General features: G+C 38.8%; 1 protein-coding gene across 2 annotated transcripts; it reads left to right on the top strand.

Annotated features, from left to right (window-relative positions):
* Positions 1-55,050: 55,050 nt before the first annotated feature.
* On the top strand, positions 55,051-177,638 carry efna5b (ephrin-A5b). Of its 2 annotated transcripts, XM_036578781.1 has the most exons (5): positions 55,051-55,175; positions 156,487-156,779; positions 171,764-171,829; positions 172,110-172,190; positions 175,369-177,638. In XM_036578781.1, exons 1-5 carry the CDS (start codon positions 55,051-55,053, stop codon positions 175,491-175,493), a joined length of 690 nt encoding a protein of 229 aa, XP_036434674.1. In that variant the 3' UTR covers positions 175,494-177,638. The 2 variants fall into 2 exon arrangements, with proteins under 2 accessions (XP_036434674.1, XP_036434676.1); XM_036578783.1 differs by lacking the exon at positions 172,110-172,190.
* The last annotated feature ends 110,720 nt before the right edge of the window (positions 177,639-288,358 follow it).

Here is a 288,358-nt window from a genome sequence, read left to right as displayed (position 1 = left end):
AAGATCAATGTGCAATACGGCTGAGTATTAGAAGTTGATAGCAAGGCTAACCTTGTGCTTTTGCCTCTTTATCTTGATGTGCTGATTAAATTTGGTCTGAGTGTGTGTGTATGGCTGTTAGGAGCCAACGAGGGCTTTGGTAATGACCTTCTCTCGACTGTAATTTTTGGCATCTGTTTGTGCGTCTCGTCTCTTTCAATGTCAGTCAGTCAGCCGGCAGTGCTCTCAGTGCGCCTCATTGTTTTGGCCCAGCTGTGGGGACGCGGCCATTTCCCTTTTCTCTGACCTCCCATTCAAAGCCTCCTTTTATTGCCCAATTATTTCAGACCCCAGATTCACACGAGACAATGACAGTTGAGTGAAATGGCAAAAAAAAGGCTTTGTACACTGAGCCAAAACAGTAGGCGAAAAGCACACAAACGTAACAAGCCAACCCCCTCAATGAGCGGCACAGTTTAGACAGGCTTACTTATAAAGATTTGCTGTTGTTGGGGGCTGTAATGGTGAATGCATCTCCCTCTCTCTCTCTCTTTTATTCTGTCTCTCTCTCTCTATCTCTATCTCCCTCCCTCTCTCTCCCCTCATTAATCTGCGGCTCTCTCAGGCAAGGATCTGGCCAGTCTCTCTGCTAAATGAAAAAGCAGCATGAAGGGGCCGTCAGGGCCATAACTCTTCACCTTTCGCCCCTCTCTGGCCATCATTCTCCCTGCCTCTGTGGATGTGTGTGTGTGTGTCTCCAGGGCAGGGCCTGTGTGTGTGAGTGTGCGTGTGGGGTTGGGAAGTTGTGGGCGGGGTTGGTTAGAGCTGTGCTGCTTCGTGTTTGATGTGTATGAGAGGTTATGGTGGCACTGAGGCCAAGCACTGATGAGAAGCAGTTACATAGCTTGTGGGTTAAGGAGAGGACCACAAAGCTTCTGCCTCCGCTCTAAGTCAGTGGTCCACATGATATTTTTACAACACACAGCTGCAACCCTGTCCTTATCTGGTGGGCAGAGGGCTTTATTAATTGATTAATAAATTGATAGATCTATTTTCTTTGATAGCCTATAATTAGTTTGATCTTACACTGCATTTTGAATGTGGTTGGTGCTCTGCCTCTAGTATTTGGCAGGTGTTTTTAGACATAATCGTTCAACCTCTGTTTTTGAGAGACTGCACTGTTAACATTTAAGTCTACATCATTGCCAGCTTTTATCTGATATCAAGAAAATGTTACAGTGCAAATAAAAACTTCTTTTAAAGGCTCCATATCTTACATTTTTCTTTCTACTTTATTTATTGTTTTTTTCCCCTGGAGGTTGGTTTTATGTCCCCAAGACAGTCAAATGTTTTTTTTTTTTTGTTACTGTCCCTTTAAGATTGATATAAGATAATTGAGCTCTGTTCTGATTGGCTGCCCTGCATTGTGTCTCATTCAAAAAGCACGCAGAGCCAAAACACTCCTTAGAATGACAACATGGGCTAAACTGCTATGGGCTGAATAGGTAGATATATGTAAATGTGTTGGTTTTTGTGACATCACAGAATCAATGAATTTAAAGTGTGTTTTTTTTCGTTTCTATATATGGACTGTACAGAGTCAGTAGTTTTGAAACTATAACAGTTTTTACATATTACTTCAAAATTTATTTCAAAACAGTGAGGAAAATTTGTTTTTACATAATATGGGCCCTTTAAGGCTACTACAACTATCTAGCACCTATTTTCTAGCCTCAGTCTTAAGCATGTCAGGAATCTTGTATGTGATCTGAAAATTCTAAGACTTTGATTAGTCACCCAATTAAACAAATCAATAATAAGTGGTTACCAATCCAAACGAGCTCACAAAAGTTGACGCATCCCAGAAAGGAAGACTTGTGCATATTAAACATAGTGATAGAAAACATGGTTGGACACAGAAGCTTAGTTTCATGTTGAAACTAATGAAATGATCTTACTGTTGTTAGTAGCATATGCAGAAATACAGAGTCAGGCAACTTTGTAGATAGAAGTTCCAAATGCACTAACGTATATAGATCACCTATAGCTAACAACTGTCATCACCCTACCTAATCCAATACTTCTGTTATATGTCATAAAAGACTTTACACATCAACCAGAATGCAGCATTCATATAAACACAACCAACATTTCAACATGTTTCTCTATAAAGCATGCGTCCACTCACTATAGGCACAACTATGGCATAGGCATACCCAGTGAAGACGACATAACAGTTCAAATCAGATAGCTGAGATGTACAAAGATGAGGAAAAACTACAGCCTAAACCTAAACATCCTAGGCTAAAGCATACTGCCACGACAGGCGTTAAAAATGTTGTCTTACCTCTGATGATTCATTGTTTTTAAGTAGATGTTTGCCTTGACATTTTGACACAGCCCATTTCAATAGAAGATGATGAAGATGGGGATCTCTCTTTTACAGGTCATCCAGGAACATCTTCTGACCATATTCAAAAACTGATGTGCAGATAAAGAACTAAAGGCTTAAGACAATTGCAGACAGCAATGCTTGCTAAGCAGTGATTGGAGGGCTGAGAAAATAAAACAGAACTTGGAGTCGGTTGATTGGACTACACCTCACACTTTCACGAATGATGTGGAGAGCGTAGTGAGTTTGACAATACAGTGAAAGCCATAATACAGTGAAGCACTTGTAGAAAACTATTTTATTTTTTTAAAAATACAGTATAATAAACATTCTTTCCCCATTTGATTGGATAGGCCTATGATCAATCTGCTAGCAATGCAACTGACTGTTGCCAGTGTGATGAGCATGTGGTGAAACTCCTCTTAAAGTACAGTTAAATGAATGGCTTTGTTTTGTTTTTTTTTTCTTTATGGGTTCATGTGGTTATCGTGGGCTCCAGAGTGGCATGACCATCTAGCCATTGGATCTATCATTGGGAAGTTGAGTTCACCCCTAAGTGATGCCACAGCCATCCGTGGCCAGGAGTCCAAGAGAACATTTGTGGCTTTGCAATGTTGAGCTGGGTAGGATCGCCATCATTCTTCCCTCATCACTCACTTGGTGTCTGACTCAGTGTAGGGGGTCTGATTTAATTGGGATTAGCATTCTCCTCCAAACACATTGAGCTGTTTAATGATGTGTTCCTGTCAGAAAATCTGGTGGTGCTTCATGAGGAACATGCTAGCCTTCACCCACACAGCTTAATAGCACTGTGTGATAGGAGAAGGTAGTGGTAGTGGTTGGGAATTGGCCAGAAATCTAGTTTTTGTTCATTTTTGACCAGATACTAGCAGCATGATGAGCATATGTTGTGTTAGTGGAACCCTGCTCATGCTCCATTCTCCCTCTCTCACTCTGTCTCTCTCTCTGCCACTTTACTGTAGCTACTTAATTCTCCCCTCTGAAAAACAATGCGCAGTTCCACCCCCTCAGAATGCAAAGAGATGCAGAGCTCTTTCATTCTAAGAGAAGTTTTCACTGAAATTCAGTACAAAATACCCATTAAAATCTAATCGAGCTCCCCTGGGGTAGGCACTGGCATTTAACATTGTTGCCATCCATTTATTTTTACCCTTTTGAAAAAGCGCTAGTGATCTCATATGAAATGGCACCACAGGGTTTGTACGGGTGAGTTTAACTGCGAGATCATTTGCTGTAAAACACGTTACAAAAGCTTTCATGAGTCATCAAAACTATACGATTCGAGTGGCTTCTGACTGCTGAATTAGATCGTTCGCTATTCAAATACAAAAAATGTATTAGATGTTGTGTTATGAAGGACAGACAATTTAAATGAGTGGTTATATATTACACCGTTTATTCATACCTGGTTATGTACATGTTCAGCTTGCAATTATTTTTTTTATATTATTTTTTCACTAAATGGAAAAATAATATATATACATTTTTAAGAGAGGTACTGCTAAGCTGCTTAGGTACATGTTTCTCTTCCCCTCTGTAGAAAGTCTGCATCTTTACATGTTATAAATGTTTTTCTAGTAGCCTCTAGTAGCCAGGGGGTTCCCAATTCCAGTCCCAGTGACCCCACACTATGCACATTTTACATACATGATTTGTCTCGTTTAGCACTCCTGATTCAACTTAGTAACTAATTATCAAGCTTTCCCTCTTTATAAGAGGGAGAACGCAACTATATGCAAAGCATGAGGCTGCGAGGGCTGGGATTGGGCACCCCTGCTCTAATCTCTATAATGGTGTGATTATGTGCAATAGCACATAAAAATATAAACTACGGTAATTTTTACCTGTTTCTCAGTGATTTTAGTCCAATCCAGTAATTTCTGACTGTGCCATGTCAGTCATTTTAACCGCACCTTTTAATTATTATCCATTAAGCAGTAGAAGTAACCCCAGGTTATATTAAGTAATGGTGTATTTATTAAGAATGAAGACACTCTAAGGCATTTGCTTGTGTACTTTGTGGCTAAAATGAAGCCGATGTGTACTGTCCTACCTCGTGTACAATTCTGAAAATTAAAATGTAAAGGAAATAAGATTGACTTTAAGCAGTCATGTTGAGTGCTGGTTGTGCTAATGACAATGCTAATGACATTAACACAAAGCAATGCATTCCATTAAGACAGGAAGACAGATGTTTAGAGTGAACAGAACAATGACTAAATAAAAAGTGTTTAAAACATGGAATTTTTCTCAGTTCTGGAATCATCTGTACTTACATTCTATGCCTATGTCTATAGTCATTTATAGATTACAGATGCCCTGTGCTAAACAGGCATTACCCCTCCTCCCCATGGAAAACTAAACCTGTCCAAGTAGTGCTTTAATCTCTGGTTTATCAAAGGAAAGATCTTGACAAAAAATCTAATTTAACCAATTTTCCATTTACTCCAAATATAGTCACCCAGAACATGTTTGGTATTTGAATTTTGCTTCTGTAGACTGGCACTGGAGCTATGAGGCTAATGCAGCTCACAGGTAATGGAAGCTTATACTTCACTGATTAACATTGTTCTAAATGAATTCCTACACTCAAAGCACTTCAAGTGGTTAAAACATCTCAAATACCCTTGCTTATATGGTTTCTGACATTATAACATACTGTTACTGGAAGCCATCTTGAAGCCTGGATTCTGTCTGTATAGTGGCTGCTAGAAGAGCAAGAGTGAGCGGGCATCTAACCCACCACTTTTGAAAGTATTTGGGGCGATGCCCCACCAATTTTTGATGAGATCACACACTTTTGATGAGTTTAGGCTGAGATCACATTGAAAATCTAGAATTGTTTTCATTTAATCCTGGAAATAAACAACATGAACATTTTATAATTCTGAAAAAATGAAAACATTTTTCAACAAGTTATGACAAAAATGAAAAAAAAAAGAAAATTTAAACGAATTCATGAAATTGACCGTGTTAGGGCCTTTGTGCAAAAGGTCAAAGGTCATCATTTGTCTTAATGCTTCCTTTGAAGCTCATGTTCAGACAGCTCTCAGGTGGGTTAGATCCACTCAACTTTACTCACTCTTAGTGATCAGAGTTATGTCAGCCCAGTGATGTCACTATAGCAAAAGGGACACAAAAACTACAAAATTCTGAAATTCATGTAAATGTTTCAGAGAATCTGCTTTTCACTCAAACTGTTATGCTGATAGTATCATTTATGATGAAACATTTTGTATTATTCAGGAACAAATGTGAAATATAGAAGCGTTTTTATGTGCTCTCAGACATGTGGACCCCACTGTATGTAGCAGGCTATGAGCTTGCTTAAGCCTTAACATGTGTTTTATATCCAGAGCTTCTCCAACAAAACATGTCTTTGATTGGGGGTGTTCAACATTTTGCGCACAGTCATAGATTTTTAATAATGATTTTAAATTCATAAATCATAAATCAACTTAAAATTTGGAACTTAATATTATTTAATAGTTTAAATTTAATTTGATTAAATATGAAATGTGATAAACATTAAATTATAGGTTATAAAATATTAATTATTACTATTAAAATATTGATATTAAAATTAAATTATTAATATATTAAACTATTTTAAAGAAGCAAAAAGTTGCATAAGATCAGTTCAAAATAATTATGACTGAATTATTAACATACTGTTTCAAAGAAGTTGCAAAAAACATGATGCTTGAAGGTTTCCTTAATGCTTCATTCGTTAATTAATATTAAAACATTAATACTCATTATATGGACCCAAATTTGAAAGCTGTAATTGTATGTATTTATATGCATTTATATGTAAGGTGTTTATGAAGATATACTGTATTATCTATTACACTTAAATGTAATAAATTACTGAAAAGCATTTACAGTGCTCAGATTATTTGTATGTCAGTAAATCAACGGTTAATAATTTTAGCACTTACTAGTACACAAGTACATCTAGGGTACAATTGTCGTTTTTTCCAGGTGAAAAATATATATTTGTACATTTTCATAACCTAATGTTTTAAAACAGAACAATAAAATAAAAAGCCTGGAGACGAGACGGGGTGTGGAGTCAATACAACTTAGAAAATATAATTTCAATGCACTGTGGTACAATTATGTTCCCTGACTAAAGGTACTGAGATGTACCCTTGAGGGTACCACCCCAGTGACAGTTTAATATTTTTTTTCTGAGAGTGTAAAAGTGTTACTGAAATTTGTCATTTGTCAGTCAGTCCGCTCTAATCATTGGTGTCACCCCTGCTCTGTGTGTTTGTCTACTAATTTGTTTCATCTGTTCCCTTAAATACAGTTTTCTCCTGTAAAGTAATGGAGGAAGACACTTCTGCAGGAGGCCAACAGTGTGTGAGTACTGTTTTATGAATGAAATGATCCAGCTGATTATCAGCTTATCAGGTGGTTTTGTTGTGGTCTGCACTAATTATGGATTTCGTCCCTAATTGCTGTGAGCCATTCCCCTCCTGGGAGACTATTTAATAAAAGCTCGTTGAATCTAAGATTTGTGCTCCGTAACCAGCGTTCGCTTCTGTCAGTTTGACAGTTAGCAGAGTTAGTTATTAAACTCACTTCATTTTCCGCCCTCACCCCGTTAATGTATAAACACACCGTAAACTGTGAAAGCAGCGGGGAGCCGTGCCAGGCACGGAAATCGATTCAAATCATTGTCCTTGAAGTGAAAATAATAACATGAGGCAATAATCATATTGAACATGCACAGGCTAAACTCGGCCTTCTGTCTCTCCCTCTCCTTTGCCAAGAGATGGATATTTGGCCTTGCATCTTTCCTTGGTTAGATCTACGGCATCAGACAAGTGGTCTCACACTTAAAGGATACTGAGCGCTTTTGAAGTGCCTGGGTCAATTAAGCATTCTGCCATTACAGTGCTATAGATTCAGGCCCAAGGCTCGAAGAGAGAGAGCAGTAGAGCCCATAAAAACCTATAAAAGTGCCATGGTTAATTGGGAGCGATCGGAGAAGCCCGTGGAGAGTAACGCTGCTGTTTTGACTTTCAGGCAAGTAGCTCTCACACTGAGCACAATCAAGCACCTTGTGATCCAAAGTACCAAGAGGCATGTTTGAATTGAGATGAAAGTGTTGAACGTATGACAATTCGTATTAACTCAGCCTTCATAACGCATTAGCAAGGCCCAAACAGGCGTTCAAACAAACGTGGAGCTACAGGAAGGAACGTTGGTGCTTTGTTAACTGCCAGTTGTACCCGCTTCCTATTTGAATAGCTCTGTCGAACGTCAGCGTCGAGTGAAGCCTGCATACTTTTCCTCTGATGTGCGTGAAGTCCGCTTTAGCATGTTGTGCCAGCAGCCACGCAGCATGTTATGTGCCTGAACACGGTTGGAGGACAGCGCTAATCGCTCAGCTCATCCACACCAGCGTGCAGATGGCAGATTGGCTGCTTTGTCGCTTAGCGACAGGGGAGAGAGACCCTGCCTGCCATCTTTCCATCCCGATGAGAATATGGCCAGTGCACTCGAGGACCCCCCAGCCGTAGACTGCACATGGTACAGCTGCGATTCAAATCTGAATACGAGGCACAGAGCTCACCTGTGCATTGCTGAATAATAACTGTCAGTGCAGTTAACCTGACGTTAGTAGCATAATGTTTGCGTTTTATATAGAAGTGATGCCACTCATATGTAGATTCATTGCTTTTGACTGCATTAACACAGCTATGTGTGCATGTACACTCACTGCCCACTTTTTTGGAAACACCTGCCTTGTAAGCCCCCCCTTGCCAGAGTACAGTAACAGTACAGGACTGTAGCCGTTTGTTGCCTTGCACAGTTTGTGTTAACCATCCTATAGCCATCAGTTTCATCAGGTCATCAGTTCCAGACCTGGGGCCACCAACATGTCTTAACTAAGATGGTTTTAACTGTTAAATCTGTCGTAGACCAAGACCAGTTTTCAGAAAGAATGCTGCACCAGCCACAAGTTTCACCTATGCTCTACGCCTAGCTACCTGGGTTACTAAGCAAAGCTGCTGCGTACATATCTACTACCAGCAAGTTGCCAATTGATGCTACCAATATAAAAATAACAGTGAAACTTGCATATTAAATGCTTAACTGTCTGCTTGATTGATAGATAAACACCTTAACAGCTGAAGCTCAGTATAATAAAATAAATTAATTTTAAAAATCAAAAAGTTTTATGTGTATTTTATTGTCTTCTCATACCTCTCTGGTAGGCCTGGGTAGCGGGTGGCTTGGAATCTTCTCAGGGTGTGTTAAGCTGGTCCATGTCCCCTTGATGCCAAGCCTGTGACAATACCACTCCTGTGGACAGCAACTGACCAATGATGAACAAATGACAACAGATTTCTAGAGTCAGGTCAATAAAGATTTGGATGTCGAAAAAATGTGTGTGTTTTTAGCTCTCTACCACAGCAAATAGGAGTTGAAATTGAATCATGTGAGCTCAAAGTGCAGACTTTCAGCTTTAATTTGAATGTATTTACATTCAAATTGGCTGAATGGTGTAGAAAACACAACCATTTTCATATATAGCCCCCCCACTCATGCACTCTGAGCTCATATTCATTATATGAATATGCATATGCTGTGGTAGGCAGCTAAAATAAAAGTAGCTTTGATGACTCTATATGTAGCAGATTCACAAGGTATATGAACTTAATAAAGTGGACAGAGAGTGGACGTACAAGGTAGATGTTTCTAATAAAAGGACGTGTATGGTCAGTGTGTGTCACTCTGGAGAGTGCATGGGTATACCTGTGGCTGAGAGATGCAGAGAAAAAAAGCCCCCTTGTCTGACATGATCTGTACCTGTTCTTGGACTTAATTAAATGGCCTTGGCCCTCCTTGCTAGCATGCATTATCGATGACAGGCTAACAGGGGCTTATCCTCAGCAATTGGCATCCTGAGCTCCGCATGCCCCCCACGCTGGCCCTGTAAACCAAACCCCGAGAGTGGACACTGCTGTCTCATCTAGTGCCAGAACACCTCTTCCTCTTACTCTTAATGAACCCCCCTCCCCTGACCTGCGCTATCATGTTAAGCAGGGAATTCCTCATTGAAAAAGATAGGGCAAAGGAGAAGGTAAGCTAGCCTACCTAATACAATAGGATAAAAATGTTGCTGTCACAGCTTAGATTCTCGGTAATGAAAAGCTGTAGAACACTGGTTCAGGTGTGCTGCAAGCTAGATAATGCATTTTAAACAGATATACATGCAGACACAGCTTTGTTAATCTACAAAATAGTCTCATAGTTCTATACAACTAGGTCTGTCACAATTATTACACAAATGGTCTAAATGATCACAATTATTTGAGCAGATCGCAATTATTTAAGATGACCGCATTTATTTCCCCAGTTGGTAGTTTCACAATCATATTGTCGCTGTCCAAAGACAAAGCAGTATCTCCAAAATGGCAACTTTACAGCAGAAGATACAAATGTTATTTACTTTTAATGTAAGTTGATGTAAAGAGATTTTATTCCAAGCAATTTTGGAGCATCTCTATTGACCCATTCATCATGAAATTCTTAGGCAAATTTAGCTATATAGTATAGTATTGATGTTAGTTGGGAGCTACTAAGTACTGAGAGCTAAGAAGAAAAGTAGCTAATCAGCCAATTTTAGGCTTGTACGTTAATGTTGTTTAATCGTCTTTAAAAAAAAATAAAAATTGTCAATCACTATTATTTATATAGAAATTAATTGTCAGCTAAAGTTTCATGACAGGCCTTATATAAACATATTGAAAGTCCAACTGCTAAAGATAATGAAAAATAAGAATAGGAGCATTGTAAAGACCTATGTGGGCTTGTTTTATGATAGAGTTTGTATTTTTGTTTGCATATCTACTTTTTGATTACAGTGGGCTGAATTGCTTCCATTGCCATTGAATTGCCATTGCATTGCATTGCATTACATTTGCTTCCATTGCCATTCCTTTGGGCAGCACTGGGGGCACGTCACTAAAACTCAAACAAGTAAAGCAATTTTTAAACTATTCACATGACAAATTCATGTCCCATGTTTTGAAAATATTATTTTTTCCAATCATCGTATCTCCTGGTCTGAGTTCGCGTATTGAATCTTCAGCTTATTTACAGGCATGTCACAATTGGATATGTCAGTGCTTTTTAAGTAGAAGTTCAAAGGCTGTCTAAAGGAGGGCTGATGACAGAATAGCCACAGTAGAAGTTCAAGTGATGCCTATAGCTGTCTTTCTGTATAGCCTTGTTCAAGTGATGCTTACAGCTGTGTTTCTTCATAGCCTTGTTTGAAGGACCAAAGGAACATTGAAAGAGGTTACAGTAGTGCCACCATTCCCACCTATGCTGGCTCTCGACATTGCTATTTTCTCCTTTATGTCCATTTCCATCCACATCTCATGCATAGTTGTACTTTCTCGAGTCATGGCCATCGATACTCTGTATTTTCCTCTCTGTTTTCCTCAGTTACTTTATATGGACATTGGACTGCAGTGCTGCCAGTTGGTAACCCAGACAGATGTTGACATTTTGACAACATATAGCCTTGAGACTGGTGCTGGAGCCCTGCCAGGATGGCGGAAAAACTGATGAGAAAAGGCAGTCGGTGTGGTCATGATATGGTAAGGGTGATGGGGAGAGCCATAGTGAGTACTTGTAGTTGAGTGGTTGTTTTTTTTCACACTAAAGTGGCTGTTGAAAGTGAGCTGTATCGCAGAGCACATTGTTCCTCTTGCCTCTTCCTTCTGCCTGAGTGACTGAGTGGACAGAGATGAGGTCAAGCCAAGCTTCTCTGGGGGATCTAACTGGGAGATGAGATGAGAAAGGCTGAACACTTTCTGCTTCTCTCTCTCTCTCTTTCCCTTTCTGCCCCCTGACTGCCAATGCTGTCCCTTTTCACATCCTACATTGTGAACCAGTGTTGCCAAGTCCGACTCTTCCCTCTTCTCGGCTCTTTGGGGAAATCACACTCTTAAACCTCTCTCACTGATCGGACAACTTGTATCTGTGTTTAACGTGTCAGGCACTGGGCTTGTAGACATCTCTCTTTGGACATTTCATCTCACCTCGGGGTGTGGAGTTTTCTTCTTCCTCTTGTTCTTGGCCTTTTTTTGACATGAACAGTTTGAGAATTCATAAGCAAATAGACTCTTGGTTATAAGACTTGCAAATGAGAAGTGACATTGCTGAAGGCACTTTGTTTATATTTTGTGTCAGGAAAGAAAAGACCTGAAAGAACAGAATACAACTTTATTGTCTGAACACACTGGATATTTGTCTTTTGTCTACGTGTAACTTGTAACACACATTCTTAACAATAACTTACATGAAACAACAACTGCTGTGTTTACATACACCAACGAGTGCTGTTGGTCCTCCCCATGCCACCAAAAAACCCACAGAGGCATGGACTCTACAAGGCCGCTGAAGATACTCTGTTGTATCTGGCACCAAGACATTAGCAGTAGATACTTTAAGTCCTGTAAGTTGTAAGGTGGAGCTGCTGTGGATTGGACTAGTTGTTCCAGCACATCCACAAAGAGGCCACTGCCATTGGAGTATACCATGGTCGTGGAGGAGTATACCTGGTCTACAGCAATATTTAGTTAAGCGGCACGTGTCAAACTGATGACTACATGAATGCCTAGATCCATGGTTTCCCAGCAGAGCATTGCCCAGAGCATCACTCTCCCTCCACTGGCTTATCTTCTGATGTATAAGAAAACAGGACTCATTGGACCAGATGACCTTCTTCCGTTGCTCCAATATCCCACGCATGCCCATTGTAGGCACTTTCAACAGTGAACAGAGCTTATCATGGGCCTTTTGCAGCTATGCAGCTCCATACACAGCAAGTTATTGTGGCACATTCTTTTTATACCTACCATTAAAAATTTCTGTGATTTGTGCCACAGTAGACCTTCTGTCGGTTTGGACCAGATGGGATGGCCTTCGTTACCCCTTTTTGCATGAATGAGCATTGGATACCCAACACCCTATTGCCAGTTCATGGTTTATCCCTCCGCAGACCCCTGTAGGTAGGTACACACCAACGCTGACCAGGAGCACCGCACATTCCTTGTCGTTTTGGACATGCTCTAACTCAGTCAGCTGGCCTTAATGATTTGATCCTTATCAGACTTACTCAGGTCTTCACGCCTGCCTTTTTTCTTTTTCTAACACATCGACTGTTTGCTTACCATTGAATATATCCCAGCCCTTCACATGCACTGCACTAGATAATCAATGTTATTTGCTTCATGTGTCAGTGGTCATGATGTTTTGCTTCACAGGTTTACAAACCAGTGTTTCACTAATGCTGCAGTCAAGAAGGTGTTCACAATTCCACCTGCAGCATAGGACATCATATAAACATGGCTGCTCACAGCATCAACATTCATAAAGTCCCATTTCTTTACTCTTAAATGAGATTATTATAGTATTAGCTTCAGATAAGTCAACATACAACATACAGTCACTATAACACTGGCCATAAAGTTTGTTGTTTTGAGATGCAATACATCAAGAACATTAAAGTTATCACTCAAATCCTGGTGCTATCAATGCTTACTTTCATGCTCTTCCCACTTTGTATCTCAAACTCAAGGAGGTGTAAAATGATATCATTTGAGAGAATGTGATGTAGTATGTGAACACTGTTAATGTTTTAAATGTACCATTCACTCCCCACTCCATACAGTCCTTATAGAGAAAGTAAGCTGCAAAACCAGCCTGTTTTGAATTCACTGTTTCTGTGATGTCACGAAAACCAATTCTTTTACATATATCCACCTATTCAGCCTGCAGCATTTTAGCTCCACCCATTTGCACTTAAGTTATAGGCAGTGTTTCAGCTGGAACTGTTTTTTGAGGCGCAATACAATACATGGCAAATCAGCAAATCAGAAAAGGTCCTAAAGTCACAGTAATAAAAACCTTGATTTGCCCCATCCATCATATTTTCAAAATCTGAAGTGATTTTCCAAGTCAGGAACTCAATCGGAAGCCACTGATGGCATGGATGAACTGGCAGTATGAGAAGGAAAACAAGTCTATCTTTAGCCTTCCGATTGGAGGCCTCTGATATTTTCAAACATGTTTGAAATGTTTTTACAACTCTATATATTCACAAGTCCCAAAGTATGAGGTAGTCAGCGATGTAACACAACGAGTGATGCATGCAACAGCCAAGCGAGCTAGGAGAATGGAGAAAAAAGCAGTGTATGCACACCACGTGTGCAGCAGAGAACTGAACACAGACAAAGAGGCACCCCACAATTTGAAGTCAGCTGCTGGTTTGTAGTAAAATATTTCTCCAGCTTTGACTGTGATATCCGCATTTCAACCTTTCTGCTGTGCTTCTTGCATGCGCATAAAATTACAAACAGGATTTGCCCAGTTTAGCTTTGTTGGTAACACATAATGATGAGTTTGTAGCCAAAACTCATTATGCGTGTTATATCCTCTTCCCTTATCATCTACTGTGTAGCCTTACGACAAAAATACAAGAGATCCTGTAAAAGACTGATGTTTAGAGTGTGACACTGTCCGTTTTAGAATTCTGTTAGGATTTCAAAAATCATGTAGGGTTCGTCCAGCTTAAAGGAGCTGAGAGAGGTTGGAAAATGGTCATGTAGAGATGTATCATGACTGTTTTTGGTACATAAAACCAAACAAATCTCATAAACAAGAAAAATGTAGGATGTGGGTCCTACAGAGGGCTACTGATGGTGGAAAAATGAAATAAACTTTTCTTTAAATAAAGTCCTATTGTGTGGCTCTATCTAGTACACCAGCACAACCCCCCATCGCACAAAAGTCCCTCAGTACACAGGTGGTCAGTGCTCTGTGGTTTTACCACCCAACTTCTGTCAGCTCCAGAGTCCAGAGATTCTAATCTGTGCTGATGCAGGTGTCCCCACACACTGCTGGCCCTAACCAGTGGACTGCACCACTGCCCACCACATGAAATTCCATTAACACAGGCCTTCTGAGGCATGCTCTCTCTCTCTCTCTCTCTCTCTCTCTCTCTCTCTCCCTCTCTCTTTCACAGCCGTGAATAACACTGGTTGCTGTGGAAATGAACCCAAAGCAGCGTTTCATTCCTCAGTTCCTTACTGCTTAAGTATTGATTGAATTTTCTAGGGCTTTTGAACAAGCGGAGCACCCAAAGGAAAAATGTAATAAATGGGTTCCATGGGCCCGGCAGGTAATTTAGTTAGAAGCAACATGTGAGGAGCACTCCCATGTTCATCACGCTCACTGGTCACCTGAACAGATGAAATCCATCGCAAACTGCAGACCCATCAGGAATGAAATGTGCTGACCGATGACTAAATCTCCCTTTGCATTCATTTATTTATTACTGCCCTCGCTTTCCAGCACCTTTTTATTAAGGCAGAGAAAACATTATCTAAGACGACTTCAGACTTCCAGCTAATGTGAATCATTCTAACAGTATCACTCAGCCTCTTAGGTAATTGAAAGAGAGTCTAGACTTTTCCTCAAAAGTAATGCTCCAATAACAATGTGCTTAATCGTAACAACACCAAAAACACCATAAAAAGGGCAGGTCCTGTAACTCATAATCCTGGAGTCAGACCAAAGTTATTTCAGCCAATGTTTACAGTGGCACGGCCAGTAGATTACTCAGCGTGTTAATTAATGGAAACGGCTGGTTTAGCTAATGAAACACTGCCGTCAGCCGTGTCCACTTTACAGTCCTAAAATTCTGCTCCAGCTTGCAGACCTAAATAACCCCCTCAGTTCCCATAGTGATGCACCTCTCCAGCTAGAAACTGGGCCTTTCATAATGCTCTCTCAAATACTTCTTTTTTTTTTCCCCAAAAGAAAGGCCATTGACCTCATTCATTCAATGCATCATAGTGTTTTGTGCTAAATGTGCTATTTGTGAAAATATTTCAGACATGCTCTGGCACTCATTTTTCACTTCTATTTGAAAACTGAAAAGGGAAAAGGAAATAAAACACCTCTACTAATTCAGCATTCATCTCACAGACATGCTGTCAGTTAATATTAATTTAACTCAAGATGTATCACTCTAAAACCCGTCTTTCTCTTTTTGGTTTTTATCATTCTGCTGAAATTTTCCCTCTAAAATCCACGAATGGGAATTGCAATCCATGTTTAAATGAGACAAAAAAAGTAGTAAATTAGAATAATTATTTCTTTCTCTTCTGCTTGCTTTTGTTGTTAGACTTCTTTTAAAGGAACACAACTGAATATGTTATTGTCATGGGTGGAAAGAGAAACTGTACTGAAAGGAATACTTTGAAATGCCAAAAAAAAATGTAATTTACACATTTTTCCACTCCCCCCAGATGTAGTCAATCAGCCAAGACATGTTTGCTGTCTAGTTTATCACTGGAGTCACAAGGCTAAGCCCAACAAACAATAGAAGTCCATAATCACCCACATTTTTTCTGTAAATACATCATCGACACTGAGAAGTGTTTTAGACATCAGGCATCTGATCCGAATTCTGACCCCCCTTTCATGCACACAGATTAAGTTCACAAAATTCTGTTTGTGTTAATAAACACTGATTCAAACACTGATTTTGTGGGGGTTCATCAGACCACATCATACAAATTAACATCACACACACAGGCTCAAAAATAGCTTGAATGGCTTGATGTTCAGGTCTCAAATGCAAAATAACATTATACTCATGAAGATATGATGACAATAATACAAAGCCAATTCCTAAAAAAGTGGGGACAGGAGGTGAAATGCAGATAAAAACAGTTTTCTCCCCAATTTAGTCATATCCATTTCCACCCACTAGTTAGGAGTCCCCCCCAGTCACATGACACTACTAGCGCTAGGGGGCAAAGACTTCCTCTGGGACCTGTGAAGCACGAAGGCTAGCACAGGCTTACTCTGGGACCTGTGAAGCTAACAGACACCTGCGCTGACTAGCACTCGTGCTGAGTGATGCGGGGAGAATGGGGGCCGTCCTAACCACCCAGAGGCCAATTGTGCTGTCTTGGGCTCCCAGTCATGGATGGCTGTTGCATCACCAGGTATCTAACTTGCAATCTCCTGATGATAGGGCCAACACTTAGATGGTTACGCCACTTAGGAGCCCAATAATAACAAGATATTTGTGTAGTCATTATATCATATATCAAGATATTTATTATATGTCATTATATTTTTGTGAGAATACAATCATTCAGAAACTGATGCCTAGAGCACATTCCAAAAACGATGAAATGGGCATGGTGAAATGTTCAAAAACATATTAAACAGGCGATGCAGTCATTCTTGGATATAGAAAAGCGTCCAGGAAAGACCTAGTCCAAGGCTCGACAAAAATTCAAGTGTTGTAACATTTCTCAGCCAGGGACGGCAAAGATGTTAAGTATTTTCCCCTCTTTAATGCCTAATATCATCAAACGATTCAGGGAATCTGAAGATATGGCTGTGTATAAAGGACAAGGCCGAAAAAAACACAAATAAACGCCCATGACCTTCAACCCCAAGACAGCACTGCATTAAAAACCGGCATGCTTCTGTGATGGATATCACTGGTTGGGCTCAGGATGAATTGTTGTTAATAAAAACAATCCGCTGCTGCATCCATGAATGCAAGTTATCACCGTACTATGCACACTGGAAGCCATTTGTCAACAACATCCAGACACGCTGATGATTTCTCTAAGCCTAAGCTGATCTGAAATGGGCTCATGCACAGTGGAAGTGTGTATTGTGGTCTGATGTATCAACCTTTCACAGTGTGTATGGAATAAGCGGCAGCCTGTTCTCCAGGCCAAAGAAGAAAAAGACCAGATTGTTACCAGTGTAAAGTTCTAAAGTCCATCTTTTTGATGCAGATCTTGAGCAGAAGTACAGATACTGTCACAAACATAGCATGATTGAAAAAGGAATTAGTAACTAAATGTAAAAGACTAATGAATAAAAAAGCTTTCCTTGTAAATATACTTGAGTAGAAATAAAAGTATTGTGTTTTAAACATACTCAGAAAAGTGCACATCAGTCATAATTTTACTTGAGCATGTGTAACTGAATAAATGCAACTACTCACTACCCACCTTTTGTTTTGTGTGACCTTCCACTGAATATAAAACTCTATTCATAAGTGTCTAGCATGAAAGCCATTAGACAGGATCACTATTTTTTAAGAACAAAATTAGCACCACAAGTGAAACCTTTTGCTAGCATAATTCAGGGCATATTTCTTTTTCATGCATATCATTCCAAAGGTGTTTTCCAAAAGACACATATATGGTTTAATCCATACCTCAGGTCCAGTTTACTTCTGATATTGACATTCTTTGCACCTTTATGATTATGAGGCCTATACTGCCATGCCATAAATGCCACAGCTTTCAGCCATCCTTACAATTTATATGCATGCTTTTATTTCGATTGAAAATCAGAATACATCATCTCGTAGCGCACTTCCAGCAGTGCGGTTGAGTTTTTAATCAGGTATGCCGCGTTTGAAATTTGTTTATTGCAGGTAAGTGCTCATCCAACAGGGTGTAACATTTTTACCTCGCGTGACATAAAGTCGATACAATCTAAATAAACTTCAGTGGCGAAGGAAGGCGAGCGTATTTCTCCTGGCTTGTTGTTCACGGCTCTACAAATAATTATTGTGATTCATAAAAGCTCCCTCAGACAGACTGTAACATTTTGACAGCTTGCTTACTCTTTTCGCTATGAAATATCATCCCGCGCTCGCTAATAACTCTCCAAAACTCTCGCCTTACTTTTTTGGACCGTCACGCTTGGTGGAACCTTTGATTGGAAGCTGAAGTGAAATTGGTGGCCTATCGCTGCAGTGAAAAACGCTGTTTGCCAGCTTGACACAGTAAAATGCAGTTTAGAGTGTGTGTGAGAGGGTTTTATTATTTTTCATGTCTATGTGTCATTTTTCACACTTCATGAGATTATAAGCACATACTCACAGTTGGCTATAATAGCATAACAGTACTTCACAGTATTGTCTGATGGAGCGGCCCTCCACGCAATTATATGGGTTCTGCACCATCTAAGATGCTGGTCAGGCTTCAGTAGAATTGAAATGTCTCTTTCTGTCCTGTGGGCTCGCTTGAAGAGCTCTCATGACGGTTCCAAAACGACTTAATAGGTTTGGGGGAGTCAGTCTGTGAGGAGAGAGAGAGTGAAAAAGTGAGCTTCTGCCTCTGCTGTTTTGAGAGGAACGGCATGACCTGTGAGTTGAAGTGTAACAGTATAGAAGTGCAATAGTCAGAAGTGGACAGTAATACAGATACATTTATGCAGTTACATGTGCTTAAGTTAACCCATTAACACCTCCAAGTCCCAGGCTCGTTACATACTGTAGCGACCTGCTACTGGCTGGCGCTGACCTCTAGACACTTGGGTGGGTCATGGGAGGTGCGCACCCTCCAGAAAGGGGACTTAAATGCTGATTATGTTGTTGTTCATCAGTTAAAGGTAAGTATATGTGTTTATTGTCTTGTTCTGTGTTGGGGAGTGTGTTTAGCTGGTGTGGGTGGGTGGTCACTGTTAGGGTGAAGTGTATGGCTAGCGGTGACCTCCCCCGTGAGTTCAGTGCTTTGTATCTGCCTTTCTGCCCTGGTGTTCAATAAAAAACACTTATCATAGTGGAATCATGGTCTCTCTTGCGTCTTACTCTATGTTGATGCTACAGTACTAAAGCTTATTATTTACCAACTAAATGGAAAACTGACTTATTCTTAAGTTCAAAATGATAGAAGTCTTTTAAGGGGTTAATATTGATATCTGAACTTTCCCAGAGGTGAAGTCCTGGAGGGATGGGGTCTAGAGGGCCGAGGCCCCCGCATTCAACTGATGAATTGAATCAGGTGTGTTTAAATAGGAAAATCACCAAAAAGTGCTGGACTCTGACTGGAATTCATCACCGCTGTGCTATATGAGCACAAATCAAAAACAGACATTTTTAGAATCGATCAAACTATATGGCTTAAAGGAGACTTTATCACTACACACACACACACACACATTTTGTAAGCCACTTCTTGTTCTGGGTCATGGGGGGAGCTGGAGCCTATCCCAGCGGTCATTGGGCGGAAGGCAGGAAACACACTGGACTGGTCGCCAGTCAATTACAGGGCAGTTTATCACTTAATTTAAATTAAATTTAGTTTTCATGTCAATTTAAATTAAATGTTTACACCAAATTTAATTAATTAAATTAAATGTGGTATAAATGTTTAATGTTTATTTCTTCTCTTTTGAGTCTAGTGTTTATTATTACGTTTTACTTATATTTTAGTTTCTGTTCTCCATCTTTTTACGTTTTTATTTGAATTGTTTGTATTTTCTTATTCATTTTTCCTTATGAATGACTGCAGTGTATGAAAGGTGCTATACAAATAAACATGCCTTGCCTTACCTCACCTTCATTACATGGGACTGATTTTTAACAAATGTTTGATTGTAAATAAAAGTACAAAAAGTAAATGTAATCAAATGCAATGTGTATGTGCATTTTTTTACTCAATTATGTGTAGTTCTTCACTGCGGTCAGTTTTAATCCAAATTACTTTGATCCAGACCACAAGAATCCAAAAAGAGGCTGGGCTACGTTTGCGTCTGCTTGAGTCATCACTTCACTGAAAAAATAATACTTTTACTTTAGGATGGGTTTAATCTGCTCTACGCAGCTCTGTAGCAGCACGACTCTGAAACAGAAGATGAAAATGCTCATAGCTTGAGTCTGTCAGTGATACAGTGGGGAAGTTCTCCATAATTATCCCACGTGCAGTAACAGTCTAAATTCCAGCGCTGCTCTTCTCAAGCAGCAACTCATGAGTGACCTGACGTGGCGTCAGCTGACACATTAGCACCAGCCGTGCCGGTTCCTCCTCTGTTTGCTGGGCCGGAAAATGAGGTTGACAGTCATGAGGTCAGTTTCATGTGGCCAGGGTGGTTCAGGGCTGTGGAGGCCGGCCTAATCGGCCTGTTTTAAGATGCTATTAATGAGAGCTGGCTCATGGAAGGGCCTCCTGATGTGCATACTTGTGTAATAAGCTGCTTTGAGCCTGTCTCTGTCTATCACAGAGGACCGGTGGCGGGAAATTGGCATCGCAACTTTTAATCCCCCTTACCAAAAACTGTGGAAAAGCTCTGTCATCCTCTACTGTCTGGCCAGAAAGAGCCATGGAGGGTAGACAAGAGAAGAAAAAAAAATAGCCTTTAACCCTTTAAACTCTAGTCTTCTTCATCAGTTATTTAATTATGATGATTATGTATTGTTTTTGTGATGTTTTCACCATAAACTGGCAAAGACAAAAAAGCTGCTGATTTTTCTGTTGAGAGATTTTTGAAATCTGCTGTTGTCTTCAGTTCAGTTTGAGTTGGGTGGGACTAAATTCAGCAGAGGTGACGTCAGATCCGCCAGTGTACCAATCAGAGTTGACAATATTTATACATCAGCTACTCGCGTTTCCCTCCCTCACATAAAGTGACTGCTCTGCCTGTGATCTATCCACCATAAAATATAAGCCTGAGTTCTCTAACATGAGCCCACTGACAGCTTGTCCTCCGCTTTGCCCGTTTTTCTCAGCATTCAGTGACCAGTCGAGAAGAGTGGAACAGTCTGTTTTCCTGTGGGGAGGGATGAAACATGTAAGGCTGAACCTGACATTCCCATAGAGCTGTGAGCAAGCAGCACCTTGGAATTTTTAAATTGTATGAATTTATATATTTCTTGAATATAACACTTGTGAACACTTTCCACAGTAGATCTTTATTGTTACGAAAATATTTTAACATTTAAAACCATGTTGACAGGGGCTTTAAACTCAAGGCAATAACTGAAAATTGAGAAAAATTCTGCCCCATGTTTTCAGGTCACTAGCCAAACACAGAGTTTTAGTCCATAGGCGAGGCCTTATTTAAGCCACACCCTTGCATTTCAGAGCAGGAAGTGAAACTGTATCTCTGTCCCTCATGGCCACATGGTGGACAGTTAGATCCCATTGTTTTGAAGAAAATGTGTTCCAAATTCTGAATATCAGTGTGGAACCTTAAGAATAGTCACTTTCTTAACACATATTTTCTGTAATTACACAAACATGTTTGTGTTTGAATGATTTTGATATGATTGTGTGTGTGTACAACTGAGATAAAATTGTCACTCCTGAAACATATGGCAAAGCTTTGGTGGTGATGGAATTGTTTTGGTTGTGCAAAATGGAATGTTCAATCATTTTTATAAGTAAAATTAAAATAATTAAGATACAGTGTCTATCAAAGCAAAATGATTTTAGTCTAAAGTCTAAGTCAATAGTCCAAAATTGACTTTTGCTTTCTCAGTAATGGCTTCTTGACAGCTACACATCCTTTCAGACTCATTGGGTAGGAAGAATAGACAGAAACATGTGGGTTTTTTCAGATCTGAAGCAAGAGCGGAGCATGATTTTCTCCTCTCTGTCTCAAAGCCAGAAGTTTAAATACTGTTTATCTGATGGTAACAGTTTGGTGGTCTACCAGTGGTCTTGCATGGATGTTAGGAGTCCCATTTTCTCTATAATTTGTAATCATTTTTTAACTCCTGTTTCTTCACTTATTTTTCTTTGAGTTTCCACTTCCTTATGTAAATAGAAAATTTTATTCATATCTAATCCCTTTGAGGAGATTAGATATAAGAGAAATAAATAACATGTACTTAAAGGCCATTTTGGAATAATTAATGAGTTCTCTCTGAATTTGCACAGTACCGTATGTATTTATGAGGATGAGGAATTAAAAAGTGGACCTTTTAGAGTGTAGGGGGTTAACAGTGCTGCTGTATACATAATATGCACTATGGCACAGACCCAGACTTGACCCTGCTTTACTCTGCCCTACTTCCAGTTATACTGACCTGCTCATACCACTAAACACATGTAGCCCCCCCTCCCACTCTCATATACCACCAGACCCTCACACACATTAACATATTCACACATACACTATGTGTAACCCTCTCTTCACCTCTCCCTCTGTTTCTGTTCTCTATAACAGTGCTAGTATAGTGTGTAACCTCTTAAAAGAAGTTAACTTAAAAGCTCTTAGTAAAAACAGAAAAGCTGTTACTTACTTATAATAGAAGCCTATGGGCTGTTGCTTTGGTACTTGCCTATTAGCTACTGTTACATGAGTTATAAACTTGAGTCATCATGTTCTCTGTTATTTTCTAATTATGGAGAAGCATTTAACTTATAGTTTGTTGTAGTCAGATGTTTTAATACAGATGTGAAAGACTGAGATTAGGTTTAAAAATGCAGGCATATTCTAATGTAAGGTCACCAATGATAATGATGACCAGGGGTGAGTCACTTACATAATTGTGTAGCACTGACTTTTTAATCCTCCATTTATACTGAAAACAGAGAAAAATAATCTCTGAGATTTACTACATACAGCATGAACTACAAACATAAAAGGAGCACTTTACTGAATTAGTGCAAACTTAGTGCAAACTGCGGTCCAACTGTTAAAAACATATTCAGACATTTACAAGGATTATATTAAAATCTATTTCATTCAGTGCATTAATTGAGAGAATAATAAACTAAATATATACAAAATCGTCATTTAATGAGTACTGTCTAAAATCTGAAAATCAATGTGTAACTTTAAGAATTGTCACTACCGAAACACATATTTTCAGCAGTTAAGCAAATGTTCTGCATTTTAATGAAAAATATTATGATTTTATATTAAAAATCCAACCATCCAGTGTTTTTGACACTGACTTTTAACCATTTCAGTAGGATTAACTATATATGATGAAAATCTGTGTCCTTTATCATGTTCAGTTTAAACAATTCAGTTTAACTGAAAGTTTTATTGCCTATTTATAGTATAACATTCTTTAGTATAACATAAAAAAGTACAAAACATGCTGCATCTCACATGCATGTAAACAGATTATGAATTCTAACAATTAGTGTGCAATGAATATATTTTAATTAAATACAGAGTTAATATAACACTTATGACATTTCATAAATGACTAGAATTGTAAACCATAGCAACAAACCAAGCAACCATAGCAACTAATATTTAAAGAATGCTTTGTCTGAGCCAGTCAATTGCTTCAAATCTGAAACCTCAAGGTTGCAGGTTCAAATCCCATTGTTAAATGTGCTAAAGAAATCAGAAGAATGAAAGGTCTACAGGTTCAAATATCCATTTCTTTCCACTGCGTTGTTGTGATTCAGCTTTTCTCCTAATCGCTGACAGCTTTTAAGTACAACCTTGGTGGTATGATTGGCCAGCCCTGTCCTTGAGCCTGGTTACTGTGTGGCTTTAAGACATTTGCTCACTATTCATTAGGAAGCTTCAACATACTCTGCATTTTTAGCAGTCCTATCTTTCAGGTGATGCTATCAGTGACAAAGAACAGGCCAGAGGCTGGACTTGAAGAGGTAAAATGTAGAGTTTTCACAGCTTCTAACAGTTTCATAATGCAATTCATTCTGTCCAATCAGTGGTAGGAATACTGTACAGCTATTAGACTAGTTTGTATTTGCTACCTTCATTTAGCTGAATTGCTCAGAGATACTTGTAGTTGGCTTTTAGAATTCACACTACGGACATTGCAATCAAGCAAATTGATGCAAATTTAATAGTGTGGGTGGTTTTGCTGATTTATTGTAGTGAATAATTAATTCTGTACACGTCAGAACAATCACACACTAAATCATAGTTAGACTCATACGCGGTGCCAATAGCAGACATTAGGTCTTCATTAAACTCTGGGGAAACACGACTAATCAAATCCTGTGTTACAAAGGTTCACTGAGACCACAGTAGCAATGATGAGCGCTCCATCAATCAAAATTAACAGCAGCTGAAAAGTTGTGAAAGTTGCATTGCAGGCTTTGATTACCCAGATGTGGTTGCGCTTTGGGCTTCCACTCCCAAAGAGCGGTTTCTTTACGCAGTGTCCTTTAATGGCTGCCAGTTGCCAATCAGGCCTTAGCCTTAGTTTCTTCAGATAAAGATCCTGCTTCATGAACTGAAGCGCTGACGGAGAGATTTACCCCCCCAACCCACGAAAAAAGCGTCAGTGAAGGATGATTAATAACTCCAGACGTGATGCAATCTTCATCTTTATTAAGACGTTGAAAGCTCAGTGGCTCAGACGGCCTCGGTGACCATACAAGCACCCTTTCGGCCTACGGAGGGAAAAAAGGAAGCCTAAAGGTATTTGAGTGAATGACAGGAGGGAGAGATGGAGAGGCAGAAAAAAAAGAGAGGGGAAGAAAGACACAGTGTTGGCCCAGGAATAATTAACAAATAGAGTACAGATGGCGAAAGCAGATGGTTTCATTTCTGCTCTTCTAAGGATGGAAGGCCGAAGGCTGCCGCTCCGCTGATGATAATGGATATTCCACTCTGGAGCTGGACACATTTCCACCCGACGGCTCCCTCGGAAAACAGTAGAAATAACACCCGCAGTAAAGATGATGTTTCATCAATAGCTGTCAGCATAACTAGCAACAAACGTATAATCTCATTAGACAACTCGCACAAAACACAGGAATCACCTGTACGGATGCAGGTTGCGCTGCAGGCATGAGAAAACTGTAAAAGGCTTGTAATGAGGGAGTGGAGAGCATGGGAGAAGTGAGAGGAGGCCCATTAACATTCCTCACTCGCTTTATAGGCGAGAACACATGGGTGTTTTGGTTGTTGTTTACCATGAATGGAAAAAGTGATACACACAAACATACACATGATTGCATGTAAGCGTTACCACAGCACCCTGTTCATCATCTACTAGGAGTACAATGCATCGCTGCACTGTAATGTATCATTCTAAAGGTGATGTTTCAGCTGCAGCAATTTTGGAATGTTAGAATGGACTATGATCGCTTATAATAATATTCAGTGAGGTACAGTACTGTGCAGAGAGTCATTTTCAGGATCAGAGAAAGAAAACAGAGGAGAAAATGACAAAGAAGCCTCAACTAAATATAATATCATTTCTCAGTATTTAAACACCTGTGGATTTTTTCAGATCTGAAGCAAGAGTAGAGCTTGATTTTCTCCTCTCTCTCAAAGACGAAAGCTTTAAGTACTGATTATCTGGTGGTGACCTTTTTGGTAGTCTACACTTCTTGCACAGTTGAGTCTCATTTTATTTGTATTATTATTGTTATTTTTTAAACTCCAGTTTTGGAAACTTTTTTTCCTCTTCATTTCCTTTGTTCTTTACGCAAGTGGATTATCTTATGTCTAACCTTCTCAAAAATATCCCCTAAAAATGACGAATGAATAACTTGCATTTAATGGCTGTTTTAACTGATCATTAAATAAATGAAGGTGCTCTCTGACTTTTGCACAGTACTGTATAGGCTCAATTCTCAGCCTTTAAACATGCACATCCAAAACAAACCCAAATCTTATAGTCTGTATACTCCATTGCAGTTGGTATGTTCCTAATGGTCTAAATGGTTTTTCCAGCCGTATTTGTGTAACCAGTGTGTTTTTAAAAAATAGCTTTGAATAAAATCAAAATAGTCATGATGCACTTGATCATTTGGAAAAGAACTACAACCAATTAAATAGTGAAATTTGAGATTTTATGGTACATTGAATTGTACTCCCTAAGGGATTGTAATTAGATGGAATTGAGTTGTATTATGGGATTGCGATTGGAATTGGGCAAGATTGGATTTGGCAGATTTTTACTCTAAATAATTTAGAATTTTGCCAATTAGGTGATTTTTGCAAATTAGGCGAGGCAAGTAAGTGCTACACTTTACCAAAATATCATAGCATTATTATACGACTCATGCTAAACAGCCAGTTGCCACTTGCTTTCATTGTACCACTTTATGTAGTTTTATGATGTAAACAATGTGAGGTAGGTAAGTGCACTTGTGCTGTATTTGAATGTTGTTGCAACACAAAATGTACTGTGATCATACATCTTTGTGCTGAATATTTACTTTCTGTATAGCATTTATTTGAGTCATGCTATTTAAATATTCAACTGCTTATGAATTTGAAATGCATGTAAATAATTCCGGAAATGTTTTAGTGTGTTTTGGCTGTTCATTTAGTCTACACAGCGTCAGCTTTGTGGTAAAAATAAAGGCTAATAAAAAACAGCCCCAGAAATTGGCTGTAAAAAAGATTTGTAATTGGCCGTAAAATTCATAATTGGTGCAGCCCTAATGAACACTTGGTAATTTTCTGAAGAATCATAATTGTGAGATGAATGTGAGATGTGTTTGGCAGTCAGCCAGTTTATGATTTAGATTTTGGCTGATCTGTGCTTTAAATATTTTCATGTAAATAAGGTCAAGTTAGGTAAATGCACTCATGCTGTATTTGAATGCTGCTGCTGCTACAGCTCTACCAAAATGTCATCATATATATATATATATATATATATATATATATATATATATATATTTGGTCTTATATATATATATATATATATATATATATATATATATATATGCTAAATAACCAGCTTACTTTTGATTTTTCATTTACCACAATGCAAGTTGAAAGACCAAATAATGTTTCTTATATTGAAACTTTGGCTAATGGGAAGTTCTGGAAATGTGCTAGTGTGTTTCATGTTTTAATTGCACCCACACAAAGTGAGCTTGGGGTTTAAAGAAAGGCTAATGCAAACCTGCAAATTTAGCTGTAAAGAAATCAGAACCAGAATTGACCATGCATAAAAGTCGGCGCATTCCTGATAAATATTGAATAATTTCCTAAAGAATCATAATTGAACTGAATTGAGGTGAATTGCTGGAAGTTTGTGATGCACTGAATCATCACAATTGAATCTAATGCATTCATTGCGAGGTCACTGCTAGTATCTACATACTGAAGCACAGAGACTTCCAAAAATAATTTTGTTTAGATGGCTCGTTGCAACTTTTCCAGGCATTCCGGGCTTTGACACGAGCTCCGAGAGCTTTGAAGAAGCGATCAATTCCCGAGTCTGTGGAAATATTTCCTCACATGTGTTGCTCATTTAGCTATTATAAGGCTTTTGCTCGCAGAACGTGTGAAGGAGTGACATGCTAAAAGGGCATCGATTTTGTATTCCCATGATCCATTCCTCATGGTGCTTGAAAGGGCAAAAGAGTGACAGATCTCTGCGAAGGCCTCCCCACAAACGTCTGCAAAGAGGCGAATAATATGATCCAGGATGAGGTGGCGGTGTGTGACTGTGTGTGTATGTTGGGAGTGCTATGACTGGTGGGCTTTAGCCAGAACAAGGTATCACATTCAAATCAAAGCTCTAATTACTGTACAGCTGTGGATGCCTGAAAAGAGCCTTTATCCTCAATTAGGGCCTGCTCGGGAGAGAAAACGTAGCTTTAAATTACACTTTTTTCTCCTCCTTTGCTACTCGGGCAATTCCTCTTGTGCTTCCACAGACAGGCAAGCAATTTGACTTAATCCGTATTGACTGCTCCTCAATGACCTCATCCCGCCGGGTCCAGCCTGGGATTTTCTTTGAGACAGCCAATCTAAACAACTGATTTAACTTAAGAGTTTTTTTTTTCTCTCTTCTTTTTAACGTGTGAGACTTAAGCCACCAAGTCTGCCTCCCTGACATGATAAACGCTGCAGTGATATGAAACGGAAGATAAGCCATGCAAAAAAAGAGGTACAAGGTGGCTTATTTCACAGTCAAGGGAAGTTGTTTGTGTTTCCAGTTGAAAAAAAGGAATTGTGGCTCAGAACCCGCCTGTGTTGCGTAGACGACTTTAATTAAACGGCGAATGTTACAAATGAAATGCTCAAGCTGGCGTGTTGTGATGCTGTAGGCGGTTCTACACGCACAGCAATCGCTTCAATTTTTCCTACTTTGCTGATAAATCGGATCTGTGGCCTGCGGACATGCGGCGCTTGAATGGTAACACCACATGACGGTCGATTTTTTTAACTGCTTTTCTTAATCAATGCTTATAGAGTTTCAGCTTAAAGAGAGTCTTGTGCTCCACATCTCAAAGGCATGAATTGGACATGCAATGCTAGAATTTGTGTGTTTGTTTACGTCTGCCCTGCTGAAAAAAACAAAAAAAAAAACAGCTTGGCCAGTTCAGACTGGATAAACTGGTAGACCATAATGACCAGCACACCCTGCTGAGAAAAACAGCTTAGACCAGCATGGAAGTCATGGTCTGATTCCTGGTCTTCACATGCTGGTCTAAAGCTGTTTTAGTTGATCACCCATCATGGTCATTCTGGTTGACCAACATGCACTGGTTTTGGTGGTGGTCAGCTTAAACGCTTCCAGAACAGCATACCAGCATTCAAAACACAACATATGCTGGTTTTTCTGGCAGGATAATATGTTTTTGTTTGATTTAGATGGTTTAGCTAGTCCTCTAGCATAACCAGCTTAATCAAGCTGGTCAACCAGAAGGATAAACTTAACCAGCTGACCAGCACAGGGTATGTTTCCCCCTAGTCCAACCATTTTGGTCATCTTAGACCAGGAAGAATTTAGCAAATGACCATCAAAGACCAGTTTAGACTGTCTGAAACCTGCTACCAGCTGGTCATAGATGGATTTTTCAGCAGAATATGTTAAAGTGTATAATATTGTATGGCCATAAACGTCAAAACAATGTCAAAAAGGAGGAAAAAACAGCTCTACAACAATGCTAATTTCTGCTATTGGCCCTGTATGATTCTAATAGTCAGCTAAATCTGATTCACATTAACATTTTTTGGCCGTTCTAGATTAAACACAAATATTTGAAGCTTATGTTAGTTGAAGCTTGTAAGACATATATTAAAATATACTTTACATTGTATGTAGCAGTTTTACAGTGACTCATTCAGTAAAGAGTCCAAAGAGTCCATTGAGCTGCCGCTGCTGTTTTCCCTTTCTAGAATCTGATTGAACACACATTGATCAGGCTACCAGTGGTACTCGCAGTCAGTAATGTACTTAGAACTTCCTCTCACTGTAAATAAAACCAAATTTGTTGATTCCACTGTCACTTCATAATTATGTTGGTGGTTAATCTGACGTTAGGCCTCTAATTCAGCTCCTAAAGTCCCAACCAATGGGGAGCTCGATTGTTAGTCTCTACCTATATACAAAAAAAATAAAAATTCTGATCGGATCATGTTGGGCGTTTTAGGATTTTAACACTTTCTTTTCCAACAAAACTTAAAAGTGGAATAAGAGGAATAATATCGCTACAATACTTGCAGAGTTTAAATACAAAGTCATTAGGCTGTACATCCTGGGTCCCTGAGCATGAAACTCTACAGGCCCCTCCCTCATGCACATACACACACTCCTGACCCACCCCATTGCCACATGTGCACCATATGACAAGCCTCAGTGCTATTTTCTGTATGATTAGCCACACACAGTCACTCATTAGCTCTAGCTTAAGGAAAAAAAACAAAGATAGCAGGTGTTGTTTATGAGAACACCACCTATAGAACTTCTTTCTTCCTTTTCATTTTGCTTTTTATTGACCCGTATATGTTGGTTTATATTCAAAAAACCATTTGGACCCAAATGAATGCATCATGCAGTGGTACAAACTTAGCCCTACATGGTTCTTTAAAAATCACATTCATAAATCAGATATGAATAATCTGTATAAAAGTTTTAAGAACCTCATTTTCCTGGAGCTTGTCTATGCCAAGAACCGCTGAGGAACCTTTTTTCAACTCTTTTGATAGGCTTTAAAAAAGTATACTGTTCTGGCCAATGTTTTCTAAATCTTTGCTGGGCATGTCCATCCCTATTTACATAACATTCCTATTATTAGCAACACCCTAAATTAGGCCTAGTTTAGATCAAAATGACAATTACAGGTACGAGAAATGTAAATATATTATGTGACACTGAAAAATCAAATGCCACATTCTTGTCTTTTCCTTCTCCAGCCAGATCGCTGTATTAATTAGGCAATACTGAGCACCTGGTCTCTTTATCGCTCTTTCTTTACATTACCAGCATTCGATTTTTATGATAATAACGCCCTTGTTGTGCTTTCTTTCCAGAAACAACCTTCAGACTGTCACCACCAGTCAAGCCTGAGCCTGTTCTGTATTTGAGGCTGTTCTGTTTGTTCAGTAGCTCTCTTAGTATGAAAACAGAACTTCAAAGACAGCGTGTGTTTCCTGGGCTGCTTTCTCAAGAAATATGGACATGCATATATTTAATTTATGTCCTGAGCTTTTGTGAAGGGAGTCGGCTGTCTCAGATCCAAGGCTGACATTTCCCTACAGTAAGCATCCCCTCCTGCATGGTCATTCTGCCTGGCTGGGCTGTCCTTTCTGCAACCCAAGAGCTCAGGATTTAGGGCTGAAGTCTGGACCTGAATCTGCTCTTTGCAGTAAATAAATAAATAAATAAATAAATAGAAACAAAATTGAAATTTAATGGAAGCTGACACTTGCATCATACGAGCAGTTTGCCTTAAATCATGCTGAATTGTTAAGAAATCGCAAACTTGCTTGCTAAGACTGCACAATGTTCTGTCACCAATTAAAAAATGATTAAAAAATCAGACAAAATTCAGGCTTAAAGATGGCTGTTACTACTGTTTTTAGCTATGCGCTGTAGAGAGCACAAGCTAACCTAAATAGCTTTTAAAATATTTGAGCAACGTTAATAAATTTGGTAGACAAGCAGCTCACCCTTCTCTGCTACAAATGAAAACATACATTTTGTTTCAATCACCTACTGTTTCTGAACAACTCTGCCAAAAGATTAGCAAGAGCAAATGTTACAACTTACCCTTCAGCGGGGTTAATTGTATCTGACTGAGAGGCTCATTAATTCAACACAATTACTTCAATAAAGTTCTGTGTTTTTAAACCAGGTGAGGTTTCCAAGCCAAGTACATAAAAATATGTGCATCAAAATAAATATGCTCAGTGACAAGAGGCTGTGTGAAACACTACTACATTTATTTTTTCAACACAAAGTAGAGCAACAAATATCAGCACATTAACATAAAATGACATCTGTAGAATATGTTTGATTTTAGACTAAAATCCAAACTGTTTTGAATTTGTTTAGGGGGATATGAGCTTTTCTCATTGTTTATTTTAGGAGGCTTAGTCATACCACTGTGTTAAAACTACCTCCGTCAAGTGGAGGCTGCACTTTAACCTGGCTAGCTCTCATTGGGAGTTTGTTATATTTTTTAAAACAGCACTATATTACTTCTAGCTGCCAAACTGAAGAAGCAAACTTTAGGCATTCAGTTTGGCTTGGCTGATGGTTTGGGCTTAAGGGGAAAATTGTGTAAATTAGATTTTTTGCTGAACTTTGCTAAACATGTTGAATCTTTTAATTTTTCAACATTGTAATGAAGTACACTACCTGGCTTGTTTGGTGTTTATTACACTGTATGTGCAAATGAATCAAAATTGTTAATTACACCTGTTTGGTTTGTTGATGTTTACAATTCCAGACATCATTTGCAGTCTTTCCCTCCTCTTCTCACTTTGATAGCAGGCATGTTTTAATTTGCCAACAGGTAATGAATGTGAATAAACAACTACAAGTGGATGTGATCCTTTCCAGTGCAGCTTCTGTCTTTGCGCTTTAAAACATCGGTGGTTGGGAGCTCTATTTCGTGGCTCAGTGTGAGCGTAAAAGCTGTTTTCGGCGGGGTCTCTCACATTCCCCAATGCCCTCGGGCCTACTTGCCGTTACATTTATCGGAAAGCTGTCATCGCTCGCAGTGTTGGTACATTACCAATAGCAGGTGGTCCGTCGGCTGGGCTGCATGACCTGGGGCTGCCTGACAGAGAGCGAGGGGTACGATGCGGATGTTTCTAAATACCTTGTGTGTGACTGTGAGCGGAAGGGGATTTTCCCAAAATCCCATCCTCACAAGCGCCGACTCATTGAAGCAAGGTAGTCTTACATCGAAGTATGCTCAGTGGCTCCATTAAGGTGTCTTCAATGCTCATGCTTTAATAAAATGTCATAGCATGTCATGATATGCGGCACATAGTACTACAGAAATTCAGTTATGGGGCTCCTTGTGAGAGTGCCCGGTAAACAATATGTGGTAAAGAAACTAAATTAAACTCTTAAATGCAGGCTTATTTTTCAGTGATTAATCTTTAAGCGTCTCTGTATGAATTTTCTTGTCTTTTTTGAAATGAGATTGATGCAGTATGTAAGTATTAAACAGCCTGTTTACTTCTAAGTAACAAAGACAGTTTGGAAATGGTCTAATGTAACTCTTTTTGGGACACACCCACACCAATGTTCTAAGTGGATCTCATGGAAAAAAAGGGAAAAATCAAGGAAAGTATATCTAATATGGCCCCTTTAATCATTTTTCATCTAGTATCAATTGTGCGTTATATAGTGTGACACTGTGCCATCCCTCTTTAGCACTTGCTACCCCAATTCTGCAACCACTAAAATAAGATGTAAAATACTATTAAGCACAGTGTGTGTGTATCTGTATTTCCAGAACTCTTAAAATGGACAAAAATAATGTTTAAAAAAAACAAAATCATGCTACTCATTCACAAAACAAGCCAATCAGATGCAAGAAATTGAGACATGCCCTGCTTTTCACTCTAAGCACTCCATCTCTTAATAACGCTGCACTGCAGAGCTGTTGAATAAGGAAAAAGCAACAGCATAGGCACTCATTCTTGGGTAGGCCTCTGAAAAAGTGGGTAGGCCAACTTGGGAGATATGTGACCATTTCCAAACATGCTAATTTCTTTACATCAGTAAATATAGCCTTTCACCCTACCTATTTCCACCTTATTGTGAAACAAAACAATAGCAATCTATCAGGATTCACGTAAACACAACCAACTCTGCAACACCCTTTACTATAAAGCATATGTCCACTTGCCACAGGCACGTTTGCCCAATGAAGACGACAAAGTTAAATTCAGAGAATTAGATATACAAACACAAGGAAAAAGAACACAGCAAACTTAAAACCTAAAACTAATCATCACAGGCTAAAGCATACTGCCAGGAAGGGCATGAAAATTATTTAGGTCTATTTATGTCTTACTTTTGATGACTTGATGCAAGTATCATTAGATATTTCCTTTGACATTGTCACAAAGCCCATTTTATAGTCTTTTCATTTTTTTAGTCTACTTCCATTTTTTTAGTCTACTTCAGAGCACTGTAAATAGCAATTTTGCATAAAACTGACGGCAGCGTTTTTTAAATGTTCTTTTGGTTTAGGATGGGTGGAAATTGACATACTCTACGGGGCGGACTCTCTGTTTCAAACACCCCCAGATACATCTTTTAATGGGAACTAGAGCTTCAAATTCAAACACTGGCATCCTGATAACAAACAGAAGGCAATGGTGGATAGCAATAGTTGCTTAGCAGTGATTAGAGGGCTGAGAAAAGAAGGTAGAGCTTGGAGGGGAAGTATATGAACTTAATTAACAGCCATGATGCAATGACAGCACTCACAGACAATAAATCAAATTTCATTAGCTTAAAAAATTGCTTAATAAATAATCTTCCCCTTTTGATTGGGTAGGCCTGTGATCAATCTGGGTAGGCCACCTGTGGTCATGCCCCTGGCAGAAAGTGAGTGCAGATGGAAACATTAGCCTTTCTGTGTAAAGTTTCACCTGAACAAAGTGAGTAATTAACATACACTGGATTGAATTCCATATAAATGCCATAATACAGTTCAGAAGTAGATAAGTGACACATGTACACACATGTATATCACTGGCTATCTAGCTACCTTGTTAGGTAACAAATTAAATGAATAAGGATAGTATTTTTTGCATATGACTATAAGCTCATTGTCTTGTAGCCCACCACCTCCACCGAACTTCCAGCCACCCCTTTGCCACCCCTGGTAAAACTTTCTATATCTGCCACTGTTACATTAGCATTTTAGCTCCAGTGCAAATCTAAAGAAGCAGACTTAAAATTTTACATATGTCTTGGCTGATTCAGCCCATTTAGGGTGAGAGAAAAATCATGTACATTTGATTTTAGACTGAAGTTAGCCTTGTGTGTTTGTGTACTGGTGTGTGTCTGTGAGATGAAACAGCTTTTTCTTTTTGAGTGTTCTCCTGCGGTTAGGCTGAGTGTAGCTGTTGGAGTCTGAGGCCGAACGCTGCGCAACTTTAGCCAATCATATCAGCTCACTAATCAGCTCACCACCACCATGCAATATTCCTCTCACCAGTCACCAGAAATTGGAGAGGGGTGCTTTTTCTTCCCCCCAATCTGACTTGTAAACACCTTACCCATGGTGTTGGCCCTCTTTGATCGAGACGCGGAGCCGGTAAGGACTTGAGGCAGACAGAAGCCGCAGAGATAGCTCTCCCGGGGCGGACAATTAGTGTCTGTCTCTTTGGAAGCGACACTTCGTGTCAATCATTCCGGGAGGTAGCTGTTATGATGTTCCGATTTTCTTTTTTAACTACTGCCGAAGCTGCTGGAGATGGGAGTTAAGAAGCAGTTCAGTCTGTAAAGTTCAGGGGAAGATAGTAGGGGACGGTTTTTGATTGTTAGAAAGCAGGCCCTTCCAGAAAAGCTTGTTGATTGCACTAATTCAAGCGGCACTTGAAAAGCTGTCCCTCAACTCGTGTCTTCTGCCAAATGAGAAATTAATTCAAGCCATGTAATTTGGGCCTGTTTGTAATGTTGATGCTAATGATGCAGTTTGTTGATGATATTTGAAAAGCTCACCCTTTTAGGCAGAGTCACACAATGATAACTTTCTCATCCATCTGTCATTGTGTGCTGCATCTCAAATCAGTACTTAATTTATAATTAGCCCCTCAAACTGCAAGGGCTGGTCCGGTCCATGCTTCAATCGCTCACTCTCATAACTACAGAACTTGCATATTTGTTTCATAGTAACCAGAGAGCAATCAGTCACTGAATCGATTTTAAAGGTGCAGTGTAGTATTTAGGGGGATCGATTAGCAGAAATGGAATATAAAATACAAAACCATGTTTTCATTAGTGTATAATCACCTGTAACTATGTACAGTGTTTTCGTTAGCTTAGAATGAGCCCTTCATGTCTACATAGGGAGCAGGTCTTCTTCCGATGGAGGCTGCCATGTTCTACAATAGCCCAGAATGGACAAACCAAACACTGGGTCTAGAGAGTACCTTTTGTGTTTTCACAGTGAAGTAGCAGCTTGTATTTGGTGGCGTTATAGCACCGGTTGAAAGATGTAGAAAGAAGAAGAATCAGTGATTGTTGCCAGTGCTGGCTAACCATTTTGTGTTGTGAGAAGTTTGAAAATCCAAATTTTGACAGAGGATCATACACATTATTTAGCAGAAGAAAATTAGGGAGGGTGAATCCTCATCATCAAAAAAGTGAAAACGTGATGGCCACTAGAGGTTCTACTACACTCTTTGAAAAGGAGGGGTGAGGGAGGGGAATCCAGTTGGTTGTAATCTGCAGCCTCACCGGTAGATGTCACTAAATTTTACACACAGCACCTTTAAATCAACATCAAACTGTCAGCGTTAACTTTACTGCATCAACGTTCTAATCAAATGTTGATTCTTTATTACTTTGTGTTTATTACCCTGAATTAATACTGTAAACAGTAAATGCTACCGCAATCATTTTTTAACCTTTTAAAAATCCTATTTTTAATCCAGTCCTGCTTTATTTACAGCAAGGATCATTTCTTAAAAAGCCAGCTGAAACAATCTTTGGGACAACACAAAGAACAAAACTTTTCATTAGTTGAGACAAAATGTTACTTTATTCAGATTTAATAGTTAACATGGATATCAACACTAGGCGACTAGCTAGATCTCCTTTCTCCTTGGGTGCCCTGAAAAAAACGAAAGCAAGAAATCAAGCTATGGCACACGAAAGAGTTCGCATTGACATATCCATCATGTAATCTTGCAGTCTGTTATAAATCAATGTTTATCCAGTGTCATTACTGCCAATGTTAGGAGCTGGCAACTCAGGGTCATTTATGATACTGAAAAAAATGGAGGTACTTGTTTTTCGGACAGAGACAGTATACACACATATATATATATATATATATAAAACAATATACATACATATAAAACTAGTATCTCCATTTCTTTTCAGTTTTCATTTTTCTACATCATTTGAACACCAGCTGCCCTTTATGTTGCATGAAAATTTCACGATGAATGGACTGGTAGAAATGCTCTAAAACTGCTTGGAATAAAAAAAAATCATTACATTGACTTACATTAAAAGTAAAGAACATTTTTGCCTTCTCCTTTAAAATCACCATTTTGGAGATATTTGTTTTTCTTTGAACAGTGATGAAATTTCCAATGTCGTTGAGGCCAATTTTAAGAGCTGCTGACTTTTATTGCTAGTTTAAGGTTGATTTAACAGAATGTTGACATTGAAATTTCAATCTGTCTAGCACAGTTTGGTGGTTTTACCTGCTCAAGCACACCTGATCTGTTCATTGCCAAGTGTAGCGTGTGTGTGTTTGAGTAGGGCAATTACCAAACCGTGCAGGACACTGGCCCTATCACAGTTAGTTCCATCCTCGCAATGTGATTGGCTGAGAAGTGACCAAACACATCTTTAGTATCAATCCACTTTATTTGCCCATAACAAAGCAGCGACAACTAGCCATTAAAACGGTGACAGTCACAACTTTATTACAAGTAACAAGCCTGTCAAAAACTACTGCAAGTGACGCAGGCCAGCAACGAGAATACCAAAACTTTCCTGTTTCAATCAACTCATACCTTTAAACCACACACAACTGTCAGAGCCCTATTTTTACATTTTTGACACATCGCCTCACACGGATGTTTCACCTTAAATACTGTGGTTAATGCTGTATGTTTATAGTGTTTATGCAATGGAATCTTCCATTGCACAGTAATGAACAACCCCGCAAGACATAGTGTACGAAATCATTTACTATCATCATGAATTCTGTTCCCTATAATAGTGTTCTATATAGTATACAGTGATCCACAGTTTTCAAATGCACAGTATAGGGATAAGGGGGGCATTTGTCATCGATACTTCATTTAGCAGTCTTTCAGTAGCGCTGTGTCAGAGCTACTTTTCTTCACAGAGTGTAATTAGTTTGTGTTATAATTGTCCCTTCTAATAATACAAATGAATAGTTGATCTAATCTGTTGTATAATCATAATATTCACTCAAGGTACTGCTGTACCGTAAGATATTGGCACTGGTGTGCTTCGGCCTGGTGCTATAGATCAGCCCCCCAGGACCAAAGTATCTCACAGTACAGCACTCCCTCTCATGTTAGTGCATAAATAATAACAGTGTCATGTGACCGTTACCAGTAATTGTCATGACTGATGTTATAATGTTTTATGTCATGTTTATGGCAATTTATATTACATGCTAATTTTTGCTAAATGTACTCTAGTCAGCCGTCATAACTTCAAACATTATGACATCTGTCATGACATTACTGGTAACACTAACATGACACTGTTATTTTCTATCATGACTCAAGACAGCATATGACATCTGCTATGACATATTTATAGGAGAGTTAAGTCAGTGTTATGTAGTAGGGTTCAAGTAAAGCATTACTGTCTATTGCACTAAAGCTGTTCTGCATTCTAAGCGGTGCAGCAGAGAGAAAGGAAGACATTCCCCAGCAAAAGACAATAAACTCCTCCACAGCAGGACTGGAAGCCGACTTGGGGTGTGGACTTGGAAACAACACTTTGCATGACACATTCTCCTCATGTATGGTGTTCAAATGACTTAATGACATATTCTGGGTGTGGCTTGGGAGTGTGCAAGTGAAGTCTTACTTCAGAAAAGTTCTTAGACACTTTCTCATAATATTTTCAAGCTACCCATGTGAGAGTGTGTGTGGCCTTGTGTTATATGTGTGTACAGTACCACTCAAAAATCACTTGTCGTAGTAGCCTTATGGTTAAGTTCAGTGATAACGTATGCAGTGTGGATTACAATGGTAAAAAATGGACACCTCAAAATAAACAAATGGTTAATCCACAAATTAAAGTATTTTGGAAACAACAAGAAGTTATGATATGGTAAAAAGTAATAAATGTAATTAAATAAATGATTCGTCATCTACTTATAATAATGTCTTGTTACAAAATTACTATCAGTAGCTATTTAATCAGCAAAATTTGGTCACTGTTTTTGGAATGTGGGACATTCTGGATAGTAGTTTTACTATAAGTTCATTATCAACATCATACAGCTTTCTCAAATATTATGGAACTATCTACCATTAATCATTGAAAACAAATGAATTTGAACAGTTTTCTACAAACTGTTTGAAACCTGTAGAGCATTAACATAGATTTTACACGTTTCTGCACACAGATTGGTTTTATGTTAATGAAAACAGTGATTCCAGTCTGTTAAACCTTTAAAAGTGTACCTTCAAATTAAACACAAGATTTCTCCACTTTTTCACAGCCATTGACCGTAAAAGTTCCAATTGGAGCACTGGAGAACAATAGTCTCAAAACACTGGGCCTTCTTTTCCTCAACAAGGAGTTCCACCAAGAATCCAGAGCAGCCATCAGCCATGAAAAATGAACAACATAAACCATGGCAGGGAACAGTGCAGTCTTAGTCTAGCGTGATATCTGCGAGAGGATGTTTGGTCTGGCCTTGTGGAAGAATTTTAATGTTCACACATTAAAGGGGTGTGGAGTTACAGTGGAGGGAGATGTTCTGAGATCATATAGTAAATGTGGAGAGTTGCTGATCATATCGGATCCAAAATAATGGGATCCACCATGCCATTCCTCAAAAGAGCTGAAGAGACGAATCCCTAGTGAGTATCTGAGCAGTGAAAAATGAAGCTAAATATGAAATGCTGAGGTCATTGCTCACACTAGGGTTTGGTGGTACCACTGTAATAATACCGCAACAGTTAATGGAGCACTAGAGAAGTTTTTTTTTGTTAAAACTGAAAGAAGTAGCTGACTTTTCTACCGTGTCAATAGAAAATATATGCTAAAATGTGGTGCGCTGATGTGAGTTTTTTGGACCATGTCATACGTTTTCATGTATTAATGTCACATACTCAAAATCAATATGATGCTGATGAAGATATGACGACAATAGTAGATAATTCACTGACATCTCTGAAAGATGGGCCTTTCACCAAGTTTTGACTGAGTTTTTCATATCCGCTCATGGGCTCCGAAGCATAACCAACATTACAAAGTGTTCCGCTGCACATTTCCACCAGAGAGGTCTCCAAATCCCCAAAGTTTACTTCATGCAGCTAAAAATGATGACAGTGTTTCAAAATGATGATGCTATCAAATTTCTGTTCTGCGTCTAGTAAACAACCAATTAAAATATTTCATACATTCTAGTGGGGATGGAACTAGGATTGCCAGCTCAGACTCTGACCAGTGTTTCTGTTATATATATTTTGCAGCAGTGGCATGGGGGTTGGGCAGGGGGTTGGGAGTGGATTCTGGAGGTCTTGAGCCTGGTTGGTCTTGACCCTGTCCTGGGGTTGGGGGGTGTTTGGCCTGCCACCACTGTTGAAAAAAATCCTAAAACACTGTAATCAGACCCGTTCTTTGTACACAAATGGTTTGACTGGATAAAATGATGCAGTTTAAACTTCATAAGAAACACTAACATATGAAAATGCTTGCTCGACATTTTGTGTCCAGGAATGGAATTATGTTTTTCCCTGGACAGGCAACGAAGGAAATCCTGGACAGGTGGCAAGTATGTGTGACCAGTCTGCAAGATTTGCCTGAAAACATTCATAGCCAGAGATGGAAACACACCCAACATCTAAATATTGAGGACCTTCTAATGGCTTCATGGATCCTGTTGAATGGTTCCCACAGCTGTATCATGTCAGGTATGTTTTCTTTTTCCATCTGATATGCTGCTAAATCAGGGCTAGGAAAAAAAACAAAAAACTATGCACAACAGTGACTCAGCAACAGCTAATCACATCACTCACCATGGAACAGGTTTGGTTTCAGCTGTCTGTCACACCCACACTAGTCACTTGGCTTTGCTGTCTCTGACATGAGTTTTTATTATTGAACACATCAAACCAGAAACCAGTTAATCAGAATCAAACCTGTACTGTACTGTTTGCCATTGACTGGATGTGTAACCTGCTTGCTAAGCTAACATTAGGTTTGCTGGTACACCACAGGTTCAAACACAACAGAACAGCTTTAATTTTGCCTTTCCGTCCCTCCAGTCTTCACTCCCTCAGAGTTAAGTCATTATCATCTAATCAGTGTTTTATCCAGGATCCAACCTGTTCTGTGGAGATCAGAGCTGTTACCATGCTAGCAAAGCTAATGCTAACTAGCTCCTCTCTCCTAGATAGCTGCACCATTTAACATTTACCAATTGTTGTTAGATAGATGTTTTACAGTTATTGACTGATGGATTGAAAGTCATGCTCTGCAGTCAGTTATCTGTTGACCGTGTAAGCAAAAGTAACTTTTTATTTGACTGTTTTCGATTTTGAACCATGGGACAAGGTGGGAGAGCAAGCAGAGCAAACTCATTGATATCACTGACATTACTTTTTATGCTATTTAACGTGTTTATATGCATTTTTGTGCACTGGTGAATGGTGCATTACCACATATCATGGTAATGTTTGGAGATGTTTTGAAGGCAGGGGTGAAATTTGATCTGACATGTAAACCTGTATAAAAAATAATATATTATTACACTTAATATATGATATGTCACTAAAAAGTTGCTATAAATATTTTAGGTAAGTACCCCAGTAGTGATAAATGTGATGATGCTTAAGAAGAAAAAGAAGAACTGTTAATAACAGTTATGGCATTACTCAACAAATGATCATAATACAGTAAAAACAAGACCAGGACAGGTTAATGCTTCTATTTTGGGTTTAATTAGAGTTTTAAATTGCAATTGACAGCTATAGGAATTCATATCTGATGCCTCTTTTGCACCTCAGCTATGTACTTTTTTTTGACAACCATGAGCCCCCAAAGTACAGGGGACATGTACTTAAATCTAACAGTATGGCACTGTGACTTTTTCTAGATCTGACAGCAGTTCACAGCAGGCTTTGTCTCCCTTGAAACCATTACGTTGCCTCCCAAATGATCTAAACGGTCATAATCTGAACGCTGCCTTGTAAGCTCAGAGAAGTCATCAGTATTCTGCTGACAGTATTATGAAACGCCACAGAAAAAGCTGCATTATTATCACATTTGTATGTTATTTGCTTTTGATCAATGATGTATAGTTTTAATTCTGTTGTTCGGCCTGTGCTGAGCCTACCAGATAGTTTATCATGAATGAGTCGTATGAGTCACTCCAAGAAGACTAAATTTGTATTAATTGCAGATTAATCTTCTTTGAGAGTAACTGCAGTAAAGCTAATATTCTTTTACTCGTGCAGCTTTGAGCAGGGTCGCCTGTAATTGTGGTCCCAATGATGACTGGATCATTTATTTAATGAAGTAGAAATGGTAATAAGCAGCTTGAGTACATTCATTTTTATTGTGGACTTCAGAAAAAAGAGGAGACCCGTAGAGTTCGCGATTATAGAGAGGCCAATCAAAATGATCTCTTTTCCTTTTAATGAAGACGGCCGAATGAATTAGGAACTGGTTCCTTGCCGTTCCTCCCTCTGTTCTGAGCAGTTACTTGAGCTGCAGGGTATGCGATGTGAAAGCACTCTTCAAAACTCACTTCATTATTGGACAGACTTTTCTCTCAGCCCCATGATGGCCTTTTCACTATATGAAACAGTTGTACTGGTGGACCTCAGCTGTTTGAGCGTAATTGCGGTATGTATCAGCGCTAACAGATTTTCAGTTGCTGCTTCTCATTTTCGGCCTTTACAAATGCACTCCTCTCGACTTAAATGCACTTCTCCACTATTAATACTTCAGCCTTGAATGACAAATAATCAGCCTCTACATTCATCCACGCACATAACCACACTCAGAGGTCAGCAGTACAGACTGAAAGCAGCTGGACAAGCTCAGGCTCATTAACGAGTCCGATGATAATCCCTCTCCATGCATCACAAGCCAACATACAGAAACAAACTGCTGTATTCTAGGCCAAATAAACATTTTCAGCCTGTTGGGGGGGGGTTTAGCCGAGGGCTAAAAAAAAAATGCTTTTGGATGTAACAGCGATGGGCCTGGGGAGAGTGTATTAAATAGAAAGCAATGTTATCTGCTCTGCTGAGGGCCAACTATTGCTGACATGGAGCAGCTGCAAACTTAGCCACTTAGCCAGACAAGTGCATACGTTTTCATTTGCAATATTACTAGAGGCTCAATTCGCCTGTGGTTACTGTCACTGAGAAACAATAAAGGCTCTGCAGTGGTGGAGAGCAAGTAAAATCTGTAGCGTTTGAAAGAACTAGGAAAAACTGAGGATGGAATTAAAGTGATAATTAAATGAACAATCAAATTTGCACTTTTTTGACTTATTTCAAATGTAGTCAATGAGACGACACACTTGGGATTTGAAGTTTCCGTCTTCAGTTTTGCATTGGAGGTGTGAGGCTAATGTATTTAACAGGTAATAGAAGCATTAAACTGCAGTTTTAAATCATCACACGCTTACCTCAAATTATGTGGTGAGCGTAAGCCTCTATTACATGTTAGCTACGTAAGCCACAATTAAATCAGGGATAACTGTGTAAATTTGATTTCCGCAGAACAAAAAAATGCTTTGCTGTTTCAAAATCCACTGATTGTTCAAAATATCAACATAATTAGAGTGAGAATTGTTCACAGTGGTGGTGATAGGAACCAGATGTCTGAAGAGTTTAATGCCTCTAAAGGCTAACTCAAGTAAAGTTATAACATTCAACATTAAATGCATTGTCTGAAGCCTGAGACCTGTTTTACCCTAGTTTGGAAATAATGGTTTTGGCAAAACGTTTTATTTCACAAATACATTCATGGCAGAGGAGTACATGCAGAACAAAATAGTACCCAAAAAATTTTTTTTTTTCAGACCACTTTTTGAAATAGACCTCTGCAGTTATGCATCGTTCTGTAGTTAGTGTCATGCTCATATTAGGAACTCCATTTCTAAGCTGATTTTCAGAAATGTTCATGCCCTAAACAAAAATCTTCCAAACATGACATGTTTTGTCCTGTGTATATACCCCCAACCCTTAAATGTCATTGAATCCCCTGAACAAGGTTGTACATACATACTAGCAGCACAGTAACACTCCTGCAATTTCACATGGACGTTACTCTACTATTAAACTAAAACACTATATTCTAATACAAGCTACTCAAAGTGTAGCCTACTAATCCAAAGCAGCTTCCACATTTAATGAATTTAGGTTGCCAGGGTTATGATGTCAATTCAGTAGTATTAGCTTGCATGTAGCTGTGTCTGTATTTTGACCCCTTATTGATCTCGTACTTCAGAGAATCGGGTGATGGCCAGGCCCTGATCATCAAATGGGTTTTATGACCACATGCCCAGAGGCTCGAGCCACTGGTGGGCACCCACAAGCAATTATGACTGTTTTGACTCGTGTTGGGAACTTTACTAGCAGCACAGTGAAAATGAACTAATTTGTCATTTTTTCACATCTTTCCTCAACATTCACTTCATTTTCTCTTCCAAACCCTGCTTGGCAATCCTTCCTCTATTCTCCATTAACTTAGCCAAGCTTTCAGGCTTTTAGCAGTGAACTAGTGTTACTGTGAACGTACTTTGAATTTGAAGCTCCAGATATTCAAAAGACATGCCTGATGGATCTGTAAAAGTGAGACCAGCCCAAGTTAAAGAAAAAAGTTGATTTGTCTTCGTTGGCAGAGATTTATGAACTATCATCAAAGGTAAGATATAAATGGAAAAAAAAATTTTGGGAGTTTTTTAAGTTTGTTGTTTTTTTCCATCCTTAAGTGCATTTCAGCTGTCCAATTTTAATTTATGTCGTTCTCATTGGGGTAAATGTTTTGCTTGTCAAGAGTGGACACGCTTTATAGAGAAGCGTTGCAGTGGTTGTTGGATTTATGTTAACCTGTGCTCTTGTGAATGTGTGCGTAATCTTGCTACTGTTTTGTCTCGATTGGAAAAAATATGTACTTACGCTGGTAACGTGCCCAACACTGTGGTTAGTATGCAGCCATTGTGGTGCTGCACAGCCCTCGTGTGACCTGCTGCGATGTCATCAAAAATTCACTGACCGCTGAAAAAAGGTAGCCAGGTAGGGGCCTACCAAATATTTATTGATAATCCGGGCCTGGCGACAGCTTTGGAACATTTTTGTTTACCACAATCAGCTTAAAGTTATATTATGAGTTCGTTATTACATATGAAAACTCAGAAGATGTGTAGGTTCACTGGTCATTTTGTATAGTAAATAAAATGGCTATATTCGTGTTGCAGACATGGTGACCCCTGGTTCCTATCACCACCACTGTAAAGAAATCTAAGTCATAAGTTTCTCTACAATGCATCCTTTAACATCAAACCAGTCTGAATGACTCTATTTACATCTCAATGATTGAGTTATACAGAATTTCTTTTTAAAGTTGTTTAATTCCCCTTTAACCAACCTGCCTTACAATATACATTTTATTGCACTTAAGTTCACCAATTAATCAATGTTCTGTTAACACACAGCTTTTTTTTGGCAGTCAACTCTCACTTTAAGAAGGCAGAACAAACAAACTTACCAATCTGGCCTTAACTGTTCTGGTCTAGCTCAAATTGTTTTCCATAAATGCTTATGCCAGAGTATGAAACCTCAGCACAAACCCAAATAAGCTTTCTAGAGCGGAGAAAGTGCAAGGCATGCTGTTGCACGGATCCAAGGGAGTTAACAAAAGCTGGCAATTTGAGTAAGTATGGCTGAAGTTGGCCACATTCTGTAGGACGGTTTCACCAGACAACTGATCTGTCTAGCTTACAAAACATGGAAAAATAGTCCTGGAAGACAAATTGGCGTGTGCTTCAAAGATGACTGGGCTGTGGAAAAACTCTTTATTATGTCTTATGGGCCTTGCCACTGACCTTTCTTTTCTTTCCAGCACAGCACAAAGAGAAGTAACAGCTGCCCCGCATGCCTCTTTGTCATCCTCATCATCAGCATTCAGCGCCGAGGAGTGTCCAGGCAAACATATCTGATTAGAACAACTTCAGGACAACCTCACCTACTCGCGGCGTCTTTTTTTGCGGCCTCACACGTAAAGCTTGATTCAGTTAGCGATGAGTTTAAGTGCATTCGGGGCTATAATGAAATCTCAAATCCAATACGGGACAGAGTGACGGGAAAAAGTGACAAAAAGCGGAAGTAAACAATGGAGTCGCTAACCTAGGATTATGAGCACTGCCTTTAGCTGATGAATGCTGCTGGGAGCATGAAGAGGCACTTTTCTGAGAAAGTGCTTCTGGCGTAGGATCAGGAGATGAATTGGAAAGATTCCAGGTGTTCGTGTACTCCGGAAAATTAAATAATTGTTTACTACATTATTTATATATTTTAAGTTTCCTCACTGCTGGTTTGGATTCTTTACTTTTGGATTGTGTCTTTAAAATAGAAAATGTAGGAGAGGGAAAAAAATACATCATTAAAGTGCCCTTAACCACATTTTTCTGCTAATAATTTGAACTTTGATAAAATGTATAATTTAAAGCGCGCATGTCATTAAAAACTGTATTTACCTTTGTTTTTTGAAAGAGTTTGCTGTACTATGTACTGTTAAATGTGCAAAATGTGCCGTTCACTGCCCAGTCCATGCAGTCCATTCAGAATTAATTGTTTTTGTGATGTCACTAAAACCAACATGTCATTTACATATTGTTCCTGTCCGAAAAACAGAGTATCTCCATTTTTTTGTTTTTTTATTTTTCTTACAGGGGCAATACATCATGTAATCTATTCAGCCTACAGACGTTTAGCACCGGCCATTCATGCTGAATTTATAAGGAGTGTTTCTGCCTGGACTGCTTTTTGAATGAGGCGCAAGACATGGCAGCCAATCAGCCAATCATCTGCATATTTTACTCTTAAATGGCACCAGCCAATTCTAACCCTGCGTTCACACCAGCAGCCACTTTTTGCCTCTTGTTGCCCAAACCGCTGATCACTCATCACCTGTGGGCATTTCTGAACTCGACCTCATGTTGTTTGCCATGGTTTCTCTGATGTCAAGCACAAATCAGATGCATTCCTACTAAAATTAAAAATCCTGGTGAGAAATCGCTTGTGTGCTTATTTTTATTCAGTCCCTGTGTCTGTACAGACAGTATGAGAAGAAAACAGTATTTGGTCTTTGTGATTACTGTCTATTTGCAGCAAAAGCACTGCCACCATTATTCCATCTCTAGTAGGAACAATTATCTAGGAACCAAAAAATGAGCGTACCATTTCATAGTGGTGGAGATAAAGCGAGTACTATGAGGCTCAATGCTAAGTTCCTATTGGTAGTCGCCACATCACTTCACTCCTTATTTACACAAAGTTATACTCCCCAGAGAACTTGTAGAGAGGAGAAATACCACTCTGTAATGTCGTCCGGGTTTCTCAAATGCTAGAGGGCGCTCCCTGAGTGAGTCCAAAAAATGAATGGGTTGTAATGGAGCATTTGAGCAAAATCATAGTTTATAAATGCTTAAACATGTTTAATGTAAAAAAATACATTTATTTCCTGAGCAAAGAACAGCATAAAACATGTTTACACATGTTTTATATTTTTAAAAACTTTTAAACTCGAATTATAGGAGTTTACAACTGCGCCTCATGTACGTCCATGATGCCTTTGACCATGAACAGCCATTGAGCCGCTCTGGTCGCTAACCAATTAGCACTCAGTAGCAGTAATGCCAGCTTCTTGCTGCCCAAAACCCGTTTGCTGTAGAAAAAAGGAAATATATAAGTATGTTTTCTTTGCATTTTTAGTGAAATACATCCTTTTACTTTCTAAAATTAAAGGAAAGTTCTGGGCTAGTGATTAGAAACTATTTCAACTTTTTGTTTTTAGCCGTTGAGCTCCATTTACTCCCATTCAGTGAGGACTCGCTCGCAGGTGCCCTCTGGCATTCTGCAGTCATGTTTTTGATATAACGAGGGAAACAGGAAGCGACCAGGCTCCTCATAGACCAGCTCTGGTTAAACTTTGTAAACTTTTTTACAACTTCTTGTTGTGTCACAGACTCTGCCCATTTCACATCGCCATTGTTGCCACTGCCTCCCGTCGCTGGAAATCGCCAGCTCTCATTTATAACGAATGACGTCCGGCTGCTTTGTCACATTGCATCGCTGCCGGTGTGAATGTAGGATAACGGATAAACAAAGATTGGAAAATAGTCATGCACAAATAAATATAAATGAACTGGCAAAGTTGGACCAGGTATTTTTAGACCTTTCCTATTCGTTCGTTGGAAATCAATAGGTCGTTTTCAAATAGACAGGGTCGATGCATTGTTTTTATATAACAGCGACGATATATTTATTGATTTCAGCTTATAGTGAATTATCAATGCACTGTTCGATGTTAATATGTAGAAAAAACGATCTAAACAGTGCAGTTTGTTTCTTCTTTATCAGAACGGAATCCTGAAAGTTTTGTCTATGCAGCAGTCTCACAATGTAAGCCTCACTTGGCTGGTGTGATGCAATATCCACAGGGCCACTTTATGAGCTGTAAGCCTTTCGTTCTTTCCCCTGCTGCTCTGCCTTCCATTAGCCATTTACATGAGATAATCAATGAAGAGTGCAGCGGCGAATTCAAATCCTGGCTTTCGCGCATTCTATTAGGCGCGCATTGTCTTCTCGTGCTGCTGAGAGGCTTTTGGCGGGACTGCGGCGGCTGTGCACGCGCGTGTTTGTGTTTGTCGTGTCTCCACAGAGCCATGTGCAGAAAGTGCCACCCAGATCCTTGCGCACAATGACTGCATTGTCTGGTCGAAGGCGGCGGTATTACAGCACGGCCTGTGATTTGTATACAAATGAGCGCCAGCAGATCTGACTTTAGGGCAGCAGCACGGCCGGCGCTGTCCCAAAGCTGGCACGAGGAGTTAGAGACTCCACTGCTGCAGCAGGGATTGGATCAGGCAGGGATTTGAACGCCGTCCATTGCTTTTGTCTTCACTCTTTTGCTTTTCTTTTCTTGAGAGTTCTTAGCTCCTGGAGTCTGAACCTTGAGCCTGATAGCTACATTGGAATTAGCTTTCTGTAAATAGAGATGGGCAGTATGACAATAACTGTGCCTATTCACTATATACTGCACTATTTTGGGGTTCTGCCATTAGTAGTGGTGTTCAAAAACATAGTGCAGAAGATCCAGTGCAGTCAAACAATCCGAAAGTGCACAGCAATAAGTAGTTTACAACTGATGTACCATAAGGGATAGGGGATACCCATAATGCACCGCGTTGTTTGTTTTGATGATTCACATACAACTTCTCTGACTAGGATTATCAAGCCGATCTTCTGGCAGTGTCTTCACAGATCTCTCTTTAAACATGTTTGAGATGTAAGTAAGCTCTTTTCATGGACTGGTGGCGTGACGTTTACTGTGTTTGTGCACAGTAATGAGCAAACCCTTATGATGTAGTGTCAGAAATAGTTTACAACTGTCACAAATTCAGTTCCCTATAACAGTGTTCAACATAGTGATCCAGTTTTTTGAACGTAGAATATTGGGACTAGAGGACAATTTCGGACATGGCAAATTTGTTTGTGTCTGAGTATGTTATGGGGTCTGGTCATAGCTATCATGGGTCAGTACTTGCAGAACTGCATGTTGCATAAAAGGACAGATACATTTATGGCATTTGCCAGACACTTATCCAGAGTGACTTACAACTTGATCATTTTACAAAGGTAGTGTTAGGAGTCTTTCCCGAGGACTTCCATTGGTACAGTGTAGAGTGCTTAGCCAGGTGAGGGACTGAACCCCAGTCTACAGCATAGATGGCTGAGGTGTTACCCGCTACACTATACCAACCAGATTGAGGCAATGGCGTATCTAGACCAATTTTTAAAAGGCTGCCCAGAGGGGTACAGGATCTGACGGCAGAAGGGGGTAGTGTGGGGGCCTAGTTTTAAAAAGTTATAGTACAAAAACCTTCTGTATAGTGTTTAAAAGAAAACAGTACAAAATGTTTATAATGTGTAAATAATTATATTACATATTAAGTTAGGGAGCTAAATTGTACGATTAGACTACAAGTTTCTCTTCTATTGTGTATGCAGTATTATTGGGAATAGCAAAGGAATGCTGGAGGAACAAAACGTTCCAAGTGTAGGTACTGGGGATCTCAGACTGCTGTGTCTACGATTGGTCCGAGGAATTTGTATGAACCAGTTATTTTGCTTGCTGCATCACCAGGTCACACTTAATTTGCATGAAGTTGAGAAAATCTCATCTTGATATTACTCATCTCTGCTGCTTGCCGCTAAAGCGCGGCTACAAACTGCCTACTTACATAGAAAATACTGGTTGCCTGTCACTTGCTAATTAACGTGAATGTATGGTTAGCCTGGTTGCAGTGAGTGTAGTCTATTATTCCGGCCAAAGCTGTGCTAGTCTGTTTTGGCTGCTTGTCGTGAGCTACATGCCAGTAGAAGCACACACAAAACACTCCCAGAAGTTTTACATTCACGAAAACATAGCACTATAGGAACGTTCTGTTTTGCAGACCAGGCCACATTGATTCTGGTAGAGTTGAAAGGCATTTAGTTTGAAGCTAAATGCATGTAGAGAATCTAAATGAAGAATCGGCAGTAAAAAAAATAACCACTTAAAAAGAAGCTGTGGACGATACCCAACCCTATCCAGCACTGACAACCTAACCAGTCAAGTACCAGACCAAGTATTAGCATGGAGGGCCCTATGGTGGCCAATCACATTTCTGCAGGGGCTGGACTGCAGGTGTGCACACTGTGCATTTGAGCACTCTGTATCTCCACGTTGCTAAGCACTATTATTATTGTTATTATTATTATAGAAAGATCTATGATCTATTTTTAATAAATGTGCTGCTGCTAAATTAAAAGAAGCTGCTATTTATGATGATCATTTTGATTTGTGAAATCAGACAGTTCAGCGTAATCATTGACTGTAATGACTGCAACGGTCATGTTGTAGGCTGACCACTCGAGCTGAACTTTTTCAAAGGTTGCTTGGAGTGCTCTGCATAGAAGACCGCTGTGGAGGGTGCATAAAATGTGAGGTGGCCAGCACTGTTGGGGGAAAAAGTGCCTCAGGCCACAAAAACACATAGGATGTGAATCCCCCTTAGACCTGTTACGGGAGGCCTGTCTGATTCTTTCTCCAGTTCCTTCTTAATTCACAATGTAGCACCATTGTTGGTGCATTTGTGTTCAGAAACCTTAAAAAAAATAAACTATTATGATGTGTCATGTACCAATGGCTTTAAATATCATTATTTTTGCCATATTGCCCACGCTTATCTCTAAAAATAGAGATGGTTTTCTCTGTAATGTGTTCACATTACAGAGTTGGAGTGGCACAAATTAGATTTTTTTGACACAGATCTGATTTTTTCTGAGCTGTGTGAACAGAGAAATTAGATTTTTTTTTCCAAATCAGATTTCAGGCACTTTCTTATGTGATTAGATTTCACTACACTGAATATATATCTGATACCTGACCACTTGAACATGTTGAGAGTATTTAGATTGGAAAAAAAATCAGGATTGAGTAATAGGGCTTGTAATGTGAACACAGAGTATAGGCTTTCTAATGTACCAGCATGTGGTAGAGCACTGTGAGAAAGAACTCAAACCGATCAATGATCATTCTGCTGAATGTGGTTGAGCCTATTTTGTTGTTGCTGCTAAGTAAAGTGCCAGCACACATAAGCGAGTGTGGAAATTGATTTAATAGTTCGATAAGAAAATGTGATCAGCCATATGATATTAATGCTGTAATGTTGAATGGAAAACCACCATTTCAACTCCTTCTTGCAATATTTGCTGGATGTGTCCTGCAGATCGTCAAGGACTGAGTGTGACTTCCAGAAAGATATCGCAAAAAAATACTGGCCAAAGTCTTTCAGTGCTGTTTCTAAGATTCTGTGTAAACATCTCATTGTATTAGGAATTCAGCAGTGCAGTCTTCTGTTTTGTTATTCTCTCCTTTTACAGTCACAATCAATTCAAATAATTTTGCCTCCAGGACGGGCTTCAGCTTTGTCTATTTCTCGACAGCTTGTCCTTCAAAAGAAAATTACAGGGCATAAAAAAGTAATCAAACTATCTACTGAGATTCTGCACCCCTGGGTTAAAGGCGAATGGAGAGAATATCGTGTTTTAGTGCTGAAATAAGATGGAGGCAGTATGGGGTCTGTTTATAGTTCAGCAGGAATGCCCTGCTGCTGTGGTTGTGAAGAGGCTATGAAAGCGTCAGTGCGATGACCTCAGCACCCTTCCCCCTCTCTGCTTCCGCTGACCAGAGTGTAGGAGGCGGCCCGGCGGTGTAGGCTGAGGAGCAGGCCGTAATGCTGTAATTAAGGGAGGTGAAGCTCCACCAGTGCCCCGAGGCCTAGCACCATGCAGGGAGGCACTTGTTCTGCAAACATAACATCAATGCAAGCCATAAAAGACAGGTGGTGGGTTAAAGGCCTGAATACATTGCAGAAAAAATAAAGCAACAGCTCACTAATTTAGGGCTTACTATATTGGGGATTTCTTTAAGGCTCACAATTTTTGTTTCTCATCAACTTTGAGATTTTTGTATATCTCACCATTTTTGGGGTTTTTCAACTTTGGGATTTTCTTAAGCACATTCTTTTTGGGCTCTTCAATTTTTGTGTCTCACCAATTCTGAGATTTTTGTAAAGCTTGCCATTTTGGAGTTCCTTAATTTTAGGATTTTTCTTACTATTTTTTTCTGCAGCTTTGGATTTTCTCATGCTCAATAATTTAGGATTCTTCAGCATTAAGATTTTTAAAACATCTCACCATTTTAGGGCTCTCTAGCTTTTCAAACTTTTTAAAACTCACCAATTTTGAGGATTTTTTAAGCTCATTCTTTTTGGGTTCTTCAACTTTGGGATTTTTTAAGCTCCCTCTTTTTGGGTTCTTTAATTTTTTTGTGGCTCAACACCTAGGTGATTTTTGTAAATCTTGCCATTTTTGAGGTTCTACAACTTTGAGATTTTTGTAAAGCTCGCCTTTTTGGGGCTTCTTCAACTTTGGGATTTTTTATAGCTCACTGGTATTGGGTTCTTCAATTTTTGTGGCTCACCAACTTTGAGAGTTTTGTAAATCTAGCCATTTTTGGTGTTCTTCAACTCTGAGATTTTTTACAGCTCACAATTTTTGGGTTCTTCAAATTTTGCGTTTTTCTGAGTTCCCCCCCTAAGTCTGACCATTTTTGGAGCTCTTTTGTGCTTTTCTGGAAAATAGCTTTCCAAGTTGGAATTCCCCAAAACTGGTCATTTTCCAGCAACCATTTTTATTCTTTTTGTTAAGAGATGGTCTTTGTCAGTGAGATGAACCTGTCTGGCACCAAAATGTCTCTCTGAGCCATAACCTTACCTCACCAGCCTGACATCTAATTACGACTTGACGGCTTGTGGTTAAGATCAGTGTAAACAGTGGAAATGCAGACAGGCTGGATCTCGCTGCCCTCCAGCAGTTTGCCATTCATAAATTTGTTTGAGCCTTCATACACACCATATTCATCTCCTTCACTTTATTTCCACATGTAAACACTTCCTTCCTAGCCTACCTGCTAAGTGAGTTAGCACCGCGCAGGCCGGTGGCTGCTCTCCGGGCAGCGGAGCGGCAGTGAGGCTTGCGGAGTCCGCTTGTCTTTGGCTGAATATGGTGCTCCTCCTCATACGGCGCTGTGCTTCACCTCCGCTGCGGGGCGCCGAGGAGCTCCACCTCCTCACCAACATCCCCTCACCACGCAACAAGTGCAGAGAAGAGCAGCTCTGAGCCACAGCTAAGCGACAAACACGCGGCTTTAGACTGACTGTGCACCGGCCGGAGTCTGACTGAGCCCTGCAGAGCGGAGCCGGTTCCCGCACTGGAGAACAAAATCAGTACTTAGGTTATAAGGCGGCAATTAAGCCACTGTGAGGTTATTGGACATGGTGTGTTCTCTCCCGCAATTTAGAGAAGCTGGAATGGAAAAAAACTTAAATGCAGTCGAATTAATACTGAATTAAACTTGGTCATGAGGATCAGCCGGTCCACTTAGACGACTGTAATTGCGTGGGAGGGGATAGATTACTTAATGACGGGCCTGGGCTCCTATGGCCAATAACAGTCCACTTTTCAAGATGAGACTCCAGCTCAGAGACTATAACCGTTAGTTGGCGATGCTTACAGACGATGATGTTGATGATAATCACCCAACCAACCATTAACCATCAGACTGATAAATACGCAAATAAATAGATAACAAAACAATAATACCAGTAATAAAATTGCACCATAATCGAATTTAATTGTAATTATTATTATTGTTTTATGTGTAATTTTCAAATTATGACGGTATTATTGTAAGTGCATACTGGCATACTGTTTCCCTTTCGCGTGCAGATCAGTCTAGTATCTACTAACAGCACACTCTCTCTCTCTCTCATCCGCCAGTTACCTTTATTAATTGAATTATGTCAAGGTTAGAGGCGGGGTTTCACACCGTTCGGCCACGCCCATTTCCAACACTGGACCAATAGCGTTGCTCTGCATCCGCTTGCAGCCGAATCCACGCTTGCATTTTCCACCGTCGGCTGCCATTGGCCTCACCTTCTCCCATACGGAGTGAAGAAAAAGAAATAAATAAAAAACACCTCCGCATGGAATAAGGAAAGCTGCGCGCCTTCCTCGGCTCACCCCTCGTTATTTATCAGTGGAATGGTGGTAGTGGGTTTGTGGCTGTGTTTGTCTGCCGTCAGTCCGCCTCGCTCATGTTCTCCCTCAGGCGAAGGGACTCCTCCTCCCCGCCTCATCCGTGACACTTCCAGCACAGCGCTGAGCTGAGGAAGGAGACGAGACTCTCTTCAGGCAGCTCTGAGGAGACACGCCGCAAACAAACAAACAACACCACTTCAGCCCCCGAAGATGCTGGTTTAAAAGTTACCGAAAACGCCGACAAAGGAGCCGTTTTTACTTCTTCTCCTCAGAAATCCTCGGACTAACCTTGCTGCGAGCGGAGCGGCGACGAGTTGAAAATATCCACAGAGAGCAGGAACAACACTGAGGAAAAGAAAAGAACGGGTTGGTCTCACTGCTCGAACTGACACATGCTCTATTAACTGCAGTTTTGGGGGGCAAAGCTCGGATTTTGTGCTTGAATACTGTCTGTATGTGTATTCTCGGACTGTCGGTGTGGGGAATGTGTGGAGCTCCAGTCAAGTTCCAGCACAGGAGCGACGTTTGAAGTGATACAGACCCGCGGACAGTGAGAGTGAGAGCCGTTACCGGTTACTGCGCTTCGAGTTTTTACACCTCAGTAAAAAAAAAAAGCCCCGCTGATTTTACAGGCGAAGTAAGCGCATGGACAGTTTCACATTTCTTCTACTGCATGTCTGCCTTGTTTGTATGAGTCCGAGCGCTCGCTGAGCTGAGGACGGTGTAAATGAAAGTGAACTGAGGGCTGAGTGTGAAGCTGACCAGCCCGTGCTAGCTCTGCTCTCCCCCCCCGCCAGCCAAGAGGAAACGACAGAGCCCCAACTTTCGCCGTAGTGATGCTGCAAGTGGAAATGATCATATTCGTCTGCCTGATCCTTTGGATGTGTGTATTTAGCCAAGAGCCGAGCTCCAAGGTGATGGCCGACCGCTACGCCGTCTACTGGAACCGAACCAACCCCAGGTAAGGAGGGCTCGACCCGGCAGCCAGCTCTGAGCTTCAGCTTTTGTCTGCAGCATTGACAAAAAATAAACACGCGGTGTTGGTCAAACTTTTACGTGACAGTAAGCTAGGCTACATGCACGTATGTGAGAAAGGATGCAGGTTGAAAGCACCGTGCTTTGCTAACCCGCCTCACAGCACTGCGGGCGAGCTGCTAAACAGCGGGTTCGCACGTTCCGCATCACGGGTAAACCTGGCCAGAGTGTCGGCTGTTTCCTCCGCGAATGTTGCTCAGGATTAAAGACAAAAAAATCTACTTTCATTCATTCATCAGCTCGTAATGCGAGAGTTCAGGCGCGGCTAACGCTCTTAATCAGGGGTTACAATAATATTAATAATAAAAAGTCAAATATTAAGATACAATAAAGAAAGTAAGGTGAACCAGCGCGGTTAAGGTGAAGCCCCCGGCTGTCTGGCGAAGCCCGAAGCACAGACAGATTAATCCGCGTTCAAGTTCGTCTGGACGTGGAAATGCACTTTTGGAATGTTCTCTTAGAAAATAGTCCTCAACACAGTTTATCTCCAGTTAACAAATACTTTTTACTAACTTAATCATTTATATGTGTTTTTAAAATTATTTCTTTTCCTCTCTGCGAATTGGATTTCTGTAAATCCTGGATTAGAGGCAACCAAGCTCTTAGTGTTAAGAACTGTTGAGCACGGTTTGCGTTAAATACGTGTATAGGGCTTTATTAGGCCTGTGCTGTTTCTGGGCCTGTATGCTGCCTGAAAAAGAGTTTAGCTGATTCACACTTTCCACCTGTGACTGAGAATATACCAGCCCTGTGGAAAGGTGCTTTTTGTATGATAACTTTTATTGCCTGCATTGAGCTTCATCATCCCATTTATTGAGTAAAAGCACAAGCCCTGACAGAGAAATTAATTTAAATAATATACATATCCCACACTGCTCATTTTAATCTAGTGTATCTTAGTTCAGCCTGCAATTAGTCTGTGTAAGAAAATGTACAGTGGAAACCCCAAATGAAATGCGCTTGCGTATGGGCTGTAGTGGGCCTTGTTAGTGAATCCTGACCAGGAATAGTAGTGTTAACATGTGGATTATATTGTCATAATTTGCCAAATTTTGCTAGGTAATAGTTTTGGTGAAGTTGAGGATGACAAACAGTAATTTAGTCAAAGATACTCACTCAAGATATGACAAAAGTGTCCGGCACACTCAATTTAATATAGAATAGTTTGCTAATTTCATATAATGTTTACTAAAGTTCATTTTTTGGCATTAGTCTTTTGATATAGACTTTCAGGTTGATAGAAATACTTTTTGAGCACTTTATGAAGTTACTTTCAAGAACTTTTGGCTATGGAATAATAATGATAATAATATATGGATAATAATGATTAAGTTTTCCTTCAAGGTGTCCAAACAGAAATGTTCTCCAAAAAATGTCGAATTTTAAAATTTATAATTTATTTCTTTATTTTTTTAAACTTTCAAACTTTACTGTCCTCTACATTGGTGCCCTGTATATGAGCTCTCTGTATAGGGTGAACGTGAGCGCAGAGTTTAGTGGTCAGAATGTCTCCCCCAGTTTGAGCGCGGTGTTTATTTATGTGCCACTTTGTTCAAACAGAGTAACGCAAAGTCAGGTTTAATCTGATCTGTTATGCTGATAGACACACTTTCATTACAGCCCACATTTTTCAGCTGAGTTGACTGGCGGTTCTGTTGCGAAAAAAACAATTTACTCCAGATGTGCTGACAAGTAGGGTAGCTTACTGAAAAAGCAAAGTTACGGGATAAAGAGAAGATATATTACATATGAGGCATGGCATGTAATCTTTTACGGAAGTATCGTTAGTTCAGAGATGGTCTTTTGCTAAACTTTTGACCTCTTCCTAGCTAAGAGAAATCAATTGTTTCCCGAGACTAGCCTGTTTTAGCTTGTGCTTTATGCCTGGGGAAAGGAAGCAGCCTCGCAAAGAGGACACGTTGCCGCGTTAGTGAATTTCTTTATGTAGGCTGTGTTAATGCTGACTGTTTTTTTCAGCCCTGTGGGTGATAGAGGGTCAGATACAGGAGTGAACATGGAGACTGGAATTTTCACCTGAGATTATGTATCCAAATGACAGATTTTGTGCATATGTACGAGCCTTATGTTGTCTGCTTGGAGAACCTCCAATTTAGGTCAGTCATTTGGCACTCCACACTGCCGTAAAAACATAGAAAGCGCAGTTGATTTTTATAATAGTGATAAAAATTTGTTTAGTCGCTGAATCATTTGTGGCTGATTTTGGCAGCTATCACTGTTTTAAGCTATTTATGAAGCTGCTCGCTTATATTAGACCTAGTGCTAGGTGCTAAAATCCAATATCGCAAATGTATCACAGTATAACTGTGTCAAATGGTATTTGCTTTAATAAACTTAATGAACTCATGATTCCTAATTCCAAGTACTGGCGCTCTACGATAAAAGAAACTCTTTGAGTTTGATTGGCTTGTTTTGTTGAATTTGTTCTCTTAACATTAGAACGCTATATAGTATTGTAAGTGTTAACCAGAGAGAAAGCAGGTTGGTATTACCCAGCAAAAGTTTTTGTTATCTATCAATAATGCCAAAACAAAAAATCGGTATTATTAAGACACAAGTACCGGTATACAGCTTTAGGCGATGTATTGCCTCGCACTAGTTAAAACCATCTTTTCCCCATCCTCACCTTGTTGGTACTCTCCAGGTGCAGGCTTTTTAACTTCTCACACCTCAGCTGGAGACCCGATTCGCTAACCGCTTAATTACTCATCTGATTCCCGCTGCGACTCAGGCGATTCAAAACGGCCATAATGAAGGGACTCTGCTCAGTTCTCTCAGTTTCTGCTCAGGTCTTTCCATGCTTAAGACGCTCAGTGGTCCTGCTGGCAAGGTGGGATGCAAACGGGTGCAATCTCTTCCCCTACCCTCCCTCAACAGACACTGTGCCTCTCTCTGCCTTTCCCAACACCATGCTGGGCTGAGAAAATGAATGAATACAATTAGATACTTCAGGAGCCTCTGTTTCTGCTCTTCTGGCTGCGTTCCCCCCAGCACGGAGCACCAAAGCACAGGGGTCATACATTCACAAGACGGAAACCCGACATGGGTTCAGCCGTAACGTGATAGCGAGGTTACTCACGAGAATGTTCCATGATGAAGCGTTAAAAAAATGCGCTCTTTTATGGTAAAAGCAAATAATTTGTCTAAAGCGTATTTATGTGAGGACTAAAGATTGATTATTTTCAACAGATGTGTATTTTCTTTTTTCAATTCTGGCCATCATGCATTACAGCAAAGAAAGTTTAGAGACGTCTCTTATTGAAAACTCAGAGTGAAGCCTGATTCATTTGAAATACAATTCAGGTTTTTTTGTAGGTGACCTGACCTGACTCATGATAAACCAGCAAAAATGTGCTCTTCTATTGTGGGAAATGTGAATAATTGCAGTGTATTTTTATGGAGACTGAAGACTGAAAAACTATTGTATAGTATTGTCAAAAAAGTGACGTCTTTTACTGAAATTTTGTTCAAGATGTGCTCAAGAGAATGTTCCATGATAAACTAGCAAAAATGTCTTCTCATTTTCTGGTAAATGGAAATACTTGCAAGGCATTTATATGACAATTCGAAACAGACACAGTAAAAATACGCTTTCAGCCTGTAAACTGTGTATTTTGAAAGAATCCTAGTCGACAGACGGGAAAGTGTAATTTAGAGATGCCTCTGTTGTTAAAATTCTAGAGTGAAGTTTGCCTCTTTTGAGGTGAAAAGTTTGAGGTGACCTGAAACGTAGCAAATGAGAATAGTTCATGATGAACCAGCAAAGTCTGAACTTAGTTTGTAGTAAATGTGAATAATTATCTTATAACTGAATGTCTGACTGAAGATAAATAGAGCACATGTACATTTTTAACACATAAATGGTGTATTTTTTAAAATTTTATGCACAATTACGAAGGAAATTCTACTATATAGACACGTTTTTGAATTCTAGACTGGAGGTTAGAAGTAACAGGATCTTTTGAGATACAAAGTTAATTCCGTTCAGCTTGATGTTGCTTTTGTATAGATGACCTGCTGACTTTCCACTGCACCCTGTGCCATGCTTTACACTGGCAGGCTGCTCCATTTCGCTACAACCTACTCTCTCACAGCCTGAAGGAAAGCAAAAGGATAAATGAAAGCTCTCTGAACTGACTGCAGTGCAGAATAATGACTAAACTGGCATGTAGTGGTGAACCCTGATCAACCAACCCTGACAGTTTACTCTTAACTTATAGCTAACTTCTAACAGAAGTGGCGACTGTTGGCCAAAGCAAAGAGGAGCCACGAAAATGAAGGACAACCACGTAGAAGCTTTATGTTCACATAAAACATACTTTTTTGAATGGTAATTATTAATCCTGTCAGAAATCAGCATTTGGCAATACAGCTTCTTGTATTGCTTCTGCTGAGACTTTTCAGGCGTAGAATAGCTCTTTGTCTGATTCATAAAAACGCTTTGAATGTGTTTGCTTGTAGTTTTACAAAGTAAGCAAGAATACAGACCAGATGGTAAAGGATTATTGAGCCAGCTCAAACGTTTATACATGAAATACAAGGAAGGATAAGAAAGAAAAGGAACAACTACTTGCCTTAGATTCTCAAAACCATCTTTTTTTGAAGTTACCATTCCCAAATGAGCCAAGTATGCTTGTTTTTTTTAGAATGAAAATTCTATTTTCAATATAAAACATTCAATATAATTCACTTGAATAATTCACCGTAGGAGAGCAGTGCTGTGGTCTTCTCAGCTCCCAGGCCAGATATTACCATTCCTACAAGCACGAGGGAAAGAGAGAGGAGTGCACTGTAAATGATTATCTATGAATTCATAAAAGCTTCTGAAATTCCACAGAAAAAAAACATTGTTACGTAAAGGACGGCGGATTAGAGGGATAGAGGCTAGAATGACAGAGGATTAACGTTAGCCAGGAAAAATAGCTTTACCATTTTCTTGTAACAGCTCATTAGGTGCCTAAAAAGCAAAGGGACATTTGTGGGATCTCGCAATTTTTTTTTGTGTTTTATTTGACTAAGAAAAAGCTCTGAACAAGATCAGTCGGGGATTTAACATCTCTCAGAAAGCGTTATTCAATCTCCTGTTGGGGAGGCTTGTAAATACAGCACAAACTATTTTGCACGCTTCTTACAAAATGTGTTTCAAAAAAAGTGCTGTTTTCGGAAAGTGTTGTATTTTAAAGCAGCACTTTGAGATGATTGCTGAGATGATATCGGGCGGAAAATGCTGGGAAGACTGAAATTGGTGACGCATAGCCATCGGAGTATGTTGGCTGAGTTGGGAAGTGGAGTCTAGGTCTACCCAGGATTAGACTCACATGAGTGAGTGCTGGAGGACTGCAGCTGCATTCCCTTTTGTGATGTCTGCTTCAGTTCAAACTCCATACAGACAAGGCACTTTTTTCATGCTTACATGGCACCAGCTTTGTGAATGTGATAGAAGATAGTTTTGTTTAATTAAAAATGTGTCGCCGTGGCACATCATCCACAACCTCAGAGGGAATGTTCGGATTTTGTGTGTGCGTATGGTAGATATTTATTTATTTATTTGCTTTAGCTTAAGTTCTACAAAGTAAACAGTGCATATTTCCACATATGTGTCCATTTTTACATGCACAAATAACATATTAGACGTCACATAAGTGCATATGGCATGGATTTTGGCTACAGTTTGTACTGTGTTTGCTAATAAATCTCACGCTACCACACTCTTCTTGGTCAGAAAATTGCTAAGGGAACATTTAGTTCCAAAAACAAGCACTTAAAATGGACCGTGTCAGCTGTTTATTTGTGTATTTAATGAAGTATGATTTTCTGATGGTAATGGACATATTGGTCCCATAGTGGATTTCAGAGTTATGCTTCATGTAACTCTACTGACTTAATTAATCAATTAATCAAAACACCAGAGTCTAGTGTGTTTTGAGTTATGACACGTCCATAGTTGCATTTGAATCAAGTAAAATGACAGTTTTTTCCAGGATTATGTGCAGCATGCAAACGTTTGGTCACTCTGGTCGAACGACATGTTTTTGTTAATTAAAAAGAGAAAAAAATTTAACACATCTCCTTACAAAGATCACACTTCTGCACATTTTATTGCACAGTTACTGTTTATTTGCTGAATTTAACATATTGGAAAATAATAAAATACAAAATGTAGCCTGTGCAAAAATTCTGGCACATTTTATATAATTTTTTCAGTGTTAAACTCAGCAACTAAATAAAGATTGTGCTCTAAAATTTGCAGAAAAATGCCACATCTAAGTTGGTTCCCTGTAGAGGATGTGTGAGCTTATTTTCACTTAGAAAATCAACAAAACATGTATATGTGGCCAGACATTTGCATACAACACTGTCAACAGTGTGCACCAAAACATGTTCAGTATTCTTAGTGCTGAGCAACACACTTACATTACGAAGGTTTGCACACGGCCTGTGTTTCTTAAGTTACAAAGGTTTGCACACGGCCTGCATTTCCTTTCGTCCTTTTAGTCCAGAAGCGGGTGCTGTTGTAAAGTTCTTTGTGGGACCTCCACTTTTATGACCTCTGAGGGCACACCAAAATAAACTAAGATCATTATTTGGTCCACACGAGTCATGCGTTTCCAGAAAGATTTTCATATGTTTGCAGTGAAGGGAATATGACTTGGAAACGAAACGAAAGATTACAATAAACAAGAATGGCCACCGACTATTTCTCCGTCACAAACAGTTCATTCAGGCCCTTCAAAATGTGCCATGACCGGCCATAAGGCAGACCCATCAGACATGCATGCTGCAGCCATGGTATTTCACATTCACACTTCTGCTCTTAAGCAAAATAAATCATTCTCTCGCTGGCAGGTATTTCAGAATTTTCCCAATGAACTAATGATTATTTAACACGTCAGTTGCAGGATTTTTGCTTCAGGATGTTGCTTTTAGGGCTTGTGCTGCCAAGCTAAAGTCTCGCCACTGTAGTTCAGAGGTCCAAGAATTTAGATCAGTCCAATCTATTGGTCTAGACTTGCAGTTTTTATTTCATTTCACAAGCATATCATCTCCTTGCTAATTGCATTTATTCAACCCTGCGAGTCTCTTCTCATGGCAGCTCTGATGGACAGAGCAGGAAATCGATAAATAAACAAGCGTTGTCAGGCCTCGCACCTCTCGCGGCACCCTGTTGCTGGACGAAGAGCGCGGCTCCGCTACAAAGCGGCCCGCTTCCAAAACGTGCTGTAAATATTGACCGGGCTCCCACACACCAGCGGCCGGTCCCTCTCTCTCTCTCACTCGGGGCCAGACCTCGTTGGGCCTGAAAGGCCACCATTGTTCCCTCTCTCTGTCGCCTCTCCACGGCCCGGGTCGAAAGTATGCATGTATTTAGAGAAATACGGGGGGGGGTGAGGGTGGAAGAACACTGAATGAAGAAGCGATCACGACTATGCTTGTAATACTCAGAGTGTTTAGAGGGCCAAGGGAAAGAAGGGCACAATGAAGGGCAGAAGCTTACGGCCGAGGTGAACACAAGAGTTTTGAAGTAATCTCTGGGGTGCTGCCATTGCTCTCCTTGGCACCGGTAATTCGGGTGCTCAAGCGAGGGTTTTTTTCAACATGCATGTGTCTGGACGGCTCTGTGGGAGCAGCTCTTGGCAAGGCACAATTTAGGTGACGTCTTAGAGCCTGGGGTAACTGTGGCAGAACCTTAAGCAGACGGGATTAGCCCCAGAACGCTTCTTTGTCCTTCCTTCTCCAGATTGGGGGGTGGGTTGGGGGCAGGATTTATGGGGGGGTGGGGTTTTTGGAGGGTGTGCTGTTGCTCTATATTTGCTCCTGCCTTTATTGTGAAGATGTTGGATGGCAGTTAAGAGCTGCTTAGATATGATGGGTTGCTGGCAGTATGTTGCAATATAGAGCAACTCGATTTGGCTGTGTCTTATTTTGGTGAAAGCCCCCAAAAAAGACATCTATTTTCCACTGCAGGGGAAGAGTAGGCTTGTATTATTGAAGCACACAATGGTGCAACATTATGACCATTGAAGCATTCTATTTTGCTTTTGGTTCTGCTAGACAGTCTTGTACTTTGTGGCACTTAATTAATTTCTTATTATAGTGTTCCTATAAAGGCTGCTACATAGATCCTTTTTTAGCATTATTACAATATTGCCCTTTGCAACATTGTTATCACAGACAGCAATATGCAAATGAACTTTGTTCATTGTTGTTGTTGTTGTTGTTGTTGTTGTTGTTGTTGTGGTTGCAATATATTGTATGCAATACACTACAAGGTTAAAACCACAATCGAGTGTATTGTGAATGTAGGCCCGGTGTCCACCTGGAAATGGCCGTGACATTATTCACCTTTCTCTGAGTGTTCGACTGAAAGCCGTTTGTTTGTTTAGACAAGAGTATCCCTGGCTTCTTGAGATTCAGACCCACAATCCCTCCTGGCCCCCCCGCATTCATGAGGTAATACTATGGAGTTGCTAAAGGGCTTAAAAAGCCATCAGCTCATTGTCCAGTGACACAAAACCCCTTCCTCTTAAATCCCTCTCTCCTCTTCCCTCCTTCCCACCACAGAAACCCCTCTGCTCTCATTCCACATTCATATTAATTAGTTTAAATGCCTAATGAGATAAATAAGACTTAAGAGGAGCCCTGGAGTGCCTTAAGTCCTTTGGTTAAACATAGGTGATAAACGTTGCCTTGGCCACTATCTTTGGTGCAAAGTTTTTTTTTTTTACACCCATTTGAAAAGAGCAGCTGCTTTTATAGTTGCATGGACATTTTTATGACCAATGGACCGAAAGAAGTGATCCAAAAGTACTTGGCTTAAAATATCATTACATTAAAACATATTAAACTTTTTTCTCTTTCTCTCTTGTGGAGCTGAAGTTTTGATAGGACAGCGACAGTGTATTTAATTTCCGCTCATTCTTTCAACATTGACCCTGATCTAGCAATCAGAGTTCTAAAGGCCTCAATCAGGATTTAATTGCAGATGAGCAAGCCCTGACATCTGTGCATAGCAAGATTGATTTGCCTCTAAAATCTGGTTTATTTGGGTGCCATTGCTTTCCCCTTCTCAGCTCTTGATCTCCCTCTTTGCCCTCCTCCTAATAAACAGAGCAGTCCAGAAGAAAGGGGACAGCTGGGTTTCCCCTCTCTCCGGACTAATCAGTGATTACTGGCCCTTTAAATTTTCTGTAAGAAGCCCGGGGCTTTAGGGGATGTGCAGGGGTGTCCTAGCGGTAGGCTGTTTGATTTAGGCCCAGTGTTGTGGCTGCTCTGGTTGAGTGACGGTTGGTTAATGCGGACAAGCTGCCCCAATCTCAGGGACACAGATGGTTAAGGTGAATTCATCGAGCGCGAGCCCCCCACGTGCTTCTTAGCTCTCCCAGTGACCCGACATGGCGGCTGATGTGGAAAAATAAAATGTGGCCACTTTTCCGACGAGACACAAAGGGCAAGTCAGGTTTAATTCCACATCTGATGTTTAGCCACTCTGGTTTTCAAGCTTTAATTGAGCCCTAAAATCCTGGGATTAGAAATGGCAACATATTAAAGCAAATGTATAGTGAGTCATGCAAAAATAATAGAATAATCTATAATTTACTGCCAGTTACCTTCCAGTCGTTTTATTGACATAAGGATGTTGCCACAATAAAAAAAGAATAAGGAAACATGAGAAAAATAAGCCATTTGTTATCTAAACACGAGCTGAAGCTATTTTCCATATAAATGCCTGCAGCTGCACTTTTCGAAACATTTTTTTTCCAAAGTCAAATAAATAGACACGCAATAGACACAGATGTAAGAAACCACCAGCTAATTCACACTATAGGGTCTGGCGGACGAACGAAGTTCGGCCCAACACAGCCCCCTCTGTTCAGCCTCACCTGCTTCCATTTGACAGTACTTTGTCTTCATGGAACATGTGTAGCCAGTCAAAGGCCACCACCGGCATTCCAGTTCGCTCCCCACCACAAAGGCACAAATGCAGGAATATATTGACACAGACTCCTGTTTGTCAAGTGCTTGCATGTTGACTGTGGTAGGTCTAAATTTTTGCTCTTTTGACCTCTTGTAATAGAAATCAAGGTGTATAATAAAATTTTACTGTTTTTTGATGATTTTTGGTATCTTGTTGTAGCTTAATATTTTATCTTATTGTATTTTTTGTTTGTTTTCACATTATCTAGCCCCCTAAATGCTAGGCTTATTTTTTTAGTTATTGTGAAAATGTTTTTACTGTTTTTTTTAATCCTATTTTGTCTTATTTTTTATTTAATTTAGATTTTTTTTACTCCTTACACCCTGTGCTTTTTATTCAGTTATTGTGAAATTATTTTGATTTGTTTTTTAATATTTTTTTATTTTATTTTTTTAATTTTCAATTTTTAACCCCTTAAACCATATGTATATATTTTTTTTAATCAGATGAAAATCTTTAATTTATTTAGTGTTTAGTTTTTATTGTAAATTGTTTTATCTTAATTTTATCTATTTATTTTATTTTAAATTTTATTTTACTTTACTTAACCCCTTAAACTCCAGCCATTACATTAAAAGTCATTATTTTAATTCACTGTTTATTTTTCTTGTCCAATTTTTTTTATTTAGCGTTATTTACCCCTTAAACCCCATGCTTATTTTTTATGAAACAGACATTAATTTATTCAGTGTTTATGACTTTAGCATACAATAGCAGATTGAATACACGTAGATTAGTCATTTAATAAGCAAAAAGATGCTAGAAAATCAACAGCAGTTTCTCTATTATTTTGTTAAAATAGTTTTATCTACACCAACGTGTTTCACAAAAACTAAAAACAAAAAGTATGGCCTCTGAAGTGCTTTTTTCTGATATACTGGTCTGTTTTTGATATTGCCTGCATCAGCTTGACTTTGACTGTGGTTTTCCAGCTTGAAAAGTGTCAGGATGATACTGCAGTGGGTGTGATAAGTGCAGTAAGCTGATTGGCCAATGGAAAGATGGGGAAGGATAGAGCATTTCCTTGTATAGGACTGGAGCACACGCTAAACCTTAGGGAGGTGGTTGGTGGTGGGGGCTGGATGGTGGAGGAAGGGGGAGGGTGGTGGGAGATGAAATATTAAAAGCTGTTTGTGATCTCACAGACAAGCTGTGCTGGCAAACCTTCGCACGCAACTCTGAGGAAAGGAGGTCAGGACAGCCATGTTGAGAAAGCAAAGGTGACTGAAAGCTGGGGTTACGATCTTTGTTGCGTCAGGCTATTGTGACACTAGTTTTAAGATGAAGTCTGTAAGCATCTGGATAATCCTGGATGGAACCCACGGTATAGGCTTTGATATTTTGGTGACCTTGCGTAGCTACAGTGTAGAGGGTCATTAATCTACACATAAGCTGCCGAAGTGTAATATGTACCATTTGTCCATACACTCACAAATAAAGGTGTCAAAAAAGTGGGCTTTGTTGCAATACCATACAAGAACCACTTTTAGTTCCCCAAAGAAGTGCAAGAACCTTTCACAGGATGGTTTTTAAAGAGGGATTTATGTATATATAATGTTAATTTTTTAAAAGTTTTTAGGACTTTCACATACTGTAGTGGTTCTACATCAGTCAAAGGTTTTTCCACAATATTAAGGAGGGTCTCTGAGTTAGCTTAGGGTTTGCATGATGGGTGGGGAGTGGTGGGAGGGGAAAGTGAAACATGAAAGTATTGGTTATTGGTGCACAGTTGTATGCAAAAGTTTGAACACCCCCATGCAAATTAAATGCTTTGCTGATTTTCAAAGTGAAAATGAGTTAAAACATCCTTTACAGGGAACACATTTTAGCAGGCACGATCAGAATCGGCCAAGAATGGAATCAGCAGATTTTTTTCTTTAAACAAGAAAAATGCAGTCGGCTAATTTATTGTTTTTCTTTTGTCCAGTCTGTGTTGCAATTTTATAATAAATAACATGAGCTGGATAAATGCATTCTCGCTGTGTTTGAATGCTGCTGCTACACCTGAACCAAAATGTTGTAGCATAATTGTGCATCACTCATTGCGCTGAATCCTGCTACCTCTTACTTTCGATATAGTAGTTTATTTGATCCATTTTATTTAAACAGGCAGCTGGTTTAAAATGTAAAAAATGTAAAATGTCACTTTGGCCTATCAAAGATCAAATAATGTTTTTATAGCGAGCTTAGCTAACAGAAAGTTCTGGAAATGTGCTGGTCTGTTTAATTAATGGGTGTTCACTTACACCACACAGTATGAGCTTTGGATAAAAAAAAATAAGCCATTGATCTAAGAATGAAATTGGAATCTGCCCTAAATATTCATGTTCCCTAAGTTTAAATATGCCATTTTTCAGCAAATTCTAATATACAATTGCCACTTATTTGCTCAGTTTAACATAATGGAAAAAGATAAAACCTTTGCGCTGGCCATTTTATGTTATTTTATGTTTAATTAAAAAATTAAGGAGAAAACACAGCTCATCTGGTATCAGACGTGTCTTAAATTTAGCAAATGAACAGTGACTGTGCATTGAAATTTGCAGAAGTGTGTTCTCTGTAGAGAATATTAACTTATTTTCACTTAGAAAATCATCAAAACGTACTTTGACCATGGGCAGTCAGACTTTTTCGACGGTATATGATTGGTGCATGATAGTGTAATGAAAACTCAAGACATTTTAACAGCTGACAAAAGTCACAACACTCATCAATAGTTAATTAGAAAAAAAAAGTTTTAAAAGTCTCTTTTAAATGGAATTTGATGGATCATGTTTAATATGAACAGGGATGTGGACTAACAGGGTAAAAGACAGGCCCGTTTTGATTTGGATTGGCTTTAAAATCTCAAGCAGATTTCAAGAAGTGTCATCAACATTGGGTCTAATTTTTTTAATTCATGAGGTGACGAGCCTGAACGTTCCATAACATTCTTCGACAGGTGTCGGTCGTTCTTATGGAAGTTGCTCAATGACAAAGCAAACCTTGGGAGCACTCAATAATGCAACACTTTCCCTCAAGCTACCAAAGAAGGGAGGTGGTTGGTCTGATTGGGGATTGTGAGGAGGAGGACTGTGGAGGGGGGGGTGGGTTAGTGGTGGACATTTTCATACTAAGAGCTGCCCAGCGCATCAGCAGCAGAAGCTCTGCTCCGGTATCGCAAGTGCGAGCTACATGGCACGAAGGTGTCTGAATTATTCACACCCATAATCGGCCTTTATGTCATATTGGCCAGGCTGGGGCCCAGTGTTATTTTAGTGCATAATTGATGCTGCTCAGAAGTGGAAAAGTTAGACTAGCAGAAGTAATAGGAAGCGAAAGTGCAGGCGGGCGCATGGCGGCAGCGTCGGGGGCCGATGGCGGGGGAGCCTGTGAGAGGAGGGACGAGGGGGGCTTTGCGTGTAACAGCTCGCCACAATCTCAGAGAGGTGGGGGCTCGCAGACAGCGCTGGCCGTAACAAGGGCTGACATTGAGCTGGGCCAGAATGTCAACTCTCTAAAGATTTAGAAGCAGGCGATGACTGAAGAGGACAATGAGTTTAATGCCTTAAAATAGCTGTTATGAATTGGATCACGTTCTCGGAGAAAAACCCTATGAAGGTAACTTTAACTAAACTTAAGCCTGTAATCATTTAAACTCTAATATTAACTTATTTAATTCACAGAATTACTTGAAGTTTTACCAGTCATGGGAAGAAAAGAGGTATTTTTAATCTTGCTTACATCATATGATTTCTGAGCAAATAAGCAAACGACATTCTATAAGTAGTGCCCAACAAACAAAAACAACATCCAGGCTGGAATGAATGCATGTAAATTGGCCTGCTGCTTTATTTTCCACCTGTCAGTGTTCAGAGTGAAAGATTAAACCATGTGATTACACTCAAATTAACACCTTCACCCTTCCTCTGCCTAATTCTCCCTTTGTGAAATGCATATTCTTTCAGAAGCACTGATTTGCCAGCCTAGCATCTCATGTTAAGGTGTAAACATGACCTAAGGTGAAGCGTAGCCTGTGTTTACACCTTGCTTAAGCCACACAGCAAATGAGATGTTCTTTGTTCTTAGTAACAATAGGCATCAGTATTTAGTTACCTGCCTCTGCGCTTAAGAATGAACTCTACACCACAGCCTTATGGACCCCTGTGGGAAATCTTTAATCCTCTTTACAAAACCTGAGAAATATGGGAATACGTATATTTGTAGCACAGCGGCATGCAAATTAAAACTAGTTATGGGCCCAAATGTGCAGTTTTCTACAGTTTTGGTTTTGGTTCACCATGGATATGCACCTAATGAAATCAATACTGGATTCCAAAAACCCCGAAAACACTGCCAGTAAAAGAGTCTTATTTCCTTCCCAAATTTTAATTTGTCTATTAATCAAAAGGGGAAATATTCTTTTTGGAGCTGAGTGTGAATATTTCCATGGAGGAGTGAGGTAATTCTACAGTAAAAGTGCGTCTGGCCACGTTGGCAATTAGAAGTCCAAAGAAAGCACTATGCCCAAACCGACTTTTTACAATGCTTTTATGGTATGTTGAATCCCTACAATATAGTCATAAAGCCATCTCATGGAAGCATTAGCCTCTGTGCATCCAGGACACATATAAAGAGGATTTACGAGCGTACTCTTAGTCTAAGCACCTTCAGGAGACACCCTGATGCATTCAGTCAATCCACCAAGTGCTCTGAATAATGCTTACTAATAACAAGGGCTTTAGTAGCGTGCAGCTATAGTGAAGAAGCCTATCATTGCTGCACAGTTCAAACACAGTTGTGGATTGTACTGGTCTTTATACTGTATTGTTATTTTTATTTTTTTATTTATTTATTATTTTTTTCTTAGTGACACCATACTACTATTTAACATGATATGTAGTTTTTGAGGTTCTAGTGTTATAATCTGTATGCATTTGGTACAATCAAAACTTTCCTCTTTGAGAGAAAGAGGGTGGAGTGAAACGAGAGAGAGAGAGAGAGAGAGAAAGCTTATCCGAGGAATGCAGAGAAAATGAGTAAAATCGGCCGTCTCAGACAACATTAAGCCTAAGTCAAGGTCTTTCATGGTCGGACACCCGTATACTTGTGTATTCCAAGTCGAGCCCAGTGTGTTGTGGCAGAAATGAAACTGCCTTGAGTAGCTATGGATTATTTCTCCTGCTCTCGCTGTGATGTTAATTGAGGGAATCTTCCTCCCAGTGCTTCCCCGAGTGCTCACTTATTTAGGATGCAATGGCACAAAGGCGTTTTGAAAATGAACCACAGTATGACTTATCCTTCTTATCTGATTTAATCCACAATCTTCATTACTAATCAATCCGCAATTATTTTCTTGAATTTTTGCCTCTGAAATTAAATCTTTTTTGTATTGTAAGCTGATATAATACGTTTAGAAAGATAGGCTAGTTTATATCAGTAATTATATTTTTTAGGTAAAAAAAAAGCAGAATAATTGCTAATTGTTGCAGTCCTTTAATTTGTCGCCATTATCAAATACAAAAGATTGGAAATAATAACAATAATAATAATGATAAGAGTGCTTTTTGCAAATGACCGAACTTATTTGATTCTCAATCTGATGCATTTAATTTCACTACACAAATTCAAGCCTTACTAAACTCAGTAAGTAGTTGTTTCAGCATGCAAGTCTTTAATAATACTCCTCTTATCACTTCAGTACTTGCCCCTTCCTTTGACTACATGCACATGTGTTTTTGAGAGTAATAATGCATTTCATTGCATCTTTTTGTTGAATTTTCTACCTGTTCTTGTGGTATAGTGGTCTGAAGCCAGTGCTGGGTCTGTTTAGAAAGTCTGCACTATAGATTTCTCTAAATTCTTGTTTACTACTTCCTTGCTGAACATTGGAAGGTTATAGAAACTTAACACCGATGGAGAAAAGCATTTCTTTGGTAGCCCTGTATTTCCATGCTCATTATGTATTGCTTATTGTTGTACAGTACTGTTTTTGGAATATAGAATGCTTCAATATTATTTAAATACTTACTTCTAAAGCTGAACTACTTTCTTCTTGAACTCAAGTTTTAATCCCAGCCCCGTTAGAGGAGTTAAATGAAGTTTTTGGGGCGTTGAGTTCGTTGGGGCTCTCTTCTCGTGCATTTCACGCCACATTTCGAGTCTGTCACCAGGCCTTCTCTCACGCTTGCTTGGGTTTACAGTGCGACGGTGGCTGGCTTTGGGTGGGTGGTGCAGGACCGCGCCATGCCGATAAGTGCCCGGCGTCTGGAAAGCGAAGAGGGGGGGCTTAGCGTGATCACGTGGGTCGCGCTGTCGACTTTTCCCTTGATGGCCCTTGGCACGCGATGCTGGAGCTCCACACCAACCACCAACCACCGCCTTCTAAAGGATTCGCCTATGATCCTGACAGCGAGCAGGAGCCAATGAGAAGGAGTCTGGTTCCGGCACTGCGTGTTGCCATGCATGGAAAGAAAAAGCTTTGTCGTTTGTCGGGGTCTCTTCTGTTGGTTGTGTGGTACCAAATCTGAGTAATAGTACATATGATTTTGGTTGCAGTGCTGATTTTAAATGTTCAGTGAAAGGGGCTTTTAAACAGGGTTTAATTTATGTTTTGGTGATCTGGCATTAACCATTTAAGCAAAATTTGTGCCTTTGCAAGACACATAACATAGAAAGCTGCAATATGTGATTGAGTCCGCTAACCAATCAGAATTGTTTAGTTTTGTGGTGTGCTGTGATTGATCTTGACTAATCATGCTTCCAAATGAGTGTTTCTTCAGGTATTCCGGTCAATAAAATTTAGCAAATTTAGGTCAAAACAATGCATATCAAATACTTAACCATGCCTCATTGTTGATTCAGCAGTTTTCATATATCACAATACTGTATCGCAAAATAATAGCAATATAATTACAATTAGAGATGGAACAACACTGATATTGACATCTTCAGTATCATTCAGCAATGGTCTGATATTTTTTTGTTAAAAATGCACTTTAAAATGAAATTTTTATTTAATCAGTCTGTCATGACTCAGACTACTCAAACATAAGGGTGGGCTATAAGACGATATGTATTGTTTGCTTAATAAATTAGGTTAAATGATTTTACATTTTTTAAATGTGGCACTACTGTTTTTTTACATGGTTAATATGTGTTCAGCATTACATGGCTTCAACTGCATATGACTATAACAGTGACTCTTGTTTACATCAGCTGTACTGTAGACACAGAGCTACTCTTTCTTGTAATTGCTAATATTGGTAATGGCCAACTAGCTGAAACACCATATCGCAGAGAAAAAGTCTGGCTTTGCTGATCACAGGACAAGGAAGTAAGACTGGAGGGGGCCAAGGGGGCCATTCATGACTTATAAGTAACCAGTGCTGTGCTGAAATGTGGTCTTTTCAACCTATTTTGCATAGAAAAATAAGGAAAAAAGGCTGTGCACCATTACAGCAGGATAAATTGATTTCCCTCCCTTTGCTCTGGCTTTTTTTTTAAATACCCTTGTGTCATTACCTGCCTCCCAGAACGGCCAATCAATATTGCATCTGCATTGTGATAAAAGTGCATCGAAGGTGTGTCACCCACTGCTTTGTTAGGTGGTCCTCATTCTGCCTTTAAGGAAAATATATAATGCATAGAGGTTAAGAAGGAAAGAGATTTGGTATGCATTTACAGTTAAGCCTAGATGATGATGCCATTCGGGTTTAATTAAAGGCCCTGGGATGCTGTTTGAAGCTGACAAGAGTTAGAGAGGTCACGAGAGAAAGGCCAGAATGACTTCTGTGCTTTTTATGCTCTATAGCCCTCTCTGAACTGCACCCGGTGATGCCAGGAATGCTGTAAGAAGGAGCTGATTATATGGTGACTCCTTACATCTTATTCAGTGGCTGAATAAAGCTTTGATTTTTGTAGAACAGTAGGGTGACACAATAAGAACAGAATGCTAGTATTGTGATGATATCACTACATATTGTGATTTTGGTATACCTTTGGTATGACAGTGCATATATTAGAAATGCATTGCAAACAACATGTAAACGATAGTAAGCCCCTGCTTAGCCCTTTCTGTGCAGCTGAGGCTGTGTAATACTGACTACTAAGGTTGCACAATATGGACAGAACACTAGTATTAAGATTATATTGCTAGATATTGTGATTGGGATATGGCCTGTGCTATATAAAACAGGTTCATTAGTAATATGACATCTCAAAATAGTTGACTTGCTTGATTTTGGCCAAAATATTTGACTTCTGTTGGACTAAAATGAATACCTTGATTCATCAGAACACCCACAGGAACTGTGACTGGTGAAGATGCTCACAGCACACTGTAAAAACATAGTGATTTTTAAGGGATGCGCTGATTTGGGATATGGGATCAGCTCATGCTGATATGCGATATTTTTCACGAAGGCAATAACAACACCTATATGCATAAACATTTATAAAATATAGAAATGAGCACTAGATCCATCTAAATTTGCATTACAAAGAAATGTAACACTTATTTCTGTAGGGTTACGAATAGGCCTGTCACAATCGTGAAATTGAAGCACATGATTAATTGCCTTGTAAATAATTGCAGTTAACAATTTAATTGTCTTTTTTTGTTCATTATATGCAACTATTAAAGTACAAGTGGCCAAATTTGCTGTTTTTGCTTCCTAGCTGTCGAGAGGTAAAAGATCCCTTTGGACGACAGACCCAACTCCAGCTCAAATAGGCCAACATTACTCACTGCTGCCCTCTAAAGATGTTATAGCACCAGTCCAAATTAGAACCGTTGTATCTCAAGCATCTTCTGCTTTCTTTTTTCACACGTATTTAGCTCTACGGAACTGATTCTGTTTTTTTTTTTCTCTAATCACAGGATTGTGAATGCTAACAACTGTGGAAAATAATTGTGGTCATCTCAAATAATTGTGAGTAGCTTGGATAATTGTAATCAGGTGATTATGTAATAAACGTAACAAGCCTAGTTACAAATGGTGTAAAATGGATAAATTGCAGACATTTTAGCTCGATAACCAATCATCACGTACATGTTCTGCTGTTTCAGAGTACAATGAATACATCATCAAATATCGGTTTGAAATATCAGTCAAATGTAAACATCTGTGTGATGCTGTTTTAGTAAAGAAAGTATCTGCTGATGTGATATGATTATGATATCATTGTGCATCCCTAGATTTTTAGGGCAATTACTGTAATATCTGTTTTGTGAAGACTAATTTCCCTATAACGATTAACAAACAGTAGATTTGCGTAGCCCCACAGTACAGGTATTATTCCTGCTGTCATAAAGACATTCTTGTTTTTATGGTTCTTTTTACCCATGCATTGTGTCTCAGACTCAGCTATCAGCATGCTGGGTGGAAGAGAGGAAGAAATAGTTAATAGGGTCATGGGGTCTTTCCACTGTGGGAGATAAACGGTTAGATAAAAAAGAGGGAAAAAATGAGAAGGTTGCGTGTGTGAAGTACCACTCGAGGCTTTGTTTGAACATCCTGAGATATTCTGTTTGTGTGTAGCCTGATACAGACCGGCAGCACAGATTATGTTGACATTTATGTTATGTTGATATTACTATTTGCAGATTGAAAAAGGATTTTTCTTCTGACCTGTGTTGGTGTGCCTGGGTTAAGGAAAGAGCATTGCAGTTGGAAAAATACTGTTTTTTTATTTGCCTCTGTGAATGAAAAAATCAGGAAGGTTTGCTTGCATCAGTTCCTTGTTGTTGATACAGGAGTTTTTATTGGACTCTAGCGATTTCCTTTGTTAGCAGGAGGTCCTAGATTGGCCCACCAGAGGCTGCAGCTTTGTTCCAGTGGAGCCAGGTCGGTTGCGGTTCAACCCAAACAACTAATGAAGTATCCCGCTGATGCCATTGTCCTGTGAACAGCACTGGATTCTGAAAAGAGTCAGGTAGACCACATGTTTACGCAGCGGAATTATTCGGAGGAGTCAGTTGTATTTCATAAGATTGGGTACATCTACAAGGAATTTGTCTTGGTCAGTGCACACATGCTTAAATATGCTACCTAGACTTTGAACAATATAGAGAAATTAATTGGAATAGTGTACAATATCTAAGAAGACATATGATGCAGTATGGTATACAGCATATTACAGTGTAATATGAATGTTTTTACAGTTATACAGTACTATGCGTACCTCTTTGTGCATACATTGTCACAGTGCACAGTACTTCCCCGCTGGCCTTATTTCTACTAGCTGTTTATAGGAGTGACCAAAGAAAGCGACCAAGCCTCTTGCCCTGCCTTTTCCTTTTGGGTGTGGTCAGTCTGGTGACAGCATTTGCTTTATCTCCCATCGAGATCCTTGTGCCCACACAGATTAGGCACCATCTGGTGGGGGGCATGAAGCCATGCCCATGCCCATGGCCTGCCTGCTACGTTCCTTTGTGTCATTCAAAGGCTTGTCATTAAGGAAATGCCCCCTTTTTCCTGCTGTGAGTAATTATCTATGAAAGAGGGACACATTAGCGTCTCGTTGAGTGCATTGGGTGGGGTAAGGGTCTTGGGGGAGATGGTGACATGCTGACATCTCATCCTTCACATCTCGCCACTCTTCAGAAACCTTGAGACCATTCACTTCCCTGCCCACAGGGAGGATACTCACAATGCAGTTTACTGCTCCCCAGCTAAAAGTGTGGCGATTGAACAATTTGCCCATCATATTCAAACCAACAAACGGACTAAAATGTTGAGTTAGTCTGTTTGAAATTTATATTGTATTGCGTTTAGAGCCTGTTCAGTATTAACATTTGTGGTTGATACCAATAACAATTTTAAGGGTATAATTAAGATTACTAATAACATTTAATTTAGTTTTATGTTTATACTTCATACAGTATACAGTACTTTATAAAGTATAAATATTGAAAGGCACTGAAGAATTATTGGGTTTCTGTTCATTTCTCTGTTAATTATGTGATTTCTTAAAGCTGTTATTGCATTAATTTGATATTAAAGAATATGATCTAATAAAGCCAAAAATGTATATATTTTTATTGAGTTTGTCTCACAAACTACTGAAATTACTAATACAAATAACATAAAGGAAAAATCACGCATCTTCTGTTTATTGATAGAAAACACGGTAGCACACATGAAGCGCTGATTATACAGATTAATACATTCTCTGATCACCATGGACATGTATGCGCTGTAACTCCTCCTGGTGACAGATTTAAACAAGTTTAAGGGGCTGATGCCAAATTCACTAAATGCTTCACTGGTGAGATGGGCAGTTTGATGAGGTTAACCATGATGGTATTCAACCTGTAGTACTGTCATATGTTTAAAGACGGAATGCCTCATGTTGGGCTCCCAGTGGCACAGCCTTCTAAGGTTGTATATTGGCTGATAATATCAGTCAGCTGGTATAGCAGTTGAGCTCTAATTTTGGTCACACATTTTGGTTCCTTTTAGCTTATGTCCAAACTGCATTTGGGTTACTTTAGGTATAGGTTTGAGGTTGAAGTAGAGTCAAGCTAGTGTAAGCATTAAGTTTTTGTTAAAAAGTTAGATTGAATTGAATAGATATTTGTTTCAATTTGAATGTTCAGCTCAGTGTAAGCATTTACAAAGTGTCCATTGGAATTGCTGGTACGGATGCACTGATACCACTTTTACCCTTCTGATACAGATACCAATATATATTTAAAAACATTTTAGATAGTTAAAAAGACCTATTTTTGTTTATTTACCATTTATAATTAATATTTACTATTATACAATCAGTAATAAGAACCATATTTAATACCTGAAGTATACCAATGCTGCGTTTAATTGACAGAATTGGCGCTGATACCAATATGGCATCGGTATCGATGCAATGCTAGTTGTTAGAATATCAATCAATACTGTATCAGTCCATCCTTTAATACCCCCAAGGGACAATAGGTAGATACACAGAAACATATTTATTAAAAAGTTCGGCTACAGGTTAGATTTAGATTTGTACTGGTTTAGATGTAAAAAATGGTCTAATGAGTTAGATTTACCTAAAGTGTAGTGTATGAAGTGCACAGCAAGTAGCAGAATGGATTTTGACTTTGAGTCCCCACACTGTGTCTGTAGCAGTTTTAATTTCGTTTGTCTGGATGACGTGCTCAGAGCTCTGCTCTCACTCCTCACATCCAGCTCCCGTAGGTCAGAGTTCACTCTTCAATAGCAGCCGCTCTCCTTCTTCCCTTCCACCTGGCCTTTGTGGCTTCATCCCTCGCTTTCTTGTCCTTTGTACGGTGTTTTTTTATTAAATCCTCTCCTGAGTCGCAGACTCGTACCTTCTCATCCCTGGCTCCTCTTTCATACCCGTTGGAGGACCGTCATCCCTTGCTTCCTCGGGAAAGAAAAGAGAGAAAGACCTCAGTGCTCTCACGCTGGGCTGCGTCTTACCTCAGTCTCTGCGCGCCTGCCCGGGTCACAGTGCGCTTGTGTGTGTGTGTGTGTCTGTGTATCTGTCTTTCTTTGCCTGTGCATGTGTGTTGACTAAGAAAGAATGACAGATAAAAAGGATTCCTCTCCTCCTGACATTTCAGTGGCTGCACTGTTGGCACAATTTTTTAAAGCCTGAAACGACTGCTGCCGCCCCCCTACAGAAACCTTACTCTGCAGTCCTCCACCGTGATCAATAGGAATTAAGCCATTACACTAAAACAGCACACACCCATTGGACAGCTCCTCAGTCTTCGGGCCTGAGCAGTGTGAGGCCGCCTATGGCTGCACGCACACTTAGGATGATTGTTTGTCACTCCCTAATTACAGTTTAAAACCTAGGCTGTGTTTAGACTAAGTGGGCTCTCCTCTTGCTTTCCAGTCTCTCATTATTGGCGAATGGAAAGATTCACTATTTTTGCTGCAAATTGCTGTGCTCCTGATGAGCATGTGCGGGGAAGCATCTATTTGACAGAGCAAAAATACTTACAAATAAGATGCATCATAAGAATTAGATTTGCAGTCCATTTCAGTACTGGTTTTAACAAACCTTTTTCCACTTGGCCTCAGCATTTCCTCTCAAATCTTAGCGACATTTTTAAAGGCCATACCCTTACTGTATTAGCTCAGCAATGTCGTCGACTTCGGCAGCAGAACTTGCTCATAAATCATTGTGATCTGATGCTTTTTAAACCTGACAAAGTGGTGGCTGTTTATAAGCCGTAACACTGAACTACTTAAAAAATGATTGATATTTTAAGCTTTAGCTTAAAATATCAATTTTAAGCTAAAGCTTTGAGTTAAAAACTACTCCATCTCTTTTACATGATTTCTGATACAGCTTCATTGCTTTATTGTGCTAGCTGGCTAGTGAGCAAGCTAAAGGCTACATGGCTACCAGCTAGCTTTTGCACTGCATGGCTTTTGCATTGCTACTTTGAGCTAGCTGATTAGCTCACTGAGGCTAAGCTAGCCGAGGGCTAGTGTGTTCTGATTGAAAAATCTGCTCCTAGGGGGCTCCTGAGTGGTGCAGCTGTCTAAGCACTGGCCTTATAATTGGGAGTCACCAGTTCAATCACTGGTGATGCAGCCATCTGTAACTGGGAGTCCAAAAGCACTCTCCCTCTAACCCCATCACCCCATGAGTTGTCCAATGACATCGCGTTGGTAGCAGTTCGAAAAAATGAAGGAACATGCTAGCCTTCACCCTCCTAGTGCTGGTAGTATTGTGCTTACTGTCCATTCCACTTGTGCTGTGAGTGGCTGCTTCTGTAATGTGATGTGACGCACATCTGAGTGGCCTGTCGAAGTTGGTCAGGACATGTTAAAAATAATACTGAAACAGGGCCTTAATCTCAAGGTGGAACCGTTGGGTTGATAAACATTTTAACCTGAGTTGAGAGGATTGCAATGCAAACATCAGTCGTAACACTATTTCCACACTCTGATTCACCAGCTGTGGCTGGTGATGGGTGATGGTCATAGGTGGAGGTCAGTGTAGTCCCACACAGCTCATGAATCTAATGTGCAAGGTGGTGAATGTCTACCCCATTCTCCGCCCGTGCACTCTGTTGTTGTACCACCACTGTGAGGCAGGTGGGCAGGCAGGGTGCAGCTGCCTCTGCTCAGTCATCCACTCTGTGTCTGAGTGTATTGAGGAGCCCACTGCTCTCCACAGTGCCCCTGTGCTAACATTGCTCTGCCTACCTCTTTTTCCACTAAAAGCTAGTGTAGTGCACTTGCTTAGTTAGATTGTCATAACCAGGATCTGACCAGTGTTTGAAACATTTGTGACTGATACTGATATTGATTTAAGGGAGATAAAATCATTGACATCAGAGGTTTATTGACAGATATGGGTCATAAACTGTGAATTGTCTGGTTTGATTTTCACTTGTCTGAAATGTCAAATTTCTGAAAATCAAACAGCAGAAAGTTTTAAACAATGTAAATCTTGTCGTTTCCGGGGCAGAGCTTTTTCACTGGTTTTCATCAGCTCTCTTTATAGAAAGGTGTTGTAACTGTTATTCTCTTGCATAACATGAGGTCTAAACACATTTGAAATGTTTTTATTTTTACTTTAATATCACTCTCATTTCATTTAGTCATATGCAAGTAAAAAATGTTAGGAAGCTAACACACTGTAAACAAAAAAAAATTAAAAAAATGGATGAGTCCAGAATGATAAATCAGTATCTAAAGTGCCTCATATTTTAAAAGAGATGATCAAATCATTAGGCAGATAACCTGTTTGTGAATGAGTGTAAATAGGCAATTGAAATGAAACGATAATTAAAGTATATTATTTAATAGCTTATTGTTGTTCCCTATATTTTTGATATATCGAATAAAACATCTAAGTCTATGCATCTAATACATTTAGATGTCTAGTTTATGATAATTCTGTCTGCATTGCATACGTTCTGTGTGAAAGAACAAAACCTATTAGTATAACAAGATATTTCAAACTTTTGGCTCGTCCTGTATGAATTCAGTTCCTACTTTTTCCCTGTCCTAAGGCCAGTGGTTCCTAGAGTGGACTTAACGTACACATCTTTGTCTTTCCTGACGAAGCACTTAAACTGAGGAAGGAAATATTAGTTGGCTGATTAGTTGTATCAGATGTGTTAGAGCAGAGAAAATATCAAAATATGCAGGACGGAGGTGCTACAGGACCTGGGTTGAAAACCTGTACCTTTCCATAATCCACTATTCTCTACTGCCCCACTTATTGACTGTATAATGGCAATTTCCCAAGCCTCAGTGATGCTGCTTACCTCTGCTCTGCTGCAGCGGCACCAGGACAAAAAGGCTGAAAGGTTCCAGTGCACTGAAGGAGTCACATTGTGAGCTATTACCTGCCTGCGCTGGCATAATCGTTAGCCTCCACATGAGGGAGTCCTGCAGAGAACACGGCCCTGTAGCTGGACCAGGACATACAGTAGCTTTTAATGAAGCAACACTAATGACAAACTGCGGCCTCTCTCTTTTTCACACTTTCTTTTATCACCTCCTCGTATATGACCTAATATGAAACATATGTAGAAGTAGTATGTATAGATTAATGGGGGGCCACTGTAGATCAGAGTTATGATGTGTCGCTGGGGTCAGAAGGTCACACTGGCTCAGGAGGCATCAAGGTCAAAGATATATATATATTGATTGACATTCTACAAGATTTGTCTGTTAGCTTTACATCATTTGCTGAGTGCAAAATACTAGAAACAAGTCATTACCCTTGACTTTACATGTTTTGTGGTAAGCAAAATATGCTCTTTTGTTTTTCATGCAACTAGAATCTGACAGTACAACCTTGTGTCTGAGTTTTTCAAATGGTTTTGTGGCATTGCAACATTTCTGTGCTCACAATGGAACATGGTTGTCTTTTATATATATATATATATATATATATATATATATATATATATATATATATATATATATATATATAAATGTTCTATAAAAATGTCTTTTATAGAAGGTTTAACTGTGGAAAGGCTGAAATAAGATATGCATTTCTAATTCTGAGTCTGAATTTTTTTGGACAAGAGAAGACGTAGACAGTACAGTCTGTTACCATTGGCCCTTGCTGAAGTCTTGTCCAGTGCTACAAAGATGTTATGAGATGTGTGTTAAGCATTGTTGTTATTAGTTTCTCTTGGATCATGGGACATTGTGAACGAGATGTGAACTCTAGCTGTTTTCAAAAGATCTATGTCCGCTATAATGTTTGTTTGATTTTCAAGGATGAGTAGAGAATCCTCGATTGATCAAGATAGCTGTTTTTCCCCCAAGTCAGGCCTGGGTTTCAGTTATTACAGATGGATACGATATACTGCATGTGATAGCCTTTCGTTCTTCAGGTCCCTTGAGATAAACAACCGTCTTATGATTTCATTTTATCTGTTAATAATGAACAGGCTTCTAAAGTATTGTGTACAGCATAATAGAGATAGGAGAATAAGAAAGTTTTGATTTTTGATATCTATCTTTAGTGCTTGGCAGTGTATCATATATGCTAGTATTTGTGTTCCACAATGATATTGGGATTTAGTTTTATCAGAATTGATAGTTAAAGGTTAACTACAACACGCCATTTGCTGGGTGCTTCAGAATGTTTTAAAGAATATTTAAAAATACATAAAAATTAAATAAACAGTGAGATTCCTCTCTGTAAAAGTGCAAATGCGGTTTCTATCTGGTTGACTTTTTTTAATACTCAAAGTTTTTCAGCATAGATACTGATACCTTGACTTTAGTACCCACTCCTGACAGATACTTCTTTTTCGATGCCTTCTTTTAAATTACAAATAGAGATTCAGATAGAGAGAAATAGAAAAATAGGTATATTTATTGACAGCAGTGAATTGCATAGTAATTAAGAAACGCTGACATTAATAATAAGCATACAGAATGTAGAATATTAGCAATTAGCCAATCACAAGTCTAGATTTTAAAACAAGCATATTTATTGGCTCACAGGAGCTGAAATGACTTTGTAATTAATATTGAACGTTGCCGTTGAAAGACAAGGAATATTTGGTTGGTTCCTTAAAAGTGTTTTGTTTTTATTTTCCTGCTCTATTAAGTTCAGAAACAAGTTTATAAGACATTTTAATATAGAGTAGCGGTACACAAAAAAATTCTTTTTTTTATTAGCTTTATTTTTGCCAACTTAAATATCATCTGATACCATGATACTGCAATATAATTGAAAAATGATACTGAATTTCCAAGCACTATATAACTTTTTTATTGAGGCAAGTTTCTTTTCTTAACATTGTAAGGAGTTTATGAGGACATGGGAAAAATACAGGTTACAGAACAGCCTGAATTTGAAGTCTTTCTAATTTGAAGTCTTGCCAATGACGAATAGAGGATATCTCCTCATGTCCTATCACAGCTCCTGTGCCTAAATCCCCTAGTAAGACACAAGACGCCCCTGAAGCGCTGCACCGGCCAGAGACCCTGCTGTCTGTGTCACCAGCACCACAGCACTTTTCAGGGCACTTTCATGGGAAATGCTCACTTGGAATCTAGGGGAGCTTATTTTGGCGGCACACGGTTTAGGGGAATCTATCATTTGTGGGGACCGCTACTGCTGTAGTTTGGGAGCAAGATATCGTCCGTCTCCCCAAGCTTAATATGAGCCACAGATGATTTTGACTGCCACACGGGGTTTTGGGGAGGATTAGTGTGCTTGGCTGAAGACAGCCGGGTTGAGTGATGGATTTAGTACACATTGACAAGGTGTAGATTTAAAGGAGCTGTTTTTTTCAGCCTTGCAACAATTAATTTGCTGAGTAAGCCTGTAGTTTAGCCTTCAGCCGAAATGGCTTTATTTGATCACAGCTGCTGCTTTTTCCATTAATCTTTTTTTGCATGAATCAGAACACCCTCAATTTACAAGAAAACCAGACCATTTCAAATTTGCAGTTATTGAAATGAATGGGGGGTGGAAAGAGGGACGGCTGTTTTGTTGGCTCCATTTGCGGTTTCTCTGAAGGCAGAGTACGGTCCGATGGAGTCAATGAACCTATGCAATCAATGAGCCTCAAACAAACGGCTGTGCTTCAGAGAATGGACATACTGACTATGGCGACCGGTACTAACATGGAGGCTCCATTATATTGAAAGACTTGCTAGAGTGCTGTTGATGGTGCTGCCTGCTCAATAAAACCTCTTTTCTTTAAACTCAGGCAAAATCATTACTGGGGGACAAATGCAAATAGTATGTCCTCCCCGGCTCAGTTGTATGGGTAAGATGTGGGAAATAGGCAAATAAAAACAAGCTTTATACAGTGGAAACTTTTACAGCTCTAACAAAAAGCTATAAAATGTCCAGCTCCTGTTTTTACCCCAATAAGCCCTCAAGCAGCGTTTTTTTACTTTTTTTACTCCTTATCTAAATTCTTCAGTAAAGGTTCATAGTCCAGTCAACACTTGTAAAACACAGCACGATGGCTGGCGTGGAGCGGCTCCGTTTTCATTATTTTGGCCTGGTCTCAGAGGAGGCATATTTGAGAATAGAGGCACTTTTGTGGTGAGGTGAAGGAGTAAAGGTCCGGGCCTAATCTGATGCCATCTGGAAAAAACGCTGAAGCCGTGGCCCGTTGGCACTGAGGTTGTGTCCCTTATGTAAACGGAATGAGTTATTTTTTTCACACTAATGGCACGTCGCATTAGCACGTGCAGAGATTTGGATACAGTGTTGGGGCAGGTGGTCACTAGAGGCTACAGCTTATCTCATATCCCTCAGGTCATAAGAATAAATGCCGTTGTTCATTGGCGAGTTGTAAGATGTTTGTGTGTCTAGAGGGCCACAGTAGACCCCTTTCAGAGCTCGTTATGTTCGAAGGTTTGTGGATGGAAAGCTAAGGTGTAGCATATAAAACGTTTGGTGTGCTGAAACCGCATGTGGGGCTACTGGTCTTTATTTTAGTTTTAAGAGGTTGACCTACGCTGATAAAAAGTCTCCGCTCCCTACTGCCTCACCAATGAAAGTGTCATTGTGGTAATTCATTGCTTTGCTGAAACTGTAATCACAAGACGGCGACAAAAAAAGTTCCTCGCTGCGTTTCCATGATATGGTAGCCCCTCAGAGGATCGTAGACTTGGCCAAAGCTCATGAATTACAAACTCTGCTAAGTGAGGAACGCGCTGAACCTACGCTGTGACGAATATATTTTTGAAAATGACTCAGTGATTTATTTCCTCGTGGGACGATTTGACGTTTTAGAGCCTCATTTAAGCTAAGAAAGCACACCGAGAACATTATCTACCAGCACAGTGTTCGGTTCCCCAAATTGTTGAGTTCAGCCTACTCCCCTCCCACCTCCATCAACACCAACTACAAACATATGTTTTCAAATGCCAGAACCACTCATGGCATAGAATGTCTACCCCAATTAAAGGGGATTAAAGGGGATATAAATTACTCCGTCCTGGGTTGGGCTCATTATCGCTCTTTCCCTCCTCTCTTTTCTTGGCTCCCAGTCATTTTGCCTGGGTCAGTTGTGGTGCCGTGCCGAATACGAGAAGATTGCTTAAGAAGTACAAGTATCTTGCGCATAAGAATGTTAATTTGTCTCGAACCAGTTCTGTTCAAGTAAGAGAGGCCATTTGACATGGGAAGCCATAATGAGCCTGTCATTTAAGCGGGTTATTAAATAAGAGCTTTCTAAGATAATAAATACAAAGAACGCTCAACAAGATCTCAAGCATTAACCTTCATAGGTACCCAATGGCATATTGTTATTGTTGTTTATACATTTCTGGGTGTGGACTTGAACCTGGCAAATAAAAAGAAAGTATAATTTATTACAAAACTATGTAATAGGGATGCACCGAAAATGCAGCCACCAGAACATTTTGGCTGAGAAGTGGTCAAAAGTGGCACTTTCGGTTTTCAGCTGAAAGAAAAAAAACTAAAGATTAGATAGGATTACAATGGTGTATTGGTTGAATGATTATGAAAACGAGAAACAGCATTTAGAAATGATGTTTTTTCCCATTCGCTGTCTTATACCGGTCAGCATAGATAAGTTCAAACAGTTGGGGCAGCACATCAACAGTGGCAGTTTGGAGCCATGTCAAAGTTTCTATCAGAGACATTAAACAAAGATTTATATTCACTGTTGAGTATCAGGAAAGGGCACAACACTCAAAAGCTTCTCCATTAAAAGTACAGCTCCCACTTGAACACAGGACATCCCACTTGAGTTAGCAGAATACAGCAAAACCACATAAACAGAAAGGAAAGTCCCTGCTAGCACACTGACATCATCTGTCACTCACAGGTTCTAAGATTAGAAGTGTGAAGCATAACCAAAAAAAAACTGTGGAATTCATTGCCTGGGATGACCAACTGTTCTCCGTTATCACATACAGTAGCCTACATACTGACATCATTTTAACAAGTTGATTTTATGTAAACTAGTTTTACTTATTGTCAACTCAGTTTGTTATGATTATTAAGAACCATAAAAAACAACAACTTTCTTAGGATTTTGATGCACAGTTATGTAATGAATTATCTGACCATGTCCTAAATATGAAAAAATAGTGCAAAGAAATGCATAGCAATGGATAGAAAAAGCTGTAGACTCCTATTAAAGATTATATGGATTGCAAAGGGATATGGCCGTTGAGCAGAGAGTATATGTAAGTTTCCGTGAGAAAATCCTACCATTTACCATTATGATTGGGTAATAAAAGAACAGCAGCGTGACACAAAGTTCTCCCAGCACCATCAATGGCTTGAGCAGTCAGTTTCCTGCAGGGCGACTAGCTCACCATTACAGCTCTCTTCCTCAGCCCACGTCGTGTTTCAAAGACTTCCCATTCTCTTCGCCTCCTCCTGAGGCAGGACCAGTGCACCAGTCTGCCTATCTCCCAACCTCCATGTAACCCATCCCAACGTCCAAACCTCCATCATGACCCTCAGCTCCTGCCAAGAGACACCCCATGAGCTGGCAGCCAAAGTGGGCTTCAAAGTGGCCGGTGCTCTGTTTGAGGAGGAAGACACTGAGAAGTTGGGCTCTGGGTGGAATCCTGTTTTAAGGGGATAAAGGAGATCTGTTGTGCGAATAACAAAGGGAGATAATTAAACCCCCTTTGTGCTGTTACCAGGCTCAAAAGAGCATCTTTGGTGACTGACAGCTGGAAGCCCCTTGCTCATTTTGAGTCCCTTTTTTTCCTTCCTGTTGTTGTTGTGCATAGCCGACCGCCAGTAATGTTTCCCGCTTTAGTCTTTTTTTGAGGCATCATGAGATCGAGCAACCGGTCTTGCTTTTGCCTACAGTGAAACAAGATTAGCTAGTCAGCAACTGAAACCTTCAACTCAAAAATCGATTGTTCCTTTTCAGCCTGTATCTTTTTCAATTCAAATGACTTTGACCAGAGATGAATTGCACCAGAGTGAGTATAAATGACCATTCTGTAGCCCACAATGAGATTAAAAAAATCTTTTCTGGATCTTAATTAATCTGTAGAACAGTACGATCCTTAGGGTTTGACTGGTGAATTATGTCATATCTGCATTTTCTCTAAAAGTAAAGTCCCAGCACTGCATGCTAATAGCTGTAGAGAGGCAACTACAATGGAAATCTATCACAGATGCGCAGTCCTGCAGTTGGATTTGTATTCAGCCTCCATAGATCATACACCGAGGAACCACAGTCCCTCGTGGAATAGATTACCTAGAACGCATCTCTTGGATGACGACCAATTCCGTACCTCCAATAATCCTTGTAGACAGGAAGGCCCTATTTCTGAAGCATGCTGATTAGCTTCCCCACAATTGAATGACAGAATGACCATTTCAGAGTCATTTACCAGAGCTAGCTTTCATAAATGTTTGGACAGGGTCTGGCATCATCAGCCACCGAGCATATGTTTTTTTTTTCCCTCCCCCTCTCTCTCTTAACACTGAAAACGACTATGCACACTAATTGTTTGATATTAAATATGCACCATCAATCAGGGCTAATTATGACATGGCTATTGCTCACTCTCCAGGGTCCAATAAGCTCTAACAACATTATTTGGGAAATGGGGGAGAAAAAAATGCCTCATAAGCATACCACAAAGACAGTCCCACTACCGGAGGCATAATTGAATTAGCACATGTCTTCGAGATGGGCATTTAGCAGAAATATTGGTTTCTATATTCAGGGCTATGGTTCCTGGGCTATTGTGAGTGGGGCATTAGTGTTGCAGACAATACACAGCGGCAGAGATTACACTGATGCTACCATTCTGACAGTACTTACCGTATTTTCATGATGCCTCTTTCCTCCTAACTGTTGAATTATTTTCTCCAAGATAAGCCTTAATGAACCAGACCGGATTATTCGGATCATTTTGAATTCATCATAAATGATTTTGTCATCAGCAGGTTGTTTTTCTGATGAACCCGTAGCCCCTCCCTAACCGCCACTGTCATCCTTTCTCTCTCGCTCTCTCCCTTTTGCCGTCTCCCCTGCTTTTTTCTCTCTCTTACTCTCTGGTAATTGTCCATTTGCTTCAATTATTTTTCCTCTCTCTGTAGAGAGTTAATTGAGTCAGGAAAAATAGTGTAGCGAAGTGTGGAGAACGGTGAAAGCTAATAAATAACCCCAAAGCAGAGAACACTGAAGCTTCTTTTAGGCTGCAAGTTTACTGACAATGCACAAGCAAAATTTTCCAAATGTGTCTTTTGCTGGAAATCAGAGAAGCGCATTCTGGCTAATTTTGATGATCTTTCAAAATGTCGGCGCAAATCATTTGCTAAGATGTAAACATAATCATTCAGAGTGATTTGATATTTGCTATGTGTTGTTCTAGAGAAACTTGTTCACAGTTTGCTGGTGGTGATGGGAACCAGACTTCCAAAGCATTACGAATACACTACTTGATGCCATTGTTAAGACATTGTTGCATTGTTTAATCTTTTAAAACAAGGTTTTGACCCAAATTTGTTTTTTTTATGTGTTTATGATGGAGAGGTACATGCAGGCAAAAATAGTCCCTAAAGAAAACTCTTTTCAGATTTAGCGCTGTTTTTGTGTCATAAACAATACATACAAAAGCTCAGAAGACATGTGGTCCCTCACTGGTCGTTTTTGATAGTTTTAAATTAAATGGATGTATTTGTGTTGTAGACATCGCCACCACTGTAAAGAAATCTGAGTTGATAAGTTTCTCTACAATGCGCCCTTTCACATTAAAACAATCTGAAGGACTTTGTATAAGACTTTGTGTAAGGTATTTTCTCCTCAGTGGACGATTTGCCAACATGTTATTTGCTAGAGAAATACATTTCCACTGTTTTGGACCTAGGTAACCTCAGCTAGTATAGTTAAGTTAGCCTAGTTAGCATTAAAGCCATGCTACATCTGCCTTCTCCACTCCTCAATAACCTGAGCAATGCATTCTTGGCAATATGCTCATGTTTTAGCACTTGTGTTGCAGAGTGGCACAGTGTAGTATACATACTTACCCACAAATATGAGCAAAACAGTAACATTTTACAGTCCTTTTAAAAAAACAAAAGTTTTGTTGAATTGTTATTCGAATACTGGCACCTTGAACAATAAACTGAGTACTTGAAAAAAGTAGTCAAACGTGCCAATTGTTTCTTTATTTGTTTACCCTTTATTAAAGCCTTTTGGCTTTCTTTCACAATAAATTGACCTTCTGACCGTGCTTTAAATTTTGTGAAAACTATTATTTGATGACCTCAATTTGACCCGCAGCTACTTCCCTCTCTTTTCAAACCAGGGCTTCTGAGATGCTTTTTTAGTTGCGTCCCTGTTGTAAATAGACTTCACCCCAGTCAATTTGCTTTGTGTGGAGGAGGAGCAGTTCACTGCATTCTGCAAAAATTAATCAAATTTCCCGACAGAATAGCTGCCGGCCCTTTTTCTTTCCTTTTCTTTTTTTTTTTTTGTTAAACAGAGGCTTCCTAACAAAGAATGGTATATGAGGCTGAGGAGGGATCAAAGCCCTTTGAAAAATGGAGGGCTGTTCACAAAAGCAGAGTGAGTTCTTTTCCTCCTCTTTCTCTCCATCTCTCGCTCTTTCTCTCTCTCTCTCTCTCTCCCTCTCTCTCTCTCTCTCTCTGTAGGCCTAGCTGTCACAGAGATGGTGAATGAAAGTTCTAGCTGAGGCTGAGGTCAGGGGTCAGCTTGTAATGCCAGCTGTGCGGGCTGCCACGGGCAACTCGTCGCATATGCGGACGGAAAAAAAAAATGCGCCGAGGAGACGAGCCCCAAAATATCCGCTCTTCTATCGACACTCCACTTCACGGCCCTCCACGTTTACGAGCTTTCACTTCCGTCGTTTCCTAATTGTTCATCTCAGATCGAACTAACAAGCCTGTGTCTGCTCGAACGCCTCCGTTCGGCCGATGGGCGATGCGCTCAGCCCCCTATTAGTATTCATCTCTTGGACATAGCTAATTGTGGGTAGAAAAAGCTCATTGTCCCCCCCGGCTTCCTGTACAAAGAGAATTAGCGGCTGTGTTTAGCAGCTAGCGGGCCTCCGCCGAGCCTGTGGACAAGCAAGCTTTTTGTCTCCGCGACTTCTCTCTGCAACCCCCTGGCATAAACGTGGCCCCAAGGCCCATGGAACGTGACAAGGTCATGTTCCCTCATGCTGCTTTTGCCCCGCAAGGGCCCTTGTTTTAGCGTGAGGGGGAGTTGTATTGTCTGAATATTCACGTTTTTAAACAAGTAGTCTTGAAAGTCTCCCTCTACAAGCATTTTATACAGTTAAACAGCTTAAAGTTTAAGAGGTTTGCTGAGGTGATCTGTACCTGAGCGGCTTGAGTTCATGATTTTAGGCTTTTGTGATTGAACAAATCCATAACGTTTACATTTTTTAGATCTGTTTAAATGTAAGACTGCAACAAATGTTTGCTAATATTCAATGTATATGATAATATATTTGAAAACAGAAAAGCCATTCGAATGACTGCTTTTATGACCCCACGCACTTTTGTGGGGATCTGAACATTTGTTTGGCAAATTAAGTGTTAGCTTATCTCACAGTTACCAGCTCTGCACACCAGTCTTATTTGAGATTGTGATTTGGCAGAGATTGTGAGACTCTCCTAGTCTGAGGTGACAGTTCCAGCCTTAACTCCAGGTGCAGTCCAAATAAGTTTCCTGCTGCTCTGGATTGCTAGTTAGCATGCAGACTAGCAAGCTGTATGGAGCAGTCTAAAACGTACTCAGACTACACTGGTCAGTAAAGCCCGGATGGCATTTAGCGACTTAAACCTTCATCAGTCTCAGTTTTCATTTTTAAGTCAGTGGTGAAAAAGATGCTGTTTGCTTTAGTTTCCAGCGCCGTTCACTGCTGTTCAAACGGCCAGCATCCTGGTCACGGTTGCCAGGATCCCCAGTTTAGCATTTTAGCAACAAACTTAGAAAATATTTATGCTACTCTACAAAACAGTGAATAAATGACTGAAGGAATAATCCGATAACTGCATAAAATAAGATTTTGTCGGTAATCTGATCAATGTGTTTATATGCACTTGAGTAATCAGATAATGGGGAAACTCCAGGTCTACCTGAGTCAGGCAGTAAACAGATTTTTGCTTTGCAACGAGCCAGTAAACTCACAGAAGGAGACGTGACATAAACGTAACATAAACTCAGTCTTCATGCCACAACCTTTTAAAAAAACAACATTGCGCCACTTTACCTGAAAATATGAACATACATCATCTAGAACATAAAGAATATTTAAATCCTTGATTTCGTCAAGCATGTAGTCGGTTTCATCATCGGTCCAAAAGTGTTTTGCAGCCATCTCGCGACAATGCTGCTCGCTTATGTCTGTCTGTTTTTGCACATGCGCAGACTGAAAAATCTGAAAGAAATCAGAGTAAGAGTTTACATACATTGAGACATTACATTACTTTATCAGATTTCTAGACTGGAGTATGCTGTTTACATGACCATTTGAATAATCAGATAGCTGCAGAAATCTGATTATGATCGGATTATTGAGTGCATGTAAACACACTCATTGATAATAAGTGTTAACTAGTCACAGCTCTGTGACCATTTTATTAAACATAGCACACTATCAGTTGGTCACATTCCATTCTCTTGGCTCTACATCATATCCTGGTCAAAACCACATGCTTTATTCAAACACCTGATTAAATACACAAATACTAAAATTGGGATATCTTTATATTCTAAAACCCACAACCATGCTTAGAAGTAAGGTATGAGGGCCAGTGTGAGCAGCTGCAAGTGTTTGGGTGTGGTTGTAAAGGGGTGGGAGGGGGCTCCACTAGTGTAACGCAATATGAAGGGGATTGTAAAAGCCCAACTTCTTGGGGGTCAATCCTGTTAAACAAATAAGTGGATTAGATTTCTTTCAACACCTCTGTTCTTTACTACCTGAGAGAGCGAGAGAAAGAGAGAGGCCCAGGGCCAGGCAGGGTTAGTAAGAATGGAGACGACTGCATATGTTTGGCTTTGTAAAACTTTTGTATGTATAAAAATATGGCGGTTGCAGTTTTTCGAGCTGCAGCCTCTGCAAAATTCCAGAAAGACTGAAAAAAAAAAGTTGTGGATTTCACCGCCTCAGATGACAGGCCGAAGCTAAATGAGGGCATGTAATTTGGACGTTTGGTTTCTGCGCCGGGTTTGACGAGTAGCTGCTTTGGATGGCCGGAATCTTGTCTCCAGCCTGCGCTGAACACACTTCGTTGGCGTTCGCCTTCCTTCCTATTGCATGACGATTATCAATCAGTGTTCGTCCTGTAAAAATTTTACAGATCAGGCTGTATGCCAGCTGCCAATGACTCCTACACTTCATTTAGAGAACAGGATTTCAGTGTTCCAGACCCAGCACTGTCTCATTTATTATTCCAGGAAAATTCCTTTCTGTGGGTGGCAACACTGATCTCCTGTGGTACACACATTACCATAAAAAAGCAATAAATGCTTTAATGTATGTTTGTCTTTTTTGTGTGTGGGATAGTGTTTGGTAGGTTTAATAGGATGGGATGTGTGTGTGTGTGTGTGTGTGTGTGTGTGTGTGTGCGTGTGTGTGTGTGTGTGTGTGTGTGCACGTATGAGTGTCAGCCTTTTATACTGAAGTTAATATAAAGGTCACTGATAAGAATGACACTGAAATGGAAAGCTTGAATAAAGGATTTAATGGAATTGTTACATTCATCTCTCTCTCTGTCTCTGTCTCTCTTTCTCCCTCTCTCTCCTCTTTCTCCCTGTCTGTCTCTCTCTCTTTCTCTTTCTTGCTTCTCTTTTTCCATTCTCTCTCTCTCTCTCTCTCTCTCTCTCTCTCTCTCTCTCTCTCTCTCACTCCTATTTTCTCCCTTCTCTCTATTTCGCTCTCTTTGTCCCTCACATTTTCTCGGTCACTCCTCAACCTCTTTTTCTCCCTTCTTTCTTCTTTTTTTCTCTTACTCTCCCTCTCTCCTCTCTTTCTCTTTTTTCTCTCTCTTTTTCTTTCTTCCTTCTTTTTCCCTTCTCCCTTTCTCTCTCTCTCCTGTCTCTTTCTCCCTTCTCTTTCTTTCTCCCTTTTCTCTCCCTCTCTCCTCTTTCTCCCCACCTCTCTCTCTCTTCTCTCTCTCTCTCTCCCATTTTCTCCCTTCTCTCCTCTTATTTTCTCTTATTGTCCCTCTCTCCTCTTTCTTTTTCTTTCTATCTCTCTCGCTCTCTCTCCTAGCTTTTTCTCTTCTTTTCTCTTCTTTTCTCATCTCTCTCGCTCTCTCTTTTCTCTCTCTCTCTCTCTCTCTCTCTCTCTCTCCTATTTTCTCCCTTCTCTCTATTTCGCTCTTTGTCCCTCACATTTTCTCTGTCACTCCTCACCCTCTTTTTCTCCCTTCTTTCTTCTTCTTTTCTCTTACTCTCCCTCTCTCCTCACTCTTTCTCTTTTTTCTCTCTCTTTCTCTTTCTTCCTTCTCTCTCTTTTTCTCTCCTGTCTCTTTCTCCCTTCTCTTTCTTTCTCTTTTCTCTCCCTCTCTCTCTTCTTTTTTTTCTTTCTATCTGTGTCGCTCTCTCTCCTAGCTTTTTTTCTTCTTTTCTCATCTCTCTCTCTCTCTCTCTCTCTCTCTCTCCCTCTCTCTCTCTCTCGCTCTCTCTCTGCTCTCACCTTTTGTCCACATTCATCTTTTATTACCGTTTCCACATGCTGAGTTGATAAACCTCACATATTAAGTCAGACAGGAAACCAGCCATAAAACCTGACACATGGAAATAGTCGCCCCTCACAGACTTCACAGTAGTGTACAGTAAATGTGCCTCTCCAAGCAATATAAACTCTTTACTTATTGATTTCTCAATGTTTTCTTTGTGAGACCCTAAAGTATGCGGCTGATGAAAGAAGGAAAACAAAGCTCGGCAACAATTGATGTTGTTGGATGGAAAGCGCGGCCTCTGCGCAGCCCGATATCACCCAACGGGGAGCTATGTAAATACTTCTGGAGATGCAGTGAACTCCTCAAACCATTCTTTCTGTGCGCGTGTGTGTCTGTCCCAACCAAAAAAGCACCAAAACACGCACACTAGGGCTGCACCATATATTGCTTGATAATCGTTAGCACAATATCAGGCCTTGTGATACTGATATCATAGAACACTGTGCGTTTTGCAGATGAGTCCTTTAACCTGCAGATTTTTACACCAACCTAACTTGCCTCACAGCAGTAGAGAACATGCAGCTCATGTTCTGGACCACTTTTCTAGAAGACGGTTGTACACCTACAGCAGTGGTTTGCAATTAACATGCACAAGCAATGGCCCCTCTTATCGCTACTACGCTCTGTGATCCATACAATGAACACTTTAATATCTCGGTGCATTCATACAGAATTCAGTTTATGTGTACATTCATAAGTGTGCATCTCTCAGTGGATTTGAACATGGCTCAGCCAGTTTAGATCTGGAAGTTTCTGTTTTACTACTGATATTTTTATGGGTCATGGGCACCCCTGGTTTACCACAGTCACATTGTGTAATTATAATATAATTGCTGGTATTTTGTCCATATCATAGCACTGACCAGAACTAGTGGACTACTGCTAAATTCCCCCACTAACTGCTTCCTTTCCATTGCTGATAACTTTCCATTGTGTAATAATTCCATTTAGGAATAGTTTATTGAGTACAGGTTGACTTTTTTGCAGTGTTTATCGCAAAACCCTAGAATATTACTATGTGACTTTTTTTACCCATATCGTCCAGGCCTAATACACACATACGCACACACACACACACACACTTTTGGACCGCCCCTCATGCTCTATTTTCTGTTTTCCTTTTTCTCCCTGCCTCTGGCTATTGGGTGCCTGTGTGTGTGTGTGTGTGTGTGAAGACCCCCTCCACTCTCCCTCGCACCCATCACAAACACTCACTCAGTTATACTGGATAGCCACAGAAGTGTGAGGTACTCCCTCTTTAAAAATATACATCCTCATATATTTGGAATAATTGTGTAATTACGTTTCCACAGAAGCTCTGAGGAACTGAAACACCCCTCCCAGCAACAGTCTAGAATTTTTTCTGTCCTTTTGGAGCTAAAAGTCAGAGTACAGTACAGAGTCTTCTGCTGTAGAATCATGAAAATGCAGAGATGTCAGGAGTGTAAGCTAGGAGAGGGAGTGTTAAATTTTTAAGTGTTTTTGGACAAGGGCATGACTGGTGGAATCTCACCTGTGATTTCACTGACTGTACAGTCAGTTTGTCAGTTGCTGCAATTTATAAAGTTAAAATTATAAGAATTCTAAAAGTTGGAATCTTTGTTTCGTATGTCCATAAAAAAGCTGCAAATTTGTGACAAGTAATAATATTTTTAGCTGCGTAAGAACATTTTTCTTCTCACAGGATTGACAATCATGTGGTTTGGATACCAGCTGGGACGAAAAAAAAACATTTTGGCGTGTGAGTGTGGTTAAAAAAAAAAAAGGAATACGCTGTCTCCTTCAAAATCGCTTAGTCCTGATTACAAATCCTTCCGCTTGCTGACTTTGGCTCCACAAATATATATACTACATTAACAAGCTAATCATACCTTTTGCTACAGTATAAATAAGAATGTAAACGGTTATATTATGTGACGACTTGGCTAACCATGAAAGATCTTAAAGAGATGTCCTGTTTTTACCGTTAAAGGCTGTGTCGTGTTCAGATGGCCTTTAAACTCACAACATTCAGTATGACTGTAGGGATCTCTGACTTGATCATGTACTAGTCTGGACTGTGAAGGCCACGGGCCTAAAATATTTCCACTGCCAGAATAGCATTTATATGATCACTGTTCAGTTTACACCAATAGGAGCCTCTGATCCTTTTAGTAGTGATGTGATGATTGATTATATTGGTAATTGAGTGGTAAAGGCCATAGATAGCCCTTTAAACTTTCAAAAATACTTTGGAATACTTTTTTACATATCGCTACTGTCGGAACAAAACCTCCTATCTCGTATCTCGAAAATGGTAACTTCACAGGAGAAGGAAAAAACATAACTTTTAATGTAAGTCAATGAAACCAGACTGTTTCCATGTCATTTTGGGCCATTTTGTTTGGCCTAATCATCATGACATTTACACACAATGTAAAGGGAAACAGACATTTTCAAATTATGTTAAAAACTGAAAAATGGCAAGAATGGAGATACGAGGTTTTGTTCCGACGACAGCGATATACTAAAAAGTATACATAAAAACTCAAGCTGAAGTTCATTTTACACTCTCATATAGACTCAATGTAATAAGAAGTTCAGCATCATTAAGTGAATGTATTGTGTTTGGTATTAGCTAACCAATTCTGCACAGATTTACCGTTTTCCAGCTAAAATGTACGAGGTGGAAAACGATGTAACTAGCTAACAAAGTTAGCTGAGGTTACAGACAATTAGCATTTATCTGTTGATCTTAAAGATTTTATATTTGCTGCCCGTCTCAGTGGAAATCTCATGCTACATGGCTTTTTGTGGTCTTCCTCTGGGGCACCATGGCACTCAGCAGAGCTGGAACGTGTCGACAGGTTGGTGGTGCTCCTTCTTTAAAAACAATGGGCTCCAATTTTTGGACTCCGTGTGGCGTGTCTGGTGTGCGCCGGCCTTAAGAGAGACCAGTAGGAGAATTTAAAGCATGCGTTATGATCATTCAAACTGTCTGAGAATCATTGATTCATGAAGGGGGTGTTTATTTTTTGTAATTGAGTAATCTTGTTTAATTGTGTAATTATTTCAGGCCTAGTTCTGTTAAAGAACTGTATTTTTGATCGTACATCAGTAGGAGCTCGCACTGTGATGGTTTATTAGAGTCTGGATGGGTAGAACAGCAGTTTGAATATGGCACTAGGTTACAGTGTCTTTAGAGAAAAGAAGAAGGGAAAAGAGAAGAAAGGACTGGAAAGAAAATGTGTGGTATTGTATGAAGTAAGGGAATCCCCCTTGGACCTTACCCTCACTGCCTCAACTTAGGTGACGTGAGAGATTGGAAGGAAAAGCCCCAAATAACCCCAAAATGCCCCTTTTGATACCTTTCCTTTACTCCTCTCTCGTTATTTTCCATAACACCTTGTCATTATTTTCACTTGCTGTCTGGAGTACTCTGCTTCAGGATCGCTACTCTCTTTTTCCCTCTGACCAGCGGTTAGCACTGCCTCATATGACAAGTAGGCCTCTTGTGGTGGGTAAATATTAGCCTCGTGATCGCACGAAGAAAGACGGCAGGATCGAGAAGGGAAAAAATGCTATAATTGGGGATGGGAATATAAAACACAGTTTGCCAGGCTGTATTTTTCAGTCTATGGCTGAGGCAGATTACTTTAGGAGCTGTGTGATTGCGGTGGCTCTCTCAGGGGGGAAATATGTGCCGATTCAGCAGGACGTGGGGCGCACAGAGGGGACAAATCCTTGAACTTTGCCCCTGGGAACTGATTTTCTTCCAATCGCAACATAAATCAAATCTTCCCTGCCTGATCGCGGAGAGCGTTTATCGTGGTGGTGCCGTGTTAATGCACAGAGGCCTGGTGTGTATTTGTCTGTTTGTCTCTCAGGGTTCCGGCTTTGTGGTGTGACCTTTGCTTCAGTAATGAGATTTCTTTCCCATAATGATATTCCAAAGATGAGAGCTGGGCTCGTTCATTGTGGGAAATCCTTTTGTATGTGTATTTTTAAACGCTAAAAACAGCACAAACATGGATTCAGTCTTGATGAGCAGAGAGAAGAACACTGCTAAACTGTATATCCACCACATGCCAAAAGTGTGGGTACTAATAATAATTAACACATTTCCTGGTACTTGTATTAACATATTACACACTAACTAGGTTTATTTTGAGGAAATTAATATGAGGTCTTTAAATATTTGTGACAGTACTTGTGACCTCATCCCCTTGTTAAGATCACTAATCGGAACTTAAATCTATCAGCTGTTTTGGACGAAGGTCTCAATATGTGCTTTTAGGGGGTCATATCCTGCATTTTTCTTGTGTTTTATGTTCTCTCATAGGTCCACTTATGGATTTGTGTTGGCTTATTTACCATAAATAGTCATTCATTTGTACCCAGCCATTTTCCAACCTCTTTTCATTCCTTCACTGTTTTGTTACTGGACAGTAACAGTAGTAGTATGGGCTAAAACACTCTATCACTTCAGCATGAATAGGTGGGGCTATACTGCTGTGGGCTGAATAGGCAGATAAAAGTAAATGCATTGAATTCATGATAGACTGTTTCTGCAGCTTAATTTCCATACATAGACTGTACAAACTATGGAGCTACTTTTCATTTTAGTGGCCCTTTAACAATAGGTTAGAGGCAATCTGTCATTATTTAGGCAAAACTTTTCGAAGAATGTGTAAATGAAGAGCTTAGTTCCCAATGGCATTAAATACCACTTTAATGAATTTTCCTTTTTTTTCATGATGTGCGTTGTTGGGCTGTACACATATACGAAACATCGTTGTTTTATTATAATATTATATTATATTTTCCTTGTGTTATTTATTTTTTTTTCAAAAACCTGTTTTATTCAAAATTGTTACAGCATTTTGGAGTAAAACTCTTCAAATATTCAAAATATTGCTGCTGTCGGAACAAAACCTCATATCTCCACTTTTGTCGATTTTCAGTTTTTGATCTAATTTGAAAATGTCTGTTGCCCTTTACATTATGTGTACATTTCATGATAAATGGACCAAAAGAAATGGTCCTGGTTCCATTGACTTTCATTTAAAGTAAAGTATGTTTTTTCCTTCTCCTGTAAAGTCATCATTTTGGAGATAGGAGGTTTTGATCCAACGACAGCAATATATATACTCAGTAGCAAAAAGTGTTTTTTTTTTCTTACTAAACTGAAAAGTAACTGTGGGAAAATTCCATAAGAAGGTAAGATGTCCCAAACTTTTGACTGGCAGTGTTAATCTTACAGCTTTTCCAGTCAAAGCCCCCATTTTTAGAACTGGCCTCCGCTGCACTTCATGGTCTCTCAGTGAATTAGGCGCCTTTTATGATTGCAAAATAATAAGTAATGTGTTTCATTTTCAAGTGATCCAATTAAAACACTGCATTATTTCCCTCCAGAAGCTCAAGTTCGGTTTCATTAACAATAAATGCAATAAACTAGTGTTTATGTTTTCATATGTTTTTATATTGGTTAATCCTCAGAGGTACTGTGTGGGCCAGGCCTGCTGCCAGTGTTTCCTCTGCGCTGGATCTGCAGCTTATAAAGTCGACTGCTCTTAAATCAGCCACATCTGGACCGCTCTCTCTCTCACTCCATTTCTCCTTTTCTCTCGTTCGCTCACTCCCCCACAATCCCCATCTCATGCTCTTTTTCACCTTCCAGCACTCTCTCCGGCCAGATTCTTCTCAGCCCGCGTGCTGTATCTCTTTCTCTGCTGGCGTTAAGGGATATTTATCAGTGCGTGATCCAGGCCAGCCAGCATTCACATAAGCTCTGTCCAGCGCCAGCTGTTACACAGTGGTGTTCAGAGACCATTGTTTCGTCTTTGAAAATGTAATTGGTGGAAAGTTTTTTTTTTGGGTGGAGGGAAGATAATACAGCACAAATATATTTGTAGATGAGATGGACACATTTATTGGCCTTTTGAAGTGCTCAGCATCGTCAGTGGTGTTTGAGGTGATGGGTGTGTTTGCCTTTCATCTAGCTGTTTTTATCCGTTGCTAAACAAAAGGAGTAAACACTTTTGACTCTACTCAACCTCCCACCTGCTGATGAGACTGTTTCACTGTCTCCAAGAGAACAGATAATGCACATGCAGTTCTGGGATGAACCAAGCGTGACCCTGTTTCAACATGATTCTAATTAGGATTTAGCCTAGTTAAATTTGACCCGGCCACCCTGTTTTTCTTGCTTATACAAAGTCAAGCCTAGATAATGGATGAAAGCTTGGTTCTTTAGGCCAAACCCAAACAAGAGGCACATTTCATCCTTTGATTCACATGGATCTTCATCTCAGCCTTCATCTTGATCGCGTATTAAAAAGATAAGGCCGTCTGACAATGAAACTCTTGGTACCCCCACCACCGCCACATCAGATGAAGTTCACATGAGGTGCTGAATCAGAAAATGTCTTCAACAGCTCATTTTAGTCACATGCTTTTTGAAAGATGTTCTTTCCAACTAGGTAAATAAAAAGACAGCATCACTTTTTGTTCTGGCAGATTTTACATTTCAGCACCAGTGACTCCAGTGACTGGAAAGCTATGTGGTTTTAGCGTATAGCCAATGAAAGATTGTTTTCATATTTCTTGCACTTACAGATGGGTCAGCAGCATGTACAGGGTACGTCCTACGATAGTAGAGCCACGATCATTATCTCTATTAGACACAATGATCTGACCAGTATTTGTTGACCAGTCCAGACTGCTATTCCTCACTCTTGTGTTTTACATGCTTTAGTGCACTAAATCAAATTAAACAGGACTAATTAAGCTCTTATTGTAATGAAAAATACAGTTGGTAAGTGTTCTTTTAAGTACTGAAGATAACCATGATCTGCTCAGAAAAGCAGATAACAATAGATAGCATAAGTTTTCCCACCCCCGGCTTACCTAACGTATTGTTAGAGGTGCATTCAGAGTGGCTTTGTCCCCCTTAACTCATTAAAACCTGCTCCCAGAGTAGTTGTTACATGTGCTGGTCATCGTAAAAGGTAGGAGCTTTCTGTTTTTCTGCTAGTTGTTTTCTACCACTGTATAAAAACAAATGTGTGATGCTACCTTTACTGTCGAGTGGACTTGGGTGGTTTCTGAGTGAGCGCACATTTAGGACGGAATTCAGATGGCTAAGTTCTTATGATTGATTAGTTTCATTAAAAACAGTAAAAGGTGACTAATATTTCATGATGACTGGACCAATAGCAATGATCCATAAGTACTAGATTGTAGCATGTGACACAAAAATCTATTAATTTATGGTTTTGTCATGTTCTTTACATATCTGAATAGATGTGACAACAGTATTGATAAAGCATGTTATCAGAACAAAGAAACAGTAGATTAAAAAGCAAAAATAGCCACTTAAACCCCCAAAGGAGGCTGAAGTGTTGCTCTGAGCTCATGGCTTTCTGGAGAATCAGACACTGATCTGAAGGAGGCAATCACACACACGCACCCAAGCATGTCTGCTCTTGTTCTATGGGGGTGACATTTCTGTGGGCCACAGTGTCACTGCAAGGCTCCAGACTCAGCCGGCGGCTAACACGTGACAGCCGGTGTAGCTGGAGTAGCCGACGCCTCCCATGTGTGCGCTCATTAATCTGGCCTAACAAGCCTCCAGGCCTTCTCTGCCTCTCCCCAGAGGTCAGCGCATGACCCCAGAGGAGGACGGTTGGGGTCCGCTGCGATAATCACTTAGCGAATCCCTCTCACGGGCTTGATTTATAGGGACGTAGCCTGTCCGGGCCTCCATTTGCAGCTGACGCAGATGAGCGGCGATGGGTAACGAGATGAAAAACGAGACGACTAAAAAGGGGTAGGAGATCAATATCGCAGAGTGCTGTCCATTTGGGTAATGGCCATTGGAATCATAACTGTCGTCGTGGAGCTAAGTGGACGGGGTCAAGATCAGCTTCATTATATAAGCCATTCGAGGCTTTATTCCAGTGTTAAGTGAATTAGAATACTGAAAAAAATGAAAAGTACTTTTAGTTTGCGTGTTAAATGTAGCAGGGGGTCAAGTTAGCGTAAACGTCATGAATCTGTTCCTAACTGAACCAGACAGTGGCTGGAAGACATTTTTGGTGTGAGTATTTATTTATTTTTTTATTTATTTATTTATTTATTTATTTCCTCTACCTCATACAGTATGAGAAGTTCAAACATGAACAGGAGATGCTTGCATTGCGCCGCACCTTCGTTCTAGGCTGAGAAGTGTCAGCATGTATTTAAAAATTCAAGTTAGAAGAAAAGTTGAGGTTTATCTGATTTCTGTTGAACGTTCTTTGATGCTGGGAATTTGCATTGCAGAGTGGCAGGTGAGCTCATTTGCTTCTCTTGTCTTTTCCCCACCTCTTTGTCACGCTCTGAAAACCAGTCAAACAAAAGTAACCTGTTTCGTTTCTGATCTGGCAAGCATTTCTTTATGCTCTTTGTGGAAAGCAAAAGTTTTGCCGCACTTTATTTGACAATAATCTTGAATATTTACCAAAACTAGAAAAGGTAGCACGACACATCTGAACGTCAACATGACATCTTCTTGGTTTCGGATTAAACTGAAATACATGCGTGTCTCCCACGGTTTTACCTCCAGAGATGACAAAGGCAGAGAGGCAGTGTGTCAGTACGTATTGATCTCCGTGCTCTGCGCTGCGGCGCGTGTATGTGAGAGAGTGTGTGTGCAGTGCACTGTACGGCACCTTGATGCCTGCCTTTGTGACACGAATTTTTCCGCCTGTCGTTATCGGCGAAACGGTGCACAATGAAAGCGCAGCACAATGGTGTTAAAGGCAAGTGGCAGTGTGTCAGGTTGGCTTTTGTGCGCCAGGCTGCTGGGTGAACGTGCCGTGCTCTGTTACAGCGCGTGATAAGACTCCACTCTTACTCGTCTGATTCGGCCTGTCAGCCATCTTCTCTCCGTCCCCTCATCCTCCACTCTTTTCTCCCTTAAGCTCCTTACCGTCGTCCCCCTAAAGTGTACGTGCCTCGCCTCTTTCCTTCTCATCACCGGCACGTTTAAACGTAGAGACGCGCTCACCAAAATGAGTGAGTGGCGTACACGTGGGTGGATGTGTGTGCTCTGTTTATCTGTCAGTCTAATTTAAAAGCCAAGTTTTGTCTAAACTAAAGAAGTAAAAACGTGCCATGTTGTACACTTTCTTGTCAGAATAGCGTTGGAGAAATTCCACTTCCTTTGCTTCGGCTGTTTGTTTTCACTGGCTCCTTTTGTGTCTGATGCAGGATGGAAAAAGTAGTGAAAACTGCAAAACTGTGTCAGAACTGGCAAAATCTGTAGAAGCCTAACATCATGACTCAACAATTTTTGTCAGTCACAAGTGGCTGGGCAAGTAGGTTCTGGTAGCAATCCTGGGCCTTCCTCGGAGATCTGAGATTCGGGAAATTTGATAAGGAGCAGGAGGCTAAATGTGAGCCTAAAGACTGAGACTGAGACCCGAAAAATTGACAGATGGCCATCTCCCACCATGTCTGGTGTTTGATCAAACAGAAGCAAAAATATTTAATGTTTGAATGTTTAAATGAGCTGATTTGAATCATGTGCAGTGGTTCCACGCAATGGAAATATATATTATTTTAAATGGAAAGATCTTTTTAGAACTATACAAACCATTATAATACCAAACCAAACAATACCTTATATTGTGAAAACACAGCAATCTTAGGGGAAACTGATTGAAAGCAAGAATGTTTAGCTAAATTATTGAAATTACTTTGAATTAAAGCTTCAAATAAGTAAATTATACTCTCTGAGCATTTGAATTGTCATTTGATTAGATTTTTGTTTATCCAACTTCATATATCTGCATTGTAAAATCTAATTTACTAATTTAAGTCTTATTTTGTCCAAGTTACTCGCACACAAAAGGTTTTAGTGCAGTCATATGCAAAGCTTGTGAATTGTGTATTGTTTGTCTCACCTTCTGCCCTCCATACTGAATCCAAGGCTTTTCATTCCATCCAAAAACTATGGGCCATATAATCAGCCAGTTATTATGTGCGCTACGTATGAATTGCTTTCCCTAGTGTACTATACACACATTCACACGGTGTCACACGCCAAACGCATGCTGGGCGCAAACCTGTATGTGGAGTGTGAAATTACGAGAGCAGTCCTCACTTTCTCAGCTAGTGTGAATGTGTGCTCTCAGCATGTAAAGTAAAGGTTAGTGAGAGGGAGAGAGCGCGCGAGAGAGAGAGAGTGCGAGTGCATGGTAATGCCTTAAGGGCTGATTGATAGCAGCAGATGCACAGTAGCGCTGTATTGAAACCGGTATGGCCTTCCATGTAATGATTTTTTTTCTCCAGCCCGTTATCAGCGAGCAGATCTTCACAGCCGTGTTCTTTGTGCTGCGAGCAGTGGCGAGGCCCTCACAGGGCTGCATTGTGTTACAGGAACAGGTGTCCTTTCTGTATGTGCTTGTACCATGTTTGGCCTGTCCCTCTCCGCTTACAGTGCAACCCAAACCAGCTTCTCTCTCTCTCATCCACTTCCCCTGACAAACCCCTGCTCTTTCATACCCAGCGACACCCATCAAAGATTGATGCTGTTGCCTTCCGGCTAATCTTTGTCTCTTGACGGAGCCCCACGCCTGAAAACACTACAGGTACAAGCGTAACCACCATGTTGCTTTTGTCTCCGTGGCTTTGCGTTTCAACAAGAAGCAGCACTGCTGTCGGAGTACACTGTGTGCACCTGTTTCAGCTAGGACATTCCGACTCATTTTGGTGTTCAAGTATCCGGAAGAGTTCATGAACGAATCGGAAGGACTGTAGGTTTAGTATTTAGATGATAGCGCTGGTGTTTGGAGGCTGAATTATGAAATCGTTTTATTATTTAAAAATGAAAGTGAAATTGGTGGGTTTTCTTGTCAGATGAGTAACCGAGGATACCTCACACGAGCTAATGAACTAACACTGACCTCGGATGCTGATGAGGTCATCTTTTGCCCAAGGTCTTTTTAAGTTTCAGTTTCATTTATTTAAGTTCGGCAAGGTAGAGCACCACAGCATAAAAACACAGCTTTTAAATAGTGAAACCTGAAATGTGTCAAACATTCTAGAATAAGCAAAAGTATAAAATGAAGAACGTAAGCCATAAAATAACTATCGTTTAAAAAAAGAAATGTCAAAGTCAAAGGAATAAAAGAGAGCTCATGTCTTTTGGTTCTGCTCGTGAGCACTACATATCCCCTGCACCAACGAAGTGAGTAAGTGGGTGTTGAAGCTGCAGGCAGGAGATCATGCAGGGGGATGAACTATCCTTGACTGTGTTGGTGAGGGTGCACAGGGTGGCTTCATCACGTCTTTTACTCAGCAATGGAAAAGAAGGAGATGGAATGCTGATGATCCCACAGCATCATTTTTGTCAGTATGTTCTCAGTATGTTTTAGAACCTAGTTAAGATCAGTTACTGTAGTTAACCTGGTTAGTTTCTCAATCACATCCTTAACATGTCTTTGGCAACATGCTCACGTAAAGGCACTCATGTTTTGTAGTAATATAATGTACATACAAATGTGAGACAAATGGTCATATTTTACAGTCCTATCAAAACATAAAATTGCTCAATTGTTGGCCTGTATATTTTCTTGGCACCTCAAATGGTTAATAAATCAATAAATAATTAATTACTTGAATACCTGCACATCCCTACATCCCTATCCTATATTCATAAAAATATTGGCAAAAGGATAGCACTTTATTTTAGTGGTCCGCTATAGATGCTCTGTAGATGCTCGCAAAAAGTATAATGCTCACACTAACCTTAAGCTTAATCTCACCCCAATACCTAAAATTAACCCTAATACTGAGTTCTTTGGTGAAAGCTTGGAGGTTTATTTGCTCAGGCTATTGTTTGTGCATCTGTGGTCAGCGTACAGCCCATAAAGATATCGCTAAAGAAGACTTGACTGCTCTTGAAAAATACTGCTGCCCAAATAGCATTTACAAAAAAGCAGCTCCAGAGTTGTGGAAGAAATAATTTTACACCCACAGGCTAGCGACGTTCTGCCCAGCGGCCCATGATGAATGGCAGTCTGGAGGGCAAGCTTGCCTAGATTTGACAAATAAATGCGGATTATCATGAGGATATATTGTATTCTACTAAGCGCACTTATGGGCGTACGTGTGGGGCAGACGGCGAGTGGATCTGGCAGGTTTGGAGGTGATAATTCGGCTCTGTCTATGGTTGGGCTTTATTACTAGCCTGTAGAGGTTCCTCTGGCAATGTGCATCTGCTGATGAGCCTGTGGATGGATGTCTTCCTGGGAGCCACTGATGGCAGGCAAACTGCTCGGGGTTCGCAATGTGATTTCAGTAAGCAGACTCACGCTCACCAGTGCCTTTGCTGCCCTGCATCCCAGCTCGAGCTGCAGGGGTGGCTGGTGCAGATTGGCTGCTATGGCGCGCCTGGAAGCTACAGTCTTGAATCATTAAGAAACCATTAGAAGTGGAAAAAACACTAGATCCAAAAAAGAAAAGAGAGGATCCAGGGCAGTATCAGTGGTAACAAATGGCTACACGTGATCCGTGCGAGTGCGTGCAGCAGCGGGTTTTCCTTTTTATCGTTCTTTCAAGACAATGAGGCACTACTGTGCTGACCTTTCTCTGCTATGCCAATGATGACAGAGAGAGAAATAGAGAAGATCTGAAACAACAACAGTGACTCCTGCTCATGTGTATAAAGAGAAGGATTTAAAGGTGGTCAGATTAAAGCTGCGTTGAGAAAATAACACCAAAGAATCACCGCTATGTTTTCCTTTCCTCCTTGCTTGGCTCCACCGCCTATGTATAGAGCCAGGCAGTAGCCTTTTGACTGCTCATTATCTGCATTGGAGTTACACCCTGAAACGCTAGCGCGGGATCAGTTTCTACACTGTAACCCTGGCTCAAACTGGGAGGATGAAAAGCAGAACCGTCCTGTGATAAGCGACTTTTTCCATACCCAAATCAGAATTGAGTCGGGACACCGGCTACAAGTGCTCCTACTGCTGTTCCAGCACGAACGCTGTTCATCTAAACCCTTTGTTCAGCCTGATAATAAGGCTGTCCTTCCACTGAAGAGAAAAAGAGGGAGTGTCTTATCTTGGGCCTGTCTGTGTTAAATGGGACTTGAGCACTATATCCCCATTTGCATAGATTTAATGACAAGCTGCCAGGCTAGCACTCAGCGAAAGAGGCGAAACCCATCAGCAAGGACCGCGAAGGGGGAAAACATACTCTGAATCATATGTTATTTATCGATGGCGGGCTAGCGCATCTTTCTCTGGTGCTGTTAATGGGTCAGAGGGAGAGCTACATACGTAAGTAATGGCTGGTTTGGAAAGACGATGCGTCTCATAGCAACAGGGCGGCCAGCCGTTTTCCGAGTAGCCCCCTTTTGTGCTGGCCTCCTTTCCCCTTTCACATTTGTTTGTTTTATTTCTTCCGAAGAGTGTCAGGAAGGGCAATTTTTTCTCCACTTTCTGAAGAGAACGGGTCTGTAAGAGGCATTTAATAAACTCCAAAAGACTCTGGCCTCTCTTAGTTTGTTAGCCCGAGGGGCTCGAGAGGACAGTGCTGCCCTCCTTTGCATGCTAGCCGCTGTGACAGCATCCTTGTTTGCATATGATGGTGGAGTGTTCTGTCTCTGCAGGCTTCATGCGTGCTCAGACATTTGCGCCCATTCAGTACGTCTGTCCTGAGAGAGGGCTGTCAGGGCTGCCACTCACAGTTAATGGAACAGTTAAGGGGAACTGTCGAAGAGAGTCAGGACAGAGTACTTGAGCGCTGGCATCTGGGCGAGCTGCTCTATCAGTTCAATTAACTTGTCAACACGCTATGTCTTTGGAATTTAGTTTTGCACAATAAATAAGCTCATGCTCTGGAGTCAAGCGCTACTATGGTGACTACTTTTTTTGGTGCTAGAGATGTAAATGAGCAAACTCATTTGGAAAATGGTACGTGAAAAGCATTAGCAAGCAGCATGGGTTTCATTTTCAAGTAATTTGCTCCTTTTAACAAGTTGCAACTCTTCTAAATTAATACAGAAATGTAACACGATATGGCAAAGCTACAGTTAGCCATTAATGTTACAGACATGAATGTGGTATGATAGGGGAAGACATTTTCAGTAATGGAATGGCTCCAGTCCTTTTTTGGCAGTTGGGACATGATCACACAAAGATGTTGAGCAGCACAATTTTTACTTGACATACAATTAACAGCTGTAACACACTCAAAATTGTGTTGTATATAGTACTGAAAGAAGCTCTTTAACTCCTTTTTGCTGCTGCATAGAACAGTTTTTAACAGAGTTCTTTGAAGAGCCTTGTACAACAGCTTTTCTATGGTAGAGGAAAATGAATTGACCATTCAAATAACTATTTATGCATTAACGTGGTTCTTAGAGTGCGCACGGTTCTATACAGAACCATTATTTTTATTAAAGAAGCATTACAGGAGTATACAGCATGCTGAAAGTAATCCATCCACATCTATCTTTCCAGTTCTTATCATTTTGGTCTGATGTGGTTACATATCACTGCTGTCAGACCAAAACTTCGTATCTCCGAAATGGTAACTTTGCAGGAGAAGGAAAAAAACGTACTTTACTTTTATTGTAAGTCAATGGAACCAGACATTTTTCCATGTGATTTTGGGCCATTTCTTTTGGTCCATTTATCTTAAAATTTACACACAATATAAAAAATAGTAGGTATGTTCAAATTATGCCAAAAACTGAAAACTGACAAAAATGGAGATACGAGGTTTTGGTCCGACAGCAGCGATATGCTTTCTAATCATAGGACGTGATGTTGTGTGCATATTCTTTATCATATTAGCTTGTGTTGTTTGTCTATTCACATGGAAAGTTAGCAGTTTTAAGGTAGTTCTCTGGGCTTAAGGACTTAATCTCATTATGATGAAGAGAGCAGATAATTCCCAAGAGGATCAGAGTGTTTACCATGGCTGACTTTTTGGGGGAAACTGCATAAAAGCAATGGAATTTAGGTCAGACACTTCAACGCATGGACATACTGGAGCAGCACATGAGTATGAAGAGTGAGAGGAAGCATCAGTCAGTGGTTTTTTTGCGTGTTATTCACACAAGCCCCCCTGGGCTACCTGTTCCAAATAAATCTTGACACAAAAACGAACAAATAACTGGGCCAAGTCAAGACCCTCCCCATCATCTCCCCAAACATTATCCTTTTCACATAACCCAGGGCTGGCGATTTGCTACACGGCGTCCAGAAACACAATTTGTTCCCTTCAGGTTTTTTTCTTTCCTCATCAGGTTTGACAAACTGTGTTTTTGTACAGGGTGAATGGAGATAAATGAGTTGGTGGACCGCTGACGTTAAGGTGAGAGGGTGGGCGTTTGCAGGCCTGAATGCTAAGATCAGCGGCGTCTGCACTCGGCTGTCCATCATTCGGTCTGCTGTGGGGCGCTAGTGAGGAGTCAAAGTTTTCAGAATTAGATCTGTGAAAAATTAGATGTACACAGTTATTCCCTCAGTTGCTGTAAATCAGCCAGCACGTTTGGTGCCTGAAGTTTACTTCTTTAGCACTGGAGCTACGAGGTAACAAGTAATTGAAGCTTTTACTCCACTTATAAGCATCATGCCTGAATCATCACATCCCTGCCTCAAACTCTGACAATTTGTTTAAAATCAGGCCTCACACTAGCTGCTATTAATAGTTTCCAATATTTGACAAACTTTTGTTAAGAATGGCACTAAATACGTGCCAAATGAAGACTGTTCTCGGAGGCCTGTCATGCCAGAATAGCCCACCTGTCTTTCAAGGTTGCTCACACATCTCCCCCCTCCAAGTCTCATCCCTCAGTCTTGCTTCATCGACATGCTCCCTGTGCCGTTGCACGTCCCGGTCACGAAAGTGGCCACCTCATGAATTTCATCTCTGTTGTACTACAGAAAAGGAGAGCTGTCTGAGTAGCCCTCATGACTGACTGAAAAAACAGGAAGACACACAATAAAGACACACACTCACAATTTATAATCTGGTCAGGATGCAGATGTCCCACGTATAATACACCTATATGTCATAAGGATTGTCTAAGCTTAACCCTAACCTTAACCTTACTAACCAAAAAGAAATGTTGTGGCTTTCTCTGTTTGAAAAAAATGAAATGCGACTGACAGGAAGTTTATTCTCTAGTTTTCCTGCATATAAATGAGCATTTTGTCCTGAAAACGTATTGAAAACAAACACATACACGCTTGCCGTGCGTCCTCTCTGCCCTCTGCTTCTTATCTCGGCCCTGTTGTGTGATAGAGCTCACAGATAGCTGCATCCCCAAACAGAATCAAAGCCATTAACACGTGTCTACCTTTTTTCGTTGTTGACTTGGCATAATTGCACGTTGTTGGCTGAGCTTTTTCAGAGCAGGCCAGGGGGAGACGTGGCTACTATTAATGGTCTCTGAATTTGTAAATAAACAAAAGGAATGGTTACAAAACAGAAGAAAGCCACGGGACAAGCACATGGGAGAGTGAATATGCTTTGCCAGTCTTATTGCCTTCCCATGTACTTAAGCTCACGTTTAGCGTAAAATAAATGGAGGCCTGCACTGTGAGCTAAACTCACACACCATTTGCCAAACCCCATTTACAGACCATTACAGACGGAGGTACAAATGCGTCCTGTACCGCCGTCTTTATAAAATATTTACACACGCCTCATTGACATTTGCTCACAGAATAAATAAACGCATAGAGAAAAAAAATAACAGCACGTCTTGTCTAGAACTGTCAGGGACACTGTTCTCCACTCCTTAGCTGCAGGGCGAGTTGTCATACCATTCTTCTGAGCACACTACCAATAGCCCACAGGCCTCGCACTGGCCGTGCCAGGCATTCGGCACCAGCCTAAGCTGTAAAAATACACACCCTGTCCCCATCACATCCCTGAGTGTTTCTGTTATGCTTCCTCCCCCTTCGCACCTGGACGTGAAGCTTCCGCCTTTGCCTGCTCTGAAGGGTCTCTTGATGGCTCTGAAGCCCCTGGGCTCTTAAACTTGATGTTAGTGCAGCACTAGGTGGCCCAGCCTGGGGCAAGCAGGTGATTCTCTTCACGTCTCTCCAGCTGGGTAAAGAGCGTCAGCGCCGCCGGCTCCTTTTGACGAGACTCACTCATTCCCGACACTGTCAAAGATGTTCCGGCAGTTTTCTGAAGAAAAATAAAACAACAATAACATTGCCTTAAGGTCCTAAGGCAGTAGAGGGGAATTACAGAGCAAGATGACTGGCATGAGGCTGTTTACACTAAACAAGAGATTCAGCCGATCGTCACGCAAGCTCCGTTTCATTTGTGGGTAGAAAACTTCTCCTTCCACCAATAAGATTATGGAAACATTATCATTGCCAAAAGAAAGTCAACCGACAGACAGTCATGTTGATGTGATATATTTCATTCATGTGGAAATGATGTGCATGTTTGAATCAAGTAAATTCAGTGTACTGCTTCATTCAGTGTAGGGTTAGCGACCATGAAGTAGTTGGGGGGCCTAGCAATGATCAGCCTAAGGTAATGCCTATGGAATTCATGAGGAAGACAAGGGTCCATGCTTAAGGCCATGTGAGAACCCAGACGTTAGTTTCCAGACAGCATCATGTGATTCCAGGCACTGCTGACATTGCTGGCTGTTTTTCCTGCCATTTCCTGGAGCGACAGGTTGTGCGTCATAGATCTTGTTTTTCAGAGGAACATGCAGGTGAATTTTATGTCTTTAGTGACATTGAGGTTAATGTTTGGCTTAGGTGTAGATACACTACCTCACTACCTGTCAAAAGTTGGGGGGCCACTTTGCCTTATTTTCAAATTTGACATTTCAATTAAGTATGAAAAAATATGTGCAAGTTATGGGGTGGGCAAAAATGTCAAATTCCAATACGTAAAAACATTTTCACAACACTTGATACGTGTCACAATATTTTGACATGCAGACACAGCGTGCCAGTAGCGTGCAATCAAAAACTCTAAAATGATGTTTATTTAACATTTCAAAAATCGCAGTGCACTAACTCCACTGAAACAGGACTGATACTGCTCTCTTTTCAATGACACATGAAGTTGGCCTGTGTACTTTGAATACAATATCCACAATATGCTCCGAAAGTGTGTTATCATGATACCATTTATCACGATAATGCTAATGTATTATCATATTGCCCACCTCTAATGCAAATATCTTTAAACCTTCAACGATAGTCTGGAAAAGCATGGGTTATGGCATTATTCCTGTAGTAGTTCTGGCACACACATTGTCACAAAAATGAATCTGGTTAGTCTATAAAGGAAAAAAGGAAATGCTCATTTGCATTAAAATTTTGAAAAGCTAGGTTTCGCCATACCTTTGGTAGTACAAATATTACCATAAATATTGTTTCACAGACGCGACATGGGTGCATGTGTCACTGTGAGAAATGCCTCCAGAATGTTCTGACTCAGTGGCCCTGTGGTAACCGTGCCTGTCTCACCCTCTCTTTCTCTCTCTCTAAGTCTGCTGGAGGAGTCTAGTTACAGGTGTTTTCACACAGCCTCCAGACAAAGGCTGGGTCATTATTCTGGCGCAGAGCGGCATGCCAGTCACTTCTCCTCACGGCCCTGCCGACAGGACACTAAACCCGTTACCCCATGGCTTCCTTAGGTGGACAAAAGAGATCTCAAAATCTGCTGTTTTGTGTGACTTGCATGCTACAGTGGGCTCTGGGAGAGAGAGAGAGAAAGGAGAAAGAGACCACAAGACACAACGAGAAACCGATGAAGAGGATGAGAGACAGAGAAAGATGGAAGGAGAGAGAGAGAGAGAGAGAATATGATAGAGCACTCCCCACCGACACAAGCCTTTGTGATTGTGCTACTAATAGGCTTGTTGCATTGTATAACAGCAGTGGAGATCCCTGATCAAAAGTCTGCTTAAGGCTGCATGTCAGACGGCATGTAGCTGCAGGATTCAGCCAGGCTCCAGGAAGCTACGCGCTATCACAAAGCTAATGCTACTGCCAAGACTGAGAACCAGTCCTACCACACCTCTGCTTACACACACATCATACTGTTTCTGAGTTCACCTTCATAAGCCTGGAGTTACAAATGACATGAAGTTACCCCTTATGTAATATCACCTGTTAAAACTGGAATATGACTCCAGTATATGGGTATCAGTGAGTATCAGTTGAACTGTGAGCTGGAAACAGGTACATTACTGTAAACCTAATACTGACAATATCAAATTGTCATTCAGAAATGGTAACTATACACTATAAAAAATGGGGTTTTATCCCCAACTTAAAAATGTAACTTAAAAGTTAGTGTCTGGGCTGCCTTAAATGTTTTAGTTACTTGAACTGCAAATAATAAGTTGTCACAACATAAAACACAGATTCTTGTTATGTTAGCTATTCAAAACTTAAAGTTCTTAAATTTCTGAAAGTTAAAACAATACATATTTTTTACAGTGTAGGTGAAAGAGAAAACGTTTGCAACTGTAGAATAGTGGTAGAATAGAGGGTAGAATAGTGCTGTGGATAATAGGCCCGTCTTGAACATGAGTGCGCAGGGTTCGCCTCCCTGCTCAGGGAGGAGTTAGAAACGCCACTAGAGATGCTGGTTTAGACTCCTAACATTCACCTACCATAGGTAGGTGGATAAAAGCATTTGTTAAATCTGTAAGGCTAACACCTGGTTTGATTTTTGATTTGTTTTGTCTGACCCACATATTAAATAATCTCCTACATTGGAATGTAAGGAGTTTTGAAATGTTGAATTTGTTCACTTCACATTTCTGCTTTGTTTAACAAAAAAAAAAGGTTGAAAAAGACAAACCAAAAAAAAATATGACAGTCTGACTGTAAACCATCTGAAAAATTGGCCCAAGCTTAGAAATTCAGATCCACCGTAAGCAAAACATTCATCACAACGGTGTCCTGTAATCAATGCTTTGGCTTAAGCTAAATCTTAGCTACTTAAGCCTATAGACTGATGACTCAGTCATTACAGTTTCTGTACGCAGCAAATCTCATTTACTTGTTTTCTCGATGAGATCCTCTAAATGAAGCAATCCTGGCCTGAAGAGGATATGCTTTACACAATGCAGTCAATTCATAGATAATGTATGAGTACATAGTGTTTAAGGCAGCGATTAAGGAAACGCATCAAGCTGATTAAACACTTTGAACTAATTAGCCTGTTGCTTTGTTTTACCTGGGATTATGGAACAGGACCTACCAGCATCCTTGTATGAAAAGCGCTTTCTCTCAGTTTACTATTCTATTTATGTGCTGCATTTGTGGAATGAAGCAGAGGCTTAGAGAGGTCAAATAAAAACACAAATGATGTTTAGATGAGTCCTGGAGAAAGTGATGAATCAGGCTGAGAACTGGGATCATTTTGGGAAATGTTTTTGGCTGCTGTTACTGATAAATGGGTTCAGGTCTTTGGTTGTTGGATGGTGTCTAATTGCTATTTTTTGTCCATTATAAATTGCAATTCTCTGCAATATAGTTTTAAAATATCTTAAAAAAAAGCTAAAAATACCTATTCTATTTCTCTATACCTCAGGGTTCAGACCCTCAAAACTGTTAACTGTACACTCTGCGTCTCTGCAGTGTTTGGAATTGTCATGAATATAGATACTTCAAATTGTTGATGGACTGAAGCTATGAAAGGAAATGAACAGAACACAATGACAATGAGCCATAAAACCGCAGACTTATTGCTCATTGCACTATTTTGGCCTAAACCAATCGTGCAGGTTTATAATTGCACATGCACACACAAACTCTCTGACTCTGCCTCATGTGACTGTATGTGTGCTTGTGTGTGTGTGTGTGAGAGAGAGAGAGAGAGAGAGAGAGAGAGAGAGAGAGAGAGAGAGCGAGCGCACGCAAGTGTGTGTGTGTGGTGTGTGTGTGTGTGTGTGTCTATAAGCAGAGCCAGATGTGTGCTTCTCTAATGAACACTAATCACATTTGGACCCGGTGAGGAGAAAAAGGCGCGACTGGGCATTCAATTTCCTCACACTGTCCTCAGGTCAGACACATTATACGTAAATATAATTAAAACCAGGCTGGGAGGGAATGTCGCCTGGACGCTATCTATTTTCTGCCCCTCTTTTTTTTTTCTTTCTTTCATTAAATGAGCAAATCAGATTCCAATTAGCGACCCTGTCATTCAGCGGGCCGGATCGGAGGAAGGGACTGGTTATTGTAGCCCATTACAGTTCATATGTTTCCTCACTGTCCTCCAGAGTGAGAGAGGGGGCACTGCTAATTATGCTTTAAACGCTGCGCCGAAATGTTTTCTGAAGCCAGGAGGCACCCATCAGGCTGTTCTCGCTAGCTCACTGCAGCTCCGCGCCATATGCACATGCTAACCAGAAGCCTGCTGGAAGAATTAGAATGAGAACGGCTGGAGAGATTGAGAGAGAGAAAGGAAAAACCCATGAGGCAGAATATTTTAACTCCCTTAAACTGCAGAGGGCTGTATATGCACCCATATTTTAATTTCTCATTCGTAGATACATAACTTGGATGGAAGTTTTCTAGTAGTTTTGGGATAATTTGTAATGGCTAATTTATAAAATTGAAGTAGTCTTTGTATTATTAAATGTATAATAAGCCTTTAAGGGGTCAAACTGCATGAACACCTGCTAATTGTACATGTTTTCACGTGCATCGTTGAGGTTTTACATGCATATGCTTCTAGAATGGCCTTTCTCTAACCTACCCTTTTTCAGGCTCGATTATTACTTGTAATAAATGGAGAATCAAATTGACGTCAGTTGAAATTCTCTTTTTCTGAGGATCTCTTCGCACAAGCGTGCCAACCTCAAATAACTTGCTCAGCTGCCAAGCTAATCTGCCCTTTTCGTTTTCATCAATAATAAAAGTTCACTGGCAATTACTGCAGGTCTCGGAGCTGTATTCAGGTGACAACCCAGCCTGTCTGTGCTAAATTGTCAGAGCTTCTGCCAGCTACATTGTCAGATTATTTTTTTCAGCCGCTTCATCTTCTGCGTCAAGTTTCGCATTAAATTTCTTTTTAGAAGTGGAGGCGCATCATGAACCTGGCATACCTTACTTGCTCAGGCTGAGAATTCTCCACAAGGGGGAGCTTTTAGTCAAGGAGCTTTGATGTGTGCATCATTGAAAAGGAAGAAACTGGCTTGAACCTACACCAGCAGGATCTCTTGAATGCATGTATTTTTGCAGTCTTGAATTGCATTTATACAAAATTAAAGGCCCAAAATACACATCCAATGCTGCTGCCGTATGACTACTGTTTACTGATATGGGACATGTTCACTTTGCTTGATCAGAGTAGTGATACTTCAGTTAGACCTCAGGCACTAGGCGTTATAAAGGAGGCACTATGTAAGAATAGCGTATCAGTGTCCTTGTTGTCTTTTCTGCAAGAAAACTCAATAAGAGGCAGTGAAAACGAGCAGGTGTGTAAATGCTTTCTAACATGAAAGCAGTCCACAGTTAGTCTCTCTATAGGATTTTCCCTATTTTGAACTGCTCTTAGATCTGCTTTATCTTCTCACAACTCTACAGCCAGAAACTCTTGGAACATCTAAGATTCAGCATCCAGGCCTGCATGTAAAAGTCAGCAAGCTGCTTTTGCTTTGAGAAGGTGTGAGTATTTGTGTGTGTGTGTGTGTGTGTGTGTGTGTGTGTGTGTGTGTGTTTGCTCGTTCCCCATCAGCATTCCTCCAGCGCACCTGGGAGCCCTGCTAGGCAGAGAGGAACATACAGCGTGCGCTGCGCCGCTACTGATCCATGACATCAGGAGCCGCATGCTAACGCTAGAATAACACAAGCCCGAGCAGACTCTGCAGGAGGGAGACTGAGCTCACTAATGGCATCCAATTACCAATTACCTCCCGGGTTCTCAGACTGCCTCTCCATTTACACACACTGGCCTATATGCCTTTTCCATACCTGCTGCTAAATATAACAATTTGGCACTGAGGTCGGTTATGAATATTCCACGATATTGAAAGTAAACATGCCGTTTTCGCCGAGGTCGAAGATTAACCGACAGTGTTTACGGCCTGTTAAATGTCTATGGCGAATCAAAGCCCGGGGAGGTGGATGGGTGAGGCAGACTCAGGCTATGTAATGCTAGCCTTTCTCTCTCTCTGTGGTAATTGGCCCTCAGGAGAATAGCGAAAGGCAGCGTAATTGAAGTGCGCAAGAGCTTCTCCCAGTTATTAGGAGCGATGAACAAATTAGGACCCTGGCAATTTTCTTTATGATCATTTTTCCTTTCCCCAGCACTTTTTCTTCACCCCCATCCCCCACCTACCTTTTTTGTTACTTTGGCCTTTTACTAGTGTTTAGATTTAATTATTTTCTTTTCCATGTGCCTGGCATTATAAATATTAATGGCTCCCCCGACACAAGGAACCTTTAATTTTATGGAGTTTGGTGCCATTAGGAGAGACGCTGGAGCTGAGTTTCCATCATTGCATTCAGCCTGTGTCCCCCACGCCAAGCTCCCAACACATAGTGTCTCACATTGGAAAAGATTCACTAAACATTTGTTTGGGATGCTTTCGAGATTTGCAGGAGCTTTTTTTCTCCTTGCCAAGGTCCCCCGGAACTGAATGATGAAGCTTTTTGGGGATGCGGGCGAAGGTTCTCTCTGTTTTTTAATTGCTGAGTTCAGTTAACCTGTGGGATTTGTGCTCGGGCTCTAAATTAGTTTGAAAGAACAAAAGAATTCCTGCATAATGAGGGTACAGGGCTGTCACAAGTGCTCTTGTATGTCCTGTAAATAGGATAAAGAACTGTCAAGAATGAGTCTGTGTGTGTGTGTGTGTGTGGCTGGCTCTGTGAGTGTGTGTACGCCCTACAGCAGTGCCAAGCGCTTCAATGCACTCTGAGGAAAACGCTAGGCGCACCACTCTGCCGCATGACCACATAGGTGCCTGATTGGCTGCTACAGTCACTCAATGAGCTGGGAGTGAGGAGCCTCACCACTTGTCCCTTTCGGCGTCCCCTTGCGTTTTCAAGGACGGCCCTGCACAGCTGGGAGTGCAGCTGGAAGTGGCGATAGAGTTCAAGCTCTGCATTGGCTAGCGATGCTTCTGCGGGACGCACCACATGGGGGCTCTCTCACATGAATTAATTCTAATAATAAAGCAGATTCAGCACTGCACTGAAGCCTGTCGGGACTCTACACTGTACAGTATGTAGAAATCATTACCTAATGAGGCTTTTAACGCCTACAAACATGGCATCCATGTTTCAAAATTATCTACTCGTAATAGGGACAGGAGGATCCCACACTGACCCTTTCTTTTGTGCTACTGCGTGTGTTCATGTGCATGCTCTGAGTCATCATCATTTATATGTCTGCAGCTCGCTGGTTTCATGCAGCTCACGTCCAGTGTGTGTGTCCCAGAGCGGAACGAGTTGGCTGGAGGAATATGTGGATGCCACAGCAGCTCTGTAAATGGCCAGGTGGAGCCCCGTCCCCAGCTTTGATTCAGGCCATTCCATTAGCAGTCCTCACACACCTCCCCCGTCTCTTTTTCTCCAGGCAGAGATGGAGAGGCAGAGACAAAGGCCCAGACAGAGAAAGATGGACTCGTGCAAGTTCTTTGTGCTCCTAAAATCAAGCTCACACTTTGGCCTGTCTGCAGACCTTTTCCTATTCGTCTCCCATCTTTAGTTTTTCACGTTTGTGTATTGTGTAAATTAGACTATTCAAATAGTAGATTTCATTTACCACTTTAAAATAATCCACATGGCATACATATTAAACTACTTATTTCTGATAGTTGTGAAACGCATGATTATTTCTTCTCTATGACTTCTGTCCCAATAGAGTACAATTGGGACCTGAACCCTATTCACAGCAGCCATAAAATGCTGCTTGTATGCATAAAATTTGAACTACGTATTTTTTTTCCTTATTCTTTTATATCAGGCTGCAGTGCTTTTTGGCACGGCCGTTTTACACCCTTACAGACCTGCCAACCTGTATGCTGATATGATTTGTCACTCTAAACTACGCAAAGAGCTGATCACGAGTTCAGTTGCGCATGTGCAGTACTCAAATCTAACTGCAAGAGGCAGCAGCATCTAGCCTTCCGAAAAACAAAAGAAGAAGAGTTCGACAAATCATAGCGCCGAGTTTATTCCCCCAAACATCAAGTTGCGATGACAATGGGGAATGTCTATAGACTGCAAATCGACAGAAACACAAAATAGGTTTTATCTCTCTTGTTCCCCCTCTTACTCCTTCTGGCTGGTTTCACAATAGTGGATGGTGCTTTTAACTCCTTTGCAAAGGTAAACAGCCTGAGGTGGATGTTGAACGTTGAAACTGTGAATTGAGCTAACTTAACGCAGACCTGCCAACCTTGGGAAGATCTTTTACATTAATAGCATTAGCCTAATGTTATGTAATTTGCAAGCTAGCTTGCTTGTTCACCAGGCATTTAAGTTGGCAAAGTAACATTAAATTAATTATACTGTCCATATGTCGCAGATCTTCAAACGTGACTCTTTATAGTACTGTATTCATAATTATTATTGCAGCCAAATCTGTAATCATAATGAGAGGGGCAGATCATGGCAGGATGAAAAAAGCAGGTGCTGATATTTTCACAGGGTTGGTAGGTCTGCCCTTCCCTTCTCATCCCTCATTGCTTGCTAGCATCTCAACACAGTTGCAGCATTTCACACACAGAGCGCCAACACTGAGCTGCTTAATCTGATAACAGAGGTATGGGGGAAAATATTTAACATGATTATATTAATTAAAAAATCCTTTTTTTTGTTTTTCATTCTTAGAGCAAAATCATTGAGTTGGATCAGGCCTACTACAGATCCCATTCCATTAAGATATGTGTCAGTTGGCTCTCAGATCAGGACGTCTCTAGATCTTATAGTACTCCTACACATTTTTAGAAGACTGCGTTATTCTAGTGTTTAAGCCTAGAGAAAAGAAAAAAGTCAATGGTGTTGTTTAACAGTGTACGCTTGCCCTGTTATTTTCCTTCCTATCAGTTGTTTTTCATGCCCAATTAGATGAGATTGACTGCAGGCCTGCCTGTAAAGGCAGCGCTGGCAGGAGGGCACATGTTCTGAAAAATGCACTGAGATGCAGGAGATGGAGGTTAAAAAACAGGACACACAATGCTCTCTCTCTCTCTCTCTCTCTCTCTCTCTCTCTCTCTCTCTCTCTCACTCTCTCTCTCTCACTCTCTCTCTCTCTCTCTCTCTCTCTCTCTCTCTCTCTCTCTCTCTCTCTTTGTTCTTCTTTCTCATCTCTTGGCAAGGCGAGAAAGACCTAATACAAAAAAACAGGCTTTTTCCTTCTTCACACTGTCGGACGCTCCATGATTGGCATTCCTCTCTGCGGAGAGGATGCTTATCGCTCACTTAGCAGGGGCATCTGAGTGATCAGATGGGCACGTCAACCCGAGCTGATCAGAGTGGCAAGGGGAGATAATCAGACACAAAACTTCGGATCTTCATAGCTCACATTGCACCTTAGCCACCTTATTGCCTTCTGTCCGGTTAGGTGACAGGACAGCAGGCCACTGGCAGCTTACCACCAGCTTGCTCACCCCACCCTCCATCATTCTTAGAGTGCGGGTGGCCCGGACTCTGTCACCTGACACATTCCTTGCGCTAACAAGACTTGTAAGAGGCCCTTCTAATGACTTCAAAACCTTCAAGTGGCCGAGCTTTAATACGGCGAGTGCAGAGTGACGAGAGGTAGCATGCGTAAAGGAATGCTCACATCTCTAACAATGGGCCTGGAAAAGCACATGACCCCCTCCACTTCCCCCCCACCACAACACTATTATGCGTCAAGGTGACTTCACGGGCCTGCCTAGGTGAGCGAGTCTGTTTGTTTTTCAGTGGGTGGCTTTCTGCCTGGTCCTTTTCTTCTAGTCTTCTTCTTTTTCCTGTGGAGGGCTCAAAGATGCTAGCTCAGCTGTTGACTTAGCGCTTAGCACATTTGCAAAGGAGGCAAAATTTCCGTTTGGCGGGGGGTCAGGAAAAGGGGTTCACCCGAGTCGCTCTTTGTCCTGTGTTAAAGCAGAGGTTTGGAGAAAAATCCATTTGGCATACTGTTGGCTGCAAAAAAAGAGGCAAAAGCATAGACAAAGCACAGATTCAACAGGTCTACTTTTACTGTTTTTAGCTGCACAGCATGCTTTTGTTCATTTGTGGACAACAGTGCATCTGACAGTGTCAGCAACCGTATAAGCAAGTCTATTTTAGGTTACTTATCAACTCAGTGCAGTTTCACAGGACTGTGATGATTTAGCAGTGCTGTTTTGTGGAGTATAAGCTTTTTTAACCTGTTAGCTACATTAGCCTTGTAACTCTAATGCAAAACTAAAGAAGCAAACCTTAGACACCAAGGTGTATTGGCTGATTGACTACATTTAGGGTAATGAGTAAAGGGAAATTGTGTAAATTAAGATAAGATAAGATAAGATAATCCTTTATAAGTCCCATAATGGGGAAATTCTCAGTGTTACAGCAGCAAAGGGAGAGCAAGGCACTCAAGAAAAAGAAAAGAAGTAACAAGAAGAGAATTAACAAGCAAGTAATTAACTTTGTTAAGTATGTAATAAGGGTTTTACAGTTTGTTACTTGTTACTATATAGACAATATAAAAGTAAAAAATAAGAAAAAAAAAAAACTCTATCCTTCACAAAAAATAACAATATGAAGAATTATAAATAAATAAAAAGCTAAAAAGTTAAGATATTTACACTTAATTTAAATTTAAACAGAATTTAAATTATGTATCCCTCCTCTGCTACCACTGCAGACTGGCAAGGTCGCCTACAGAGCACCGCTAGTAGCCTTTTAATGAAATAACCTTTTTTATTTGAGGGTTGTCCCATTTTGTAGGGGAAGATTTCAACCACTACAGCTTGTAACTCAGTTCCAAGGGGCAAGGTGACACTCGAAAACAGGGAGAAGGGGTAAAAATAAGAAATGGGATTGGGCCTAAATCTAAAGAGAAATGTAGCATTTATTTCTGTAGGATTACAGATGCAATAAAAATAAATAAAATGAAGACAATAATCATCAACTACTCGTTTGAAATATAAACCAAATCTAAACGTCTGTCCGATGCTAATCATTTTTATCATCTTATCAGTATTTTGGGTACAGTGAGTCATCTTTCTTGAGGGAGTCACAAGTCTTTGACAGTACGTAAAAAATGTCACATTTGGTATATAATGCCTACCAAATCTGGGTAGCACATAGTTGTGTGACCTGCTCGGCCTGTTGGATGAGAATGACTACAAGGAGGACTAAGAACAATAGAGAAAAGGTCATTTTGGGAAAGGCCAAAGTGAGGACTATGAGACAGTCTCTGATGGTATAGTAAGCGTCTACATGACATTTATAGGACAGGCATCTAGAAGGTATGTGTTCTAAGGAGGTTTAGATGGACATCTGTTTGGTACAGCAACAGTACTGTATATGTGTCTGTGTCCTCTGAGGAATTCTAGGCAGCCAGTGTTGAGAACAGTGGCTGCTTCAGTGCTTGTTCTCTCCAGGCGCATACACACACACACCACACCTCCTGTAAGGAGTGCAGGACAGAAATTGATGTTTTATTGGTGAAAGGGGAAGTTGGACAGCTGGAAGGAGGTTTATTGGGATGACCATAAAGCGTCTGCCATGCTGTCATAGTTTTGGCCCTCAGCGGGGTATTTTAGACCCTTTCTCCAGCTGCCCCGCCCAGTAATGCACTTAATCAAAGAACATCACTTAAAAACACATCTAGTATCAGTAGTAATAATGCTGCACCAATCATTTTCCTTCTCTGCATTAATTTTCACAACATCAGCACTGTGAAAAAGGACAGTCGTTAAACAAATCTAAGCTTTTCAGTTCTTTAAAGTAGGCTGCCTTTGCCTAGGTCAGGGGTCGGCAACATGCGGCTCTTTTACTGTCCTGTTGCGGCTCCACAGCAGAATTAGATTTTTAGGTAAAAATGAAATAATCATCCTTTGCAGTAAAATAAAGCTCTGCTGGTCGTTCTAACAAAGTTTTAACAATAAATGATCTTAAACGCTGGAGTTAATGTAGCCTATATCTGCTAATTCACCAACCTTTAATCCTGAAGATGACTGCTGGTTACACAGCAGCACAGATAACAGTCTCGCCTAGCTAGTAGTTAACAATAAGGCAAAGAGAAAGATTTAAGACAAACATGGATGATTCGAAAAAGAATGACTTTTCTTGTGTTGATAAGCACTCAGCTGGTTTCCTCATACGTTTAATCAGCAACAATAAACTGTCAGACAATAAAAAATCACAATGATGAAGTCAGCTTCTCATTCGAATTTCCTGTTCCACCTTAAATGGTGCAGTGGTTACATTCTGGTGCCAAAAAGCTGGCGAATGAGAAGCTGGCTTCGTTGAGAGTCATTTTACAAGAAACTATTTCTAGTTTTGCAGAAAAGTTTCCTGCCGGAGATGCGAGAAAAGCAGCTATAGCTAAGTTTAAAGCAGAGCAAAGTAAGTCTGCATTTTCGTTATATTTTAGCCTGTGCTAGTACATTAGCACATACTGAGACATATTTACAGCCAAGATGGTAAAATGGGCATAAAATGTTGTGGCTCCCAAGATGGTTTTATTTTGAAAGGGCAAAATGGCTCTTTTTAACATTTGGTATGCACACTTAGCATTCTCCCAGACAGCTTCAGAACAACCACCTGGGATGCTTTTCCAACACATTTGAAGTTCCCCGCTAATGGTGAGCACTTGTTGGCTGCTGAAAGCTGCTTAATGAGGGGCATTTTCAAAAATCAATTTTTTTAAATTAAAACATTTTTCAACCTAATCCTTTTTCAACCCAGCGTTTTTCAACCTATCTGTTTCATCTGTGGCATGTGGTTGATTACCACGGACAATAATTTTAATGCATCTCCCATCGAAAAATGTTAAAAGCATAGATTCAGTCAGGTGTGTCCGAACTTTTCAATGGTACTGTATGTGCCCCGAACACTCCCTTCAGCCAGCGCCTACGTTTCGTACAAATTTTGCCAGTCATCTGGCTGTGTGACTAAATTAGGCCCACAGGAATAAAGAGGTGAAATCATCCCCTGTAAGCCGAAACCCCATGCCATGTGGTGTGCTTATGGCCATACTCGTATGCAGCCATAAAGAGGCTAATATCCCATATGCCAGTCTTGATGGGGCCATCCTTATTTAATAAGGCCGACAATCCATTGTGCCATTACTGTCAACATTCAGCCTCTTCCTGCTTAACCAGATTAAGTTTGGTAAATAAGACTTTTCCTTTTCACAGATTGCCGTTTTCGAACTGGAATGACCTCATCTCTCTCGCCCGGATGCGTCCACGTTCACTTACACTGTCTTAAACGTATTTATGTTCGGTGCTGTTCTTTCATCCTCAGTCCAACAGATACAGATGTCAGCTGTGCGATATCCCCTCGAAGCTCGTGACATGTGCTTAAGCACGCTGACTCAGAGATGATCGTGCTAAACAGAGCTATGTGTATGTCTGTGCCGCTAGATAATTGCTCCGAGAGCTTCACACACAAAGGCCCCTCGCCATCAGATTATCCGCGGATTTGTGGATAAGCTACGGAAAAAGGATAGATCTATATACTTACAAATCCACAGATCTTTTTTTATAAGATCTCTTTAAAGGACATACATACATGATCTTATAGATGGAGGAAGACTGAGAGAAGTAATGTATTGAATACACATGGTTTGCACTCATCTTTTCTACATGCATAAAGATATACTACATCAACACAGTTTTTCCCTTCGTTTGACAGTAATTGTGTTGATGGAATATATTTTATTCATGTGGAAATGATGTATCTAGTAAATTCAGTGCACTGCGCTTTTCAGTATATAAATATTTCTCGTATCAAAAAGGTCTGCAAAAGATTCTGACATTGGTTATGCATGATTTGCTCAGTGTGATTATTGAAATCAGTCAAATCACAGCACCATCTGCTGCAAACTTCTGTGGAGTTTTTATTGTCTGTTTATTTCCAAGAAGCAGACTTGCTCTGTAATCCCACATTACCCTCATGAGCAGAGGGGTACGAGTTTACACAAACACAAAGAAACCTCACCTTTCACGTCTTACTGGTTTCTCTCTCTCTCTCTTTGTTTAAGGTGAGTGTAATGTGGTGTAGTGTAGGACAGGTCAGAGTAAAAACTTTAGCTGATGGGTCATTCAATGATGTATAGATGTAAAGAAAGAGGTAGAAGTATTAGGAGAGGCTACAGCACGGTGGAGACTATCCTACCACCACTCATATTATTGAGCTGATCGTTCCAGCAGAGTGTCTGTCTGTGTCTGTCTGTCTGTCTCTGTCTGTCTGTCTGTCTGTCTGTCTCTCTCTCTCTCTCTCTCTCTCTCTCTCTCTCTCTCTCTTTCTCTCTCTCTCTGCAGTTACCTAAGTTCTCTGAGTTGATGACTTGTTGCCTGTTGACTGCTCTGTAATAATCCTGGGATGCACCAAAATTTCGGCCAATAAAAATGTTTTTTGCTGAAAATGTTCAAAAATGGTACTTTTTGATATAAAGAGTTAAAAATTTGACCTAGAGGCCTACAACAAACTCAAAATCTAAGACTTTACAACTTAAATGAGAAATAGTGATCAAAAATGTTGTCTCTCCTGTGCTGGTCAGTGCAGCGATGTTCAAGCAGCAGCATATCAGCAGTGAAAATATCGGCCCTGTGGAACTATTTTTTTTAACAAGGAAGTTCCGGTATATTCATATGGTTGTGATATAAACATAGTTGTTGAGAGTGGTTTGATTTGAAATGCTCTGTTGTAAAGAAACTCACCAAGTCAGAATGGTTCACAATAGTACTGATAGGAATCAGATGACTGAAGAGTTTAGGGCCTCTAAAATCTCCCTCACAGAAAATTATTACATGAAATGGTTACAAATATACTGCCTGAGACATTGATCTACCATAGTTCTGACAGGTTTTGACCTAAGAAGTATTTTTTTAAACTTCATTCGTGGTGGGGAGGCACACGTAGGGTGGCATATGGCAAAGTAGTCCCCAAAGAAAACGTACTTTTTTAGATTTAGCACTATTTACCATGATCAGCATACCATTTAAAACCTCACCACCATTGTAAAGAAGAGTCGATACGTTTCTTACAATGGTACCATTTCACTTCAGACCACTCTGAATGACTTTGACTTTGCTTTTCAGTCTCAGTGGCTGAGTTTCCATTCAAACGTTTTGCAAATTTTATGCACATTTACAAAATTTCGGCAGAAAAAAAGTGAATTAAGTCGTGTTTTCGTTCGCTACAGTTATGCGAAGAAACTTTGGATGACACAGGCTACCATGATTAGGGGCTGCATCAAAACGAGTATGATGGAGAGATTTAACTAGGTTTTTGCTTTATAATTATCTTTACAGCCATTTACCATCTTAGGCCCACCTAATGAGGGCTGAAATCTCTGTGCCACCCTGACTACGTCCACCTTGCATCTGGGAATGCAAATGCAACAGACAATTCTGGGAGCACGTTATGCACGCATATTTCAGTACAAGCTTTGGATTGGGCAATTCAGAATGCCAGAAGCAACCTTTGAAAAGCTATGCGCTATGATCGGACCATCTGTACGTCTAGTCGTTTCTCACTTACAGCTTGATATGTCATCGTTTATTGGAAAAACCCTTTTCTATCACACTTTTTTGCATTTTGGCTTTAACAATATTCTAACTTTTCAACCTTGTCCTAGCAAACAACTCTCTCTGCGATATTTGGGTGTTTTTATGAATTTAAAGCTTTTTCCATTCAGGTTTTTTTTTTGCGCATTTTCAAAATTCACAAAAAACCCACTAATGACTAAAATATACAGAAATGTTAAAAAATTTAACGCTGAACTTTATCTGGGTTACTGTACTTGCTAAAGCCTTAATATGATGTCTAGTGATAAATATTGTTATAGAAAATGTTAAGATCATTTAGTAGACAGCTTGCAGTCAGATTAAACAGGACTTGTACAGAGGTCACATTGTGAAGATATCAGTGAGCTTTTGAAGGCCTCATGTAAAAGATTGAGTCCTCATCAGCACCTAAAACTGCTCTGACTAGCTCCAGTGTTAGCTTTAGCACAAGCTCATCTGAAAGGACATCTTCTGTCACTAAAACCTCCATATTAGTCATGAACACCTGCTGCTTTAACGTTGAGTGACTGGTTTGATTAATGTAAACATAGTTTCCAAAATCCACTTTAAAGTGTCCTATTTGCAGATTTTAATGGCTCTCAAACATGTGTCTGTGCCAAATATCTTGTAAAGCCAGTTTATTTTGGAATGAAAAATGGTTTAAATGTACTCCTCTGTGTGCTTCTGAACTTTCCTTTGTACTTCTCAGTGTTTTAGTTTACTAGGTAGCCTGTCCTGAAAGTTTGTCAGACATAGCAACTAGGAAAGGTGGGACTTTTGCAAATGGTCAGTTAGATGATTAGTTGAATCAGACATGTCAGAAAAGGAACGAGGTACCCCAGAACCAGGATTGGGGCCATCATGAGACAGAACTATGATGGCATCATGTGAGTCAGGCCCAGCAGGAAAGCTTGACCAAGATAAACTGATAGTGCTGCTCGCAATGGCAACGAATAAGCGCAAAGCAAATTGGGAATGAATTAAAAAATTCAATTAAGATGAAATTCAGCATGTTTCACATCTGTGTTTGCGTGTATGTGTTTATGCACGTGTGTGTATGAGCCAGATAATTTCGATCTGCTCTCTCGCCTCCTAATCCATCACGCCTCCTCTCCTGCCCATCAAGCGAGACTAGTCCGCTAGTGTGTGTGTGTGTGTGATGGATCTGCTCCAAAGCAAACACAGCACTAGACTGCAGCATGATTGAAATGGGGCTGGGGAGGGGGGGATCCAAGGAGGAAAAAAAAGGAAAAGAAAGAGAGGAACGGAAAATGAGAGTCGGCCCCGTTCGTTGAGCATGATAAACAGTGTCTCCAGTGCCAGTTGTTGCGGTGATTGCTCAGCTGCTGTTCTCCAAACACCACCGTTTGTCCTGGAATTTTGGCATGGCACAGATATGGGCGAGATACAAAACTCTTCATCAGCGCACGGCTCTGTTTGGCCAGCCAGTTTAAATAAAGTGGAGTGCTAATGAATTTGATAAGAAAACAATAACAGAACAATGGATACAGTCGGAGGCGCTGGCGCAAAAGGCGTCTGTTTCAAGACTTTAAAAGCCGATGCTAATGAGAAAAGGCAACAGGAAATTCACTCATTTGTTACCTCCAGCGTGTTTAGAGGATGTGTGCTTCCTAGTGAGGACTTGGCCAGCATGGCATAAACAGCAGAACAATGCTTGTGCACAGCTGGAGGCCACCAGATCCTTTTTATCAGTTTTCTGACTTTTTATGCTCGTCACTGGCTTATCTGATCTGATGTGGGCACCTCACCTACCCTCATTTGTGAACTTGTGGTATTTCTATCATAATTCCACTGTCTGGTATCACCCAGTTGAAGGTGTTTTCTCCTTAGCTCTTTTCAAGAGTTCTTTCTCATGTTCTTAGGAAGTTTTTCCTGCCTCTGTAGCCCTCAGGATGCTCATTAGGGGTCTGCACCTGGATTTCTGTAAAGCCGTTTTGTGAGGGTTGTCTGTTTTGCTGGGCTGTAACAATACAGTCGGCCCATGATTCAGTTTGATTCTCAAACTGGATTTGTGTTTTGATTCTCACACAAAATTTTGAGCCAAATTGGATGAGGAAAAATACTACCTGTATTCATGCTGTTGCAAAACTTCTTAATGAATATGCTAGTGTGGGTTGCTGATTAGTGTTATTTGTTTGTGAACTTTTGTTGCTCAAACAATGCAGTCACCGCCTACGTGACATAATAAACTGAATGCCCACTCTCCACAATGCAGTGCCACAGTTTGGCATATCACAGTGCCGTGGTGCATCGTTACACCCCAACTGTTGGTAAAATGCACTATACAAATAAACTTGAATAACTTTAATTTGAATGTATATATCGCTCCTGTCGAAACAAAACCTGGTATCTCCAAAAAGGTAACTTTACCGGAGAAAGAAAAATGTTCTTAACTTGTAATAGAAATAAATGGAGAAACATTTTTTTGCAAGTCATTTTGGACCATTGCTGTTGGTCCGTTCATCATGAAATTTTGACACAACATGAAGGGCATCTGCCTTTTTCAAATCGTATCAAAAAATGAAAAAAGGCAAAAATGGAGATACGCGGTTTTGTCCCGACAGCAGCAATATGCAGTATACACTGCTGTTCAAAAGTTTTGATTCACTTCTGCTGTTAATACATGATAATCAGTAATAAATTATACAGTGTAGATGTCATGTCATAAGCTAAACACTACATAAACTGATTAAAATCACAATTTAAAGTAATTTGGAAAGATAAAAAATTTATACTAAGGTAATCATAAGGTAAAAAAATATTAAAATAAATAATAATATATAAAAATTACCTAATAATAATTAGACCTCTTTTCCAGTGTGAGTCATTCTTAGTACCTTTATTTTACATAAATTTCTCTCTCTCTGTCTCTCTCTCTCTCTCTCTCTTTATATATATTACATAAATATAATATATATATATATATATATATATATATATATATATATATATATATATAATGTGTATGTATGTATGTGTGTTTGTGTGTGTATGTGTGTGTGTGTGTGCGTGTGCGTGTGTGTATATATAACAGTTCCCAAATGGTCCTTCCTATATAAAGTTACCATTTTGGAGATTTGCTGTGTTTTTTTATGGCAGCGAAGATAAACATGTATATTAGAATCTGCAACTGAAAAATGGAAAGGCAGCTATAGCAGCAAATTAAAGTAGCTAACAAATCTAGAGTTATGTACACTACACCATGCTGAACCATTTCATGTTCCCTTACTGTCTAATGCGGATTCATGAGTTTTTAATAAGGATTAATTCAGAAGGACTGAAGGGTCCACACGTGTTTTGACACTGCAGCTGCAGCTCATTTGAGTTTATTGTGTTTGGGATTAAGGTTTAGGTACGGCACCAGCCTGTACAGAGTTTTTCACCACTGTCTGTGGTGTAGTATTAGTCTAAGATCTCTCTGGAGACTGCAGTGTGGAATCTCTCTCTCTGTGTCCTTTATTTTTCTTTTCCTTTTCACTAACAGGGGCTAATTGCTTGATTGCTTGAGACATGCATAGGTCAGACTGCGCGACCCTTCTTATGAGGGCTGACGTAACTCAGGTCTGTAATCTATGTTGTGTATATTTGTATGTATTTCTGTTTGTCCCTTGCTTTTCAAAAGTTTGGAAACAGTTGGTGTATTGAAAATGATGTTATTTACAGCTTGTTAGTTACCTAATGATTTTTTAAACGTGAAGTGAAATTCACAGGACAAGCACTTATTTTACTTATTTTATATAGTTTTTCTACAACTAAATTAGTTTTATGTTATTGAAAGCATTTTGAAATCTCACAAGCATTTTATAACCGAGAGCCAATAGTTGTTGTCAGATTAATTGAACTCATTGTTCAAGTTTTCTTAGTTATCTAACCTTTTCTATCTTTCAGAATGTTAGTAAAATTGATAGTAAGGTGTGTTGGATGGTACATTGGAGATCTTTGGTTTGACCATGTATGCATTTGAATTAGTGTCCCAAGATTTGTCCCAGGCAAAATGGGGGGTTGGGTGAATTTTTTTCTAGCTGGTTGTTGCTTCACTGGACTCATTGAAAGTATTGATTGATAAGTCATAATGTAACTGAAATTATGCATGTTTAAACATGATAAAGCACAGTTTCCACAATATGTTAACAAATTCAGTATTTCTAAAAAATAAGCACTGTTGCTGCCTAAATGTAAGGTTAACACCAACCTTAACCTTAGTACCCAAAAAGAAATGATTTTAGTGTTATCTGTTGCTTTTCAGGATCAATTTGCTGATTTGGGCAAGGTAGGTTTCTCTGTTTTTTCAGATTTCTCTACATAGTGAGGGCATTTTTGTTCTGGAAAAGTATGAAAACAAACACACTCTACCAAGCCGGTTTGTGTTCTTTATCACTGAGTCAGTGATGTAACACTTCTCTGGAGCTGCTGTTTCATTTGGTTCTGCTCTGAGCTGATGAAAATGGAATTGGACAGTCCTTCAGCTAGCGGCCACGAGCAGCACCTTGCCACAGGCGCACTCTCACAAATCTCTCCTGAAGTTCGCCAAACCTGCCCAGAATCTCCTGCTCTGAGGGCACGCTCGTTCGTTCTTTCCCAGCGAAGAAAGGGAAAACACCTCTTATGAATCGAATACGAGCGAGTGAGCAGGTGGGGGGATTTTGAATGAGTTGGCGGCAGTACAGAAACGTGGGATTTGATGTATGACAGACCACTGCTGGCAAAAGCTATTCATCACACACCTCTTCTGCGGCTGCAACTGATTCAATTTGCGGCGTGCCACCGCCCTGCACACCCTTCATGCATGCACACACACACACATACACATACACTCGCATATTCTGCTGTGTGGACAGAGAGACTATAATAAGATACATGAGGCAGAAAGTGTATGTATGTGTGGGCTGTCTTTTAGCCTTTGCCAAAGAAGGTGCCTCTTTCATCTACTCTCAATTTCACTTTTATTCATGCTTACTGCAACACGTCCCCTCTCTCACCCCATCTCTGTCTGCTTTCTTCTCCTCCCCTGTCTTCTTTGCCTTCACTCACAATCTTTCCTCTCTCTTCTCGAGCCCCTCACAGCATGTCATGTTCTTCTTCCATCTCTTTAAAGTCACCTCCATAAGTTCGTTCTTTTAGCTGGACATATAAAATTGCGATGACCGCAGCTTTAAGATGCGTGCAAGGAAAGCACATGTCTCATAATCTCTGTTGTCTTTTTATTTGTAGCCCATGTCTTCTGATAGTTCTGATACATTGTCTGGCTTCAGAACATTCTGTAGCCGTGCCAGGCACCATTTTTTACTATGGCTGTGCTGACTAAATTGATAAAGCCGTGCTGCAGCCTTCCATGAACAGAACATCTTTCCTCATCAGACATGAACTTTGGCTTGACTGACTGAACTGTGGTTCCAAAAATGAAAAGAAAATTTCATATATCACAGCCTACTAACTAACTAATTGTGGGCTAATTTAACACTATAAGCTTTGGTCATTGTATTATGTTAACAAGAGGTGATTTATAGGTTGTGTAAGTGTGGTTTTACCTATTAGTCATACCGAGCCATACTACATAAAAAGTGTAGCTTAACAAGTTAATTTTCTTCGTTTCTATCAAGAAACACAAACATTTTCCCTGGCTTATTTTCCAGGTTATTTTCTCTATGTTTACCCATGTTGTTTACCCTGTTGTAGCCAGCTTAAACATAAGCTTTGTGTAATTTGACATAACGTATTACTTGTAATGAGTTACATGTATACCATAACATAAAATATATGTTTTCCTATTAAGCCATGGTAAATATTTCCAGCATGTTTTTACATGTTTTCATATTTAGTTTGAGGTTACTGAGTTCTTAAAGCATATTTGTGCCTCACCTGTTTCAGTTGATGACAAATCAAATGACAAATTAACCCTTGGAAGCCTCAGTTATTGCTGGCAAGAACAAAAGCATGGTGGAATTCAATATTAATTATTTCTCACTCGTAGCTTTCTGAAACAAGTGGATAAATTCCGTTGAAAGTGCAGATTCTAAACTTTCAGTCAATACCATATTTGTGAACACTTTTGCCACGTTTTGTAATTTGGACATCAAAACAAACAGGAAAAAGTTGGAAGTGCGGACTCTAACCTGTTGATACTGAATGTAAAGGTAATGAATCATATAAAAACTATGTAATGAATCACGTCAGTGTCTAAATGCATTTAAATAGCAAAATGATGATAATAACTCTAGACCTGTCAGGGTTAATTTATATGTTGCTCTATATTGGCATCATATTCCAGTATGTTGTAGGTGTAATCTGTATTACACTGGACTTTTAATTGCATATGAGCGGGATAGACATGAGAGTATCACTATAATCAGTGGGCGTAATTCTATTTATGAGGCTATGGAGACCGAAGATAACAAACGTCTCTGCCTCCTACCCCCCTCCCCTCTCTCTCTCTCTCCTCTTTTCTTGAAGCAGCAGTGTTTAGCAGGCAAATGATCCTATTATAAAGCTTAAAAAAGCTCTTTTAGCTTACAGACTTTCCTTTTTTCCATCATTCAAAGCTTTTTGCAGAAGTTAAAGAATATGTAATGTATTAAGACACATTGTGTGGCTATTGTTCTTGCTCAGCCGTGTCACAAGTCCCTCAAGTCTCTTATTATACACACCAAAAAGTGGGGCCTCGGTTTTTATAGATGGCGAAAATGCTCTCTTGTGAATGAAGGCATATCATGCTGACATGCGCACACACACACAGCCAGTGGGGTCAGCGAAACACCTCAAACCTGTTACAGCGTTTGTCAGATTTCGCAAGACACAGCAAATTAACTTAATGAGCTTGTAAATTGATCAAGTGATAGGATCTCCTCCAGACATATAAATCCACCTATGTAACGTTGAGGTTTTATATAAATGGCTTGAGTTCAGTAGCTCCATTTACAATGAAAGATTACTCTGTATACACTGCCTTGCAAAAGTCTGAGAATGCCTTACCTGACATTTGGATTTTCTGTTATTTGTCACTTGCGTAATAAAATCGGCACCAAAGATTTTGTTGTTTTACTTTTTACTAGTACTTTTACACCACCATTCAGAAGTTTAGAACCAATGGGACTGATTCACCAATATCTTCCTAGGTTTTTTCTTAAATTTGTTCTTTAGAAAGAAAGTCTGTCAGATTCATGACTTCTTCTTAACTGCAGAATTGTTCGCACCTTTGTGCTCTTAAGTGTCTCATTGGTGATGAAATCGTAGTGAAACTGTTAGTGGGTTTCGAGAAGAGTTTCTTCTTGAGAACGGTTAGTGAATGAGGCCCAGTGTATATCAATAATATAAAACCATTTTGGTTCAAGATAAGTTAAAAAGGGATTTTAATATGCTGTTCCTCAGAATCTTCACGGGTTTTAAATAAGTAATAGGTCTTAAGGAAGTGAAGAAATTTTAGATGTGTCCAGAACAATGAATTGAGCCAAAGAAGAGATAAGCATATTTGGCAACCCTCAGATTCAGGTTCATCAAAGTCTTTTCTTTGGTTTCCCAAAGGTGGTTTAAATGTCTAAAAGGGTTGTGATGAGTGCTGACATCACAACAAGGGGGTACAATGTGTGGGACATTATCCTCAACATAATGCTGTCCCAAACTTTGTAACAAATATTTAAAGGCCCATATCTTACATTTCCTTTTGTTTCATTTTATTTCCTGAGGTCCACTTTTGCTGTTCATATGTTTTTATCTTCCAGAAAGAATCTTCATTTTTACATGACCATTTTTAACCTCTCTTTATCCCTCAGAATTAAACAGGTTGTTTTTGTTACTGTCCTTTTAAGACTGATTTACACATATGTGACCTCTGTTCTGATTGGCCCTGTGTTGTGTCTAATTCAAAAAACAGTCCAGTGTGAAACAATCCTTATAACGCCAGTGTGAAATGGCCAGAGCTAAACTGCTGTAGGATGAATAGGTGGATGCATCGTTTTTTCATGACATCACAGAAGTCAAAATGGGCTCTTTCTGTAGTTTCCATATGTGGACAAGGGAATGAATGGTACGCTTTGAACCTTTAATCATGTTTACATACTACATCAAAATACTTTATTCTGTAAAAGCAAAGTACATTCGTTTTTCTATGATATGGTTATGTAAATAAACCTGATAAGCTTTGACTACATTAAGTTTTTGCAAACCAACAAAACAGTATTAAAATCATTTTAAAATGTTTTTCATATCCCTAAACTTTTGACAGACAGCGTATGTTAACTTTACATTCACATAATCATGGTTTGTAGTTGAGGAAACAATAAATGCGTCCCTGTTCCAGCTACTTGTCCTGAAAGGAAGTGTTCAAAAGGACTTAACTTATGAACAGCTTTAAAGATGGTTTGAGGTGAGGTAACATGGGTTGTTTACAGTTGTTTACTGAACAGTTAACTTCATCTCATCGAGGTTCAACTCATCGAGGCTCAGACCTCCAGAAATATGATGTACACGTTGCCAGTAAGTGTCCTATCCGCCTCAGCCTGGTCCGGCCAAACGCGTCTGCCTTTGCGGCTTTTCGCCCCGGGGCAGATTGGCGGTGGTAGCAGGCTGGCAGGGGGCAGTCAGTGGGTGACACACACTCTCAGATGTGGCAAGGCAAAGCCACACGGCCTCTGGCTCCGCTATCTCTCACATTTATCTTCCCAGACCGCTCATGTGGCGAGCCCAGTGAAGAGAACGCAGGCTGCATTGAGCCGAGGATGAAGAGAGAGAGAAAGAGAGAGAGAGAGAGAGGGCTGGAATGGAATAGATGCTGGTTCAATTTGAACTTGGCCATCCATGACTTCAAAAAGATATGGAGGGGATATTGCTCATAATCTCTGCCACTAAATCAAAAGAATCCATGGCCCGATAAATAGCATTTTCCAACCAAAGACTTTGTCCTCTTTTGCTTCTTTATCCCTTTATAGGAATGTAAATGGAGGGCAGACCATGTGGAAAATTCCCTTCTCCTTTTTCTAGACCCAGCATTGTTGTTATTGTTGTTATTCAGATCATAAGCTTTCTTTCACAGCGATGTAATGGCTAGTTTCATGTCATTATTTCTGCTATCATTCTCGGACAGCTCAGTCTCTCTCTCAGTAATTATGTTTCAATATTTTCATCTCTCAGATGCCTGTCAAATCAGCCTAGTAATATTTTCCTCTGATGGATGTTGCCCTGCGGTGATTAAGGTGCAAAGATCAACACAGAGTCTGTCTGCCCACTCTTCAGTTCCTTTATCCATTTATCCCTTCACCTTTCGCTCCTGTTGCACATGGCCATTAAAACCGGCGTGGTCACTCTAGAATATTATTATTTTTTTCATTGTGATTTACAACTGACGTTCATGAGAACCCAAGTTTCAAGAATCTCCTGCTAGCCGACTGTGGAATTCGTCGTGACCGAATAAATCAAACACTGATTAAGGGCCCGGCACTTTGATTTGTGTCAGGCTAGAGCCGCAACAACTGCAGGTAAACCCAGGCCTCATAACTCAACGCTGCTGAGTTGATGTATTGCGCTTCTGCTAAGCTATTTCTGCCCCTCCAATCCAGCAGCGCTCCCCTAAAACCTCACCAAACCTGGAGATTGGCCGTTTGACACAGATGTCTGGGCCAATGAAAGGCCACGAATGGAACCCCTGCTGGGTCATAATGTGAACGGTAATAGCATGCATGCTAGGCTTTCGCCACGCTGCCGTTGTGCGCGCGGAGGTCAGTGGAAGTGTGTGAGGATTGTTTCTCTATGCCTGCTGTGAGGGCTTAGCCTGGGCCGGAGGCTCTGACAGCCCTCGCCAGATCCTCAGAGGGCGATTTAGGGAACAGCTGCAGGGCGTTCATGAACAAGGAGAGGATAGGCATCCTGTCAGCGCTCTATGTTTAGAGGCACGCTCATTTTCCAGCCTTTGCGTCCACATCTTCACACACTACTCCATCTTACTCTGGTTAGACGTGTCATCTATTCGGCCCACTTTTGTTTGACGAGGTGATACTAATGTCTTGTTTCGGTCTGAAAGAGTTGAACAAGGCTTATTCTAATGGATCCCCTGTATTAAACCAGATCCCATTCTAATTCAATCCCATTAGAACTGACATGAATGTAGATTATCCACAACTTGCAGCAGTGAGGCACATTTTCTGAAGTTAACAAGCATTTTTAATGTCTGCAGAGTGGAACTATTGAAACTAGAAAATGAGAACGGTGCAACAGCCACTTGTGTCTCTTACAAAAATGTGACATTAATTTCAAGTAAAAAAAAAAATGTTTTTTTACACTTCACATGTTAAAAATGTGTTCACATATGAAGAAAATGGTTTTTGCTCACTTCACGTGTGAAATATCTATGACTTTTCTGTAATGGATTTTCTACAATGTCAGTGTTTTAACTGCAATTAATCTAGCTGCCTTTTGTCAAAACATGGCTAAACTAGCCGCATATAAATTATTCATGCACAACTATTATGCACTTATTAGGAACAGAAACAGCATGTTTGAAGGAAAAAGGAGCACTTTGCTCGTTAGAATACTCCAGACTTTGTGAAATGGAGAATTCCACTGATGTATCAAGATTTCTGCCTAATTTAATGATTGAGACTTAGATAAAGTCATTTAGAATTTGAGGTGAAATGGTGCATTGTAGAGAAACTTGCTGACTCAGTGATGATATTGGAACCAGGGGTCATGATGTCTACAATGCAAACATAACCATTTTATTTAATATTCAAAATGAACAGTGAGCCCTCATGTCCTCTGACTTTTTATATAAAACACAAATACAAAATATGTTTTCTTTGGGTGCTATTTTGCCTTACAACACCTTGCATGTACATCTCTGTCCTAAGTGTATTTTAAAAGGTATATTTTAGACCAAAACCCTATCTCAAGACTACTGTAAAATCAGCGTCTTAGGCATCAGCAACGTATTGGTAAACACTTCATGTGATAGCTTCCTGTGCTGTAGTTTTTAGAGGCATGGAATGATTCAGACATCTGGTGCTTATCATCACCGTTGTGAACAATTCTTTACATGGGGCATTAGACATCAAGCCTCTGTGAATGTTTGTTCACATCTAAACATTTATTAAGAACATAGTCAGTGTAATTACCCTTTAATAGGAAGTGATTTTACTGAAGCATTTTATAGTAACTGGCGGTACATTAACTCTTAAAGGTTGAGCCAAAACCTTTCTGCTGATCACTTTTCTCGGTTGTTGGTATGTAAAGAACAAGCTCTAACAAAGCCAAACATTTAGAGATTTTCATTTAGTTTGTCTCACAAACTACATTTTTGAATGAGCAAGCACGTGAATAGGCATATAAATCACACAGTTGTTGTGTTTCCTACTTACTCTGATAAACTCAGTAAACAACAAACGCTTACTGATCAGACCTGCATGGTGAATAAGCTCACATGGTCGCTTGGAAAAATCATGCAATGCATCCAACGAAAAAGTAAGCGTTGTGTATCTTTTTTACAGTGATAGGAAACATAAAACAACACAGGAAGTGATGATTCTGCATGCTGATACGTTTCACTCTGGCATACGTAATTCTTCAGGTAGGAAAGTTTTAGGGGCCATCATCAAACTGTCAAAATAGATTGCTGGCAAGACCGTCGTTTTTCAGTTTTTGACATATGATTTGAAAATGTCTGTTGGCCTTCACACTGTGTGTAAATTTCATGATGAATATACCAAAAGACATGACCCAATATTACTTGGAAAAAAATTCTGGTTCCATTGACTTACATTAAAAGTAAAGTATGCTTTTTCCTTCTCGTGTACAGTTATCATTTGGAGATTAGAGGTTTTGTTCTGACAGCAGTGATATACTATCTGAATTGGATACTGTAAGTGTGCGCTGTGCAATTGTGTTATTTATAAAAAAATAATATTTGGCTTGGTAGTGGCTGTATTAAAGGACTCTGATAAGGATCGGGACTTCCCCAGGCAATTCGCTTCTTTGTCCTTCTATCAAACCTAAACTAATCAAAATGTTCAAATTATGCCCATCCAGGCCTGACCTGACCTAAAGACCTCTTTTCCGCCCTCAATTTCAAGTCTCTACTCTCTGGTGTCTCAAATAGGCCAACATCCTGGAGAAATGGGTCTTGATCGAAACTCCAGCAATGAAGATGTGTACAGTCAGGCCTTTCCTGTGTTGGCCCGTTTGGCATGAAACTGTTAAGCGGGACATGTGGCGAGGATCATTTGGTGCGTGAAATGATAGGGGCAGAGTACAGGCCAAGACGAGCTTTCTGGCTTGAAGGATTCTTCACACTACCAGACCCCCCAAAACGAAAACAAACCGTAATCTTGAAAAACCTGTGAAAAACGTTGGACAGTTTTTTTTAAAGCACACACACACTCCTTTCCTTGTTTACTTAATTAATCACCACCCTCCTACACAGTGGGACTTTGGTGCAGGACCAAGTGTGCTGAAAATTTGCAGTATGGAATGCAACCAGACAGTTTGGCTGTGTTTTAAAGACAAGACGCCTTCGGTGACAACTAAATTAAAGAACAGGGCTTTTTTACGTTGAAATCTGGACTGATTGTTATCAATTCAATGATGTTTTCATGAGAACTTACTAAGATTACCTCATAGCCAGAGGACATTCTGTGCTATTCCTGATCACTAATGTTTCATTAACATGAATTAAATGAACTTAACCAGCTGCTTTCCCTGGCAAAAACGCCAGAAGAACGGTGCTGTGTGCACTACTAACAATATTTTTTGCCCAGGGTTTTTTTCCATTCTCATTTCTCATGCCCCTGTTTTGGTCAGATAAAGATCTATAGCTTGTGAGTTAATAACACCATGTCTGAACGGCATTACTTAACCCCCCACCCATGACCTTGGCAGCTTCTGCATTGGATGGGGAGGGGGGTACTCCTCATTTAGCTTCTCCTGAGTGGTGGTCTCAGGATGAGAGATGGACGGCAGGGTCAGAGAGCACAGACCTGCCCCAGGTGGCAGATCCTAAATGACAAGAGCAGGATTTACACCTCAGTAACTACAGCTGCTGCTCTCATCTTTAACTCAAGTCATGTCACCCTCAGATCATTTGGAGAAGGCGAGCCGTTCCTCAGCGGCATGATTCATCCTAATCCTCTGCTATATCTTTGCTTGTGTAAAGTCCGTAGGAGCTGGTCTTGGGCTGTAAATCAAGTACTTGGACATTTCTGCCTTTCTACCGCAAAAGAGAACCAGGCTTTTAGGCTGCACATTTACTGGTTAACTTGAGCGTTTTGTAGCTCCAAAAGAGCACCGGCAACAGATGTACTTGAACCAGAAAGCAATTTTGAGCTGTTTGTCGTATCCGAGTTGTTCTCTGACAGCTTGTAAGCTCACCTGTGGACATTTACTTATCTTAATTGCTTTGGACCGGTATTGATTTTGGTTTCCCAGCATGCTAGAGCAAAGCCCTTTCAAAAGAGATATTCGGTAAGGCAAACACACATTAAATTAACTAACAAAGAACCCATGGGTGGTGCTACAATTGGTATTCATGATGGGTGGGTTTCGTTTTGATGGGACCATCTGTTTTGCCTGAAGTGTTATTGAAATTGCACTGGAAAATGCAAATCGCAAATCGCAACGCACTCAAGTCGAGAAATGTAAAAGCAATAACGAGGTCAAGCGTGTATTAGCCTGCAGCTAATATGATCTATGTTTACGAACGGCCATCAGCGATAAACAGTCCATACAAATGATGCTGATACTGAAGTGTTTGCATATGAATTTCATTACTATGACTAGTGTCTCTTTTTATTGAACCCGAAGCCAATATGATTGTAACCATTAATATTACCAGTGCTATGGCATCATGACCGTTGTGTTGTGTGTAGCTTTCTCAACCTCTATTCATAACATTATCTCTCCAGGCATTAACATAACTTTATCTCTTTCATTCGAGATTTCGTAAAGTTGGTACGGCAGGATGGACTGTGTCGCAAGTCTGGTGTGGGTGAACGCTGCCTGCTCGAGTTTGCCTCACCACAAAGGGAGAGGTCTTGGAGACGCTTCATGGCATCCATTACACAAATCACACATCTCATCCCCAGGCATATTGGCCCTGGACCCAAACCCTGCAGCATCATTAGGCCATAGCGTGGCCCAATTCCAACGGTTTACACAGACAGGCCCTCCATCAAGCTCTGGGAGCAGCCTGGGTCTGTCTAACTAGACCTGAATTGATGTTCTACAGCAGAAAGTAAAGAATACGTCCTGAATCAAACATGCTGCGCAGGGTTCTCTCGCATACAAAATAAACGTGTTGTGCTTACAGAAAAGAAAATGACGAGCATTCTTTCAAAGCCTTTTGTGCCATCTCCGTCCACTCAGCTGCCGCCCACACAAACAAGCGCACACGTATGTCCTCTGCCTTCTGCCGCATGAGGTTTGCAAGCTGTGAAAGGCTTTTTAATGAAATTGGTGGCATTCTAATACTGACATCTTCTTTGTTTCATCTTTAGCAAGGCAGGCCTCAGGGTGAGAAGGGTCTGCCTTTGTGTCCTTTCTTTCGTTTTAACAGTTAACAGTTAGAAGCAACGATAAATGCAGTATCTTACTGTGGGTCTCTTCACAGTTTGGTGCCATGAAAATGTGATATCCAGGCCTCACAATCAGTGCTTCTTTGTTGCATTTCTTTGCTGAAATTCACTGAAGAACATAAAAAAACTCTTAATCTTTCTGTTCCTCTTTGTCTCTTTTTTCTCTCTATCTTTCTTGCTTTGACTCTTTTAGTTTTGCTCTTGTCCTACTCACTCTCTACTTCTTAATTCCTTTCTTTTTTCATATTTAACTCCCTTGTTGTCCTCTCTTACTCCAACTTTATTCATCTACCTCTCTCTCTTTCTCTCTTTCTTAGCTTTTTCCCTTTGGATATGCTATCAGGCATGCAGCAGGTACACATTTGGGCCTGCCAGAGTGCTGATAGTTCAGTCACCTCTATCTCTCCCTCTCTCCTCTTCTTTTTTCCAATGCCACCAGACTTGTATGATGTCATTAGACGATTCATAGGGCAGATTGCGAAAGGAGGGTGTTTAACATTCTGAACATGGGCAGCCCTTCACTCTAAAACACACTGTCAGCTCATTAGGACAGACTCCCCCCCCACACACACACGCACTGAGGGCGGTAAGTGAAGGTGTCTGTAGACGACAGAGTTGAATGTGTTTAACATTATACAGAAATCTTAAAGCAGCATAGAAGCTGCATCTGTGGTGACATTAAATTTGAGACCTTGTATTTTTAGCATTCAGGGAATGCAGAAGAACTGTACGTTTCTGTACACAGAAAATAGAACTTAGAATCAATATGTTGTGGGTGCTGGCTAGCTGTAGTTGACAGCCTGTGCACCCAGAGCATATTGATTCTGTGTGTAGTGAAAGTACTAGAATTTGGCTGCCAGTGGAAGAAAAGGCTCAGCAATCCATAACAACCTCTGATACAGTATTTACCAAACAGTTAAAGGCTACAGAGCCAGCTCAGGTGCTGACCACTGGGGTGGTTCAGATGAAGCGCGAAGGATTCCAGCTCTGCAATGACTTCACCTCATTACTTAGAAAATGAACTAAAGTCGAAATCATGTGATGTCTGCTATGATTGAGCTAGGTAAAAAAAAAGTCTATGATTTTATATACTTGCTGTCACATCAGTATTTTGTATCTCCCATTTTTTTAATATTTAATTTGTTACATCGTTTGAAAACCTAGTTGGCCTTTACATCGCTTGAAAAATTCATGACAAGTGGACAATAGAAATGCAAAATTACTTGGAAAAAATCTCATTACTTTAATGTACATTGAAGTTAAAGGTGCTTTCTGGTGATGTCATTGTGTATATCGTCATGTTATTTTTCGTATTCTGTAGCACAGCATTATATCCCTCAGCTTCATCAGTTTGACAGAGTTTATTATTTTATTTAGTCTGGGTACAATATCCAGCATGCATATCACACAGCACACAGCCATTGGGAATTCCTGTGGTGTCAACCAATACTGACTGCTTATCTAGCCACTGATCTATAGCCTAATAAATACAACCAAGCTAGCATTATTGTAACTCTCACCAAAACAGTGACTCTTTTTTTAAATTTTATTCTTTCCATCAGAGAAAAGGAGCCAAACTGAGGTAAGCTAACTAGATAGCCAGGGAGCTACCTTAACTTTAGCTTTTAGCTTGTTGTCTTCATCATCTCACCAGTAATTTCCATTGAGTAGTCCATTCTCTCCATTGCCATGTTGACTTACTACAGTTATATGGCTGAAATGTGATATTCAGTTAGCTATCTGCCTTCTTTCTGCATTCACCAGCTAATAATGAAAAAAATAAATTAAAAATCCACCAAGAAGCAGTTGTAATTTTTCAGAATTGCTCCCACCTTAAAGATAGATCATGAGAAGGGGAGTTTCCTGGTCTTTAAATCAGAAAATCTCACTGCAGGGGCTACTGCAGCACTACTGTGTGATAGAGCCAGAGTGATTCTTTAAGAATATGCATTGCTTTTCCTGTAAAGTTACAGAATTGGAGATCAAATACATGATTTTGGGTTGCACATATGCACACACTGACAACTCATACTGTGCTGTTGCTTTATTTAACATGAAGCTGTACAGCCTTTTTTTATTTCTCTGCTGCACTACAAGGCAAATGGTTGATTGTACAGTAAAGTTTCTGGAATAACAGAATAGCCAGCAGCGGATTACTGAACATCTAACTCCCTCTCAAGAAGTCATTTGTCTTTATAATTAGCAGGCAACACAATAACCGCCCCGCTGCCAAAAGCTTACGCTCCAAAAACAATGAGACCAACTGGCCGCAGCAATTCATGATGTGACACCGCACACACTGTCGCTCTCTGGGACTGGCGCTGTCTATTGTGCTTTCCAGGGCCAGTGCTCCAGACAGAGAAACCAAAACACTGCACTTCCCCTCATCTTTTCCAAGCTCTATCTCTGTCTCTCTGTCTATTTCTCCTGCTGTCTGTTTCTTCCTTCCCTGCTCTTCCAAAAGTGTGCATGTGTGTGAGTGTGTGTGTGAGAGTGTGTGTAGGGCTGTACAGTTAGTCGTACTTTAATTGTGATCGTAATTTTGATGCCTGTGATGTTGGTGAACTTAGCTAAAGGGAGCTAAATAAAGTTATATAGATATCAGTTTTTACTGACTCCAGTGCAGAAGATGTCATGTTGACAGGCTTTTATTTTCAGCAAAAACTGTGAGCACAATGTAATTGCCTTTAGTATGTAGGCATAGATCTTTTCTATTTGCTTGCATACTGTGCGATGTTTATTTGAGTATATTTTTTTGTTTATATTTCGAATCTCATTAGAGTCTTAGGCCGAATCCCATTTCTTATTTTTACCCCTACTCCTTGTTTTTGAGTGTTAAGAAATATAGACTTTAAATATGCAATATGAAAAGAAAAGGCTGTTTTCTTTTGATTTAAATTCATTAAATGACAAATAGGGCTGTCACATGATTAAAATAAAATAATGTGAATAGTCACTTTATTTTACGTAGTGAGTCATGATTAATTGCATCTTTTTAATGTGGCAAATTTGAGCCAAATATTCCATTTTAAAAGAAGTTCATTTTTTATAGCTCTATGAGTGGACATTAACGAGGTTTATAGGAATGTATTACTTTTATTAGTACAATAACATTATTGTCCTCATGTGAGTGCAGGGTTCTGAGAGTAGCCTGCTGAAGGAGTCTCCCAGTGCAGTGTTACTGATAATACTGATATTGCTGGCATTGAATTGACTTCCTTCGGTGATAATCAAATTCACCAGCGTAGTAGCTAGAAATGACTGGTTTTAACAAGCAAGCCGTCAGTGGAACTCGCCAGATGCTGTATTTGAACAAGTGGGACTGAATTCGCAGAGTCATGGCAACAACGCACATGCAGCTGGGCTTCAGGCTGGAATCATGAATGATCCAAATGGGTAAACTAGGAAAATGTGTTAACACTGTCAAAAAAATGAGTGACATTAATAATTTAACATGTTAGCACATTACATTTGACACCACTAATCATGAAGCTTATTCCTGAATTGGATTAATAAATGCAATAAATAACTGTGATTTAAAAATTGAGCAGCCCTGTTTGTATGTAAGAAATGGAGTCAGTGATGTAATTATGTGTGGGTAGTAGTCTGAGCCAAAGCGGAGGTATGCACAGGGTCAGATTGAGGTGCCCAGTGGGTGTAGTATGCAATCACAGCCCGCTGCCTTCTCTACTGGAGCTGTCGACAGAAAAAGAGGGAGACCGAAAAAGAGGGAGAGAGCGAGAGAGAGAGCATGACGTCTGCCCCGCAGGCCATATTGTGGGCAGTGTTTTCCTGAAGGCCACAGCCTTAATTTCCCTTTGCCCAGGGGAGGCTGAGGTGCAATTATCCACTAAAAACAATGGGAAACCTGGGCTTTGTGTTGTGTATCTGTGTTGGGCGGAGGGGGTTTCTTCTAGATGATCAGAGAATGACTCCCATGAGGGAGAGAAAGAGAGAGAGGCTGATGAAAGACTGTATCAGCGCTCCATCTCAGCCTATAGGACAGATGGCTGTATTGGAACATTTGCTTGAGATTCCATCACAGTACATGGATTACCCACTCACTGGCACACACACACTGACAAGTTCATGAAATGAGGAAGAGTTTTGTTGCAAAGCTATTAGCAAATATCAAAGCTTACGCAAAATCCTAGAACTCCGGCTTGTGCACTCGCTTACAAAGTTCTCCAGCCTTTCACTAAGCCCTTAGCATTATAGAGAAAGCAGAAACAGAAATCGCTCTGGATGCTTTTGTCGTCATTCAGTTTTCAGGCAAGGTTTCTTCAGTTTACAGCTAAGGAAATAAGATTGAACACACCTACAGTTCTCCACCACGTTTTGTTTTTCATGGACCACCATGCATTTATTTAATTTCCAGTCAAAATGGCCATTAAGTACAAGTACAAGTTCATTTTTCAGGATTTCTGAAGAGATTAGATATAAGATTAGATGTAAGAAAAAATCTACAAGTGTTTCTGCTCATCCTTCCACTCTGAGAAGACAATTCAACACTATGGGTCTGAAAGGATGTGTAGCTGTTAAGAAGCTGTTATTGAGAAAAGAAAACAGACAAGAAAAGAAGAAAATTCACAGATCAAACTTACAAGCTACAGTGGGGCCACCACAGAGTCCAGACATTCACGTCATTGTAAGTGTTTGGGATTGTTTGGATCATGAGAGGCAGAAAATGCAACCAACTTCCAGAACTGAACTTTGGAGGGAAAAAAATATCCCTGGAAATTTTTGTTTTAGAACACTAAATGCAAGAATGGAAGCTGTAATAAAGGCAAAGCATGGCTATTATACTGGTCTAACAGTACTGTGAGTGTCATTCATGGTATTCATCCAAGTCTTAGATTTATAGTTTTACATTCATTTAGCAGATATTCTATCCAGAGTGACTTGCGAAATATTTAGACGGTGGAAGCCAAGGTAGCACAAAAGACCTGGGAATACAGCAAGAATCTATAACCTATAAGACATGAGTGAATACCATAGCTATATGTACATATATAAATATTGAAGACATTGAAGAGAATAAATTAAGCGCAGCTTTCATACAGTGAATAAACAATTAATCACAGAGGTAAAGAGAAATAATACAGCGATTCAGAAATTAAGTGCAAATGAGTGCAGTAAGTTGTCAACCGAGGCACTGCCTAGCTCTTAGAGCCCTGACACACTGGTCATATCTGTGGCTGACCATCCAGTGCAATGTAGCCTGCATGGTTGGCACCAGCCGGACCTTGTCAGTGCCCATTCTTCTGAATGAGCATGCTGAATTGAGGCTGGGGAGTTCTCTCATTGGCTGTTCAGCCTAAGAGATCACTAGAAGACAAGCCAAAGTGAGCAATGCAAGCAAACCAGCTAGTTTTTTTTATGACTTTCCACAGAAAATTAAAGTTATGGTGAAGCAAAGGAAGGCGAGCAACATTCAGCCTTGACTGATACTACTTCTTTAACGTTTCCTTGGTGTGTCAGAGCTCTCAGAGTTCCATGTATTAGAGGAAGCTGGGGTAACAGTCAGTTTGACTGCTCTTCTTCCACTGAACCTCCTACTCATGTGTTCTGTTCTATGGAATTCATTACAAACAGTTACTATTTAGGTTCATTGTTTGCATTTGCTAAATACCCAAGAAACCATTTAGTCAAACATGCTATGTCAAACTGATCCAGCCCACTCCTTTAGCCAGGTTAAACTCTTTAAACACTTGTCTCACGGAGGTAAATCCTTGCACAAGTTGTATACAAGAAAACAAGTGATAGATCAAGAATCTCAGATGTTTGATTTCACCTCATGTTTTTATTTGCACTCTTTGCTTACGCTTCTCTGTTTGAGCTATCTTAACCACCAGGGGAGTAATAAATACATAGAGTAAACAGTTTAATAAAAATGTAAGGAAGTTTACACTGAGCCCAACCATTTGTCCTCTTGGAGAAATAAACCTGCTCTCGGAGCTGGGAATGCCGGAGGTGGACGAGGACAGAGAGGGAGAGAGAAGGAGAGAGTGAGGAATGACTTGTTGAGTTTAATCCACAGCAAATGTGTTGCGCTGCGGGGTGTTGCACTCTTGCTGACCCCAGCGAAATTACACATCAGAGGGAACACCAGTGGCCTGTTTAGACCAGACCCACCCCCACCCCCACCATCACTGTTTACTGTCGTTAGCGCTGTTTCATAATTACAAATGTTTGGCTTGTGGCTAGGAAAAAAATGCATGAGAGGGAAAGGAGGGAGAGTGGGAAAGAAAGAAGACCTTGGGATGTAAAGGGGGAGATCGGGAGGTAGGGACGAGATAAAGAGACAAAAGGAGAGGCAATTCGGACCGACCTGGACCTGTCGGACGGTTAAGCTCTTTGATGCATCGATTTGTCTTTACGGAGGTGGTGATGCATGGACCTCATTAACCCATCTCCATCTTAATGACAAATAGTGCAGGAGACGTCTGTTCCGTTCTCCTCGGACGAGTCCGTTCGCCCCTCACCTCTCCTAAACCTTCTCCAAGGCCACCCACCAACCTACGGACACACCAGAGCATGCATGCACACACAAAACGCTTTATAGAGTGGGCCGAGTTTCTGCTGCTGTCAGAAAGCTAGACTCGAATGAACCTTCAGACCTCCTGTGGGAGTTGACCACAGAGAATGGCTTGGAGCGAGAGAGTCTTAGTGGCAGCGAGGCCGCAGAGAAGACTCCACAAGATAAAGAGCTAGCGCGCTCTCGCTTTTTTCTTTTCTCTCTTTCTTTCCGCTCAGGAAAAGGAACGGAGGGACTCTAACCTAACCTCCTCCTCCTCCTCCTCCTCCTCCGCTCTCTAGACCCAGGCTTGCATTCCTTTCCAAACCAGAATTAGCTTGCAGTGCTCTGCAAAAGGACAAGCAAAAGAGAGTGAGAGAAGAAACATGTGTAGCGCATATGTTGACTAGCCTCGTTTGACTAGCCTGACGAGCCAAAACTAGCCCGATCCAGCCACCAAGCAAAGCTTCTCTGAGCGTTCCAGCAACGATGGGTCCATTCTTGCCATGTCGCAGATCATTCCTGAAAGCCATACATTGGGCCTGTGACAGCCAAATGCCTAACTGTCTAAATGCCGTCCCGGTTTGCTGGAAAATGAGGTGGGATCAAACCTCTAGAATTACAAATATTACCTGTGCTGGGACAGCATTAAGTTTTATTGCGTGCAGCTGGTTCTCATATCGGATGGGAGCTAGAGGATAGCAGCAGGTGGGGAGGCTTGTATAATATACTGCTGATGATATAAAGACATGCCGCTGAGATTTTCTTTCACAGCTCCTGCATGTTTTTCGCAGGAGCGGAGAGGAGGGCTCGTCTGGGACTTCCGAGTCGTCGGTAGCTCCGAGGGTCCCGAGAGAATAGGAAGGACTGATTGAAGAGGGGAACATTTTAATAAACGCTGCATTTTCACTCAGTTCTCGGCCACTATTCCTGCCTTCCAGGAACGAGCCCCTCATCGGCCAGTTTTACCAGGCAGCAGGCAGAGGTTTAATCACATAAATAAAATTTGCTAATATCATGCTGCAACCTTGCGCTCAAGGACACCTTGAAAATGTCCCATCAGATTTGCCAGTCGTCGTGCGGTGTCTCACTTTTTGAGCGTATAGATTCAAGATGTTTGCAGGGGAAGCGATTAAATTTGATGTTCCTGCTTGTAAAGGGTGAGATTAATCCGAGTGAATCAGCGAGCATGTCATTCTTGGAAAGTTCTCAACGTGTAGGATCCTGTTGTTTCAGAACAATGTCTTTCTAAATGTGCTAAGAGAGGTTGAGAGGGTTGAGTGACATTCTTCTAAAGAAAGGAGAAGTGTGTAGATAGGAGGGCAATCACGCTCTAGTCGCTGTGATAAAGAGAAGGAGAGTTAAAGCCTTTCACAGAAGTGATAGAGTTGGGTGGTAAATGCTCAAAAGTGACTTTGGATGAGGCTTCTATAATCTGAAGGTATTAGAGGCTCTATTCTAGTATTGATTTTCTAATATCTCGACCGAGCAAAAACGAAATGGTTGTATAATCTCAAGGATGTTCCCAGAGAAAAAAAGGCATAATCCCAGGCAGAAAGAACCCCAGCTGGGGACAATCCACACTCATCTCCTCATTGGGGTTTTGGGCTAATAGATACATTTTTTATGGGGTTCTTTCCACATAAGCGTCTCCGATCTTCACTTTTGAAAGTGTAAAATCGTAGGTGATAATAGACTCTGAGAAGATGTGTGACCAAATCTGTGGAGAAAATCTGCCAAAGGAGGAATAAAACTCAACCCATAAAAGTTTGGACTTATTACTGTGATTTTTGCCTTGCTGTTTATAATGTGTGATTAATAAATGCATAATTAATGACATAGTTTGTAATGAATTACATTTACATTTTCCCTGCACTTTCGACTGACACAAACATGGCAAAATGTAAAGGATCTTTTTGCCTTTCCTTAAAAAAAACACACTTTACAGTCATACGCAAAAGCTTGACCGCCCTGTTTATTACGTGTTGTTGATTTTTTAAGTAAAAAATAAGTTAACACATCTTCTACTGAGAACACACTTCTACACATTTTAATTACTGAGCACTAAAATTTGTAGAAAAATGGTATGTTTAAGTCTGTTCCCTGTTGGGGATGTGTTAACTTATTTTATACTTAGAAAATCAACAAAATGTCATTTGGGGGTGTTCAAATGTTGCTATGACTGTATACACAAAAGCAGCTTTTCATCAAATTCAAATCATAATAATACATCTCCTTTCTTACTTACTGGTGCAGATATACATTATTTGCATGGTATAAGTGGAATAGTTGAAAGTTTTGAAAGTTGAAAGTTTTAATCACATTTTCAACACAATTTCTCTGCTAGTTTCAGTAAGATAATTATTAAAAAATACAACCCTCTTTTCTTATCTGTGACATCTAGGAGTTAAAGAATAAAAGTAGAGTTGCACTTTTTTAGAGTTGTCTCTTTAAGGCTAATTTCTTTAAAGGGGAATTCCATAGTTATTTCTGCATTTCTGCACAACTCAGTGGTTGAAAACAAAACAAAGTCAGTTGATGTGTGTGGTTTGATGTGAAGTGGTTCACTGTAGAGAAGCTTACTCACTCAAATTTCTTTACAGTAGTAGTGATATGAGCAAAGGGTCGCAACGTCTGTAATGCAAATATAGTCATTTTATTTACTATCCAAAATCACTGGTGAACGTACACTTGTCTTCTGAGGTTTTGTATGTAATGTTGATAATGGTAAAATAGTGGTAAATCTAAAAAACTCTTAGGGGACTGTTTTGCCTTATAATGCCTTGCATGTACCTCTTCATCATGAATGGATTTTAAAAAATGTGCTTTAGACCAAAACTGTACCTCAAAACTATCCTAAAACAATGTTGTAGACACTTTAGGCAATGTATTTGTTGCCATTTCATCTAATAGCTTTCTCTGACGGAGCTTTTAGAGAGATGAAATGCTTCAGACATCTGGTTCTGAACACTACCACTGTGAACAACTGTGACTTGTTTCTCTACAACAAAGCATTTCACATCAAACCATTCTGAATGACTTTGCTTACATTGTAACCATTTCATCATGAGGAAATGTTGAATAAATTGTGGAATTACCCTTCAGCTTCATGTTTGACCAGAAAGTTGACCATTATTGCTTAGAATGTTAGGGGCAAAATAGCACAGTCCACAAGCTGCTGCCGCACCTGTAATGAGCTCATAGGTGGTATGATGATCATGCTCTGTGGCTTTGCGAGCTTGGCGCAGAGAGGAAAGGAAAAAAACAAGCACAGAAACAAATGCACCTGTCAACTTCCTCAAAGCAGCCTGCAGCCAAAAGCATTCATCTGGGAGCATGAGACAGCGTAAAAAACCTTTCACAGCGACGTTCTGGTTAAAAGAGGGGAGCGGGAGATGGTCTGGCAGACACTGAGGTTTATAAACACACAGAGTCTGCTGTGAATAAAGCTCGGCCAATTTCAGCTGTGCTGTACAACCGCCCTGACTTGTGCTCCCCCGCTTGGAACACTGTGCATTTCAGTTTATTTGGCCTGAAACTTCTGAGATCAGCAGTAATGTGAGATCTTCATATGAACTGACGTGAGTGTGCATGCACTGTGGAAATACAACTCTTAATGGAGAAACTTTTTTTTTTTTCTTGACTGAAATGCTAGGGCTGCCAACAGGTGTATGGAAAAGTTACTATCCATGTAAGATTGCTTGTGACTGTTTTGCTTGTAAATCACAGCAGTGTATTTGTATTTTGCTTCATGTGGGGACCAGATGGCCACATAACAATGAAGTGAAAAAGCATATTTTCAATCTTTTCCAGCCGATTACTGAAGATTGGGTTTAGATATCTGTTAATACTTAGTACCACTTAGCTACTATAATACTATTCAGTGGAAAGCACACATAGATATAAGGCCAGTTTTCCAGACCCAAATGAAGCCTTCACTAAAAAAAATGACCCATCATGATTCACCATTGCACCATTAGTGCAATATAGTTTAGTCCGACTTTAAACTTAATCTAAGAAACTGGCCCGTAGTATTACATGCGTACACTGTAAAGAAAAGGGGTGCACTGTATTTGAAGTTAGCAATCCAGAGCAGTAGCAAACTTATTTAGAATCTCCTACATGCCTCTAGTTAGCAGCTGCGTGCTACTGGTCACTAAAAGTGATTAAACTGTCTGTTATTCAAATTCGCTTGCCATTTTCAAATATTCTAATTATCAAATTATTATTAAATATTATTTCACAAAGTAAACTGAAAGACAGGACTGTGTATGTGATATTTTGCTTTTTTTCTCCAGTATGTGTGTTTTTTTGTGTGTGTTCCAGTCCAACTTTAGCAGAAGAAGGGAGTCCAGTGTAGCAGAAGTAACGACATATAGGCAATCACGTCGCTGTCTTTTATCATAAAGAACCTCTCTGTCCTCCCCTCTCGCTTCCCTCCATCTCCCTCTCTTCGCTCTCGCTCCTACGGGCTGGCCAGGGCCGAGTAGTCATTTTGGTGGCTGATGGGACTTCATTCAGAAAGAGCAGCGATCTCACTGGGCTGTGTAATTGTAATGGAAATGGGTCAATCAAGGACCAGTGTGGTTGGCCACCCCTCTCAGCAACCCTACAGAACAGCAATGCCTAGAGAGTGAGAGTGAGAGAGAGAGAAAGAGAGAGAGAGAGATGAAAATAACGGGGTCTCTGCATCTTGAGCTCCTCAGGGGTTATAATCAGCTTGTAATAAATGTTCTAAACTTGGGCAAGCCACCTTTCTGATTACAGAGTAGGCCGTGTTTTGACCTCAAGCTCTCTCCCAAACAGCTGTAGCATAACAAAGACATGTAATTAGCATAATTTGACAATTAGCCTGCCATCCTTTCCCAGTTTTTAATTACCCCCTTTTTATTACCGGTGCATCAAGGACCTTTCCTGGAGCCACTGGAAGCCTTTTTTGTTGTTTTGTTATATTGTTTTCTTGGTATGAACATTTGGCAGGCAGTGGTCAATGAGGTCAAAAGCCATAAACAAACCTGCATGTAGTAACAGAACTAACTACACATATCTACTCCTGGTCAAACTATATGTTTTCATTTTATGTTCTATCTTTTCTGTTATGTTACATTCAGCATTGTGCACTACACTTTGCAGGATAAGTTTGTCCCTTGCAGATTATGTGTTAACTTCTTTGCAAATACAAAATACATAGAACATTTAATTTGACCAGGGAGCCCAAACATGTGCAGAAGACAGTTGTAGTTGGATACTAAACCATCTACTCCAGTAGCTTCAACTGAATTTGTAGTCTTTCCTAAAGTTTCCAAACATGCTAGTCTGATTGAGCCTAATACGAGAAGTTGTATCACATTTTATATTGTATTTTGAGATGAAAGTAAAGTTGGAATGGGTGTTAAACCAATGAATTTCATTATAGGCCAGAAGTGGCGTGAGGTTCCAGGAACTCGGTATGTCAGTGTGCAGTTTGTGAACAGGCAGCCTGAAATCAATAACAAATAACAAACTTTAAAACAGCTACAGACCATTCCAATGCATTCCTAACATGAGTGATACCCAAAGGCCTTCAGCTTCAAAGAGAGAATGAGAAATCTGTTTTGGAATGCGTAATTTTATATTCATTTTCAATTATCTGACTTTTGTCTACAAGCCACAAATGAATAAAAAAAGAGTACATGCTTGTTTGCTTATTTACTTTTATTTATTTAAGCAGTCAGATGTGCAGCCATTCTCATAAAGGTCAAAACAAGAGACAAAAAGCCTGCCACACAAATGAATACAAAAACCCCAAATGACCACAAGCTCCTTTATTTGATTCTAGAGCGCATGTCTAACGACTGACTCTTATTTTCCTGGCTACAAACAGCAAAATTAAAACCTCTTGTGCTACTTTCCTGAGACATTTTGGCCTGTTAGAACTCTAGTGTCTCTGCTGGGGCAATTACGCTTGAGTCTTTGCAATTGAGCCATACAGCACTTAGAAATGACAGGTTAAACTAGTAATTGCATACGCTGTAGACATATGTGGTACAAGTCTGATAGCAAAGTCCATTTAATCTACTTGTCAAATAAAGAAAGTGTCCATTAGCAATGTGTTGCCACACAGAGACTCCTATTAGTGGTCAGTGGAGACCAGTGCATGGGAACGCACTCAGAGTTGAGATGGAGGTTAGCCATTACATAGTGCGTCTGTCCATTTTGATTATGTAAGATGTTCTTGACTGTAAGAAACAGATCTCAAAGTCACTGGTGGCAAACCTGTGATGCCATTAACAGTACTTTGTCGGGACTTATATTGTATCCATGCAGAATCACTCGATGAAGTCGCTTGGGCAACTCACTATGACCTTTGTGAAGTCACCTCAAGCACGTCTGATTAGTTTTACGTCCAAGAGGATAGGATTACCAGCTTGGTTACAAAAATTAAGCGATTACATGCATTAATCTAAATGTGATCAGTGTATGTTGTGCAAAACACACATTATAGATGTGCCAATGCTGCAGTTAATTTATTCGTGATTTATGTGATTCACTTCGAAGCCATCTTTATTTATTTATAGAATGAAGTATCTCTTCGACACCTGCAGATGGCACTGGTTATGAAAGGGTAATAAATTTTACTACTATAGTCTCTAGAGGTGTAACGATTCTGAAACAGAGACCGAAACTGCACTACAAACATCCACGGTCTCATGCCGTGGTTACACCCCCTCAACCCCAACCCACTGCCACCTCTGCTGGCGCTGCCTGTTGAGCTCTCATTACGTTGCTAATGTAGCAGAACTTGTTTGCATTTCACAATTAACACTACAACCTATGTAAAGCACTACATTTTTATTTGATTTAAAGTTAAGGCAAGCTGTGTACCATGTTCCTCAGTGTTCCAAATGGTTGGTGTTTTAATAAAACCCATAATTTTTTCTCCCCCCCCCCTTCCAAAAAAACAATAGCAAAAAATGAGGTATGAACCAAACCGTGGCTCAAAAATCGAGGTCCGAACCGAACCGTGGATTTGGGGAATTGTTACACCCCTAATAGTCTCACAGGGCCAGACATGATTTCATAATGAGTACAGCCAGGAACAACCATGAGACATTTTAAGCACAAGTGTATGTCTGTGGATGTAAAGTAAGTTTGCAAGGATTAAAAGTCCCCAAAAAAACTCCAAAAAAAAAGACGTAGATGTGAATATGGTAAAAATAAACATAACCTCTTTCAAGGGAAAAGCTTTTCTGTTAGAAAATGTTATAAATGTATGGGCTAGAGGAATTTGGGTGCAGGTCCTAGAACGAGCAAACCCTTGTGCATTTCACCGCAATCCAGCACTAAATGTTTGACAAGTTTTCCCCAGACGTGCAAATCACTTCTGCACTACAAGACTACTTCTATAATAGCATCTTATAGGAGAGAAAGTGCAGACCTGTGCCGTCTGCCGGTTGCTTTCAGATCAGTTTGAATTGCTGTAAGGTGGACCTGTGAAACAGTCATTTTTTCGATCCAGACAAGCACAAAAGTCCCGAATGCAAATGTAAGAGTTTTTGGCTGAGCCATGTAATTATGAAGATTAAATACAATTTAACTAGAAAACCAATGGCTTTGAAATGGCACCACTTCATGCAATCTTTGGTAGTGATGTCGCACGACAATTTTTGTAATCTGATTTGGAGAAAAAAATACTCTTTTACTGTTAATGAATCATGTGCATTATTGACATAATGTCAGATATAACTGAGTATGGGGCAACGGGGCAGTTTTTGTTGTGCACTCTGTAATGTGCAGCACCTCTAGTTCATTATAAACCTACTTTTTGCTCTGAACACTTTCCTCCCCTGTTAATGGTTCACAAATTGCTGCATGTTTGCCACTGCAGAAATATGACCAGTGGCGATACAGAAGTTGACAATCGTGATCCAGTTGTGATCATGATATTGTATTGTGATACATATATTGTGGTTGATATCGTAACATGCATTAGTTAGCAATAAACTAGCCGTAACACACATACGTGTACAAACAGACACTTCTCTTCATGACTGTAATGGCTAAGATATGTGCTTGTCCATGGAGACGGCTGTGTTGTTGTGCATCCCTGTGCCTCTCTCCTGGCTCCGGTTCAAATCGGTGCTATCCAGCAGTGTGCTGATAATTATTGTCACCCAGCCCAGTTTTATCACAGCACTGCTCTCTGGCCATTTAACCTTGCTGTTTATTTTGGCCCCACCACTTGACTACTTTGTGCAACTTCACAAGGACATGCAAATAACCTCACAAACTAAATGTCCATAAATTATGTTTTTACTAGCTTCTTTCTGTGAGGCTAAATTTCAATCCTTTCTCTTCTAATATTGGTGATGGTTTGTTTGAAACAAAATGTTAACATTGCAAGAAGTTACGCCTGGGTCACATACAAAAGTGGAAGTTTAAAATGTTCCAAGAAGCTTCTGACCGACAAGGTCGATTCCCAATCAAAGCCTTTCTTTCCATCCAGCAGCGGATGTGTTTGTGGTCCAGGTTGTTGAGGAGAGCATGCAAAGTTTATAAAGAGGAAAGAAATGTCAAATCAGCTGTGTTTACAGGTCTATGACAGAGTCAACGACTAGAGGAAAGAGCCAAACACATGGGCTTAGCAACATATAATCCACTTAAAGCTCTGATAATGCTGACTAACAGAGCACGGATGGAACATTCTGTGTCATTCCCCTCCATTTGCGATTGATTTGAATCAGGCAATGTAACTAAAAAAGGACATGCTGTGTACATGACAGGGTTGCGGTGATGCACGTTCTTCTGCGTCATCCATAAACATGCCTGACTGCTTTTGGACAGCTGAGTGCATCTCCCCAGAATCAAGGCTTGATTTCTTGTATATCCCTTTTCATTTACCCTGTGGAGTTCTTGCATGTTTCCGAAGTTGAAAGTGCATTTCAGAGAAGTGTTTGGCATTGGAGAGACACATATTTTTCCAAGCCTCTCTTCACATAGTCCATCAACATCTGGGTCTGCGTGTACACAGGCATAGATTTGCTTTGAGGGATTTATAGACACAACCTCCTATTTACTGGAAGCTCATGTTAACCTTGAACATCATAAATAAGCTTGAGATATCCAGAGAATGCAGAACCGTGGAACGTTTACGTGTCTCAGGTTCCTCACACCCTCTTACGAAGAGATAAAGAAAACATTTGCATGCAAAATCTATTGCTTGGTCTCATTTGAAGCCAGAAAGTCTTGGCTCGCTCTTGGTGAGCCATGGCCATAAACCACTCATTAGAAGGTTAGAAAGTAGTGGGAGCCATTTCTAAAGGTTCATTCTTCTTTTTGTCTGTTGCTCAGGTTCCACCGTGGAGACTACCACATCGACGTCTGCATAAACGACTACCTGGACGTCTACTGCCCGCACTACGAGGACTCGGTTCCTGAGGAAAGGACAGAGCGCTACGTCCTCTACATGGTGAACTACGACGGCTACAGCACCTGCGACGACACAGCCAAGGGCTTCAAGCGCTGGGAGTGCAACAGGCCGCACTCCCCCAACGGGCCCCTAAAGTTCTCAGAGAAGTTCCAGCTCTTCACACCCTTTTCCCTGGGTTTCGAGTTCCGGCCGGGCCGAGAGTATTATTACATATGTGAGTAAATCAGCTTCCCACACTGTTACTGACCACCGTGGCAAAGTCTAGAAGGGTTATCCATCAAGGAGGCCTTTGCGTCCTCTGTCATCTCATCTATTTTAGTTGCTTTAGGTTCCTACAGCACACAGATCATGTTAAAAGCGACGCTTAGAGCAAGAACAAGAAATAGCATAATTTATATTAATTACATGAACTTTTGTTTTGCTTGCTTAGAACAAAATGGGCCAACTTGAGGAAGCTGGTTCAGAAGGTCTGACCAGGAACAGCTTAAGTCTCTCATTGCACTTCCTATCATTGCAGGACATGCATAAACTTTGGGGCATGGTGTAATACAGCGGTGGGTTACTGAGGACCCACAGTGCAGTATGATGTTGCTATGACACACCTAAATAAGTTTGTCAATAAACTGCTAAACTGAGTCAGGCGTTTTTGAGTAAGAAATCACCAAACTGTGTGGTAGAAATGCACCGATCATTAATTTTTATGGCAGATTCCGCTTTCTTTACAGAGAAATTGACCTCCAGTTCGTTTTTTTGTTAGTTTTGCTGTATGTGCTAAATGGACATGTGGAACACATTATTATCAGTACTTTTTATTAGCCAGCACTGCAACAGAATAGCGATATTTACTCTTTAATAAGCCAAAGTGGCGTTTTAAAATCAGTTGGCTATTTAAACAATCAAATCAAGATTGAATCAGATCAAGTGCTACATCGAAAATAGCAAGCAGCTGGCTGATTAGCACAGTGAGTCAAGCATAATTAGGCTATTTTTTTTTTTATATTGGTGTTTCAGCCGTATTCAAATGCAGCGTGAGTGTACTTACCTGCCTCACATTATATACCTCATAAAGATGCAACACAGATCTGCCAAAATCAAAATAATAAATTGGCGGATTGCTTGTTGGGAGCAAAAATCAGGCAATTCCAATTATGCCAGATTCCGATCGTGCGCTGGAGGTCCGCTGGAGCCGTGAAATTGAAACCTGTACCCGACCCATACCCACAATTTTGAGACAGACTTGACCCCCGAAGCTCAGCTCTGTTGTGCAGCCCTCCAGGACCAGAGATTAACTCCCCTGGTGTAAAGAACTTAACCTTTTGTTTAGTACCTGGAAATATATTGTAAATTCAGTTGATGTTTATATATCTTGTATTTTTTAATTCCTGTGTAAAAAGTTAAGAATTGGCAGTAGTACGTTCCAAGAATGAGTCAGCCTTATTGTGGTAATCGACTTGATCCAACTGATGAAAACAGTCAGACTTCGAGGTAATAGAGTTCCTCCTGCAATTAGGCAAAGTAATAACCATTCCAACAAATCCTTACAGCCTTATTCATTTCACTGCTTTTCCATGCCTAAACTCTTCCACGCTGAGTACAAGTGACCACACCACTGTGAACAAAGCTCTGTTTTAGTTAGTTACTGTTGCCTGGGTCAGGTGAGTAAACTTGTAAATAGAGTTTTATAAGGAAACTACAGGGAGAGACAAAATGAATGTGGATCAATACTTGCCAAGAAGAAAACAAAATCTGAGCTGCTGGCTGAAGGACACCTGTCCACAAGGTGAGGTAGGAATAAAGCTAAACCTCATTAGTTTCCCCCCATAAGATATATCTATTCTGTTTTAGGGCCCTGCTATTGCTCCCATATCCCGAGGCTTCATTGCACTCTGAATGATTATTATGTGCTTGACTAGCCAGAGCTGCTGAGGACATGAAAACCATCAAGCATATCATTCTTCTGACGAGCCGTAACTCCAATCCCCCCCAAACTCCAGACTAAACATCTGTGAAAGACGTTTGCCCTCTCTGATTGATTAAACTGTCTATTTCTATGGCTACTCCTTTTGTCTGAGAAACAGTAAGGTTGCGCCAGATAGGATTCTCTTTGCAGAGTTGAAGTTTCCCTTTTGAAAACATAAATTAAATGTCATGATTTTACCTGCCAACCTCGACATAAATACATTTCACGTGTGTGATTTATTTGAAATGATGAGACTGTAATAGTCATAGGATCATATATACATGAAAAGCCATAATTTTTCATGTCATCTTCAACATAAGTGCACATTTACTTACCTAACTGATGAGGCTGTGCACGCCATACACCTGCAGAAGATTCTGTATGGACCATTCTGACGAATTAGTTCAAACTGCGGTCCCACGTTAAACAAACAAAAGAAAAAAATGTGTTTAGTATAGTTAAATATTTAGACCTTAGATATTTACAAGGCTTGTGTTATGGTTTATTAAAACCCAATACATTAATTAAGACAGTAGTAAGCTAATTATATATACAAAATCCTGTATAGGGTACTTTTGTATTTTATTTTTGACGTCTGAAAATCAGCGTGTAACATTAAATAACACATTTTCTGCAATTACGTAATTTTTTTTTTATGACTAAATGAAAAATATTCTGATTTTATATTTATAAAACTCTTCAAAGTAGTCTTTGCTAGTCTGGTTATCATTTTTAAGTTGTGCTCAAAATGAGCTGAAATTGTCACTACCAGCACAGTCACTACAAAAACATTTGGCAAACTTTCGGTAGTGTTACGATTGTTTGAACTCTGATTTTTAACCAATTCAGTGGAATGATCCATATACATTAAATGGCTCTATCTATACATTTTGAATTTAAATGCAATTTTACCCATTTAATTGATGAAAGTATTATAGTCATACACTTTTAGAAGATCAGTTACGTTTACAAGTAGTATTAGCTCGCCTCCATAAAGCTTTTATGGTGGAAGTTGTTTTAGAAAAAGCCCTGTCATGAGATGAAAATCTTTCCGCCAACTCATCTGTCAAGCTTCAGGCTTGAACATAATAATACCTGTCATATTCTATTTCAGTTATTTCTTATTAGGCAGGGGTTCACAATACTGCCATTGTCATTGTCTTCATTGTCTTGTCATTTCATATTCAGATTTTTCAGACGATTGATTATGCTTCTGTTCGTATCTATGGGTCTCAGCTGTCTGCTCTACACTGAGGTCAAAGAGCAAACCAAGTCTGAGCATCATTCATTGTCTGTACTGCTGTCATTGTAATGGAGAAGGTTTATTTTTGTTTTCATTCATCAGTAGTAGAAAATTGGTGGATATTATCCAGTTCTTATAATTGTAACCTTTTGTCCCAAACCATAACTCAGAAAAGTATATGATAAATCCTCCATGCAGTATGTTTTAACAGTGAAGCAATGAAAAAATCTAGCAATTAAACTGTTACTTATATAAAGCTAGATGTGAACCTATTAACCCCTGAAACTGTAGGCATATTATTCAGGTATTAATCTTAAGACTTGCTGGATATTATTAATAACTCCTATAAATAAATTGAACTACTTCATACCTTTAAGCATGAGGAGTTGAGTATGGGCCCACATGATAAGGTTTATTATTAAACCTGTGTTATTATTTTTGTATTATATTTATTAGTAAGGTTTATTGTTCAGTAACATCTATTAATAACTACTATAAAAAAAAAATACAGTATCGTGCAAAAGTCAGAGACCCCCCACTGTCCAGAGCTCAACATCACTGAATGTGTTTGGGATTACCGGGATTGTAAGAAGCAGAAAATATAACCAACTTCTGAGACTGAACATTGGAGGTGTGGAAAAATATCCCCTGCAAATTTCTTCGAAAATCTGGAAGCTGGTCTCCTGAAAAGAATACAGGCAATAATAAAGGCAAAACGTGGACACACTTAATACTGGATATTATATTTAGTATATTTAATTGTTAAGTCCTCTGTGTAATATTATGCTAAATATGCTTTTTGCATTTTTCCTGGTGCTGAACAATGAATAACTTGACTGAATGCTAAATAAATGAAGGGTGGTATCTGATTTTTCACTGTACTGTATGTCAGTTATGTAGTTACAAGAGTGAGAAATTGAAATATGAACTGATGTCGAACTCTGTTTCATAGGCCAAATATAAGCAGATGCTGAAATGCCTTTATGTCACTCCATCATTCAGATATTAAGTGGATCCACATTCTAGCAGTCACTACAAGGAAGCCTTCATGACCTTTCTTATTGATATTCAGAATATTGCCACAAATTCAGCCACCGCCTTCTCTGATGTGTGTGAATGTGAGGATGATTGGTGCTCAGGGAGCTCCTGCGGTTAGCTAACAGCTAGCTGAATGGGGAGCTTATACAGCGCCGTCATACACTTCCACTGCTCCACCCATGAGTACGCTCTGTCTGACCTGACCAGGGCCACATTTCCAAAAGGCGTGATGATTTACAAATTGTCAGGCACATGAATAAATGGATCGTCCCTTCGGCGCTTGTGATTTTTTTATTAGGTGAAGTCTTGCAGGATAATCAGATGACAAATTGCCACTGATATTAAGACTGAATTAGAACCTGGTCCAACAATGAAGATTAAAATGTCAAATTGTGGTTTGCCAGACGGAAAAAAGACGCCATTTAATATATTTTTGTTTTTTTGTTGTTTTTTTTTCCTGGTTCTCTGAGGGTTCAGTGGGGGTGAGCTTGATTTGTTGTCTTTTTGATAGCATTAGGAAGAGGAGACAGAGTTCTGCTGTCTTCCACTTGAGCAACACAAGCAGGTTGATCAAGGAAAGCAGAGCCGGGGCCGGAATCAAATTGAGGCCATAATTCTTCATTTTTTTTGTGTGTCGGTCATGACTGTGGGGCTGGAGAAGGTAAATTGTCCATCAGGATACTGAGCTGGAGGAGACAGAGTGATTTCTTATCTAGAACAAACAGTTTTTTTTTTGGTTTGTTTTTTTTTATTTATTTATTTGTTTACTCTGTTTCTCCCTTCTGTGCAGGTTTGAAAAAGAGAGAGGGTACAGATGCTAACTTTACTGCCCTCAGGAAAAATGCAGGAAGCTGTTTAGTGTTACGCACATCTGCAAGCAATTCAGCAGAATGCAGCATTAGCTGTGTGTGTGTAATGGCTTTCTGTGTGTGGATATCTGTATATGTGTGTTTTGTGAGGGATGAGGAGTCTGGGCCCGAGCCTTCAGGGGTCAGAGGTCGGGGCACATTGACGGCTAGTCTGAGAACCCCCACCTCGGAATGCTTAAGGCAGCATCTTTTTCTAATATAGTGAATCTGAAGACAGATTTTAATCTCAAAAGGTCTGTAAAGCCAATATCATAGGAGCTCCTGTGAGAAAGAGAGGGACAGATAGAAAAAAACAGCGAATCATAGGGCTGTGCTGGTAGCAGAATCCTCTTATTCGGGCAACCTTGTGGAAGACAAATGCGGTAAATGGCCAAATGGGGTGGGGAGTTTTTTTTCCTTTACATTACTCCAGCGTTATTAGTACTATTATTGCTACTATTACTGCTACCACCAACTATTATTACTATTACTACTACTTTTACTACTACTACTACTGTTACTGCTACTACTACTAGTACCACTTTTATACTACTGCTGCTACCACCAGTACTACTACCTCTACTACTACTGCTCCTATTGCTACTACTACCACTACTATAGCTATTGCTCCTATCCCTACTGTTACTACTACTACTACTACTACTACTGCTCCTATTACTACCACTACTATTACTACTACTACTGCTCTTATTTCTACTATTACCACTACCACTACTACTGCTATTATTGCTCCTGTCACTACTACTACTACTATTACTACTACCACTACGACCAGTACTACTACAAATACTACTACTATTACTGCTGCTACTACTACTGTTCCTGTTTCTACCATTATCAGTTGTACTACCACCACTACTACTACTGCTCCTACTACTACTACTACTACTACTGCTAGTACGACTCCTACTGCTCCTTTTACTTCTATTACCAGTACTACTACCAGCCATACTACTACTACTATTACTATTTCTAATAATAATAAAAGCAAAAAAATAATAATATAGAATGGAATTGTAAATGTCACACAAAGTTTACCAATTCCATGGTGTCTAGTTTAGCTTAGCTTGATTATATGAGACCTGAGACTTGACACCATTTTCTTTGCCTGAAATCTGACAGTGTAGTCTGAAGATGTCCTAAAATGTACACTGTGCCACAGACTTTTCGTAAAGATATGATATCTGCTTGCAGAACTGAACATGTTCAACCAGTGCAACAACAGTTTCTACAACAATTTCTATTTTAGGTACAATAAATGTTGTACTACTGTGCAGTATCACATCACCCTACATGTTAAAAGGTTCACTTATGTTCACATCTGGGAATCTTAGTATCTTACTATGGGTAGCATGAAATAAATCAATAAATGGACAAGGGTTTAATAAATTTATCTGCGATAAATGAGTTTTCTACCGTCACTAGGGGCTGTTACTGTGCACAGGCCTAGTAAATCACATTTTTTGTTTGATGTGAATTGGAAATCTGTATATTGTCCTGTTGTGCTGGAGAAGGTTTTCATATTTGGCTGGATGGACACATTTTACAGCCACAGAAAAGCATATTAATCATGATTTCCCCTGCTCTTGCCATGGTATATCTCAAGCCCTGGTTTTGATTGATAATATTTGGGAAGTGGTGGAGTTGGCATGGCAACACTGCAAGTTGCGCGGGTGAATGAAGATCAGAGATCTACATCAGTTAAATGTGACAGAAGACTTTTAGTTATTTCATTTCTGTGCAGGGACGCAGCAGGCCGAGCCCATCGCTCACATTCTGCAAGCGTTCCCCTGAAATGTACTCTTTTCATCTGCGCCCCAGACTTATCCAGCAACACGGATGTCAAGGATTATCATCGTTTTGATGAATGGAGCATTTCTTTCCACTTTTTTTCCCTCTAGCCCTTACTGTCCTTATGCGAGGTTGCGCCACTTCCTGTCTTCTCCTCCTAGTGTGTGTCACTGTAATGTTCAGTGGCAGTCAGCCCAGCACTGACTGACCGCCTGCCAAACAGTGTGTCACGCTCACCGAAAGAGCTCTGCCCAGAAATGCCTGCTGGCCAGCAGTGGACTGCACTGGACCGGTTTCTGGAGAAGAGCTGCAGATGGCAGCTGTGAAAATCCTTATTCTCTAAACTCACTTTAAAAATTAAATAGCAACAATTTGTCCTGTACAGAGAACTCTTGCCAGACATTACACATGAAAGCAGTGGACATTTTACTTAGACCATGACCAACATATTGGTTAGCCAGTAATATGGACTGATTGAGGTTGTAATATTTACATCATAACAGATAGACACATTTGATGTAAGTAAAATGGCAGTATTTACAGAGACTGCTCAGCTGACAGACACCACCTGCTCACTTCTGTTACTGTAATGTATAGTGACTGAACAAAACCTTCATCCATCCATCCATCTTCTGAGCCGCTTATCCTTCTGGATAGCAGAGGGTGCTGGAGCCTATTCCAGCCTTTATCAGGCGGAAGGCAGGCAACACCCTGGACAGGTTGCCAGTCCATCACAGGGCAGACATTCATACATTCACACACACACACTCACACCTAGGGTCCATTTAGCATCTCCAAATGGCCTGACTGCATGTCATTGGACTGTGGGAGGAAACCCACGCAGACATGGGGAGAACATACAAACTCCACACAGAATGGACCCTGGTCGTCCGGCCGGGGAATCGAACCTAGGCCCTTCTTGCTGTGAGGCGGAAGTGCTACCCACTGAAAAAAAAAAAATTATGTAACAGGTATTTATGGACTATTCTGTTGTTTCCAGTTATCTTGAAATTGGAACAAAAAGAGTAAAGGCAAATGGTCAATACACTGTTCAAATGGAAAAAAAAAAGAAAAACACGACATTTAGATTTTTGCGTAACAGCAACAAATTGCAAAATTGGAAAATTTTAACAAAAAATAGACAGGTAAAATGCATCCAAACCTAATTTTTAGAAAGAGTATAGCAGATCATACCACACGGACTTTCTGCTGGTTATTGAAGTTATTAAAAAAAGTTAAAATTTGACAGTAAAACACTGCTAAACCTTTTAAAGCCGATGTGAAAATGTGGCTAATTCTGCCATTTAATCTGCTTTTCTCCATTAATCATGTGAATTATCAGTGCATTTGTTGCATTTATTTTATATGTAAGAAATGTGATCTAACAATGATGAGAATTCTTTGCTTTTTATTTAATTTGTCACAAACTACCTTTTTAATAAGAAAAGATCAGTAGGAATATAAGTCACACATTAGTTGTGTTTTGTCATTACTCTGATTAAATGGAGAAGCATCTTTAATACAGTGATGGAAGACACACTGGACAGAAAGAACTGGTTGCTGATACCTTTCACTCCTAAACATGCATGTGCTGTAACTCCTCTGGCAGCAGAGTTAAACAAGTTTAACCCCTTAAAATCCCAGGCTTATTACATATTAAGGCTTATTATTCAGTAACTACAGGGACTTCAATGCAAAGTGGTTGAGCTATTCTTAGATTAGAGAATTGTGTAATAAACCTTTGGGCCTGCCAGTGGGCCCTGCCCATTTAAAGGCTTAAGGAGCCATCGACAGATTCTCTGAAGTAGGCATGAGATGCTCGGTTTGATTAACTAAAACTATTGGAGTGTGTTAAATATTACATTTTATTGACCAATATAGTTGGTTAGTGGAATTTTTAGCTCCTTAAAATCCATATCAGTATTAATCACAAAATCAAACCCTAGTTTTACTGCACAAGAAAAGTGGAGTTACTACAGCAGGAAATATCAATAAACAAATGCCTGAGTGCAGAAAGCAGCACAAAAGAATCTAACAATACAGAGACTGATAGGTTTGTCTGCTGTGCTAAGATACAGCAGAGCATTTCTGTTCATTCTAATTCAATTACAACCACAAAGCTCAGAGTTTTAATCAATGCTGTGCATACTTGACAGTGATCAGAGCTCCACTCAGTGCTGCTATGTCTGAAAGGGTACTTACTATCTCGTTTTTGACAGAGGATTGCAGTCAATTTTGTATGTTTAAAATGTTATACATTTCTGATTTAAAATTGTGTTTCTTTATGGATGTGGGTTTGGAAGAACAAAAGACCACCATTTCTGTGCTGCTTTGAGAGGCGGCCACTATGGATTTAATTTCTGTTCAGCAGTTTTTCACATGCCAATTTTGGGTAATGGTAAGAAAATCAGATGTAAGAAAACGTCTGATTTTCAAGGGAGAGTTCTTCTCTAATGCTGAATCTCTTATGCCAAATCATTCTGTGTGGGTGGTCCTTCACTGTCATGTGATGCCTGTGCGTGCTATAGAACCCAGGTCTTCAAATCCGGACCTTCAATCCAGTTTATCGCCTACTGTCATTCCTACTATTGATTTCACAACCCAGGTGCAGAAACTGGATTCAAGGCCCAGAATCCAGACCTTTGGAAACTAAGCCATAGTAGGAATAGTATTTTTTCTTTGTTTCTGCTTTTCTTTTCATTTTAGAAAGCTGTAAATGGTTCATGTCATGCAGACCTGACTTTCCCTTAAGAGAGTGTGATAGACTGTGTACAGATTGTTGAAGGTTAAAAACATACTATTTATTCTCCAGTCCTTTAGAAACTTTAGTAGAGTTTTAAACTGAGCCTTGTACAGATGCAATACTGGCAAGAGTAAGCGGTATAATGAAGGCATGGCCAAGAAGCCATTGTGGACTTTTATGCGTGGTCCAGCACATGGAAAGGGCATGTTCAGTCAAACTGTCTTCTGTTCTAAATGAGCACAGATCAAAGCCACTGAATAGGCATATTAGGAGCAGCTGGAGACCTAAACCCATTGCTCACAGACATGCGTGCAAAATACACACAGTCTCCTGATGGCCAGTGCGTGGTGACCAATGTAGCTCATGACGTAAAGCTTTAATCTGGCCTGAAATATTGGCCCGAACCCAAATACAGCCAAAGAACATCCTATCTGAGTCTGAACGCAAACCCCAATCCCAGCCCAACACAATTTTGTCTGAACCTGACATTAACTGCATCGGGTTTTGAGTCTGAAACCAGCCATCAAACATTGCCTTCGGACAATATCTCAAAATTTTTAGTCTGGACAAACTTTGATTAGTGCACTGTTTTCACGCTGTGCAGTGGTGATATAGCATGTTGTTAGCCTTCAGTTGTTTAATTCTGAAAGTCTTTCTGTACTTAGAACATATTACATGTAACATAAAACGTATTCTCACCAAATAAAGTACATAAAAACGTCATGTCTTTGGCTACACTAACTGTTCTCTCCTGAATCGATTTGCTTTTTCATTTACCTCGCATCCGTTTTCTCACAAGTGTGGGCCTCGTGGACCTCAGTGCTAAATTCTGTCAACAGCGTGAGTGGGTGACTCCGACATGCCAGATTGAAAAATGTTTTACGGTAATGAAAGTAGAGAGGAAGAATATAGTAGAAAGAAAAACTAAAGCAGGGAGAAATAAAGGGGCGAATCTATTAACAGTGGAAATTGGGCTCTGAGAAGCTGAACCTGAAATTTAAACCCAACCCGAGACCAATATATATTTGAGAAATGACAGTTGGGTTCCGTCAGGTTTGAACAAATATTTCAAGCTCTAATATGAAGGCCAGAAGCCTTACACTGTGGGCAATGGAGTGTAGTATGCACTGTCAGTTTATGACAAGGTGCAAATAGCCCTGTATTCAGGTCCACATAGTTGTAACTGTACAGTAAGGAGCACTGGAACCTTCTAATATCTATTTGCAGTTCAGCATACCGTTTTAACTGTTGATTGTTCACTCACATCAACAGATAATCATCCAAATGGATTGTGGCATGGAATACACTGTATAAAAGTATTCAGACACTCGTTGAATTAGTAAATTCAGTTACTTTAAGGTTCATCTACTGCTGACACAGGTAGAGCAAACACAGCTTCTATAATCTCCATAAAAAGCGCTGCCCATAGAATGGGACACTCTGGAGCAGCTGTCTGTGAGCCTAAGGTCACCAGGCCCAGTGCCAAGTGTCAGCTAGAGAAGTATAACACTCTCCAGCATTGGGCTCTGGAGCAGTGGAACTGTGTTCTCTGGAGTGATTGAGCTTCATCCAAAACATTTGGGATGAGTTGGAGTGACGTTTGTGATCAGAACTAATAATCCAACATCAGTACCTGACCCCACTCATGCCTATGTGGCTGAATGCAATCAAATCTTTACATCAATGTTCCAACATCTAGTGTACAGCCTTCCCAGAAGAGTAGAGGCTGTTACTGCTACATGCTATGATACCCATGATATACTCAGAAAAATATATTGTGTGTATCGTGATAATGATAACATATTGTCATACTGTTCATCCTTAATATGATATGCGCTTCACATTCAGGTGCATACTATTGCATTGTAAATGTATGAATCATTAGTTTACATACTTTTTAATGAGTTTGATTCTGATTTGAACTTCAGAATAGCAGTTTAATCTCTCTGCCTGCACACCCGACAGTTGTTTACTCTGATTCTGACTACCAGGCTACAACAAAACAACCCTGGAATTAATCATTTCATTGTGGGTTTGCTGTAACTTTGTTTTTATCGCTAAAACAAAAAAAATATGCTGTCTTCAGATACCACAGTTTAAGGGGTTTGGCAGAGAGGGAGAGGTTGTTCACTAAACTGGTGCGAATGAAGGTGGTTTAACTCTGAAGCTCAGTGCTGTTAACTGTCTGCTTGCATGGAATAAAGGGCTACTTTCAGAGGTAGCATTGATTCTGTGTATATATGTTGTATGTTCTTAAAGATGTTAAATATAGTCAGTTTAATGTAAAGTCTTTGCATGTGTCCTGATCAACCTCAGTCATCGTGGGTGTGTGTGTGTGTGTGTGTGTGTGTGTGTGTGGTGTGCGCGCACTGGGCTTGGCTGCTGTAGATCAGACATCTGCAGAGTGGAGAGGAGTGAGTAAGACACAGCCAGAGTTTATTAACGTGTCACCAACTCTCTCTCTCTTTTCCCCCTCTCTCTCTCTCTCTCTCTCTCTATTGCTCTTTCACTCTCTGCATCTTTCTTTCTCTCTTTCTCTCTAGTCCTCTTTGTGTATTTGCCTCTGTTGCTCTTTCTCTCTCTCTCTTTCTTTCTGTCTCTTTATCTCTTCCTCTTTCTCTCTTTCAGACACTCTATCTGCTACACACACACACACACACACACACACACACACAGACGTACACAGTAGTAGTAGTGAGCAGAATATAATCAGAGCACTTTTAGCACAACACCCTGCAACACTCCTATTTACATACACCTGTTAACCTACAGCCCTTCAACACCCCTTACAAACGCTCCCTCTCTCTCCTCTCTCTCTCTCTCTCTCTCTCTCTCTCTCTCTCTCTCTCTCTCACATACACTCAGTCTATTACACATGCACACGCAGACTCTTTCTCATTTACATCACACCCCCATGGTCTTCTGAGGAACAGAGCAGATTGATTCAGAGAGTGAGAGGGGAGGGAGGGGGTTATAGAAGGATACAGGGAAAGAAAATGATCTCTGTCATTGCAGATGCTGTTATTAGACTGGGCTTTTTATGAAAAAGGACAAATTGAGAGCGCTTAGCTGCTAGCTATCTCACCGACGAGAGGGACACTGCATTTTTAATGGTTTCACATTTGCGTGTTGTTTTTGTAAAACGAACTAAACGCTGATTAGCATGCTTTTCCCGCAGGGCCAGCAGATAAACGCGTGCGGTGAAAGCACTCGGACGGCAAATCTCCAATCGGAAAACTGTTGTCATTATGGAGTGTTTGGAGCGAGTGCGATAGTTGTGGAAATTTGCTTTTGTGTCTTGTTTTCATCAGGAGAACTCCCTTTTTGTACACGCAGCACACTTCGGAAGATAACAAGAGTGTTTTGACATGCCGGTGGGCTCGTTTCCGTCTGTGTGGCATACATGCGAAATCCCACTGGATGCCGCATTTGAGTTGAGAACGGAGACAAGTAATAAACATGAGCATACATTTACTCACACATCACATTTTCTATGAAATGATGTTCAGGCTAGGTTTACTGACCTATAGCATGAGAAAATATAACTGGTTGTTTCCTACTGTGTGCACTGCTGTACTCATTACCACACCTAGACTACATTCCCTTGCTTCCTGGGCACAATTGAATTCCTAAGGTAGATAGCCTGAGGTACATTCTCTCCGCTTATTACCTTTTGCCTATACATATGCTTGTATGAGTGCATTTTGGTATCTTGGTCTTGTGTGTGGGTTGGAATAAATGGGGAAAAAAGCATGCTGGAACTTCAGGGCAAGTGATTATATTCCTGTTTAAAGGAGTACTCCAACGTTTTCAAGCTGTTGGAGCAACTGCCTGTTGGATTCTATTGCAGATGTGGCTGGTAGACTGAGGAATGAGGCTGGAGTATGCAGGAGTTGTGACACTGTTTACATCATAAAAATTTCCACTGTTTGTGGAATGTATATTAATGTCCACATACTTACATTTACCTTGAAGTTTCCACAGAAATTAAGTGAACAAGAGGTGAAGGATGATGTGTATATCTTATAAATCAAGTTCCAACCCTTGCACATAATTTGAACTTTCTTTTCTGGCCTGGTAATCATCTGGATTCCTCCTAAATTCAGATTTCAGACGCTATGATTGGATCCTTCAGTCAGGCAACAGGGGCCTCATCCTGGTGATAAGCCGAAACACCATTAGTGGCAGCGAACCACAAATGACAGCATGATATCCCACTTTTTGTCTGCAGGCGCGCTGTGTACACGCCCTTTAGATTCCACAGGAAAGGGGCAATTTCCTGAGTGAGACCACAAACTACGCCTCTACGAACGAGTGACTCCTTGTGGGATAGTGTGGTCTTGCGGTGTAAGACTGAGAGGAGGAACGGATATCCAGTTCACACTCTCATTTTCAGGTGCTGTTTGAGGCTGCTGCTATGATTTGGAACAAAGTTTGCACCAAACAAAAATACACCTTCATGCTGTTCTCACCTATTTGCTGTTTTCTAGTTGTTTAAAAGTAACTGAATAGTTTATTCTTGAATTACATTTACATTTTACATTACATTTTGCATTTCATTCCTGCTCTGAATTCAATCAAATGGAATTGAACCAGAATTGAGCTGAACTAAATTGAACTTGATCAGTTAAACTAAAGTGACTGTAAGTTCAACTGGAATTAATTAAATTGAACTGACCTCATGCTCACTTTCAGTGTGTTCAATTTTTATTTTTGGGGTCTACTACAATGAATTTACATGCTTCAGTGTTCCAAAAACACATTCCTTTTCTTATACTGTACATTTCTATTGACGCTCTGAAACGCTGTGTTAGAGCCCCTCCTCCAGATGAGCCCAGTGTGCTCTGATTGGTCAGCCAACTCTGTTCTGACCAGAGCGGTTTCTTCCCTACAAGTTCCGCCCCTGTCTTGCAGTCTGCAGACAGACTCTTCTCTCCTGAACAGCTGTAAACACTGGTGTGGCTATTTTTCCAGTGGCGTTGGGTTCTGCCGTATCAGTTTGAGCCAGAGTCTGATGCTGAAAGTCAGGTCAGCGTCTTGTTGATATGGCTACAAAACTGAACAAACTTTTCCCGGCCTCCGGTAGTTGCTGTGCATTGTGTGAGGGCATGCCAGTAGGCAGGCAAAAAGCACTTTGTTACGAAATTGCATCATCTTGTGACAAAGGATAAGGGCTTGAAATTCCAAGGCAGATTGGAAATTTTCTCAGGCAGCTGAGAAAAGTGGTTTCTGTGGACTTTGAACTTTGTAACTTTGCAGACTGTTTACATGTACAAAAAGCTATTTAACACACTAAAGGAAATGGAAAACGGAAAAACCTAATAGGTCCCCTTTAATTTAATTGAAATTGAATATAATGTAATGAAATGTATTTTAATCTAATAAAATCAAACTTAACTGAATTGAATTGAACTGGATCAAATCGAACTGGAACTGATCTGAACTGAACTAAACTAAATTGAACTGACCCGAATTCATCTGAACATAAATGAATTGAATCAAACTCAATTCAACTGAACTGAACTCACTTTTCTGTCTCTTTCCTGTGTTGCAGCATCCATGGTTACAGAGACTGGAAGAAAAGGCTGTCTTAAGCTGAAAGTCTTTGTCAGACCAGCAAGTAAGTGCCATTAATGCCATTAACAGTATGATGTAGTGGGCATGCCTTTCTTCACTGAATGCATTTTTATGGCAAAAGCTCCTTGTTGATACTTCACACTTTATTGGTTGTATTATATGCAAAATCACTCCTTTTTTTAATTGTATGTATATGATGGCAGTGGTGTGCATCTCTCTGTTTGGCCATGAGCTTTTTCTGTGATTGGTGGGTTGGAAGGGGCACCTTGGGGTCACTAACATGTTTGGCTTACATCTTTCTTTTGATTTCTTCTGTTTTATAGACAGCTGTGTGAAAATCATAGGCGTTCACGATCGAGTTTTTGACGTTAACGACAAAGTAGACAATTCATTAGAACCAAGAGGTTAGTATGGCTTGATTCTCCTTTTGTTTTGACTGCTGTACTTTGTGTCTCTGCTAGCACATTCCCTCCATGTTTCTGTTTTGTTTTTGTGTTCTTTTTGCATCTGATGAGCCTCTCCTTCTTAAATAAAGCATGCACCACAATCTCAGCATCTTCTTTGTATCGCTTATGCTGCTGCATACTGTGTGCATCCATGAGCACTTGGAATATTTAGAATCTGTGTTACTAAGCAATCATGTTAACAACTTATTGAGTCATTTTCACATTGGGGCAGATAAATAAATAACTAGCATAGTTCCCAGGTCTTTGTTTAATAAGAAGTTTAAAATAAGCCTGGAAAATATAGCAAGCATTTTAGTTAAAGTTCATTTTATGAAATTGACCTGTTATTGAACCAGAAATATGTGGGCCAAAGAGATACTGTGGCTAAGATGAAAAATGTAAACATCGATACTTTTGTTGGAAACATACTCACTTGTCTCCTGCAATGATGCACAGTTTAAAGACTACGAAAAAAAAACCCTTCTGATGATGTAACTTGAAGGTGGGCGGAACTTCTAAAAGACTACAGATGCTTTGGGGTGGATACTTGAGGGCAGACAGTTTGAAATGCGTAATGCCGAAGGAAGCCAGATATCTAACATTACTGCTAATAAGCCCGACTGGTTATGCCTTGTGTGCATCATGCATGCTGGGTATTGTAATGAGAGAACACTGATGGATGCAAGCAAAAAGTTGCAAAATAGTGAATTCTGTCAAACCAATGAGGCTGAGGCCTACAAAATGGAACATGACAAATGATATGAACATATTAAAATATACTGAATGCTGAAGGTAGGTTAGAATAAACATGCATAAATATCTGCATGCTTAGATACAGGCATGTTTCTATGTAACAAAACAAGTCAGTCTGCTTTGTATTCTCTCATGTTTTTTTTTGTTTTACTTCTAACCATGCCCTTTTTTCCTTGCTTTATATTTACTTTGTTAACTAACCTGCCATCTTCTAATCATGCGCATGAATATGCTCTGTTGACATTTAAACAAGGTCTGTCTTTCCACAGTAACTTCTGTCCGTATTTGCAGTCAGTGAAACTGGATCAACAGTTAGCTCAGTGTGTGTAGTTAGCAAGAATCATGAACAAATCGTAATGTTCTGCTGTACGGTTATTAGCGCTGCACGTTGATTGATGACAGCTGTGCAACTTCCTAACTGAACAGAGTTTTCCGTGCCCAAACGGCAGACACGTCCCTCTTATTCCTGGCAGTCTGTGTATCAGCATGAGGGCATTGATTTATTAGTCCAGGTACCCATGGAGCGTCTGGAGGAGCTTGTTGCATGCCTGCCTGCCTGCCTGATTCTCTCCCCTGCGAAGCAGCCAGAGCGCTTCTCCATCCGCCCGAGCATATTTATCTGTCTCTTCATGCTTCACACCTGTCGATTCCTCCTGCTGACATCCCTCATGGTGCATGGCTCTTCTAAGATGTTCTGCTTTCCAGAACCAGTATCACAAACTTTGATGATAATAATGGCAGTCTGTTTTTCGCCAGTCCCCCTGAGCTTCAGAACACGATGCAGAACGTATAATGAGCAACTTTAATAACAGGCCCAAAGTTCTGCCTCAACTGTTGCAAGTTTGCAAGTGATCGCAATTAAATTTAACCCAATAAACCCTGGGCTTATTATTTAGTTAGTTAGTCTTAGGCTGGCTTTTTATATGATGAAACATTCACGCAACTTTTGTTACTTGAAACATATATGAAACCAAATGTCACTTGCGTTGCATAATGTAAATTCTCCTTAGGCTCTCTTTGAAACTCCGTTACAACTGTTATAACCATCCCAACTTTATGAAACAAATTTCATGAAACAGCTGATCAAAACACTGAGAATGTACCATAAGAGGAGTTCAAACTGTTATTTCAGCTGACTGATTTTAGTCGACACATCATGGACATGAAAAGAAGGACGGTCTCTTGGAATTATCTCACTTATTTGCTAGTAAACTTGTCTCAGCCTCACAGCTGATGTCTTTTGCACATTAAACTGCCCACAAGTATCAGAATTTTATCTGCACAGACTTGTGTACACATTTTATCAGACTGGAAACGCAACTGCAAGCAGTTACCCACTCTGCACACTGCAGCTGAGCCTTTCAGTGTGAAATAGTTACTAAGTTGTAAAAATGGTTATGAAATACATCTTTGAAAGTTATTCAACAGAATTTTCTGGAGCATTTTAGTAGTTTATAAATGAGATGCTTAGGAGTTATGCTCATGCATTCATTTCCCATAGAGTTGTTTTGGTTGCAACCCCATTTTGAAAAATCACGTCCCCCTTCAAGTTATGCTAAAACGGTGATCTATGGTTGGCTATTTTGCTTATCTGTTAAATGACGTTTCTCTTTGAAGTAGGTGGTTCTTGGCCACATTAAGCAACAAAATGTATTGGACTCCCTGACAATAACTTGCAAGACTACCTATGAACTGGTTAGCATAATTAGCTATTTAGATAAACTGGCAGTAATTTGACTGAGTGTTCAAAATTCATGATTACAGATTATGATGACAGATTATGATGATTATGATGACAGATGTCTTCAGTAATATAAGTGTCATGTTTCTATTACTGGTAATTGTCATGACAGATGTTTGAGCTTTTCAGCTTATGTCACATGCTAAGTGTACTGTAGTTAGCTAGGCATCAAACTTTTATCATATATGTCATGACAGTTACCAGTAATTGTAACATTGACACTGTCTTACTGGACATAATCTGTCATGACAACTCATGACAGCATATGACCTCTTCCATGACATGTTTATTTGTAAGCGAAGGCTTACAAATTAATACATCACAGAACATTTTAGCTAATCTTACTAACTAGTAGAATAATAGAATATGCTGAATGTAAAAGTTGCTTTGTGTGCAGAAATTATGCGTTACACAACTTGCATCCCATGAAAGCCAGCCTAATACTTGACATGTTCTCTCAAACTAATATGAGCAGTTATGAGACTAAGGAACCTTACATACAGGCCCTTGCGGTTTAATGGGTTTTATTGTGCCAGTAAAATGAAACAAGAACAAATAGCATTATAAAAGATGTAATCTAGTAGGTTTCACCATAGCAAGATATCATTGGCTAACACCCTCTTTTCTTCTTTCCATCTTCAGATGACACCAGTCACGAGTCAGCCGAACCATCTCGGAGCGATGCGGCTAATTCAGGGCATGGGCCCCTTCTGCCTGGCCCCCTAGTGGCTCTTCTCCTCTGCGCCTCTGCACTGCTCACCTTATAGCCCCCCATCTCCTTTCTCCCAGACGAGCCCCTACAGCCCCCGCTGCCCCTTTCCCAAGAGGCCAGAAGCCTTACACAGGCCAGGGCCACGGGAGGGCTCCCAGACTCTCCAGGAGCACTACTTTTGGTCCTCTTTTTTTGTTTTTCCAAATATTTAAGTGGTCTTTCTCAGTCTGTGATTAAGGAGAAAAAATTGATTAGTAGTGCAAAGGAGAAAAGCTTTTAGCTAATCAGCTGAGATGCTCTAATCGTGATGCAACATCCGGTCACTGGGGATCAGAGCTCAGGGGGCGGAGCGGCTCCACATTTAGAAAAAGTGTGGTTTTAAGTTAACACTATTCAAACGAACAGATGTAAATGTCTTTGTTGAGGATACGCCCCAGTACAAATCTCCTAGCTCTATTGTTAGAGGACTAGTTGCCTGTTTTCTCCTATCGGCCTTCACCTAACAGTTCGCAGAAGTTCACCAGATTGTCAAGCTCTAGATTTGGCTAAAACTATGTCTAACTGGATGGCAGAAAGTCTGGACACTGCACTCCAGAAAAGAGAAAAAAACCTGCCTGGTCATGTGGGCCAGTTGATCCTGGTGTCTGTATGTGTGTGCGTGTGTGTGCTCGCTAACTGACGTACTTTATTCGATTGAAATTGAGGAGGAAGATAAGACACATATTTATTCTCTGCGATTGAGGACTTGTCTTAGTAGACCACACCACTAAAAAAACAGTGCTTTTGTATTTTGTAGGATAAACTTAACTGCAGCATAAATACCTATATTTTTCCTATGACCTTTTATCTATTGATATGAAATATCAACGTTAACGAATCATCAAAACTCTTTGTCATCATGACTGCGTATGTCCACCTCTGTATATACAGTACCACAAGGGGCTGCACATGGCGTTCACTGTCCCCCTCTTACCCTCCCCATCCAATAATTTCCTGGACGGGGAAAAAACACTGGCTTTGCAAGCAAGATGAATATCTACAACATCCAGTATTCGAAACCGTTCATCTGCTGTTTTCATCGACTGCACATTGAAATAGCCGCTAACTAGTGTCTCATATTCTTCTATGACGTTAACAAGGATACTAAGTTAAGCTTAGGTACTTTGTGATCCCACTCTTTGCCTTCTGCATGGCAGCCTTTGCTATGAATTTGTTGCTTTGTCAGTTAGAAGGACTAGGCTGGAGTTGTGAGCGTGCCCAGTTACACCTCCTACTGTTTCCAGTTTAAGTGACTCTTTAATGAGGTTCAAAACGGCAGGCATGCGGAGCCCATGTTGTGGCGGGCGAGATATTTGCGGTATTAAAAATAGGTGGTCAGAGGCATGGGCAGTGCCGAGGGAGACTCAGATTTCACAGGGGCGACTTCTTTTTTTCGACCTTGCAGCCAGAGTGTTCTCTGTGGGGCAAGTACACAGGGAAAAGAAACGTGCTGGGGAGGGCTTGAGGGAAGTGGGTACTTGGCCCTCATAAGAATAAACAATATTGGGGAGTTTTCAAACAGTCTGAAATTGTATATTTGTTTCTGCCTTTCTAATTCTCAGTGGGCCTGTTTTTTTTTTTTCTCCGCTGTCTCTGATACTGGAGAGGAGGTGCTCTGTTTGTTTGGTTTTTTTGAATGGTAACAAAGCTATTTCAGGAGAATAGCAGCTTGGGTTAAAAGTCATTCAGAAGAGGGAAAATGCCACCATATGTGCTTAGTTTCATGGTTTACATCGAAAAACTATGGAAACCTTTGGAACTCAGTTTCAATAGTATTTGTATTGCTATCATTTATACTCTGATTATAACTCTTATCATTGTTACCATACTTTGTACACGCTTTGAACTGGGAAACAAGGCTCAATTCGTTTAAATGGATACCGTGTATCCTGAAGTAGTCGACAAATAATAACATGTAGTGTTAGATTAGTACTTGTTTTTGCACCTTTCTGGAGGTCAAAAAGGAGACGTCATTAAACAACAACAAAAAGAACAGCAATGACAACTATTATTATTATTATTATTATTATTAGTATTATTAATATTATTATTACTATTATTATTGATATCATGCAAGCTGTTGTATATAGTGTTTGATATGGAGGTATTAATTTGATTATGTCTTTTCTTAAAAAAACAAAAGCCAAAAAAAAAAAAAGAATCTCTGATGAATTGGAGAGAGCATACACACGATCTTCACCACCATCTTCAAAGGCCACTGCAACCAGAACGTGACCACCTTTGGACATCACTTCAACATGTTCTTCTTCAACTCTCCTCCCACCATCATCCATTGTTTTGAGGATCCGATCGGTGAGCAGAGGCGGATTTCCTGAGACAGCGTGTGTCATTGGCTTCAGTGTGTTTTGAGGGGTTTTTGTCTTCTGGAAGCTTCTTTTGTTTTGTTTTGTTTCTCAGCATGTTGGCAAACCAGAAGTCGCTCCGTGAACTGTTGGCTTTTCTCATGAAGGAACTTGCCAGTTTCGTTATGTGGCATGCGCATGGACTTGACAGTGAAAAACATTTTAGATAAAATGTTGTTTTTTCTTGCTTTTTCTTTTTCTTTTCTTACGTCATTGAACATCAGAGCCTTACTGCACACCACCATGAGTGTGTTTAAGTTCCATCCAGGTGGGAATGCTGCACAGATGAGCTGAGTAGACCCACCCATGCTGCCCGACAGTGGAGGATAACTGTATATAGCACTGTTCTGGAGTGACGGCCAGGATTCAGAAGGTTCTGTTTTTGATGTCTGTGTTTTCTCTCAGTGAGGAGAATCAGTCCTCCATTACGTCATTTGTTCAACCCATGGAAGTCATGTTATTACACTATGTTTTGTCAGAGATGTGACTTGCTTTTCTTTATGAGGTGCAGCCACTCTTCGTTGGCAATGAGGTGGCCTTCCCCTGCCTTACTTCTTAAGTCCTTCAAAATGCCAAGATCAGTCTCTGTACCATTCACTCACTTCACTCATTTTTCTTTCTTCAGTCGTTGTTATCAAACCCTTAGCTGCTCTGTCTCTCATATATGGGGATAACTCATTTGTACGTATACTGTACCAGCCCCTGTGTGCTCCTGTGCTTGGTATCATTTCTGTTTTTTGCAGTTACTGTTTTTGTCCTTTGCATCTCTGGGTGCTGTATTTGATCTGCTTTCCCCCACTGTACAAACAGAAACAACATTTTGGAAAAAAATAATAATAATAATAAAATGGAAAAAAAAATCAAAGGTCTGTATTTGTATATACACGTGTCTGAGCAACTATGAATAATAATGATTAAAGAAAAAAAATACAGTGCTTTGTTGGTCTGTTGCTTACTTGTTTGTTTTTTTTAATAGTACAAACAATAACATAACCTACATAGTTTATATACTTAGAAAAGAGCCACACAGTACTGTGCAAAAGTCAGAGACCTCCCTGTATTTGTTTAGTTTTCAGTCAAAAAGTTATCACTCAAAAATGAGTTTCAGTGTCAACAAAAAAGCAGTAAACATATATTTAACAGAAAATGACACAGAAGCCTTAACAACTAAATATATTGCATCTGTTGGTCATTTCTAATTAGTGTGTCCACCCTTTGTCTTTACTACAGATGCCATTTGTTTTAAGAGACTTGCTTTCAGGTTTTTAAAGAAATCTGCAGGGATATTTGTCCACACCCCCAAAGTTCAGTCTTAGAAACTGGTTTACTTCTCACAATCCAAGTAATCACAATTGCACATTTAGACTCACATCCTTAGCTACACATCCTTTCAGACTCGGTGTTAAGTTGTCACAGTGGAAGGATGGACAGAAACATCTGCAGATTTTTTTTTTTCAGATCTGAAGCAAAAGTGGAGCTTGATTTTCTCCTCTCTGATGAAAGCTAAGTACAGTTTTCTTGGTCTACCAGGTCTGATTGGTCCAAGCATGATTGTTAGGATTCTCATTTTCTCTACAACTTTTAATCCTTTTTTGAACTCCAATTTTAAAACCACCATTTTTGCACTTATTTTTCTTTATAAAGTTAATTACACAACAGTTCCAGATTTTGCATTCATGCTGTTATTTTATTTCAATTTCAAAATCACTTAACATTTCATGAGTAATGCCACTGACACAATCATTTTGACACATTTATCTGCCAGTATATTAGCCAATTTCTTAGAAGTATATATTCAATTTATTGTCATTAACACGATATGTAGGCACATATGTAAATAACAAGAGGGCTGTCTCGTTAAAAACGGTGCAAGCACATTTATTTATTATCTTATCGTCAAAATAAAATGGTATTTATATATTTAAACTTATGTTGACAAAAACTTAACATAGCACAATAATGTTGTTTACGGCAAAATAATACTTCAGCGTCTGTGAAGTCATTACTGTGACATGCTGTTTTTCATGCACAACATGACTAAAAATAAGGAAAGTTAAAAAAGTAATCAATCTTTTTGATTAATTTAGGAACTAAAGATTACAGAATAATCTTTCTGTGGTTTACTCTTATTTTGAGTTCTTTGTCGAGCTCATTCACCATTCTTTTATGTTAAGAAGCCTCAACAACTACATTTTCAGTGTTTTGTGTGTCCACGCTTTGCCTTTATTACAGCTTTCATTCTTTTCAAGAGACTTGCTTTCAGTGTTTTAAAGAAATTTACAGGGATGTTTTTCCACCTTCAAAGTTCAGTTTTAAAAGTTGGTTGCATTTTCTGCTTCTCATGATTCAAGTAATCCCAAACATGATGTTAAAGTCTGGACTCTGGGGTGGCCAGTCCATCATTCTGAGAACACCCTCAGCTTCTTTATTTGTTTTGCAGGTTTTATTTTTTTCATTTATTGTCATTCCAGAACTTGTACCTGAAAGGGAATGAAATGAGATACTCAGGTCCTGGTTCAGCAATAATAAAATCAAGCAAAAAACACCAAATAAATAAATAAATAAATAAATGAAATGTAGGTCAATAAATATAGTGTGGATAGGAATAAGACTATGGAAATCTAGGTAAACAACTCCATTTTAAACTTGGGTCCCACTTTATATTAAGTGTCTCTAATAACTGTGTAGTTACATATGAACAACATATACAACAACGTAACTACTAATGAATTTGTCACTGTTACAAATGGATTACAGAAGTACACTTTATATAATCATACATGCGTATCAACTTCAGTTTTGCCTCATGTAATTGCACAAGTGTATCTTAATAGTTGTAACAGCCCATTCTCTCACATGTAATTACACAAGAGAAATAACATAATAATGTAATAATATAATTACATTTGTAAGAAGACTGGAACAGCAGTTTTTTTTTCAGAACTTTTTTTCCAGCAGTAAAAGGAAGTATGTCATAAATTACATTAAGACATTACTTACACTGTATCTGACAGCTTTCCTGACATTTAGCTAGCATTTTTGTTGCTAGTGCTGAGACATTGTAACCAGTTTCAACTTTCACTGTATGTATATGTGACAGTACAGCAGATATCCACTTAAAATACACATAAAATGTAACTTTTATGACATGAATAGCTCTATATATATATATATATATATGTGTGTGTGTGTGTCTATATTATCGCTCCATTATTACATAGTACCTGTAAAACAACTAAAAAGGAACTGTCTGCTTATTTTAAAATATAACTTTAACACTACACTACTGGAAAGTTCCTGTGTAGAAGATACACTTGTGTAATTGCATGAGGCAAAACTGAAGTTGATACACGTGTAATTACATAGGCTGTAATCCATCTATAGCATCGACTAAATTATCAGTAGTTCCAGTGTTGTTGCATATGTTATTCATGTATAACTACACAGTTACTAGAGACACAATATAAAGTGGGACCTAAACATTTTTTTTTTAGTTTTTTTAATGATATAAATGGATTATTGTATCTATTCTCCTAATGAAAAACGAATAGTGGCCTTGTGCTTAATGGGGCGTCTTGACTGGAAATGAAATAAACGAAGGGTGGTCTCTGACTTGGGAGCAGTATTCTATATCCATATATATATAGTCAGTCAGTGGTCAGTTTTTAGACGTGACAAGCTTATGTTATTTAGTGTGCCATGTATGTTTAAGGTCTGGACAGCGCTGGTTCATGAATACACAGTAAAATCAGCAGGCTTCAATGAACTCCCTCAAAGTTTCCCAGTGTGAGCATTAATGGACTCTGTAGGAGTTAACAGTGCAGATTTCACCCATCATCTTCACTTTACTCCTGAGCGCTTCTACAATTCCCAGAACAGTGAGAACTCATACACGCACCAGCTGTAACTGTTCATCATGCTGCTGGACTCATAAAACGGAGTCATTCTTCAGGACTTTGAGGCTTACAACAGCACCCATATTGCAGTGTCCTTTAAAACAATGACATTAGCGGTCATATCTGGGGTCCAAACTTCAACCACTGTTGAGTAATGCTTCTGGACTGCAATTTTTTTTAAAGCTACAGGCAGAGTACTGCCATGAATTGGTTTAATATCTGCGATGACACCATTAGGTAGGTGAGGCGAGCTTTTACATTAGAGCATGTTGCTTGGAGGCCATGAGGAGAGCGTGCACTGCAGGTCATAAATTTGATTCTAATGATTTTGTCACTGCATTTAAACAATAACTATCAAGGAAGGGTTTTTTTTTCTTTTTTTATTTGACCTGTGATTTATGCATTTAATACTTTGATGGCAAAAATAGTTTAACTTGAGTCCATAATGATGTGGGGAATGAAATATTGACACAATTCATTTTCCTTTTCAGATTTAATTAGTTTATTTTATAATGCTATCCATCAACATTGTGGTAGGCTAGATTAAATGTGGAGTGCATGGCAGATGGGGACCTCGGAGAGGGGAATGTGTTTCACAGTTGATTTCCTGAGAAATAGATGTTGCCTGAATTATTCATCAAGCTTTCATGACTTTAATCATATTCTTAATTCAATTATTAAAGACATTTCTCCCATGGCTATATTTTACTCCGTGCTTTGTCTGTCCTTTGAAATTTCTGTGTCAGGCAGGTGATCAGCTGAGCGAGTCGCAGCGATGTGAATGAATCAAAGTGGCGTAAATCACTTTTTACTTGCCGTTTTCAGCGACCTTGTGCAAAGTCTTGGTTTTAGAGCATTGTACAAAACCAATTCTGTAAAAGTTGGCACAGTAGAAAAACTAAATAAAAAAGACAGCGATGATTTGCGAGTCTTTTTGACCTGCACTACAAAGACAAGACATTTAATGTTTTAACTAATTCACTACTGCTTTATACATTTTATATATATATATATATATATATATATATATATATATATATATATATATATTGCTTATTCTAAATTTGAAGCCTGCAACATGTTCCAAAAAAGTTTGGACATGGGCATGTTTACCACAGTGTTACATCACCTTCATGTTCTTGCGTGATGTCACACTTTAGCTGCTCAGTCTTGGATCTCAGTTGTCGTATATTGCACTTCATAACACGCAACACATTTCCAATGGGAAAGAGGTCACAGAGGTCAGAGCTCTAACACGCCCCTGTACCATGATAACTGCTGGCTTTTGAACTTTGCGTTGGTAACAATCGGGAAGGTGCCATTTTCTCTTTGGCCCTTAGCACACAACATCCATTATTTTCAAAAACAATTTGAAAGGTGGACTTGACAGACCACAGCACACATTTCCATTTTGCATCAGTCCATCTCAGATGAGCTTTAAGCCCAGAGAAGTCGGCGGCGTTTCTGGATGCTATTGATATATGGCTTCCGATTTGCATAGTAGTGTTTTAATTTACATTTGTAGATGCAGTGACGAACTGTGTTTACTGACAAGGGTTTTCCAAAGTATTCACAAGCTCATGTGCTTATATACTTTACGGAAACATGTTGGCTTTTATTGCAGTGGCATCTGATGGACCGAAGGCCTTTAATATTGTTTTCTAGCATTCACTTTATGCACATTGATTTCTCTGGATTCTCTGAATCTTTTAATATAGATTAGAGATGGTGAAATTCCTAAATTCCTAAATTCCTTGCTGTTGTGCCTTAAAAAATGTTCTTGGGCTATTCACCACATAAGTGGTGACTGAACCTTTCATGAATTCTGCTTTTATACCTTATCATGATAGCATCACCTGAGACCTACTCACCTGTTTAGCTGTGAAAAGTTTCAAAACTTTTTTGATCATTCCAAAAAATTCCCAGTCTTACCTCTGGCCCAACTTGTGCTGTATTCAGTTGAACACCTGTAAAATCAGTTTACAAATCACTATTTTTATTTGCATTTTACCTACTGTCCCACCTTTTTTACAATCGGATATAGATAAAATCATCTAAAAAGCCTGTAAAAACAGATAAGAAAAACTGGAAATCCTTTGAAAAGTGGAAAAAAAATACATAGAAAAGCAAAAATGCTGACAAAGAGATCAGTCCGGCAATCGCAGGAATGCAATGAAGCAGCATAGTAAATGTATCTCTGAGAACCCTCTGGCTCCATAGAGAACCAAGTACTCGCTTAAGCATATGAATTCTGACAAAGGCTTAAATTCCTGGCAGATGAAGCGAGTGGAGGTATGACAGGGGTTTTGCATAACATAGGGAATCCTACCCAAAGGCCCGTCACATCAAGTGGCCAGCACGATGAGGTAATCACATTCAAACTCATCATTGAGACATGACACACACCCTTAGCATAAGAGATGGCCTGAGGTGGCCTTCTGTAAAGCAGAGAGCTGAAAGGTACTACATACCGAGTATTTTACTTACAGCACTGTGCAAAAGCCAGAGATCATACTTTCATTTATTTAGTTTGTAGACAAAGCAGTCATTATGTATGTTATTTACTGTCCACTCTTCACATTTGTGCACCATACTTTCACTTTAATTCTTCCATTCATCCAATCTTAAACTCAACCATTTGTAGATAAGCTGCTCCCAAAGCTCTCATTGACATGTTCCCCTTCACACTGAATTTGTCACTTCAGCAACTGTCCAATCACACCTTAACTACCTTCATAGGTAAAAAAAAAATAGATATATCTAGCAAGAAGAAGGGGAAAGTGGAAAAATAGAAGTTTCCCACTAGAGAAAATGGGACTCCTAACAACCATGCAAGACCTGGTAGAGCACTGAAACTGTCACCATCAGATAAACAGCACTAAAACCTGTCCTCTTTAAGAGCGAGGAGAAAATCAAGCCCCACTCTTTCTTCAGATCTGAAAAAAATCCACAAGTGTTTCTGTCCGTCCTTCCACTGTAAGAAGACAACTCAACACTATGGTTGTTCCAAGCATGTGTAGCTGTTAAGAAACTCAACATCTATGATGTGGAGTAAGGCTTTATGGACTGATGGGTCAAAATCTTAAATTGAGATCACGAGAAGCTGAAAATTCAACCAACTTGTAAGACGGAACAGAGAAATATCCCTGCAGATTTCTTTGAAACTGAAAGCAAGTCTCCTGAAAAGAATGGATGCTGTAATAAAGGAAAAGGGTGGACAACCTAAATACACTAAACAAATTGGTATTTGGAAAGAATAATAAAAAAAAACCCGTACAACACTTGAAACTGCAGAGATTTATAACAGAAGCCAATGGGCAGTCGGTGAATTCTATTAAACACATTTGAAATACATTACTATTTAACTCGAATTCAGAACTACAATCAGAAAACATAACTAAAATTAGTAAAAACTTATTTATGAAGTTTTAAAGAACTTGGAAAGTGTGCAACCCTGAAAAACAACACTGAAGCTAAAAGGTCTGGTCTTTTTACTTTCCCTAAGGTTTTCTGGTATCCATGCAGAATCAGGCAATAGCCTATGAAAGCTCCACCCACATCATTATGCTGGTTATTACAGCAAATTATTCCCTATAGTTCAGTCTCTGAAAGAATAAACTATACAGACTTACAGCTTAATTTACAAATACTGACTGAAGAATGCATGAACGTACACTTTTCTCATAAACATTTACTGAATTCTGCATCTGCCTATTGGTTTCTATTGTAACTGTGTTTGAGTGCAGGGAAACATGTTGGAATGATTGGCCATGGTAATTGGCTGTACAGTGCAGCTATGGCAGACAGAGATTAGGTTGAAAAATGCTAGTCTGTTCCTTAAAAACAATGTTCTTGAATTCTTAATTGATGAGAAATCTCCTCAAATGTGAGATCAACAGAAACAAACATGACTGTGAATGGAGGCACATGGAATAATAATAAGACATAAAGCCTTTGTTCTGCCAATTATGAATCATAAACTGTGATTCTGACCTATTGTCATTATTCCGAAACCCAAGTGACCCACTATTATTCTCTGAAAGACAAACAGCAGCATAGTAAGACCCCATTGGCTGCAAATGCCACCAGCCATGGGGGTCAAGGACAAAAGCCAGCAGTGCAGACAGACAAGGAATATTAAATGAGCCAGCCTTGCAAGAATGTTGCTGCCTGTGCAGTTTTGGATTTCGCCCTTTAGGATGCGAGGGGCCCATACTGCGGTGTAGGGTTTAAGCACTAATTCAAGATAAAAGCACAACAAAGCATTGTAATGTGTGACTAAGCTGTCTAAACCTTCTAGCAGCGTGGAACTGCATGCTAAATGTCTGAAAAGATTACCCCAGATTACATACCTTTCACAGCACTTATTAGCCCCACTTTTTCAAAGCACAAGTGGGCCTCAAAGTCTTTTATCCAGCATATCAGCACATCACAACATCAAACCGGCCTTCCTCTAAACTTTCCAACTACGCCGTTGATGCTCTTGCTTTTGCCACAGATGAATAGATGCTGTATTAATCAAACGTTTTCGAAGACTGTCAAAGCTGCGTGCACCATTGAATGATTTATTCCTCAGTGCTGGAGCACGACTTAAACATGCTCTCAGTGCTTAATACTATGTGGTAAACCCAAATCCAGTGACTGCGAACTGAAAAACCTCTAAGCACAGACGCTGCTTTAATTCACCTCTATCATCATGATTACTTTCACCTCTATGATGCTGTGATGATTCATTTTAGAGGCTGTTTCTCTAAAGGGTCTCAATAAGGTGCTTATCAGCTTTTGTTTTTGCAGCTGAACTGAAATTACTCATAATAATGCTCTTACTGAACTAATCCACCATCCGCTGTGTTGACTCCACATTGTGCTCCAGTCAGCACTATTAAACTTCTACTGATCTTATTCACTGGAGCAAATCTCCATTTTAACTTGGGGATGTGAAATTCACTGAAAGTCAAATAAGTTGACAATTAGAAAAACAAACATGATTTTACATGCACTAATAAAAGTTGACATGAGGGAAAAAGTTTTGATCAGCAGAAATGTTAATCAGTTTTTACTGTGTTGACTATTTTGGCTAATTATTAGTTGTTTTCATTTATTTTATGATTATAGTTTATTTTTATGATGCTCAGTATTTTGCAAACATTTTGCTTACACTCTCAGAAAAAAATGTTCTAAACTGTCATTGGGGCAGTACTCCTCTAGTCACTGGGGTGGTACCCTCATCTCAGTACCTTTAGTCAGGGAACATAATGCTGCTGCCAGAACAAAACCTCGTATAGCCAAAATGGTAACTTTACAGGAGAAGGAAAAAACCTGCTTTACTTTCAATGTACAAAGGAACCAGACATTTTTCCAAGTCATTTTGGGCCATTTCTTTTGGTCCATTCATCATGGAATTTATAAACAATATAAAAGGCAACAGGCATTTTCAAATTATGTCAAAACCTGTTCCGACAGCAGTGATAATTGTACCATAATTCATTGAAATCATGTTTTCTAAGTTGTATTGAGTCCACACACAATGTCTCATCACCAAACTTTTTATTCCGTTGTTCTGTTTTGAAACAAAATAAAAATATAACATTAGAATAAACATATATACAGTGAAGATAACAAGACTGTTTTTGTTTTTAAAAGGTTATTGATTTATTGTTTAGAAGAACACAGGTTTGTTCCTGACATCTCACTGCATTCCAGCTGTTTTGATCAACTCCATCAGCAGCACCTGATTTCACTTAATGAAGCACTGATTAGCTGAAGCAGGTGTTGGAAGGTAAGTGTAAATACTGTGGACTTCCTTGAGGACAGATCTGGAAACAGTTAAGCTCACACACTGACACACAGCCAATCACAGTACTGCTTATTTGTTTGTATTTATTTATTCGAATGTTAAATATTTACTCTCCAGATAAATAGCTTCACATCTCTTTTTCTCATGAGCTTGAGACTTTTGCACTGTACTGTACCTGCCTTTCCATATTCAGTAAAATGAAGTAGTTATTTTTTTTTTTTTAGTAATTATTTATTTATTTAATTATTTATTCATCTGTTGTTCTGATTGTCTGCTGTAGAAAGACTCAGCAAGTCTACTTTTTTGTTGCCTTTGCTTCTGAAAGTACCAGCGGAGGCAATTTTCCCCCAAAACACGCTGTTAAAAATCTTCACGCAAGGCTTATAAAGTAGGGCTATTTCTGATAAAGCTGCATGCTGAGTCTTTTTATTGGGGTCCATTAAGACTAGAACGCAGGGTACAGTAAAAGTTTGGGTGACGACAGAACGTTTCAGCTGAGTGTTTCAGCATATGTTGCTAAGTGGAAGGGGATGAATGAGCTGTGTGGGGCATAATGAGAACCAGTCAGTGCTAATCCACTGTGGATTACACACACATACACAGTGGAGGTAAAAATATGAAGTCTTCTACATTATTTATTTATTTATTTCATTAATTTTTGTTTTTGTTTATGTAAGAGTTGTATGGTTTACCTGTAGTGAAACATCGACAAAAGGACTAAACAAATGTTCATTTAAAATGTTTTTAGAGTTGTGGCATAAATAATACAGTTGTATGCAAGAGTTTGGGCACCGCTGGTCAAATGACCTGTTTTTGTTGACTGCACTTGGTAATACACAATTACTGTTTATTTGCTGTGTTTAACGTATTGGAGAAAAGAACATAAAATATAGCCTGTGCAAAACACATTTCATATTAATGTTTATTTTCCTAAATGTTAAACTGCACTAAAATTTGCAGAAAAGTAACACATTCTCTGTAGAGCATGTGTTCACTTACATTCACTTCAATAAAATCAATAAAACAGGTCATTTGACCAGGTCTGTTTAAACTTTGCATACGACTGTATGTGCTACAATATACGTGAGAAAAACTCAGTGATACAGAATCCATTTAAACGAAGTGTATTTTTAAGGTAAGAAAAAAAGCCCTCTGGCTTTACTCTCTGGAGGTAAAGTTGTAATGATCACCCAAAATACAACACAAAACAAAACTTATTTCATTATTCCTAAATGTAGCATGATAACAAATGAAAATATACCAAATACAGTATAATGCTATAAAATATCAAATTATTATTATTATTATTATTATTATTATTATTAATAGTATTATTATTATTATTATTATAGTAATATGGTAGTATGGCAATAATACTGTAATATTACTTATTATCATGTATTAATAGTGATTTTGTTGAACATTTTTAAGAAATCAAAACTGGCCTTTTTTTACTTTATTAGTTCATGTTCCTGACCATATTAAGCACAGTTCATTACATTGTACCATTTAAAAGACAACTTGTTTTGTTGTGTAATCTGATTTTTGATTACTTCACCATGTAGTGACAGCTGGGGAACATAATATTGACCTATATTGTTATTTATCGCAATTATTTATGACAGTATTAATTGGATATTATTAGATATCTAATTATTAAAATACTTAAAAAGTACTAACAATTATAAGTTTGATCATTCAGTGAACATGCTCAGCCAACCTGATACTGAGTGTCTCTCAGAATGCAGAAGTGTGAACAGACCTGGTCAAATGACATGATGTGTTGATTTTCTAAGTGTAAATAAGTTCACACATCCTCTACAGAGACCACACTTTTTAAAGCACATTTTAAAGCACGGCTACTGTTTATTTACTGACTTTAACATATTGGAGAAAATAAAATGTGGCCTGTGCAAAAGTTATGGCACATTATACATATGTTTTAGCCAATTTGTTAAATTCAGCAAACTGTGCTCTAAAACATTGTGCAGAAAAATGGCATATGTAAGTTTGCCCCCTGTAGAAGATGTGTTGTAATTTGACTGGTGGTGCATACAACTGTTTAGAATAAAGGAAAATGAGCCATGTTGAACTGAAATTTAATGTGTTGCTCTGTTAATATGAGACATTAAAAATGCAACACTGAAAGTCACCCTACTGAGTAACATCCACTCTAAAGTCCTTCTTTAGATTTCTTCAGCAGCATTCAGGGCTTACTCTGCTTCAGTGCTTTCTCCTCCTCAGTAGATTATTCTACACTCTTAAAAACAAGGTTGATTGTAGCATCAATCTAAAAACCAAAAATGGCTCTTTAGAGTGATGCCATAGAACAACCATTTCTGGCTCCCTAAAATACCTTTTACTGAATATTTCATTAATGAACCCTTTTTGTAATTTAGATGTGCTTTGTCAGAACTTTCCATATATATCAATGAAAAGTTTTTAAAGAGTTGTGCATCCCAGCTAAGATCCATTCAGCAGCCTGTATTGTTAGAACTGTAGGCTGCAGGTCGGGAACCAGTGCTCCACCCAGTCTGAACACACAGATCATATCAGGCGAACTATTGCAGAGGCTGCTTTTCTTTAATCATCCTCACTGTTTCCCCTCGCGTGCTCTCTAACTGAAAGTAATGGTTGACCGAAACGTAATCTTTTTGGTACACCGACTCTGTCAGCGTCTCTAGCTGGACTACCCTGGGCCAAAAGGACCCACGTTAATGATTATCTTGGCCTAGTGTGCCATGGGGCCGTCGTTAAGGCTCGCAATGCACTCTGAAATGAGCAGAATGTGTAGAGTAGCCAGAAGAACATTCTGCCTCTGCGGAAAGGCCAGCTCAGTTCAGCAGATATGGAAAAAACAGGGGGAAAGAAATTAAAAACATTTGCCCGCTCTCCTGTTTTTGACCAAAGCCTCCATTAGATAATGAAAAGGCTATGACAGACCATCCAGTTCTGCTCGGCTCGCTTGAACTGCACTGAAAAGCCCTTCCTTTCCCTGCTATTTGTTCTCCTGTTGTCATGGTAGTAATGTGTGTTTGATTATAGTAGCCCATATTTCGATAGGGAAGCTGAATCTTAATGGCATGGAATGTTCCCTCACTCTCTCTCTCTCTCTCTCTCTCTCTCTCTCTCTCTCTCTCTCTCTCTCTCTCTCTACCTCCAAATGCTCGACAGTCAAAAGACAAGCTCTTGAAAAAGGCTGGGGAACATTCTTCCTGTTTTGAAGCTTGTAATGTCTTTCATTTGTTTTTATTGTCCCGCCATGTGAAACACTTAAGGTGCACTCAAGCGGGCTTGTCTCCGCTGAGTTCCTGAGTGGCTCGCTAATGAGTTCTGGAGTGTTTTTAAAAAGTGTCTCCTAATCTTGGCATGTACCTGTATAGAGCAGAGCAAGGCTCTACATCCTCTAATCGGGGTCGCAGGGTGCAGGCTGAGCACTCGCAGGCCTGCGGTCTAGGAATATCTTAATGCACAAATGCATCTCGTTTTGTCTCTGGTCTCTATTTGGCCAAACTGGCTCAAATTCCTGTCTCTTCACTACGGTAGCAACACCTCATATCTCTGAAACGGTAACTTTACAGGAGAAGTAAAAATGGTTCTTCGTTGTTGTGGGATTTCATTTCAGGTCATTTTAGACCACTTCTTTTAGTGCATTCATCATGAAAACACCACAACTTGCATTTTCAAATGGTCAAGAAATGCAAGGCAACACTTTATTTTAAGGTCTGCTTCTTGGAAATTAATTAACTCTTACCAAGCTATTAATAAAACCTTAGTAGAAAAGAAACATCCTTTGTTAGCAAGCTTAGAAATGGGTTATAAATGTATTTATAAGATGTGTTAATAAGGTCTTTTGGTATATTAACTACTAGCTGTTTGTTGAATTGAATAATAATTTCTGTTGCAAGCATACTCAACCTCTTAAAATCCCAGGCCTATTGCATATTAAGGCTTATTGTGCAGTAACTAGAGGGACTTCAATGCAAACTGGTCGAGCTATTCTTAGGTTATAGAAGTGTATAATAAAACTTTGGGCCTGCCATTTTTTGGGTTAAACAGGGAATATGAGCAGATAATAATTATTTGCACAATGACCAAACAAAATGTTAGTAAATAGTCACATTTCACGCATTGCGGACACCTAAACACTGTAATTTTGCATTAAATTACAACACAATTTTCTTAAAAGCAGTTTTCATTGTCTTTTGCTATAAAACCTGGGAGCTGTGTTGTGTTGTAGACATGACTCCTGGTTCCTATCACCACCACTGTAAAGAAATCTGACTCAGAAAATTTCTCTGCAATAAACCATTTCACACTAAAACCATTTTTAAATACCAACTGACTCTTGACTGACTGAATGACTTTGTTTACATCTCAACGACTGAATTATGGGGAAATTTGGAAAAATTGGTGGAATTCCCCGTCTTTTTTCCATGATACACATTGTTGGGAGTGGGCTTTAGGCATATAAGAAATACCAGTGCTATATTAATATTAATATCACCTTTATTAGAGAAGTAAAAATGTGCGTTCCAGCATATGTCAGCTGTTATTCTTTTCAGAAACTCCTAATGGCCCAAAACTGTTAAACTTTTGAAATGAAACTCTTCATATATATATATATATATATATATATATATATGTGTGTGTGTGTGTGTGTGTGTGTATGCCCTTTTGACAGACCTCAGTCCTTGCCAAAGTCATGCCACTGTTGTGCACCCATAATATTTACTGATTAATAGTACATTCATATTTGCTTGCTGTGTTGCTTTGTGTTTTACAGCACTGTGAACAGATAGTCCTCTCTCTAATCTCCACTGTCCATTGTAAACCACTGCGGCCAGTTGATGTTTTGAAGCTTGTCAGTACGAATGCTTTTACTCTGAGTGCTACAACAATCTCTCAGGCCTTTCTTCACACTCTTCAGCTGGCAACACTACAGGAGGAGGAGACCCTTCAAAAAGATGCTCAGTGAGGTGCGCGAAAAGACCCTCGGGCAAGATGGAACAAGGAAGGACTTCATCAAGAAAGTGCCTCACTGCTGGAGCACAAGAAAGAGTGAATACAAATGATTCAAGACCGAGGACCAGGCAAAAACAGCCTGTGCCACCATTCCTCCAAGGCTGCAGGAGAGGGGAATGAATGTTGTGACAACACAGTCTTATCATCACTTCAATCTGGCAGACGTGTTGGCACTCGAAGACTGTGGAGTTTACAAGTACGTCCAATATTTGTTTAAAAAATACCAAAATTTGCCTGTCAGTTGGTGTATGCTGTGACACGACTAGCCATATTATTTACAAGATTTTCATATCAGATATGGGAGTTCAGTTTAGGTCCTGAAATCCACAAACTGCACTGCAGTCAATCTACTTCTGAGCCAAGAAAGCAGAGTAATTCATTTAATCAGGTGGTGTAATGCTTGGTTGGATCACTCGCCGCACAGGGGCCATATGGCCCTCAGAATGTCCTCCCCCGGCTGGGCTTCCAGTCCTTGTTCTTGGCGCATACAATGTGTATAAACTAATATTTTGCTGATTATAAGTTGTACGTCAAAACTATCATCATTATGCAGTGGTATGACTCCTTGAGCCAAGACTATAAACTTTGTTCAGTTCCATTCTAATTTAATATAATGACTTTTTTCCTTTCTACTTTTCTACTTTTCTGTTCTAACCATTTTTTAGATTCTTAACTATTGCAATTGAATCAACATTAAAATTTTACACAATTTCATTTACTTGATTTCATTAAAGCACCAATTACTTGCTTTAAAGTTTGATTATATGAAGTTGTATATTAAAACTACCCACCTTATCCAGTTGTGGTGCTGGGACCAAGTGCTGGGACTACTTGAGCCAAGACTGTAAACTGATTTCACTTTCACTCTAACTGAATATAAATCATTTGCCTGCAATATTATAATATTCAATATTTACTCTATCCATCTAAACACTTTAAATGAAATCAGGAAGTAAATAATGTTTTATGTTATTTTTAAGTGGAAGTCTTTTATAACTGATGATGTAAATGCAATAATGGCAGGACTGTTACCCCAAACAGTAGTTAGACCTCCGGTGGTTAAGCTACATGTCCTGATCTTATGACAATTGTCTTCTCAGTTTTTATCACTGGTTGGATAAATAGGGGTCAAATGAGGTAGCAAGAGGAAATTCTGGCTTTCTCTTTGCTCAGGTTTACTTCCTGCCTTCTAAACCTCTCTGTCTAGACCTGAAGGTCCTGAAACAACGAGAAAAGACCAAACTGCTGCTGGTCACATCATCATTACCAATACTGGAAACTTTGATCACTCATTTATTCAGTTATTTTAAGTACACTCTGAAAAGTAAGGTGCCAAAACTGGTTCTTTAGAATGATGTAATAGAAAAACCACTTTAGGTTTTCTAAAGAATCTTGGAACGGATCATTGTGAGGCCCCTGGGCGTAAGAGTGTTTGGGGGCCCTACGCACTCTAACAATTCACAATAATATGAACATAACTAATGATAATAAAATTAAAGCACAAAAAAAGGTCAGAGAAAGTACCTTTATTAAACAGCTTGTGTTTGTTTATGTGCATTTTCAACAGTGCTGCAAAAAATGTAATATAAACAAACAAAATGAATCTCAGTTAATGAGCAGTGGCCTATTATTACCTGCACAACTGTCTTTCTGCACGTAATTGTAGCAGTTGGAAGAAAACCTTGTACCTCCATTGTTGTGGTTTTAAATTTTTTTATATAATGTAAAAAAAATCAGCTGTCATTTACACTGTGTCACAATTTAATGATGAATAGACCAATAAAAAAAAGACCAAATTGGAATAAAATCTTTTTACATTAACTCACATTGAACATTTTTTTCCTTTTCTTGTAAACTTAGCATTACAGAGGTGAAGTTTTGCTCTGACAGTGATGGACAGTGATGTCCATCTAATATTTCTAATTTTGAGATGGTTGTAGGAATATTACATGATCATTTAACATATTTTCAGGCAGTTTTTATTTGTTTGTAATTTTACTAAATAAAATTAACTCACTACATTGGCAGATAATTTAGTTTATTTTAAGAAATATGCTTAAAATGGGTAACATAATCTGCCAGTAAAGTAAAACAAGCATAATGAAGCTTAAAACAAGTATAGACATCTAGAAATAAGTTAAATAATCATATAATATTCTTGCAGCCCTTTCAGAGTGAGAACTATTTAATGTTTACATTTGATTTAAGATGATTTCACTTGCTGTGAAGATGTCAGTTTTCAAAGTAGGCCAACATATATATATTATATATATCTTTCTCCTTTATTATTCTCATTCTAATGTTATACAGCATTTATAATCTGTATTATGATTACTATTATATTAAAGATATATAGTATTTGAATAACACACTGGGTATAATAAAATATTAACAGGTGACACTAAGTGATTGCAGCATGCTGTTACTTGAATGGAGAACATGCAGCTCCTCAGGAGAGAGAATGCTTTAGCATTCCCTTCGGACTCCCCCTTCATTCCGTCCCACTCACTTTTGACACTTAAATATCCACAAGCGCAGCAGGAGAGCCTCTCTCAGGTCGCCTCCAGAGTATTTCTCGCAGTATCAGTTACAAACATTTAAATTGCCCACTTGAGATGTCTCCTACAACTAACACCATGTTTCCATTATTCCCAACCCCAGGCCTTATCCGTACAACTAATGGCACACAAGGTGAGGGCGTCTCATTTCTCCAAGTGGTCTGTGTGGTTAAGGAGGGGGCTATTATGTTTAATGAACACCATATTTCAGCAATTAGGCCCTCTTTTGCCAATTGCTGTGAAACATGCTATGGGTGGTAAGTCACAGTAAGTATGCTTGCAGTCATTTGCTGCTGCGCAAATTGGCTTACAGCCGACATGCTTTTAAAGAATGTTCTTTGAATTTTATGATGAAAGGTGATTTGAGTTAAATATACAGGCTAACAAGAAAAACACATTTCTCCTGGACAAAATTCAGAGAGATTAAGATTATATCTGGAAGAGTCACCAAAGCACAGCTGAGATGCTTGACTGCCCCTATAAAAACATAAACAAATGGCCACTAGCATTACATTTTCAATGTGTAATCCAACGTGTGACTTAGATCTTTTATATTTACACATTACGTAGTACAATATGTTTATGCATTCATTTCTGATTGTCCTAAACTGTCACTGCTGTTGAACAAAACCTCGTTTCTCCATTTTTGGACCAAAAGAAACGGCCCAAAATGACTTGGAAAACATTTGTCTGGTTCCATTGACTTACATTAAAAGTAAAGTAGGTTTTTTTTTCTTTTCCTGTAAAGTTACCAATTAGAAGATAAAAGGTTTTCTTCCAACAACAGTGATATGTGGAACCCCAAGTTGGGACGCTGTGTAAAGTGTAAATAAATGTAAATAAAAACAGAATGCAATGATTTCCAAATCTCATAGACCCATTTTATTTACAGTAGAACATAGAACACATATCAGATGTTGAAAGTGAGCCATTTTACTATTTCATGAAAAACATTAACTCAGGGCCATGTCTACCATTGTGTAGCATGACAACGGCCTGTAAATGTCTGGGAAGTGAGGAGATCAATTGCTGAAGTTGTGGGAGAGGAATGTTGTCCCATTCTTGTCTGATGTAGGATTCTAGCTGCTCAACAGTCCTGGGTCTTCTTTGATGGATTTTTCATTTCATGATGCGCCAAATGTTTGTTTTATTTGTCAATTTTTCCTTTTCTCAGTAATGACTTCTTGGCAGCTACACATTCTTTCAGACCCATGTGTTGTGTTGTCTTCTCACAGTGGAAGGATGGATAGAAACACAATTTTTGACAGATTCTTTTCAGATCTGAAGCAAGAGTGGAGCTTGATTTTCTCCTCTCTCTGTTTTTCTGATGGAGACCGTTTTGGTGCTCTACTATTTATTTTTTTTTATTTGTTTCCAGAAAAAACAACAACAAGAAAGCAGAAATTAAACAACAGTTAAACATACATTGTAATACTATGTATGTATGTATTTATTTATTTATTTATTTATTTAGTTAGTTAGTTAGTTAGTTAGTTAGTTAGTGAGTTAGTTCAATATACATAAATTAATGTTTGTTTTGCATATACTCTTAAAAATGACTCTGACATCTGACAGTGGTTCTATATAGTGGTTATATATATATACTATATATATATTATATATATATATATATATGCATGTTTAAATAGTTTTTACATCATCATTAGTTCAGATTGATGAAGAATATGTTGTATATGGTTCTATATAGAACTTTTTTGAAAACTGTTCTACATAGCACCAAAAAGAGATTCTTCTATTGTGACAAGCTTGAGATCGTGACAATAACAGAACCCTTTTTGGTGCTATAGAACTATTGTCTTTACTAAAGAACCCTTAAAGAACCATCTTTTAAAGTGTGTGCAGGACGACATGCTTTGGGTTTGGTGATGTTGCTTAGCTGCCTTGGGCCCCCCGTTGTTCAGAATTGGCCTGCTTATCATATTAAAGACAATATCACACATGTATATTTGTGATGGTGCTACCTTGAGAATAACACCAAAAGCCACACATTGTATCCCCTTGTTCCCTTGTTGTGATGCCAGCACTCATCAGCACTCAAAATTTTCAACTGTTTTAATCATCTTTTGGATAAAAGTTTATTTTTGGATAAAAGTTGGATAAAATGTAGGTGCTTTTAACAGTAGATTGGAAACAAAACTCTCAAATAATGTTTTAGGAAAACCATACACACATACATCGCTACTCCTGTGCAGTCCATTTCCATGTAGGTCTTAAATCCAAGAATGACTCACACTCTTCCAAGAACCCTGACTAAGTTCATCTAAAAATACACCAAAGTTTCTTAATGCAGTTCATCACCTCCCGTAGAGCCCAAGCTGCATCATTGCTGGATGATCAGTCTTTGTAGAACCTGTGGTGCTCCGCCAGAGGGATACATGCATTGAGTGACCTTTATAATGGCAGTGGCTCACACTCATTCTGGGGCCTCCTGACCTTGCGTCTGATCTTTCTAACAGATTTCTCTCACACATGCCTGACAAGCCTGCTGTTTCTGCAGTGTGGGAAAGAGAACTGCAGATATTTGTGGCTACTCCAGCCTTAGACAGAGTGGACAACACATTTGTCTCATCCGTCTCATTCAGAAACACAGCATGCTCACTTGTTTACTTTGTATTTATCTAGGCTATGTTTGTTCACCACCTTTCCAAACGGTCTTAGGTGAAATTGAGAGTAGATCACTAATCACTAATAAGGGCAAACTAGGTCCAAAAATATTCAGACACTGTTTTTTATTTAGTAAATTCAGTTACCTTGAGGTGCACTTATTGCTTATACACCTCCAATTGCGTACCCACTGCTTACATATAGAATAGCACTGCCAATAGAATGAGATGCTCTGGAGCAGCTGCAAATAAGAGCAAACTTACAAAAACTGCTTTGTCTATCTAGAGAAAGTATCTTTGCTAGTTACCAAGAGGTTAGAGAGAGAGCCAGTCCTGAGCTCAGGTACTGCTAGAAACAAAAGTCCATGTTGATACCTAGAGAAAAAGGAACAGAGTTCAACACAGCGCAGTGCATTACAATTCATTTCAATTAGTGCAGTACAATACATTGCAATGAATACTTAACTCATTGCTCATTTAAGTGCTGTATAAAGAGATGCGTTTTCAGTCTGCGTTTGAAGACCGGAACTGCATTGTCTGGAGTGATGGAGCTCCATCTAACACCTCTGGGGTGGGTTAGAGTGGTGTTTATGATGCAGAAGTGATCATCCAACATCAGTACCTGACCTCACTAATGCTCTTGTAGCTCAAATTCTCACAGCAATGTTCCAACATCTAGTGTAAAGTCTTCTCAGAAGAGTAGAGGCTGTTACTGAAACAGAAGGACACACATTATTTATTAAAACCCTTGAAAAAAAAACACATTTGATGAGCTACAAACATACAGTGTAGAATTCATCTACTAGTCTTCTATTCTTAGAACCTCTAATGGTGTCATCTACACTTTTCAGTGCACTCTGCAGTGATGCAAATGTCCTTACATTGGGTAAATCAAATGTGTCAAAGGGATAATGATACTGTCACAGCTTATTCTGACAGCTTATTTTAGATTAATTAACATGTGTTAAATCAGAGTAACAGTAAAAGTGCAACCTGTAAAATGATTTGATGTTTTAACTTAAAAAGTCAGCAACCTGGCTGTCTAAAACGTTAGACTTCATCACACTTCAAATAATAATTTAGCATACTTTAAGACACATAATCATTTGTAGTTCATGACAACAGTTTATAATTTGTTGGCTTATTTCCATCATTATCTGCATGAATTATGTTTCATCACGTTTGAGCATGTACACAAGCATTTAAAAGTTTGGAATTAATAACTTCCATTGGTATATTGAACTTATACAGTGTAGACTTATGCAGTGAAATACTAATAGCTAGACACCAGAAGGTATTTTAAGATGTTTTAAGATGTTTCATTCTATATTATTCAATATTAAGGTTTAATATAAAGTAATTTCTCTAGAAGTGATCTACCTGCGATTTGACACTCACTTTTCAAACATGAGGCATCCTGGATATTCATGTTATTATAACTTTATTTTTGAAGTTCTCAGTCATTACAGAATCATTTATAGCTCTGTTCTTCAGTCTGGACATGGGTAATATTTGTTTCACAGCTTCACTGGTAGAGAGAAGAATAGATTCAGTTGCCAGCAAATTCTGGAAGCAAACATCACGCTGTTTGCTGAAGATGAGGAACATGATCCTAAACACACCTCAAAATCCACAATTGATGACCTCAAGAAGTGCAAGCTGAAGTTTTTTCCATGGCCCTCACAGTACCCCGACCTAAACATCATCTGTAGATAGATCTCAAAAGAGCAGTGCATGCAAGACAGTCTAAGATTCTCACAGAACCTTTTGCAGGGAAGCATGGGCAAAAATCACCCAAACAAGAACTGAAAGACTCTTAGCTGGCTACAAAAAGCATTTACAAGCTGTGATACTTGCCAAAGGGGGTGTTACTAAGTACTAACCATGCAGGGTGCGCTTTTCTTTTTTTGTTCATTTGAAACTGTAAAATTAGAAACTGGAAATTAAAAAGTAATCTTGGTTAAAATATTAAAGAAATATCTCATCTTAAACTTTATCTTTTACTCGCTTAGTTATTCGCAGCAACAGAAATTGTGCCCAGGGGTGCCCAAACATTTGCAGGCCACTGTATGTACTACACTCAATGTAAAAGCGCAGAAAACACACTGTCCATGTTTTATATGTTAGCATGCCTGTCTGACAACACTATCCATTTTCTGTTACACCATGACAGTCCTCCAGTGAGGAAATGGAAAAAAATCACATTTCACAGTTTCGCCTGCCTAAACCATTTGAGGACCTGCAGCCATGTTACACAATATCTCTGTAATTTCGAGAGGAGTTCACCTTGATTGCTTTCGTAAAAGCAAACATCTGTAGCCCCAAAGCTGCTCTTTACTTTTCAAAAATGTTGTCCATGGCAAGACATTGAGCAGTCTCATTTATGCAGCGTTTAAAAGGAAAAATGTGTTAGAAAAATGAGCAGAACCAAGTAAAAGTGGCTTTCTCAGACATGAATGCAAATGGCGATATTCATTATGGTGTCTAAGCCTGTAATGTGGGATGATTATGATTATTAGGTTTCCCCAAAAAAATCCTTGCTTGAATGCTTAAATTCCATCCGTGTGGGAACGTCAAGCCTTTTGGGCTGTTTCAGAACTCCACTGCTTGTAGGAACTCTGGATTCCAAAGACTTTATTGAGGTGAATCTTAGCTTGGAAGGCATATGGTCCGAGTGAGATATTAAATAAGCGCTGATAAATGTATGCAGACAGACAGGAACATGGCACTGAATGAGGAGAACATGACAGTGCCAACAAGAGAAGAATTCATGGACAGGCAGAAATGGATGGTCCTAATCCCTGGACATTTCTGGAGTCCGGTTCATTTTTTTCTACTTCTGCTGTTGCACTTTCCAAAATATGTCAGCCATCATTAACGACAAATGAAAGATTGAAGCTCTCATTGCATTCAGTCTCTTGTGAAATGCATGCCTGCAGAATTGTTGCTGAGTTCTCCTGAAAGCTACCCTTCAGCAGGGAGGGAACACATGAGTGTGGAAGCAGACGCTGATTCTGTGCAGGGCCAGCAGTGCGGCCTGGCTGAGTTACATACTTTTTAATCCTTTCATTCAACGTTTATGCAGTTTGAAAGAAGCGAGCCAAAGAGCGGATATCCAGAGCTCCGTATTTAGATTACAGTAAGTCCGAGGTTACAAAGTTCATTTAAAGAAAACAGAGATAGAAGTGATATTAACAGCAAGAATAACGTTCCACCTGCATGTGAAATTCTTCAGTACCTCTATGACATGAAAACAAGTTGCATCAAAGAGAAATTCTGTGGATTGTCAATTGTCAATCAACACCACATTTCTGTTTGTACGTATAAGACAGAATTTGTTTTAGAATTTAAAAAGTGATTGTTGATTTTCATTTTGTGAAAAGTAACACCTTCCTTCTTGTTTTATTCCACGTTTTTGTTGTTATTTTTGTTGTTATATTTTGTTAAACAAACTCAAAGCTGTTCATACAGAATGTAAATAAAAGTAATATATAATTAGTTACTTAACTAACTGTCTTATTCATTGTGTAATTATATAATTGTGTAGTTACATATTAGTAATTATGTAATGCAAATGTAACAAACCAACAAAAATAATTTCCCAAAGAGACTAAACATCTATAACTTTTTCTTAAACTTTTGCCTCTCTTTTTATATTCTTCTTTTTCATGTGATCTGTTATTTAGATAATGAATTTTTGCCTTCCATTAATTTATTGCTTATATTGCTGTCACTGAAAAAAAGTGTTGCTTTAAATTTATTTTATTCAAATTTGTACATCAATACAATTCTTTTCTTTTCTTTTTGCCAAAAGTAAGTCAAATGAATGACACCAATTGTGTTGATGTGCTATATTTCATTCATTTGAGCAGCAGCAATAATAGAAGAAAATCACTGATCTTAACTTTAATCTCTCCTATTACTTTTAAAATGTGAAGCACTTTGAGCGCATTTTTTTTATAAACACTGCTCAGTCTCTGAAATTCAAATCCAAAATCAAAGAACACGTCTTAAAGAGGAAGTCCACTGATTTTCCAAAAAGTCTGAATAATTCAGCCATGGAGATTAGAATAAAGTGATTCAGAGTGGTTTGATGTGAAACAATTCGCTGTACAGAATACTACCAACTCATATTTCTTTACAGTGGTAGTAATAGAAATCAGAGGTTATGATATATACAAAGCAAATATAGATATTTATGAACTATCCAAACCTATCAGTGCCTTCTGAGTGTTTATATGTAATGTTGAAAATGGTGAAATAGTGACAAACCTGGTAAAATAAAAATTTCACTGCATGGACCTCTCTGTCATGAATGCTTATAAAAATATGTTTTAGTCCAAAACCTTACCTTAAAACAGTTAAATCCAGGCAGTGTATTCATAACTGTCTGGTTCCTATCACCACTGGGTTATAAGCAATTTGGACTTGGTAAGTTTCTGTAGAACAAAGTATTTTAAACCACTGTGAATGACTTTGTTTACACTTCAGTGATTGACATGTGCAGAAATTATTGAAAAATATGTGGAGTTCCCTTTTTCATCTCTGATGAAGCATGCAAACAGAGAAGGTAGTGTTTAACTTTAGCAATATTACTTTTGCCCACTAGCAATAATTGTCCCTGATGGCGTCCACTCAACAGACCTGACTTATGCATACCATGAATCGTGCTCTTAGAGCCAGCAGATATGACCCATGACTTTCGCCCACAATGTGTTCAAAACTGTCCAGTTTCTCTCATCCATCCCATGATTTATTAGGCCAAAAAGCTTTATGGAACCATTTCCACGGTATTTAAATGAAAGTTGCACTTAGAAATGAAATCTCTTTCTCTTTTTCCTCTCCTTTTCCATAAATTGCAAGGGAGGCCTGGCCTGTAACCAGTGGCGCAGGCGAGAGAGAACGAATGTATTTTCATTGGCACAGAAGCTGTCCAGCTGAAATTAGCCGTGTAGAAAATGTGCTGAATATTATGGACGCCATGCGGGCCAAGAAAGACAGTTGGTCTCAAACCCCAGACCATGCTCGGCTGCTATCTTTCAAAACCCTGCTAACTTTGGGCCTCGGCGTCGGTGCCAGAACCTCCAGCTTGCCGAATCATAGCTTTAATTAAATGTGACAAGAGAGTCCGGGGTCAGCTCTGATCCTGCTCCCAGACTAAAGGTCCGAGACTCTGAAAACATGCTTTAGCACTCATTAGCCTACAGAGCGCTATAGCAGACGGCTGACTGACTGCTTCTTACATTTGCACCTTTTTAAACAGAGTGATACTAAATCCCCTGTTCCTCCATTCTTTTACAGAGAGTGAGGAGACAAAATCCATCACTGAACTCCTTTAACATATACACGTGACATTGTTTAGAAAGTACACTGTGTGGCCAAAAGTATATGGACAACACTCCTCATTATTGAGTTCAAGTGTTTCAGCCACACCCATCGCTAACAGCCATGTAATCTCTTTAAACAAATACTGGCAATAGAAGGAGTTGTACTGAAATTCTCAGTGACTTTAAATGTGGCACTATCATAGGAATTTCTGCCCTGCAAGATCTGCCTGGTTCAACTGTAAGTGCTATTATTGTGAAATGGAAGAGTCTTGGAGCAACAAAATCTTAGCCCCAAAGCGCTGCTGAATCACTCACTACAGGGTACCACCACCAGTGGACTCTGGAGCAGTGGAAATGTGTTCTCTGGAGTGATGAATCACTACTGGCAATTTGAAGGGTGAATGACGGATTGACGGATGCCAGGAGAACACTACCTACTGGACTGCATAGTGCCAACAGTAAAGTTTGGTGGAGGAGGGATAATGGTCTGGTGCTGTTTTCAGAGTTTGGGCTCGGCCTCTTAGTTCCAGTGAAGGGAAATATAAATATGCTACAGCATATGAAGACATTTTAGACAATTTTATGCTTCTAACATTGTGGTAACAGTTTGGGGAAGGCCCTTTTCTGTTCCAGAGAAGACATGGTTTGATGAGTTTGGTGTGGAGGAACTCCAGTGGCCTGCACAGAGTCCTGACCTCAACAAGTTTGTGGAAACAGTTTAGGGAAGGCCCTTTCCTGTTCCAGCAAGACTGTGCCCCAGTGCACAAAACAAGGTCCATAAAGACATGCTTTGCTGAGCTTGGTGTGGAGGAACTCCAGTGGCCTGCACAGAGTCCTGAGCTCTACCCCATCCAACACTTGTGGAATGAATTGGAATGGCGATTGTGCTTGTCCAACATCAGTGCCTGACCTCAAAAAATGAATGGGCACAAATTCCCACAGACACACTCCAAAATCTTGTGGAAAGCCTTCCCAGAAAAGTGGAGTCTGTTACAGCCACAAAGGGGGGCTTTCCATATTAATGCCCATTGTTTTGGAATGGGATGTTTAGCAAGCTTGTGTAGGTGTGTCAGGTATCCACATACTTTAGACCATATAGTTTATTTGGACACTAAGCCTAAGATGCTCAGCCCATTTGCACAAACTGTATTTGGCATAAAATTATGATTACTGGAAGTGAAAAAATATTTTTTGGAAAAAGCAGTATGTAATTGAAAGCATAGAAGACATAAAACTGGTTCCTTCACATGGAAACTTGTGTGCACTTGTGTGCACTGATTTTATCGCTCGAGCAGAAAACATCTTAATCAAAATAGATAGACAGCAAGCATTTAGCCTTTCTGAGAAAGTAGTTGCCAGATAAATGAACAACATCCTGTCTTTAAGGGCCGTTTCTTAAAGCTTAGATTGAGTCTCGGATTAAATTATTAGTGTTGTGGTCAAAAACATTAGAGTCAAGACTGAGACCTGGACACATCAAGTCCAAGTCAAGATCAAGACTTTTAGTAGCTGAGTGTGTGTCAAGACCAAGAAACAGTGCAGTGAGGCCAAGACCAAGACCAGATTAAAATTTCTTTGTAGATTATACGTGTTAGCATTATTATCCAGTATATAAATGAATACATAATATTTGCTTTATTTTTAACATATTTTGTAAGACATAACATTAAATAATTTATATTATTATATTACAGTCTTATCGTGGGATCAGACTATATATATATATATATATATATATATATATATATATATATATATATATATATATATATATATATAATTTATTTATTTTTTGTCTTTCATGGTGGTCCCTATGTCAGATTCGGTAATCATAGTGCCATAAATTTGTGCCGTGACTTGGTTGGGAGATGGCAACGCTACAAGTCTGATGCTGACCAATCATTGTTTGCATTCTTGCACGAGATTATAGGGCATTGGGGGGTCAATAAACTGTCAATCAGAAGTGCTATGTCTAATACTGGAGGTTTGCGTTCTGAAAAAGAAAAAGAAAAGACAGAAAAATTATTGTGTCCCCGTTCCTGGGTGTCACAAAAACCACAGTTTGAGCTGTCTATCCTTCAAAGAGGACTTGAGGTAAACATTTGTGTTAACATATTAAGAACATTATATAAACGTAGCTAGCTACCAGATTAGCTGTATGTAAACAGATGCTGTAAATATTTCCAACATTTATCTTTTCGAACTCTGTCATGGTACTCCTTTTAGGAAATGTCAAAAAGGCAGGGGTATTGTTGCCACAGCTCAATGAACCCTTCCTCTGTTTCGTTGTTTCACCTGACAGGTGCCGTCTTTGCATATGTGCGCTACAGAGCACTCCTATCCTATTGGTTAATGTCAAAGAATGCATCGTAAGAGATGTCAAAAATACAGTGTCAAATGCAAGACCCGTTCATCGTTCCTGACACTTATATTCAGGCCTAACGCTGGAAATTTGTCAGCTGCAACAAAATTGTGTCAAAGCCAGGCTGAATCTGTGTGGTCTGATCCCTCACTTACTCTAACTTTGTAATGTAACTTTTGGAAGCAAATGATGGTGAGATTATTCTCTGTCCCTTCTTCTCTACAACGTATCTAGAAGTCACTCTCTTAAGTCATGGAGCATAAAACAAAACACATCCATTTATATTATTAAATGAAAATAGTAATTAGAACATTCCCATTTGCTCTCAGGGGATGTTTGAATTTTGAAACCAATGAAACCAATTAACAAACAAATAAGCCATCATAGAAGGATCAACATGCAGTGAACAGATTTTATTTGAACATTTAGAGAAGGAACTGCTTTATTCTGTATGAAGGTTTTGTTGATATTCAATAACGATAGAAAAAAGCCACAGAAGGAAGCATCGCAGTCGGCTGGTCTCAAGAACAATTTTCAAGTACGTCTTACCCCGAGACAGAGACGAGCCCGAGTCAAAATGTCATGACCAAGTCAAACTTAGGCTTAATCTGTGTCTGGGAAACCAGCCCTACAATTTATTCAGTTTTGTTGGTCTGTTTTTGTTGTAGCACCTTTTAAAAAGGACTGCCTTTAGAAAAGCAGCAGTTTGTGATTGGTCATTCTGCAGTCAAATGACCCCTTCCTGTCAAAGTATGTTGTTCCTGGCCTCACTGAGTGATGGATCCTACCAGACTCTCTGCCTATAGTCACAAATCAGGCTTGAAAGAACACAGTCAATGGTACAAAAGCTGGATGCAATATAAAATACAATATAAATGTATTTATTAACTAATAAACAAGATCAATCAGGCAATAAAACTAAAAACAAAAAGTAAATGTATGAAACTAATGGCAGCAGGTGATTATCATTAAACATAAGATTGGCTTGACTGCCTAACTTCCAGTGTAAATGAGCCTTAAAATGAGCTGTAGTGATGTTGAAGCATGAACACTGCTACTGCTGGAGTGAAATAGACTCAGGTGTTGAATAATGAGGCTCAAAGAACAATGCACTTTTCTTCTTTATGATGCTGCAGATCTGCCTGTTCTGAACAGGGGTCCCTTCAGTGTGATAGTTATTTGATATTCTGACCTTGAACCTGAGTATTAATCTAACTTTGATGTTGTAACTTTTGGCTGTGTAATAATGACAGGATGAGGATTATAAGGGACCAGGGAAAAATGTCATTCCTTTAGTAATTATCTTTTGGCCCAGAAAGGCCTACAATATGGTTTGTTTTTGGACTTAGCCCAGTTGGAGTGATATACAGTAGGGCTTGGCAGGGTAAAGGTGGAGTGGAGCCAAAATCTGAGTCACAAATAAGGAGAAACAAGTAGGTGTTGCTCCACAAAACAACAAAATATACAGTCTACTGAAGGAATCGCAATACAGTAATGGAATGATCCCACCATATTAAAGTCAACAGCTTATACTTGACTCACTGTATTAACTGTGCCTTACATCAAGAATGTTTGGCACACATGCACTGCCGGTCAAAAGTTTGGGTACATTTTCTTATTTTATTGCTTTTACTTTTCAGTTAAAGTCAGTCCGAATATATAAACTAAGCTGCAAAAACAGCTTGTTTCATATTCCGTGTTTTTGAGATTTATGCACCTGTTCAGCAGTTTAGCCACACCTTGAGGCATGGAATTTATAAGTAGTCTTTTAGCCCAATTTGATTTTTGAATTAGGCAGCTAAACAACACAAGGCAACCAATCAGAACAGAGGTAATTGACATATATCCATCTTAAAGGCCAACACAAACAGCCCATTGATCATGTAAATCTGAACTGCATCATTATTTAGTATTTAAAGCCACATGAACATCATAAATGGGCATCAGGTATAAATATTACAAGAGAAATGTAGGATGTGGTCCTGAAAAGGTCTTCATTAAACAGCTATTTATTAATACTTTGCATATTTTGCAACACTTAGCTTCGTGCTCATGAACATGCTTTCCTTGGTATGAAGAACAGGTTTTGCCCAAATTATGATTCTAGAGTCTTCTTTTCCAAACTACTGTTCAAAGCTCACACTCAAAATCTTTTGGCCCAAAGGTATGAGTGCTGATGAGAGCTGATATCACAACAAAGGGATAAAATGTGGGATAAATACAAATGGGTGAAACATAAAAGGAAAAACCTGAATAAATGAGTGGAGAAACATAACAAGTGCTGATGCCTCCAGACAGATGAAGCTGCACGATACAATCTTACCATACTATGTGGCATGTGTGAAATGCTGAGCAGGCCCGGCTAACCTTTATTTCAAGAAAAGAGTTAAGTCCCTTTGAAAGAAAGTTTTTTGGGTGGAATGGATGGCAGAAGCATGAGTCGCAAAGATGGCTCAACTGGCAAGTGTTTTTTTAATAAGAACAGTAACTCAATCTGCACTTAGATCTGTGAGAAAGGCATCAGTAAATAAGACTGGAAATTGTGTTCACACAATCATTAATTGACTATATTGCTTGTGAATTAGTGCAAAATATAAATAAAAACTTATATGTTCCTCATGTGATTCAGAATCACTGCAGGACAGGATATTATAGTAGGGTCTCAATCGATAAACCCCTCCTAACAAAGAAAAATGCACCTCTGATGCACCTCATCTGATGGACAGATGAATCATCCTTCACCATATTCGAGTAGGCGAGTGCATGTGCAATGTACACCACAGGAACAGTGCAGGCCTGAATGCTTGACCCCTACAGAGAGAGTGTCCATTGGCTCTGTTATGCTGGCAGGATTTGGCTCCATTTGTTCCCTTAGAGGTAAGACTGACTGCAAATCAATACAAAGGTATTCTGACTGATCATCTTTATCCTGTGACGAAACCCTTCTGTCCTGATGGAAGTGGTCTTTTCCAGGATGCCAATGCCCCCATCCAGAGAGCACAAAGTGTCACTGAATGGTTAGATGAGTTTGAAAATTACATTAATTATATGCTATGGCTGTCGCATTCACCAGATCTCAACCCAGTTGAGCATCTATGGCAGATTTTGGATTAATGTGTTCTCCTCCACCACCACGAAATCACTAATTGAGGGAATATCTTATGGAAGAATGGTGCTATACAGTTCCAGAATCTCACAGAATCTATGCCAAGGCACACTGAAGCTGTTCTGGTGGCTCATGGTAGCCCAACACCTGACTAAAACTCTTCATTGGCCCATTTGCCTGTATCATGGTTCTAGATTTTGCATATCAGTTTAGGAAAGTGTTAGAGTGAATGGTCCAAATAAACAGCTGGTAAAATATATGAAGATGCATAACCACTGAATCAGTATACAATTACAGTGGTCTGTTTCCTGAATGTGCTCTGCGTTCTACGTTAACATCTCCATGTGCTCTGCCTGCTCTCTCCAGGCTCCAAAATGCAGAATTGGAAATAATAGAGCAGGCGCTAAAAATGTGGCACTAATCATCGCAGCAGATTTCACCATCACTCTGCTGGTCTCGCTGGGCTCATGAGGAGGAGCTGGCAGAGCGCATGTATCTGTGGCACTGTCCATCCAAGCTCATTCTGTCCACCTGGCAAGCAGGCCTCAATTCATTCTCATATGAGGCCATATTCTGATAAGAGATAATGGAGGTGGAGGACTCGCATGATTTCTCAACAGAGCTATGTTTTGTGTTAGAGCGGCCCACAGCAACAGAGTGAGGCATTATTTCTCCCCTGTATGTATAATTGAATACTTACATACATTCAACCATGCATAAAGGTGAGTTTATTCTTATGCAAGTTTTGTTGAATAGTCGTTTTTTTTTCGTATGCACCAAAAAGTCATTGCAAAGGCAAAATTATAGTTCCAAGCCAACATGTTTCCTCTTTTACGCAAAAGATGCAGGTAGTCATTTTCTTTTGGAACTGTTCATTTTTCACTAAGAGCCCCAAATCTCTGGGGCTCTATCAATCAGGATTTTTTAGTGTTTTGTAATTTTACTAAGCCGCATGCTGTAACATGAGAAGAATGTTTTGCAGCAGCCCAGTGCTGAAAAGTCATGGATAATATCAAACAACTGCTACACTCTCAAGAATAAAGATTCCCAAATGGTTTTTTGCTTTTGAACGTACAGTTCTTGGAAAATACCTTTTATTAGCATCAAAAGGTGGCTATTCTAATGCATGGATGTCTACGTGCATTCACATCCCTGCAGTGATGAGTGTTGTCCTTCATCTAACACTCTGAGCTGAATGGAAGGTCTCGTCAATTAATTATTTAGCTTAATCAGGTATGCTTAATAAAGCAGAATGCTAAACTCTGCAGAGAAGCAGCCCAGACAGAACACAGTCTGACCCCCTATTCTATGGTGTCACTCCAAAGAACCCTTTTTGGCACTCTTTTTAAGGCTGTGCATGAAAAGTATTTTCCTTCTTTTGTAGTAAGATATTGCTACATGCATGGAGTCAAATGCACAACAACACAAACACAAATAGGCAGGAATGTGCACAGATAGACCCCAGACTGTTTATAATTGTGTTTTGTTCTGCAATTCTTCAAGATCTAGCAAGGCTCAGCTCAGCCTCCCCCTTGGAACAGAACTTAAGGGTTGGCTGCATTGCTCTGGGACGTCCCTCTGGTGCTGTACCAGCACTTGTGGTGATTTCCCCTCAGTAACCTGTCACAGATGCGCAAGTAACATCTGCACTGTATATCCCACCAATTAAGCACCGATAATCTAGCATCACATCAATGTGGCTATTTTGAACAATGACCAAATAAACAGCAGAAAGGGGCACTAACAACTTGGTAAACCAATATGAGTTTATGCAAGCATGAAATATGAATTTATGTGGAACCCTTAAAGAGATTTGCCACTCTGCGGTACATGACTATTAGTGGGTGACGTTATATCTTGCATGCTGGGGCTTGAAAGCTTGTGTTTTTGGCAACCTTTGGAAAAAACTCTTAAAACTACTTTTGGTTTCCTCTGAAACATGACTGGACTCTCTGTTAACTCTCTGTTAATAAGAGTGGTAGCAATATGCAGTAAATTAAATAATGTTTAATTCATGTTCATATTGCTCTGTTTTTTCCCTTGGGCTCTTGCCTCTACAAATGCCTGTGCACAGGACTACAATGTGGTATAAACTACACTTTAAAAAGTAATGAACACTTACTAAGTCCTTAACAAACCAGTAGCTTAACAAACCAGCTAAAAAACAGTAGGTAAGGCCATCAGTTGGAACTTAACCACCTTTTGTAATTAACCATCATTTGCTTCCAAAAGTCAAAATGCATAGCCATTAGACTAAATATTATTTATAAATGGCTAATATTATTTGTAAATTGGTTATTATGATATAAATCATGTATAATGCATGTGAACCAAAGAACAAAAACATTTAAAATCCTACTTTTTCCTTGATCTAGACTTTGCCTAGTCCCATTCCTGGTGTCGGTCTTGACTTAACCCCAATAAGACTTCATTAGAGTTTAATAAGCACTCTGAAAAAGCTTAATTCACTACAGCTCCTGCTTAATAATGAAGTAATAAGCAGCCAGTTAATTAGAAGTTATTGACTTGATTAATTAAACAAGTTGTCAGCTTAATAAGTCTTAGTAAGGGCATAATAATGGACACCTAAAATGTGCAAAAGATTATGATGCACAATACACAAATTTGGAAAATGCTTAATTCACTGTAGTTACTGCTTAATAAAGTAGTAATAGGCAGCCTGTTAAGTAGATTGGCTTGATAAGTTGAACCAGCAATTTGCTTAATAAGGGCATAATAATAGATACCTAAAATGTTGCGCAAATGATTATAATGTACAATCCACATATGCATGTGCTCTGGAAAATGTGCAGCTCACTCTAATTACTGTTTATTAATGTAAATAAAGTAATAAGCAGCCAGTTAATTAGCGACTACTGGCTTGTTATGCCTTAAGAAATGCATCACAAGAGCATTATAATGTTCCACTATGGTGAAGTGCTGCCAACTGTATTACTGTAACATATTATTTCTGTAAAAAGATGTACAGATTTGAATCAAGTAAATTCAATGCATCACTTTTCTGTGTAATGCCAACTCGCATGAGATGATTTGCACCTTCTCTCCTCAAAACTCTCTTCCACCTCAATGGCCGCATATTTTCATTAGAGACAGCACTGAGATACTCTCTCCGCACCACATTCTGAGGAAACAAGCCACGAAAGAGAGATAGAGCAATCATGAAGAGCACCCACATGAGGGCTGAAGGAGACACTTGAAATGAGTGGAACAAGGAAAGTGATTGTTTTTCTGGAAGAATAGAAACAAACCGTGAGAGCAGAACATGATATCTTGAAATTCCAGTAGTCATACTGAACCTGGGTCAAATGTGTGTGTTTGCAAAGGTCATTTATTTGTCATCTGGATCCCAGCTATTTTAAAATTGATTGATCTGTTCATTGATTTCTGTCTAAAACAATGTCTCATCTGCAGAGGTGGGTAGAGCAGCCTGAACACATACTCAAATAAAATCACTAGTACTTAAATGAGATAATGATTTAAGTAAAAGAAAAAGTAGCCCCTCAGAAAACAACACACTCTTAGAAATGATGGTGCCAAAAAGGCTTTTCAAAGAAATACCATAGAAGAACCATTTTGGGTTCCTCCACTTCTGTAGGTTTTTTCCCTGGAACTATACATCCAAGCCAACAACATTTAGGAATGTTTTTTATAAGGGTATTCCCTTATAAAATGTTACATTTCTAAATAGCTCCTCATAAAACTACAGAACAACTTTTGGAAGTTCTTCTCTTTTTGTGATCCATTAGGTCTAAAATAAAATGCTAAAGCTCCTAAATAAGATGTGTGAGCAACAGCAAAGCAGTCCAGCTGCTGAACTAACAGAAGAGAATGATACTAAACCACCAAAACAGAACTTTTAAGTCAATGTGTGTCAATGTGAATGGCTAAGATGGAACCTAGAATGCAGTAAAAAGTAGTTTTCCTTCCCCACATATAATACTTCAGTAAGTAACAGTATTATCATTTGAAAATACTTAGAGAAATAAAGAATTTCTCTAAACTACATGTAACTGAGTAAATCTAACCAGGAAATACCCACATCTGCTCATCTGTATGCTATAAAATATCTATAAAGTCAAATATGTGATGCATGTAGAGATCAAAAGAGTGTTTTGAAGGAAACAGTATAAATTCTGAATTGTCTCTACAGGTCCATTCTTCAGCAGTAAACATCTAACAGCTTATTATCAGAGGAAAGTGGAGGCCATGCCCTGCATTATGTTGGCAAGAGGTGTCAAGTTTAGCTATTACATTATTGTTTTTGCTTCATTACTTAGTACATTATCTTATAATGTGATTGATGATGATACAGTATCAGGTAATGGTGATGTATCTGTAGTATACCCATATTCCCTTTAATTAAATGAGCAATGAGCTAAATTAAGTAAGTAAGGGTTATTGTTACTGAACTCTGTGAGGTTTCACAATTCAGAGGTAAGGTGGAAGATACTTGTTTCTTTGCAAATAATCTTGTCCATATAACATCTTGTAATAACTTACAACTTTTGGGAACTGGTATAAATATCAGGGTAGTTGATAAATTATGTGTCTTGATCTTTTTCCAATTATTTGTAGTTCCCTATGCTTACTGAAAGACAGCTGCTAAGAGAATAAAACAATAACGTCTTGATTCAGTGCTTATATGTTGTATTTAACCCTGTAATTTACTCATTTTCTGGCTGTTGGCTTTATACAGTGCCCTCTACAAATTTGGCACCCCTTGTGAACATGAGCAAAACAAGCAGTAAAAAACATTTTTATTGCTTTTCCTTTTGATCTTTCGTTTACAATATTAACAAAATCTAACCTTTTTTTGAAGTACAATGATTGAAAAAAAATCTTATCAGGAAATAAATATTTTTCTTAAATATATGTGTGCCACAGTTGCTGGCACCCCTTCATTTAATACTTTGTGAAGCCTCCCTTTGCAAAGAGAACAGCTCTGAGTCTTCTTCTTTAATGCTTAATGAGACTGGAGAACACATAGCAAGTAATCTGAGACCATTCCACCACATAGAATCTCTCCAGATCCTTCAGTTTCTGAGGTCCACACTGTGGACTCTTCTCTTTAACTCATCCCACAGGTTTTCTAAGGGGTTTAGGTCAGGGGACTGGGATGGCCATGGCAAAACCTTGATTCTGTGGTCAGTGAACCATTTTTGTGTTGATTTTGAGGTGTGCTTTGGATCATTGTCCTGCTGGAAGATCCAACCATGGCCCAGTTTAAGCTTCCTGACTGAGGCGATCAGATTTTTATTTTAAATCTGCTGGTCTTTGATGGTGTCTGTGATTCCATATATTTTAACAAATTGTCCAGGGCCTTTGGAAAAAGCAGCCCCACATCACAGATCCACCACCATACTACACAGTGGCAATGAGGTACTTTTTCACATGGGTATTTTTGTGTCCACAGCAAAGTCACCTCTAGTGCTTGTTGCTAAAAACCTCTATTTTGGTTTCATCTGACCATAGAACACAGTTCCACTGAAAGTTCCAGTAACATTTGACAAACTGGAGGTGCTTGAGTTTGTTGGTTCTTGATAGCAGAGGCTTTCTACTTTTCATTTCTTTTCATTTCATTTCATTTTCAACTGTTATTGTCTTGCAGCCATTTCCTGATTTGTGCAGCTCAGCAACCTTTTGTCGCATATCACTGCTGTAATCTCTGGTCTTTCTCACAGTGATGCCCATGGCATGAAGCTCCTGGCACACAGTTTTTGTGCTGATGTTGATGCCAGAGGAGGTTTGGAACTCTGTAGTTATTGAGTCAGCAGAGCATTGGTGACTTTTATGCACTCTGCGCCTCAACATAGTACAAAGCCAAAACCAAAAAAGTTGTGACAGTGTACGAAATGTTACTAAAAAGCAGTGATTACCCAGTGATTCTGTTTGGCCTGTATTAAATTGAAAACAAAAAAAAACCCCACAATATTCCACATTTGATGCCTGCAACACATGCAACCAAAAAACATGCTCCTTGGTACATGAGTATGTTTACCACTGTGTTACATCACCTTTCCTTTTTACAGCATTTATTAATCGTTTGGGGATTGAAGACACCAACTGATCCAGTTTTAAAGGCAGCTTTTTTGCCATTCTTCAGTTATACAAGTCATCAGCTGTGCAAGTCTCCAGCATATGTTGCTCCAAACTGTGTTCAGTGTTAGTAGTGCTTTCATTGTTATGCAAGTTACCCACAAATTACATACCATGACAGATGCTGGCTTTTGATCTTTAAACTAGTAAGTTTGGATGGTTCTTTTCATCTTTGGCCCAGAGAACACAATGTCTGTTATTTTCATAAACAATCTGAAATTTGCCTCGTTGAGCCACAAAACATGCTTCCACAGTGCATCAGTCCATTTCAGATGAGCTCGAGCCCAGAGAAGTCGGTAGTGTTTCTGGACCTTGTTGACATTCCACTGTGCATGGTACAATCTTAACTTGGTTTGTGGAAGCAGTAATAGACAGTGCTTGTTGACAACATTTTTTGAGTATTATGTATTCCTGAGCCCATGTGGTGATATCCATCACAGAAACATCCCGGTTTTTAATGCTGCGTCATCTGAAGGGTCAAAGGACATGGGCATTCTTTTGTGGTTTTTGGCCTTTTCTCTACACATAGAGATTTCTTGGATTCCCTGAATGTTTTAATAATATTATAATTATAGTGTTGTAGAGCATGAAATATCTAAAATCCTCACAATTGCTTGCTGAGGAATGTTATTTTTTAAATAGATGTTTTTTTTTGCTGATATATTTTTTGCAAATTGTGACCCTTGACCACTCTCACTGATAAAGGCCTTTCCTTGGTGCTCTTTTTATATCCAAGAATGATTGCTTCACCTATTTAAGATCTTTTTTTTTTTTATTTAACCATGTTTCTAGTCCTAATGTGTTGCAGACATCAGTTTCACTTCTTGTCTTTGCACTGTTTGCTTTGTCTGCCTTGCATGTTTACTTATGATCACTTATGCACATTTAGATCCAAGCATATTTAGATGTTTATGCAGAATGTTGCTGATGGCTTTAAATCTGTTTTTGATAGATGGCCCTTTAAAACAACACCAAAAAGGTTTTTATAGTTCTAATCAGTTCTAAAACTGATGAAATTACCATTCTGATTGGATGATTGCTTCATAACAGTAATTAGCCTTTACTCTAGAATGCTGAAAGAGACAAAATCAAGCTCTACGTCTTGCCTCAATGAATGACATATAGTAATTGTACTCATGCATAAAAACCTAACTTTGTTTTAGTACAGCGACTTTTCACATTTTCTAAAACATTGGGTGACACTTAAAAGACATGGAAGTAAAGAGTCTGACATGCAGTAATATTGTGGAACTATAATGGCAGGCCTGATGGAGACTGACTGTCAGAGCCCATATGGCCCTTTATTTATTGACCTGCCATTCTTCCAGCCTTAAACAGATCCACTTAAAGAACAAATGGAATTCTACAAGCCATAAACGTGATTTGTCCAAAGAGCTCCATGCACATCAATATAAATTCACGGTATTCGTTTTTTCCTTTAAAGATCCCCGCTGCCCTTAAGGTTAAACGGCATGTGGCAGTCTGTGGTCACTTAGAGCAGTAATAAGCTGTATCCGTTTGTTCTCCAGCAGGAACTCCATGCTTTCACGGCTGCAGCCGGCCCTGAGCCCTTCCCTGAGATGCATTAGGGCTGTCAGTGAAAGCCGCAGAAATATGACGTCTGCGCGCTAATGATTTGCAGGCCCCTGAGTGAAAATGTCCTCCATGAATCAAATCACGCAAATGCATTTTCACATTTCCAAGTCGAGGGCGGTACATGTTCAGAAGGCAAATTTACATTGCCATCCTTATTGTGCTTTTGCTTTGTAAGACTGTGTCAGTGTAGATCATACATCTCTGTGAGCGTGTACGCTCTAGTCTTGCCAATGCAGAACGTCCTTTGTTATTTATTATTATTAGGCCTGAAAATGTACTTTAGTGTGGCAGTTTCCTTCTTTATTTATTTAACTTTGGATTGCTTAAATAATTACTGTAACACTGAGATGAATGTTTTACTGCAGAAATGCAGACACAATATGAAAGGCCGTGAACTGTTCCTTTAAAATCTGATTCTTTACGGCAGCTCAGTAGTAAACAGTATATTCTCATGTTCTCATGTGGCACATGCTTCTGTTTAGGAATATCAGGCATGTGTTCTTGTTTCTTTCACCAGTTGAAATTGTCTGGCAAGAAAATATCACTTATATCTTGTCAGGTTCCAAGAGCTGCTTCGAAATCAGCCAGCCAGAGCGCTGAACTTCATTAGTCTCAAGAGGGCCTTTGGGCACACAATATAGTCACAATGCAAGGTTACCTAGCAACAAATAACAGCTATAGCTAATCTTGGTTCCTCATATCCTTATACGGTTAACTAAACACAACAGTACTGTTAAGACAGTATTTTTGATATATAAGCTCTTTATTGCTTGACTTGTTTTTTTTTCTACATGCATTCATAAAGCTGAGGTTCATATATATATATATATATATATATATATATATATATATATATATATGTGTGTGTGTGTAATATATAACAATCGGGTTCAGATTCTTTTTCCGCTGGTCAAAATACCTCTACTTTGCATTCCTTTCTAATTTAATATAGATTTTATATAATAAGGGTATTTTTAATTATATAATTAAAACATAATATTATCAGCATAATGATTTGAGTGAAAAGTAGAATCTATGAATATTTACATGAATTTCAGAATTGGTATGTTCTCCTTTTGCTTTAATGACAGTGTGTGCTCAAACTAGCATGGAATCCATTATTTTGTGCAAAAGCCACTGGGCATTACACCAAATCCTAAGAGTTGTCTGAACAGGTGTTTCAATGGAAGGAATAAGACTAAAAAAACTAAAATCTGACCTTTTTGTGCAAAGGCCTGGTCAATTTTACAAATATGCCTCAATTTGAAGAGTAACCTAGAAATCATGCAGAATTTCATATATTTTTCTTTGTTTTACATTTTTCAAGATGCTAAAACTTTCTGTTGTTTATTTCTAGATTTAAATAAAAAAAAGCACCAGGTTTTCACTGTGGTCTTAGACTTTTGGAATCCACTGTATAGTATTAACGTCTTCATAAAGTTCTAGTCAGTGCTGTGGGTAGTAGTTGACTAGTTAAGATGCCTGAAATACAGAGATGGTAAATGCTGTGGTGAAAAGGCTAGAGGAGAGAACAGAAATCAGTTTTTCTGCTAAACAAAGAGCTCAAAATAGATTATTAGCTTAATTGTAAATTGAAGTGTAGTAACTGTTATACTTTAGTAGTGTGGAAAGATGAAATCAATTCCACTGCAAGCTGTGTAAAACCATGTTGAAATACAGGCTGGTAGGCCAGTCTGGGTAGGTTTAGAGAATGACAGGATCTGATATGAAATAGCCATTTGACTAACGTGCAAATCGACCAATCACAGAACGTTTAGCATGGGACGCCTATGACAAAAACAACCTGGCATTGGATAAAGGAAAAGTAGCTGTCGGCAAGTGCACAGCCAACTTACTACCTATGGTTCAGGAATAACTTCTTAAAACAGGTTAGCATGAATGCTTTCTGGTTCAGCAACTATGCCTATTTCTTGCTCTGAAAGGCGTATCTATAGAGGTGCAACTGCTTGCTACAAGTGTTTAGCTTGAAAAACAATCATTTTGGCTGATAAAGCCAGTTCACGAAAGCGTGGATAGCCTGTGCCAGCTTCAATTCTCCCTGAGATGTGAGTTCCTGAGAGCTGTGGTGATTTTAGAGTGCAGTTAACATCAGGCAGTCTGTGTACTTCTGTATACACAGGCTGTCTGATGACTCAGTGCCTCAGTCTGACACTAAACAACTCTTCTGCACTGCCCACCTCACACCTCAAACTACAGCATCTGCATTGCTGAATCATCACTGTTGGAGCTTGGCCTTCTCTTCCTACCATATATGTCAAAACTCAAACAAAAATGACAAAAAACACCTCTATGATAATGCCAGTATGATTCTAGTAGTAATAACTAGTTTTTTTAGTGTTCTAAAATTAAAAACAGACATAAAGAAGATGTTCCATGTTTCATTTGAAGCTTGCCAAAGACAAATTAGGGCATATTTTATACCATTATTTTACACTGCAGTTTTACAGTGACTCCTTCAGTCAAGCACTCTGCATAGACTGAAACCCATTGATTAGGCTCTCACTCATATGAATGGAGACGAGTACCTGGAGTGGTGTTTTGCTCATAAAACTGGTCCCAGTCACTGGAAATTGAAAAAGTGATATGTTGATTCAATTTTAAATATGTTAATTATGTTTATAATAGTTATGTTAGTGGTTATTTTGACACATTAGGTCTTCAGTTCAGCTCCTGATATCCTAACCAAAGAGAGAGCTAGCTTGGCTGTATCTACCTAGATACCACTGAGGAGAAAAACCTGATTGGATAATTATCCATTGAGGATTTTAAGAGTGTAACTCTATTGTTTCCAAACAAATTTTGAATGAAATAAGAGTACGACTACAATACTAGTAGAGTTTAACCTTATCTAGATCCCTGTACCACTACCAATATACTCCTATTCACTTACGGTCTTTTAAACATCACTTTTATGCATCAAATCATCCAGATTATGGTGATGTCAAATCCCACTGGGAAGCTTTAAATCTCAAAATTTGATTCCCCATTTTATGATCTGTTATTCCCAGCCGTAACGATCTGTCACATGCAACATAAGCACCGAATGAACAAACGGCATAAAGGTTCTGATGCATAAAATGATGCTTAAATGACCATAAGTTAATGGAAGTGTGCTGGTATTAGTACAGTAATCTAGATAAGGGTAAACTCTGCAAGTATTGTAGTAATAGTCTTATTTCATTTTTTGTTTGGAAATAAATTTTTAAAAGCACAACTAAAATACAAAAATTGTTGTGAAGAGAAAGTGTATGTATCCTGGGAGCTATCTAGCTTAGTTGTGAAGTTATAACATGTTCTGATTTAGCTAGCGAGCTTAATTGTAAATTGAATTGTAGTCACTTATGTGTTACTTTAGCTGGTGAACATACTCATTATGTTGCTAGCTAGCTATTACCTTACTAGCTACCAATTTAATCACTATTATGCTGGCAGTAACCTATAAATGAGTATAAAAAAATCTTCACAAATATATATATAGAAAGAATCAAAAGAATTATAGAAAGAGTTTATGCAAATAGATGTTTGGAAAAAAGGTGTGGCCTGTGAATATATAGTCGAACCTAGTCGTAACTCCATTTTTGTTGTTTTTGAAAACGCCTTTTGTGCTTTACCATGTACCAAATTCTTGCTGAATGGACTAATAGAAATGCTCCAAAATTACTGGAGGAAAAAAAAGCATGTTCCATTGACATCCATTCAGAGTTAAGAATGTTTTTTCATAAAGTTGCACTTTTGGAGATTTTGCTACAGTGTGCATTTCACTTACTGGCTCTTTTATGAAGTCTACCTACCTTACATAGGCCTATAGGTATACTACTGTACATTAACCCGTCTCTCTTCATGTGCTCACCATTTTTTTTGGCCAGTTTCTGACGACATACATAAAAATGTGTAAATATACATTTCTGTGGGTTTGAGAATGTTATTGTTTGCAGTCTGTTTGGGTGAGCCAAATGTGAGGCTTGGGGAATTTCCTAAACTGAACAAATTAGTAAATGAATGGCTTAACAGCTGGCAACTCTTATCAATAAAAATGAAATGGGACCTCATTCCCCGCACTACACCACATTCAGTCAGAACAGAAGATCATGTTCGAAATCAACAAGCAAGACAGAGCAAACCCAGATGTTTGGGCTCTCACCAACTGTTTGTATTTATCTCCCATTGTGTGCAAATTTGATGTGAGAGTGAAGTAGAAAAAAAGACAGAGGATAAGTGAGGTATGAAGGTCGGCCTAAGAATGCTGAACGTTGAGAAAACACATGGTGAGGAACAGCGTCAAAACATAGTTTGGCCTTAGAACACATAGCAGGCCTAGAACAGAGCACAGCTGTAGGTGCTGTAATGAGTACTTGGAAAGTTATAAATATGCAGTCTTTCTTTGAAATATTAGGTAGCTTAAGGCAATATTCTTGCAGGAACTGAACACTCTGTTGTAGTGCGGATCACTCATTACTACTGTAAAAACAAACCTTTTCATACAGAACCTGGCAGTATAATTCATGCTTAAAACATCTCACAGTGCCAACTCTTTCACAAAGAACAAACACTTGAACACAGTGTATTACTGTCTTCATTAGAGTGCTGTAGTCTTAACATTTGTATTAAAAAGAGGATCTTTTCCCTCTTTTATTTCCTAAAGAAGCTGCAGCTCATTTATATATTGTCAACGTCTTAAGAAAACCTCGCATTCTCGTAGAACAGACCTTCTCGCATTCTCGTAGAACGCTTAAAGAACAATTTGCATGCTTAAACGGTTCTTTGTATAGTAAAATCAATGGAGAATGTGTTATATATGATTCTATATAGACCCTTTTTAAAAATAGGTTCTATATAGCACTAAAAAAAGGTTTTCTATTATTACAAGCTTGACGTCGTATCAACAGCAAAACCATTTTTTGGTGCAACATAGAACCATTTTCTCAGTCAATCCAAAGAAGCATTTCACCATGCAAAGAACCATTTAAGCAAGCAAATTCTTCTTTAAGCATCCATGGTTCTGTATAGAACCCTTGTCTTTTCGAAGGAACCCTTGAAGGACCATCTTTTTTAAAGAGTGTTGGAAAAGAAAAACCTTCTTTAAGGGAAATTCCGGTGTTTTTTTGTTTATTTCTGCAATTGTTAAGATGGAAACAAAACATTCAGTGTGGTTGTATGTGAAATGGTGCAGTAAGGGGACATACAGAATGTAAGTTGAATGTAAATATAATTAATTACATATCCATGTTATTAATAATGTGTTTACATATTTATTAATATAGTTGATTATAGTTGCATTCATTAGATGTACTGCAAAATAACAATAATAACATATAAACAAAGACTAAGGCTTAAACAGTGGTCAGTTTCAAATCTAAAATCACAGAGTAGGTCATAAAGGAGAATTCCACCAAAATGTCTGCACAATTCAATCACTGAGATGTAAATGAAGTCATTTAAAGTAGTTCTGAAATGGTCCACTGTAGAGAAACTTACACTCTGCGATTTGTTTACTGTGGTGATAGGAACCAGGAGTCACAATGTCTACAACACAAATATAGCCATTTTATTTACTATACAAAATGACCAGTGAACCTACATCTTCTGAGTTTTTATATGTAATGTTAACGATGTTCAAATGGTGGGAAATGTTTTAAAACTTTTTTGCCTGCATGTACCACCCCAACCTGAATAGATTTTAAATACAATTTAGGCCAAGACCATATCTCAAAACCATTATAAAACAATGTTCCAGACATCATGCAGCATATTCGTAATGATTTTATGTAATTAAACAGTCATTTAACTTTTTGGACATCCTATCACCACCACTGTAAACAATTCTGACTCTCTAAATGTCTCTAAAATGGTACATTCCACATCAGACTGCTCTCAATGTCTGTTTACATCTTAGCAATTTAATTATGCAAAAATGTTTGAAAAATTAGTGATTTTTTTATTTCCCGTTAACTTTAATGTACATTTCTTCAATATAAACTGATATTGGAGCATTTCATTTGGTTCATATGTCACTAAGTGTTCACACAAATGTAAAAAGCAGCTGGCATAAAAAATAAATAATAAAAAAAGATATTTTGATATGACACCAATAATAACAGTTTTTCTTCATATGACATATTTTTTAATTTTCTTAACACTAACTCATCACACAAGGAGAATAAAACAGAGGATACACAAGTGCACGTACATACACACACACACACACACACACACACACACACATTCACTTCTTTCAAAACAGCTCTGGCAAGTGATCCTGAAGCTTAAACAATGGTGATAAATATTGAAGAATGGGAGTTGAGGATGGTTCCTCTGATGGACTAGGACCCAGAGCAAACAGGACAGGCCAGTGGAGAGGAAATGGAGAGATGACAGAAAGCTGGCCATCTGAGAAGCACAGGGCAGCCAGGGCGGAGAGCTCATCAATATATTGAAGCTACAATACTGGGGTAAAGTTCTGAGGATTTATTGACACAATAGCTTTCTGATGTTGGTGCAATAAGAGTGTCGCACTTTTACTGCTAATAATGATGAAATGCTGCATTACTTGCTACCTGTCCTGTACTGGACTGTATTAGACTCTACAAGCCTGTATTTCGACTATATGAGACAGTTTAAGAGTATATAAGGCTGTATTAGACTGTAAGACAATAAGACAGTGTAAGACAGTTTTAGAGTGTAAGAGATTGTATTGACTATATAAGACTGTATTAGACTGTACGACAGTATTAGAGTGAATAAGACAATATTGACCATATAAGACTGTATTAGACTATAAGGCAGTATTAGAGTGTATAAGATAGTATTAGACTATGTAAGACTGTAAAAGACTATATAAGACTATTAGACCATACGACAGTATAAGAATGTAAAAGCTTATATTAGACTATATAAGACTGTACAACAGTATAAGAGTGTAAAAGATTATATTTGACTATATAAGACAGTCTAAGACTATATAAGCCTGTATTAGACTATATTAGACTGTATTAGACTGTACAACAGTATTACAGTGTTTAAGATTGTATTAGACTATATAAGACTGTATTAGACTGTGTGACAGTATAAGTGTAAAAGATATTAGACTATATAAGACTGTATTAGACTGTACAACAGTATAAGAGTGCAAAAGATTATATTAGACTATATTAGACAGTATAAGACTATATAAGACTACAAGACTATGAGACAATATAAGACTGTATAAGACTGTATTAGATTACATAAAATTTAAGGACTGTAAGACTCTTCAACACAACAAACTCTTACGTACTTACAGTTCTTACTTATTTTGCTTCAGTATTTAAAGACTTGACAGTACTAGTAGCCAAATGACGTTATGTTATTTTTATGGCACTTGTGTTAGTCATTTTCACCCTAAACTACCAGAAGCAAAAGGTTTTTTTATTACATAACCATTCAAGGGTATTAACATGGTGAATGGTGAATTAAATAAATTACTGTTTTATTTCTAAACACACTGTTAGAAATAAAAGTACTGTACAGGTGTATTTTTCATTCATCAAGGTACAATGTATATGTACCTTTTCATAACCTAATGTTTAAAAACTGAACAAGAAATTAAAATGTGTGGAAACAAGAGTGTGTGGAGTCAATACAGCTTAAAACATAAAATTTCAATAAAATGTGGTACAATACCCATGAGCGTGCCACCCCAGTGACAGTTCAGTAGCTTTTTTATGAGAGTGCATGACACGCTCAAATAAATTGTTGATTTTGATCAGTTTTTATTGATAATATTTTAAAAATGGATGTAAGATGGTGAAACTCAGTTAGTTGTGTTTCGAGTGAAATTAAGTGAGCTGTCAGATTCACCATTGGCTCCTGGAATCATCTATTTGCATATCATCGCTGTCAAAAAAAAAAAAGTTGATTGTTATTTTTTCACGCCATTTGAACACATCAGTTGTCCTAATGTAAACCTATTAACTTTGTTCTTTTCCTACTTTAATAAGTAGAACAGAACCATATTAAGTGAAATGTTGGAGTTGATTTATATGAATTCACTGAGTACAACTGAGCATCTTCATAGCTACTGAACACAGTAGCGTGGAACCCCTTGACACAATATTTTCAAGTAAATCCAACATTTTATCTTTAGGTGATGCATAAAAATTGCAGTCCAGGTAATTAGTATTTATTCAGTACTTGAATTCATTAAGTACATATCACTTTATCAACATTTTTAAGTACATCCAACAATGTATGTTTTATAGTAACCTGATTTTTTTTTTTTTATTTTGTATTTTGTAAGTCTCATCTTCAGAGTCTGACCAAATCGGACTGAGCCATAAAACTGCCACAATAAAAAACAAAAAAGCTTGCTCAGTGATTTTAGTGTAAGGAGCTGGGGAATGAACTGCCGACTGTGCAGTGAGTGAGCAGAGTTCGTTACTCTGACGTAGCAACAAGCTGCTTGTTAAGGAACTATAATTTGGCGGAAGGAATTGCGAACATTAAAACATATTAAATGCCATGTTCACAGCCCAGTTTATTAATTTCTTACTTTATTTATTTAACTGTTGTATAAAAGCAACAGAACACTCAAGGTTGTGTGTTATCGCGAATAACATCACGGCTGTGATGTTATTTCGTGATAACACACTCCCTCTCGTGTTCTATTGCTTAAGCAGTGCATTAGTGCAAAAGAAGGTTCTAGAAGTTTTTATTTTTGAATGAAGACAACAATAATAGTCTGTACTGTATGATAGTTATTAGCTAAATTAAAAAAAGTATTAAAAAAGGTACAAACTGTCACTGGGGTGATACATCTCTTGTCACTGGGGTGGTGACCTCAAGAGTATGTCTTCAGTATCTTTAGTCAGGGAACATGACTGTACCAAAATCTATTGCAGTAATACTATTTAAGTTGTATTGACTCCACACACCTTGTACTGTTATCTGACTGTTCTGTTTTATAACATTAGGTTATGCACCTGTACAGTACCTTTTTCTGACAGTGTATAATAAAAATTAACTATATATATAAGTCAACTAAAATGTCAGGACCTTATAATACTAAGCCAACAAAGTAGCAGCCACTGAAACCTTAAACTGTCATGAATTCTGCCTTCGGCTAAATCTCTCTACCTACAAGCTGTCAAACCAATTGGCTCCTATGGCATTTCTGCAAGGTGTCCAGAGATGAACTCTGACCTTTCACTCTAAGTCTGATCTGAAATTAAACAGTCACTAAATAAGCTGCAAATTACCTGTCAGGAACCTGCTGTCAAAACCCAAGAGATCTGGTGGGCTTACAGTTTGAGCTAACATGACCCTCAACACTTCTTCAACAGGCAGGAGGCTGAAATATTATGGCAGGGTATTCCTGCTTGTCTCTCAACTGTAAACTAGCACTGCAGTATCTCAATGTAAAATAGATCCATTATTATAAAAGGAATTTGAAGATAACAGGCAGAGAAATGAGCCAAGAAGAACTGCCAATCACACCATGTTACTGTCTGGCATTTTAAGCTAATTGCACTACTTATGCAATTAGTTAATTACAGACATTCTAATTTTAGCATTGATTGTTTAATTGAGGGCAAGAAATGTGTGGTTTCATCAACAGCGATGGCAAAAGCCTGAGGGACTGTGAGGTTGCCAGAGCATATCTAATGATTCACTGGGCTACAGTTTCTGGACTGCAGTTTTTGAAGCAGGCTATGCAGTGTGGAAGAGAATCCACAAGTTCTTCTAACTAGAACTGAGAGTCCCACTTTAAAGAAATATTACTAATAATATAACAAACCCTACCTGACATTGTGTTCTTGATCTTGCTTTGAACTCTAGACACTGCGTATCTCATTTTCGACTGTCTGGGCCCTCATTTTTTTGGACCAAAATGGTTAAAATGCATCAATGCTTTGAGTGATCCACGACAGAATCAAATGGAGAATTTCATGCCTCATTTCCGAAGGTCAGCGCCGGTCGAGACAGGAGCGAAGGGCTTTTATCATCTGCTCTGAATTCCAATGCGAGCGTCAACCTTCAAATGAACTTATGCGAGGTTCACAAAAAGTGATCAAGGAATGAATCAGGGCTCTAGGAGTGTGTTTATGCGTGTCTGTTTTTTATGCCCTCGGCTTAACTTCGGAGTCCAAGGCTTAAATTAAAGTGCTTTGATTGAGGAGGCCTGTCTGGGACAATAGCAGAGGGGAGTGCAGATAAAGTCAGATGAACAGACAGAACTTTTGAGGACCAGGGGCTGCCTGCACAAAACATCTTAAAGGGCCCGTATCATGGGAAAACAAAATCTCCCTGGTTTTGTTTAATTACAGTTAATAATAATAATAATGGTTAATAATAGTTTGATGTAGTGTCTAAACACTGATAATTCAGTTAATCACTCCCCAGTCAATTCAGTCCATATATTTAAATTAAGCTGCAAAAACAGCCTTGAATTCATTGTTTTTGTGATGTCATATTTCAGTCTACAGCACTCTAGCCCTGCTGAGTATTTCTTTAAAGTGATTGTACACAGCTCACTTAACCCCTTAAATTCCAAGGGTCTGTATGCACTTCAATTCAATTCCTCACTCTACCCTACAAAGTCTACATGTTATTCTAAAAGTAGATACTGAATAATTTGTATTAGATAGTGAATAATTTATAGTAGATACTGAATAATTCATAGTAGGTACTGAACAAATAATTGTAGATACTGAATAATGCATAGTAGGTACTAAATAATTCATAGGACATACTGAACCATTCATAGCAAATACTGAAAATGTATTGTTGTTTCAGAATAATCAGCATAGTAAATAATTGTAGTTACTGAATAACACATAGCAGATACTGAATAATTCACTGTAGTTAATGAATACGTCATTGCAGATACTGAATAATTCAAACTAGATACTACATAATTCAAACTAGATACTGAATAATACATAGTAGATATTGAATAATTCATAGTAGATACTGGATAATTCATAGCAGATATTGAATAATGCATAGCAGATACTGAACAATTCAAGCAGATACTGAATAATGCATAGCAGATACTGAACAATTCAAGCAGATACTGAATAATGCATAGCAGATACTGAATAATGCATAGCAGATTCTGAATAATACAAAGCAGATATTGAATAATTCATAGTAGATACTGGATAATTCATAGCAGATATTGAATAATGCATGGCAGATACTTAATAATTTGTTGAAATTATTGAATACTTTATACTTGATGCTAAATATTTAATAGTATATACTGAATAATTCATAGCAGATACTGATTAATCTATTGTAACTGCTGAATAATTCATAGTTGATGCTGCAAATTTCATAGTATGTACTGAAGACTTCATATCAGATACTTGATAGTATAAGATAGATACTATAATTGATAGTAGTTTAACGGGTGCCTGCAGTTGAAGCGGGTAGGTTGTAGGTAAAGGTAAAGGGGTTTATATATGAAACTGCAAGGCCAAAATTCACTTAAGATGAAACTTCTGAGACTGGACTGCACCTTTTGAGGGTTTAAATTTGGTGCTTAAGCTTACTCAGGGAGATGATATATGAATAGCTCACTTTGAAGAAATTTATTTGGAAATGTAACAGCACTGCTTATTATGTCCCACCCTGGCCTTATGACTGCAGCTTACCTCAGCTGCGGTAAAACTGGTAGACTAATGTACAGAAGAACTGCTTACCGGCAGGCAGTTCTGGATTTTTTCTTTTTGAGAAACGCTGACTCACAGAGACTGACACCTCTTGGAGTATATAAGAATCACTATTTTTGCAAAGTTAAATAGAATTTATATTTGGCAAACTCAGACCGTGCTATAATTACCATAAAAATAAACATGCACAGTATGAGACTCTCAAATTAGAAATGCTGACATATCTTTAATATTGAATTAGTATTGGACTACAGCAGCAGGGGCCACTGTCAGAAGTCAACCCAGTTGAAAAGTGAGCTTCCTCGGCTGTGCCGCTGGATGCCCATGGTTGACTGCGGATAGTAAGCGGCTCTGACAGTGCGACCTGGCAGAAGGAGCAGGTGTTTGCATCTGCTCCAGTCTGCGGCTGAGCAGCAGTGGGCTGCCATATGGGAGCGTGACCCGGAGAGCAGCCGTCTTGAGCCAGGCAGCTCAGCTTGCTGATGGATGGAAATCTTGGCAAGGTGGATTGTGGGAATACAGAGATCCCTGCCCTTCCTTTCACATGAGTCAGGCCACCACAGTACGCTCCAGCCAAGAGAACCAGTGAAGTCAGTGGTCGCAGTGGGTCACAGTGGTTTTATAGCTTCAGAAACTGGAAATTTCATTGCAGGCAATAGGCAGAAAAACATGAATTTGCCTTGCTGTTTTAAAATAAAAAAGTTTGATGTAATTAATATTGGTAAAGTTTCAAAACATGCTATTTATGCCCCAGTCCATAAGATCTACATATAAAAATTAAACATCTCAATTTGAATGACATGTATTTGTGATGTTTACATATATCTATACTTAATTAGCCTCCAGCAGTTTAGCCCCACTCATTAATGTAGATTTTGTAAGGAGTGTTTCAGCCCAGACTGCTTTTTGAATAGGCACAATACAAGGTAGCCTATCTGAACAGAGCTCATTTAAATACATCAGGCTAAAAATAAAAATGTAACCATTGCTACATTTCTTGTAAACATGCCTACTTGCATTCTACAATGGTGCAGCAGTAGTCAAAGATCTCCAGTTTAAAGACTGGTGAATGTAGATTACCGCAGATTACTGGCTATTGAAATATTTGTCCCAGTGTGGCTTTTTTCTGTGTCTAAAAGGGTAAAAACTTGTCTCTGATATCCATTTTGTGCAAAGACTCTCTGTTTGTGTTCAACATCCAAGGTAAAAGCTACACTAATGCTAGGGTGATTGTATTTATTAGCCTACAGATCAGTCACTATGCTAGCATTCAGGATTCTAATGGATTAAAAGAGATCAAGTAAAAAAGAGTTACTGCTGTTTTTGGTGCATAAGCACAAAAACATCAAAAACAGAGCTCAGAGAGAAAAATTAAAGTGCAAGAAAAAAAAACAGTGCCTGTTAATAATACTTTACATTATTCAACATTGTCTCAAACTTTAAATTTTAGACTAATGGGAACTGAACTGACTGTCTGGCACATTCACCATTCAAACCTTCAAGTTAAAAAAAATGCATGTGCTGGTCTGCTTAGTTATAGAAAAGTTTATAGAAAATAACCATATGTAATCTTCTATTGCAATGCTGATCAGAAAAATCAGGAAATTAGGAATTTTCCTGAAATCATTCAGCCCTAGTTTACTGTGTTGTGTGATTCTACAGTCAAGTGATATTCAAAAGCCTACACTGATTATTGTGATATATTTGCTTGCAGACAAATCAATTGAGACAATTCGTGGTTGGTTCTGTGAGCGAGCTGCAAGTTGCAAAAATTTGGGAACCCCTGGTACATAGATTTTCTATTGAAAGGTGAATGTAGTCAGGGTCTACCAGGAAACTGATCAATTTCCATTTGTGTTTACCCACGTAAACTAGCCCAGGGTTTCTCAACCACTGGGCCACGGACCACAAGTGAGCTGCAAAGTACTCTTTGGTGGTCTCTGGGCTGATCCTGAGGGAGGTGAGGGCAGTGATCTGTAGTTGTCTTAATAATAAAAAAGACTTCAGAGCAACTGGCGTAAAAAGCTGTGTTGTTGAAAAATTCCACCTAATTTGCCACAATTCTGTCTGGTTTCTGGTATAAAACAAGCTTACGTGAGCCTAATCTGTTGATATTGAATGTATACAAATACATGATAAATATTGTTGTGTAGACACTCAAACATAGCTTTTTTATCATAAAAGTTGTGTTTCGTTTCTTGATGGCCTTCAGACTTTGTAGTGAAGAATTGGTGGGCCTTGAGGTAGACAAGGTTGAGAACCCTTGAACTGAACCATACGTCAGAAAATCTGTTCGAATTTTAGCATTGCAGCATTTAGCAAGTATTACACCAAAAAACACAAGACTATATATTTGACTGAGTATCATTACTGAGTATTTGAGTATTATGACAGTTTTTTTATTATTATTATTGCTCTTGATGTTGGTTCTGTGTTTTGTTACACAAGCCAGTAAAAAACCTGTGAATGTATGTTGAAAAAAGCTAACTGATATGTGAAATTTAAATGTGTGATGATTAAGCTGAACTATGCTTGCTTTCTGATTAAACTCATATGATTTAGCTGGGCTGTTTGTCTACGGAACAATAACTGCGGTTTCACATTTGCTGAAGGTTTTGACGTTGTATTTGTACAGCGATTTCAAATTATGCATTTCACCTTGCGGACCTCTTTGCGAGAAGCATTACAACACTGCAAGGGGATGTTTTGGCTTTATGCTAATTTCACATGAAGAACAACATGCTGTGGCCATATGCTGGTCCAGGTGGATGAGGTATCTAAGCAACTGTATCAAAGCAGCAGGACGGCTTCCTCTGAAAAGAGAGAATCTCTCAGCTCTCAGAGAGCTAGCTCACAATACGCTCATCAGCTGTCATCTCTGGCTGGAACTGAAGTAGACTTAAGTAGTGTTGCATGCTTCTAGCAAAGGAGGGCAAGAGATTTTGACATCAGCTCAGCATTACAAACTTGTTTTAGCTCTTTTTGGCTAATGAGGTTGTTGTATTCTAACCATTTCACTCCATTTCTGCTATATTAGCAAAGTATTGGGTTGTGTGGAAGGAAACCAGCACTCCTTGATGGTGGATCTGGAAATTATGCTAATTATTGCTCTTTTCTTTTCATCAATCTTTTCATTTTGGACAAATGCCCAGGCAGCAGCATGGCTAGATTTGGAAAACACTCTCCAACCCTGAACTGCGGCTTTGCATGCATTTATAAAAAACTCCCATTAGTTTCAGAATTTGAGGTAATAGACCTAAATGATGGAATCCTTTACAATAGAGAATTGCATTATGTTCCTTAGTACTCTCTACGGATGTCTGTGTCAATCAAGAAAGACAGGGGAGCCTAAATACATTTGGACATGTATTAAAACATGTCATGTGCTGGCCAAGGCACATTTCTGAAAATGACAGTGATAATAAAGCTGTGGTTAGGTAAGCTGACCCGCATACTGAGAGGAAAGGTCCCTTCTTAAAATATCTCTTGAAGGCACAAAACAATCTTTTATTTTCGGGGCACACACAAGTTGCCAATAATCTGCTCACTGGCATTGCTCGGAAAAACATAACAAGCCACTTCAGCATTGGAGTGGAAAATTTTTTAAAGACACCTACTCCTTACAATGGCCTCTCCTTCCAGCTCCAAAATCTGCATTCAATTTTTTTTGTGAAATTGAAAAATGGCCAAGGAAGTCCTTAAAAAGCACAGAACGACTACTGAGCCTCAGAAACTCTGTCGGTCGGATTGGTCGCTTATAAAAGGCCGGATGGACAGGAACCCAAGAATCTAAATATGGAAAGAATACAAATAATGAAACACAGGTGGAGCTGGAATCCCAAAAGACAGCACTAGGTTGTGGCTGTGACTGACTGAGTCCCATTTGCGTCTTTGATTCCAAAAAAGAAAAAAAAAAACCAAAGCAAGTCACCTCCAACCTGACCGCAACAGGCCTTCATTAGCAGAGAAAGAGCTTTGTCAGGCTGGTACTCCATCACCTTTCGTAACATGATCTTTCTGTGCTTTTGTCTGTTGAAGGCATGGTTGAGATACACAGCGAATGACGAAACGCTCTCTGTCCCGGTTGGGTGAGGTGGGACAGCTGTGTGGGGATGGATGTGGCACATGATTAATAGAGAGAAGGTGAGGAGAGGTGACACCTCTGGCTCTGAGGAGCTTAATGGTGAACCTGTGATATTCCCACAGGATTTGCAAGCCAGTATCAGCTCACAGGAGACCTAACAACAAAGACCCAGTGCAACTAATGAGGATAAGGAGATGGCAAAGGTTCACATAACACTATGGTAAATCTAAATAAAAGGCTGTGAAAAATACACTAAAAAATAAAGGTACACAAATGGTTCTTAGCTTGGATGCATGGCAGTAGGAAAATTCCCTCATTGGTATAGAACCTTAAATTACAATTAAAACTGGGTTTTGTCTACATACTGGGTTACCACTAAATAGAACATAATCTAACCCAGCATGACGCGTTGGTCATTTTATTTGGCAAGCTAGGTTAAACGCTCAACCCACATTTTGGTTCATATTGAGTCTAGAATGCTGGGTTAATTTCCCCCTATATTTCAAACTTTTGTATGCAAACGTTTGGGTGCCCCTGGTCAAAATACATGTTTTGTTGATTTTCCAAGAGAAGATGAGCACACATCAGACAATAAAGACAATGAACAAATGTAAATAGCAAATTTTAGTGCACAGTTTCTATTTATTTGCTGAGTTTAACCTATTGGAAAAAAAACAATTACTAATGTACCATAGCTTTTGCACAGGCTGCATTGTATGTGTTACTTTTTTCCCAATATATTAAGTTCAGTAAATAAACGGTGATTGTGCATTAAAATGTGCAGAAGTTTCACTTCGGAAATCAACAAAATATATAATTTGACTAAGGGTCCCCACACCTATGCACATGATCTGTGAAAGTCTTATTCAAAGTGTTCATTCAGTCTATATATGGAAACTAAGCTTCATTGTTTTTGTGATGTCATGGAAACAGGACATTTTTCACATATTTCCACCTATTCAGCCTACAGCAGTTTAGTCCCACCCCTTCACACTGAAGTTATAAGGAGTGTTTCAGCCAGGACTGCTCATTGAATGAGGCACAATACAGGCCAACCAATCAGAGCAGAGGTATATATATTAATATATCAGTCTTAAAGACACAGTAACAAAAAACAGCCTGTTTAAGTAGAATTATTAAGAAGGTAAGAACGGACATGTAAAAATGAATTATGACTGTTTTTGGTACATAAAACTTACAAATGTTAAAAGTGGGAGAAAATAAGGGAAAAAAATCAAATACAAGAAACATATAGGATATGGGACTATACTTATCTTCAAATCCATGCCGTGAGTCCCTATGCATGATTAGGGTAACACAAACAACTATAGATATGTCCACTAAATATCCAATAATGCAATACAAAGCAATAATAATAATGCCACAATGAAATATTTTAAATACATTATTGTTTTTTATATATATTTTTCTGCTATTTTTCTTTTTTTTAATAAAATTAAATCAGTAGTAATATTTAAGCAGCTCACTGAATTTTATGTTGATCTTGGATTGAAATATAAACACATAGTGTCGTTTCTCAAAATCAAACATGATTATGCTATTAGTGAGCGCAAACTGAAACAGAGATCAAGTGTCCTCATACAGTAAAAGCTACATTTACAGAGACTGCAGAGAACAATTGCTGAATAAACTCGGCATAGACTGGCAAAACTGTTAGCTATGCTAAAAACAAAGCTCTAATGTAGGCAATGTCGTTGGGTATCTCTCTCTGATCCTACATTTGCTTGCTGTCTAACAAGCATATATTTTTTGAAGAAATTTAATTTTTTTGCGAGGGAATGCAAAACATTTGCGAGGGAACGCATTGTCATTAACTTACCACGGCCCCTTAGGGGCTCCGTAGTAAACCATGTTAACCTAGCAAACAAAAAATTCTTAACAGGCATGTTTAGTTTTGTTAGTGCTATTTGGTCACCATTGGTTTGGACACAGCAACAGAAGGGAAGAAGAGCTCTAGAAACTAACATTACTAAACTCAGTGTACAAACTAGTTTCTGTGACGTAACCTGGTTTGATTGAATTATATGTAAACTTTGACTTAATAAAAGACTTATGTCTGTTAACAGATTATCAACTCTTGCATATTACATTATTATTTTATGAGCGACAATTTAGTGAAGGAACGACTATCATGATGACGATATCATGAAAACTTGCTAAGAATGTAGCATCATGTAGCTCACTTGCTAAACTAATGCTAATAAGGTAAACAAGTGACTGATGTTACTTAACAAGATTACAAACCTTTGATATCTTTGATATGTAAACCATTGTCTGGGCTACAAGTGGCTTCTTAAGAATGATTTAATATATTGTCAATGTCCAAAAAAATACATGTATCTTCATTTTTGTGAATTTTTATTTTTCTACATCATTTGGACAAAGCTGTTCTTTATACTGTTCTTCTATACATTAACATAAAAGAATATTTTTGCTTCTCCTGTAAAGTTACTATTATATAGAGATGCATGGTTTTGGAGAGCAGTTAAATATTTTCATACATATTATTTGTGTTATTCTTTGATGTTGATATTGCCAATGATAATGGTAGAAAAATATCACTATGGTATCAGGACTTTGCTTTTAAAAAATCAAGAACACAAAAGTGCACTCTTAGCAAAAGTGTTCTTTATATCAAAACAAAAAATGCGCTTTAATTTGCAACAACAGTGGAATACATTTTTTGTGCTATACAGAACCTTTTTTGAAAGTTTCTTCAAAGGACCTTATTCAAGAGGTTCTCCATCATGGAGAAAAAACATTTAACCATGCAAAGAACAAACTGCTCCTGGTTCCATTGCCTTTAGTGGAGAACCCTTGATTAAGGTGGTGTTATATTTTATACCCGTTGTAATTCAAATGTATTTTATTTAGTTTATTTATATTTTATTATATTTTATTTAGTTTATTAATATTTTTGCACACCATTTAAAGATACTATTTCCCATCTATGTAGTTAAAGATTGGTTTATTATGTTTCAATTTAGAATGTATTACTTTTATTTTTCCCTAATCAAAATTCATTTTCAGTCTTACATAGAAATAATTTGAAGGAGGTGATGAGGTGCCTCCAAGTGAAGTAGGAAGTTATTTTGGGCCCCCAGATTTGTTCAGAAATGACTCTGATTGGAGGACATTTTGAACAAGTACATACTTAAAAATGATGGTTCTTTAGTAAAGAAAATGGTTCTATATAGAACCATGAACACTCAAAGTACCCTTTGCATGATTAAAGCGTTCTTTGCATCATCAAAGAGTTCTTCAGATTGATGGAAAATGTGCTGTATTGGTTCTATATAGAACTTTTTTGAAAAGGGCTTTATATAGCAACAAAAAGCGTTCTTAAGTTAGATGACCCTTATTAATTCCACAACAGGGAAACTTCACCTCTGCATTTTAACCCACCTGCGCAGTGAAACACCACATACACACTAGTGAATGCACACACTAGGGGCAGTGAGCACACTTGCCCTGAGCAGTGGGCAGCCCTATCCGCAGCACCCGGAGAGCAGTTGGGGTTGGGTGCCTTGCTCAAGGTCACTTTAGTCACATGCTGTCAGCTCAGGGGATCGAGCTGGCGACCTTCCGGTCACAGAGAGCTGGTTCCCTAACCTCCAGCCCATGACAGCCCCCCTATTATTACAAGCTTGAAATTATAATAATAACAGAACCCTTTTTGGTGCTATATAGAACCCTTTTCATAAAGAACCATCTACAGCACATGCTTCAATTTGAACCCTTTCACAATGCAAAGAACCCTTTAATCACGCAAATGGTTCTTTGAGTGTTCATGGTTCTATACAGTACCATGTTCTTTACTGAAGAACCCTCGAAGTACCATAATTTTTAAGAGTGTAGTGCAGTCTCAAATAGCAAAGCATGTTAGCAGTATGTAATATATTAGTAAGAGGTAAGATTTATATGTGCACTAAGCCAAATCAGTTGAATTTTATCATTAGATACAGACTCCACTGCAATTTTCAGTTATGACTGAATAATGCCACATATGCTGTATGTAATTTTTGAATGCTTCAAATTCGGTTCTATTTACAGTATCAAAGTACTGTATGTGTCATTATTAGAAACTGTAATTTCTCCTCATCCTCTAAAAGCTGCAGGAAATGGCCTTTGTGCCTAAACATACAAGACACAGATCCCTGCACACAGCGTCTGTTGACAAGCTTGACTTTCCTTCATTACTGGCACAGAGCTTAGCAGAGGAAACCTAATCTAACTTGGCAGAGAGTCAGGGAGCATTTCTTGCTCAATCCCATCCCATACAACTAAGCACTCTTAATTAAAGAGGCTAACTAGGAAAATGTAGCAAAACGAGAGCTGACGCTTCACCCGCTTCCTTAAAAACGGGAGCCTTCATCTTTGAATGCATCCATATGTGGGCTTTAACACATTCAGAGTAATATTACAGAGGAATATGTCCACAAGCACTCACCAGATTTTCAGAGAGTGCAGCACTGGGTGTTCTTGGATGCACTTTCCCTCACTGGGAGGAGGGGGAGTAGCAGAGAGGGGTTTTATTCTTTGGTCCATTGTCAAAATACATATTAATGAAGACTCAGGTCATTGCCAGAGACATTTGCATTGCCCCGTGGTGCCGGCTGCCAAAATTAGAGATGCAAAAGTGAGTATAGCAGATGTAGAAGACTTATAGAAGTCTCATATACTTTGTCTTTTAACCCTATTCTCATATAATAAAACCACACTGCCCACCAGCATTCAAAAGTTTGGAACCAATTGAAAATTTTGGGAACACTGTTTTAAAAAAAGTGTTGATACATATGTGAAATGGTTGTATTATGATGCTACTACTCTACAATTTCAACCTATTTGTAGGAAGCTGTGACAACTGATGAAGTATTAGAGGTGTGAATGATGAACAGAGCTGTAGATTAGTCTGTAAAGTGTAGGAAACTGTAACACACTGAGAATGGAATTATAATAAAACTAGGATCCAGTACATCTCATATTTAAGACAGTGTTGATCAAATCTCAGGCAGTTAACTTATCAAGAAATTACTTTAAATAAATTACAGTATATTGTAGTATTTACTACTATTAAGTAGCACAGCTTATGCACAAGTAGTTGTGCTTTATTAAAAGGCTGTAGTGGGCCATAGCCAGCTGTACAATAGCAAGGCTTTTGTCTAACAGCTCACTCTATGCTAAGCTCAGGTCTGCACTCTCTCGCTTCCAGCTATAACTGACCCGTTCTTCCTTTTCTACAGGCATAAACACAGCTAGCCGGCTAACCCCACATTCACAATAGAGGCCTTGTCAGAATAATCTATTAAGTAAATGATGCTTAACACACTGGAATTAACATGACACGCATTTCTTGAACACGCTACAGTATTATTTATCTTTTAATATTTTTTTGGTATTGCCAAAACATTTCTGAACAAAACATCTTTTAACCGTCAATAACTTCTTATGTCTACTTTACATTATTTCAGTCTACACTGAATAAAATAACAGCAATTAATAATATGGCAAACTTTTGAACGCCAGTGCACTTTTAAAGTTTTCTTTCACATAATTTGAGTGTGTTGTCCTCTCAGAGTTTGCTATAAAACACATGCATTCTAATGTGATCTCATAGCCTCCTGATGTAACAGCAGTCTGTTTTGTTTGTAAATAATACCCCAGTCTGATAAACAAATCACCATGGCAGTAGCTGGAAATAACTGTTACCAAGTTAACCATCAATGGAACTTTCCATTTTAAAAGCTGTAGGTCTGCAGTCATTGCAACAGCCCTGGAGCGTCTGGGCTTCAGCCTGCACTACTGTGAATGGATCAAACGGTTCACACTGACAATGTATCATGTCATCAAGTGATATCATTTCAATAGATAATTAACACATCATGGAGAAGAAAATAAACTGTTGAGTCAGTCACCTGAGCTATGAGCATAAACACGGGCTTTGCAAATCTTAACGAAGAATGTTATTCACTGATAACCAGCCATCTTACCTATATAGCTGGGTGATCAACATTAGCATCATGTGACCATTGGGAGTCCCCCACAACAATAATGATACAAACTCATGCTGGAGCTAATAAATACAGACCTGATATCTGGCTTTATTACAAGTCCTGGCATATTAGTTGATCACAGTAGGGTATGACTGTTGTGCATACTATCAGTTTCTGAAGATACTATTTAAATATCTGGTATGATGACATAACGTAGTGTCCTTTCTAACTCTCCTCTTTGCTAATAGGTCCTGCCTGCTGACTGTCATTCTAACCTCCCTCTGCTTCCTTAATGCAACAGCACATAACTCACTATCACCCATACTATCCTGCTCAGTATTAAGCCTGCATGTCAACCACAGAAATACAGGCTACATAATCATTTGTTAGCTATCACATCAAAAGTGTTCTTCTATTGTCACTATGTCAAGTCTGTAACAATAGAAGAACCCCTTTTAGTGCTATATAGAACCCTTTTCAGAAAGGTTCTATATTGAACCATATAAAACACACTCTCCATTAATCTGAAGAATTCTTTCATGATGCAGAGTGTAGCTAATGTTCCTTTTCAAAGAACTCTGACTACAGTAAAGATTTTCTCAGTACATCGCTCCGACTTTTACCTCACCCCTCATTACGTGACATAAGCTGAATTTTCATCATATCGCTATAATCTCTAGCTACTCAAAAGTTGGTCCAAGTTTTAATTTAATTAGTTTCAATCGCCCCCTCTCACTTCCAACCATGGAGACCACTGTAGGGTGAAAGTAGGCCTGTTTACAATTATTACATTTTCATTAAAAAATATATAATAAGATTGTGATAGCTTGTGCTGTTTCAGTTTTTCATAATTTGGACTGTAACAATTCAAGAAAGGCTTTTGATGCTTTGCCCCATGACAGGGTCATTTTTATTATCTCTATCATTGCTCAGTATTGCACTGCATTAATATGTCAATTCCACTGATGAACCATACATATAGTACCATGACAATTCACTTAGTCAGGTCACATCTGTCCCTAGGTAGCAGGAGAAAACCAGTAGAGACACCAGTAGACCAGTAGACCATGTACAGTCCTTTTTAGACTCTGAAACCAAACAGTCCAGCAGAATTTATCTATCTGACAAGTTTTCATTAGCTGAGTCACAACACATCTGGTGGTGGCTCAACTCACCAGAGAACCAGCCACTCTGTTCTGTTATCGTGAACTGTCAGGGCACACTACATCCTCGCAGACAGGGGCCAAAACAACCAGAGCTAAAACAGCTGTGAATAATTGTGATTTCCATGCTGGGCTTGAAAGAAACAACTAGATAAATGTCAGCTTAAGGTATTTTTTGGGAAACTTTTTGATATGGGCTCAGTGCCCTGGGAAGATATTCCTCAGCTATCCTGCCAACGTGGACTTTGCTCCTGAGCCTGTTAAAGGGTCCAATAAGGACCTCATATCGCACATGGCTATCAGTGTAATCATAAGAGGATTGTGGTCTGAAATATTTTTTTGACCTGGTTTGGCCTGGAATATTTGCCTGAGAGAGTTTTAAGATGACATCATCAGATGTAAACACCTTTCTCTTAAACAAATGATTCTGGCACACTGGTAAATTAAGTTTAACAGGAACAAAAAACACTGTAATATTAATGTACAGTCAGAAAAATGGTACTAAACTGTAACTGTAACTCTCATTGGTTCTCTCTTTGGGTGGTTCTATTCAGTACCTTTATTTAGGGAACATGACTGGACCATATTCCATTTCAGTTATATTTTTGTAAGTTGTATTGACTTCATATGCACTCCAGACAGGTCTGTTGTGTGTGTGTGTGGGGGGGGGTCATTTTGTGAGGCAATGCCCTACCAACCAATCATCATACCCTGCTAAACCCAATGCTATGTTTATAGGAACAGGCAGCAGAAAAAAAAAACATGTGAAACTAAACTTTATGAGTGCTTCTACTGCTTGCCATGTACATGCTTGATATACTTTCAGGTCCATAAGTATTTGGACAGTGACTAAATTGTTGTAATTTTGTACACCAACACAATGTATTTGAAGTAAAGCAATCAAGATGCGATTGAAGTGTAGATTCTCAACTTTAATTCAAGGGCTGAACTTTAAATATTTCATTAACTGTTTAAGAATTACAGCCATTTTTACATACACACTTAAACATTATGGTTCTTCTTTTCTTTTGTAAAAATAAATTGATGGAGAATGTGCTGTAGATGGTTATATATAGAGCCTTCTTGAAAAGGGTTCTATATAGCACCAAAAAGGGTTGTTCTATAGGTACAAGCTTGACATCATAACAATAGCAAAACCCTTTTTGGTGCTATACAGAACACTTTTCAAAAAGTTTCTATATAGAACCATATATAACACATTCTCTATCAATCTGAAGAACAATTTCATGATGCAAAGAACCCCTCAATCATGCAAAGGTTCTTTGAGTGTTCATGGTTTTATATAGAACCATTTTCTTTATAGTCCCTCTGTTTTCACAGGTATTTAATGTATTTCCAATGTATTGCCTACAGTTGTCTAAAATGGATGATTTATTACTTATTTAATATTGTTATGATAATAGATTAATAGCAACTAATTCATTATCCTCATATATAATGATGTAAAAATGCTGAACTTCAGACAAAAAGCCTCCTGCTATCACCAATTGCTTTCAGGTAAAAAAAGAAAAGATCTGTACAGTAATGAGGTTTCATGTGTCATATTCAAGCCTATGTATGCAGTATGACTGCGATGGACTGGTGACCTGTCCAGGGTGTATCCTGCCTTTCACCTGATGACAGCTGGGATAGGCTCCAGCTCCCCCCACAACCCAGAAGGATAAGCGGCTTAGAAGATATGTTTGTGTGTGTATGCAGTATGAATGTGTTGATACAAAGCGTATTAGTAGCTCAAGACCTACACAATTACACAAAAACATATCTTTTGGCATTTAATCCAGACATCAGTTAATAACGAAGTGACTTCTAGACAATTTCCAGCCAAAATAAAGTTCAAGTTATTTATTTTTCAGGAGAAAGTTCTCATTAGATAGATCATCTTGTATAAGGAAGAGTAAGGTCAAAGGAAAATTAGGGGGTAAAAACATGAATATCCAAAATTGTAGTTCAAAAAATAAAAGATTAACAGGGAAAATGAGACTCTTAACTACCATTTAAGACCTGATTGACCACAAAAACTGCCACCATCAGATTAAAGCTTTCTTCTTTGAGAGAGAGGAGAAAATCAAGCTCCACTTCAGATTTGAAAAAATTTGCAGATGTTTCTGTCCATCCTTCCTCTGTGACTCTGTGGTGTGAGTCTGAAAGGATGTGTAGCTGTCACAAAGCCCTTACTAAAAAAAGAAAATAGACAGAACATACAACCAACTTCTAAGACTGAACTTTGGAGGTGTGGAAAAAATATCCTTGCAGATTTCTTGTAAATCTCCCAAAACGAGTGTAAGCTGTAATACATGTGGAATAAATGGTGGGCACAGTAAATGTTGTACTTAAAGACTCTTTTGACTGGAAGTTAAATAAATGAATGGTAATCTTTGCATTTGCACAGTGCTGTGTACACACAAGTGATGTAGCATAATTGCTTTGCTTTGCATAGCTGGAAATCACCTTCAGTCTGTAGGAATTCCTTCATCTATCCACAGATTCATTTCAGTCTGAGGCATTTTTTGCCATGCAGATGTTTACCAGATGTGTTTGAAATGCCATTATTTTGTCGTTTTTTCTTTGCATCCTCATATGGAAACATTTTTACGCAAGCATGAATTTCTTGTTCAGAAAATGTTTTGTATACAGTAAAGTCTACTGCTGTGATATTTAAAATAAAAATAAAAAAAGGAAAATAACAAAGGATCAAAGTAAAACAAATTCACATGACATTTTCACCTCTTTGGGGTAAAGAGTGAGAGTTTGTGCCTCTCAATCTGTGTCTCTGTGTCTTTCTTCTTTCGAACCTCTCTCTCTCTCTCTCTCTCTCTCTCTTGCTCTCTGGCTCTCTCTCCTGTGCCACATTTGTGCACAGCGCTGACATTGAGACGAAGGTCAGTGAGTAAAAACAGCAGGGATGGCATTGAATGCTAGGAGATGTGCTTTAAGGAAGATAACATCATAGACCTTGGTCCCTGGCTCTCTGTAGAAGATGGGCCTTTTCATTTGTCAGAGAGAGAGAGGCAGATAGAGGATGAGAGAAAAAGAGAGAAAGAGAGTGTGTGTGGGGGGGGTGGGGGGGGTGTTGGGGGGGACGGAGGAGTGACCTCGCTCACCTCATGGCCTAATCATTATAAAGTGTACCTCCCACAGAGCAGGAGGGACTCCCTGTGCTGAGTGGGGAGTGATAAAGAGTGAGAGATGAATGAGAGGAGAAACACACACTGCCTCAAAATGTATTTTTTTTTAATTATACTGACATTTTTTCTGGCTGCTTTCATTTAGAGAATTATAAAATTTCAGGTGTTAATAACATGTTTGTTTAAAGCAGAGGTGCCTATACTTGTTAATTTTGGGGGCCAAAGTGCAGTGTTTGTGGTGGGCCAAATAACAAAACAGTACAAAATAAAGCAGGTAGATAGCTTTTAAATCAAGTTTTTAAAAAATGTGTTTTATAACACATTTTAAACACATTATAATTACATGTTGTGACCAAAAGACTTCAATATCATATTTACAATTTTAAAGGAAAATAATAACTGCATAAGTTATTGAAGTTAATATTAGTACAGTCATATGCAGTTTTGGCCACCCCTGATCAAATGACAGGTTATGTTGATTTTCTAAGTAGAAATAAGTACACAGAACACAGTTTTAATGCATGATTAGTATTTATTTGCTGAATGTTAATAAATGATAAAAATGTAAGTAAAACATGTGCAAATGTTATATTTATATTTGATTTTGTTTTTTCTAATATGTTAAATTCAACAAGAAGTGAAAAAAAACAAGTTAGCACCGAGAAGGCAAGAGTAAAAAATATACTCAAGGAGGATGAGGACATATCTGAGCAGGCTGACAGTGAGAAATGCTGACCTTAACTTACTTAGCCAGCATTAGTTTGTAGCATATTGACTGCTATTATTATGTCACATTTAAGATAAAAGCATTCACCAGTTTTCATTTTATCACTAGCTAACCACCTTAGTTACCTAAATGTAGAATGTAAACAAAAAATAAGATTAAGAAATGCTGTGTGTGTGTGTTTAGTAGGAGAAATACAGTTAGAGTTTGGGGTGGGCTGGTCTATGTCATGTAACTCTCAGTCTGAATGCAAAGTCCCACTCCAGCCCTGACCAGGGGTATTTAAACCTTTGCATATGACTGTAAGTCATATATAGTATAAAATTGTTTGTTCTGTCAGTGGAGGAGGAGTGGGATTAAGGTAACCTTCTGGTGGGCCACACCTTGGGCAGTTCTCCTTTAAAGCATGGTTCACCAAAAAAGTTACATAATGTTCCACTTCAACCCAAACCCAGTTGGTATGCAAAGAAATGTTTTGTGTTTAAGTTTCTTATTTAGTTTTGCAATGGAGCTGTGAGGCTAATGTAGCTAACAAGTAATGGACGTCTGCATGACTAACAATTTTTATTTGCCTCATGTTATTGTTACGATATCAAGCTTGTAACAGTAGAGGGAACCCTTTTTGGTGCTATATAGCACCCTTTAAAAAAATGTTCTATGTAGAAACACATACAACACATTCTCCATCAAACTGAATAAACCTTTTATCATGCAAAGAGCTCTTTGAGTGTTCATGGTTCTTTACGGAACCATTTTCTTTTCTGGCCAGTGAGTGAACAGACTTTCCAACAAGGTCTTTGCTTTGGCCAGTTCCTATAACTGCTCAGTTTAGGCTACAAATTCTGTAGTTGACTACATTACCTTCTCATTTGATAGCTGGTAGTTAAGAACTGTTGAATATTTACCCACTCATCATAAACCACAACCAGCATGAGAAGGTCATGAAAGATTCAGAAATCAGCAACTACATTTGGCTGTATAATTATTCAGAAACTATATGAGTAGCCTACCTTCTCTTTGGCTGGTGTTTGGTAGATTCAGACTTTTATAACATATTGTTAATGTGTGGTTTTTCAGTAATCAGTGAGGAGAGAGAGAGAGAGAGAGAGAGAGAGAGAGAGAGAGAGAGAGAGAGAGATGCAGTGCATTAAATTGGTAAAAAGAAAAAAAAAGATTAAACTAAGAGAGAAACAGTTGGTGTAATGCACATATTTGGCACGGCAGTTATTTTAATCTTTATGCGATGAAAGTCACTTCCACAAAATGGTCCTCATTAAAATGTTGATTCTATTTATATTCTTGATTGGAAGTGTTCTGTTGTGTTTCAAGTGTTCATTTAGCCCACATAGTTTGAGCTATGAGTTTATGAGTTTAAAAAAACAAAAATCAAACAATATATCAGCCATCAGCCAAAGAAATTTGAACCAGGCATAAAGATGTATGATTAGTGCACTTCTAATGAAAAGACTGACATATCCAAATTCTCTTCATTAAATAGATGGAGTTTTTATATTTTACTGTTTTCAAATGTCATTCTACAGTTTAGTCAACATTTGGCTGTGGCTTTGACATTAAAAAAAAGCATCTTCTAAACTTCTGAAAATGTTAACCTTTTTTTTAATGCAGCATTGCAAATGTCCCCTTTCTGTTTGTTCCCCACATACTGTCTCCCCCTAGAGGAAGGAGACATTTTCACCCCTTAATGATGACTCACTTGTTTTTCCGAAGATGAATGATATACCATAACTGTTCAATTTCACCCTTATTATGAATGAAAGATGACTTACAGCTCACTTTTTTATTTTTCCAAAAGAAATACTAAACATTTATATCAGATTTCTTTACACTGTAAGGACAGAGACTTTCAGCCCCCATGTCTATATTTCCCAACCAGATTATTTCCTGTCTTGAGGTGAGGAGAAACATGCTGGATGATATAAATCTGATATACTTAAAAGAATGTTTGGATTTTAAGGCCAGTTGTTTTATTTTCATTTCATTTGAGAAGATAAGAAAGCTACTACTACTCAAACAACAGTTTGCCATTGCTATTGTACCATTGGTGGAATTTTAAATAGTTCACCATGGAAAAAAATCCCCTTAAACTTCTGAAATATATGTGCTCCTGCTCCACCAACTGCTTTGAAAATATGGTTTTGGTTAGACGGCAGACAAAATACATCTGCTTGCATACAGCTTGAGGGAAAAAAACTCTTAATGGTCTAGGAAGGTACAGACCTTCTGACAGAAAAGATTATAAAGAAAGAAATCATATATAACTGAAAGTGAAAGCCCTACGTTAGAAAGATCATGTCTAAAACACCATTTAGATCATACGTTTTTTAAGTTCTTGTACCCTTCACATAAATAAGAAAGTGAATTTTTGTCTTATTTTTAGTTTTTTTTTTTTTAAATAAGAAATAGTGTCAAATTAAATAACTAATACACCATATACTGAAATCCACATTGAAAACTGTAAACAACAGATTTGTTTTCTAAAATGATACTGCTAAATAGTAAAAATTGTGTACTAAGTTTAGTAGAAAATGCCATATTTAAGTTTGTTTCCTTTAGAGGATGTGTTAACTTATTTTCTCTTAGAAAATCAACAAAACATGTAATTTTACCCAGGGTGTTCAAACTTTTGCACACAACTATAACTTCTTACTTCCTATATCTGACAGAGTTTTTGCCCTGACTATGGTCAACCAGTATTACTTATGCTAAGTGTCAGTTCTATTTTGGTCCCATCTTGCCATAAAACTCTTCAAGCTGTGGTGCCTTTGAGACACAGACTGAGGTCCTACTACACTGTTAGAAATAAAGGTTCTGTGCAGGTACATTTTTCGATCATCAAGGTACAAAAACTGTAAATGTACCCTCAAAGGCTCAACAGTGGTTTTAAGGTCCAATTTTGTACCTTAAATAAGTTTTTCCAGGTGAAAAGTACATATTTGTACCTTTTTATAACCTAATATTTTAAAACAGAATAATAAAAAGCCTGCAGACGAGGCGGGGTGTGTGGAGTCAATACAACTCAGAAAGTATAATTTCAGTGGATTTTGGTACAATTATGTTCCCTGACTAAAGATACTGAGATGTACCCTTGAGGGTACCATCCCAGTGACAGTTTACACCTTTATTTCTGAGAGGGTACTGTACTTAGTATTACCACATCACCAGATATCGCAGTCCTGATCTTCCAGTTCATTTCAGGTCATTTCAAGTCCCACTGCCCACCATTACTACTGCTCACTAGTTCCAGTTATCCCACCACTAGCCTTGGTACTAGATGCCTTGAGTTCTGCAAGGACGTCTGGTGACAAGAAATTTTAACATTGGAATTGAACAGAGTGGTATCTAATTGGGTTAGATGGCTTCCATCACTTTCAAACAGATGCAACTCTGAAGATGGTCATCTGGGCATCCCTAGCCAAATTACATGTTTGTTGACTTTTGAAGAATTGTTTTCTGCAAATGTTAATGCAGAATTCTATGTATTTGACTTTAAAATAATAATAAAAATAAAAATTATTCTGGCGTATACAAAGGATTGGACACCTTACTAAGTCATTACTCCTTTGTCGGGTGTAACAGTTTGAAAAACACTTTGTGTAGCCAGCTAGGAGTCTTTTAATTTCTAGTTTAGGGATTTTCACCTAATATTCGTTGCAGAATGCTTCTAATTCTATGATATTTTTGGGAAGTCTTTCATGCACAACATCTTTATCTGCCCATGGATTTTCAGTTAGTTCAAGCCAAGGGACTGTGAGGGCCAAAAGCTCCAGCTTGCAAAGAAATAATAGTTCCTGGTGGATTTGGCGGTATGTTGTTTTCATAATGCCTCTGGACTTTGTAGGTGATGGTTTGTGTACATCACATGTCATAGGTAAGGCATCCTTCTGATTACTCTTCCCTACAGGTCCTTTGCTGTCAAATGGGGGTTTTGCTTTGCCTTTCTGGGCAGCATACAAGCAGTTCTATCTGATACTTTTCTTGGTCTTTTAGATGTTTTCATTACTTCCACCATTCTCTTTAACTACCATTTCTTGTTGACATTTGGGACAGTGGAAATTGTGAGGTGGAAGGGCTTTAATATCTTTTTATAGCCTTACCTTGCTTTGTAGGCATCAGTTAGCTTAATTTTCCTCTAAGCCAGCCGCTCAGAGGATGCTTATGGTTATTGGAAGTGTATGAACAGTCAGAGAATTTATTATGCACTGTAATTATCATTAGCTGACAATTGCCAATGACCATTCTTGACCTTGACCAAAACAGCAACTAATGAATCAATTAAGGCCTAAGAAGTTAATTCTGAGACATTAAAGATGGAAGCTTGTCCAAACATTCGCACACATCACAATTACTAGTTTTTCTTTTTTTCTGTTTTTAAAATAGTTTGCTGCAGAGGTTGTATTTTACTTCTTTTTGCTTCAAAAATCATCAAAATATGTAATATGGCAATGAGTTTCCATTTTTAATACAATTGTATATGGCTCAGACCACCAACTCCCATAGCCAGGGGCTTTAGCTTGAAATAAGACATATACTAGCTTTCTAAGTCTCTCAAATGTATGATAAAGAACAGTGTTAAAGTTGTCATTTCAGAGGAAGTCATTGTGGCTATGATTTGCTAGAAAACACCTTTCAAGTAGAAGGACAGCAGCAGAATCCAGGTGATATTATATGGCCTGGAAATCGAGGCTATTCTGCCAACAACACCTGTCTCTTCTGCCTTCCTCTGGTCCCCTCAAGGATGTCGATGTCACTCTTCTTTGCTCCACCCCTCCACTGCCTACGTAATTCCTTGTGCAGTCAACATCATTGAGCTCTCTCTGTCACTCTGACCCACCAGGACAATATCTGTTTGACCTTTTACATCCAGATTACTCCCAATTAACTTGGCTATTACTTTGAATATGCTTTAGCTGGCCTTCAACAGTGGAATGTCTACTCGTTGAGGTCATCTGCCTTATTTGACCCCACTCAGCATACATTACAGCCGTAGATGACTTTTGCACTATCTAGGTATCCAAATGATTTTCAAAAAATCAGTGGGCTGCTTTGCCTCTTTGTGCAAGCTGTTCTGTGTCTGCTTCTGCTGGGGCATTCCATACAAAAATTCAAACAGAAACTACAATTTTATTCATGCAACTATGCAAAATCTCAAAATTGTACTCCAATAAGGTTTTTTAATAATGGACTTTTAAAGCAATTCTCAAATATTGGGCTTACAGAACGACTAAACTGAACCTAAATATAATAATCTCTGGCTATAAATACAACATTAGGAATATTATGTGTACCTTTGTATCAACTTGCTTCATCTTAATAAATGACTGTAAAAAGTTAATTTATGGGAAAATATAATGTTTATGTCAGTGCAATATTACATCTTTGATGTGTTGTTTCATGTTGTTTTTAAAATTATTTAAAATAGTGAAACTGCGAATTGAAAAGAACTGAATTTCCAAAAATAGTGAAACGGTAAATTGAAAAGAACTGAATTTCCAAAATAACCTTTCTAATCCTGCAGGAAGTCTGTTTGTTTTATTGAGAGGTAATATTTTATTTGTTGTTATTAGGATATCTATTATGCACTTCATAAAGGAGTTTCAAAATATTACTGTAGTTATACAACTCATTTCAGAATGAATTTGCCTCTGTTCATGCATTCCTGAATAGTAAGCTTGACTAAAGGGGAAAATTGTAGGGCTTATGCTCATTCCATGTTCATGGCATGAGGAGGAAAAAGGAAAAACTCCCTCAATATCACATTTTCTAATCTGCAAACTTACTCATGAAAGAACTCTTATATAAATAATTGTAAATAGATGTGCATTGATAGTTGAATAAAGATGACCAGTTGTTTTCTTGAAGACACATGTTAATGAAGGAAAACTTGTTAAAATGATCTCTCATGAATGTAGCTTTGCAAATAATGCGATCTTGTGTACTCTAGGTTTCCTAAGTAATTCTAAACAGTTTAAAATGGCCTGTCAGTGTGAATAAAAACATATATAGTGATATAGTTTCCTACCCTGTTATCTTCCTGCATCCTTCAGTGCAATTTTTTTTTCAAAATATATTTCAGATAAATTAGATATGAGACAATTCACAATCCACTTGCATTAGGAACGCAAAAGTCAAAGGAAAATAACTGAACGAGCAGGTGTTTCCAAAGCTGGAGTTAAAAAAATGGTTAAAAGTTACAGAGAAAATGAGACTGTTAGAACAGTTCTCAGAACAACTGATTGGCCATGCCAGAGTCACATTCAGAATTACATCACTGAATGTCTTCAAAATTACTTGGATGAAGCAGAAAATGCGACCAACTTCTAAGACTGAACTTTGGACGGGTGGAAAAACATCCCAGCAGATTTCTTTGAAAACTGAAAGCAAGTCTCCTGAAAAGAATGGAAGCTGTAAAAAAGGCAAAGAGTGGACAGACTAAATACTGACAAATTGAAATTAAATGTAGTTGTTAATATTTCTGTGTAATTTTCTGTTAAATCTAATTTTCTGTTTCTGTTCTGTTTTCTGCTTTTTCTTGATGTGGAAAATGATTTAGTTGTATCTAATGACTGTTTTGACTGGAGAGAAAATGGATGAAGTGTGGTTTCTGATTTTTGCACAGTACTGTATGTCATCTTTAGGCATATTTGCCAGTCAGCATGTTTTCTTCTGCTCTTTTCTATGTTGCAGCTTTTGCTTACAAAGTGAGTAAAAGTCTTAAGGCTTGCTACAGAGGCAGTGTGAATGTACAATTTGACAAATGTTTTTATTGGACCTGAAATCAGCATGTTTGAGAATTACGGAGCACAGGTCAACGGCGGTGTGCGCCTTGTCCGTGCTATATGGCGGGTTAACAGCTTTAAAGTTACTCTTTATGGCTATGTCCTCAGAGTGTGAAGCAGCACTGCATTCATCAGCTCTGTGGCCAATTTTTCACTGTGTTTAGAGAGAGGACGCCCCTTTAAGACACCAAATTAAAGGGCTAATGTCCTCCCATTGATTTTTGCCCCTTTAATTTGCTTCTTATTTATTGCCCTTGCAAGAGAGAGAGAGGGAGAGAGAGAGAGAGAGTTCCTGTATGAATATAGAGGTAATTAGATCCATAGTAGCACCCAAAAGTAATAATGACCTCTCCTCCATACGCAATCAACCAGACATGTCAACTGATTTATCATCAGACGCATGTAAATCAGTGAAGATGCTTTATCTACTGCTGCTTTTAAAATTGTCAAGTGAATAGTCCACATTTCATCACATACACATTGTAGGATACAAATCTGTCGCTAGTCAGGTTTCCATCCAGCTGTCAAATTAATTTTAAGCGAATAACTAAAATTGTGCCAAACACATTCCATCAGCAGAGGCAGGAAGCAGGAAGAAGATTGCAACTACTAAAAATAATAACCCTTTTTGTAGAAAGGAGTTTGTATTTTTATTTTGTTTCATTCTTTTATATGAGATCTGCAGTAGCCATGCATTATTAACACTGCATTTAAAAGGCTTCACACATTAACTGACTACTTTGGGACCACATCCCTAAAACACAAGCAGGAGTAGTAGACTGTGCATCAGTGTGGCTTAAAATTGTTGTTGTATCTCCGACTCCTATCCATTTTATCCAAGAACCACTGCAATAATCTCTCACTAGATTAGCTTGCACATGTAGCTTGATGGGTGTGTCTGAAAACTTGGGGCTCTTGCCCCCTCTCATTTCCCTTAGGAGAACCTGCATATTATACTGGATAATATACTGTATACCACTGACCCAAATTGTGATGTGCTTCTCAAAAGTGTTGCATGAAACAGATACATTAATGAAAGCCCACTATAATCTCCACAGACATACACCTTTATCCAAATAGATCATGAAATTCAGTTGAGGAATAATTTTTAGTTTTAGTTTTGGTTCACCCAGGCTGGAAAATAAGCGTTTAATGCACCTTCACTTTCAAATTCAACTTTTACATTTCATGGGGGATGTTGCACTATTGATTTATGAGGAAACAAAAACCCTGTAAATGTGCAGTAGAACATGGGGTTTTATTTAGACAAGCATGCTACATCGTTTCCATTTGACCACAGCAGTTGCTGTAGCATAAGCTTTCTTTCTATTAACAGCTCCAGTATATATTCATAACTTAGCCTTAGCTCTGAAAAACTTGGTGAAACTGTGTTCTCATTTTTGTTGTCGTTCTTTTTCTGTTTTTTCTTGCAATTTGCGATTTTTTGGTGGCATTAAAAATTGAAACTCTCATTGGGCCTCATTCGCCAACCATCTGACGTCATGTTGTATGTCACCTATGCGCTGCTAAAAATGTCAGCACTTCCCAAACAAACACCTTCCCATGTCCCTGATCTGATCTGTACAAGAGAATAAAGCTCCCTACATCACATTCATTAAACCACTTACGAGGAATAATGATGAGTCTCCAGACAATTCTGTAATGTTGTCTTTGCTGTTTTATTAAATTTTTTGGCTATATTTTAAATCATATGATCATGGAAACAGAACGCATGGGCTAGCATAATGGTTCAGGAACATGTGAGTTAATCAGCTGCAGGAAACTTCTGTCAATCTAGTATCAGTGTTGTGTTTTTCTTTGATAAGATAAATGTATGTATTAATTTCTTAGTCAGTGCACTGGAATGTGCTGACTTCTATCATGTTTCGTTCACCACTGGTGTAGTTGGGGGTATATGCACATACAGGTGTATGCAAAAGTTCTCATTTCTCAGTCAAACTACATGTTCCATTAATTTTTCTAAGTGAAAATTAGTTTAGATATCCTCTACAAAGAATTAATTTTAATATGGCCTTTTTCTACAAATGTTAGTGCATGGTTTAATTTATTTGCTGAGTTATTATTAAGTAGCACTGTCCGATTTTATTGGTAAATTGAAAGTTTCATTACTGAGTAAGGAAGAAAAAACATGCTTAAAATACGGAGTGCAATCATCCTGGAAAGCCTGAAATAATCATTTAAAAGTAGGAGGTGTCGGAATGGTTTTTCAGGCCACATCATACGTCTTTGCATATGCACAGGTTCAAAAAGAATGTTCTGTTCAAAAGGTCTCAGATATGAAAACTACATTATACTGATGAAGATATGTTTACACTAGTAGATAAGCATATAAGATAATCATCAGAAGACACGTCCTTCACCTAGTTTTGACTGAGTTCTCTTTGGATACTCTTTCAACATGCCTGCATTCATCAGATTCACCCACTCGGGGGAGGAGTCCGAAGCACAACCCACATTACAAAATGTTCTTTCACACATTGTGTGCAATTACACATTTCCACCAGAGAAGTCTCCAAATAATCTTACATAAGATCATAACTTGCACAGGACACATTTTATTATTTTTCCCCAATATGTTAAATTCAGCAAATAAACAGTAATTATAAAATAACATGTACAGAAGTGTGTTCTCTGTAGAGAATGTGTACTTATCTTTCACTTAGAAAATCAACAAAACATGTCATTTGATTATTCCCTGTTGCATATGACTCTATGTGCCCAGTACTGACTTTTTACTGAGTGGTTTCTGTACACTGACTCCTGAAGATTTTGCATATACCCATTTAGATTTTTTTTGTTTTAAGACCATATTCCAATACGCCTCACAAGTCAGAGAGAAAAAAAATCATGCTCAGGTGCACAATATGAGTGGTCAGTTCCATGATTGGCTCATTTTTGTCTGTTTCTACAGAAACCACCTTAGGACACCATCATGCTTGAGTGTCCTGCAGTCAGTCACATAAAAGCTGATATTATAGATAAAAATAGACACTTATTCATCAAAGTTGACTATGGTCAAATCTGAAAGTAAAACGAGCTCAAGCTAATTTGCACTGATGGTTTTGATATTCAGCAATTTCATCTTTGGTGTATCTGTACAGTCAAACTCAGGTCTGGTAGAAGTGTGTGTATAATTGAGTGTAGAAGTCTAAGAGTCTAAAAAATGCTTGATTCATGGTTATGAATCGATCTAATCAAATCTCTAATCAAATTATCTTATCAACATCATCCTTAATACCATATAATAAGGATAAAAATGTAAAACACACACACACACAGTGATAATCTAAGCCGTTTACCCTTCTGGGTCACGGGGAATGCTGGAGCCTATCCCAGCAGTCATTGGGCGGAAGGCAGAATACACCCCTGGACAGGTTACCAGGCAGACAACCAGACATACACAATCACACATACACTCACACCTAGGGGCAATTCAGCAAGTCCAACTGGCCTGTCTGTATGTCTTTGGATGGTAGGAGGAAACCGGACCACCCACAGGAAACCCACACAGTCATGAGGAGAAAGAAAGGACCGTAGTTGCCTGGCTGGGGAACCAAACCCCTTCTTGCTGTGAGGCGACAGTGCTACCCAACAATAATACTCATTTATTTTAATAATAATTTGTACACATGGCCATCCAATACTTATTTTAGAGATGATGATATCAAATAATGCTGCAACTTTTCTATGTTCCATTTAAAGTCATATTACACTGTGCGTTTATTTCACACTACTGACACCACCCAAAAACTGAGCAGCACAAAATACAGCTAGTGCAGAAGCTTCTTGTACACTGCAATAAGGTTTAAATATGTAATTTCAGGGAAACAAAAACTACACAAACACGTCAGTCTACTATTTTGTTTATTTCACATTTTATTCTTTCCAGTTGTTATAATATTTTTATATTATATTGTATTTATTACTATAAAGTTTGGTCAGTAGGGGGAGCAGTGCGCTTACTGCTCATCCTCAAATTTGAATGCTGCTGTTTTATTGGCTCTGTTCCGAAACATCTGCATGAATTAAGGTGTGCTTCATGCAAATGATAGGTAAATGAGGTACTGGTAGGCTGGCACTTGATTTCACGCACTGAAGCTGATTCATGATCTGTACTCAAATCTCCACTTATTTCCACCTCATACAGAAGTTTCAGGAATCAGATGCAGCTGTTCGTACATCATTAAGATGGTCAAATCTGCTCTCTGTTTTGTGCAACTTTGATGAACAAGTGTCACTGCGATTGAAAACTCCTGTGAAAGTTTATTTTGATAAATATTAGCGTGATGTGTACTAGTAACACAACACATAGTAACTAACCTTGGAAACTTACTGGTAGCTGCTACCAGGCAAAAATAGAAACACGTGAGCAGTCATATGATTTTATTCTAATCATACTATATATATATATATATATATATATATATATATATATATATATATATATATATATATATCCACAAATGTGTTTCTATCATAGTTTATCACATTTCTTTTTATCTGCAAAAAAAATAATAATACTTTTACTTTGGTGATTTTATACAATATTTGCCCTTTCTATCTTGTTTTTTTTATTCAATATGTCAAAATACACAGAAAAGTACAACCTATGAAATTCAAAATGTAAAAAGACACTATAAGATAAGAATGGCATTCATTTCTGTATAAATTAAAAATTAAATTAAAATGTCTCAACAGCATACTTGAAAAAATAAAATGTAGACTATTGTTCCTTGTAAATACATGTTCTAAGTTTGTAAATGGTCAGACCTTGTAAAATAAAACCTTCAAAGGCAAATATCTGTGAAATGAGCATTTGGAGATCAAAGAGCAGTTTAGGCCACTTTTGCTGAATTGCTTTCTGCTACGCTGGCTTCTATAAACAGGACTGAAGGGTGAGGCAGGCCTAGCTGGCTTCATTTGGAGTTACGGCAGTTAAACATTCACTCTGCTCCCTCAGCCTTATTCGTTTCTGACTGCTGCTGCACACAAAGGCTCACAGTTGTGCCTTCTGCTGCTAGTTGATCTCTGAGCTGATGACAAGTTGTTAGACAGTTTACTTACTACCGCTTTCATTTCTTTTGCTGTGCTGATAGCTCGACTAAAGAAATATACAGAACGTTACTTTCTGCACTGCACTTCAGGGACCTGTTTTGCTCATCTTGTCAATAACAGACTTTTAAACCATCAACTGAAATGCTCAGTGGTGACTTTCTGAAGTATACAAGGTAATAGAGTATAACAATCACACATTTAATTAGGCCAATCAGTTTTTTTGCTGTATATTAACACTAATAGTGGCAATAAAAAGAATGGTAACACTTTACATTTAGGGTTGCAAATTAATTCATAATTATGTGCTAATAAGTAGTTAAATACTCATTTGTATATTCGTATCCTGTTCATTCAGCATTAGTTACTGATTAAGTACATAGTAATTAGTAACTGAGTACACTATTAACTGATAATTTCGTTTGTCATTAGTTCACAGATTAATTACTCATTACATGTGTACTAACTGCTGCTTATTAAACTGATAATGAACTGATAAGTGTGTTTACTCATATAAATAAGTGTCTTGAGATCATTGTATAATTAGTAATAAGCATAATCACTGCTGAGAAGGAAACAAAGTGGCAATTAATTACATGATATCAGTAGATTAGTTAACAGATAATTAACCGGATTAACACATAAGTATTTGTTCGTTCTCATGTTACTTATTACCATGAGGTCAGTTCAAACAGGATTAACACATAAAAAAATTCACAGAAGTACATGGGCTTCTTTCAAAAAAGGCATTTTTTTTTTTGAGCCAGCACAATAATAATAATATTTTCTACTTTATTTCCTAGTTTATTGAACTTGTTGATCCAACTTATCTTATTGGAGTTTGTTTATGTGGTCACTGTTGTATGATTTGCTTTAGGATCAAGACTGGGCCATAACCAAAATATATATGACCAAAACAACCTAGTCTAGGGGAAAAGATAGTGAGTAAAACAAGGTTAAAGACACGCCCAATATGCAAATAGATGGAGCCAGGAACCAATAGAGTGTTTGAATACAGGAAATTGTCAAAACAGTTGAGTAGTGTGGGATATATCCTATTTTAAGTACAGCAGACTGAAATTTTCATCTCACAATTCACAGTTCTTTCTCCTTTATTTGACTTGATTGACCGTGGCTGAATTATCACTGGGGGATAATTATGTCCTTATAGTGCAAATACTTTAAGCACCTCTTAAAGTACTTGCTTTTGCTCTGTGAATCAAAACACCTCAGATCAACTCCAGTTTTGTGTCAGGATAGAATGAAGCAGTGATGTCGTCCTCAAGTCAGCTAAAACTCAAAGCAGATACGCTTTCATGTTACTTTCATAATCAGCTTGAGTGACATGAAATCAATTTTGTTAATGCAATTTTAGCCAGTGATCCACATAGAAGCAGTTCTGTATATTTTGATAATTAGATCTTTAAACTGGTTAGCCAAAAGATAATCTAAATTAAAGGAATGTTATGCTCACCAAAACTGAGGCCCGTCAGCAAGATCCTTTCTGCCGAAGTGTTTTGCTTGGCCCGGCTTACCGTGACGACTTCATAAGTCCTAAACAGTGATGTCTAGGATAGTTTACCATAACAATTTCATTAGTTCTAAATAACCCAAGGCTAAATTACACACAAGTGTCCTCCTGATTTTATGTCACACAGTTTGCGGTAATTTCATTCTGCAAAGAACGATCAAGCAAGAGTTACAGGATTCTCTGAGCTCTGCACCACATGATTGTGTTTTGTAAACAACTTTTATTCGTTATAAAAACAGAGTATGCAGAGTTAATGTTGAACCAAGCTCCACTGGATTATTCACTTTTCCCATGAGGCCTAGCTGATGATCTCTTGCAGACAGTTTATTTATATGCTCAACAGGTTGGAAATACATGGGCTCAATAGTGGTATGTTAGGAATATACTAACAGCGGAGATGGCACACTTTTTCTTTTCTGATGTTGAAACCTTCAGTATCACATATTTCAGTCAGATATTTTTTCTTTAAAAACTACTAGGCTTTAAACCTCCTATTATCTTTGAGTGGGGTTAAACTGACCCCAGTGTTCATTGTCTCTAAATAAATGATTATTATAATTTTGTATGCTTTATATTTAACGATGTTGTTCCTAATTTAATGGGGACAACTAGGTAAACATATAATGAACATGCTGATATGTCTTCAGTGTCCTGTACACATTTTGAATGCTTGAGTGTTCTTTGGGGTCAGTTTGTCCTCAAGCTGTTTTAGCTTATAAAACATAAGAAATATTTTCTAAATTTTACACAAATTTGTTTTGGTTGTTTTGGATGATGTTGAGGTCAATGCAATTTTATAATCTTCAAAAAAACATCCCTCTGCTTTAGGGTCTTGACCTAACATAACCAGTGTGAGAACTACTGACAGTTCACACTACATGGGGGAGGGGAAAACATCATTCTCACCAGAACTTTGTAAATTTCATGAGATCACTTTGACCCCAAGAATGAAAGACGTTAGTAAATTTGAAGGTAACAGGAGGATTAAAATCAGCTATTTGCTAAATCAGATACCTTAATAACATAATGAAAAATGTTCAAACAAAACAGTCTTGATGGAAATCCTATAAGCTCAATGCCAGAAGGGATTTCAAGATGTTTTTTGTCAATATTTCAAGTTTTTGGGAACACCAGAAAGTTATTAAATGATAAAAAAATCTATGATTGATTATTTATACTAATTTCTTGATAATGTACCTGCCTGAGATTTGATCAACACATGAAGGTCATATTGGAATCATCTACTGCTCTGTTCATCATTTTGCGCACTTAAAATTTCTTTTTCTTTCTTTCTTTTTCTTTTCTGCAGCTTCCTACAAATGAGTGGAAATCTGTGAATTTGTAGAGTAGCTGGATTGTAACCGAATCATCTCATACATTTATCTACAACATATTATTTTACATTATATTGAAATTAGTGATTCCAAACTTTTGAACGCTAGTGTGAATTAATAATGTGTCAAATAGACCTACCAAATCCAGCCTCACATGGGTTGTACTCTCTAAAGCCTGCACAAACCTGTAGCAGCTGGAGAGTACAAAAGAAATCCCAGTAGTTCCTTCAGTGCTTTATTTAGAGAGAAATTGCAATTACAATAAACATTTAAAGGCCACTGCTACTATCCCAGCCTTTGAACAAGACACAGACTGTTATGTTTTAATAAAAATATGAAACTAGCCACTGGAAGCAGTTAAAAAACAGTTGCCTCAATATATCATTTTTGAGAATAGATTATAAAGCTTACAGAGCTGTTACAGAAAGAAAACTGAGTCTGGGCTATTTAGGAGAGGTTGAGGCTCTCTATTCTTTGGCATGGGGATCTTTAGCCATCAGTTTTATATTAGTAGGATTAGCTGCTTTGCTCGTGCTGCACTGCTTCAGTATCACAGTTAGCTGACGCACACATGCATGTGAATTACATTGGACAGGCACAAATAATCTACATACAGGAAATATATGTTTTAAATGCATCACACATAATTAATATTATTTCCTTAGAGATATGAGTAACACAAGTAACACAATTTTTCTTAAGCAACTAACATGATTGAAATCATTTTTACAGTATGTTATACTACTTAGTTACAGGAATAAGTAAGCACATTACTGTAACTTTACTTTGCACTGCATTACCCCCAACATTGTTCACTTGGCAGAACTCCTGACCCAGATTGTATCACCTTCATTTGAGACCCCCACATCCTCTGCATATAGCCTGCACAGTAGCAAAATATCCCACTCTTGTTGACTACACTAAATAGTTTCTACCATTCTCTTCCCTAACACATCCACCCATGAAGGACTTGATGAACTGGATCAGTTGTGTTCAGACAGGGAATGTGGGTCCCCAGGAACCACATGACTGATATATGATATATGACCTTTGGAGGACCTTTCTGGCTTCTGCTCTAAGTTATCCCAAGGAACCTCTCATCAACTTCTCCATATTACCAATAACAGATCGATATCACTACAGGAGAATATCACTAGTACAGACTTTGAGTCTGCCCTGACTCTCTGCAGGACTATGCTACATGTTGACATAAGCTGTTCTTGCATTCAGCAGCATATTGCTTCAAGAATCTAATTGTAAAGCTTTGATAAGAGTATAAAAATGGGGAGAAAATCAAGGAATGAAAGAAGAGATTAAATCCATTGGCGTTGTTTATGGCTCTGAACCTTTGGGTGAGCAGACCACAAGCCTTTCTTCCGCTCCAGGGCTCATTTGGAACATTTGGTTTCCTCTGACATATGGAATTTCAGTCGACATTGTGTTATTAGCACGACCGTCTCTTGCGCACTTGGCACAGAGGATGGAGATGACTTCACGTGGCAGGCAGCAGTAAACACTGTTGATTGGTGGGGTGCTGCTGCCAAGAATGGCAGCATCACTGTTGGTGGTCCATGAGTCGCAACCAGTCTAGCCACTGGCAAAAAAAGCTCCTGCTTCTCCTCTAGACTAATACTGGAACAAGCGCCCACCTAATGAAGCTGATTAAGGGATTTGGGAATGTGCTGTTTATGTCATTTTCACTTTTATGATATTGTTCTTGTAAATCCTTTGTTATTTTATGTGATAATCCAGTTGGAAATATACTGCTCCAAGCATGAAAACAAATAATAAATTTGACAAGAAACTTCACACACAGCTCCCTGTGGAGTTTTTGAGTTGTGAAATGATAAATAATTAAGTAATTGTACTTCTTTACTGTATTAAAGTATTACTGAAATTGCATACTTGTACAGTACTGTGCAAAAGTCGGAGACCAGCCTTCATTTATTTAATTTTCTGGCAAAAAAGCTTTGGTAAGAGTATTAAAATGGGGAGAAAATCAAGGAATGAAAGAAGAGATTAAATCCATTAAGAACAGGTTATTGATTTTTCAGTGTAAAAAAAGCAGAAAATGTATTTAACAGAAAATTACACAGAAGTCATATTTTTCAGTATTTTTCTCTGGGAACCACTGATCTAAGTAATCCCAAACACATTCAGTGATGTTGATGTCTGGGCTGTGAGGTGAAAACCCATTGTTCTGAGAACATGAGCAGCTTCTTTGCATCAGCATTTGTGATGCTTTCAAAAACACATTACTCCAGATGTTATTCATCCCACACTCCTTCTTCTTTTGTCTGTTTTGTTTCCTTTTCTCAGTAAGGGCTTCTTGACAGCTACACATCCTTTCAGACTCATAGTGTTGAGTTGTCTCTCAGTGGAAGGATGGATAGAAACACCTGTGGATTTTTTTTAGATCTGAGGCAGAAGTGGAGCTTGATTTTCTCCTCTCTCTCAAAGTTTTAAGTACTGTTTATTTGGTCTGGTGGGGACAGTTTTGGTGGTCTACCAGGTTGTGTATGATTGTTAGGAGTCCAGTATTCTCACATTTTTGATATTTTTATGATCTCTAGTTTTTCAGTTATTTTTCTTTGACTTTACCTTTCCTTAAGGTGGGTTATCTTATATCTAATCTTCTCAGAAATATCTTCTGCATGAATAACATGTACTTAATGTTTGTGTTGACTGGAAATGAAGTAAATGAAGTGTGGCGTTTCACTTTTGTTCAGCGCTGTACTTGAGTATATTTAAATGTCGATACTTTTGCACTTTCAGTTGAGCATGATTTACAATTTCACTTACACTTTCAATTAAGTGCACTATCTCTACTTTTTCTTCTCCTGATGATAAAGTGGTTTTATACTTGGAAATGTTAGATGGCACTGTTTCAGCTTTAGACCTGATTCCATGAAAAAGCATCTTTGTAAACTCTTCACTATCTCCAAAATCCAGAAAGGAAAAAGACTGCATCTTGTCAGTGTTATTGTGTGCTTCCTAGGGCCGTGGCATGCATCCAAACCCAAAGATCCGTGGCCCTTTCCTGATAGCTGGAGGAGGACGGTTGGCACATGGGGAAGAGAGAGGTTGCACAGTTCAACTCTAACCATAAAGCATGTGACAAGGAAAGAGACATCCTGTCTTCCACAGAGATGAAGACCATTGTTTGTTAAGATAAATGGATCCTATGGGTGCGTTCTGTGACCCTGTCTGTCTAAAGTTTGATGAACATGCACCAAACAGTCTATATGGCAAAAATGCACTAAACTCTGCTGTTTTAATGATAAGGTACAATAATGTTTTGACATCGATTTTACTTTATTTTGCTGATCAGATATTAACTTGCTAAATAAAGCATGCAACAGGATGATAATAATACTGGACAGAAGCATTGTCCTGGATTTTTACTTTATGTTTTGATATTATGTATCTCTCATTAATCATAATTTGTAATCTGGACCAATATATCTAAACCGAATGAGCAAGAAAAAAAGACAAAAGCAGACCACAGCACAATATTAACAGTCCAAACTTTTTTGTCTGTATTGTCCAGTTACAAAACTTGGAGTTGAGCAAAATATTTCAACATTACTGGCTGAGTTACTAAGGTTTGGACCATCAAGCAATTCTGCTGAGACTTACTCTGAGCTTGCTCTGAAGTTAGCCTTCCAGACATTGTACTGTTGTTTCAAGAGGAACAAAGAAAATTTTGGCTGCAGGGATATATTACTGACCGAGCTGGTAGGGCCAGTGCCTAGAGTCCTCACAGGGCTCAAATGCTTGGAACAATCTACTGCTGATATAAACACTAGATGAACGCCATCAATAGCCATCGAATATATACAAATTATTCTACAGCCGTACAGTGAAAAAAAATCTTGCTTTGAATCTACTTGGTTCAAATGGTTGAATGGCAACATGACCACAATAATTGCAACTACATTCAAAGGAAGTGGTTTTGTTGATGTAATATATTACATTTTACAAACTTTTTTTTCAGTGTGTGCAAAAGTTTAACACATTAAAAAAAAATGGTGTATAACTTTTGCACAGGCTACGTCTTATTTTTTTTTGACCGCCAGTATGTTAAATTCAGCAAATAAACAGCAATTGTGCAGTAAAATGTGCAGAAGTGTGTTCTCTGTGGAAGATGTGTGAACTTATTTTCACTTAGAACATCAACAAAACATACAATTTGACCAGTGGCACACAAACTTTTGCACACGACTGTATAAATGAAGTAGCTGAAGAAATGTTATCTGTTCTCAGGACCCCTCAAGTTTTAAAACATTTATGGACTCATAGAACATTGTTCTTGCCTTTGAAATGGGAGGTTTTATGATAGTGTTAGTGTTTACTCCTCTGTGTGTGTAGAACTCCTTCTGTTTTTGCATCTAAAAAGAAAAAGAGAAGAAATCATTCTGTTCTGATGTAGACACAATAGAATATTGCACATTAATAAGGCTAATTTGGGTTATTTTTTTTAAAAACATAAATGAATTTGCATAGTTTGAAGTATTTCATGTCTTGTTTCATTTATTTATTTAGTTATTAATTATTTTGTTTTTATTGCATGTGTTGTTCTTAGAGTTTGGTAGGCCTCCTTGCTTATGCCCAGAGGCCTTCCAGTTCTTCCCTATTAGGCTCAAAATGGCTATTTTTTCAAATAAAGAAAAGTATTTCCCTTTGTTTTGTCTAATGTTAAACCATCAGGCTGAGTAAATATAAGTCAGCATTTGTAACTCTAAGTAGTTCTCCGTATCTAGCGCTACACAATTAGTTTCAATTAGCTCTGACAATAATGCCTATAAAGTGTTTCCCTTTTAATGTAGATTGATGTGCGTTTTAAGCATCCTGCGCAGTTCTGCAGAATCAGATTTCCTCATGTGCTGTATAAAGTTTCCAGAAAACCTTGTAGAACACTGAGGCTGGTTGTAATGTGAGCAACATTTAGCATGCAGCCTGAGTTTAAGAGAAAGGAAGAGGGGTCACTTAGCACTGTTACAGCCTCAGTGTAAAAGGTTCAACTCAGAGCCAACTTGATTGCTGGATAACTGGAAAGAGCTGTGGTGGAGAAGTATGTCATATGATCTCATTGTACAACTACATGGTTCCAAACTCATGTAATAGCATTAAATTGCTAGTTTCTATAAAAAGAAAACCAATATTAGGTCAAGAGCTGTGGACGACGCAAGTCATTCCACAGTTAATGCCTATGACATGGCTTGGATTCTACTTATAGCTACATATTGTTTGGGGACCTGCGACTCTCTAGTTTTTTTGTCAGCTTGTCAGTTAAAAGTTCTGGCATACCTCCTTATTCCACTTTCAGAGGTAAAAGATACATGGAAAATGCAACCCGATGCCTGACTGGCCTGTGTAGATAAGAAATTCCAATAAGAGTCCACCCTCCTGAATAGGCTCCTGTGATATGAACAACATGATAGATTTGGTTGGTGAAGCACATGACTGACATTCTGGTGGCTCGCCCACTGTGCTGACCCAGGGAAGAGAGTCTGGGTTATAAAGATACTCTGTATAGTCTGCGCCAGGCTCCTCTTTCATCTTTCTTTACATTCAAGATGTTTCCTTTCTTTGTCTTGTCGACAATCATTAGCAAATCTTCAAGGAAGAAAAAGAAGGCATAAGATTGTGTACCATTGGAAATGATCTCTGATCTGAGGTTTGTCTGTGCTTTAGACATTCAGCGATTCAGTCTGACATCAGTTCAGGTCTGAGCTCTGACTCAAAAGCAGATTTAGAACATTATGTAATTTAGTAAAACAGTGAACTTGTTAAAGAGTTCAGAGAGGAAAGATTCCTACACCGGCTGTATATAGTCCCCATTAATTGGATGTTTTCCCTTAATTTAAGTATACGGTAATGAATCAATAAGTATGTAAATACAGTTGTATGCAAAAGTTTCACCCCAATCAAATGACATGTTTTGTGAAACTAAGTTAAAAAATACATTTCTGACATGTTTAGCATATTGTAAATAAAAGTAAAACATGAAATATCAAGTGTGGCATAGCTTTTGCAAAGGCCACTTTATTTTAAAGTATAAAATATATAAAGTAAATATAAATAATTGTGCATTAAAATGTGCAGAAGTGTGTTTTCTCTTTAGATGATGTGTTAAATTTCCACTTAGAAAATCAACAAAAAGTAATTTGACCAGGGGCGCACAAACTTTTGCATATGAATGTATTCCTTCTTTAATTCAAAGGATAACCTGATTTAAAGTTTTTGGGGGGAAAAAAATACTTGTGTAAAGGGCCCATATCGTGGACAACTGAATATTTTTTTCAAATAAAAGAGGTAGAAGTTGTATATAAACATCGCTAAAATTTCAAAAATACTTTCACTCTTCAGTCCATATATGGAAACTAAGCTGCAAAATAAGGCCACTTATTCAGCCTACAGCCCATTTAGCCCCACCCATTTATGCTGAAGTTATAAGGAGTGTTTCAGCCAGGACTGCTTTTTGAATAGTCATAATACAGGGCAGCCAATCAGAACAGAGATCATTTACATTTATCAGTCTTGAAGGTACAGTAACAAAAGCAGCCTGTTTCATTCTAAGGGATAAAGAGAGGGTAGCAAAAATCATGAGGAAAATTAAACTCAAGAAAAAAACTAGGACACAGTCTTGTATTGATGAAATGAAAACAGTATGAAAAACTGGAGTCCTTTAGCTGCCTAATGAAAATTCTAGGGATGGGAAAAATCATTAATTCTTAGATGCATCATGATTCTCTCTAAAAAGAATCTGAATGGATCCACAACATGTCATAATCAGATTTTTATTTAGGCTCTGCGTTTTCTGTACTGTAAAATAAACTCATATGCAGGCAGACTTATAAAATTATAAAGTATATTTTGGCGCAGGCCACTCTGGAGGAGTAAAAAAAATGCAGGATCTTGCTACTGCACGCATGGCTGGAGTCACAGATTGGTCACAGTTTCTGTGCATATGAAATAAAAGACTAAAGTTTTCCCCATTTTAGAATCATACCTTGGCACCCTGACTAAAAAAATACTGAATCGATTTGTGAAGTGCGAAGATTCATGCCCCTAATGAATACACACATAAAGGTCTCCTCACAAGTCAGAGATCATTTATTTAATCTCCAGTCAAAGTGCCCACCTTATTCACTGATCTGAAGATATTTCTGAGGAGATTAGATATAAGATAATACACTTGCATAAAGAAAGAGAAAGTCAAAGGAAAATACAGGAAAAAAAGGAAAAAACAGGTGTTTCTACAACTGGAGTTAAAAATGGATTAAAAGGTGCAGAGAAATCTTCAGATCTGAAAAACACAGGTGTTTCTGTCCATCCTTCTACTATGAGAAGACGACTTAACATTTTGTAGCTCTTGAGAAGTGTTCATTGTCAAGAAAACGTTGCGTTCCCTCAAAGTTACAACAGTGGTTTTAAGGTCCAATTGTGTACCTTAAATATGTTTTTCCCAGGTGAAAAGTGCATGTTTATATCTTTTCATCTTTTCAATACAATTTAGAAAATATCATTTCAGTGGATTATGGTACAATTATGTTCCCTGACTAAAGGTACTGAGGGCAGCACCCCAGTGAAAAGAGGGGTACTGTCCCAGTGACAGTTTTGTACCATTATTTCTGGGCTTTATCATTGTGTTTGTATTATTACTGTTCTACTGTAGTCTATATGTTGTGTTCCTTCAAGTGAATGGTAAGCAATGCTCATACCTACATAACCATTTAGACTGACTCTGGAATAACATGACTATGATAGTTCTGGGGGAAAAACCTACAGTGATTCCTTAGGCCTGTACAGTTTTTATGTCATTTTCTAAGTGTCCTGAGGGAGAGACATTTTCCAAAAGCAGAATGGAATTTAGCTCAACTCGGGAAGGTGGACACCTCCATCCTGCTCACTTATCTCATTGCTCCCATCACCCATCACTTTATAATCTCATACACTGGAAAATAACATTCTCAAGAAGGTGGAATCACTCATTCTGACGCCATTGCTGAGCCAAGTCTCCTCCATATCCAAAGTAGTTCGTAGTCCCAGATGTGTCCACTGACACAAGGATGAGTACACAATTTCAATGAATCTGACACCCTTCAGAGAGTCTACAGCACCTGTCCTTCTTCAGCCATATTGGCCTCCTTCCCACCTGTCATGCACAGAGGAGTCAATCACTTTGTGAGAACAGAAGCCATTTACAGCAGTGGGACCTAACCTTCTGGGTAAAGGTTTCTTTAGTCTGAGTCAGTTTTTCTTAAAGTCACAATTTCTCCCTTCTGCCGCAAACTGAAAATTGGGGTGAGTCATGATGAGATATGATTTTTCAGTTTACCATTTGCAAAATTATGATTTATGACCCTCAGCCAATCACAATCGTCTGAATGTTTCATCCTCTGTCAAATAAAAAATTCTGAGAATCTTTCAAAACCAGCAGTTAGAATGTTGCCGGTAGCAAATCAATCTGAATCATTACACTAAGAAACGATAGCAAAGATGTTATTGAGGAACATAAAATGCCTGACACCTAGATCATCTGTGTTTTTTATCTATGGGGAGATGACACTTGCAGCAAAGTGACAAACCTATAAACAGGCAGACTTAACTGTCTCTAAAGTAGTCTTGTGGGCCCAGATGTGATCTCGTATCAAGAACACACATCTGGAGACAACCTGTTAAACTTTTGGTGCTGGATTGCACCACACTGTTAAAAATGAGAGGTCAGTTCAACTCAAAATGATGTAGTAACTGATTTCATGGCTTTTCTTGAGTTGACTCAACTTGAGGACACAGGAGTTCACACAAATCTTTTTTTATAATACTTAACTTCCTTACTAGCCAGGACTCTTTCCATCACATAGTCCTGCTAGACATTCTTCCTCTTGGACACACACTTGGACACACACAGAGATCTATGGTGTTGCTGGGGCTCAAATTCACAACCTCCTGTTGGGGTAACAGCTTAGTCTACTGTGCCACTCAGGAACACATGAAGCAACTCAGATTTTGAGACTACAAATGTTTAATACACTAGAAAAAACATGTGTTGTTATAACTTTAAAGTATGATGTGGTGTCATGTGGTACACTGTCTAATAATTCAGCCCTACATTGGGAGATTGTGAGTTTGAATCCCAGCAATATCATGGCAGTCCATGTCTGGAAGCCCAAGAGGGAAATATGCCAGATGGGACCATGTGATAGAAGGAGTGCCAGCATTTTGGAGAATTTCTATTGATCTGTTCGTCCTGAAATTTTTAAATATTTTGAATGTCAGCTGGAATTTTTAAAACACATAAAATACAATAAATAAATAAAGAAAAAGTTACAAAAATAAGATACTATAGGTTTTGTTCCTACAGCCATTATATTCATTTTTGGAAGTAGCAAAGTAGATAATTTGCTATGATTTTAATTTGACGAAACGTTGTTGTTGGGAATCAAGTTTGGATTTGTGGAAAGAAAATACATCTTTTACTTTTTTGCCCCATTTTTTCACTTATGAACTTCTAAACACACAGAAAAATTAATGGAAAGTAGAAAGTAAAGAAAGTAAATGGAATTTAAATATTCACTATGTAACTTACTATGTCACTACATTTGCCATTATATAATGACAGTTGAATAGTAAAATGGCAAAAATAAAAGAATAACTCTCAGCTATTTCTATGACTGCGTTTTCAAACTGGTTCAATTTTGTGGGAAAAATCCCAAAACTGGAAACTGTGATGGCGAGTGTAGCAAACACTTGACAACATAACCAATGAAAAGCGAAACCATGCAATTTTACATAAATCTCCCTAATGGATTGAATGAAAATATCAATATAGATCTCTTAAGATCCAGAGGAGATGGAATAGAGAGACAGTTGGAAGGTTTTTGTCTTTGTTTTTCACCAGGGAGATGATATTCCTTGCAAACCCCTTGCATCCCACCCCTCAAATCAAGCCCTGCTTGCTACAAAAGAATACATTTGTGTCTATTATTCATAAAAATCTAATGGATTTACTTTGTTTGCCTATATTTATTTGAGCATTTTGCACTGCTTAACATATCCACAGTTTGCTTCTTGTGCTAACATAGCACATAAAGATATTCCTTGGCAGTATCAGGGTGAATTCTTGAAGGAAATTACAGTCCATCTGGTGAAATGTTTAACAGCAAGTCATGGTAATTGCAAGCTTGGTTTGCAAGAAAAAAGTCAATCATATGTGGTGGCTCCAGAAATAGCCATGTACATTTGAACGAAGTGTTGTGGGTACCATTGTGTATGGTAGTCAAATGAATGAATGTTTCATAGAGTGCCTCAGAAATGAAATAGTAGTTGAGCTGTCGGATGCCTGCACATTTAATGACACGAGCAGAAAGTGTAAATAAGGCCCACACCTCCCTCTGTCTTTGTCAGCCACATCACTACACAAGTCTCATTACATTTAGATCCACAGCAGTGATTCATTTCCCTGTCACCTTCTCATTTTACATACACAAATATGTTATGGATTGGCATTGATGATTATGTATTGCATATTTACCGTGGGTAATCAGTGTAAATCAACTCGACACAGCATTAAATAACAATGCTTTTTGGAAAGCCTACTCAAATTCAAATGTAGCCTTGCACAGATGTGTGAAAAGAGGTGCAAGCCATCACCATCAGAGCCTGAAAGAGTGACTGTAATGTACAACTAGCATTATTCAACAGTAGACATCAGTTTGACTATGACGCTTCACTATATCACAATTTTTTTATTTATAGACCATTGAATATGACTCTGCCAGTAAGTGTCTACAGATATGGAGAATTGATATATGGACCCTTGGAAGTTATTGCTGGTGATATTAAAAGCATGCTTTCATTCAATATTCATAATTTCTTACTCATTGCTCACTGAAACAAACTGAGAAATCAATCAATACCATACGAAACCTTGTATCTCCAAAAATGTAACTTAAAAAATCTACAAATGTTCTTTATTGTCAATATACAGGGGCAAGAAAACATTTACAAACCCTTTAGAATGACCTACTTTTCTGCATTAATTGGTCATAAAATGTGATCTGTTATTTATCTTAGTACACAAACACAGTGTGCTGAAGCTAATAACACGCAATTTTAGTCTGTCATGTCTTTATTGTGCACACCAATTAAGCATTCACAATGCTGGTGGAAAAAGTAAGTGAACCTTTGGATTTAATAACTGGTCAAACCGCCTTGGGCAGCAATAACCTCAAGCAAGCTCTTCCAGGAGTTGCAGATCAGACCTGCACAATGTTCAAGAGGAATATTAAACCATTCTTCCTTACAGAACTGTTTCAGCTCAGCCATGTTCTTCAGATGTCTGGTGTGAACAGTTCTCTTGAGGTCATTCCACAGCATCGCTTTTAGTTTAAGGTCTTGGCTCTGACTGAGCCCCTCCAAAAAGCAGATTTAATTTTTTGCAATTCTGTAGCAACTTACCTCAATGTTTAGGGTAACTCTCCTGCTCTATCACACAGCTTCTACTGAGCTTCATCTGGCAGACAGCCAACCTAACACGATGCTGTAGAATACCTTGATAAACTTTGGAATTTATTTTTCCCTTGATGATGGCAATTGGTTCAGGTCCAGAGGCAAAAAAGCAGATGTTTATTTTTCTAAGACACATAGGAGATATTTTCTGATGATTTGAATTTAAAAAAAAATGTTGTGCATACAGGGTTGATTTGTGGAAAATAACACCATCCTTTATATTTTTGCCCCATTTTGTCACTTCATGTGCATCCCTTCATGGCCACAGTTTACCCATCCTATAATGGCTACTTCCAGCATGACAATACACCATGTCACAAAGCTCAAGTCGTCTGAAACTGGTTTCATGAACAGGACAATGAGTTTTATGTTCTTCAGTGGCCTTCCCAGTCGTCAGATCTGAATCCAATAGAACACCTTTAGGGATGCTTCTAACATCCTCCGGAATTCATGGCATGAAGAATTCAGCTGTTTTGAGAGCAAAAAGGAGTAACTCTGAACTAGTGATTGCATTTCATTTGAAACTGGATAAATCTTTTAGGGGTAGTGATCTTGAAAAAATGTCTTGAATGTTGGATTGGATTGGATATACAGCGCTGCTCAAAAGCTTTAGGCTGCTGCATAGTAAGATTTTATTTGCTCTGAAAAACACTAATGCAAGAATAAATGCAAATAACATTATTACAGTAAGTAGCTATTTTATGTATATGTATGTTTATTCACTTATCAGTTTCAAAACCTCTTCTTGAGGAAAGCTGGCATTAATTGTAGAAAAAGCTAAATGCTTTTAAATGCACCAAAAAAGCTAAATGAAGTATTTTAGGGAATTTGAATGTGAAATTTGGAAAAATCTTCTGGAAAACATTTCATAAACCCTTTACCAAACTCACATGTCAATGTACTGAGCTAAAAAAACGATAGCCTAGCACAACCTGCATGGAAAAAATGTAACCAGCCACCTGGTTTGCTTTTGCAACTAATATCACAGGAGTGTTTGTACGTTACTGAAAAATCTCTGTGCGAAACTTAAACTGAAACCCTTCGGCATTCAATCATTTGCTCACTACAGTATGACTCTCAACACTGTGCAGCACCCTGGTGCTTCCTCTCCACTGTAAAGATTAATGGCAATATTCACAGCTTGTTCCCTGAGATGTGGTCTGTCTGTCGCCACCTCGTTATGTGCACATCCATCAATGTCTGAAAACATTGGAAGGTATTCAGTCTTGGCACGTGAACTGAATGTACTTCCCTAAGATGCTTCTCTGTGCCTACCACTTCCCAAGCCTCATATTCATTTCCTCCCTGTTCTCGACAAAACGCTGCTCTTCTTGCTTTCTTCCCATCACAATCAGGACATGTGTCTATGGTTCAGTGCTCAATGGCAAACCAGCTTGCCTACATCTTTAAAAATAAAGCTGCGAAAAGGGTCTGTTGGAGTAAAGCCATAGAACAACCACTTTTGGTTCCCTAAAGAACATTTCAGTTTGGTGGTTCTTTAAAAACGTCGGTTGAAATTACTTAATTGAAATGTTCAATAAGGAACCAAAAGCACTTTTTTCTATGGCATCACCCCAAATAACCCTCTTTACACAGATTTTTCACATTTTCCACATAATTTAATTTAAGATGAAAAAAAGCATTTAGAGTGGATTGAGGTAAAATGTCCCATTTTAGAGAAACATGCCATTTCAAACCTATGTGATAACGCCCTTAATAATTACAAAATACTAATAAAACATTAATAATGATGAACTAGTAATCATAACACTAGGCTTTCTCTAGGGACTGTTTTGTCATACAATGCCCTACATGTACCTCTTCAACCTGAACGCATTAAAAAAACAGTAGGCCAAAATATTATCTCAAAACAATATTAACCCCTTAAATTCCCAGGTTTATTACATACTAAAGCTTATTACTGAGTAACTACAGGGAATTGTAGGCAAAGTGATTGAGCTATTCTTAGGTCATAGAAGTGTATAATAAAACTTTGTATATAAAAAAGTATAAAAACATATAAAGTGTATGAAAAACCCTGGCCATGTAAGGGGTTAAAGGGCCTATATCATGGCGTCAAGTCAAAGTCAAGTAAAAAGTTCTTTATGTAGCTCGTTTTACAACAGCTGTTGTCACAAAGCAGCTTTACACAAAATCCGAGTCCAAGCCCCATTGAGGAAGTGGCAAGAAAAAACACTTAAGAGCAAACCAAGACTCAAAAGTGGAACCCATCCTCCTCTGGTCTACACTGGATAGCAAAGCAATAACACAACAAGAGCAATGTGAACAGAGGAAAAGATTTTACAATTAATATACGATGTTGAATATAGAGAAAAAGAAAAAAAAAACAACCTGTTATTGGACAGAAGTATTTAGATTAACCAATTATAACCAATGACTACTGTTACCTATCAGAGGAACCCTGAGAAATAGATCTATAAAAACCAACCACTGTTACAAGTGAAAACCATTGACTAGGATAGGAGTCACAGTGAAAATGAGAGTTAAATCCATAAACATCAGTGACTACACGTAGTAGCCTATTATGATATGTTAATATGAATATGAGATGAGCTTAGTATTATGTATTATGAGACATGTCTATGATTAAAAAGTTTGAGTCTGTGCAGGAACCAGTATCATCATCACCATTATAATCATGACTTAAATGGCTGGGCCCACTGGGGACCAGATTCTTATTACACACTTCTATACCTTAACTCAACCAGTTTGCATTGAAGTCACGGTAGTTGCTGAATAATGAGCCTTAGCACATAATAACCTGGGATTTTAAGGAGTTAAATCAAGAAGACTAATGTAGTTTGTAAACTTTGTTTCAAAATGTATTGTTCACTCCCCAGTTCAGCATATAGCAGTTTAGCCTCACCCATTCATGCTGAAGATATAGAGGGTTTCAGCCCAGACTGCTTTTTGAATGATGCCAGATAGCCAGTGCTTAATTTTATATATCAGTCTTAAAGGTACAGTAACAAAAACAGTCTATTTAATTCTAAAGGATAAAGGCAGATTGGAAAATGGTCATGTGAAAAAGAATTATGACTGTTTTTGAGTTTTGTACCTCAGAGAAAGCAATGAAATACAGGGATAATGCAAGTTATGGGCTTTTAAAACAATATCACAGGCACCAGACATCATATTCATAACCACTTCATGTAATAACTTTCTGTGAGAGAGCTTTTAGAGGCACTAAACTTCCTACCACCACCACTGGCAACAGGTCTGACTCTCTAGAATGGAAAATTTCTCATCAAACCACTCTGAATGAAGCTTTTACATCATAATTAGGTAGCTATTTTGAAAAATTATCAGAATTCCCCTTTCAGAGTAGCCTCTGTTTTATATGAAGCAGAGCGGCTCTGGTGATAAAGGAGGAGATTACGCACAAGTGGTACACTGTGCATTTCTATACTGCCTTTCCCTTCCCTAAACCTGGGGGACAAAGAGGTTTCAGCGTTTGATAGGTTGATGAAAGACTAAAATGAATGCTCCTGTGTCGGAGGGGTAATTTATGGCTCCCTGCAGCTGTGTAAATAGGATAATGGCTAATGTCATCTTTTGGGGGGCTCCACTATGCCTGCAAGATTTGTTACTGAAAATGCAAGCACATATATTCTAAGCCAGCAATAATGAGCCACAGCTAAATAATTCAAAAAGAGTTTTTACACATAGGCCATGAGTTATTATTCTTCCTTGCAAATGCATTCGTCTCTATTGCAGCTGATCTGCTTGTGGAGTAAAGGCACAAATACGAGCTAGCTTGCTATAGGATCTCTTTGCTAGCATGTCTTTTAGCCCCCAGTCCTGATTCCACAGGAAGGTAATCCTTTACAAGTAAACATCAGTCATGTACATGACACTTCTTGGCAGTTATAATGATAGAAGTAATATGCATAAGCATATTCAACTCAGCCTTGCTTATTGTGAATTTAATGTACATTACAGTTTAATGTTATCAATGATTCTGCTCTAGCTCGAGGTCATACATATTCATGGCAGGCTGACAGGAGAAAAAAGGGCTTGCTGTCAGCAGAGGGGCATACATTAGTCTGTGTGCATTTGCTGCTTCTCATTAGGTTAGGCCTCTCCCGTCCCAGATTAAATAGATCTGGGTCTGACTAATGTGCTAAACGACTTGACAAAGTGCCACTTGGAGCAATCAAATCAAACGCCACAGACATCTGGAGCCTCACAGTTTGAGAGACTTGTATACACATGTCATTTAGAACAGGTTACTTACATGGATTTGGATGTTACTGTATACATTGCCAGTGCAAACAGAAGGTTGCTAGTTGATGGAAGATCCTTTTTTACATTACTGTGCAGAAGTCAGAAAGCACTGTAAACTCGTTTCATTTTCAATCAAAACATGATTAATTACACAATATTCTTTTTTTTTAGGAGATGTTTCTGAGGAGGACAGATATAAAATAATCCACTTGCATTAAGAAGGAGAAAGTCAAATGCAAATTGGTAGAAGAACAACAAGAGTTTCCAAAAGTAAAGTTCAAAAAGCTCTTAAAATGGGACTCAACAATCGTGCAAGACCTGGTAGACCACCAAAACTGCCACCTTCAGACAAACAGTACTTGAAGCTTTCATCTTTGAGAGAGAGGAGAAAATCAAGCTCCACCCTTTCTTCAGATCTTAAAAACAGGTGTTTCTGTCCATCCTTCCCCTGTGAGAACACAAAAAAAGAAGCTGCTGGTTTTCTCAGAACAGACCAGACCTCAAAACCATTGAATGTGTTTGGGATTACTTGGATTGTGAGAAGCAGAAAATGCAACCAACTTCTAAGACTGAACTTTGGAGGTGTGGAAAAATATCCCTACATTTTTCAGTGAAAACCTGAAAGCAATCTCCTGAAAAGAACGGAAGCTGTAATAAAGCTAAAGGGTAGCCCCACTATCTACTGAAATTTTTGACATTATATGTTTGTGTGTACTCCTCCATTTGTGGAAATGAAATAAATAACAGGGTGGTCTTTGACTTTCACAGTACTGTATATAGCTCTGAAATAGTGTTCTGGAGGATATTAGGAGTGCAAGACCCATAGGTGTTTTTAAATCCAAAAAAAGCATAGTGATGGTTTAACTTTAAAAAGTTAGTAACCAGGCTGCCTTAAAGTTTGTTGAACTTTCAAAATAATAAGTTAACAAAATGTAAAACACAGGTTACTGTTTTCCCCACTGCCTGTGCGGAATCTGGGATTCTCTGCTCTCCCAACTGCTACCGTGACCGTATCTGGACTAAGCGGTTAACGATGATGATGATGATGAGGTTACTGTTTTGTTAGCTTGCTATACGAAGTTCAATAAACTCAAAATTGTAAGGCAGCCTGGTTACTTACATTTTTTAAATTAAACAATACATCTTTTCATAGTGTATCTAGCGCAGGGGTCTGCAACACAAATGTTAAGAAGAGCCATTTTGTCCTTTCAACAAAAATCAAACAACATTGGGAGCCACAACATTTTATACCCATTTTACCATCTTGGCTGTAAATATGTCTCAGTATATGCTAATGTCCTAGTGTAGGCTAAAAAATATAATATCAATAAAAATGCAGAATGAGTTTGCTCTGCTTTAAGCTTTAGCTCATCTATAGCTGCAGGAATCTGTTCCGCAGAAGTGGAATGGTTTCTCGTAAAACGTCTCTTAATATTTTATTTTATTTTATTTTGAGGCTGAAGTCAGCTTTCCTTTCACCAGCTTCTTGTTCTAATTTTCCCATTCCACCTTAAATGGTGTCTGAGGTGCCAGAATGTAACTGCGACACCATTTAAGGTGGAACGGGACAATTCAAAACAAGGCTTTTTAGTGTTTGACAGTTTCTTGTTGCAGAATCAGGAAACTAGCTGAGCACTTATAAATGCAAATAAGTCCATTCATCTCCAAATTATTGATGTTCATCTTTGCAGTCTTTTTGTTAGCTACTAGCTAGGCAAGACTGTTGTCTGTCCCTGTGTGACCAGCAGCAGTCTGTGTGCCGATCTTCAGGGTTAAGGTCGGTAGATTAGCAGTTATGCATTAACTCCAGTGTTTAATTTGGGACTCTCTTTTCTTCTTTCTGTTGTTTGTAATTGTGTTTTTTTGTTTAAACCATAATATTTCATCTTTCTAATATCTTGAGTTAAGCACGTTTTGCAACTAAGCACAGATTTTACAACTAAAATGAAAAGCGGTATATAAAAAGCTTATTTGTTGTATTTGTATGAGTAGAAGTAGATTTTACAGTAATCAAGCACTCCCATTTTTATATGGAGCTTTTTCAAAGATTGCTTTATTTACTTTCAAGTGGTATGGATTTTGAAAAAGGCAGAGAATAGGTGAAAATGATCTACAGTGCAATCATTTTTCATTGTGACAGGAATGCACTGAATGCGCATCTCACTTGAAATTCCAGCAAGTGTCCACTACACAGAGTTATTGAGATATTGAATGTGAAGGCTGTATGTGATGACAATATTAATAGCACTTTGCTCAGCATACAAAAAAACTGCCAGAACTTTTTCACATACAACAAACAAACAAATCAATTCATGTACAAGTCCTATCAAAGTTTGCTCACACAAACAGCTACAGCATATTGGTACATATATTTTTTGGCAGCATACAAGCCGCTGCCACCCATCTGCTTGCAGGCTGAGTGACGGTGGTCCAGGAGGTGAGTCACGGGCCAGCGAGGACTCACTGGGGGGGTACGAGACCTTCGAGCCCCAGAGGAATGCAACATCTGCCAGATGCATCCATACAAGAAGCCCTAAGGGCCCTGCAGTCTGTCAGCGCTTCCACTCATCTGCCTTTGGAGGACAAAGCAGACCAGAGAGGGAGAGGCCCCATGCTCACCCCATCACTGCAGCTGTGACAGGCCTGTCTGCTGTTGACCTTTGACCTTAAGTAGGAACAAGGAGTAACCATTCCCCTGAGGCTAGCATCTGATAATATCCACATACACATACATCCCCAGGTAGATAAACTTACGGAAGTGAAGTTTCTCCACATCACCCAAAAGTCCTACAACTCTCAGCCATGTGTTTCATAGCTCATGTGTGTTTTTAAACCCAAGTCTTTACTTTAAGGAACTACATCAGTTTACTAGGTACACCTATCATGTACCCTCACTGGCAATTTAATCACATACACTGTTAAAAAATGTAAAATAATGGTAAAAGGTAGAAAATAGTTGATGCATTGATGATGCTCACTTGTGTAGGAATATAGCTAAACATGCTGTGTTTAGTTAGGCTGGAGAAGAAGACTCTAGTGAGATTTAGCTAGCTGCCATGGGAAAAAAAAACAACCTTTTTTAGATATTGTTCACATTCTGAATGCCACTGAGAATCATTTTCATCTGAGTATTGCCTTAACATTACTTTCTTTGTCAGTCATCTATCCAAAAGGGCTGTGCAAATTCAGAAGCACATGTTGGCTTGTCGAGGTAACATTGAGAACAGAGAAATAACTTTAGCAGAGTAAAATCATATTCAGATCTGTCAGTGGCCATTTGAGCTACTAAACACATCTACTGAATGCTGACCTAAGTGTCTGGCTGCTAGGCTGAATGCTGAGATGTAACTGTAGTACCATGGAATCAATGCTTGTATGCTTTTTCAGCGTCAGCTTTTAACATTTCCAGTTCTACATGTGAGAAGTTGGCACTTTGAGAATTTTGCATCAGCTTTTGACAGGGTCAATTATTTGCATTACACCAGCAGCAGGGATGTGAAATGAAACCTGCTAATTAACAGTAAAAGTATGTCTTCTCAGTGATAATAGAAATCTGTAAAATGACAGCCATTTAATTCCTTAGAAATTCTCCTCTTTACTGTAATTTTACAGTTTCACTAGTACGACTTGTTGTTCTGACATGCATAATAATAACAGTAACAACCATTAAAATAAATGCAAATGTCCATGAAATAAAGGTGATCATTTGTTTGTCTGTTTCTGTAAATTAATGACAGCAGTGTTAAAATACAGTATATGTACTGTTTATTTACATGCATTTTTTTTCAAAAACAATACATGTTGGTGATATTAAATTTTACAGTTTTTTAATTTTAAATTTTACACCTTTTAGACCCTCCAGAAATTTGCGAACACAAATTCACACAAATTCAACCAAACCTTGCAATTTGCGAGGATTCCTATCACCATATTATATCTACATTAAATGTGTAAATTCTTTCGATGCTTTCACAATTGTTGCAAGTATGCATCTTTTCTGCTACATGCACACAATTTGCCAATGAATATTTCAGTTAATGACAAGGGAAACCAATTCTCAAACACTTTATGTTTGAAGTATAAATAACAGCGTTCCATCAGTCAGGGATATAAAGACCTGTGTTAAGGCTGAATAATTTCTTGACATTTTGTCTAATGGCTTAAAAACCACACACTGTGCATTCATATATCCAATTACTCTGATAATCCATATTCATGTGAGCTGATGACTAAGTCATGTGACTAGCGCATACAAAGTGGTGAGGGGGTAATGTATTCATGGATGAGCATGCAAACAGTGACCTTTTGGAGATGCTGCATCTTGAATCTGTTTCCGAAACATTAATCATGACATGGAGACTGAAAGCTTGAGGGAGCAGACGTTTATTATAGCTGATAAATTAAGGTTTGTTTACTGATACGTATACAGCATCTCTCTTGTCCCTTTGCGGTTAATTAGCTGGTGCCATTTTCACTTTCATTATGAATCTAATTATCTGTCATTACATCTCCCAATCATATGAGATGGATATTTGAACAATTACAGAAAGTCATGACCTGCAGTCAAAAATGTCAATTTACGAAGTTGTGCGTATAGCTATTGCCATAGTTATTTACAGTTGCATGACAGATTTTAAGTGTATTCTTTGAAATTATGGAAAATATATAAACAACCAAGCATATGCCAAAATGTGTACTTTATTTTAACAGCATGCGTGTGGTAATTTGAGGCAACTAATTGCAAATGCTTTCAAGGATGTTTGTTGGAACCTTACACTGAAGATTTGATTGCATTCATATTGGGGGATTAGTTCTGGATCCCAAATGACATGGTATTGCTTTACTTTGCAGATTGTAATTGTAATAAGTAATAAGGGGGTAATGATATGGTACTAATATGGTAACAAGTTGTACTTACTAAAAATGTTCATGCTCATTTTCAAGTATTTTCAAGTGTGTGATGCTGTGTGAGTTTTTCCATCACTGAACTAGATCTGTACTTTACAATAGAATTACAATATTACAGTAATTACAGTAAAGTCAAAAAAACAAGCCAAGGTCAAAACCAGAAAAATACGAAAGTACGTAACAAAGAAGATCCAAACACACAATCCAAATGGGAAAAGACAAAATGCAGAATCCAGAAAAACAGGCAAAAGAAATGGTGCACAGGATGAGTAAAAATACAAGAAAAATGTTCAGCAGTACATTAGAGGATGCAATACCTCACAAAGATCTGAACTACAAACCCAGGCTTATATACTAACTAAACAAGACATCATAATCAGAATGGTGTTGGTGAGAAGCCAGTCAGGTGATCTCCCTTCTGGGAGTTCTGGGAGATTGAGTCCACTGAGGAGTGAAGTGTCCCAGTCATGTGATTTCTCTGGGAGATCTTGTCTTTCATGAGCGCAGGGTCAGATGGGTGCATGACAGCTTGTTTGTAGGTGGGCCTACATGTAAAAGAAACAGAGCAACAATATAATCGCAGCCATAATTTCAGTGCCGTTACACGCATCATTTTGAAGAACTGATGTTAACACTTGATGTTAGATGCAGCAACTGATACAATGAAGTGGAAAGAGGTAGATTTGCATTTTACAGCTCTAATACCATTTGAAATTACAGCCTGTAACTTTGTCTGTACATTGTACTACAACCAAGTAGAAAAGTAGGTAAAAAAGCAGAAACTAAAAGTGAATTCATATCTTCACTTTACCATGGCACTAATACCATATAATTTTAGCAGAAATATTTCATGTTTTTAGCTTCATGACGTTATACAGCGCTCTGGTAGTTTAGAATTGGGTTGATATATTGATTGAGCAGATATTATTCTGTAGCATTACTCACTTTTACTGCAGTACCTACTAAATCAATTATTTGATATCACCTGTAAATTTAACATTTTATTTATGGGAAGTTAGTGTTTGTTACCATTATCTTTCATTGTATAACTCATTTTTGTTACTATAATATAATTACTGGTTACTATAATATTAACAAATCATTACCCACTTACCAGTAAAATAAAGTGCTACCAATGCCACTTCAACTCATCCCAATGGAGCTCTGTCACTCCAGAAAACACAGTTCTGCTGTTTCCCAGCCCAGTTCTGCTCTTAGCCCTGTAGCTCATGGTATTGGGCATGGTGACCTTGTGCTCATGTGCAGCTGCTCCAGAGCATCTTATTCTATTGTCAGTGCTTTTCTTTGGAGATTATACAAGCAGCTTGTGCACAGCTGAACACTTGTGTCAGCAATGTGTGCACTTTATACTGGCTAGATTCACTAATTAGAAGCATGTCTGGACACTTTTACATGTTGTCCCAGGATGTATTTTTTCATGTCACTTACACTTAAACACATGATCGCAGTCTTATTGGTCCTTTTTTTGCTTTTTCTTTTCTTTCCTTTTTGTTTCTGTTCTGTTTCTTTGTACCAGGGTGACGTCTTCTAGTTTTGGAATTGCCCATGTGCTTCGCAGTATGTCGGCTTGATTGTACTTCACGACTGATCTTCGAAGTAATTGAAAAAGCCTTAACTAATAAGCAGTAGCTGCCTGGGCCACTGCTTATTGGTTGCGTCCACGGCAGTTTGAGCTTTTGACTGCTTTTATTCTCTGTTCAATTAAAAGCCTATCAGTTTGTTAATCGCAGTGATTTAGATAAATAGAATCATCTTGAACTCACTGGAATCACTGTGAAGTTGCCTTAATCTTTGTAGATATATTTTCAAGCTAGTTGCTATTTTAATACTGTCTTTAGAAGATGAGCTCTGTGGTCTGTATTTATATTAACCTTCACGTAGTTGTAGTTCTGGGTGTTGTTTACTTTGGTATCTCTTTTCTCCTGTGTTAGGAAGTAAATGTTTGTATTTTATTTTTCCCTCAGTGCTGGGAAGGAAGTATAATGGGGTGGTAAGTTTGACTTTTGGTTTTTTGTTTTGGCCTCAGCCCACCCTGGAGCTAACTTCTCCTGCTTCTTTGGTTAAATGTCCATGTAAACTTCAAAGATAATTGGTAAAATGCAACTTCAAGGAACAAACTTTTTGGCTTTAATCTGACTTTGTTGTGCTGGTGTTTTATGTTATAATCTCCTATACCCGACATAGTGAGTAGTTCTCTCCTTAAGGCATAGAGATTTACTAAAGAGTTGCTAATTTCTGATGGCTAGACTGTTTGAGCTGGTGGAGGTGGCCAATTTGCAGGTTATCTACGAACATCATGCAAATGAGTACAATTGCAACTTCGTATTTAAAAATACAAACCTGTTTTGTTCACACTCTTTTTTACGCCAGTTTTCTGTCAGGCAGGAGAAAAAGTAATGTTTGTTGTTCATTACTGATTTTTCTCTCTGTTTTTGGAAGCTGTGTGTCCATGTTTTTACTTTGTATATTCAAGCTTTAGAAAACGACCACCCCTTTAAGCATGGGTTAAACTTTTATTACCCCTTTATTTCATAAAAAGCTTGTTATTCAGTAACTACAGGGACTTCAATGCAAACCAATGAAGCTATTCTTGGGTTATAGAAGTGTTTAATAAAACTTGGGGCCCATGGCTTGTTAAGTGGTTAATGAGGTCATGAACACCTTATAATCATTAATAAGCAGTCATAACACAAAAATTTAAATGGCAACAGTGATCTGTTCTTCACCTAATAGTTTGCCCAATCATTTAAATTGTTTAAACCTATAAGCTTCATCAAATATTCATAATCATCAGATATAACAGCTCACTTTTGCCCTTTTATTAATATATTAAACCTGTTCGGTAATGATTTCACTGCATTTATGACCTAATTAATGACCCTTAATAAGCTTATTTTAAACCATTCATAAACCTTTTATAAAGGTTGTCTTACTTTCAAGTAGCACCCAAAAGTTTCACCTGTTTTCTTGGTATTTTGATTATTAAGTCTGAAAAAATGATCACTTCTTGACTCATTGTTTTAATTTAATTTTTTACTCCTCAAGGAAGTTGGGTTATTTCAATGTAATAAGTGATTATTTTGTCATAATAATAAAAAATTTAAGAGCCCAAACAGAAGCCAAAATGTGGCATATTATGGTTGAAAAAAACAGTAGGCATCAAAAATAAGCTTTTAAGTAAAAAATGAATACTAAGCAGTGCTTGACTGGTGTATGTGGTTCATTGTGATAAGCTTCTCTTTATAATAATCTTTAGACTGTTACAGTGTGCATTGTGTTCTAGCCAATAGTCAAACCTAATCAAGCATTTGGCTGTAGTCATGTCACGTTGGGTTCTGTGCTAGGTTTGACTTTTTACTGTCTTTAAACTCATTAGCACCCTCTATTAGCACCCTCTCTGGGTGTAATTACCAAGACCATCAGGTAAAGGTGTGAATGCATCAGCTTGTGAATTAAAACCTGTCATTTTCTGCTTATTCAGTGTGTCAGCCAAGCAACCTATTAGCACATTGTCTACCTTGAGTGAAGCTCAGAGATTCTATATGTTTTAAGCTAGATGAGTGTTTTAAGTAATTTAGATCAATGTGCTCTGTTGTCTACTTTACTGTGAGTGAAGCTCTGGGATTCTGTATGTTTTAAGCCAGAAGTCATTTAGATCAATGCGCTCTGTAGTAGTCAAATGTGTTGTGCTGTATGAGAAGAGACCACTTTAGAAATTAGATCTCATTACACCTAATAAGATTAATATTATCAATTCATAATGCAGATAACTTGTGCAAATAAGTAATACGACTTTACTGAGGGGTGATGTTCATAAAGGTACAGAACACCTACATAAGCCTTTCATCACAACTGACATGAACCTATATAGGCATTTTGGTTGCATGTATTGGGAGTCTATAACACATGCATAAGCATTGGATAAAACATTAATTTAACATTAAATTTTGACATCAACATGCTTTATTAAGTAAATTGTATTGTATCATATTGTATTGAACTGACATTTGGGCCCTTAAACTAAACTGAAGTATATTTGTTCCTTTTATAACATTGCTATAAAGGATGGCTCCCAAGTAATGAAACAGAAACATTACTTGGCACAACGCCATACATCAGTTATACAAAATGTGCCTTCAGACTAAAATGATACAGGTAAATATATGTATGAAATTGACTTCACTTTGAGGACCTTAACATCTATCAAAGAACTGATTTATGGTTTTAGGCATCTGCCTTGATTACATTACTTTGAAGCCTCATAACAGTGCTATATGTGGAAAAACGGTGTCACCTTAGTTAAAGAGCTCTTTTTATTTCTTATTACTAACATAAGCTGTTCATAAATACTAATGATGTGCAAATATATCCCTATGTTGGAAGCCTACAAATAAAGTATTATTGACATTTCCAAAGGCTTATTCGAATGAGGATCAGTTGTCAATAACACTTACTGAGGTGAAATGACATCAAAATTGACAAATGCAGCCTTTATGGAGTAGGACTTTCTAAATACTTATGTAGGGTTATGCCAGTCATGAAAGGCTTATGTAGGTCTTGTGTAGCCTTCTGAAAGCTGCCCTTCAGTAGAGTGTTAGCACTTCATCTTACCTGTGAACAGTGCACTGAAGTAAAAGAAAAAGTGTTGGTTGTTTTGTATTACTAATATCAGGGAAACAGTTACCTTAAACTGCCCTAAGGTTACTCCATGAAAATGCTGTTTAATTTGGGTTAGATTTTTATGAAAAACATGTACATCTAATTCTATCCAGTGCTGAATTCTGATTGGTTACTTATGAACTGAGTTTCCCCAGATGTCTCATGTAGACAAGGTGTGACACAGCAGTCATAGCCATTTTAGTGATGAAAACCTTAAACAGTCATCTGTACTTCACCAAAGGAGAATTTGCACAACACTTGCCATGCATGCCTACTTTCTCTCATAGCTGCAATTTATTCCAGCACTAACTCTTATTGAAAATTAAATTTACCCATACCAAATAAGAGCATGTTTAACATACCAAGCAGCAGATTCTCAATTGTAATTGACTTGCTGAATTACTGTCACACTCTTTCCAAATGACATGAGCCTCCGAGTCTGAGCACTGGCTCCACAGAAAAGTGGGAGAATGAATAACTCTCAAGATTGGGTTTGGGGGTGGGGGTGGAGAAAAGGAGGAGGTGGAGAAGGAGAAAATGTGGTTGCTGAGGCGTATAATTAGCAATTACATTTGGTGTCATCAGTAATAACTATTTCAGCGCAGATCTGTGGGGTTAATGCTGGGTACTGGGACTGTAAATCAGCCGTTACACCTGCCTTCAATCAGCCAGAGTGTCGACACTGCGATATGAAGAAGAGCCACGGCCAAAACACTTGCCTCCGAGCCGATAAGCAATATGACCACCATCTGTTAGAGAGGCTTTCAAAAGCAATTTATTTCTCCGGACCCCAGAGCTGACCTCGCTTGAGAGGAGCAAATTTGTATGAAATCACATTGCAGGTACATCGGGGTGTTATTTGGGGTTTTTTGAGAAGTTGCGTACAGGGATCTAAGGAAAAGGTGAGTGCTCAGAGGGTAAGTGATAGGGTAAGAGGGTCATTAAAAGTCTGCTGTTGGACAGAGCACCAAGCAAGCCAAACATATTTACAAGTAGATATTTTTCATATAAACATGCATATAAACATGAAACTTTGACCTTAATTATGGACCGTTGCATTATAATGCTATAAGCAATTCCTGTGGCACTAAAAATGTGAGTCTCCTACACATCCTTAGAATTACAGATAACACTTTATTTGAAGGCTACCTGCATAAGAGATTGAATGCATAAGTATTGAATAACACATGAATAAGTATTGAATTATGTACTTATAAAACAGTAGTTGAGCATTTATGAACAACTTATACCATTAATCGGAAGATGATATAGGATGTTATATTAAGTAAATGTGTAAGCCTGGCATTTTAAGGGGTTGACATGGGGGGGTAGATATTTATTCAAATTGTAAAATCTTAAAAACTGTCCTTTTATACTTATACATGTATACAACTCATACAGTGTTTTTATTTAGGCTTCTGCATAGCCTTGTATAAGCTCCATACTATCTATCTATTTTTGTCAGTACAATGTTATTTACTTCATAAAACATCTCCTGTCATCTCGTGATTAATAATATCAGCTGTTCATACATACTCAAGTATTCCTTTCTAAATATGTTACTCAATGCTTATTCATTTGTAATAAAGTCCTTACATAATGATTTACCGAATTTTTTGTAACAATGACAAATCATATCAGCATGATATTGAACTGCTTGATGCCCTGTATTTAAAATAAAGGGAACAATAAAACATAAATAAAGAAAAGTTTTTTTAATGTAAGATGTTGTACAAAATAAAACAGAAAACAAAGTAACTAATAATCCACGAAGGGTGGAATTGTTAATATGTGTTTTTAGTTGGAGGTGCTCACTTGAACATCACACCTTTATGAGCTTGTAGGACATCCTATTCCAAAACTGTGGGCATTATTATGGAGTTAACGCCCCCACACCCCCCCTTTTGGTGGCTATAACAGCATCTGTTTTTCTGGGAAGGCTTTCCACAAGATTTTGGAGTGTGTCTGTGGGAATTTGTGCTTATTCAGTCAAAAAAGCATTTGTGAGGTCAAGTTTTGTGAGGTTGTTTGATGTTGGACAAGAAGGTCTGGCTCACAACCAACGTTCCAATTCATCTCAGTGTTCAGTGGGGTTGAGGTCAGGGCTCTGTGCAGACCACTGGAGTTCCTCCACACCAAACTCATTAAACCATTTTTATGGACCTCACTTTGTGCACAGGGACAAACTCATGGTGGAACAAGTTGCCACAAAGCTGTAAGTACACAATTGTCTAAAATGTCTTTGTATGCTGTATAATTTACTTTACCCTTCACTGAGCCCAAACTCTGGCTGAGCTTTGTAGCTGAGCTGTTGTTGCTCCTAGATTCTTCCATTTCATAGTAAAAGCACTCAAAGTTGACCAGCGCAGATCTAGCAGGGCAGAAATTTTATGAACTGGCTTGTGGCATCCTGTGATAGTAAGTCACTGAGCTCTTCAGTATGACCCATTCTACTGCCAATGTTTGTCTACAGAGATTGCAAGGCAATGTGCTCGATTTTATACCTCTGTTAGCAATGCTATATATATATACATAGCAGTGGTCCTATCTACTTTCCTGCACAGCTTCAACCTGCATCTAACATACTATAAAGGACTTCTGAAGAAGGTAATCTCATTCCATGTGAATGAAATATATCAATACAGTTGCTGTTTAATTTTGGCAAGAATTATGTTGATGTAAAGCATTTCATTTATGTTGAAGCAATTTGAATCAAGTAAATTCAAAGCAACACTTTTTTAGTGCACTATAGTAACCTGAAAATCTCACTCCAGTCACTTCACCAAAAGAAGGCAACTCTGTTATGTTGTCATCATTTTTTGTAAAGCATGTATTTAAATTAAATTGAACCAAATTTTCGTAGCCTAGGGCCACAAAATGGCTTAATCAGTCCCTCTTTATAGGCATTTGTAATTAATCTGGATGTTTGGAGTTTGTAATTTTGCTGTTTTAAATGTAATTACATTATTATATAATTTACACAGCTACAAACAATTTACATTCAGTTTGTTTTGTATTAACAGTCCAAAACAAGAGCATACACACAACAGTAACATTTCATTTTCCAAATGTAGTATTGATTGTGTCAGTTTTGTTAGGGGTGGATTTTCATCCCACAAAACAAGATTTTATGCATATCAATAACAGAAATGTCAACTAATCTACCTACAAAAATGCTGTATCAACTGGATAATCTGCACTTTCAACAGGATTTCTCCATTCATTTAATGTGATAAGAATAAAAAATAACATGCTTTTGTTGTACTGAAAGTATATTGCTGGTAAAATTTGAAAGCATTTTGGTTTTCACAAGGCAGCGCTCATATTTTGTGCTTCCCTATGAAGAGAGAAGCTGAGCCTCGCTCGTTTAATTTCATTATTCCACTGCTCTAATAAAACCGTGACCATCTGTCCTTCATTTCCACAGGAAATATTAACAAAACACTCCGCTTTCTCTTCTCTTTTCACCATGATGTCACATTCATCCCCATGATGAAGGGAATAAAAATGAGGTGGGATGCACCCTGAGCCAGAGAAGCTGTAAATAATTTATAATTTTATTTCATTGAGAATAAAGACACTACATTATTCTCTACATTATTCTTGTTGGCTAAGGCAGAATAAAGGGAACATCTGTTATATATATATATATATATATATATATATATATATATATATATATATATTTGTTGTTCATACTTTGATGTGAAACATATGAGGTACCCCCTGCATCAACATGTATCATATATCAGATTGGTGATTAATAAGGATTGCTAGATTATGATTGCTGGCAGGGGTACATAAAAAAGATATGACAGAAATATATCATCCTGGAAAATAGCCACTAAATAATGCTACTGTTGCTGTACAATATCATCAGCTTTTGAGATCTAAGAACTTTAGCAGTCGAGTTGTCGCTGGGGAAGAGAAAAACACGTTCATTGAAAAAAATGGAGAAATTCTGTTGACAGTGCAGATTGTACACTTTGGCTGATACCACATTTGTATTTGTAAGAGGACAAGAAGACACTTTATTATTATTATTATTATTATTATTATTATTATTATTATTATTTCAAACTAAAAAAAGCAAACAAGAAAGTTAGAAGTGAAGATGTGATGCTGTAGATGGAAAACAGAAGACTTGAATCTGTTGAGACACTACACTCTTAAAATATAAAGTGCTGGGAAAGGATTCAGTGAAGAAATGCAATAGAAAAACAACATTTGGCTCCCTAAAGAACCTTTCATTGGAGGGTTCTTAGTGGAAAGCACTCAATCAAAAGGTTCTGTACCAAGAGTTTCTTCTATAGCATCGCTCCAAAGAACACTTTTTGGCATCTTGTAAAGTGTATAGCAAAATGAAAGTAGTAAATATAATTCATTTATCATGGATAAAACTCTCTGTGTTAATGTTTAAGGCAGTAGGAGGTATTTGTGCTCCTGTCTGCTCACCTTTCTTTCAGCTTGTGTGCGTGTGCAGCCCTCTGTTAGAAATTCCTGGAACCCCTGAGTGAATTTACAGTCTAGTGTTCGAACACAATCTCCATTCTCCATCTGCCCTAATTGCCCTGTTGAGCTTTTGCAATGCTCTAATGCGGCATTGGTTCACATGAATGCAGAGCAGGGAGGGCTGTCTTCTCTTCAGCCCCGCAGAGCATGAAAATGGTAGCTACTTCAGGGGAACAGGGCTGAGCTAATGCCGACTCTAATAGGGCTACCTTTGCTTTTTCACGTAGTTGCCAATGTGGAAAAGTCCCATTAGTTTGTTTGTGAGGCAGGAAAGCGAGTTGTTTGAGAATGGAACATGGAAAATAACTTCAGCAGTAATACATCTGTGCACATTCTGATGTCCGAAAATGCTTTAACCCTTAGAAGTACAATGATGAAGTCTTGCTATGCTATTTAAATGTAGTAAGTTACATAGTTAATTACATTATATACTTAATTTAAACATTAGCATTTACATTCTGTACTTGTTTCAAGGTTTTTTTCATTTGTTTTGATGTCAAGAAATGTCAAAACATGACTGTACGCTCAGTCATGTTTCATCAAATCATAACAAATGATCTTTTTTTGTACAAAACATGTCATTTTCATTGTAAGTTTAGAATCTTTGTTTTCATAAAACGTCTCTACTTTTTTCTCAGCTATTAGTGGACAATATAAAATATAAAACTACCATGCTTTTGTTATCTCCAATAACTGTGACTTCTTTG

The sequence above is a fragment of the Colossoma macropomum genome, unplaced genomic scaffold (genome assembly GCF_904425465.1).
Source record: "Colossoma macropomum unplaced genomic scaffold, Colossoma_macropomum, whole genome shotgun sequence".
NCBI lineage: Eukaryota > Metazoa > Chordata > Actinopteri > Characiformes > Serrasalmidae > Colossoma > Colossoma macropomum.
Note: the sequence above shows the minus strand (reverse complement) of the source record. Positions and strands in the feature narration are given on the sequence as shown.

Bases quoted from the DNA above. Each gene is read 5' to 3' on its own strand.
- efna5b (XM_036578781.1), top strand. From the start codon at position 55,051: ATGCTGCAAGTGGAAATGATCATATTCGTCTGCCTGATCCTTTGGATG. The intron at 55,176-156,486 runs GTAAGGAGGGCT...TCTGTTGCTCAG, and splicing joins TGGAACCGAACCAACCCCAG to GTTCCACCGTGGAGACTACC. The intron at 172,191-175,368 runs GTTAGTATGGCT...TTCCATCTTCAG, and splicing joins CAATTCATTAGAACCAAGAG to ATGACACCAGTCACGAGTCA.